The sequence below is a fragment of the Halichoeres trimaculatus genome, unplaced genomic scaffold (genome assembly GCF_033239565.1).
Source record: "Halichoeres trimaculatus isolate MK-OKI-2021-1 unplaced genomic scaffold, fHalTri1.1 fHalTri1_scaffold_15, whole genome shotgun sequence".
NCBI classification, from domain to species: Eukaryota; Metazoa; Chordata; class Actinopteri; order Labriformes; family Labridae; genus Halichoeres; species Halichoeres trimaculatus.
The window spans coordinates 20,669,175-20,951,510 of NW_027437193.1; the positions used below are offsets into that span (position 1 = coordinate 20,669,175).

The 282,336-nt window shown below is 39.4% G+C and overlaps 21 protein-coding genes across 32 annotated transcripts in view; 15 read left to right on the top strand and 6 right to left on the bottom strand.

Moving 5' to 3' along the window:
- Positions 1-16,523: 16,523 nt before the first annotated feature.
- rgs5b (regulator of G protein signaling 5b) lies at positions 16,524-17,991 on the top strand. Of its 2 annotated transcripts, none has more exons than XM_074688852.1 (5): positions 16,524-16,661; positions 16,780-16,869; positions 16,976-17,037; positions 17,149-17,312; positions 17,409-17,991. In XM_074688852.1, the coding sequence occupies exons 1-5, from the start codon at positions 16,618-16,620 to the stop codon at positions 17,583-17,585; spliced, it is 537 nt and encodes a 178-aa protein (XP_074544953.1). In that variant the 5' UTR covers positions 16,524-16,617; the 3' UTR covers positions 17,586-17,991. The 2 variants fall into 2 exon arrangements, with proteins under 2 accessions (XP_074544953.1, XP_074544952.1); XM_074688851.1 differs by having other exon boundaries at positions 16,973-17,037; positions 17,409-17,990.
- A 23,277-nt stretch (positions 17,992-41,268) lies between these two features.
- LOC141804374 (carboxyl-terminal PDZ ligand of neuronal nitric oxide synthase protein-like) lies at positions 41,269-71,293 on the top strand. The gene is made up of 10 exons (XM_074688761.1): positions 41,269-41,818; positions 42,529-42,600; positions 47,865-47,957; positions 48,053-48,111; positions 48,204-48,312; positions 56,453-56,579; positions 56,961-57,088; positions 63,598-63,759; positions 68,682-68,850; positions 69,488-71,293. Exons 1-10 carry the CDS (start codon positions 41,714-41,716, stop codon positions 70,015-70,017), a joined length of 1,554 nt encoding a protein of 517 aa, XP_074544862.1. The 5' UTR covers positions 41,269-41,713; the 3' UTR covers positions 70,018-71,293.
- Positions 71,294-74,645: 3,352 nt separating this feature from the next.
- LOC141804073 (discoidin domain-containing receptor 2-like) lies at positions 74,646-90,652 on the top strand. The gene is made up of 18 exons (XM_074688319.1): positions 74,646-74,782; positions 74,887-75,006; positions 75,873-75,973; positions 77,184-77,286; positions 78,607-78,844; positions 81,010-81,157; positions 82,650-82,752; positions 82,862-83,045; positions 83,492-83,732; positions 84,562-84,627; positions 85,743-85,879; positions 86,905-87,115; positions 87,196-87,419; positions 87,680-87,807; positions 87,940-88,158; positions 88,865-89,093; positions 89,561-89,710; positions 90,253-90,652. Exons 3-18 carry the CDS (start codon positions 75,889-75,891, stop codon positions 90,385-90,387), a joined length of 2,601 nt encoding a protein of 866 aa, XP_074544420.1. The 5' UTR covers positions 74,646-74,782; positions 74,887-75,006; positions 75,873-75,888; the 3' UTR covers positions 90,388-90,652.
- Positions 90,653-91,665: 1,013 nt separating this feature from the next.
- Positions 91,666-97,622, top strand: LOC141804072 (3-keto-steroid reductase/17-beta-hydroxysteroid dehydrogenase 7-like). 2 transcript variants are annotated; one of them, XM_074688317.1, is made up of 9 exons: positions 91,666-91,773; positions 92,285-92,488; positions 92,609-92,701; positions 92,812-92,926; positions 94,185-94,379; positions 94,518-94,622; positions 95,657-95,713; positions 95,819-95,917; positions 96,199-97,622. In XM_074688317.1, exons 1-9 carry the CDS (start codon positions 91,694-91,696, stop codon positions 96,310-96,312), a joined length of 1,062 nt encoding a protein of 353 aa, XP_074544418.1. In that variant the 5' UTR covers positions 91,666-91,693; the 3' UTR covers positions 96,313-97,622. The 2 variants fall into 2 exon arrangements, with proteins under 2 accessions (XP_074544418.1, XP_074544419.1); XM_074688318.1 differs by having other exon boundaries at positions 91,678-91,830.
- Positions 97,623-98,788: 1,166 nt separating this feature from the next.
- Positions 98,789-108,776, top strand: serbp1b (SERPINE1 mRNA binding protein 1b). 2 transcript variants are annotated; one of them, XM_074688316.1, is made up of 9 exons: positions 98,789-99,174; positions 99,918-100,098; positions 100,321-100,461; positions 103,074-103,145; positions 103,430-103,504; positions 103,789-103,966; positions 105,018-105,080; positions 105,210-105,398; positions 105,955-108,776. In XM_074688316.1, the coding sequence occupies exons 1-9, from the start codon at positions 98,919-98,921 to the stop codon at positions 106,012-106,014; spliced, it is 1,215 nt and encodes a 404-aa protein (XP_074544417.1). In that variant the 5' UTR covers positions 98,789-98,918; the 3' UTR covers positions 106,015-108,776. The 2 variants fall into 2 exon arrangements, with proteins under 2 accessions (XP_074544417.1, XP_074544416.1); XM_074688315.1 differs by having other exon boundaries at positions 98,790-99,174; positions 103,789-103,975; positions 105,955-108,232.
- A 175-nt stretch (positions 108,777-108,951) lies between these two features.
- LOC141804420 (nucleotide sugar transporter SLC35D2-like) lies at positions 108,952-113,298 on the top strand. Its single transcript, XM_074688834.1, has 13 exons — positions 108,952-109,154; positions 110,180-110,213; positions 110,308-110,394; positions 110,475-110,542; positions 110,635-110,706; positions 110,788-110,856; positions 110,941-111,043; positions 112,239-112,331; positions 112,419-112,486; positions 112,568-112,646; positions 112,731-112,813; positions 112,895-112,947; positions 113,070-113,298. The coding sequence occupies exons 1-13, from the start codon at positions 108,976-108,978 to the stop codon at positions 113,078-113,080; spliced, it is 999 nt and encodes a 332-aa protein (XP_074544935.1). The 5' UTR covers positions 108,952-108,975; the 3' UTR covers positions 113,081-113,298.
- A 761-nt stretch (positions 113,299-114,059) lies between these two features.
- mier1b (mesoderm induction early response 1b, transcriptional regulator) lies at positions 114,060-125,958 on the bottom strand. Of its 3 annotated transcripts, none has more exons than XM_074689245.1 (13): positions 125,887-125,958; positions 125,090-125,114; positions 122,941-123,089; positions 122,562-122,747; positions 122,324-122,453; positions 122,119-122,186; positions 121,370-121,442; positions 121,135-121,286; positions 119,728-119,809; positions 119,499-119,593; positions 119,070-119,116; positions 116,672-116,799; positions 114,060-115,879 (listed from the first exon to the last, which is right to left on the bottom strand). In XM_074689245.1, the coding sequence occupies exons 1-13, from the start codon at positions 125,893-125,895 to the stop codon at positions 115,566-115,568; spliced, it is 1,458 nt and encodes a 485-aa protein (XP_074545346.1). In that variant the 5' UTR covers positions 125,896-125,958; the 3' UTR covers positions 114,060-115,565. The 3 variants fall into 3 exon arrangements, with proteins under 3 accessions (XP_074545346.1, XP_074545345.1, XP_074545347.1); XM_074689244.1 differs by having other exon boundaries at positions 114,061-115,879; positions 119,070-119,197; XM_074689246.1 differs by lacking the exon at positions 125,887-125,958 and adding an exon at positions 125,467-125,501 and having other exon boundaries at positions 114,061-115,879; positions 119,070-119,197.
- A 948-nt stretch (positions 125,959-126,906) lies between these two features.
- On the bottom strand, positions 126,907-129,562 carry dynlt5 (dynein light chain Tctex-type family member 5). The gene is made up of 5 exons (XM_074689179.1): positions 129,503-129,562; positions 129,034-129,215; positions 128,785-128,876; positions 128,318-128,442; positions 126,907-128,232 (listed from the first exon to the last, which is right to left on the bottom strand). The coding sequence occupies exons 2-5, from the start codon at positions 129,138-129,140 to the stop codon at positions 128,029-128,031; spliced, it is 528 nt and encodes a 175-aa protein (XP_074545280.1). The 5' UTR covers positions 129,141-129,215; positions 129,503-129,562; the 3' UTR covers positions 126,907-128,028.
- Positions 127,353-127,770, top strand: LOC141804630 (relaxin-like). Its single transcript, XM_074689180.1, has 2 exons — positions 127,353-127,542; positions 127,637-127,770. Exons 1-2 carry the CDS (start codon positions 127,353-127,355, stop codon positions 127,768-127,770), a joined length of 324 nt encoding a protein of 107 aa, XP_074545281.1.
- A 3,437-nt stretch (positions 129,563-132,999) lies between the features above and the next one.
- LOC141804154 (SH3-containing GRB2-like protein 3-interacting protein 1) lies at positions 133,000-157,703 on the bottom strand. The gene is made up of 23 exons (XM_074688464.1): positions 157,282-157,703; positions 147,487-147,547; positions 146,942-146,987; positions 145,663-145,719; positions 145,269-145,326; positions 144,428-144,606; positions 142,686-142,697; positions 142,146-142,157; positions 141,849-141,873; positions 141,351-141,414; positions 140,539-140,609; positions 140,358-140,429; positions 140,199-140,267; positions 139,362-140,114; positions 137,040-137,161; positions 136,777-136,927; positions 136,167-136,278; positions 134,557-134,712; positions 134,288-134,417; positions 133,997-134,199; positions 133,779-133,843; positions 133,374-133,538; positions 133,000-133,250 (listed from the first exon to the last, which is right to left on the bottom strand). Exons 1-23 carry the CDS (start codon positions 157,289-157,291, stop codon positions 133,228-133,230), a joined length of 2,616 nt encoding a protein of 871 aa, XP_074544565.1. The 5' UTR covers positions 157,292-157,703; the 3' UTR covers positions 133,000-133,227.
- A 25,359-nt stretch (positions 157,704-183,062) lies between these two features.
- LOC141804376 (phosphatidylinositol 3-kinase regulatory subunit gamma-like) lies at positions 183,063-189,710 on the top strand. The gene is made up of 10 exons (XM_074688762.1): positions 183,063-183,393; positions 185,275-185,386; positions 185,485-185,583; positions 185,699-185,879; positions 185,985-186,101; positions 186,219-186,361; positions 186,447-186,623; positions 186,748-186,822; positions 186,933-187,103; positions 187,194-189,710. Exons 1-10 carry the CDS (start codon positions 183,339-183,341, stop codon positions 187,465-187,467), a joined length of 1,404 nt encoding a protein of 467 aa, XP_074544863.1. The 5' UTR covers positions 183,063-183,338; the 3' UTR covers positions 187,468-189,710.
- A 7,418-nt stretch (positions 189,711-197,128) lies between these two features.
- Positions 197,129-201,579, top strand: ipp (intracisternal A particle-promoted polypeptide). The gene is made up of 10 exons (XM_074687761.1): positions 197,129-197,206; positions 197,611-198,035; positions 198,124-198,335; positions 198,570-198,789; positions 198,878-199,033; positions 199,112-199,279; positions 199,378-199,515; positions 199,643-199,765; positions 199,853-200,073; positions 200,169-201,579. The coding sequence occupies exons 2-10, from the start codon at positions 197,693-197,695 to the stop codon at positions 200,391-200,393; spliced, it is 1,806 nt and encodes a 601-aa protein (XP_074543862.1). The 5' UTR covers positions 197,129-197,206; positions 197,611-197,692; the 3' UTR covers positions 200,394-201,579.
- A 2,629-nt stretch (positions 201,580-204,208) lies between these two features.
- Positions 204,209-205,715, bottom strand: LOC141804514 (transmembrane protein 69-like). Of its 2 annotated transcripts, none has more exons than XM_074688974.1 (3): positions 205,514-205,715; positions 205,310-205,355; positions 204,209-205,213 (listed from the first exon to the last, which is right to left on the bottom strand). In XM_074688974.1, exons 2-3 carry the CDS (start codon positions 205,346-205,348, stop codon positions 204,503-204,505), a joined length of 750 nt encoding a protein of 249 aa, XP_074545075.1. In that variant the 5' UTR covers positions 205,349-205,355; positions 205,514-205,715; the 3' UTR covers positions 204,209-204,502. The 2 variants fall into 2 exon arrangements, with proteins under 2 accessions (XP_074545075.1, XP_074545074.1); XM_074688973.1 differs by having other exon boundaries at positions 204,230-205,213; positions 205,549-205,715.
- A 1,260-nt stretch (positions 205,716-206,975) lies between these two features.
- gpbp1l1 (GC-rich promoter binding protein 1-like 1) lies at positions 206,976-224,956 on the top strand. Of its 3 annotated transcripts, none has more exons than XM_074689406.1 (12): positions 206,976-207,042; positions 208,724-210,042; positions 210,847-210,961; positions 215,727-215,856; positions 220,011-220,339; positions 220,640-220,715; positions 220,820-221,016; positions 221,111-221,254; positions 221,819-221,974; positions 222,288-222,412; positions 222,502-222,604; positions 224,718-224,956. In XM_074689406.1, the coding sequence occupies exons 3-12, from the start codon at positions 210,902-210,904 to the stop codon at positions 224,886-224,888; spliced, it is 1,491 nt and encodes a 496-aa protein (XP_074545507.1). In that variant the 5' UTR covers positions 206,976-207,042; positions 208,724-210,042; positions 210,847-210,901; the 3' UTR covers positions 224,889-224,956. The 3 variants fall into 3 exon arrangements, with proteins under 3 accessions (XP_074545507.1, XP_074545505.1, XP_074545506.1); XM_074689404.1 differs by having other exon boundaries at positions 207,001-207,186; XM_074689405.1 differs by lacking the exon at positions 206,976-207,042 and adding an exon at positions 207,240-207,370.
- Positions 224,957-227,379: 2,423 nt separating this feature from the next.
- LOC141803796 (histone-binding protein N1/N2-like) lies at positions 227,380-235,167 on the bottom strand. 2 transcript variants are annotated; one of them, XM_074687798.1, is made up of 14 exons: positions 235,050-235,167; positions 234,805-234,910; positions 233,224-233,304; positions 232,964-233,070; positions 232,555-232,860; positions 232,381-232,463; positions 232,216-232,295; positions 232,063-232,136; positions 231,756-231,944; positions 231,479-231,651; positions 229,857-229,925; positions 229,635-229,721; positions 227,627-227,757; positions 227,380-227,512 (listed from the first exon to the last, which is right to left on the bottom strand). In XM_074687798.1, the coding sequence occupies exons 2-14, from the start codon at positions 234,903-234,905 to the stop codon at positions 227,506-227,508; spliced, it is 1,488 nt and encodes a 495-aa protein (XP_074543899.1). In that variant the 5' UTR covers positions 234,906-234,910; positions 235,050-235,167; the 3' UTR covers positions 227,380-227,505. The 2 variants fall into 2 exon arrangements, with proteins under 2 accessions (XP_074543899.1, XP_074543898.1); XM_074687797.1 differs by having other exon boundaries at positions 234,805-234,915.
- Positions 235,168-239,746: 4,579 nt separating this feature from the next.
- prdx1 (peroxiredoxin 1) lies at positions 239,747-244,329 on the top strand. The gene is made up of 6 exons (XM_074689336.1): positions 239,747-239,830; positions 241,281-241,393; positions 241,588-241,741; positions 241,835-241,957; positions 243,215-243,345; positions 243,796-244,329. The coding sequence occupies exons 2-6, from the start codon at positions 241,288-241,290 to the stop codon at positions 243,876-243,878; spliced, it is 597 nt and encodes a 198-aa protein (XP_074545437.1). The 5' UTR covers positions 239,747-239,830; positions 241,281-241,287; the 3' UTR covers positions 243,879-244,329.
- A 1,972-nt stretch (positions 244,330-246,301) lies between these two features.
- zte38 (zebrafish testis-expressed 38) lies at positions 246,302-248,630 on the top strand. The gene is made up of 12 exons (XM_074688738.1): positions 246,302-246,504; positions 246,617-246,761; positions 246,934-246,997; positions 247,137-247,173; positions 247,281-247,301; positions 247,402-247,428; positions 247,515-247,582; positions 247,655-247,803; positions 247,882-248,114; positions 248,196-248,244; positions 248,318-248,358; positions 248,454-248,630. The coding sequence occupies exons 1-12, from the start codon at positions 246,454-246,456 to the stop codon at positions 248,499-248,501; spliced, it is 933 nt and encodes a 310-aa protein (XP_074544839.1). The 5' UTR covers positions 246,302-246,453; the 3' UTR covers positions 248,502-248,630.
- Positions 248,631-248,632: 2 nt separating this feature from the next.
- On the bottom strand, positions 248,633-255,008 carry aldh9a1b (aldehyde dehydrogenase 9 family, member A1b). Of its 3 annotated transcripts, none has more exons than XM_074688737.1 (12): positions 254,914-255,008; positions 254,218-254,435; positions 253,416-253,561; positions 253,097-253,226; positions 252,729-252,863; positions 250,781-250,977; positions 250,539-250,679; positions 250,274-250,462; positions 250,107-250,194; positions 249,814-249,955; positions 249,370-249,482; positions 248,633-249,209 (listed from the first exon to the last, which is right to left on the bottom strand). In XM_074688737.1, the coding sequence occupies exons 2-12, from the start codon at positions 254,396-254,398 to the stop codon at positions 249,115-249,117; spliced, it is 1,557 nt and encodes a 518-aa protein (XP_074544838.1). In that variant the 5' UTR covers positions 254,399-254,435; positions 254,914-255,008; the 3' UTR covers positions 248,633-249,114. The 3 variants fall into 3 exon arrangements, with proteins under 3 accessions (XP_074544838.1, XP_074544836.1, XP_074544837.1); XM_074688735.1 differs by lacking the exon at positions 254,914-255,008 and adding an exon at positions 254,666-254,741; XM_074688736.1 differs by lacking the exon at positions 254,914-255,008 and having other exon boundaries at positions 254,218-254,719.
- A 171-nt stretch (positions 255,009-255,179) lies between these two features.
- On the top strand, positions 255,180-260,905 carry uck2b (uridine-cytidine kinase 2b). Its single transcript, XM_074688739.1, has 7 exons — positions 255,180-255,415; positions 257,527-257,686; positions 258,394-258,490; positions 258,678-258,820; positions 258,999-259,096; positions 259,267-259,315; positions 259,597-260,905. The coding sequence occupies exons 1-7, from the start codon at positions 255,311-255,313 to the stop codon at positions 259,731-259,733; spliced, it is 789 nt and encodes a 262-aa protein (XP_074544840.1). The 5' UTR covers positions 255,180-255,310; the 3' UTR covers positions 259,734-260,905.
- Positions 260,906-261,459: 554 nt separating this feature from the next.
- Positions 261,460-264,254, top strand: czib (CXXC motif containing zinc binding protein). The gene is made up of 8 exons (XM_074689013.1): positions 261,460-261,511; positions 261,600-261,683; positions 262,155-262,211; positions 262,308-262,389; positions 262,479-262,510; positions 262,822-262,899; positions 263,391-263,456; positions 263,959-264,254. Exons 1-8 carry the CDS (start codon positions 261,506-261,508, stop codon positions 264,034-264,036), a joined length of 483 nt encoding a protein of 160 aa, XP_074545114.1. The 5' UTR covers positions 261,460-261,505; the 3' UTR covers positions 264,037-264,254.
- A 1,267-nt stretch (positions 264,255-265,521) lies between these two features.
- Positions 265,522-282,336, top strand: part of scp2a (sterol carrier protein 2a) — a 36,757-nt gene continuing 19,942 nt past the window's right edge. Inside the window, exons 1-12 of the mRNA XM_074688689.1 lie at positions 265,522-265,695; positions 267,624-267,681; positions 267,774-267,845; positions 268,071-268,202; positions 268,355-268,419; positions 270,532-270,658; positions 270,753-270,816; positions 270,919-271,005; positions 271,137-271,287; positions 271,838-271,985; positions 273,887-273,994; positions 280,011-280,164. Coding sequence (XP_074544790.1) covers positions 265,642-265,695; positions 267,624-267,681; positions 267,774-267,845; positions 268,071-268,202; positions 268,355-268,419; positions 270,532-270,658; positions 270,753-270,816; positions 270,919-271,005; positions 271,137-271,287; positions 271,838-271,985; positions 273,887-273,994; positions 280,011-280,164 — 1,220 coding nt within the window. The 5' untranslated portion in view covers positions 265,522-265,641. The remainder of the gene's footprint in view (positions 265,696-267,623; positions 267,682-267,773; positions 267,846-268,070; positions 268,203-268,354; positions 268,420-270,531; positions 270,659-270,752; positions 270,817-270,918; positions 271,006-271,136; positions 271,288-271,837; positions 271,986-273,886; positions 273,995-280,010; positions 280,165-282,336) is intronic.

Consider the following 282,336-nt stretch of genomic DNA (forward strand, 5'->3'; position numbering starts at 1 on the left):
TGTGGATTTTTCTGAAGCTCTGTACACCTCCATACCTTTCCTCACTTAATAATTATGCTCTCCACCTCCCCCTCCCCTCATGATGTAAAATGCTTTGTCTTCTTACTTAGGTTTGACGGTGAATGCTGCCATGACAGGAGCAAACCAGATTTGCCCGCCCCACTGTGAGTGGAGGGATTTTGGAGACAATCTAAAGGTGTATTTATCATTTTAATAGCATGCACAGACACATGTGCCTAAAGCATGTGAAATCATGAGCATGAACTTTTAAATCTTTGTGACTGTCATATCATACAACAGCTCCTGACACAGCCTCCTCTGCTCATTTGATCAATACTTTCTCTGTTTGGGTGTGACTCAAAGGTCAGGTGCAGAGCTGCAGTGTTAACACTAATCTCATACCTGACAGCTAGTCATTTAATTCAACGAGCAGGGGACCATGAAAGCTTCACCTTTAAGGCTACAAAGAGTTTCCACTCATGATATTCTCTTTGTATTAAACCCTAGTTCTGTTCTCTGTTTCAAGCCATTATTTGTGCTACAGTTGCATTGTGGCTCATAAATGTAAGATGATTTATGTCTTATAAATGTTAGATGTCAGGTAAAGTCTTCTCCGTATCTAAGTCATCAAACAAACATTTGTTTCTGAGCTGAGGTCTGTACTACGAAGCAGGGTTAACACACCCGGCATCTCTCCCTGTTACTTGGGTTGACTTAGCAAGACATTCGAAGTCCTGATAAGCGGTACTATGAAGCTGGATATCAACTTATTAATGGGCCGTTTATGTGATAATAGTTTTAGGGTGAAACCCAAAAGAATTGTTGCATTTTGCCCTCATGTTTACACTGAATAAGCCGACCTAAAACGCAAACTTTTAAGAAATGGCCTCTAGAGTGGAATTTTTCTGAGACACTGCCAACACCATTGCTATGTAAACAGTAACCCCAGGCTCACACTGAATCCTGTGCGGGTCCGGTGCGGCTTCCACATTTAATTCGTATCATTAAAATCACTGTTGTAGGCTCACATTAGCCCCGCACGGTGCGAGTTCGGTTGCAGGAGCCGTACAACACAACGGAAAGAATCTGCAAGAAGTCCGTTTTTCCTTGACGCAGGAGAGGGTCTGTGTCGAGCTGAATGAAATATGATGAGCTATACAGGAAGTGAATTGGCGGGTGGCATTAAGATCTATTTTTTTTCCAAATAAAATCAGTGTACAAACAAATGTAACTTGACTCTTTTTTGACAGCACAGTCACGCTAGTAGCAAATGTAAACATTACATCACACCCAGTGACACAAGGTCGCAAAAGTGAGCAGCACAGCATCTCCTCACTCATTTTCACAACAATGGACGATGAGAGACTCATCCTTGAAGAGGAAAGTCATTCCATTTTATATGACACATCCCATCCTTATATAATACAAGAAAAGAAAAAAGTAACGTTATTTAAAATAATTAACATTAGAGGAATAAAGGTTAGTGTAATTACTCATTGTAGAAGGAAATAACATTTCCAAAAGCACGAGACAACACGAGCGTGCAGTGTTACAGGCAAATACGTTTAGCTTGTTCTTGTGCCAAGTCCAGACAAGAACGTGAAACCACGTGAGCTTCTACTTTCGTGAGTATCCTTTCTGCACCCGGCACCGGAGCCAGCCGCAGCCTCTCTCTGGAGCTGATGTGAGTTGCAGCTTGCGGAAAATCTGCACAGAATCTCAGCTGGCGTTTTCAGTGGAAACGCTGACATCACACTCTGCTTCACGCAAGCCCATACAACAGGACAACAGTACTGTTGTTACGATCGTCACTACCGTGTTGTGCTTGTGCTGCTCAAGCTGCTGAATCTGCTGACTGTCTTTTAACAAAATGTGCATCTGTTATTCTACTTCTGCACTGAGTATTCACCAATACACCAGATGATGGGCACAACTCTACTTCAGTAGAAATCTACCAAAAGCAGCCTCTGGGCAAGACAGTTATAGCGCCGACTACAGGCCTGGCATGTTTACCACAGCGTTTTCAGTCCCTCAACGTTTCCATGTATAAACGCAGATTTTTTTCACTGCGTTTTTTCACTGTTTTTGTGTAAATGGGGCCCAAGTGAACACAGGGTTTTCCACTCTGGATCAGTGCGCGCTCACATAAAAGGGTTGGTGTTTGCGGCGTCTTTCCGATCACAGACATGGAAAAACAGGAGAAACCCTGCAGAGCAGCCTACTGTTCCCTGGAGGAGCAGGCAACTATTCTTTAAAACCATCCAAGAATGAATACTAGCAAAAAATTACAGGGTCTGTTTGTGCGTAAATTTGTGACATTATAAGATAATAATCTATCGAACAATATTAACAGCTGGTAAACGTAAAATCAATCAATATTGGATGAATCCACTGAGCTGCGGGTGTGTTTGTCATATTGTAGTTGTCCAGTTTATTTCTTTCTCTTAGAATGACCCAGATGGCTGTAGAGCAAGAAACAACAGATCTTATTTGAAGAGTTAATTTTTTAAGTTGAGGTTCATACAACTAATTAGACGACCTATCGCCTGTTTTGTGGCTGAGGTCATTCTCTGAGCCTTTGAACTCTGAATTTTAAGTTGGTCTTTTCTTCAGCATGTGTAGATGCTACAGGCCATGCCACAACTCCAAAAAAGGTCTCAATTCAAGACAAATTCAGGCCAAAAACAAAACATAAATAGCTTGTAATATTAAGAGGAGCATTTAAAGCATTCAAACATGGACTACAGGGGTGGGGGGGGTCTCTGAAATAGAATTCCCACTAAAATCGTGAGCAGTCAAATGGGAAGAGAAAAAATCAAAACAAAAAGGCCAAAAGTGGTTCCTTGATTTAACAAGGTTTTAAGGAAAAACAAACCCCCAATGCCACACTACTGACAGGAAACCAATGTACGTATCTGGAAGACGCAGGAGAATTCCTGAGCTCAAACTCAAAGCTAACCAAAGATTATTTTAATGAAAACGAAAAGTTGGAGTAAGGTCCCACATAACTTCCACAGAAAGGGAGCCAATGGCTGGGAGGGTTTTGAGGTACACAGGCCAAGAGCAGAACACAGAGAGAGCGCACAAGAGATCCTCTGGCTACCTCTGATGGTGAGATGATGAGTCAGTGCAGGAAACTAGAGCCAAAGAATATAAACTGTACAAGCTTTCTACCTGCTCCAAGTCAGAAAAAAACAATCACACAGCCGACCCACCACACAAAACTCAGAGCAGCCAAACTGAGCGCCCCTCACGGTCAGGTAAATAAAAAAATCCACCTGATTGAATAAAAATTGTACCTGTCAAGTTTCTTCCTGTCAAGAAAGTTAAGCAAATGTTTCTCATCCCTTTGGCAGGTTTTTGTATTCTAATATGACACTTTCATGTCTCACTTTTTTTTTTTTGAGTTTTTGTCAAAAATAAGTCAGGTCTCACTGTCCACTCACATTCAGACAGGCTCAGGGTTGACCCACTTTTAAGTCAAGTGCACAAAGGATCTCAGCAGACTTTTTTAGCCATTTGTGCACCCTTTCTGTAAGTGGGCATGTCTGCAGACTTACTGGAGGGGAGGAATTACACACAGTTTAAAGTCATTGTGAAACACAAGTTTCCCAGGAAAAGCCCTCAAGCATGGCAGCATTAACCAGAGAGAGAAAGAGAGAGTAAACATGAAGCACAAAAGGTAAAACTAATGTTTAAGTTTCAAAAATAAAAGTTTCATTGTGGTAAGTATATAAGTAGTCTGGATCAAATGTAAATCAGGCAGTTGGTCTCATTAGTGCCTTGGATTTAAAGATGCTATGAGGAGGATCTGTTTTAATTGCACTCCCTCGCCACCTTCTGGCCCGGAGTCTCCGCACATTGTCGTAAACTACTTTTAGTGAGGTGTGTGTTTGTTTTGGAATTAAATGGAGATCAAACTGAAACATATTTTCTTTGTTCAAATAACTTTTTACTGGATACAACGCACTGAGGTAATGGGCTTATCAGTACAGTTATGTAGCGCTGTAGTTTGAAACATGAAATCACGCAGACATTGTAGCAGCCGGCTACATGTTAGCAACATCAGCAGCCCAGTGCTCCGGTGTATCTGTAGGCTAACGTGACAACAAATAAACACTGTCAGTTTGTAAGTAGTTCGGTAGCCGTTATATTTAGTGCAGATGACGGTCCGGTGCTCTTAAACATGTCTGTAATGTGTAACGTTAGTTATCCTCATTAGCTACGTCTTGTCAGTCATCTACCAAGCAGAGTTAACGTAACCTCACTCTTCATTTTATTGATAGACTCTCAAGTTCAAACAGACCACTGCAGAATAACTGCTGACTGTGGGTTGGAATGAACATTATCACAAACAGTTTAACCCCTGTATCACTCTCCAGTTTATCTTTCTTCTACTCTACTGTCCTTTTTCTGTCTGACAGTTAGGCTCCAGTGTCCACCACCACAACAAAATTAGTCACAGAAATAATTTTCAGCAAAGAAAAACACGGATCTCTGTGTTTTATCTCTTCTCACTGCTGTACTTGGTTTGCAGGTGTGCCGTTGACATAGAGACCTAGACGTGCCGTAAATCAATCCGATCCTGCTCGACCCAACCTGGAAGCTAAGAAGTAGCAATTTAAAACCTGTAATCAGCAATATTGCTGCTGATAATCTAATTTTAAAGTGTGGATTACAATCAGGCACATATCTTGAAGGGAGGTTTTTTCAAGATCACTTTCAAACTCCTCACAGAGGGCATATTTATGACAGGTTTCACACAAAAAAAAAAAAAAAGTTGTTGGTCTGTAACTTTTTTAAAAAAATATTTTACTGAGACTCTCCTCTCTGTAATATTTAGCCAAATAAACAACCAAGAGCAGAATATTTTCCTGACAATGTGCACGGAGAAGTGGATTGAACAAACAAACAAGCTCACCTTGATGTGCACTCCTCCTTTATTGCTTTGTTTGTGTCTTTGGCACAACTGATTACTGTTAACAGATCCACCGCGCTGTCTTGGAAATCCAAATATCAGTCAGGCAGATGCTGAATTGTGGTGACTTCAACCTTAATCTTGCTTCAGTGGAGGGAAGAGCTTTTAAAGGTCAGACTTCATTACTTCTGCTGTCAGCTCTGCCTAACTTCCTTGGATATTCTGCAAGAAAAAAAAAGATGATTTCGGGTTTCCAGTTATTCACATTCATATTTTATTTAGTACTCTGGGTACAGAAAGCAACAAATGTAGGTATTTTTACACATAATCACTGACAGTCAATGCAAAAGAAGACCTTGAGGTTGATGCACTGAAGCCCCCTCCCTTGTTTTGGATGAACTATCTTCTCTTGTCCATTTTAATATCTCATAACATCTCCCTTCTCTTTGTTCCTTCAGGTTAGCTGTAATGCAAATTGGACTCTAGCTTGTTGTCCTCTAACTCTCCTCTGCATAGCAATGAAAGAGATCTAACACTCACTCTGCCCTCCGAGCTCTTGTCAAAGGGCTACCAGCAGCACTCAGGGCCGCTTTGTGAAGGAGCCAAAGAAACAATCATCCTGCAAATTAATTCTCTCTGAACTCCTCCTGGACTCCCTGCAGGCCAAATACAAGCTGCTGTGGATGCATTCTGACTGCGAAGCTTCATTATACACAATGTGTTGAACCAACCATCCCACATTTATTCATACTTCATAAGAAATTATTTCGAGGGCAGGGAGGCAAAATTATGAATCCATAAGGATTACAGCTATCAGTACTGTGATGACATAGAATAGAACAAAATAAACCACTGCAGATTAAAATTATGCAGCTGTTATCTATTGTGTTTAAATATATGAACATGCATCTGTTAGGAAAACTCTTAACACAGAGTATAGTGGGTGCAAAGTGAACATAAACTGAGACAACAGATAAAAGATGTGGCGCGGTGGCAGGGGGGTTATGTTTTATGGTTGTACATCAGGGCGTTCACTAAACCCACACAATGTGAGGAAAACATACAAGATTTGATTCATTTGTTCAACAGTAAAAACAAAAAAGGAGAAATATTGAAGAACATATATGATTCATATGTTATGATATGGACCTAGCCGCTGTGTTGCCACCTGTTTGTGAAGTTAAGGATATGCACAGTAAGTTGGTTATGCATAGTTGCATAGATATGGATAGAAATATTTCTAATCAATAAAAAATATTAATTTTTAATGAATGTAAGATTGAAATGTTATGTCTGCACAGCTGCCCACCACTAGTTGGGTCTAAAGTTATTGTTAATGTTTGTCTACCAAGCACAGATGAAGGATGTCATCTTATCATGCCGCACATTTTGGCAAAAAAAAAAAAAAAAATTCTGATCAAATCACATTTTTCTATTAAAGTACATCAAAATTAATATCTTACTTTTCAAAAATTTGTTTAACTATAAATTTAGATGAACATTGTATGAAAATCAAGTTTTGCAGGGCCTCTTTTGACTGGAAAATTGTTGCACTGTGCTGAGCTACAGCTACTTGTCATTCAGTCCAACAGACAACAGTGCTAGTTCCAGATGAGTGTCTCCACCGTCTTTCCACCGTCAAAGCACCAACTCCAGGTGCAAAAAACTGGTGTTCAGTGAGCAGCAACTCTCACCTGGGCCAGGGCGAAACACCACTGACTACGTCAGGTGGGGTGACCATGACCAATAGCAGGCAGTGGAAAACAGGCTTTATATCCTAAACTTACCCCAGCGTGGGAACAAACGTATAAGATCACGTATTGTAGCATCTGCACAAGAGAACCTGAGATCTAATCCAGGTTTGATGTTAATGGATTATTAGAACACTCAACACTGGCCACTGTTGTCTGTAAACATGCCAAAAGAACAACAACCCCACTCTGTGTAAATCTCGTAGTAACATGCCCCAACTTCAAGCAGAAACACACACACACACACACACACACACACACACACACACACACACACACACACACACACACACACAGAGATGTTGGCTGCTGAACCACAAATCTCTGATGATGCATTCACTTGAGACTTGTAATCCTCAACCACACAATAACTTCTCTTGACAGTCTCCATTTTCTAACACTAACAACCTACAAAGTCTGTTACAGTAAGCAGTGATGTTCTGACCTTTTGCAGTGACACAATGACATGGCTCCAATGGGGCTCCTTGCCAATGGAAAACCAAACCAGTTCTTCAGAAGAACGAGATTAGAACCAACTAAGCTCTAGTACTAGTACCAGCACCGTTTTGATGAAAAAGGGGGTATGTGTTACTTGGCACCAACATCAACTGTCCATACACATGGTTGGTGGTGCCACAACTTTTATTCTTTCATTAGATTAAACTGTTTAGCACACTCATTAGTAACCAGTTACCTGCGAATCACCCCTTAACTTGTCCCTACTAGCACTGTCCCTGTGAGCATGCTGATGTTAGCATTCAGCTTTGTGCCCCTCTACACTCTCACTGTGCTGTTAGTGAAACTCTGGGCTCTTAGCCGCGCTAATGATCCGCATTCACAGCTCATTTCAGAGAAAAGCTCAGCCAAGATTTCCGTACTCCAGTGTTTCCTAGCAGGAGGAGCTCTTAACAGGTGCTCTCACTTGGATACTTTCAACAGGTCGGTCCCAGAATGCATTTCACTGGAGGGCTAACAGCTATTTACATTGCTGTACTGGAAAAAGAGAAAAAAAAACTACACGCTGTTGACACATGGGTGTCATTGATGCTGTTACTGATGACTGTCTGCCCTCATTCTTAGGTAAACAGAAATGTTTCATAAACAAATGTAAGTTTTATTGATTTTTCTCACCCCTTCAGACAAAATCTGGAGTATCTTTTTGTAAAGACTGCATTTCCCATGAGCACCAGCGCTCAGTGCTGTAAAGATGTGGAGGATGTGTTGTGGACATGACTGTACACTGCTTCTGGTCTCACTGGTGTTTTAGTTGTTTGAAAGCAGCAGACTAAACAGTTTTGGGGAGCGTCTCTTCATCAGGCTTTGCAGTCAGTCAGTTTCTGGTTCAGACTTTTTTGCTGATGAACTAAAATCCAGCCTTTGATGGCTCGATGGATGGTGTGTTCCCCTCTGAGCTACACCTGGGTCATGTGTTGGTGCTTTGTGAATCAGATCAACTGGTCTTGGCTTCACAACAGTTTGAACACACACCACTGTGTTTGTATTTTTTACCTCGAGGTTGAACAGTGTGGGTATTTCCAAGACAGAGAGCTTACGCCTGATTGATTATTAGACATTGTGAGTGTTTTTGCATCACTATTTCTCTCTCCCAGGGTGCTATTGTGCTGACGTGTGCGTAACCTCACCCACTGAGGGGGTTGATGTCAGCTATTTGACGTGGAGTAATGATTAATGAGCCCTTTCTGTCATTTTGATGGCCTCACAGAAATTAATAAGTAACTTGATGTCACTGCGTCTAGTGGTGGAGTTAATCGAATGAGTTACTTTGCAATGTGTTACTCACCGCCCTAGTGTAATGATGTGTGTCCCAGCGTCCTAATGATTGTTTAAATGTTTTTTCCACAGATCCAAACACAGGCAAAACAGTCTAATAGAAAAATCTATCTGCTAATAATCCTGTTTTACTCTATAGGTCATAAAGAGACATCTGTAGTCAGCTGGTACGATGTCAAACTCAGTTAAAAACTCTTTAAAGTACCTTCAAACTATCTTCACTCTTATTGTCTTGAAAAATAAACTGGTGACCTTTTGAAAATTGTACAATAATGAGAGAGAAACCACCACCACATTTAAGTGATCTGCCATGTCTGCTCGCACCTCATGAACCCTCTGTTCCCACTCACCCGCTCGTCTCTCACAGCAGCCATGCTGCAGAATAAGCACAGACACATTAGCCTTGAATATTACCCCTGATTATTTCCTTTAAACCAGCTTTCCCCTCGCCTGCTGCTGGATTTCTGGCAATGTACCCAATTAACCGTGTGTCAAGCCATGTCTTGCTGTGCCTTTGCAAGCCTCGCTTTGGTGCCAGGGAGTGCAAATATATTAGCCTCCTGCAGAGATTTCTCTGGAAAAATGAAAACACTTTTTCAGTAATTATTCTAAGAAATAGAGAAAGCTCTTAATGTCCCACTAAACGTGCTTCATGTGATGAGAAGAACGCTGTGTGATTAAGCCAGCCGTTAAAACATGCAATGACTTTTTTTTTTCTACAGATTCTACAGATTACAGGAGCAGGCTCGTGCAGCTTGATACCAGATGGGTGAAAAACAACTAGTGCATGTATTTATTAAAGCCAGTGTGTCAGTATTAAAAATACACCCAGCTTAAGCAGCAGTGTAAACACAGAAAACCACAGAGACGGGTAGAAGAGCCCAGCAGCTCTGCAGATACAGGATATACTTTTTCATGCACAGTCATTGATATTCCTCAGTTTCAGAGGCTTGTTAACATTGATTTATCCTCCCTGCTCCAGATGTTCAGTGGCTGGATGACATTTGATCACACACAGATAGGATCATGTGCACCACTGGTGGCCATCAGCAGAGCTTCTCAGTCTGGATACATTAGGTAAGGATCCACCTGCTCTGCTGACAGATAGGACACTGACTGAATATGCTGATCATGGCTTCTCTGTACATTGACAGATGGTGCCACTCCAGCCGTATCCACAGCCTGAATACTGCACTACTTTATGAAAAAAAAAACTGTTACAAAGCAAGAAATGGCAGACCTACTGCTCTGTGTTTGTGTGGTCTTTGTTATGGTTAGAGGAGATAATGTCTGTGACAAAGTAAAACCCAAGCAGTGGAGGAGGGGAAGTGGAGTAAAGGAAAACACTGTTGTTTTTGGAGGTCATCCAGCTTGAAGGGTTATATCAGCTGGGAAATTGTCAGACTCTCTGGGAATTCCATGTGGCTGCACTTCCCGCTTTGGAGAGAGCCTTCCAGAAAGACAGCTCTGACTTAGGATTAAAATCACCCCGGCGAGAGAAAAGCAGGAAGTAGAGTCAGTCCAAAAGAAAACACAGGTTTAATATGGAAATAAGTGACACAAAGCAGTATTTACCAGAGAGGGAGTTTGGTCTGATCAGGACTTGAGTGCATAGATTTAAAAACGTCTGTCAGCTTTGAATGTCTTCAGACCTCTTTGGATTTTAGTTTCAAACTGCATCACAAAAGAAAACAGAGCTTTAAACTGAGTCAGTGTAGTGAATGTGAGCTAAAAGAGCACAAAGACACCTGATTAATTGCTATCAAGACTGCACCTTTAGATGCAAGAGTTCACTTTTACTTCTTCACGTGATTTCTCAGGTTATTTTGCATTTATCATATTTCCAAATTAAAAGATTTGATATTAAGTTTTAGTTTTTGCTTTGTGTTTGGAAAGTGCAAAAACACCAGAAAGATATAACTTCCCCCTTTCTCTTCTGAACAAACTTCAGAAATAACTACCACTTTAACTTCATTATTTAAATACAAGAAGATCAACCAACTTAGCCTGTTGCTAAATTACTGTTTGCCCATTTTATCATCTGTAGGAAGGGTAAGGATTAGGGCTGAACAATTCATCGATTTGAAACCGACATCACAATTTAATAGAATGCAAAGGTTACAATTCGGGGAAAAAAAGTTTCATGTACACAGACCTAGAAGGGAGTACGTTAACTTGTACTTGTTCTTCGTTAAAACCAGCAAAAGTCAAAATGCTGTTTTTTTCTGGCAAAAAAAAATCATGTGAGCAACAGAGATCCATACAGTACAATGATTGTGGCTGGCAGAGGCATACCCCTTTGAACTTCATTCTGGAGGTCAATAAAAGTTCAGAGTTCCTTTTTCTTTTTCGATTAAGAAGTGCAAAAAGGACTTGTTTAAATGTTAGCAGTATCCTTTGTCATGTTGGTCATACTATAGAATGACTTAAAACTTGCGTTTAGTGAACAATGCAGAAGATAAGCATCCCCCCCCCACAATCGTATGCTAAATCGCAATCGCATTATTGGTCCGAAAAAATCGCAATTAGATTGTTTTCCAAAATTGTTCATCCCTAGTAAGGATGAATTTTTTTAGTACTTATCCCAAAAATTTGCAGCATCAGTGACATAACCCTTTGTGAGCATATAAATCCAACAATTATTTGTATGTTCCCTTGCTTTAACAGCTGGTTCAGCATCTAACATTTGCCTGATGACTTCAAACTGTATCCAATTATGATGTCTGTTTATGATCTAACACAGCAAAAGGAAAGAAATAGACCCAGGGCTTTAATTGAAACTGAGAAAAATGTGACAAAGCTCCCTTTAGATAAACCAAAGTACAGGGCTTAACATCTGAAATGAAAACTTAAGTGAACATAACTTATAAAGAATTTATAGAGAATTGTCATTTGGCATCATACCAGAAGGGGAAAAGTTTCTGAGTTACAGGAAAGAGAGAGTGAAGCGTGGGGGAGGATGAGCAGTAAATCGCCCTGTCCACAGGTCAAACCAACAGCTGCTGCAACAAGGACTTTGGCCTCTGTACATGAAGGGTGTGCTTGGACCAACAGGCTGACAGTGTCTCATACACAGAGGCTTTTATTTTTTACGTCTTTGTCCTAACCTCACATACAGATCCTGCATTTCATATGTCAAACATATGCTTTTTATATACCCTTAAACTTTTACACAGCAGCAGCTGCCTAAAATATATTTTACCCCAAAGAGTAAACCCCAAACTGTTTTTTTTTTGTAACTGTAGTTACAACTTTTTAAAAAGCTCAATTTGTTTCGTGTTGTCCCATGTACAGCAGAACATACTGTACCTATCATCTTTTTTGGCCAGCTCCTAATACAGCCTCACCTCGCTTGACTGCAAGCAATAGTAACAATAACATTCATTCACCTTCACCTGAGGCCTGAGCTAGGTGCTATTGATAGACTCATGTTCTGTTTTTAATACTCTGAAGCCACTCATCCTACCCAGAAAACCTGTACTGATGTCTGTCAACCCATCTGTCATCAGGTGGTCACACTTGTTCTTGGCAAACAGGACCCAGCATGTCCAGCATGAGTGAACTTGAGGCTAGTCTAAATTTATCAACACAGGGGTATGACAGGCCTGTGTAGACAGCTCTAAAAGTTATTCAAGCACTCAAATCATCAAGTGTTCAATACCAATGCCATCTCGTGTGTTATGGACACGGTATGTTGTATTTGGCACTCATAATTTCATTGTCCCACTTATTACGTATTTTCATTTATGTGTTTTATGTACCGTATAATATGTTTATAGCATAACAAACAGTACACGTATGTTATTTTTATGTCCAAAGAAAATCTTCTTCAGGACAAATAAACAAATCCTAGCTCTTGATTTCGTAAACAAATCTATTTAAGCGATGTATGTTGAGTTGAAAAGCAACAAAAATCCAGACATGACAAAAATATCATCATTGTGAAGCCTAAAAAGTGATCCAAATTATGTTGTACTAGACCAAAACCCTTTCCCTCGTAACACTAGTGACTGATTTTTAAGCGCTGAATGGGGATGAGTAAGACTGGGGCTGAAAATAATCGTGTCAGCTTCATGTTGTTCAAGTGGCCTGGTTTTTGCCAACAGCCGTGACCTAATTGTTGATAAGCATTGAATCTATTATGACATTGTGTATGAGCGTGAGCATGTCTGTAATTGCTGTAGATTCACATCATTATCCCTCTCTCCTTTGTTAACTAACCCTGATTAAGAGTCTACACGGATGAAAACTCAAGGCACAGAAGTTATTGACCAGTGTGTGTATCTGTGTCAGTGGACACAAGGACTCACCTGGATCCTTTTCTTGTTAGATAACACAGATATCAGGTGATATAACATGTATTGTGTCATTACCTGTGTGACTGATGGAGAATCAGCCACAGTTGTGTCAGAGTATAAAAGCCACAGAAAAAAACCTGAGGCCGTGCGTGGCCACTGCTAATTAGATCAGGTTTCAAATCATGAATGAAAGAAAAATTAGGTCGAATTTATTTAGACATCTTGGAATAGAAAGAAGCTAACACAATCAAATGTGAACTCAAACAAAATAAAAGTAGTGGTAACTTGTGAAAAAAAAATGGTGCAGATGTCTCCCTAAGGTGTAAAGAAAAGGAAAATTCATTCTGAGTTATTTCCACAGGCTGAAACTTCAACTTTCCCTCTATAAAACTCGAACAGTACTGCAGTCTCTTCATTAAAATCTTCAATAAACAGGAAGCTTTAACATTACACAGAAGATACAAAAGCGAAAATATTCCAAAAGCTGAAAAAATTTACATCCTATAACCCTACAACAATTTGACTAAAACCAGGAGAAATGGAGAATACAGGGAAACTACCTCTGACCCCTTTAGAATAGAAACACATCGAGTACATATTTCACATGTCATGTTTACATCTCTGTTTCCTAAGAACTATAGCCGCAAGTTTAGTTCAGATCATTTCACCTACAAAGGGTTATACGTAAAAAGTTTTATTTAATGCATATTGGAAAAAAAAAATGCAGCCATTGTCATTAGATTGCCTCACAAAAAAAATGGTGTTAAAATAAACTGAAATCTAAATTTTTCTTAACTGTAGTTGAAAAAAAAAGATTATTTTAACATAAAACAAATGTTTGCTGAATTCTGGGTCATTCTAGGTTAGCTGGTTACAAAACACAGACTGAATCGTTAGACAAGTGCCAGACAAAGCTGACAAGCAAAAAAAATCTCATTTGACTTTATTTATTTATTTGTTTGTCTATTTATTGTGTGGGGGAGGGTTAAATGTTTGTTTGATTTTTATTTGTTGGGTCTTTTTATCTGATTTGATGGGGCAGCTTCAGAGAAAGAGGAAACATGAGAAGAGAAAGGGGAACGTGCATCAAACCATGTCAGGATCAGTGATTATTGTTTTAAATTTTGTCTAGAGGGGGCACCAAAACTCACTTTACTAAATGTGTCTTCAGTGTTGAGAACTTTAAAATTGTTTGCTCCTCTGAGCGAGTTACAATTTATTTTAATTAAGCCACACTGACAACATACAGCCTGCAGAACTCGCAGCATCTTTGTTGTGGTGTTCATGATGAGACATCATATTTAGCTTCTGAAAAGTGTTTTTTGTGTTTTTACCTTTTTTATTCAACCTTGAAGGGAAGAAATTTTAAACTTGGATTTCTTCTCAATCTTTGTGTTTGCTGGACAAAAAGGGGAACTGTCCTCTGATATCAGACTCGATGGACAACCGTCCTTCCCCCCTCTCAGAATCAACATAACAGCCGCTGCTGGAGGCCCCATCTCTCAGCTATTTCCTGGAAGTTCTTTTTCCTCCTGTCGGGCCTGTGAAGCAGAGAAAGCGGGGAGCGACTCATTATTTCAGCCTTTGTCGGTGTTGTACTGTTGACACAGAGCAGCCAGCTTGAGGTAGAGCTTTGTCTGTGGCTGTCTGCAGAGGAAGCTGGCTCAGACCCTTTCAGTGCCCTTTGCCTTTTTTATCGGCCTCCTGATTAGAAATTTCCGGAACATTTCCCCCAGAATAGCAGGAGAAATAAGTCATTGCAACAGTTTACAGTTTAGCTGTCTTTCTCTCCAGGCTAATAATAGATGTTTTAACACAATGAACAATAACCTCTTCCATGCTGAGGCTATAATTAGGCTGAATTATTTTTACCCAGAAGCGCCTGGACGGAAAGAGACGGATCAAAACGGCGAATCCAAAAAGGGTTTGAGTAACATGATATTAGTTTGACACCCTTGTGGACAGCAAACACACTAGTTTCTGCACTTGAAAGGACATTAAATCACCAACAAATGATCCCTCCCTCCTCATCACTGAGAAATAATGCGGTAGAGGAACAAGAGGCATGTTGGCAGGGTACACAAACTGACATATCTTTGTGTAAACTAAAGATAGACTTAGACGTGTAAGTAACAATAAAAGAAAAATCTCTATCCAGCCCTTGTCCAATGATATTTCTCAGACTGTTTATTCCCCATGGGATCTTTATCAGATATTGAGTTTAGCAAAGAAAATTCCCATCAAACCAAAAAAAAAGCAGCTTTAAAAAAATAGACACAATCAGAAAAGCAGAATTTCTTGTTTAAAGATTTGGCTAAAGTTTCCAACTTTTATGTGCGTATACAAGGGAAAATCAGCTTTATAATATAGTTGATGAACTACAAGGCCTCAGAGAGAGTGAGTAGAGAAAAACTCAAAAACACAAACATAAAATGTGAGTTGACCTCATTATCATAAAGCAAGACTTTTCTAAAATCATAAAGATTTTTACCCATTGGAGTCTCTCCTGAGGTGTTGATCAAAGTCTTTCAGATGTTCAGCTGACTTTATGAGTATCACCTGACAAATGAAATGCTTTTCTGGCATCCAGCAGTGGAACAGTGTTAATATTAGGTGTAACGATAAACAGTACATATTTTTTGCAGTTTTCAATTTTTTTAAATGTATTAGACTCAAGAGACTTTAAAAATGTCTGTTGAAAATTTTGATAGATGTAAGAATTGTTCCCCTTTTTCCAAACATTGTTGTAAGCTCAAAAATCTTTTGGAATCTATGAAAAAATTACAACCATTGACTGTATAATACATGGACGTAGTCTTGATGACATCACTCATTTGTCTCTGGTGCAGAGTTCTGAAGACTCTGGTCATCCGATGCCATGTTGAAATTATTGAATTCAACTTCCGCTTCAGTCAAGTTGGTGTGGGGTGAAGAGGCAGAGTTGAGTGAGCTCAATAAACTGTGGTCTTTAGCACTTCCACATTGGCTCCATATTTTTAGACACACGGTTGATGGTGTGAATGTGCTAGAGACTCGGTTTTAGATGAGAAAAACTAGATTCTATAAGCAGAAAAAACATTGTTGCTGTGTAATTATGACATTGTAAATAAAAATATTTTTCCTATTTTAAGAAACTTAGCAGATTTTTATTTCAGTAATTCAGATCTTTTATTCTGCTTGAAATATCTTAAAACAAAGTGTTTATCATTATTCTTCCTGTTATTGTGGCTCACATGAAGGCTAATGAGATACTTTTTACTAAAATAAAACTTGATTAGTTTTAAGTGTTGGCAGTCCAACTGATGACAACAGACAACAGGATTTTATACTCTGAATATGTTTTTGTAGCTTATTTTGAGGCCTTGATTTAGATTCATTTTTGGGGATAAAACCTGTTCAGTTGTTTATATTTAAGGTTGTGATGATCCAAACTTTGAGGTTTTGAAGACACATAGTAAAGTCCCTTCTTAAAGGGGATTTGTAGTCCTGAGTACATGTGGCTCTCCTTAGAAGGGCTGAAACATGACACACACTCACACACACTCACACACCCTGACTGGGCACTGAGACATTTAAGAGCTGTGAAGTAAGTCCGTTTTCATCACTCATGTTGTTCAACATTGAGGAAGTTCTCGGGAGGAAAATCAGTGTCAAGGAGTCTCCCCATCCTCCCACACGCCTCATATGATTGGCTGAGAGACGTGATGTCACAGAGTGGGCTGCCCTATAAAAAAGTCACTCTGCCACACAGACGGCAGACCAGCTGAGAGCTCACTCACTGCTAACAGGGAAGAAAACCTCTGAGAGGTATCCACTGAAAACAAACGGCTAAATCTCTGGAAATATCCAACATCTCATCATGTGCAGAGGACTGGACGCACTTCCTATCACCTGCCTGGAAAGGTGAGACATTTATGATGTTTTTATGATCACTTTTTCTCTTACTCTCATGATTTGATGTGTGGATCCAGTTGCCTTCAAATTCATTCACAGTTTTCATCTCTTGTTATTTTCTTTTTAGGGCAAAGGAGCTGAAAGCTTTGTTTGGAAGTTTACTCCATAAATCAGAACACAGTATCACCGGCCAGTCAAAGAAAAATGACAAACTGAGGTAAGACCAACACTCGGACTCTCCTTCAAAGCATGTCCACTAAATGAAAACACTCACAGTAAAGGTTCGAAGAACTCTTCCTAACTGTGTGTTTCTGATGCAGCAGGTTAAACGTGGACGAGCCTTTGAAATGGAAGGAGTCATTTGACAAGCTGCTGTCAAGTCAAAGTAAGTTCTTCACTGAGACTTGATACAAATTTCAGTTTTTTTTCAACATTTTCAGCTGTTTTAGGATTAAAAATCAGATGTTAATCTTCTGTGTTGGTCTCCCTCTTCCAGATGGACTGTGCCTCTTCAGAGCGTTCCTGGTGTCTGAGTTTAGTGAGGAAAACATTGCTTTCTACTTGGCTTGTGAGGACTACCAGGCAACAAAGCCCTCCAAACAGGCCGCCAAAGCAAAGAAAATTTACGACGAGTTCATCGGGGTTGACGCCCCACGAGAGGTAAATATTTATTAAAGCTTTCTAACTTTTCAACTATCTTTTCTCTTTATTTCAAGGGGCTGAAAATGACCTGTTTTCTTTTTTGTCCCCTCATAGGTGAACCTGGATCATGTGACCAAAGCTACCACAAAGCAGAACATGGAGCACCCAGGCCAGTCCTGTTTTGCCCTGGCCCAAGCCAAAATCTACACTCTGATGGAGAAAGACTGCTACCCTCGCTTCCTCAAGTCCTCAACATACCTAGAAGTCAGCAGAAAAGACAAAACCGGCTAAAACACATTCTATAACAGCTGTTCTACAATCAGCAGACGTCCTCTTCAAAGGGACAGGAGCTTTCTTGCACAAGGCAGAGACTGAAAAGGTTCATGGAACAAGAACTTCAGTCTGAGGACTTTGGTGCTGGGTTGACAAGGTGCTGTGGAGACCGAAGGTTATGACGACAGGAGTCCAAGCACAAGGAGAAACGAAACACGAAGCTGTGAGAAATGAGGTGACGTCTGCCTCTGAAAGAGACACCAGTACTGTACATACATGACTGCACGGAAAGCAGTCACAGTGGCAAATTAAATTATTTAATGAAGAGTGACTTTAAGAAGTTGGTCTCATTAAACAACTACTTGCACTATATTTTATTTATTTATTATTTATTCTAAGTTAATTTCTAATATGTAAATGTTGTGGAATATGTTTTTATATGAAGTACTGTATGTAAAAAAGAATGAGTGCATTAATAAAAGAAAACATATTTCCAGAGACTAACACTTTGTGTTTTGTTCTTTGAAGACTTCAGAGCTGGAGGATGTGGTTAGTGAGGTCAGAAAAAATGTGGCAGGAAGGAAAAAGAGGACTTGCTCATGGGTGCTGTCATAGTTACTTATTTTGGGCCTCGGTGGTTCAACTTCACAAGTATGTGAGCGGATGACTCCTTTTCCCTGCAGCCACAGTGAATGGAAGGTCTGAATCCAGGTCTTACGTGTATGTACGTGATGCTGTGTGCATTTTTGGCAGAGGCAAGGAAAAGCTGAGACCATTTTAACCACATGTTCCCCACTGAAGAACCACTGAGGCTCATAAAATGAGATAACTAGCAGTAAAATGTAAACTGATATTCATTAGTCGTGAGTACACAGGTTTGGTCACCAAGGCAAATTATCAAACTTGACACTCAAGTCACGCAGGTTACGATAAAAGACAAATAATTGTTAATGTAATGCTGACACGCATACAGAACCAATGCCCGTCATGGGAAGGCAGAGCTCTATACAGAGCTGAACTCAATTTAACGAACAAAGCACTAAATATTCAACTTGCAAATAAGATACAAATTAATTAATGTGCTGGTGTGACGCTTTTTCAACATTTGGGCAGAGGAGAGCCTTTAGATGTCCCTGTTTTCATCAGCTGAAGAAGTCTTGATGCGAGCTAATGTTACTAAGTTATTTGTAAATTTATGAACCACTTCATTAAAAAATAGCTCTCAATACAGAGTTAATTACATTTATAAAAGTTAATAGTTACTTGTTTAAGTAACTTAAATGTTAATAAGTCTTTGCTTTGTTAACACACCCTACTCCTCGTCTTAACATATTTTATTAATTAGTCCTCTGAAAGCGGCACGCTCAACAGTTCACACAGATAGCATCTCATCAGTAACCTCCTAACTACTCTGTTTTATCCTGCCTGTCTTACAAATTGTGGAGGTGTAGTGATTTTAAAATCAAACCATAGTTTTTTAGCCCCACTAGCTCCTCTTTTGTCTTTGCCTCTCTTGCGTACTGACTACAACTCACTACTTTATTCTCATCTTATACCCAAATGAGAGAAAACACTGTGGATATTTCCAAGGCAGAAGACAGATACTACTTCTGACAGAGACAGCCTCCCCTGCTAAGGTAAAAGATTCACTGATTCAAACGTTGTAGATGTTTGTTATTCAACTTAAAGTACTTTTTTTTCTGTGGTTTCAATGGGCCTCATCCACAAATAGTGTTTTCACAAATTTGTGTCTTAATTGTGTGTACAAACGTTTGACGCACATATCTGTGATTCATCAATATTTTCTTACTTGAGTTTGTTCTTGCTCTGCAAATGAATTAAGAGCCTCCCCAGACCATGTAAACACAAATAATGACCACCAACTCTTTTATGTAAAAGCAAAAATGAGGTCTGAATCGCTTGTAACAAGTAAAAACTGGTTTGCTTGAAACTGGAAAAATGTCTTAATACGAGTAACTTTTTTCTTGTTTTATTGTCATTTTTTGTTTTACTTGTTTTAAGTAATTCAGACCTCATTTTTACCTTTAAATAACTTGAAACAAAACTTTTCTTTGGAATAGTCAGGTGAATGAGGCTCAATTTAAATCTAAAAAGACATTTTCTACTGGAAATAAGAAGAAAACACTTGATGAGATTCCAGTTCATGTGTTCACACAGTGGTGAGAAGTAAGTTTGCTGGTGCTCATGTATCATGAATTCAACTGTGATTTTGCATAAGCAACTTGTGTGCAGAGTAAGAACATTTCGACACTGTAAATCCAGGTAAGTTCAGTTTACTTGAAAAATGCTCGTAAACTGGTTCCCCTAAAAAAAACAATTCATGAAATAAGTTGATTTAACTCAACATCTTAAGTAGCTGCTATTATTATGGAAAATCATTCTACTCAATAAAATATATATATATAAATAAAATAAACCTGGTGCTTTTTTGTTACAAATTAAGATATTAAGTAATGTTAAAAAATGTTGCATATCACTGTAAAACATAAGTTGACTTTACTAAAAACTGAAAGATGTGATATAAAATTGCCCTATGAATTCAGTAAATATACCCCCCCCCCCAAAAAAAAAACTAAAGCAGATATGAAAAACTAAATTAAATAAGATTTTAAAGAACAGCTGGGTCTCATAGCCACAGCGTTCTCTCCTCATTCATGGTTACAAACGCTGTCACATCAAAAATCAGCTCCAGGTTCATAACTTTGGTAACCGTGAGTGAGGAGTGAAGGCAGTAGATATGAGACCCTACTGTTCATTAAAACATTGTTCTTCAGGGGGCACAGGTTGTTGGAGCTCCACGGTACTGACTGGTGGTCTGTGCTCCATGGCACAGGGTCTTGTACTGACTTGTGCCTAATGGTTAATGTATTTAAAAGTAAATTTTTTGACTAGACTATCATGCTATTTTGGCATATTTGAAATTAATCTCATAAAAACCATAATGATTTTTGGTGAATCGATCATTAATAAAGCATGAACAAAGAATTACTCAACACATTGTGGAGGGTCATATTTATCCATGATGAAACATTTATAGCTGTTTGTGTACATAATATACAAATGAGCATTTATGGATGAACACTGCTTGACAGAGGATATGTTAAGTGTAAACTAATACTTAACTTATCCTTAATTAATACCAAAAAGTGTCTTTTTATCATTAAGTGTTACCCATTTTTCCCTATATCTGAACTGTGCTTACCCTGAGCTAAGCTGATATCTAAAAAAAAAAAAAAAAACTTTTGATGGATGCCAGATAATGTAACTTAAAAGCCCACAAAGCCGCCAGACTTTATAAAGATAAGTAACTGTGAACTATTATGGGACATACACCTCTTCACTTTCTTAGATCTGTTAAATGATTTTACTGCAATGTAAATGCAGTAAAAAGAAAAAGTTAGCTGGAAAAACATCAGGAAAAATCCTCATCTTGTAATGAAAAGACATTAAGTAGTTGAGGAAACATCAGAGATGGACAAAGCTGTTTTTCTGTTTCCAGTCTTTTCCCAGTCTCTGTACATTATCCGTGTGTTATGTTTAGATATAAGAAACAGAAAACTACTGCGGATTCTTTCCCTGTTTTTTCCCCTTTTTTATTTTTTTGTTACATTCTGTGTGCTTTAGGAAAAAGAAGGCAGGAGAAATTTTGCGGGGAAGCATTTGAGTGTGATGGATGGTCACCATGGAACCAGAGGTCGCCATTATCCTGAGCATCTCTGCCGACAGGTTTGTTTACCCCTTTAGTGGCAGCTGAAAGCCTGTGAGTCATTTCACCCTCCCCTCCTTCTTCTACATCAGCCCCTTCTCTCTTTTCTGCTTCTGCTGCTCATCATTGCCACCTCCTTGCTGCTCTCCTCCTCCCACTCTCTCCTCCTCCATCAGTCAAGTCCTGTTCAAACACTAAGACCTCAGAGAGGTGAGGGCAAAGTCATTAAAACCACTCTCACGGTTTTGGAAATAATGGAGGCCGCCCCTGCACTCCATCCATCTTCTCCTCTGTGTTATTGTCACACATAGTGATGTGTAATGGTCCCTTTTCTAAATGTGGATGTAGGCTTGAGAGATCAATTATAACTAAAACAATGATTGGAGCATTTTTTGTTTGTTTGTTTTGCTTTTTTTTTTTTCATTGACTCAGTAAACTTAAGTTTCAAAGCCTGAACATCAGGAAGCAGCTGACCCTGAGACTAACTGCTGGCTGGCTGACAGGTGTATGTTTACTTTCTGTTAGCTTGAACATAAGCTTTTGTTTTATGTCTGCTCTGTGTAATAAAATGTCTAAATATACTTCAAGAAGTGCGCACAGACCCACCAAGGTGCACTGTAAACTCCAAAGTTCAAATTACTCCATTGGATTGAGCTATGAAAAGTTCAAATTTGTTAGTAAGTTCAATTTACTCAAAATGTCTGAATTTTCAGTGTTGAAAATGATGATTTCTGAGTAGATTTTTGTTAGTATGCACACCTTAAGATTATTAGTTTGTGACTGTGTTTTGTAACAGAGAGTGAGGAGGGGGGCGCAGTCGATTTGAGACCCTGACGGACTGCTAGACGTGCAGCAGTGGCACAGGTTCTCTGTGCTCCAGTAGATACAAGACCCCATGCCATGGAGCACAGACCACTAGTCAGTGCTGTGGGCCTCAAACAACCTTTGCCCCCTGAAGAACAATATTTCAATGTACAGCAGGGTCTCATATCTACTGCCTTCGCTCCTCACTCATGGTTACCAAAGTTATGGAATTGGATCTGATTTTTGTTGTGACGGCGTTTGTAACCATGAGTGAGGAGGGATCTCTGTGGATATGAGACCCAGCTGTACTTTAAAATGTTATTTAATTTAGTTTTTCAGATCTGCTTCAATTTCTTATTATTACTTTCACTTAATTTATAAGGCAAATTTATTGATATCACATCTTTCAGTTTTGAGTAAGGTCAACTTATTATGTTTTACAGTGATATAAAACATTTTTTAACAATACTTAATATTTTAATTTGTAACAAATAAGCATCAGGTTAATTTGACTAAAGACATTCAGTGGGATGATTTCCCATAACAATCATAACTACTTAAAATGTTGGGTTAAATTAACTTGTTTCATTACTTAATTTTTTTTTAAGGTAACCGGTTTACAAGCATTTTTCAAGTAAACTCAACTTGTCTGGGTTTATAGTGTGTGGTTGTGTGTGGGTGGACAGAACATGTTCAGGCTTTTATGTGTTTTCATCAAAGTGAAGCTTTTTGAACTTTTAATACAAATGAAAATACAGGTTAAAACATGCAAGAAAAAAAAACAAGGAGAAGCTTTAAGGATAGAGACAAATGTTTCTTTAGTTGGTTTAACAAAGCGGAAGACCCTCTTATCAACCTAAAATGAAAGACTTTGAGCTAACAGGTCCCTGCGGTGATCAAACACAGGAAAGACTCTCATTAATCCAAGCTGTACATTTAAGTACCATGTGACTACAGACGGGTGGTCTGAGAACAATGAAATTAGCAAATTGGAGCTGAATCACATTCAATTTAAGACCAGTCAGAGCATGACTGGCCTTTATACTCATTTCCTGTGCTCTTGATGTGTGTTTTATTGTTCTCACTGCAACGCTGAAATCCCAGCAAGTGTTTTTGTCTACTTCTAGTAACGTGTCTAATAGACTAATAATAAGCCACATTCACCTTACAAGGCAAGCAAAATGTCTTATTTCTGTAAACTACAAGACAATATTTTGGCCTGGATTTCTTGCAAAGTGTAAAAAATTTGACAATAGGGTAAAAATAAACTACTTTTCAGTGTTTATTTGTTAGTTTTTTTGTTCTGGTATGAAAAAATGATTTACTGAAAAGAAAACAAATATTTTTCTTACCAAATTGGCATTGGGACAACACAATTTAAGATTTTTCTTTACATATCTTGAAATGAGACATTTTTTTCTGGACTTGTCAGTGGATGAAGCTTTTATTAAGTCTTGTACGACACTTTGTGCAATTTGTACAAACTTGCTTTGATTTCCGTTTTTGTAGTGCTCCAACTCAAACTGAATCAGAAGGCATCACACAGCAAATATTTGTTTCTTGTTAAAGAGGCTGTAAGTCCTGGTTATGTCCTGCCATTTCTTTCGCTCAGCTCCTTGAGTGTTTTAACGTCCCTCATTAGTTTCCTCAGTCTTCTCCAAAGTTTTGTGCTTTTAAAACATATTGATCATAAAAAATAAAGATGTCATCCGTGTTCTTTACTGATGCATCTAATGTTTCTACCACATCATCAACAGGAAGAAGTGAAAGTACTAGTGTGCTGCACTGCTTTGAGCAGATTGATTTGATAAGACGTATGTGAGCTGGTTGTTCCCAGCACTGCTCTTGGTATTCAGAATGAATCACAATTATGAATCAAGTATTTAGCACAGCCTGGTAATGAGCTAGAGAGCCAGCTAAAGATAGATTTTTAATGACTGCCCATGAGTTGCTATTAATGATTATTTCTTTTGTAGATCCAGCTGTCATTTTAATTGATAAATTATTCTGAATGAGTGTATTAAAGCAGACCAAAAGGAAAGAAAAAAAAACAGATCACTATTAGGACTCAACTTGGACTAAGGCCCCAGCTCACAACTATCAGTACCAGGAAACATAAGATCCCCTGTCAGCACTGTCAAAGCTGCCATGATATGATCCAGTGTATCACAGCATCAGTGATGTTGACTGAATGTCATGTTTGCAGCAGAGCGATCTAGATGAGGCCTGTAGAGGCTCGGATTTCCTCTCAAGTCTTCAGTCTCACACTAAACTGCTCACTTCACTGAACTACTGCACACATTTCACAACACATTAGTATGCATGTAATAACTGTAAAAAGTTTGTCATGATTTGCTTTTATTTTCCTTTCTCTCTTAAACACTCTTCTGTGTCCTCTTCTCTTTTTCCCTTCAGTCGTTTTAAATGTGATATCGTTTAACTGGCCTGAATACCCTGCTCACTCGTGAGGACATGCATTTCTGCCTCTCAGGCCCATGATACTTCTTTTTTTTAAACTTCGACCTACCAGCTACATTCAGGGACACTGTCCATGTCATCTTTTGTTGATATCAGAATATTACACCCACTTCAGTGAAAACAAGACAGGCTGGAATATCTGTAAAATAAATCTAAGCAGCTCACAAAGTAAAATTTTATTCTAATTTTCAGAATGAAACCTGTGTATTTACGTACAATAACACTAACAAGTAACTTCACGATAAAACTATTATGATAAAACTATGATGTCAATGTACAAAGACCAATGATGTCCTGTACAAAGACCAAGCTTAGTTAGAAAAAAATTAAAATGCACACCAGGGCCCATATGCATGACAAGCCATTAGCAGGGTAAACGGACCGTTTGTACTAACGGCGAAAAAAAATGGATCAGCATTATACATGAGCCAGGATAACAGGTAAAAAGAGTGTTAGATTTAATGGAGGTAGACCCCACCATTACAGGCGCTATCAGCTGGATTACAGCACCTGTTCGGCTGTTTAAAGATTATGCAATACGATACAGTTTAAGACAAAATAAGCAAAGACAGTGGACAATCCTTTGGAAAGGTGGCGATGTGTAGCCATTCAGCACATTTAGATTTAGGAGACACATGTTTTCAGTTAACAGATGAAACAAGGGAGACAAACAGGGGAAGCTCCGAATCTCGCCAGCGAGTCACTGCCATCAGTTTTACAAGTTTGATTCGCTCTTTGCGTTTATACGTCTGGGTCCTTCCAAGATGTGTGTGGTGAAATGTTGAACTGCTTTAAGAGTTATTCATCAAGGTACTTGGGCATCGATGCAGTGCTTGTTTTGCAAAGCAGCTTTCATATTGCTGATTTCATTATTGAGGTTATTTACTGTGCGATCTGTTCAAGATCACCAAACTTTCTCTTTCTCTTTGTTTATCTGATTGACTCACAGATAACGCTATTTGTGTATTCTTGTAATAAAATGTCCATTTGTCCGACTAAAAAACTTTTCTTTTGATCTCCTCTGAATCTCTGCAACATCCATTTGGCTGATCTCTCCGATTGAGTGGATGCTCTCAATTATTAAATGTTGTTTTATTATGTTTGTGTTTATGATGAAAAATCTGCTGTGTTTTGTTTATTGACTGATTGAAAGATGTGCACCTACAGCTGACACTAATTATTGTGTTTGTTGGATTGGCACGAGATGCAGAGCCTGAGTCTCGGTTGATTTCTTTTCTTTATTTTACAATTGCTTGGTTTTTTTTGTCTGAACCGCTGTAGCCTACTCTGTCAACAACCCCCAACATCCCATAACATAATGATCACAGTCGTACCAGCCTATTAAAAAAAAAAAAAAAAAACTGAACATAATAACACTTGGAGTCTTTAGTGTTGCTCTATCTCAACAACTGTTCATTCTAAAACTATTTTTAAAAGAGGGCTGAAAAAAGAAAGCATTTAAAGGGTTATTTAACATTTTGGAAATACACTCAGGCTCAATAAAATTTCATCAGGCTATTTTTAACAGCTGGAGTTTCCTGTACTTAGAGCCTGCCAGTCAAACTTAGAAACGTTCTGGAAAAACCTTTGGGGGGGTTGACCATTACTTTCAGGGAAGGCAGGGAAATAACTGGGACACACTTGACAACATCTTAGGAAGAAATCTAAAATCTCCACTAAAATGTACAGTAAACAATTAACCCGACTGCTCTAAACGTCTCCCATGGTGCTTTTGAGTCAGAGTCTATGGTTAAGTTTCCTTTTGGTTTTTCCAGGCGTGTGCTTTCTGCTATATAATGACATTTAATCTTGCCTCTTCCTTCTACTTTTCTTTTTGTCATGGTAAAGTAAAGTTGTCTTATGATAGTCTGTAAAGAAAATACTGATTTTTTTGCATTCAAAACCACCTGCTGCATCCATTGTCCAACAAATTTCATCTTCTTTCAGTGTTTGTTTTATGGACTCAGACAGGTATGATCTTATATTCAGAATCATTAAAGCAGGAAGCAGGCCAGGAATAACTGCAATGTTTATTTCAGAGTATCCTTCTCTAAATATTTTGGGAGATAAAACTGTGACTCTGTGCTGTTAACAGACTCGTCCCACACCTGTGAGAGAGGTGCACCTTTATGAGTGTTACCGAAGGGGTAGTTTAAGTGGACGGCTTTAAATGTCAGCAGAGTGGAAACATAATGTGGCAGCAGAGAGGTGGGGCTGTGTAAAACACTGGATCTGTCTCATCTGAGCACCCACTTCACCGGCAAAAATGAGTCATTTAAAAACATACTCTCTGAGAGAGCGGTGATTAATGGCGTCGCCAGAGGTGCTCAAACTTGATCGATCGGCAAAAACAAAGAGCTGTAGTCATGGAAACCAGGTTACCAAGGGAACAAATCCAGCACTGCTGAGTGCTCCATTTCCAACACTCACTTTAAAATGTTTAATATTATCCTGAGAGGTTCATTTTCATTTAATTTAGCGTGATCAAATGAGGGGACAAGAGGCTGCTGCCACGAATATACTCCTTATGGGCTCTCATTTCGAAGGGCCTCTTGTCAGATATTATAAACACTTAGCAGTCTTATTACATGATACATGTATGAAAATATATAACTTTTTTTTAAATGGTGTTATAAGTAAGAATGATAGAATGAACAGGCAGAAAAGGACACTGACAAAAAAAAGAGTTAGAGATAAAGGAGTGAGAAGATAGGGAAAGAAAGAAAGAAAGAAAGAAAGAAAGAAAGAAAGAAAGAAAGAAAGAAAGAAAGAAAGAAAGAAAGAAAGGAAAAAAGAAAGAAAGAAAGAAAGAAAGAAAGAAAGAAAGAAAGAAAGAAAGCCAAACCATGATCTAAACATAGCACCAGTCTGATTTTCCAACATCTGTTTTCTTTAATTTCCATTACATAAGGCCTTATAGGGCACCGTGTCTACCACAACATGTCGTTCACATCACTCAGGTGAAGCCACAAAGTGTATTTTTAATCCAATTTTCCAGTTTACCAGCTTCAGTTTGGTACAGTTCTACCTCAGACATCCTGATTTCCCCTTATGGAGTATAAGACATGCAAATAGGATGTTTGGGAGACGAGTGTGTAGGAGTGTGTGATGTGGTTTGTCTGTATGTTTAGGCCTGTCCAGGGTGTTACCCCTTTCTTCCACCCAGTGTGGGCGAGGACAGGTAAACAGGGAGAGTATGAAATGAAAGCAGTCCTGGGTTAGTTTGTGAAGAAGTGTCTGCTGCTACAGACCACCTGGACTCCCACCTCTCTTTTGTTAGTCACTCTAAATGTTGCCACAGTTGCCACCCTGTTTGTGGAAGAGGGTGTTGATTTCATAGGGAGGTTAGCGGTTCGATCCCCGGCTAATCCAGGCTGCAGATTAAAGTAACTCTGGTAGAAATGTTACAGTGTCTCCCTATCTGCCCTGAAAAGTATATTTTCTGATCATCATTTCTCTTTTTTGACCCATGTGAGGGTGCCATCTGTTAGTGATAACCCATAAAACACTCTTTCGTCACATCTGTGCAACCCAGTGACTCTATACCTGCTCTACATTTAACAATGAGAGGTGAGACCGTGTGGGGTTAAAGCCAAAAGAAGAGCTTTTGCCTCTTCAGAGGTACTAGTACATCAAATACATTTTAGAATTGATCATCCCATTAGCTGTTTTTTATTAGTTTCTCTGAGAGTACCATGCACTGTGAAAACATCATGTGCTTAAAAGATTATAAGCACTTTTTTTTTTTTTTTTTTTTTTTTTTTTTTTTGCAAGGGAAGGAAATAAAGAAACTTGTACCAAGTGGTCAACATTTCTAAATACTTTACAGTTTAAAAAAAAAAACAAAAACTTTTTTTGAGGCATAATTTATATTGTATCATTAGCCAAGCATCTTTAATCATATCATATCTTGATTTTTCTGTTTGTTTACAACTTTGTTCTATCGAGAGAAAATGACATCCAAATTGCTTTTTACAACACTGAGATGTGTTAGTGAATGAGCAAATTGGCAATAGATATTGGCATAGATAATAATAACAATAAACTTAATTTATAAAGCACTTTTCAAAACAGAGTTACAAAGGGCTTTATATCATAAAAACAACCAGTAAAAGGAAAGAGAGGAGAAGAAGAAGTAGAAAAAGGGAGGTAAAAGAGAAATGTGAGGAAAAATATAGAAATATATAAAAGGCTAAGAACCACCACCAAATAAAGGACACAGTAAAGGATTAAAACAATTAAAACAACAAAGGATAAAGGATTTAAAATACTGTCCATAGTAGAAATATAAAAACATAATTAAAATAAAATAGATACACCACTGCCATTAGTGTGTGGATGTTTTTGATAAATGGTAAATGTGACATGCAGTGAAAGGGGTTAAAAGCTTCATACAATAGAAAAATTAATTTCCTTTTACTCCTATTAAATCTGTTAAATAATTTTATTTCGCCATATAATTGACTAAATCATGATACTGCTTCTGTATGTCTTTATGTAGTATCTGTTACTTTTGCTGGAGTCTTTGTATTTTGTGTCTTTGCTCGTTTGACGTTTGTTGGTCTCTACCTCTCTGTCTGCTTAGAGTTGATCTATTTTTCTGCTCATCCAGTCAAAGCCCATCCATCCTGCTCTGCTTGACATCTCTGTCTGTTTTGAAGAAGTGTTAAGTGGTTACCCATGCTTAATTGATTTTACAAAGAGGGTCGTGTAGACCTGCTCAAATGTCAAGTTTGAGTGTAAAATTCCACAGTGATCGTTCTGTCCTTACAACACTGTATTTTTGGTGCAATCTGTCTGTGATTTCAGGAAACATCCTCATGATGACACCAAGATGCCCTGCCTTTCTGGGATAGTTGTCTGCAACTAGTTACACATGTCAAGACAGAGGACCACACATTTTGAGATCAAACCAATTCCCACATTACTCACACAGGAAATTTAACTCAGCATGCCCCCCGAGCAAAATTTAAGGTGAGTAAATCTTCACTACTGAAAATATAAAAAGCACTTCCCACCATGTTTGCATCTGTTGGTTGATTTACTCTACATTAGTCGGATACATTCCTCAAATGGGATTGCTTTTCAGACAGTATTGTGAAACTCATGAACCCATTAGAAATCTTCAGTGATATAATATGTTGGACAAACCCAGACATGAATCAGACACTAACTGTGCATTAATACAGCCGATTGTGTTGGAATCTTGTTCCACTCCCACACAAGTAATTTCAGTGGAAACATACTGTCCTTAAAAGTGGAGGGCAGAGTCAACATGTGCAGTCAAACTGAGGCCAGCATGCTCTGCAAGGGACAGTTTTAGATTTAAGGACATGTTTAATCTTGTTGTTTCTTTGAGTTAGAGGGGAGTTGGAAGAGCTCCTATGTAGCCTAAATAAAAGTATTCAGCCAGGAGTTGGCCTAAAACGGTGACAAGAATAGAACAGTTGTCTAAATTTTTTGTTTTGTTTTCTTTTTTTTTGTTCTTAGATGTGACAATAAAAATCAAAACCTTTGCCAACAACCATCTTAAGGCTCATCATCAAATGTTTTTGTCTTTTGTCACCAATGGACTCTAAGTAAGTTTACAGAACACTGTAAGCTATTGTCTGCTTGTGCAGCACTCCTGCTGACGAAATTCTGAGGAGGTAACTCATGGTCAAGGATTAAGTATAACATCAGGTTTTAATTATGTAACGCTGAGTCACAAAGCTATTACATTCCTTTGAAATAGCAGCAGGAATGCTAATCCAAGCTGGCACACTCACAGATAGTAAAAGATTTGGCTTCCTCCTTTCATATAAACTAATGTAAAGGTGGTATTAGGGTTAAATCTAAAGTTTCAGACAATACACTTTCCTAAATAAATGATGTAATGCAGGAGGGTTTTATTATTCTTATTAATATCATTACTTTATTATTAATAATATAATAATGTAATATATAATTAATCAATTAATTAACTAACTATTATTATTATTATTATTATTATTATTATTATTATTATTATTATTATTATTATTATTATTATTATAAATTATAAAATATGTTTTTTTTTTGTTATTTCTCTCTTTTTTTCCTTTGCAAAGTATCTTGTAACAGTCAACTGTGAGAAAATGTGTTATGGTTGTCTTTAAAAAGGATATGTTGTGCTTTTTTAGGCTGTATTCTGTCCCTCTGGTACCCTTTGTCTGAAACACCTCATTTTAGCTGCTGTCTCTTTAAGGCTTCTGCTCTACAAACCACTTCCCCACTGATTGGTCACTCCTCTAGAAGACTGTCAAGAACAGAACTATGTGCAGACCTTAGTGTTTGAGGCCCTTCCCCCCAATATGGAACTAGTTGCCTGATCCTTATGTGATGAACTCATCATCTCAGGAAGTCTCATGAAGATCTCGAAGTATTTTAAAAGCAGACTGTTTTGAGCAGTTAATGGGTTCAGCGATTTCTACAACATATGAATATAAATATGAAGTAATTTGAAAAATCTGCACAGGCTTAAACATCCAGCATTATCACTGAATATCTGTGTTCAAAGTACAGAAAAACAGAAGGTCCCCTCTTTGAGACGTCAAATTAAAATCTGACTCAGTGAAAAGGTTTGAGAAGTTAAACAGTGTTTGTAAATGTGAAGAGTAAGTCACTCCTCTCATCTCTATATTAAATATAGAGAAATTAACCATCTAGCTCAAATAACTTTATGATACCAAATTTTGTGAGCAAATGCCACCAAAAACATATATCAGTTAGTCATTTTGACACTTCCATTATTCAGACTGGGACATAAAATGTCACCAAGTGACATTTTGAGGTGCTGATATTGGATTTTGAACAGAGCAAATGTACCACTGTTTAACATAATCAGTTTAAGCTAAGCTAACAAACTCCTGGCAGCTTCATTCTTGGTTATCTAGGATGACAGAGGCTTCCAACTTGTCAGTTAAATTTCCCAAAATATCAACTGTTTCTTATGCTAAACCTCTGTGTTAAAATGAAACTGCATGTGTTGCTATCTCAATACTATTTATGTCAGATCTTGTGCTGTATTTGTCTCCTTCTAGTCTCCTGTAGGAAGAGGAAAGCCTTAGAAATGTCAGGACCAGAAAACGAGACTGACAGCTTCTTTACGATAAAAAAAATATCTCCCTTGACACCTTTCACCCACTCTCTGTCATCACACTCCCCAGATACTGATCTTTTTTTATTTTTTCTCAAGAGCAGATTTCTCCTTGAATCCAGTTTTAAAAAAGAAAGTGTTAAGGTGATCGAGATGTGATTTTTAGGTCATAACGACCACAGAGAATTATGAGAGGAGCACTGATAGGCCAAAGGAGATGTTCAGAGAGATGAATAAGCACTTTGTTCGAATCCTGACTCCACCAGCAGTTTGTCTGTTTACTTTTTACTAACTCATCTTAGATTTAAGGTTAAGTGATGCACATGATGTTTACTGTGTGGAGCAAAGAGCAGACACAGGAAGCAGTGTGACATGGGTCTTTCAGTATCCACATGACTAAGTGAGAAATAACCAGGAGTGTGTGTGGCCTCCATACTCACAAGGTAATTGTGTTTTGGGGAAGGTCAGCTTTATCCGTTGCTGCTTCTCTGCAAACACTGCGGGTTGTATGTTTATTGACCTACAATTGAAGCAGGAAAGCAGCTGATCTCGTGTCAGTCTGCCATCTGTCGCGTGCCAGTTTGTGGAAATAAACACCATGCCTGATTTTATGTGCCAGTTTATCAGATTACACAAACATGATGAATGTCAGGTTTTATGACAAAGTCCAAGCTAAACAAATTAAATCATGTGATGTATCAGCACAGGACTGAGTGAGGAGCCGGCCTCAGGCACATCCTCTTCTCCTCTGTTCAAGCCATACAAAAGTCGTAACTCTCCAACTATGACTTGAGTATTTTTTTTGAGTATTTGGTATCAAGGTTATACCAATCTGCAAACTTTCTCAAAACTTTTTTATGTATAACATCACTGGATAGTTTAGTCCAGACATTTTGTAGCAACTGTGGCTCTATCATTTTTCCTTTCTTTTATTCATGCGAGCACTGCACTTTGAGAGCGATCAATAACTGTTCCTGTTGTGGCAGTCAAACTGGACAGACATTCAGACACAGTGTTCTGATTTTGATTTGTGATGGTTAAAAGTTAATCAAAACTTTAAAATGTCTTGTGTGATGTCTGTTAGGAGTATCACTGAACTGGGAGATAGCAATGCTTTGTCAAAGAGGCTCTAATGATTTTAAACAACAGTGATAGTAAACTGTCACTCCTGTAGCTGGTTGTTGATTTTTTAGTGATATAAATCAGTAAATATGATCCATGAATATGAAAGAGATGCACAGGGGCAGGGAGGACCTGAGACACATTTGTTGCAGCAAAGTGACAAAATCAACACTGCACTGTAATGTGAATCAGCCTGCCACAGGAACATATTGATTGTGTTATGAGAGACAAGTTGAGGATACACTGGAGTAAGAGCTCATGTAATACAAAAGACTGACAGTCCATCACTGACAATTTTGTCTCCTCTTCTGTAGTTTCCCCATACTATCATTAACGGATCTGTGAGGAGTTTAAAAACGATCTTGAAAAAGTCTCTTCTAAAAATATGCCTGATCATAGTCCACAAATCAAAAAGAGATTATCAGCACCAATATTGCTGGTTACATGTTATTTTTAATATACTTCTTCGTTTCTAGGACGGGTCGTCCAGGACTGAATTGATTTACGGCACTTCTAGGTCTCTATGACAACACCATGCCGGCTGACGAAGTTTAGTAGTGAGAAGAGATAAAACACAGAAATCTGTGATTTTCTCTGCTAAAAAATGTTTCTTTGGCTAACTTTGTAGCGATGGTGGGCACAGGATCCTAACTTTAAGACAGAAAAGGGACAGAAGAGCAGAAGAAAGCTAAACAGGAGAGTGACACAGCCTGAGCTAAAGGCTAATTATCCTTTAGCTCAGGCTCTATCACTCTATAACACAGGGGCTAAGCTGTTTGTGATAATGTTAATTCCAACCCACAGTCAGCAGTTATTCTGCAGTGGTCTGTTCAAACTTGAGAGTCTATCAATAAAATGAAAAGTGAGGTTGCATTAGCTCTGCTTGGCAGATGACTGGCAGGACATAGCTAACTAGGATTTACTAACGTTACACATTACAGACATGTCTTGGAGTATCAGACTGCCAGCTGTGCTAAATATAAACGGCTACTAAACTACTTACAAACTGACAGTGTTTACTTGTTGTCACGTTAGCCAACAGATACGTCAGAGCACCTGGCTGCAAATGTCGCTAACTTATAAGCGGTTGGATGTCACATTTTAAACCGTAGCACTACGTACAGATATGTACTGATAAGTCTCTTACCTCAGCGCGTTGTATCCAGTAAAAAGTTGTCTTGAACAAAGAAAATTTGTTTAGATCCGATCTACATTTTATTCAAGAACAAACACACACCTCACTAAAAGTAATTTGGGACAGTTTGCAAAGACTCCGGGCCACAAGGTGGCGAGGGAGTTCCGTTAAACAGATCCTCCTCAAAGCATCTGATGAGAACACACATTACTCAGTTTCTGTTAGCAGTTATTTTTCTTTTAAGCTCAACGTATCGTCCTAATCCAAGAGAAAAATAGCGATCGACCAACATAAATTGTGGTGATGTGTGTCTTTTTTTTTTTTTTTTAAGAACTTTAAGATGAGACAAACACAACAACGGAGAACAGAACACAGACCTCTGAGGCAGCGATGAAGAGCTGAAAAACTTTGCTCAAGGTAAACATCTGCCCACTCTGTCACAGGAAATGTTCCTGTACCTCCTGCTTTTACACATCAGCTTGGTTACTTCGTGGGGACATTTTGATGGAGTGCTGGCAGGAGAAAGTCTGAACAGAAAGTCATGGAAATAAATTCTGAAATTTTATTCATACATGTCCCCTATCTGGAAAACAGCTCAAAACTTTTGGTGCTAGTGAGAAAGACCTTCACATTCTCCATAGTAATCAAATTGTAGTAAAAAAAAAAAAATTAATTGTTTACAACAACATTAGTGATCATGCAGCACCTTTTTTCAGGTTAATATGTTTGTTAGTCCTATACAGTTATTTGAAACCGAACGAAACTTGAATCATTAGCTGACTGAAAGTGAGTTTTGGCTTTATTTCAAGATTGAATTTCAATTTCTTTTAAATCAATGTCAACTTGCAGTTACGTTGACATTGATTTAGTCAAAGTGAACCATAAAAAATCATGTTCTTTCATTTTTTTTTCCATCCCTTGCCCCTGCATTTATTTTTTCTTGTAAAACTGCAATAATAGGTCAAGAGGAGTGCCCAAAACAACAAAAATCTGGTAGCCAGAAACTAGCTGGTTAGCTAACTGAGCAGACCCTCCCCCCCCCCCCCAAAAAAAAAAAAAATAGTCATGGAGAGTCACTACAATTTATAGCAAGAGGTATAGAAGCATTATGGGCTGGAATCACGCACAAGCCAAGCACAGTCAGTCAGATGCCAGCAAGTGCATCACAGATGCCTGCAGAGCACTGTTTTGGAGTGTGGAAATGCAGACCTGTTGCTAAAGGCAGGCACTCAGAGGACTAGTGTTCCTTTTTCAGTTATCTCTGAAAAAGGATTATTTCTTCACTTAAAATTGACTTGCTGATCCAGTTTTATGTCTCAAAGGTGCTTAATCCAAAAAGAAAGAAAAAACACTGAAGCATAAGCTGATGGAGAACAACAATATTAATCATTTAGAGGAGAAAAAACATGAAAGGTAAGTTGTTTGACATCAAATATGGAGGATGTTTCTTATTTTATGGAGTAATTACTAGCCATGATTCCTCCCACATTGTGTGTGTGTGTGTGTGTGTGTGTGTGTGTGTGTGTGTGTGTGTGTGTGTGTGTGTGTGTGTGTGTGTGTGTGTGTGTGTGTGTGTGTGTGTGTGTGTGTGTGTGTGTGTGTCCGTCCGTGAGACATTTGGGAATCAGAGAAACATACCTGAAAACTGTCCAACATGCTTGATCTGACTTGCCCACTCAACAAAACACTCACCTACGCTTACCTACAAGTGTGTGTGAGGTTTAAAATAACTTTCTCATGTGACGCACATGAATCTAAAAACTCACTTTCACAGTTTCCTTCAAAGAAGTGCATCACCGCACATCAACCTAACCAAGTGTAAACACGTGACTGCTGCGTCACCAGCCTCTGTAGCATTTTGCACAAGATGGCACGTGCGAGAACTGAATGCACCGACCCAGACATCATCTACTTGTACCTGGACTATTTTACAGAAGTTTTTCTTGAGCAGCTGATGCAATATGTTGTGATTCTGGAGGACATGTCGTCCCTGGAAAGTAGTCGTCTGTCTCTTGTACCCCTCTCCCCTCAAAAAAGGAGAAGAAGAAGTGAATGAGGTGATTTTGTGAAGTAACAGCACTCTGTTCATTTGGACTTGACTGGAGTGTCACACTGAGAAGTACAGAGAGCAACACTCACACTGAGTGCTTCCTGACACAGGTTAAAAAAGGACAAGCTGTACAAAGATGGAGAAAGACATGGAGAATAAAAACGAGCACATTAGATATACAAAATGTGTGGCAGAGTTTGATCCTTCCTGCTTGGTCTCTGTTGGGAATGCTCTGCCCTGTAGCAAAGAGCTCTGTTGCCACCTGCTGGAGAGATGAAGGAGTGATGTTTGATGAGAAAACAGTGGTGTTCATTTTATGATGGATCTGCATAAATAGGCTTACAGATGTTTTAGTGACTTGTTGTCCTGTTTATGAATTATATAAAAAAAAACAAGTTCAACAAGAAGAAAACAAAGACAAAATACCCAAAAGTGGAAAACTTTCAGATGAGTATATCAAAATTTTGTATCAAATACGTGTGAAAGGACAGGAAAGGCCCCTCAGGGATAAAACCACAGACAGGAAGTTAATCAGCTTGGTTCTTTATACAGTTCTCCTGGGTCCCAACTCAAGACTTTTACAGCTGTTGATCATTGCTTTGGTTTTAAATCAGAAATGGGCTGTACCACCCCTGAACTAGTATCTTCACTTTTATAAGTCAGGTCTGCATGAACAGTTTCTATTGATGATTGTTTTTGTTAATGAAGTTGAGCCTAAGATCAAACAGAGAAACTGTTTCATTTTCAGCAGTTAGTTTTTATGTCTTCTGTCATCCACATTAGTCAACCTATTTCTATCTATTCATTTTCCTTTGGTATCCATGGTCAGGTCACAGTGAAAGCAGCAGGTCAACATCAATTTTCCCTAGAAATGATGTAGTTCTTGCAGTTTAACCTGCCCAGGATATTATTTCCCCCATAATGGACTTACTGACTCAAGTTTTATGCCTCACAGAATAGAATAGAATAGAATAGAATAGAATAGAATAGAATAGAATAGAATAGAACTTGATTGTCACTGTAACAAGTACAATGATATTGAAGTCACAGCAGCAATCAAGAAAACAAAAGTAAGAAAGTGTATGGAAAGTGCAAAAAGGTCCATAAGAAAATAGATGATGACAGCTTGTCCATCATTCTCCAGTTCAGCCAGCCTCCACCTCCACAGGGTCCAGGACTGAGCTTCTTCAGTCATGCTCCATCTCTGTCTCCTGGATCCTGTCTGCTCACAGCAGGTGAAGCTCTTCCAATTTGGAGTTGGTGTCTGGTGTTAACTCCGTTAGCCATGTCTGTGAATAGCATGATGCTACTCTGCCCTCTGGTATTCCCTTTGTTGCTGGGTTAACACGGCTAGCTTGTCCATCTTATTGGAGATAGATCTTACGTTCCAATAACGATGGATGGAAGGACAGGTCCATGTCGTCACTTCTTAGCTCACACCTGAAAACCAGCACGTCGTCCTCACCTCCTTCTCCTCACCTTGTGGGAAGACATCAGGCCTTACACCAGTTAGCATTGACATGCTACAGGCTGCTAACAGCTGAGTTTACATGTATACAATGCAGCCATGGTTACATGTAGGATCTCCAGACAAACACAGGAGAAAAAGTAGTAAAAATATCACTGAAGCCACAAAAAGTTTGGTGTCAATAACCAACAAATGAGCCATACAAAGTATGGGATCACAGAATCACAGGAGCATGATCAAAAAAAAAAGAAAGAAAGAAAGAAAGAAAGATAGAAAGAAAGAAAGAAAGAAAGAAAGAAAGAAAGAAAGAAAGAAAGAAAGAAAGAAAGAAAGAAAGAAAGAAACATGCTGACGCAGAGGGTTCATATTTATCATTCAGAGAAGAAAAACACTGGAAGTTTGTCAGTAAACAAATATGGAGGATGTTTCCCCCACAATTATCAGCAGATTTATCTTCAAGCCTGTGTGAGGTTAAAAATAACTTAAACATCAGACACACACAAATCTATTCCTCTTTATGATCTATTATTCATTATCCAACACACTCCAGCTTCCTCCCGCAGCCCAAAAACATCAGGTTAACAGGTGTGAGTGTGTGCATGAAAGGTTGTCTGTTTGTGTCAGCCCTGTGACTGACTGGCCACCAGTCCAAAGTGTACCTCTCGCCCAATGAGCCAGCCACTTATGACCCTGAAGAGGATAACAGGTAGAAAATGGATGAATCAATCTAACACGTTTGTTTTCATTTAGAAAACCTTCAAAGGGAGGCATCCCAACTAGAAAACTAACCATTTCAACTGGATTCCCTCAATAAAAAGAAGAAACAGCTTATCTCTGGAAGTCTGAGCTCATGTTCCTGACTCTTTAGAGCTGAGTCCAGCTACATTTCTAGTGAAACTCCGGTCAGAAGTATTCTCAACCTCTTCTTTTGGCTACAAGTCAAAACTCTCTGAGGTACCAAACCAGCCAAGTTATCCTCAAACTCAAAGGGCCCATCATAAACTGAAAATGTGAATCTTTTCTCTTCTTTTCTTTTTTTCCTATATGTTCATCACATCACAGTTCATCTTTGGATCACTCCTCTCACCCAATCACCTCCACTGCGTCTCTTCAGCATCCAGCGTCAGCTCATCCTGCTTTAAACCTTCACTCCCATCTGTGTCCAGACTCCTTGGAAGGTATCCTACCCACCTGTCAGCTTCTCAACCCCTTTAAGTACACAAAGACATTATGATGGAGTCTAACCCCCAAAGACATTTCATGTGTCTAACATTTTCTAAAGAAATACACTTCATGCTAAATGGTAATTGTTTAGTTAGGACAGCAGAATCCCATCATTAAGTTTGTCTTTTTGGCCACTTGGGGTCAGGAAAAACAAGTTTTCACTACAAATTTTCCTTGAGTTCACATGTAAAACTCAGTGAAAGGTGCATCCCTAATATTGACAGTGAGGTATTTTACCACCTTGTGTCATGCTTGTGAACATTATTGATATAAATAAACCCTGTAAAAAAAAACAACAACAGGCACTGGTCACTAATTCCCCCAGTTATTATAGAGGAGAAGTTAAACATTTCAGAACTTTGAACATCTGTGTGGATTTCTAAACTGGTTATAAAACAAAGGGGTTTGTTGAGAGCAACAAATTACTTGGTGTGAAATAAGGTGTGGCTCAGATATTAACTGGACCTGGAAAGAGTGGCCAGAATATCCTTTGAAAAACCTTGCATGTCAGCAAGAAGACAAATCATCCCACCAAAATATGTCAGATCTGAAAGTTCCCCAGCTCAACAAAATTTTGTAGAAAAAGTATGACCACGCTCCAGCTGATCTGGGTGAAATGATGATGTGTACGAAATCATTGAATCACTCACCTTGTTCACCAGCTATCTCAGTCAGTAGAGCAGGCAGTGGGCTGCTGGTTTAAACAGCTGAAAGCAGTCTGCTGCAACTGAAATAAATGACAGCAGTGAGAGTAAATCTCAGAGCAGAAAAGTTTCAGCAACGGTAAAAAGTTAAACAAAGAGCTCAAGCTTAAAGTAAAGCTATGAAGCAGAGTAGAGTCACAGATTCAAGAAGCTGTTCACAGTCCTGATCATCTTTGGAAATATTTTAAGTATGGGCAAACTGAGAAATTGATGTTATAATTGGGCCTCACAGTGTTGCAGTGGTTAGCTCTGTTGTTTCACAGTAAGAAGTTTCCTGGTCCAAATCTCCAGCTGTTCAGATGCCTCTGTGTGTGGAGTTTGCATGTTCTCCCCTGTGCATGTATGGGTTCTTTGGCTGCTTGTGTACTCAGCTCACATTCAGAGCATCTTGTCTTGTCCACCTTTGTGCTTGGTTTGGTCACTTGAGCGGCAAATGTAGGGGCAAGCTAAACAAAATAGTAGAAATGGCTGGCAAAATTGTGGGACCACCCCAGAGGCCTCTGGTTGACACTCACACTGACAGGACGAGGGGGAAAGCCCAGAGAATCCTGGCAGACAGCTCCCGTCCCCTGTCCTGACAGTTTGAGCCTCTGAGGTCTGGGAGGCGCTATTGAGTTCCTCTGGCCAAAGGTCTTTAAAAAAATCTTTTATACCAAACACTACCACCATTTTAAATAAGACTCAGTGACTAATCCACAAAATGACCTGAACTGTTGTAATACTGTGCATTATCTATTTAACTAAATCTTGTTTTATTTCATCTTTTATATTGTGTCTTATATATTTTTATGTATGACATGTATGACATATAGAAATACAAAAAAAAAATAGTAATAACTTTCTACTATTCTATATTTCTCATATTTCTTTGTATGTTTTCAAATTTCTAATTTTATATTCCATTATCTTATTCTATTTTTATTGTTATTGCATTACTGCACTTTTTTGTGAGCTGCTGTGACAAAAAAAATTCCCCCAAGGGGGATCAATAAAGAATATTCTATTCTATTCTATTCTATTCTATTCTATTCTATTCTATTCTATTCTATTCTTTGTATTTTAGTGCTGTCTGTCTCTTGTACTGATGAGCCAAAGCCAATTTTCCACTTTGGTGGACAATAAAGACATATTCTATTCTATTCTATTCTATTCTATTCTATTCTATTCTATTCTATACTAAAGAACCATGTTTACTTCAAAATCTGATATGAGTATGTTTTACCAAATAAACTATGCAAGTTAAAGAAGTACACCTCCAATCTGATCAGGTTACAACTGTGCCCCATGTTTTGCAGAATGTTTATTATGTGAAAAGTGTAAAATGTCAAAGTGTGGTTTACAAACTTCACAGGTAATATTTCACTTGCTGATAAATAAGGCAGAGACAAAGAAACTGCACCTCTGAATCACAAAGAGGAGGCTGTTGGGTAAATTTTGTGTCTGGGCTGTGACTAACACCCAATTATAGCTAAGCTAATAGCATGAAAGAGATATGGGTCAATGAAACACTGAGGAAAAATAGAAATAGCATTTTTTTTCTCCATTCTCCAAATCCCTACACACTGCAGGATAGAAATTAAACCAATATCTCATTGTGTGTCAGGCTTTTATGTTGACTGCAGAACCATCCATGCTTGTTTATTTGTCATGAATACTTGTTTTCTCCCAGAAGAGTATTTGAACTTCTGTGAGATCAGAGGCCACATTATTCCCTCATTTCTGATGGGAATCAATGGCCCCTCAGGGATCCCTGGGAGTTACTGGAATCCACATGCAGACAGATTTGGGATTTGTCAGTTCCCTAAATCGCCACTAGATGTCGTTCAAACAAACAGCAACTGTACAGTAGCTGCTGATAGAGTCATTATAATCACAGTCTGTCGTCATTTTTCACGTTTAACACCCTGTTTGATATCTAAAGTGTGGTCCATGCTCGTTAATAATGATCACGTGATCTGATCAATTAGCGCCTAATCTGTTCCGCTGTGCTTCAAGTGAAAGAGAAAAAAAACACCATGCGTTGAGATCCGTGCGTCATCGGGACCCCGGCTGTGCGTGCTGCTTGTGTCCGTCGAGCATCAGACCGGAGCTGGAGGGTCAGCAGCAGACACACACCGATTACCGATCAGCGTGTTAACTAAATCCATAAACCGACCAATCCGTCGCCCCTGAACCCGGATGACCCGCGGAGTGACGCGTCTCTCCGGTGAGGGAGCAGCAGCGGTGAAGGAGGAGGAGGAGGAGGAGGAGGAGAGGGGCAGATCTGCTGGTGCTCTAGCGCTGTCGTAAAACAGGAGACTCCGCGAGCATTAGAGCGATGCCAGGGGTAACCAAGTACAATTTAGTGGATGACGCGCACGATTTGAGGATCCCCATGCACAACGACGAAGTGTTTAAGCATGGGGTCTGCTTCGAGGCGAAGGTAGGGACCCTCTGCAACACATACTTTATGAGTGACAGCGGTCGATTGATGCTTGATGGTCGCTGTCTGCCACCAATGAACTGTCACAGCTGCGCCCTCATTTAGAGTTTATGATACACTGATTGTGCTTTTTATCCTGGCATTATTTTGTATTTTTATCCATTTTGCATGACTTAAAATGATTGACCTTCCTGAAATGAAGAAGTGTTGTTTAAACCAATAACTTGATCACTCTGTTTATTATCTTAATCCCAGTTTTGGATAAGTTCATCATTAACGCAGGACAACCCAAGGATTAATTTTACATTTTTATTAAACTTTTGTTGCACAGCAAAGTACAACAACTGTTGAGGCTTTTACTATATTTGATCACCCAAAAAGATGTTTTCTAAATGCGACAAGAAGTGTTTATGTCAAAATTTGTTCTTATGGTGGTCCAAACTATGAAAGTATTCACATCATCACTCTCTGAGACAGGGAGACAATCTCTTGATCGAAGACTGCTTTATTTCATGATGAAAATTTGTCTATTTGATAGTCAGAGAGTATCTGTTGTAGTGTACCAGTTTCATCCATCCAATTTCTGAAATTTCACCGAAGTTTTAAAAATTAAGCTATCAAAACTGAAAAAATAAAAGAACCTACACTCAAGAAATCACAAGTTTGTATTCCCTGAAGTCACAAGTCCTACTATCTCTTTTGTTTCTCAGTACATCGGCAGTTTGGAGGTGGGTCGTCCCGGCAGCCGGATGGAGATAGTCGCTGCGATGAGGAGAATCAGAGTAAGTTACTTAACCCTCCACTGAACTTGACCCCTGAGTCGATAGCAGTCTGAACACATTAACAGAGACCTGCAGACTGATTGAGTGCCTTCACATCAAACCACTCATTCTCCTTCTCTTCCTCTCTCTTGATGTGTTATATTTCATGTCTCACCTTGTGCTCCCTACATCCTTACTCCCCTCAAAACCCCTCTCCACGTATTAATCAGCAGTCAACGTAAAACCACACAGTCTGCAGATTCAGTGGGCTGTCAGCAGCGCTTTAAATCAGGATGGGATTCATGGGACAGATTTTATGGCTGAGGAGAGATACAGCGTGCAGGTTTTATGTGTACTATTAGAAAAGCCAGCTCGCTGCACAGCCTCCCTGCAGACCTGACAAGGCCACAGGAAACACAGCGCTGCCTTGTCATTACACATGACTGCAGCGTTACACACTGAGACGCACAGGGAGGAGAGGATTTAGCTGCTTGTCAGCTGTTAGATCTAATCTAACAACCCGAGTTATTGTGTCACTCAGAGGTCAGACACATCCCAAACACACTAAGGAAAGACTTAATCCTCAACCCTCATGTTTGCTGCCGTGTTATGATCATTTGATTGTGCTTACACAGATTCAGAGACGCTGTAAGTTTGAATTTCCCGGCTTGACACACTTCTCAGGAAGCTCTGATTGATTTTCTGTGCCGATTTCTTTTTCAACTGGCCTCACTGAGGCTCCTTCATGCAGATTTAACAAAATGTCATTCAATGTGTTTGCTTAAAAAGTAGGAAAAAACATCACCAAATGTTAAACCACAGGCTTTTGAAGGCCTTGCAAGCTTTGTCCATGTAAATACCTTTTTCCATTCATCCTGAAACTAACACATTCAATTTGCTTCTTTGTTACGTGGCTCTTATCACAACGCAACAACCTGCTTTCCTGCAAAGCTTCACAGCCGAAATAATAAACTAAGAGAAGATAAGGAGAAGAAGAAAGAAGTGGAATACAATAAACAAAATTATGTCAAATGTGAGCGAGATTCAGCTGATAACATAAAAGCGAGTCGGCAGGAGAGTGAGGGCTGTTTGCGAGCTCTGTAATGGCTGAGTAATTAATCTCTGCTTCTTGGGAGAGTCACTCACTGAATATTCAAGAGCGTATGTGTCCTTAAGGGACTCACAGCTGCTTAGAGAGAAGAGTAAAGGTGAGCTGACGCAACCTGTAGAGCACTGTGCTGGAGAGCACAGTTAGTCAAACAGAGTTAGCATTAACACTTGCTGTGCGCCACTTAACGAATAAGAAACCAACTAAGTGTCTTGGTATCTAATCTGAGCCCACTGCGTAATCAGTTTGTAAAGATAAAGCATTTCTGTCTCTGATACTTCCTGGTGTATGTGCAAGTAAGACAATCACTACATTAATGGAGAGATATTGATTTCTGACATTTTGCTGATTTAATTCACATTTATGCACTTTTTTATTATTGCATGAGAACTGACCTGAAGCCAGTTGATGTCTATGAAATGCTAATTGGTCATATTGTGGCAATGACAGGCACTGAATTAAACAGGCAGTTTTAGAGGCCAGTACTAAAACTGATAATACTAATAATCTAAAAACTGGGGATAAAGTCATGTTTGTGTGTTTTTAATGGCTGGTATTGAGATAGACTCCACTGCTTTCAAAAATATGTCTAGAAAACACATAGGAAACTGATCCTTCTTTGGACAGCTTATTATCCTAGGATTTTTTAATACTTCTTGTTCAGTTGTTACATCAGATAGTAACTTATGGGTTGATCATTTTAACTGCCTTCCTCAGGTCTTGTTAACTCAACATGAGGTTCATTTGCTATGTTGTCATTATACTATAAAGTGTACCTAATCAAACCCTATTGTGTTTTTCTTGTAATGTACCACCTTTCTAATAGTATTGTATCTTATTTTAGCAAATTAAATTATTACAAAAAAGTATCTTTTCATATTGTTGTATTATGGCTCATTCTGTCCTTAAGTATCAGTTACAGTGAGGTTAGGAGTACTGTATATGTCAAAATGAGCCCTACCATGAATTATACTGTATCAAAATATTTCATATTTCCTTGAAATTAATCAGATCATTACATCATTACCTTCACCAAGGAGGTTGTGTTTTTGGGAGTTTGTTTGTCTGTGAACAACATAACCCCAAAAAGTAACGAACAGATCTTGCTGAAATTTTCAGAAAATGTTCAAAATGGGATAAGGAAGAACTGATTGAATTTTGGAAGTGATCCAGATCACCGTCTGGATCCAGGACTTTTTTAAAGAGTTTCTTTACCATTGTGAGATAGGGCCGTTTTGACCATATGTGTATATAACTCCACAATAAATGGTTGGATTGCTTTGCAAAACAATACAACTCAAGACAAGGTCACGATACTTTCTGACTTTTCTGAGTATGATCCAGATCCTTCATATTATAGTACAAACCTGTAACTAACGCCAAACTGTAGCAGACAGTCTGCTGAATAGGAGTATAACATTAAAGTAGGACTAAAGCGTTTTGTGACAATCACAATATGCTTGGAGCAGGTCTGCGCTCTCTGAGTGCTTTTCTAGTTTCAATTCATATTGTGTTGTACCAGCCTTGTAATATCTTGTCATGTCTTTTCATATGGTATTGTATTTTATCTTAAAGTACCATATGGGAATAGACAAAAAAGCTGCTTGTGTTTGTGGTAGACACGTTATATAAAGGCAGAGGTGTCAAACACACAGCCTGCAGAACAAAGCTTCTTGAATTGAAGAGAAGAGCAGCCTCAGTACAAAGAGTTTGATTTGATTGGAACTTATCGTTTATAGACTTCACATCCTTCATTTGTGTATTTGTTGTGAACACATTTTACACATTTACAAAGCAGGGGTGTAGATAATTTAACCTTCTTCCTTAATAGCTCCCACTTTAGTTTGTGTGGTGTGTCACTTCAGGATGGTCAGGATTAATTCACATATTTGGGAATGAATGTTAACTTAAATTATCTCTAGATCTTAACAAGTTGTTTGATCATCAAGTTATATACTGTATAGTTCAGTTACAGATACATGTGACTAAATGTTTTGTGCCTTTGTAGATACACTGTGATCAAAAATCAAGGAGCACTTGTGTAGATTATAATCTCAGGAACATCTAAGGAAGTTGTGTTTATTTTTATAATGAATTTCAGGTTATGTTATATTAGTTTTGTAAACAGATGGTTTATTAAATGTTAACATTTTCAGAATGTAGGCATTTTGCACAAAATCAAAGGTAAACTAGAAAAGCGCTCAGAGAGCATAGACCTCTGCCAAGCATATTGTGATTGTCACACAACGCTTTAGTCCTACTTTAATGTTATACTGCCTTTCAGCACACTGTCTGCTACAATTTGGTGTTAGTTGCAGGTTTGTACGATAATTTGTTTCCTGACAGTGTTGAAAATTATGATGACCCAGTACATATTTCATATTCATGATCTTAGTATCGAGAATATTGTCAGGATCTGGATCATACTTTTACATCTGTCAGAAATTATGGTGACTTTGTCTTGTATTGTTTTGAAAAGCAATCTGACCATTTATCTTGGAGTTACATACACATAAGGTGAAAACGGCCCTATCTCACAATGATAAAGAATCCTTTAAAACATCCAGGATACATCCAGATGGTGATCCAGATCACCTCCAAAACTTAATCAGTTCTTCCTTATCCAACTTTGAACATGTCCTAAAATTTTCATCAAGATCCATTTGTTAGTTTTTGAGTTAAGTTGTTCACAGACAAACAGAAAGACAAACTCTCCCAAAACACAACCTGCTTGGCAGAGGTAAAAATGGAGTTGTTATTATTGATAGCTTGTGCTCCGATGTAGGGATGGGTACCGAATTTGGTACTCTTATAGGAATTCTGTCCAAAGTACCAGGTACTGATTCACGAAAAATCGAAAGGTACCATTTTTAGGTACCTAAATGCATCCTTGTGACTGTGAGGGAGAGGAAGAGTGGGTGATTTTCCATGCTGAACAACAACACAGCATTGCAAGGTTATATACTGAAGAATAGATATGTTAAATTGAATTTTTTTCGTGTTCTATCATTGAGCATATCAATTTTTTTTCACCACAAAAACACAAAAAAGTACAGAAAATTGGTACCGTTGAGCACCAGTAGCGATTGCGGGCATTGGTACCATACCGTTTCAAACGTGAAAGGTACCCATCCCAACTCCGATGTGAGTGGTCCGGTACACTTGAAATAAACATTTATTTATTGACTTTTTTATCAAAGCTTTCAGAAGTTGATTATTAATCCGCAGTAGTTTGGGTGGCTTTGTTCACTTCTACTCAAAGTTCATTGATCCCCTCAACTTTCCAACTTTCTGAAAGTGGAGATGGATCTGCAGTCTACGTCTGAATCAGCCATGTTTATAAAATAGAAAAGAGCTGTGCTTTTAACGTGAGCTTCTACACACCTGAAGCCTGCACATGTACACATTCACATACTCCCACAGAAGTATTAGACTGATGAACCAAATAAGAGAAAGTTATAGTGAAAGAGCTGAGTGCTTCTCCCAGGTCACAGCTCCTAACTCATTAGTGCCACTATCACCAGGAAAGACTCACAGCAATAATCTCTTTTCTTCCTGTAGGTTTCTTTTTCTCTGGAATGTCAGTGTTGAAGTTAGAAGACAGCTCCAACCCTCCTTGGTTGTTTTTAAACAAAGTAAAGAAAAGATGACAGAGAATATCCCAGTCTGTCATTCAAGGAGAAGACGAGTGATTTCACAGAACTTCATCTGATCAATTAATCATCTGATGTTGGCCTGTGTGCTTTCAAAGCAGGGCGAGTTATTTCACATGGAGCCTGGTTTTTTAGATGTCTGAGCCCTGGTATTTAGAGTCTGATCCCACAGTGGCAGGAGAGCAGGGGTACAGGTTTTTAATCATGGAGAGGGATGAAAGTGTCCCGCACATGTCTGCCTCCCCGTGGGACGCCAGCCTTTGAACACTTAAACAGCTCCCAGAAACAGAAACCGGCAGCTTCTCGGTGTTTACTCAATCTCAGATTTCCCCTAAGGAGAAGAGAGTCAAAAATAAATATCCTCCTGTCTTCAGGAGTTTTTCCTTCCCTGAGCCCCTCTCAGTCAGCACATGTGATATGTGCCAGTCAAACTGTGCATTGTTAAAATGTGTTTGGTCTAAATTAACTTTTTGAGATTCTTTTTCTTTGCCAATCTTTCCAACTTGATTTTTTTCCCTCCACAGTATGAATTCAAGCTGAAGAATATAAAGAAGAAGAAGGTCAATATCGTCGTATCCACTGATTCTGTCAAAGTGATTATGCGTAAAAAGAGGAAGGTGAGTCTTGTAAATTGTGAGTTATTTTGTGCTCTCTGCTTTCTGTAGTACACCTTTGTCACTTTTAACATTCACAAATTTTTGTGTTGTCTCAGAGAAAAGGATGGTCCTGGGATGAAAATACGACCTTGGTGACTCAGGATCCCATCTACAGGTAAAGGTTCTTCCTGGTGTGAGGTCACAAAAATAAAAAAAAAGATTAATCCATAATAAGAGCTGCAATGGGTTTTTTCTTCATCTCAACAGGATCTTTTATGTCTCACATGATGCTCAAGACCTGAAGATCTTCAGTTACATAGCCAGAGAGGGACAGAGCAACGTTTTCCGCTGCAACGTTTTCAAGTCAAAGAGAAAAGTAAGTTTGATGAACTGAATTAGTCAGATTTATCACACACTCACGATGGAGAAGATGTAAATTGCACATTCATCCTGAGGGCTTTGGTTGGTATCATTTTATTTGAAGGGGATTGTATATGACTGACATGACACTGTCATTAAGATGAAGGATGCTTATGGATGTTGTCATTAAGTGTCATTTGGTCATTTGTGTCACCTTAAATGCAAAGTTGACATTGTGTGGGATGTCTTTTGCAGCGACTTCCAAGAAACCAAAAAATCACTGAGAGGCTGAGGTTGGGCCTGGTAAAACTTATTGGGGTAAAAAAAAAACACTCAAATCCTAAGATAAACAATTTATCTTTTATTTTTGAAGAGAATTAAATTATAACAAACTGATTATAATGTGAGAAAAAAGGATTTTTATGGTGACTTAACGGAAACAATGGTCAACAAAAATACGAGGACCTGGCTCATCCCTTCTCTGTCATCCGTGCCAGGCAAACCATGACAGGTGACCTCCAAAATAAAAGGAAATCACCTGATATCTTCGCCCCATCTCTAACAATAAACCACACACCCATTAATGTTCTCCCCCTCACAAACCAACAAATTACCATAAAACAACCTCACACCCCCAAAAAACCCAGAAATACAAAAACAAACTATAATTTTATCCATGGCTCCTACATCTTTATTAAGACAACTTGACATTAACCAAGACTAAAGAACCTGCCTATCCCTTCTTGGCTTTGTTGTTGCTTTTGTTAAGGTGCAAATTTACAATCATTTGACTGTGTAATAGCACTTCATGACATTTACTTGAGGTCAAAGAAAAGTTTCATGACACTGTTACAGCCGTGTAATGACAGCCAATGTCAACACCAACCACACATGACTGGTAACTGTATTGCTAACAGATAAAGATAAATAGCTTCTGTAAATTTGATGATCAGGCCTGTTAGGAAATGTTTATATCAAGTTGTCAGAATAGAATAGAAATAGAATAGAGAATACTTCATTTATCCCCTGGGGTAAATTCAGGAGTCACAGCAGCAGTCAAAAAAAACAAAAGTAAGGAAGTATAAAGAAAGTGTAAAAAGGTCCAGAAGAAAATAGATGATGACAGCTTGTCCATCATTCTCCAGTTCAGCCAGCCTCCACCTCCACAGGGTCCAGGACTGAGCTTCTTCAGTCATGCTCCATCTCTGTCTCCTGTATCCTGTCTGCTCACAGCAGGTGAAGTTTTTCCAATGTGGCGTTGGTGTCTGATGTTGGCTCTGTTAGCCATGTCTGTGAATAGCATGATGCTACCCTGCCTTCTGGTATTCCCTATGTTATTGAGCTGCGATTGCTGTGTTCACATACGCTTAAACGAACCGAGGTTTCGGGGGAGCTGCTCACTTTTTCGGAACAGCTGCCCTAAACGATGCAGATGTGAATACAGCCTCAATCACCAGTTAACCTGAACCTGGATTAGAACCGGTAACCTCCTTGCCAAGGAGCAACAGGGCTAACAACTGCACCAACTGTGAGATGCTAAAATGTCAACAATAAGGACCAAAATTTCTAGGACACATTCCCAGCACCTTGTTGAATCTATGCCATGACGAATAAAGGCCGTTCTGAAGGCAAAAGTGGGTCAAACCAGGTACCAGCAAAGTGCAACTTATCAAGTGGCCTCACAGCTGCAATTTCATGCATTTAAAATCTTAGTCTGAAAAATAAATCTCATTTGTGGTTGATGTTACTTTTTGGCTTACGCTACTTCATCAAGAGACAATGGTCATAATTTCACTCAGATTTTCAACTTAACAACCACCTGCTTACTCAACACTTAAAGTGACACTCCGGGATGTACGCACCAAACACCCCCTCCCTGCTCCTCTGCCGGTTTCCTCTGCACTCAGACGGGGCCATATTTTACTTGACCAAAAACACAAATAAATGGACTCCCACTGAAAAAATCTGATATCGGTCTGCATACACGCTTTATTTAGAGAATTTTCAGCGCGTTACTTTCACACAAAAACACGGCTAAACTAGGCTCTAGTTCTCATCGTGTCTCTTCGTCCTGGCAGACTTCCTGAGTTTGTTTATATCTAGCACGCCGCGCCCGCGGACTGATACACTAAGCGGCGAGCGCCTCGAAGCCAGCTGTGGCTCTGCAGCGGAGGTAGCGCCGTTTTACGACACGATGAGAACTAGAGCCTTATTTAGCGATGTTATCACTTTAATGGATTTTATATACTGCGAACAAGACTTGCCTGAGACTTGCCCAGCCAAGCTCCCTATCTCGGTGGCCTCTTTCTGCTTGTTTTGTCACGCATCCGAGCAGATTGCTGTGTTCACATATGCTGAAACGAACCAAGGTTTCGGGGTAGCTTCTTACTGTTACAGAACAACAGCCCTAAACGATCAAGGTGTGAATACACCCTTAATTACCAGTTAACCCAGAATCGAACCAGTTACCTCCTTGCTGTGGAGCAACAGGGCTAACCACTGCACCACCATGCAGGTCAAGTATTATATTAACCTTACAAATAAAAAAGAAAAGAGTTATGTTGGACTGAATGCTAGGCAACACTTTAACATTGATATAGAAACATTTATATAAAAGGTCTATAAATTGTGTACAAATATGTGTGCTGGGACAAGAAAAGATCAGGACCATCTGAGCAGGATGCAGCATTACATAGATAGATATACATCCTTGGCTTTGGTTTGATCATGAAATAACCAAAACTAATAGAAGCATGGAGTGTGAATGCAAACTAATAAATCAATGCTTTTGTTTACGCTTCAAACCTGGAATATTTAGCTGGCTTGTTCAGCACCAGAATCACAAGTTTAAGGAGTGATTGATATTTTAGTCTTGTAGGCCTGACGTGCAGACTTTGGCACAGCAATCTTCTGGTAGCAGGGCTGTGGTTCTGTAAGCAGGCACAGATGACAGAGGTCATCTTGTCACGCAGTGAGGCTGGACATCAACCTTTGTGGAGGGCTGAAGGCTGGAAGTGCTCTGGCTTTAGCACCCCACATGCTTCTGTGGTCCTCTGTGTAGCTCTGCTGTATAAATTGTGCTTGATTTTCACTACTTTTCTTATCATTGTAGTAGTCAGCCAGTCAGAATTTAAGTTTCCATTTAAACGACTGGAGACTTTCTGTTGTCTCTGTATAAAATCCCAGTCGAGCCTCACATATGGCTAATTAAAATGAGAGCCAGAGCTCTCTTGTGTGTTTTTGTTCAAATCCCTCAGTCTCCAAAAATCTGGGTATCATAACGGAGCATTTCTTCCCTCTGTGACAAAGACAGAGCATGAGTGAGGTTGTCTCCCGTCACTTCACCATGGAGACTGATGGTGACTTAGTGAGGCTGAATACTAATCATCATAGTGGGAAGAGAAAAAGAGGGGCTTTTTCACTTAGCACTTAAAGACATTTTCTCCACAGTAGAGTGAACACCCACCACATTGTCAGGGACGTGCGGCCACTGGTGCCTGACTGTCTCCCCGGGGCCGCGGAGCCTTATCGGCACAGTGCAGACGAGGCACGTGTGCTGAGTAGGAGGAGATGCAGCAAATGATAAGAGCAGATTTGATTTGTTTTCATCAGAGCATGAGGAAGCTCAGCAGGGCTTAGATGTCAGCTGAGAACCACAACAGAATTTTTTATGTTTGGCCTCTTAAGAAATACATCAAGTGTTGAATAACCTATTCCTTGAATCAATTCCTGTGTTAATTCCTGCTTTAGCACTTCACTGAGCTACCTTCAAGCTCGAGTACCACACATATTTCCTGGGTGCCTTTGGGCAGGATGATCCAGCAGATAAACAGTTTTTCCTGCTCTGCCTCTGGCATTTTTTAATAGTAAACATTTTTAAACTCTCACCTTCAGTGAGCCTGAGGAAGGACACGGTGGATAAAGTGTAATTCCTGGGGATAAAGATGTATCCACCTGACTGTGTATCAAGGCTTAAAGGAAAAAGAAACAAGTACGATCAATAATGGAAGTGTTGGTGTCTCAACATTGGATTTTTTCCTGAGTGTTCAACTAAAGAAACACAAAATCCACATGTAATTGGTTTCAGACCAATCGATTCTGCTTGGTGACACAATTGGCTCTAATTTCGCTGGTCACACCCTGCCCTGCACCGGCCTTCGCCACGTGGACAGGGTGTGACCAGCGCCTCAGTCACCCTCAGTGGTCTTTCTGAAGCCTGTCTCCTCTCCGATAATTGTTACACACAGGCCTTACCCCTGGTCTCATAGATAAATAATTAAATGTCAACATCATCTTCAGGTGAGCATAATATGGTGATTACTTTGTTTTTGTTTTTGGTTAAAATTCTGTGAATGATTTTAGATCAATTTACCACTTTATGAGATACACCTGTATATCTGCTCATTAACATAAATTTCTAATCAGCCAATCACGTGGCAGCAACTCAGTGTATTTATGCATGTAAACATGGTGATGGTGATGAACTGCTGAAGTTCAAACTAAGCATCAGAATGGAGAGGAAAGATGATTTAGGAAACTTTGAACTTGTTGGTCTGAGTCTTTCACAAGCTGTTGATCTACTGGGATTTTTACACACGTCAACTCTAGAGTTTTATGGTCCCAAACAGAGAAAATATCCAGTGAGCAGCAGTTCTCTTAGACAGAATGCTTTGTTGATGCTGTAGATGATAGAAAGGTTTTAATTTGTTAAAACCAAAGAATTCAGAAGACCATGTCAGAACACATGACGCCTAAAATCTTGAAGCAGCAGAAGACCACAGCGGATGACACTCCTGTCAGCTAAGAACAGGAAATTGAGGCTACGACTCACACAGGCTCACCAAAACTGGATCAAAAAAGATTTTAAAACTTTGCCTGGTCTGATGAGTGTGGATTTATGCTCCTCATTCGGATGGTTGGCTCAGAATTTGGAGTAAACAACACAAAAACAGGATCCATCCTGCCTTTCTTGGCACACTTTGGGCCCCTTAGTACAAACTGAGCATGGTTTAAAGTCCACAGCCTACCTGATTATTGTTGCTGACCATGTCCATCCCTTTATGACCACAGTGTACCCATCTTCTGATGAATACTTCTACAGGACGCTCGATGTCACAAAGCTCAAATCATCTCAAACTGCTTTCTTGACCATGATGAGTTCACGGTACCCAAAGGCCTCAACAAATCTGCACCAGCTGTGTGATGCCATCATGTTAACAAAAAGGACCAGAATCTCTAGGACATGTTTCCAGCACCTTGTTGAATCTATGCCACAAAGAATAAAGGCTGTTCTGAAGGCAAAAGTGGGTCCAACCAGGTACTAGCAAAGTGCAACTTATCGAGTGGCCCCACAGTAGCAATTTCATGCATTTAAAATCTCAAAGTAGAAAAAATAACTCTCCTTATTTGTGGTTGAAGTTGCTTTTTGGCTTACGTTACTTCATCAAGAGATAAAAGTCATAATTTCAATCAAATTTTTGAATTACCCACTAACTCAACACTTAATGGATTTCATATACTGCAAAGAAGACAAAGACATGCCTGAATGCCCAGCTGAGCTCTCAGCGCACACTAAATGCTCTGTGCAATTACCTCTTTCTGCTTGTGTCACACGGACCTTGTTCAGGAGCAGTGGTTGTACGGCAACTCAAAAGGTCAAACCTAGAAAAAAATAATTCAAATTTGATAAATATGTAAATGCTGTCTTAGTGTCTACAGCTAAAACTGTTTTGAAAAGTATCTTTACAGTGTCTTTTCTGAGTCAGCCTGATGTGTTTCTCACTGCTTCACCTCAGTAAAGTGTCCGTCAGATTGATATGACAGCTAGAGAAATGCTGTATTTAAGTATTGCTAAAAAGTGCAGTTATGTATATAAACAGTATCTGGATAGATATTTACAAATTAGGCAGTTCAGGTCAACACCTTTCTTAGAGGACACAAAGTTTGTTTGCTGAAGCAGGGGGCATTTCTTCCCCTGTTTACTGCATATCTAGTCAAATGTGTGTTGGGGAGTTTATTGCTGCAATTGGTATCAGTAAAGGAAATGTCAGACAGAGCACTTAAGACCAGTCAGCAGATCTCAATGAGGAGAAATAATTTAAGGTAATGGCCAAAACAAAAATAAAAGTGTCACACCTCTCTGTGCTGTTATTTCTCTCTTTTTTCTTCCTTCTCTCAGGAGAGAGCGCACACAGCCTAACCTGTCAGGGATGAGTTCTGGTCTAGCTCGGCTCCTTGTCTTCTTCTCTCACCACAGACTCTTTGAACTTGCATTCAAAATAGGATACTTTTTGACAGACGCATAGCCGGAGCGACCCAGTGCTGGTGTGCCAGAAATGTCTCTGACCTGCTGGAGGTGACATTTCTGAAAATTTGGGGGAAAAAAAAAACTTAATGATGCCAATTCTTCATAACTTATATACAATTACAATAGGAGGATATATCAAATGCTTTTTTATACAACAGAAGTGACTTGAATGTAGGGCCATTTTGACCTCAAACATTAAAAAACAATATTCAATAGTTACAATAAAACAATGAATTAATGCAAAAAAAGTGCTTTACAGCGTTCATAAAACACCTTTATCCTTTAATATGAAAAAAAAAATACAAAAGTGAAAATTTATGGTAAATTTTGATGTTTCCTGTAAGGTTAATTTACAAAACACACTGTAGTGCTTTATATATTCATTTTTTTTTTTTTTTGAAAGGTAAATCAGACATTATTACCTCTGCCATGGAGGTTGTGTTTTTGGGAGGGTTTGTTTGTTTGTCTGTGAAAAACATAACTCAAAAAGTAACAAACGGATCTTGATGAAATTTTCAGGAAATGTTCAAAATGGGATAAGGAATAAGTGATTAAATTTTGGAGGTGATCTTGATCACCGTCTGGATCCAGGATTTTTTATAGGATTCTTTATCATTGTGAGATAGGGCCGTTTTCACCATATGTGTATATAACGCCATGATAAATGGTTGGATTGCTTTGCAAAACAATACAAGACAAGGTCAACATAATTTCTGACAGATGGAAAAGTACGACCCAGATCCTGCTAATACTCTGGATACCAACATCATGAATATGAAATATGTACTGGGTCATCATAATTTTCAACACTGTCAGGAAACAAATTATCGTACAAACCTGCAGCTAACACCAAATTGTAGCAGACAGTCTACAGGTAAAAAACAGCACAGCAGCACAGCTTACCTGACTGACAGGTGGACAACATGTGGCTGTTGGCAAAAATGATCAAGGTCCGCCCATGAATACATGTGACGGAGCCTCAGTTACCGATCTCTTACTGAAGCCTACCTCCTCTCTGATATCTGTTACACACTAAGCTCACAGGAAATGAGACACGGGGCAATCAGATCTCAGTCTGTGTGTCTGACTCTGGATGAAACATTTTTCAACACTCTTCCTTTGATACACCGTTTGATTTTTCTGATTCGTTTGTTTTGTACATATTGTGTATGAGTCACTCTTACTGTTTTTTAACTGTGTTGTTATAATGTGTCAGGCTGTGTGTGTGACTCATCTTATGAAATTGAATCTTTTATCCTTGCATAAAACAGCAGTAAATTATTTTTGTTCAACGTAGTTTCTATGGAAACAATGTTTTGTATGCAGTGTTGAATATGGATGACATATCCTGTGACAAAATTAATTTAGGTCTCAGAAGCTCATTATCTTTTATTTAAGGTAATTAAAATGTTCCCGTCTGATGACCTGGTGATGCTGGCGTGCCTCTTGAGCTTCCTGCAGTAACAAAAAAACATCACACCTCTCCCTCTGCCATCAAAGTCACTCGCCTCTGAAATTGACCAATCCATCACTGCGACAGCAGAAAGTATGCAGAGCAGATATTCAAGGACGCCATCCTCTACACTCATAATGTCTGATTTTTATCGTTCCCGTCCCTTTCTACCTGCCACATGTACTCTGTTGTGTATATTTCATATAATCTCTCCATGAACCTGTGAACAAACACATGCATACACACTCTCCTTCATCCTTTCACTTCTCTTCCTTGGCATCTCATTTTCTCCCCTGCTGTGTCTTCTAATTTTTGCATCCTTCCTCACTGTGCTCCTGCTGCCCCTGCTCTCAAACACACACACACACTCAGTTTTTGTCTCTGCCCTGCTTACAGTCACAAGCCATGAGGATCGTGCGGACTGTGGGTCAGGCGTTTGATGTGTGTCACCAGATGACCCTGCAGCAGAAAAGCGACCAGGAGGATGAAGAGGGGAAGGCGGAGGAGTCTGAGGCTGTACCAGGTGACCCATACACACACATAGACAGCATTACACCCACAAAGCTAGACTATCCTCCCCCTGCCCCAGTCTGCGTCCTTCCTCCTCTCCTTCTGTCACTCACTAAATCTCCCTCCCTCCCCTCAAACACAGGAACAGAAATGCCTGCAGTGACCGGGCACACCTCACAGAGAAAATACATTTCTACCCACCGTCACTGTTTATTTCTTGCTGCATGCCAGGCTGAAGCTGCAGCTGTGTTTTAGTGTGAGCCATTGATCAAAGATGTTATGGGCTTCTGCCAGCTCTGCTGCTGCTGCTGTCACTGCCTCTAGATGTGCTGCAAACTACAAAAGTAATAGGGATAACTGCATGAAAAGTCCTAATTATCTCTTCTCTCTGCAGCAAAGAAAAGGTTTGCATTGTCAGAGGAGACCGACCTTGAAGGCACCACGGAGGAGAGCATTGAGTGCGTCTCTTCATCAGACCCTGAGAAGAGCAAAAAGGACGAGGCCCTCAGCAATGACGGGAAGGTAGAGTACTGAAGTTGTCCTTGAGCATTTCAGTGAGGCTTGTATGAAACCATCAGACATGCAGATGGTTTGTAAAGCCTGCAATAATGAAGCAAACACTACGAGGGGCTGTGCATGGATGCTTGTCGCTCCAGTCTGTTAGATATTTACCAGTATGGTTACGTAGAGCAACAGTTTGAAACGTGACGTCAAGCAAGCATTGTAGCAGTCGGCTATATGTTAGCAACATCGTCAACTTGTAGGCTAACGTGACAACAAGTAAACACTGACAGTTTGTAAGTAGTTTAGTAGCGCTTATATTTAGCACAGCTGGCAGCCTGGTGCTCTAAGACATATCCGTAATGTGTAACGTCAGTGAATCCTGGTTAGCTATGTCCTGCCAGTCATCTACCAATCAGAGCTAACGTAACCTCACTCTTCATTTTATTGATAGAGTCTCAAGTTTGAACAGACCACTGCAGAATAACTGCTGACTGTGGGTTGGTATAAACATTATCACAAACAGTCTAACCCCTGTGTTATAGAGTGATACAGCCCAAGCTAAAGGCTAATTAGCCTTTAGCTCAGGCTGTATCACTCTCCTGTTTATCTTTCTTCTGCTCTTCTGTCCTTTTTCTGTCTGACAGTTAGGCTCCAGTGTGCACCATCACTACAAAATTAATCCCAGAATCCCAGAAATCATTTCTAGCAGAGATAAAACACAGATCTCTGTGTTATATCTCTTCTCTCTACTAAACTTCGTCAGCTGGCGTGGTGTTGTCATAGAGACCTAGATGTGCCGTAAATTAATCCAGCTTCTTAGCCCTGGAAGCTAAGAAGCAGCTATTTAAAATAACCTGTAACCAGCAATATTAGTGCTGATAATATCATTTTAAAGTGTGGATTACGATCAGGCACAGAGACTTTTTCAAGATCACTCACAAACTCCTCACAGCCCCTTTAAATAGTCAAATGAAGTAACCACAAAAGCATGACATGTATTACATAAATTTTCTTCCAAAAAGTTACGCAGATCTTCTGATGAAATAAGTAATTTGTTGTGAAGTATCATCTTAAAGTATGCTTAAATTATTTCATTTTTAAACTTGATAATATGTTTTCTGTTGTACTGAAGAAGTCAGTTTGCTGTAGACTTCAATGTTTTCTGACTATTTTTGGGTCAGTTGGTCTGAAATAATTTTAGATTACATTTTTACAGTGTAGCAAACTACTAAAATCATATTCCTATGAACTTTTTGTGCATTTTTATAAGAAATATTGAGCACTAATTGGACTTTGTTGGTTAAAACTGACCTTTTCTTTTCACCCTGACAATGGACACAGATTAAGTGGAGAAAAAGCCAAATACAAATAAATGTATTGGTAAAAAAATAAGACATGTTCAGATTGTTTGCCAAAAGCCCACATTTATCCCAGGATTAACATAACACAAAGAAAGCAATGACGACATGAACCCGAGGCCTGAGTGATGTCAACCTGTTCAGATTGTGCAAACAATAGCAGAAGAAAAACTCTTATCTGTTGATTCAAGAAGAAAAAAAATAAATTAACTCCACTTTTAAAATCCTGAGACAGGCTGTAAAAGGTGATGTCTATACTGGTGGGTGGGGAGCTGTTCAGTTTACAGTTTTTCACTCTTTTATGCATTTTCATCACAGCCTCTGCATTCAGTTAAGCTTCATCCCACTGTCCCCAAAAGTCAGTTTAAGACCAGTTTTTCACTGAGAGAAAAAAAAAGAGTCTGTAGGCACCAATCACAAATTATTTTCAACCGATATAATAATAATAATAATACAGAGTCCTATCTAAAAACATAATTTATGTCAGGTTTTGTGTACTTCCTCTGCTCATATGCCAGGCTTTCAGATGATGTGAAAATTTCCAGCTTCATCTTGATCTCCACAGATCTCTGTGTCTCTGATAAATTGGAGCGATGTTAATTTAAGCAGAAGTTTGTCTGTTTTACTCCCCTTTTATCCATTTCTACCACCGCTTTTTCTCCAAGCCTTTGCTGAAAACTGATAGAACATGAACTGAAAAATAAATTCATTTAAAGAATATATAAAAATACTACAGAAAAGTCCTTTAACTAAACAAGCTCAAAGTTCCCCCAGCTCACTGTGGTTCAACATAAGCGTGTTGTCAAACTGAAAACACTTATTCCCTTCAAAAGAAACATCTAAAGATGCACAGGATGCTTCCACTAACTCGTGAAGTATGAGAGATAAAAACTCTCAATAAATAATTCTGTGATGTTTACAGCTCATGGGGTCATGATGAAAGTTTGGCATCATACGGAGCCGGATGAGGATCAGAAAAAGCAGCAAGTAGCTGTGTCTTCAAGGCTTGTTTGTGAAGAAAATGTTCCATGAAGCTGTTAAATATTGATGCCGTCATATGGTTTATTGATGAAAACATATCTAGGTTCTCGCTGCTCTGCTAATCCTGAGATGTCGAACAAGCAGCCCTCTCATATTTGTGGGCTTAGTCTCAGCAGCACCCTGTCAGATTTATTACTCAGCAGAGATAAACACTGCTGTGCTGGCATGTAGCTTGGTGGTTTGAAAGATATTTTTTCTAACTGCAGAGTCACTTTAGGAAAAAGATACACTTTATTTCATATTTGGTGCAGTTCTAGTTGCTTCAGAAACCACATACAGTCTTACCCCCTCACCATATGTTTTAAAGGTCAATTGTCCTTCACAGTCCTGTATTAATGACAAAAGAGTCTATCGTATTGATCCGTCATCTCAGATATGACAGATAAGTGGTGCCCTTCATGGCTGCTCTCCCCCCAGCAGCACTCTAACATGATTGTGTGATTCCTGCACGGTGAAACCGCCAAGCAGCAGCCCGTCTGGTCAGTCTGTAGATCTGTTTAAAGATACTATCGACTGAAGTCCCATTAAAGCAGCATTTTCACAATTAGATTAACTGACTTTTCTCTCTATTTGTTATTGGACCAGAGAGCTCCCTTTACATCACTAGAGTAAGATGAGGGTGAAGGATTTTTGAAGCATATAGAAAATCTGGTGGCATTAATACTAGAATAAAAGCTGTTTTCATCATGATATGCAAATACAAAGAGGATGAAGTGGCTGCTCGTCTGTAAAAGATAACACTTAGAATAGTAAAATCAGTGTAACACTTCCAGTGTTTCAGGTCTCCCTTACCTTTTATCATAAACAGAGTTTCAAGTCTTACACTGAGTCTCTACATAGGGTTTTGATGACTTTCAGAGTTTAAGTTTTCATGTTGGGTGGGAAATAACGGAGGGGGGACCAACATGCAGACAAATAAGATTCAATGACCAAGCATAAAAAAGCAAGAAGTCCAACGAAAACTTATCTTCAACTCAAGGCAAAACTAAAGCCAAAATGAACTCTTTGGGGCGTTTCTGTCTGACCCACAGAGGTTGATCAAAAATTAGAATGTAAACAAAAAAATGGGTTTGCTGCGCACATATTACAACTGTTTTGCTTTTATTTTGAAAAGTGTGATGTTAGCATTATTTTCGTATGTGCACATGAGCCCTGTGTGAGCCCTGCTTGTATAGTAACAAGTGATGAAGTTGAAGAGGTTTTATAAAGTGAAAAACATTCGAGTTATTGTATTTTGTATGAAGCTTTTATTGTTTTTTTTTTATTTGTGGAGACTAACAAGCTAAAACTAAAATTAAACACTAATGTGATTTTTTTTTTTTTTTTTTACTTTTGTTTGTTTTTACTTCTGTACAACAAATCGCAAGCACAACTTTACATATTTACAGAACATCCTTATTCTCCTGGTTAAAAGTAACAGCAAATCAAAATATATAAGTAACTGCAATTTACAATGGGAGAAAGTAAATATTGGGCAGAATTAAAGGTCCCATATTATGCTCCTTTTCTGCAGTTTAATATGGATCATTGATGTCTGTAAAAAGTAAAACAAGAAACACTAAAAGACCCATTAAATACGAGAGGGATCTATAAAACAGAACAGAGAATCAAAGCCAGATTACAACACAAAACAACCCTCAAACCTTAACCAGCCTGAAGGGCTTCATAGTTTTTCATCACCAAGACAGAAACAGAACTAAAGCTAAAATAAATATTGCTCCCAGGTCCATTTAAATATTAAAATAAGACTTCAAATACAACTCCTGAACGGGCCAGAAGGATTTGTTTTATCTCAAATAGACCATTAACAACAATTGTCTTGTGGGTATGTTTTTGAGTTTTATTGATGCTAACTTACCAAGAAAATATTTTCATCCCTTTTTTATAGTGCGTGAAGGGACGTTTTAAATAGCTGAAGATCATTGTGCCCACAAGTTTAAATCTTTCAAGTCAGAAGCTTAAATTCAAACCCAGAGCCTCCTCTTTCTTTCTTCATTCATCAAACAGTTCACCTGTGATTCAAGTGGAAATTTATCACAGAGCAGGCAGCAGCACAATCTCCTACATCAACAGCAGCCTCAGAAGAGCACCGCCAGCTCCTTCATCGATCTGCCTTTGGTGTGAAATAAAACATGCTCCATATTCTTTTTTACACTCCATATGGTGGAAATAGCAATGATCTTTCTTCTTCTGCCTGTCTCAAAGTTTGTTTTGTACCTGTACACAGCACAAACAAACCTAATGTCTGGTGTTGAATTTAGTTTAAGATGTGTTACAAATTTAATTATAAAAGACTAATGACACTGTGGAGGCAAGACAACACACTGTTTAAGGTTTTAGCTCAAAATATTTTGGGAAACTCTTGGAAAAAAAAGTAATTCATGATTATGATACATACCTGATCAAAATCTTAAGACCAGTTGAAAAAATGCTACACTATGCGTTTTGCACATTTGAACCTTAATGAGGTTTTAAGCATATCTACAATATGCAAAAGCAAGAAGTGTGACAAAAATCATTTAGAACTTGTAATTTTTTTTAAAAAAAGCAATTAAAGCCTAAATCTGCTCTAAATTTCTGTCAGGCATTCACACGGTCATGCCCTCCTGATGGCTAAAGCTAAGAAGCTGTCTCTTCTTGCACGTGGTCAGATTTTTGAGCTGTATAGACAAGGCCTCTCACAGCGTGCCATTGCTGCAGAGGTTGGACGCAGTAAGACAGTCATTCTAAATTGTTTGAAAGATCCTGAGCATTATGGAACAAAAAGTCAAGTGGTTGACACAAAAAATTACACCTGCGCTGAGCCGGAGGATCTGATTGGCTGTCCATCAAGACACAGGGCGGTTCTCAACCCAAACTAAGGCCCCTACTGGTGCCGATTGCAGCGCATTAACCATCAGACAGCATCTGCAGGAAAAGGGTTTTAAAAAACAAAAAAACGAATTCAAGGATTTCGTCTCCTTCAACGCCACAAAACTGCCCGTTTAGACTTTGCCAAGGATCACCAAAATGGGACATTGAAAGTTGGAAAAAAGTTTTATCCTCTGATGAGAAAAAAGGTAACCTTGATGGTCCAGATGGCTTCAACGTTACTGGCATGACCAGGAAATTCCACTTTAGATGTTTTCTTCCCGGCACAGTGGAGGGGTCCTTCATGATCTGGAGCTTTGTCATTCAGTGAACACTGGAGCTTCAGGTGGAGCAGGGTGGTCAAACGGCGGCTGGTTACGTTCAAATGTTGCAGCAGGCATCCCTCATGACTGAGGGCCCTGGTCTGTGAGGTAACAGCTGGTTTTTTAACAGGACAACGCTGCAGGTCACAATGCTGGCTTAATGAAGGACTTCTTCAGGGAGAATAACTTAGCTCCTTTGTGACCATCCCGCATGTTCCCCTGATTTAAATCCAATAGAGAATATTTGGGGATGGATGGCGAGGGGAAGTTTATAAAAATGGCCGTCAGTTCCAGACAGTTGATGCCCTTCGTGAAGACATCTTCACCACTTGGAGCAATGTTCCCAAAAGCTTCCTGGAAACACTCGCATCAAGCATGCCCAAACAAATGTTTGAAGTGATTAACAAGAACAGTGGAGCTACTCATGACTGAGTCCTACTGAGATAAACTATTTTGAGCAATGGTCTTAAACTTTTGATCAGCTAATGAACAGCCTATTTCAGTTTACTAGTTTTTTTCAATAAATTACTTTTCAAAGTGTTTTTTGTCACACTCCCCCTTCTTGCTTTTGCATATTGTAGCTCTACTTGAAACCTCATAAACATCCAAATGTGCAAAAGATAAACTCTAGCAATTTTTCAACTGGTCTTAAGATTTTGATCAGGTCTGTACAAGTTTAAAGTGTTTATCTTTATATTTTTCTAAAGATCAGGACTTCCACAGAAACAAAAAATGTTTAAGACCCACTGTAAAATCTTATTACCCCACACTTTACTTGATTTCTTTTCCAATCGTCTAAAGGCCATCCAAAGTCGTTAGTATGCATACAGCGGCATATTTTATCATCTTCACTCGATTATAGAATAAAGGAATTTGCAGTGTTCTTATTTGTATTTTGTATCTGACCCCGAAGCTCCCTATGTTTATATTAATATTTACTATCACAATTCCATAGGTCCCTGAAAAACCATCGCTCCTGCTGACCTCCCCCCTCCTTGGAGCCTCGTTGTTGGGTCAGTCGGCAGCAGACGCTCCGCTCTCTGAGGAGCATCAGGTCCAGCTCCTAAAGAAACAACTGCAGCAGCAGGAACAGCAGGCACTGGCAGCTTCAGCACAGGTACAGACCGCATCTTTTTTCCTCTCTGTCATATTTTCTGTTTTCTATTGGTCAGAGCTGTGAGATGGTTTTAACATCCCCAAAATAAAAGGGGTAAGCATGTAAAAGTAGTTTTGCATCTTACATTTGCCATTGCTACAACCACAACCTTTCTCAGTTTATTTTCACCTGTACTTGGCTCCATCTCCTCATGGTGATGATAACATTGATCAAATCTAAAGGGTAGTTGAGGAGTTGTAGTCTGATTTGTTGGACTATAACAGAATGTCATAAAACATAACACAACTCTAACTCTAACTTTTGTTACATGTTTTTCTTGGGAAATCTGGAACAAACGTTTGCCAGACAAACCCCAAAACACTGGGTATCAGTCAGCTGCAACATGCTGGCAGAAGCTTGTGCTTTTGTTAACAAGCAGCAACAAACACTGTCCACCACAGATGGTTCAGAGGTAGTTCAGAACAGCCGTGGAGCAAGATGGATAGTTAATGGGACCATTAACTTTATATCAAAGAGGGATTTGAATTCGGTTTTGTTTATTTTGTTTTGTTTATTAGTTGGCTCTTTATGACAGATTTAATTCCAGTGGGAAGACAAGGTGCTTCACACAATACAAAAAGAATCCCTACTGAGGTTTACAAAAACCTATTCAACAAAAGTATTTAAAAGTTAAAATTGAAACGGTTACATTTGAAGAGGGGTTGGTGGGATTTTTTGGGGATTTACCGTCCTTCTGGTAACCCTATCAGCTGCTGTCCCTTACACGACAATGGTTTTAGGGTGAAACGCAAAAGTTTTGTTGCATTTCAACCTTGCGTTTACACAGAAACAGCGTTTCGTTTCAGTTGACCTAAAACGCAAACTTTTGAAAATGGTCTCCAGAGTGGGATTTTTCTGAAACGCTCCCGAAACGCTCCCGACACCGTTGCCGTGTTAACAGTAAGCTGGCGTTTTCAGTGGGAACAATGACTTCACACTCCGCCTAGCACGCGCATACAACAGGACAACAGTACCGTTGTCACGATTGTCGCGAACTATGGTGTTTTGCTTGTGCTGCTCAATCTGCTGAATGTCTCTCAACAAAATGTGCATCTGTTGCTCCACTTTTGCACTTAATATTCCCCAATACACCAGATGATCGGCTCAACTCCACTTCGGTGGAGATCTCCCAAAAGCGACTACTGGACAAGACAGTTGTAGCACCACCTGCAGGCCTGGCATGCTTACTACTGCGTTTTCAGTCCCTCTGCATTTCTGTGTAAACGCAGATTTTTTTCACTGCGTTTTCACAGCGTTGTAGTGTTTTCAGATGAAAGGTTGTGTAAACAAGGCCTAGGACTCCCTGTTCAACAAACCCCTTTCCCTCTGATTGGACAGTCCTCTGGGGGCCTGTAGGGCGAGGCAGTGACATGGGCAGAGCTTGTTGTTTCAGACCCACCCCTCCAACATGAAATGGACCAGTTTGAGAGATCCTTATAAGATGACATCATCATTTAAGGAAGTCTTTTGAAGATCTTTTGCTCTTTTTAGACTGATTCAAGGATTTCTACAAGTTTTGACTCTTTAGCTTTTTGAAAATCTGTGCTGGTTTGTTATGATCATCCAACATTGATGCTTTATACCAATATTCAAAATATGGTTAAGTATAATACCCCTCTTTCAGGTCCAAGAGGAGGAAGTAAATATTCCAGACAGAAGGTTAAAATAGGATATAGCATATTTTAGAATACAAGCAGAAAAGTTGTGCAATAAAAACTGAATTCAAAAGGTTTTTTTTGTCTGCAACTCTACATGAAACAATTTGTCATCTTGTTCTGATGAGGAGATATGTTCCAGATAAGATAGGAGTGATTCACATAAATTTGACTCCTAGAAATAAAGTATTCACCATTGAGATGCTATGTAAAATCTGCACAGACATCTAATGCATTCAACTACCTCTCTTTTATCTTCTGGTGATGAGGATTTTGGTTGTTGGGCTCTTTAAATCTTGTCTCTGGCAGCTAGAAGTAACCCAGTTTTTCATTGTTTTCCAGTCCTGCTTCACTTAAAGTACATCCTCACATATCTAAAGGCTGCTCAGATGTGCTGTGTAGAAACGTCAGCAGGCTGAGAGTTGGCCAAACCTTTAGTACAAATATATGAAAAGAAAATCTGAAAATGCTTTCCGCTAAGGTGGAGATAAGTCAGGGAACAGCAGTAAGTCACTGGCCAATTACAGAGAGACTTGATTATTTGCCTTATTATATTTGAGCCTGCCAAATTCAGAGCCTCTCACTGAATGTGGTTTTACAAGAGAAGGGATTTATTCTTGAAAGCATGGACACAGTTCACATGACCCGTGAGATCTGTATAATCTTGTTATTCTTTTCCATTGTGAATCCAGAGTCTTCTTTAAAAGGATGATTTATTCAGTGCTTTGCTCCACTAAAGAGTTTTTCTCAATTGAACAGGTTCTTAAAAGTCTTATTTTGGAACAAAGTGTTTAGAAATGCTCCTGAGATCCTCATATTTTTATTCTTATATCTTTAAATGTCCTTTCTTCCATTCACAGGTGTACAGCCTAAGCACTCTATTAATGATGTCCCACCGAGGGAAAATAGGTGACATTTAGAAAAACAAAATATGACAAGGCTTCAGTCCTTAGAAGGGCATTGGGAAGGGGTTGAAAGGAAATAGAAAATCAGAATACTGCTGGTCGGGGAAGACAGAAAAGAAAGGCTGTTCTGTTTGAAAAGCAGGTAAAAAAGAAATAGGTTAGAAATCAGAATTGATTGTCCCAGAACAAACAGCTAAAGCTCACAGTCAGCCTTTCTTGATTGATCTGTCTGTGCTCTGCTATTAAAACGTCAACTTTTATTGGAAATGAAAATACAGCCTCTATTGTTCCCCGCGCTGTGGTTTATGTGGTTACCATGGTCACACAGGGGAAGATGAAGACATTAGAGCATTGTACACTTTCACAAGAGTGAGAGCAGCCACTGTGTTTACTCTGACAACAAAGGAGGCTGTCTGAAGTAAATTTAGGGCCGACAATGACGTTTCTGTATTTCTAACCTAGTTTAACTCTGACCGTGCCGCCAGTAACCAGTAAAAATATAAAACAGGTTTTATGAGTTACATGTTCAGCATCTTATTTTAGCAAACAAGCATAGTATCATCTCCCCTCTGATCAGTTATTACTCCATTAAAACCCTGTGTTATTCCCTGACCTTAAAGACTTGCCAGTAAGTCAAATCAAATCACCCAGTGTAAAGAAATCTAGCACATTTCACCTCTGCCTGTTGACTCTGTGGCAAAAAATGAGAATTTCTGTTCCCATTACAAGATGTTAATCAATAAGAATTGTATTTTATAAATGGAAGACACGACTGAAGAGAAGAGAGAAATTAGATATATGATATATGATTTATATCAGAGAAGTAAGATAATTAATGGATATGTCACACTGAATATTAATCAGGCTATCATTGCATTGCATTACATTACCTGCTGTGGAATTAAAGGGGTTATAAGTTTAAATGATTCACATTCATTTCATGTCTATAGATATAGGAAAATTAATGTAAAAAAAAATATTATTATACTACTTAATCAATACCCTACTCTAATTTTCCTCTTTTTTTTCTTTTGTTTGCTTTTCTTATTGCTTGGACAACTGTTCATTGTACATCACTTGAATGTAACTGTTTGTTAAGATGTATGAATACTATAGACCGATTATCAGCCTGGCCAATATTTGGCATTTTGACGCATATCGGCATCGGCCTTTTTTAAAATCTGACGGCCGATAAGAAACAACCTTACTGCGTTGTTGCGGCTCTGATGCAGCCACTCCGCTGTCTGTAGTCACTACTCAGCCCCCAGCACTGTCCCACTCACACTACCATCTGATTGGTTACAAGCAGAGCCATTACTTGGGAAACAGCCAACGAGGAAGTAGTTAACAGTAGATCCACCTACCATAGAGGGATGGATGGAAATGTGCATAAGATCTATATCATGGAAAAGATAACATTTTCCCTCAGAGTACAACAAGAAAAAAAATATAAAATGTGGTCTGAATGGACTGAGTTTGTAAAAAAATGCAAGAGACTTTAACTGACTTTAGTTTATGTTAAGACAAACCCCCTACACATTGTTTTTTGTATTGATTTTTATTTGGTCTAGAAGTGGTGAGCGCCCTGGTTCTGTAGTTTATGTTATAGTGTATACTGAAATGACTTATAAGGGAATTAATAATAATAATATTAATCTGGGAAAGCATTATGGAAAAAGTCAATCAGACTTTATGTACGATGGATACTGAAAGCTATGTGTTATGGAAAACAAACTGTGCTTTACCTAATAAAAAGAAAAAAAACATGAAGTCAGTGTTAAAAAATAGACATGAATGTAAACTTGGAATGTATGTAATATGAATGCTCAATAAAATGATACATAAAAAAATATCAGACAAATGAGTAAAAATCTAGAGGATCAGTTTTATCCAACGTGGAGGAAAACTATAACATGCTCTGCTAGATGTGGCCAGGTATTTCAGCTCAATAAATTCTCACCTTTTTCTTTCCTATAAACTTTTACTTCGACTTGTAAAAAGTTTTTCACCAGATGAAATGTGCCTGAGGCGAGACTTTACTTCACATCATACTTTGATGATTAGAGGTAGACTTCTTTTTCCTGCCCATCCTGGCTGATCTCACTGATAGAGGCTGCTTCATAACGCTGATGCGTCATAAAATCTGTACTTGAGATGCTCTGGAGTTTAATTAACAGTCTGCCTCCCTGAAGGTGATTTTATACATTTCAATGTCTAAAGTGGACATTAAAGATGAGCTATAAGGGATATTTGGTTTCGATTTGTCACACTGAAGCTGTGCATATATCGTACAATGTGTGTTTGTGTGTCTGGATCCATACAGGTCCATGTACTCCAGGAGCAGCTGTCAGTGGAGGTTTCTGCGAGGACTGAGGCCCAGGCCAGAGTTCAGAGGCTGCTGCAGCAGAACACAGACCTGCTGCAGCACATTTCCCTGCTGGTCAAACAGATCCAGGAGCTGGAGCTCAAAGCTGCTGGACATCCATCATCCAGTGAGTGTCAAACCTGTTCTCATCAGCTGTTTAAAAACTGCTTTAAAATCTTTAAAAGAGAGAAGAAATTTTCAAAACTTAAATCATAATCTTAAAGAAACATTTCATGGTCATTGTTTTTTTTCTGCTGCTGTGCACAAAACTTTTTGGACAAAGTTGGAGTCTTTTGTTACTCACTTTTCAGAGCTGTTCGACTGCACCATTAAGTTTTTTTTATGTGCTTCAAACTTGTATTTGGTTTGATGTCTCTCAGGGTTTTCTTATCTGCTGATTTCCTCAATTAAATCTTCTTTCATCTCATTCCCTCTTATCTCTTTCTTTCCTTGATTCCTCTCTGTGATTGTGGCTCCTTTTCACATTCATTTCTGGCATGCAATCAATTAGTCCATGGCAGCCCTCTCGGGGTTCAACACTGCACTCTGCTTCCCCTTCTCTACTTTTAGCCAGTGGCAATATGCTGCTATAAAAGTCATGAATTATCAAATCCTGCAAGTGCAGACCTCACCCAGCTCCATTTAATCTCCTTTGCTATGCCCAAACCCCTTCCCCTCAAGACTTTTTCTCTGTTTTTGTATAATATGTGATAGCTGGTTTAACCGTACACATCCTTCTTTCTTCATTTTGTCTCTGATGTTAGTGGGCTCACAGGACAGTCTTCTGGAGATCACTTTCCGTGCCAAACCTCCAAGTGTAGCCCACAACAGCCTCACCTCTTCTACATCTTCTGGTGCTTTAGCAGCTCAGTCCCTGCTTCAGATCAGTGACAGTGCCTGGGCCTCGAGCCTCCCTGGGCCCTGCTCTCCGGGCACAGTGGGCTCTGCCACCAGCCCCCTGGGATTAAGCAGCAGCGGGGTTCGGTTTGAGTGCTTCCGTTTCTCCTCTCGGGGGGCGGACGGCCAGGAGCAGGGCCAGGACACAGGAGAGACTCCCAGTGATGGAGCCCTGGATGAGAACTTGCTTGGGGAGCAAGTCCTAGGAGCTCTGGAGCTGCTGCGGTTCAGGGAGTCCGGGATTGGATCAGAGTACGAATCGAACACAGATGAGAGCGATGACCGGGACAGCTGGGGGCAGGGGGAGGGGGTAGGAGCTGACGGTGCAGCTCGACTCTTTAATGTGCTGAATGCAGAGAGTCTGCCGGACTGCTTGGGGGACGAGATGGCGGTGTAGTGGTGCAATTAAAGCAACACATGCGGGACTGAATTTATGCACCAAAAGGGAAATATGTACAGAACTTAATTACACGTATGACGTGAAAACTGCACTGCATCTTCTGAAGGTATCAATAATTAGTGTTTAATACTGAACTGAGTGCACTCTAATTCTGTTTGGTAGCCAGAAATTTTGAGTTTCCCTTTGAAGCTTTGATTTTTGACTTCCTAGACACAGAGAAAATGTATAATGTGTTAAACTCAGTAGCCAACAGTTGTATTTAGAAACAGAGAAACAGAATGTATAACTGAACTTATGCTGTTGTGTTTTAGATTATTTGATCCTCATGTTAAAGTAAAGTTGGGTACAGCCTTAATTATGACACTTAGTTTGAAGAAGTTTGCTCAAAAAAGGTCATCACATCTTGTGACTGACATGCTGGACAGCAAAATTGAAATTACAAATTATTTTATTCAGAGCAGCATTTTTAGCCCCTTATATAAACCACAATTCATTAAAATAACCAACTTTTACTTAATAAATTTAATCACGACTAAAAACACTTAAATAATTCTGCAGTTTTAATACTTTGTTGGTGCAGAGCTACATGCTAACGTCACCGTGTTAACAGCATGCTTGTATGTTTACCCTGTTCACTATCTCACTGTGTCGCACTGTGTTATGATGCAAAGTTTAGCTTATTAGCATTAACACAGAGTGGGGCCGATGTTGATGGAAATGTCTCAAGTTTGCACATATCCTGGTTCAACGGAAAGTTTGACACATATTTTTTTATTTGGAACAAGTCCTAAAACATCAAATTAGCCACTCTTTAAACCCTTTCTTTTAATATCACATTCAGCCTGACAGACAGTCACTGGATGTCACTATATCTCAAAGTCATGAAACATTTCTGTTCGTATGACTCAATTGCAATAACGCACCAAAAAAAGAAAAAAAAGTGTAGTTTTATGAACGAAACTCAGCACAGCTTTTTTCTGGTCTTGGATCGTCTGATGGTGTTTTAGGCTCTGTCTAATCCCTGCTGTCTGTTAGTATGTGTTTTGCATACTGTGTGTGTCAGTTTGATGATTGTTGTAGCCAACTTGGTGCCATCCCCTTTTCACTGGGCTTGTTACACTGTGGTAATGTCTTTGTTAATGGACTTGTGACACATTGGGCATGGACATTTTCATTATGCTGTTTTTTAACGGAGGTCTATAAAGTCTGGATATGCTAACACATATTTTGAAGTTTGAGAAATAAAGCTTGGATGTGCTTGGTACAATATGTGATCTGTAATCACACAAAGCACAAATCTCTGGTTTTTGATTTTGATGTCTTCAACACTTTTGTGATTTAAACTTTTAAACATCACACAAAATACAGACAGGACACTGTCATGCGAGACTTTATCATCTTTCTGGAGTAGTTTTTTCACTGTTTCTCACTTACTCCAACATATGCAGCACAAAAATGTCTGTGTTTAGAATTATCTGTTAATACTACACTCACAATGGTCACCTTTTCTTCACCCTTCAGATGAAAAGTCTAAAGCAGACAAAGATGGAGGCCTATAAAACTCAAAGACTCACTTCATATTCTCCCTGCCAGCTGTCGCCGCAGCTCCACCTTGCTGACAGCTGGCCAGCGCTTTGAATCACCGAATTGGGGACGTGTCTTTGAGCACTTTCCAAAATCGATAAATCTCTTCCTCACTCTTTCTCTCTGACTCACCTTCCTTTCCTCTTTTTCGGAGCCTGTTGTTAACCGCTTCTTACCCCTCATACTCTCTCAACCTTTCTGCTGTTTCTTCACACCCATATTTCTCTGTCAGTCTCAGCATTTTTCTCCAAGGTTATGTCTGCTAACAGAAGGTGCTGAAAATTAAAGTGCACTCTAAGAGATGTTTCTCTTTCATGCCCTTTCTCAAACACCCTCTGGTGTTTTGATGCTTTCAGTTAATTTGTTGGGTTACAAATTGCTGAAATAAATCTGGCAGTGTTTTGAAAAGAAACATGTCTCTAACAAAACAATAAGCAGTTCCAGCTCCTGGGCTGACCTTTTCAAAATGTTTTCCTCATTAGTCCCTGTATTCATAATGGGATGTGGACTTGCAAGCAGAAGGTCTTCAGTGATGGCAGCAGCTCTCAGAAATTCAGCAACTGTGGTCATTAAATGGGGTCATCTTCCATTAAGCTCAGTGTGTGTGCAGAGGGCAGCAGCAGCTTAGCGCAGTAACACTGCAGATAAGCTGGAAAATATGAAGAATATCAGCCATTATCCGCCTACAGCCGGCCATGACACCCTACGGCTCCGTGAGTGCAGCTGACACAGATAGTGGGCGGCCTTCAGGAGGTGGCCTCTGCTTTCATTCGTGTAATTGTTATGAAAAATGGTCTATAAGGTCATTCTTCTTACACACTCGACTACTGTGTGGGGGTAAGATTACTTCAGAAAAATTATGTCAGCGTAACCTTTTTCCCTTTGTTTGGTCTTTATAGTCAGACCTGGCACTCTGAATGGTAATTTAGTCAAACACGTCAGTCAACAATGAGAAAACTAAAGCAAAAGGATGGGGTGTTATTAAAATCTGTGGTCGCATTTCTAATTCTCAAAGTGAAAAGCCTGGTAGGTTTGTCATGATCCTTTTGCTATTCAAGCAATGTTGGTTGGTTAGTGCAACAACATTTATTTTATCAGTATTTGGATCACAGTCCAGGTGATATTCAGCATCCAACAGATGCAAGTCTGAAAACCCTTTTCTGAGCAAGCAACAGAATTTATAATGATAATATCTTTTATTTTGCCTCCCTCTTTCTAAATAAATACAATAATACATGATGACTGAGGGAGCTATGAAGGCAGAATAACTTGTCTGTCATCAACCTGTGAAGACATATGTACACATTTTTGGGAATGACCTTACATCCTTTTTGTAAGAGAGGTTAGAAGACAAACCCCCCTCCAATGTTTTTGGTGTTTAAGTAGTAGCAAAAAGAAGTTGGCTCAGCTTTCATGAAAACTGAAAACAGAGAAGGGTTTGGTGAGATGTCCAAATGTAATAAATCTACTGACATAAAGGTATGAAACAAGAAAAATCAACTAAATATTTCCAGATACAACTAAGTCTGCCCCCAGAGATCCCGGGTATGAGTTTAGTATATTAACCAGAAGTCAGAATAAGCGAAGGGAGGAAGAGAAAACAGCTGCATTGACTGTACTTTAACATAACAAAATCTCACCCAATGATATAACTAATTTATGCTAAATATGATGCTATAACTCTGAGTTTGCTTTAGCCTTTTGTAAACATTGGGAAAATACTTTAAATTCAAAGGTTGATACCACTGAGGTGAGCTGAAACTAACAAGTAAACAGTCACTTTAGCCTCAGTAAACACAAGAAATGCTTCAAGTGGATGTTCATATATTTCTCTTTTTTGTATTAAACACTGTTAAGATACAGTAAATGTACAGTCACCAGCTTTTCTGTCGGTTATGATGCAGTAAAACAAGTAAAGGCTGCCATTTTTGGTGAAATTCAACTGTTAATGCACAATTCACAAATACCAAGTATTTGTAAGATATTCAGTACACAGCTAGCTTAACCTAACATAAAAATACGACACAGCAGTAAACGTTTTATTTTGAAAATCTGAAGAAAAAATTTTTTTTTTTAAAAATTACAACTTCGAGTGAACAACCAGTTATCTCTACCTGACACAAAGATTTAATAAAGAAAACAATTAAATTAGCTGATTTGAACAAAACAGACGAACTCATGTAGGTTTAATAGTAAGTGTCTTCCAGCTTAAGCTAACTTAGCCTAGCTCAGCATAGGTCAGGCACACCACACCTGTTAGCGTTGCTAAGCTACTGTATGCTAACGGTTTTGTGCCAGGTAGGGCAGCATCCAGATAAAACGCTCTGCCGGCTTTCTGCAAACCCGCTGAATGGTCCAGCTTATCGACTCTCAGAAAGTAAGCTCACAACTCTGACTCAAATTTTAAGTGTTTCTCTAACTGCCAGTGATATAAAATGTGACATACTTTATTTATGTAAAGAAGAGATAATATCTTTTATGATAAGCAGCAGGCTGCAGAGCTCTGATAGAAACACAGTCATCAAAGTAAGTGTACAGTAGTCTTAAAGGTCTTCAGCCTTTCTTCTGTTTTTCTCTATTTGTCTTTTCTCATATCAGTCTTAGTCATCACACAGAACATCCTGGAGGAAGACTTTTATCTGCTACAGATGCTTTAGATGCTGCAGCAGCAAATCGAGAGGAAGAGGATTGTGTGGGGGAAAATTTGATGCTAAGTGGATTTCATCCATAAAGGTAACTGAGGGAGTAATACTGGTAATCATCACTTTCATTTCTGTGAACCACTTTAATATAAGATTTTGAATGCAGAAAGTAAAGAAAACATAACAAAATAAATGTTAATGACCTTTTTGATACGTCCAGGCTGATGTGGTTGACATATTTAAGTTAATAAACTTTAGTCTGCTGTCTGTTGCAGCTACTGATTGTTTTTCCTTTTGATCTCAGCTGTGACTCCTCTTGTTTTCATCCAGTTTTTTTTCTGAAACATCATGTCTCCCTCAGTAATTAGCAGGTTCTCCTCTGCTGGAAAAACGAGGTCCAGTCTGTGTTTTGCAGTAGCTCTTTGCGGAAGCTGCCAGACCCCGCCGCACTCAGCTGCCTCTGTGGGCCATAATTGAAACCATTTGTGGATCAGGTGGAATTCTGGGACTTCTGGGCCTCACCTCAAACTCCAGAAGTGTGTTATTTTCTCTGTTTCTTTCCTCCTGCAAGAAAGACTCTTACATCAGCCTTCATTTCCCCTCTCTTCCTCTCTCCCTCTCCCTCTCTTTCCACTCCCAGAAAGTCCTCACAAGGAAGAGGTCAGCGACTTCAGAGCTGAACGCATTAACTCACAGCAGTAGATGTGGAATATTTACTGAAACTGATGGTTTCATAATATCGGGCGAAGAACTTGCAAAAGTAAGTCAAATCCATGTTTTTTTTTTCCTCCCGTGGGACTATTGACCTCAGAGGGTAAACTGACTTTGAAGAAAGTCTGTTCCAGCACTGCTCAGCTCAATATAGACCGTGTATCATACTTAAAAATACATCCTGTTTGACTACAGCACAAGAGCTACATCTACATGATTACTTCAAAGTGAAGTGGGGCCAGCTATCTGCTCTTTATTTGCATTTGTTTTGGTTTATAAATGTACAGAAAAGTATCAGAACTCAAACAGTTAGTGAGTGATTGGTTGGTCATATAAAGGCTTGGGGACACTCAACTGAAAGATGTACAACCACTAATTTTTTGGTTAAATTCAGTGTGAAACAATCTTACTTTGCATATGAATAATAATGAGATCATTCCCCACAAGACTTATTGTCTATTCTAGCTCTGTAAGAGGATGTCACCATCCAGCATATCTTTGGTGAAAGGACCACGTGAAGGACTTGGCACAGATTGTTTTAGGTACTAGTTAAGTATGCAGAGTTTTTATAGTCACATTTAAACTTTTAGAGTTTCACAGATGACTTGTATAGGATGAGAAAAAATCAACGCCTGTGAAAGCAGGAATCTGGGTTACAGAAAGAACTTTGTGTGATTTTTACCAGGTTTTAATCATTGATCATGTTGATTGAACTTTTTTTAACACCTTGTTACAAACAATAATTTTGATATTTGTATTTTTTGTCACAATTCATCCTTTGTATACATGTTGTTTGTTTATATGGTGAAATATCAATCATAACCCTAAGGTATACAATTAAAAAAATAATAATAGATTTGTTGCTGTGACGAATATTTAGGGTTGTTGGGCTTATTGTCTTTCATAAACTTTCAGGTGTGCAGAGAAAGGGATGAATGTCTTGACGGTTCAACAGACTTTACATCATGTCTCCTTTTTGCTACTGATTGCTGCTGTTCGATCTCAAGTTAACCCAGGTATGTTGGTTATTTATGTTTTTAAATCTATGCCTTTGATTCTTAGAGCAGGTATTGGTTGAAATATGATTAAAGAAATTAAGGGACACTTGAGTTGTTAGAGGTATCCCACTAAAAGTTCACCCTGTTGCATATAGAGTTTAATTTTTGATCAAACATGATGTTGCATATATATATATATATATATATATATATATATATATATATATATATATATATATATATATATATATATATATATATATATATATGTTTTTTGAATATTTTTCCAGTGGATATATATGTTGGCAAGGTGTAGAAAGGAAACAATTTTAGGTGGGTGGGCTTTTAGTGCAAGAATTGTATGTGTGTGTGTGTGTGTGTGTGTGTGTGTGTGTGTGTGTGTGTGTGTGTGTGTGTGTGTGTGTGTGTTACAGGGAGTGTGTGTGTATATGGTTTACCTAATGGTCAGACAGCAAATATCTTCAGAACAGGCAGACCTTTCACAAGCAGGGGACATTCATGGAAGAAAAAAAAAACACAAAATTTGTAGGCGTAGCTGCAGGTAACACACACACACACACACACACACACACACACACACACACACACACACACACACACACACACACACACACACACACACACACACACACACATGCAGTCTTTTACTTTAGAATATACTCTCAGTAAAAGGATTATTTGTTCTGCTGTGCTCCTTAAGCTCATGTCAGGCGCTCAGTGTGGGCGGGTGAATAAATCACAGACATCCCATAATGACCAGGTAGAGATGGTTACACTACACAAAGGTAGAGCCATTGCGCACACACAGAACAGTTTCTTAATCTTAAAGCCTGTTGTTAGAGTCGTTCTTAATCAACGAGTTATGACCCCAGACGTAGCTTGGTGCTATGATACTGAAAAAACTCCCTCACGTGGCTCTGGGAGAAATTATGAAGGAGGAAGAGCAGGTATCCCTGAGGCCACTCCCGCCTCACTCTGCTTAGACTGGCACCCACACAGTGATGCCTCTGTTTGGCTCTGAGGCCTGGAGGGCTGCAGGAAAGGGGACAGAGGGGGGAGGGAGAGGGTACCTGACCACTTTACACTCCCTCACATCCTGCAAACACACTAAAAGGATAAAATGCTACACGTGAGAAAACACAAACGCTAAATCAGAAAAATGAACCCAGTAAAAGTGTGTATTAGTGATGCTCTGTGTGTTTTTCAGAAATGTGTCGGTATCCTCTGGGCATGACTGGTGGGCAGATTCAGGACGAAGACATCTCTGCATCCAGTCAGTGGTCTGAATCAACAGCTGCAAGATTCGGCAGGCAGGTTTAACTATTTCCCTACATATTAACCATTGAAACATAATAAAAACCTGCACTGATTCAGCGTAGGGATGCATTTAATCAACTTGAATTTTAAAAATATTACATAGTGATATTCTGTTAAGTTCCCCAACAAATTTTGTCTAAATCAGCTTTGGTTATAAAATAATAGACAAAACTTGAAACTGAGAGCGGTTTCTGTCAAATGCAGCACTTTAAATGATCATTTGCTGACTTTTCGGGATCTTTTAGTCAAACCACAAGATCTGTATCAGCCAGTGAGGTTTACTCAGTTGTGCTTAACAGCAATGTGAGGAGTTTTAAATGATTTGAAATGCATTACTCTACTTGTTCCTTTTTTTTAACCAACGCAGTACAATTACCAGAGGGTGGATTGGTCGTTTTTTGCACTGAATTCCTCTTCCTGTAGAAGATTTTCTGGGAAAAAACAATCAAATCAGTATTGGTCACTCAACCTTTAGTGACCATGTTGGGAGCTCTGCTGTTTAAATCTCCTTCTCAAATCAATTTTATACTAATTTGAGCAGGATTATCAAAAAGACATCCGCCAAAATTTTAGATAGAAAAATTCTTAAAATGTGTGCATTGTCTAACATTATCATACATTTATCAGGACACCAAAGCATGCATGACATTAAAGAGACAATAATCTAACCTTTGCTTCTAAATCAGAATTTGCAAAGTTTATTTTTTATTGTATAGCTGGTGCAGTCACTTTGCAACCTGCAAAAAGTTGTCTTGAATGAGAAAAGTGAGAAGCGTTTTAAAAGAAAAGATCTGTATCCTGTTTATTTGCTGCCTCATCAAATGAAGCTACATCTTTTCGACATTGGGTCCTGGTGCAGTCTTCATACACTAATGATTTTATCCAAAAGGGTCACCACAGCATGAAAGTTCCTCTCAGTGCAACCAAATCATTGATATTGAATTTTTATAAAAACTGAGCAAACATCAGGGGACTAATATCCCAGATTATGACAAAAGCTCCAAAACTGTGACTGAAAGGACTGGGCTATGAGATTGGTTGGTCATTTTTTGCGATGAAGTTTGGTGCTCAGTGTATTCAAAAGTTTTCTAAATACATGAGAGCTAATTGGTAGAAATTTAAGTAATTTAATCCTAAGTACTCCTGATCACTGAGTTCATCAGATATGCACAAAGTTAAGATGATGTGCAAATTTTAAATGTCCTTGTTTTGCTCATTATTCTTCCTCTTCCTCCTACTTTATATTCCTCCTGTCTGTCCTCCTCTCCTCTTCTTCTCTGCTGCCTCCTCTCATATTTCTTCCTCCTCTCCAGACTTGACCTGGATAACGGAGATGGTGATGGAGCCTGGTGTCCTGACATCATGTCAGAGCCAGACGGCCTCAAAGAGTACCTGCAGGTGGACCTGCGCTCGCTGCACTTTATCACACTTGTGGGCACCCAAGGTCGCCATGCTGATGGGATGGGTAATGAGTTTGCCCAGAGATACAGGATCAAGTTCAGCCGAGACGGCAGCAACTGGGTGGACTGGCATGATAGGAAGGGGAGGCAGGTGAGCATGTCCAGGTATCGCTGTATCCCATCATCCCAGACAACAGAGGTGTGATGCAGTTCAGGTGTGCACAGTGCAGTTTGAGCTGAAGTAACACTAGGTTAGCCTCAGTTAGACTTCTTTGAAGAAGCAGATGAAGCCACAGTGCCATCACTTATTGATTTGTAGACTACTAGTTGGAACTCTGCTCAAGACAGAAGTGACCATTTTTTAGCAAGAGGACAAAGCAGGAGTTGACCACATTGTCTCCCACAGAATGACTCTCCTTTTTAGATTAAGATAACTAGCATGCTAATGTTGGATTTGGTCTTTATACCTTATTTCTTTATTCCAGACACATTTTTGTCAAATTTATATTTTCACAATGAAGGCTCAGAGTTATGCATAATTTCCACCTCTGTTTGTTTCTTTTTTTTTAAGTTAATGATAATTTGGGTGAATTTTCACCTTTATTAGAGTGGAACAGCTGAAGGAAATGTAGGGACGAGCAACTGGGGAGCAAGTGCTCGAGGCCAGAGTTGAACCAATGACCACTGTGATAAAAACTGCAGTGTCTGTGTATTAACCACCAGGCCAACTGCGCACCCCGTCTGTGGGTTTCTTAATTACCTAAAACCATAAACTGTCCTATATGAGGGCTGAGAGTCTATGACGTCAGCTCTTTCAGATTAAGTAAACAAAAGGTCATTTAGCCTCTTTGCACACAGCTACAGAGTCCACCGGTCAATCAAGATAAAAATCTGTGAAAATTTTCCTCACCTGCATAGTTTGTGTCTGTAGGGAAATTAATTTAAAAAATCAGCTTTTTTGCTTGGCGTGTATATGTTTTAGCGTGTATTTTTGGCTTGCTCCTAGTGGACTCTTGGAGAACTGCAGTTTTTAGCACTTTCACAAAGGCTTCATATTTTTAGACCTGAAGTTTTTGCTTGACCAAAACCCTCTTGAAACTGAGGGGGGGTTAGTATTCCCAGTATTATGACCTTGTTTTTTGGTGTCATACCTGAGTAGCAAACTTATGCGTTGAAAATATATAAAGAATATGTATGCATATAAATGTTTAAAAGAGTATACTATTTACACAATGCCTCTCGTCTCTAAACTTTGGGTGCAAAAGCAGTAGAGTTTATAGGAAGCCTAATGCTGATAAGCTTATCTTTACATGGGGCTTACAATGAATGTGTTTACAGCCTGGTACAACCAACAATCTTAGTCTAACATGGCTTATTCTTCAATATACAAGCTCTGATTTTTAGATAACTCATTTGATGGCACTAAGGCTTTATGTAATGCAAGAAATTATGTATTTAGAACAGCTTTTAAGTACGTTAAAATTTAGGTTAAGTCAGCCTTTCCAACACAGTGCCTGCCATCACTGGAATTTTCAAGGACTTTACAGAAACCATTCAGTGACATCGCTGAGAGTACGTCTGTATTTTTTACAGTCTGTGACCACTGCAGTAAGACCGCCTAACTTCTGAGTGAGAAGAGGCAACAAAATTCCAACACAACATTAAACACACACCCACAACAACGCTGAACACAAACAAGCTTTGCACAGTTATAACAGACAAGGATCAATGCCATCGTATTAACACAATAAAACTAGGTTTTTCACTCACTGCAACAGCAAGAGCACATTTCTGTTTATTCTGAATATGAGAATAATGAACTGCACGGCAGGCTGTAGTTTTTCTCTGAAAGACACCAACAATAACACAAACACAGCTGAGATGTCAAGTTGAGTGGCACTGATGAGCCGACACCTGCAAGCAGAGGCTTTCACCTGTCACTCAGAAACAACTGTAAAGGATGAATGATGTATAACTTTCAGCCTGAATAGGATTAAAATGGATGAGTAGTATGAAAATGAAGCCTTAGCGTAGTTGTCATGAGTTGAAAAATAAGCTGCAAACACCAAGACAGTTAAATAAAATCAGTCTTTGTTTCTGTACATTAAGCACTTTGATATGAGATCCTGTGGGAGATGAGTCAGTTACATTATGTCAAAACTGAACCGTTTGTCATTTACAGTTATCTGTGGTTTAACCAATAAGGCAGGATTCATATCATATAGAAATACAGTAACCTAGTTTTACCACAGCAGAGTTTAATTCATCACTTTCTCACTCAGTCCTCTTTGTGGTTTCTGTATTTCTCTCTGCCAGGTGATTGAGGGGAACAGGAATGCGTACGACGTGGTGCTGAAGGATCTGGAGCCTCCTATCATAGCTCGCTTTGTGCGCTTCATGCCTCTGACGGATCACTCCTTGATCGTGTGCATGAGAGTGGAGCTCTACGGCTGCGAATGGCTCGGTTAGTTACTACTTTACATCACACAGAAATCGTTTTCTACATCCACATGTTTAAAACCAAGGGCTTTTTTATAGCTCTATTAACTGGACATTTCTAAACTATATTACAAGTAAATCGACTTCAATTATCTAATCTAAGGAAGCTATGAAAATATCACTAATGTGTCATAGTTGATAAAAAGTGAGTAAAGTTTTTGTGACTGCAGGAGCCGATGCATTATAAACTGTGTTAAAACCTGTGTATAAAGTAACATCTGGTTATCAGGTTTGGTTTTGGTTCATTTATCAAATGTCTCAAATATATTTCTCCGGCGTACACGTAGCCGGGGCTTTTCAAAACCCTCATCATTCAGACATTCAAGAACCAAAAACTCAGTGTCCAGGTGTATACACAAAATCATGAAACGAGAGTTTCCAAAATCTCAGGGAACATTGTTTGGAGTGACATAGAACTGGGGTTTCATGTGGAAAGAATGATAAAATGGTAAATGGTAAATGGAACTTGTATAGAGCTTGTACAGTGCTTTTCCGGTCTCTCAGACCACTCAAAGCGCTTTACACTGCTAGTCTTTCATTCACCCATACACACCACATTCACACACTGATGGCGGAACCCATCAGTTTTTATCTAACTCATTCACACCCATCCACACACCACTGACCATCAGTGGGAGCGATTCAGGGTTCAGTGTCTTGCTCAAGGACACGTCGGCATGTGACTGCAGGAGCCTGAATTGAACTCCCGATCTTCCAATTGAGAGACGACTACTCTACCACCGAGCCACAGCCACCCCATAGACAGGCCTAAACCTGTAAAAATATATGTGGTATATGCGAGATACCCGGCTATTTGTGGACATGGCCTTTGTTAGAAATTTTACTTGATTGTCATTACCATTCTGATTGGCTGGTTTTAAAACAATATGCCAGTCCGAGCAAAAACTGCAGGCTATGACAGAGAAATCTACAAAACTCAATAAGCCACATGAAGTCAGCACTTAACAGAAGAGCGTAAGAGATACAGCTGTGTTAAGGGACTGATAAATGGAAAAGAAAATGTCACAGACCTTGACAGAGGCATGGCCAAACAGTCCCACTCCTCTTATTTCCATCAGAAAAATTGTTCTCTTTTGTGGGGCTAATAGCAGCTAGGACAGTCTACTTTAAGAAGCCTGAATATTATTGCCTCATTCAAAGTCAAAACTGTGGGTGTATCAGATTATTTATTGATAGTGAAAGTTTCAAATCAACATTTGGGGTCAAATGATTGATCCACCTCGCTAATGAACTATGCAACAAGCAGGATAATGTGTAGCAAAGATGTTATTTTAGTGAAGAACTCATGACAGATGGGCTCCAATCTGTTACATACTGCTCACTGTACTTTGTACCTCATGTATTTTGCATTTCAAACCATGAGCTGTAAGAGCAGGTGTAATTTATTCCATATGTTCCCTATCTTGTATCTGGACTTTGATCTTTGCTCTCTGTAGATGGCCTGATGTCCTACAGTATTCCAAATGGGCAACAAATGATCTACAGAGGCCTGGATGTCTACTTGAATGACTCTGTGTATGACGGGGCCACCGCTGAAAGGTCCAGATTCAACCACTACTTGTTTGAAACTTAGAGAGGATCTTTAACAGGCAAGATTTAAAACTCTGACGCCATCTTCCTGTATTTCTTCAATCCATTCCTCATCTAGACCAACGAAAGGCCTGGGCCAGCTGACAGATGGCACCTGGGGTCTGGGTGATTTCCTCCACAGCCACATCTATGGCATGTGGCCCGGCTACGACTATGTGGGCTGGAACAACAAGAGCTTTCCCAAAGGTTACGTGGAGATGATTTTTGAGTTCGACCACGTCCGAAACTTCACCTCCATGAAGGTAAAAAGCTGAGCAGAGTTTAAGAGTAGTGCACCAGTCAACTCAGTTAACTCAACTCCTGCAAAGTGTAAAACATGGGGCATTCATCCCTCTCCTGTAGCTCCTGTGATTTTTATTGAGACATCAAATTTATGAAATGATCTAAATAGCGTCGTATAATGAGGCTATTCATCACAGGATGGGTGAGTGCTGTGACCAGACATGAAAGATTTTTCAGCTGCAGCAAAGCAAAACAGATTAGTCATCACTTCACCTGCTGCAGCATCCTTTCCTCTTTTCTCTGACTCTTCTGCATCACTCCTCTTATCATCATCCAAGAAAGAAGCGAGGAGAGAGCATGTTTTTTTTGCAGATTAAGCAGGATGATTTATTGTTTTATAAACCAGAGATTTTTGTCCTGTGACTCTTTGTGCTGTTGTGAACAAATCTAAACTCCACTTCCTCAGGTTCACTGTAACAACATGTTCAGCAGAGGGGTGAGGATGTTCAGACAGGCTGGCTGTTACTTTCGCTCAGGCTCCGACTGGGAGGTTGACCCCGTGACCTTCAGGCCTCCTCTAGACCATGTGAGCCAGAGTGCGCGCTTTGTCACTGTGCCTCTCGGAGATCGCACAGCCAGCGCCATCAAGTGTCGCTTCCACTTCAGTGATGAGTGGATGCTGTTCAGCGAGGTCGCCTTCCAGTCAGGTAGAGATGCAGTCAAACTTTGATTTTGTAAAATATGTTCAGACAGAAACTTTTTGAAGATTTTAACTAGGGCTGCACGATTATCGCAATCGCAATGTCAGCACATACAATTCAGATTTGTCTCCATGATAACCAAGCAAGTCTGTAGACTCATCACGACACAACTTTTTTTATTAAACCGCAAGCACAATCGCAAATCGCAATATTGTCCACCTAATCACAAGTTGCACCTTTTCCCCAAATTGTGCAGCACTAATTTTAACTCTTAAAGGTACTGTGTGAGGACATTATACGTGATAATCTATAATCCGCAGTTTAAAATGAGAACATCAGCATCAAACTTGGTTATTTCTAAATGCTATTTCTTAGTATTCATGGTTGGGTCAGATTTACCATTTATGGCACGAAGACAGAGAGTCCCTTTACTGACACTATGCTGGCTGTGAAAAGTGATAGTCTTGTCTTGTTGCCATTTTCTAAATGAAAGTGCAGCTTAACTATAAAAACTTAAATACCTTACCTAGGCACTTTGCATCCTGAAAAATATTTGTCTTGAACAAAGAAAAGTAGAGTTAAAAAATGCTCTCTGCTCATTTGTTCCCAAAACAAATGCAAGCTATTCCAAGTGTCACGTCCTCACGATAGTGGGTGATAGTGCTCATGGGAAATGGAGTCTTGGTCCCAAAAAAACACCATCAGTGATGGCCAAAAGTGTCACTGCAATCAATGCCAAACGGATTATCCTCACTGCACCTTTAAGTGTCGTCACGCTCTCGGGCTTGTTGCTGTCCCACTTTTCACGTTTTATTCTTGTCTTTCTCTTTTTCAGGCTCCGCAGTTTACAATAATTCTCTGACTCCTCGTAAACATGGACACCACACAAACACCCTGCCAGGTCAGCAGCTAAATACTTCATTATATTGTTTCTTCTCCTCTACAGAGTAAGAGGTGAAAAAAGAAGTGCAGGTTGCTTGGAAGTCATGTAGTTGTAAACAAAGTTATTTGATCAACTCTTATTGATATTGAATTTTTCAAAGATTATTCACAAATGGTTTCTAAAATTAAGCCATATTTTATGTCGTACAATTAGCGGAGCCACATTTGGTGGTTTATCTCTTTATGATCAGTCAAACCTGTTCAACTATCGGCCTTTTGACAAAGTTTTTAAACTTTAGTCATGTTTAAATCCAAAATTTCAAAGACTACAGTTAATAAATGTGAAAATAAGTCATTTTTCATGAAGAACACATGACCACTTGTGATGTTAGATGCGACAAAGTCAATGCCAATTCTTTCATTTAATTAATAATCTCATTTTATGCTTGTCTTTTGTGATGTCTGATATTGTTATATTGGGTTTATTTTACGGAAGCAAAGTTATATTTCCTCCATTATCTGACCCGGGCTGCTAAAGGAGGGTTTTGAGGAGATCGAACCACATTACATCCAACAGTGTTTATTAAAACAGCAACTTACACCCCTTCAAAAGATTAATATGCTTACTTTTTACACACCTAATTTATATTTTAAACTTAAGTACTTTCAAATTAGTCCCTTTCAGTAAAGTCAAGTAAAATTCCTTAAAAACTAATGAAGATCAGGGATCTCAAACTCGTGCCATGAAGGGGCCAAGAGGCTGCAGGTTTTCTTTCAAACCAAAAACTCCACCAGCTGATTTCACTGATTACCTCACCTTTAAGCAGGGAGAAGGGACTAATCAGTGAAATCAGCTGGTGGAGTTTTTGGTTGGAAAGAAAACCTGCAGCCTCTTGGCCCTCCATGGCACGAGCTTGACATCCCTATTCAAGATGTTTCCAGCAAACTGTTTCTTGGTTGAACACTGACCCCTGCTGTCAGCTTTAGGAACACAACAATAAAACACAGGTTTCTTCCATGTGTGATACTCTCATACATGGTTGAGGGGGATTATACAAGAAACACACTATTAAAAGGTCTGATGGATTAACTTTGATCCACTCAAACTCTCATCTGATCTGTCTGCTTGGTCAGGGGATGATCCAACTCATAAAGTGGACGACAGCAACACCAGGATCCTGATTGGCTGCCTGGTGGCCATCATCGCCATCCTATTAACCATCATAGTTATCATACTGTGGAGGCAGGTGTGGCAGAGGATGCTGGAGAAGGTGAGAGGAGAGTTTATCTGTCATGGTGTTGCCTGCATCATTAACAGTGGATGTTATTACAAAAGAAGACATTTCTTATCAAATGATCTGTTCAGTTTACACATATGGGTGACATGACTGTGGACAACTTTAGAATGAAATATAAAACACATAGAAACATAAGCCTTTTCAGAACATATGATTCGTGATTAGGGATGGGTACCTTTCACATTTGAAACAATACGGTACTAATGCTCAGTACTTGGCAATTGGTATCGGTACTCAGGGGTGCCAATTTTCAGTACTTTTTTGTGTTTATGTGGCAAAAAAATATCAATTTGTTTAAAAATGAAATGTAGTTTTTCCAATTAAACATATTTATTCCCAAATATATAACCTTGTTATGCTGTGTTCATATTCAGCATTGAAAATTGCCTACTCTTCCACTCCCTCACAGTCATAAGGATGCATTTAGGTACCTAAACATGGAACCTTTTGATTATGAATGAATCGATACCCGGTACGTTTGATGGAATTCAGTCAATACCTATAAAAGTACCTAATTTGGTACCCTTCCCTATTCATGATGTTTCTACTTTTACACATTTTGATAAATGAGAGTAAAAAAAAACTAATGAAAGTAGAGATTGTCTAAAGTCAGAAGTTTTCTTTTAGAGGAGACTTTTCATTAAAGAGAGAGAAGCTGAAAACGACTTTGTTGATGAGGTTGTTGTTATTATGAGGTGAGCTTTATGATCTGAAATGGATCGCTGCACAAAGTAATCAGCAGCTGCTGGAAGAATGGTATTACAAAGTCTCCAAAGGGGAATGGCGACTTTATGTGTTTGTATATGAAGTGTTAGCGGATAACTGGGGACATTATCCTTCTTTTATATTCAGCTTTTACGAATGTCTCATAGGTATAAGCGCTGTGTGATGTGTGGGCAAGGTCTCCTCGCAGTATAACAACCAATACTCACATCCACCAAATATCGAGGATTCAATTTGACTAAACCAGAACCTTTTACAAATTTTTATCATAATAGGCATCTCGTCGGATGCTGGATGATGAACTGACAGCTCGTCTTGCAGTCCAGACTCAGGCCTTCTCCTCCCAACACTCTTCTTTGACCAGTGACGGTGGCTCCACCTCCAACTCCACCTACGAGAGAATCTTTCCTCTTTGCGCTGACTACCAGGAGCCTTCACGTCTCATACGGAAACTACCAGAGTTTGCTCAGTCCACAGATCATCTCGGTAAGATGCTAAAACGCTAAACAAACAGTGTGGCCCTAGCTGCAGCTGCTTTGATTTATCTTTGTTTGTTTCCACATCAGGACCGAGCTCCCCCCGTAAAGCCCCAGCAGCTGGTGGTTCAGAGGGAGCTCCTCATTATGCAGAGGCAGACATCATCAGCCTGCAGGAGTCCTCAGACAGCAGCACCAACTCCATCACAGCCGTCAGCATGAATCTGTTTGCTGGCACCGATTCCTCCATGAGAGAGTTCCCCAGACACAAGCTCACCTTCAAGGAGAAGCTGGGAGAGGGCCAGTTTGGAGAAGTATGTGCACTTTGGTAGCTTTAATGTTTGCTGGCAAATGCACTCATTCACTGTTGTGCTCTTTCCAAAAGAGTGTTGTTGATGCAACTTTGGAGGTTTTGTTCTGAAAACCTCCTGATAGATCTGTGTTGATGCTTGTGGTTAAAGTATGAGTGCATGCTGACAAGTAGGCTTCACTCAGAGATATTAAACAGAGCTGAACAGATGGCTCCAAGCTTTGGCAAGTGCATGATGAACTGAAAAAGTACTTCCCCAAACAGGTACACTTGTGTGAGGCAGAGGGCATGCAGGACTTCCTGGATGAGGATTTGGCTCTAGAGGGAAACTCTGAGTCACCTCTGCTGGTGGCTGTGAAAACGCTACGGGAAGATGCAAACAAGAATGCAAGGTGAAAGAAAATGTTTGCATTGTTGTTTTTGTGCCATAAAAGGTGCACACCAGCTGGCTGTTATGACGTCACTTGTTTTTTTTATTCAGTTTTTGATTGGGCAGGAAATAAAAAGTGTCTATCCTCCTGCAGGAACGACTTCCTGAAAGAGATCCGCATCATGTCTCGCCTGAGGGACCCTAACATTGTGCGTCTGCTGGCGGTGTGTGTAGATACAGACCCTCTGTGTATGATCACTGAGTACATGGAGAACGGAGATCTGAACCAGTTCCTGTGCAGCCTGAGAAAGAAAGAGTCTGCAAATGAAAATAAAACAGAACAAAAAGAAACAGATGGTAAAAGTATGACCAGGTAGGCCCTTTCACTCACATCACATCCCAATCATAATTTAATATTAAGTTTGAAATCCATGCCTCTGTCTTCTATACAATTAATAATTCTGCAAGGATATTAGGATTAAGTCAAATCAAATTACATTTTCCATGCAGTTTACTTTTCTCTGGCTGCTTTGGGTGGTAGTGTTTGCACCCCAGGATGAAAAAGCTGCAAATGTTTGAAGATTTTATCTTTGAGTTAGGCACGCAACTTCCTGCAGAGCTTCATCCTGTTCTATAGCGAGATGAATTAATTACGACATCTCCAGAAATTAATCATTCCACTAACACAGTGACATAATTTGGAAAAAAGCTTTTTGCTTGATTTGTAAAGAATTATCTAAGAATATCTTTTTAAGAATAGGAACTGAACAATTTTGAAACTCTTAGGAAAAACATTTTTTTTCCTATGAGTTCAAATTCAGAAGGAAAATGTTATTTATTTATTTATTTATTTGGGGGGGGGCAGTTAAGCATGAATTACATTGTGTTCTTTCTTGATTAAGTGAACACCTTTGATGAATAAGATTTAGGATTAAAATCACATATGTTTCAGGAAGAAATGGGAGTTAGCTTGCTAACTTGTTATTTGTTTGTTAACTTTGGTCTATTTTGGGTAGCATATAAAGGGATTACATGAATCAATAGTCAACTAAAATCCTTATTTGTTCCTTCCCTTACAGTAAACTTATTGGCATGGCTGTGCAGATTGCATCTGGTATGAAGTATCTGTCATCTTTAAACTTTGTCCACCGTGATCTGGCGACACGAAACTGTCTGGTGGGAAAAAACTTAACAATAAAGATCGCTGACTTTGGGATGAGCAGAAACCTGTACAGAGGAGACTACTACAGGATCCAGGGCCGAGCTGTGCTGCCCATTCGCTGGATGTCGTGGGAGAGCATCCTACTGGTGAGTGTGTGGGGTTTAAGGCAAGCTCAAATACTCGTGTTCATTTTAAGAAACTCTGATATCTGCAATGATAGATCCAACAGAAGAGCTGGGTCTGCTTCTTATCCTCCCACTCAACTTTTCCCCCTTTGAGGGTTAGATTGTATGGTTAGGCTTTTAATATGATGAGAGAAAAGTTAACAAGAATCGACCAAAATTGACACAACTTTGTGCAATTTTGGCTTTCACAAGATAGGACAGCACAACAGAACCAAGCAGACAGTATCCTAAATAAGATTTATCCATTAATTTCGAACTGTTTTTTCCTCCCTATTTAAATAATTGTATTCTTTTTGAGTTTTAGTTTAGTTTTTATAACATGTAAAATTCTATTTGGTTTTAAAGTAGTTCCTTGATTCTTGAGGAGAACAAAATATCAAAGGAGAACAAAGGGTTTGGGTCAACATGAGTAACGTGTGTTTTCTCAGGGTAAGTTCACCATGGCCAGTGACGTATGGGCATTCGGTGTGACTCTGTGGGAGATCCTGACACTGTGTAAGGAGCAGCCATACTCACAGCTCTCTGATGAGCAGGTTATCGAAAATACAGGAGAGTTCTTCAGAGACCAGGGTAAACAGGTAAGAAGCATATAAACTTGAAGTGATCAGTGTAATCTCTTTTCAGTCTGAAATGTAGCCATGGATCATTTCTTTGTGGGAAACATTCAAACAATCCTGAATTTTCTGAAGAGAAAAATTCTGCAAAGTGATACAACAACCAAAATCCTTTTTATAGCATTAACAGTAAAGTGTGGTGGGAAATAACAAATCGAAAATATGATTGAAGTTTAGCAGGGTTTTCAGTGATCTGTTCTGTTCAGTTCAGACAAATTTGTCAATCTCTTATGGGGCAATTAGTGTGAAGCAGCTCGTACAGATAAGAAAGAAACACAAACAAAGACAAGTTGAGATACAAGCAACAAATGACCTACGCAAGTAGCTAATAACATGAATAAGACCTACAGGAGACAACGATACTGGATATATGTTTCTATTCTAAGTACAAAAGATGCGTTAAGCTGGGTCCAAACATGCCATTAGGTTCAAGAGGTCATCAAGTACCTTTCATGAATGTGTTGAGTCTTGCTGCCTCTGATTCTACATTGATATGTTCCTCTCAGGTGTACCTGCCCAAGCCTCCTTATTGCCCTGACTTGGTCTACAATGACCTAATGCTGAGCTGCTGGAGGAGGAATGCCAAGCAGAGGCCAAGCTTTCAGGATATCCATGCTCAGCTGATGGAGACCCTAGCCTAGCAGGCGGGACAGATTTCACTCTGCCCTGCACTGCCACATTTTCTTCCTTCAGGCTACAGTTTTTTTTTAAAAAAGAATTAAAATATTTTCTGTTAGAATTTTTTACTTGATGCTGTAAATGTCTAGGTATGAGGGGTGGTGTACACTTGAACAGAGTATTCTCTTTCACACCTACATATGTGTAATTCTTCTTATTGTCCTGTCCTGTATATAATAGAGTATTCAATGTTAGGCCCAGATTTTATGACACATTTTTGATTTTATTTTAAACTCTGTTTCTATACTTAAATTTATTTTAGTGCACATTGATCAGTGAATGTCAATTCAATTAAGTGATATACCATGAACTTTAATTTATATTTGCTATATCTTCTTTAAAACTTTAATATATAAAATTGACACATCATAGGTTTTAAGTTTTAAGTATTGCATTTCATTTGTAAATACCCTTTTGCAGATATAAAGAAGCTGTACAATGTTGAATAGTTACCTTCTAGCAACTTAATTCTCTGTACATTAAAAAATGTTAAAATCTATTTGGAGATGTTAATTAGCTCTTTATATTGCTCCACATACTGATTGTAAACATGTTATAAATGTTACCATGATCATAACCAGTTACTTAAATAGATTGACTGTATAACATTTGATAGTATTTTTTTAAATGAGCATCATAACAATTTATATTCACTTTTTAATTTAACAAGTTTACATGTTTATTTGATATCTGTATGCATTTTTATAAACATATTTATGTATTTTGTTGTAGAAGAGACATTTTACATTGATAAATATTTTGCAACAGCTGTCAAACTAAAACCCTGTAAATAGAGAATAATACAAACACTTGGTGCCTATTTAAAAACATTTTTTAATCTTGCTGCAGTTATAAATAAAAGTTATCTAGTAAAACTGCTGTTTATATTACTCGGGAACCAGCATTGTAAAATAAAACCAATTCATACCCACTCAACATCTTGTCTTTTTACAGTTATGGGACAGTTTGAGAATCATTTAAAAGCAAAAATGTCTTTTCACTTTAGGTATTTCAATAAGTTGTGTCTGTTTTAAAATATATGGCGTTCAAATGGACTTTACATCATGGAGACCCGTTTTTTACCAGCTGTCAAAGCACTGATAGACTATGTGAGACAGACAGCAGGGAAGTGAGGATCGATTTCTCTCGCGCTCCCTCAGCGTTTCCCCTTGTCGCTTTCCGTACTGGACTCTGATTGGCCAGCTGTTTGCTGACATCCAATCACACCACGTCTCAGCTTGAGCACATAGGCTGATGTTTCCCAGCTGAATGAGACGATGGGCTGCACGTTTCCACCGAGGGCTCTTAACTGGTCACGGGCAGCTAACTGGACCTTCTTTTACCTGCAGGTATTGCTCGTCCAGGTGAAACATGGAGAAAGTTGTCATAGTAACCGGTGCTAACAGGTAAGCGCGCGGGACATAGTCTTAACGGCTATAGTAAAGATTCGGTACTTCCCTCGAGGTGTAAATACAGAAAACTTTTTGACCGATGCCATGCGTAGTGTTGTATCTGCTGATTGATAAAGTGTCTTACGAGATAAACCCGAGTTTCGGTGACCAGAAGTGATTCAAAATGTCTTTAACTTATTGCACAAATTACATTTAAGGTACTTAACATAAAACAACAGAAAAGAAAACCAGATGATCCTACTGTTACTCTCATTTTGCCCACCCAACATGAATGCATTGGTTCAGGGCATTATTATCATGACTGATATGATCAAGAATTGAGTCGAAGACCAAAACCAAATTCTTTCCCTTGTTGATTGAAAACAGTCGATGAGAATGTCTTTGTGATAGCACAGCTTCTCAGATATGTGTTAACATGCCAGTGTTTGCCATCTGTAACTGTTCGCAGTGGTATAGGCCTGGCCCTGTGTGAGAGGCTGCTAAGTGAGGATGGCACACTTCGCCTGTGTCTGGCCTGCAGAAACATGCAGCGGGCTCAGGCTGCCCGCTCTGCTCTCCTGACCTCGCACCCTGATAGCCTGGTTGACCTGTTGCACCTGGATGTGGGCTCTGTGAAGTCAGTTCTGACGGCTGCTCAGGAGGTCAAGGCCAGGTAATTAATACATAGAATGATTGTATAACTCTGATAACAAACTGATATTTAACCCCTGATATCCGTGCCTGAATATAAAACAGGATAATTAAACTTTAATGCATGTTTGTGTTTCCACAGGTACAGCAGAATAGACTTTCTGTATCTAAATGCAGGAATAATGCCCAATCCACAGGTGGACATCAAAGCTTTTTTCAAGGGTCTGTTCTCCAGGTGAAACTCCAAACCTGATTCCTCGCTTGCTTTGCTTTCATGTCCTGTTTATCACATCCACTTAGCTGTCTTTGTATCGTTCTTTGATGTTACATCAATCCTCTCTGCAGGAATATGGTCAACATGTTTGCAACAGGAGAAGGGCTCTTAACTCAACAGGACCAAATCAACTCAGACGGTCTACAGGAGGTTTTTGCCACCAACTTGTTCGGCCACTTTCTCCTGGTACACCACAAACTGCACACACATACACTGCACATTAGATATTAAAGATGACAATACTTTCCTTTATTTGACAGACTGCATAAGTAGTCCTCAGTGTTACATGTTGCAACACAATGTATGCATGTGGTGTGGTTTCATGTATGCTTGTTTTCCATGAATACTGGCAAAAGTTGGAGATAGATTTCAAAGCTTTAGGGCTGCTAACTGCCTCAATTATACAGAACATCCTGTATTTATAAATTAACTGGTTTATAACACTGTACTGTTAATGTAAAATAAAAAAACTTCATAATAAGCAGATGGACAGAATGTAGTGAGTACTTGCTAAAGAAAAAACACCTTGTGGCATATATGTGCATTACTGCTCTTTAATCACCAGACTGCACTTCACTGATTCTTGATCTGATCTGACACAGACATTAGCACATCATGCACCACTCAAGTCCATTTAGTGACACCTGTCGATTCACAGCCCTCCCCCCTCCCGTGTCAAATATACTCACAGCATTTAAAGCACCCACATGAATGGTGATGTTCGTTTGGCTTATGGCCTACAAGTATGTTTTGAGTATATATATATATCAACCAGCAAAAGAAGAAAAGACTTTGTAGCTTTGAGCAATGGAAAGTAATGAGGACACTGGGTTGAGCTGATCAGTGGCAACAAATCTCAAGCACTTTATGCTTTCTTTTTGCAAGAATAAACTACAGCTTTTGTGACACACATTTATATAGTAATTCAGTTTCCATTAAACTATGGATAAAAGACACATTTCTTACTTATAGACACAAAATACACACTACTGTGGCACAGAGCTAAAAAAAAATATTAAGTTTTATATCTTGTGCAAAAAAAAGTTGGCAACCCAACATTTACCTTTTATCTTAACCTTCTATCTGTTTCTTATTTTCATAATAACATGCTTTTCTTTTTTGTGTATTTTAAGCAGCTAGATAAGTGCTGTTTGCAAAAACAAGAAAAAACATAATATGCAGTAACAATGAAAATTTGCTTTAACATTTTTTCATGTTTTTACAAACAGCAGATTTTGCAGCGATTTAAATCCAGAAGCATTCATAATAAAACTCTTATAAAAGTTAGTAGAAAATAATGAGATCTTTAAAGATGCTGTCTCACAAGGGTTAGTGAATGTTATTCTAATTTCTGTCATTATCTCCCTGGTCAGGCTGTTACCTCTGCACAGTTTGTCAGATAATAACCATCCTGCTGATGTCCTTGTCTCTGTCTGTGGTGTAGATTAGGGAGTTGGAGCCTCTGTTGTGCCTGGCAGGTCACTCGTCCAGGGTGGTGTGGACCTCTTCGAGCAATGCACGCCGCTCTGCCTTCAGCATAGAGGACATGCAGCACAGAAATGGGACAGAGCCCTACAGCTCCTCCAAGTATGCATCAGATATGCTTAGTGTGGCCCTCAACAGACACAAAAACAGCCAGGTGACTGTCCTAATTAATGCGATAGTTACTTTTCTTGTAGACTAGATATATTGTAATAATTCCACAAATGAACCAAGTGTGTTTTTCCTGTGTGTATTAAGAAGGATTAATTTGCTGTATTTTGCCTCCTCCTAACAGGGGCTGTTCTCCTCTGTAATCTGTCCAGGACTAGTGATGACTAACCTGACCTACGGCATTCTCCCGTCATTCTTCTGGACTCTCATCATGCCCATCATGTGGCTGGTAATGAATGATTTTCTGTTCTATTTACTTAAAGGGGTTGTGAGGAGTTTGAAAGTGATCTTGAAAAAGTATGTATGCCTGATCATAATCCACACTTTAAAATGAGATTATCAGCGCCAATATTGCTAGTTACAGGTTATTTTAAGTTGCTACTTCTAAGCGTACAGGTTGGGCCAACGAGGACCAGATTGATTAATGGCAAGTCTAGGTCTCTCTAACAACACCACGCCAGCTGACAAAGTTTAGTAGTGAGAAGAGATAAAACACACTTTTTTCTCTGCTGAAAATGAATTCTGTGATTAATTTTGTCGTGATGGTGGACACTGGAGCCTAACTGTCAGACAGGAAAAGGACAGAAGAGCAGAAGGAAGCTCAACGGGAGAGTGATACAGCCCGAGCTAAAGGCTATCACAGGGGCTAACCTGTTTGTGATAATGTTCACTCCAGCCCACAGTCAGCAGTTATTCTGCAGTGGTCTGTTCAAACTTGAGAGTCTGTCAATAAAATGAAGAGTGAGGTTATGTTAGCTCTGCTTGGTAGACGTCTGGCAGGACAAAGCTAACCAGGATTCACTAATGTTACACATTAGGGACTGTCAGTACCAGGTTGGCGCTGTCGCTACGTATAGCCGGCTAATGCAGTGTTTGCTTGATGTCACATTTCAAACCGTAGTGCCACATAACTGTACTGATAAATACCTTACCTCAGCCATTGAATCCAATAAAAACTTGTCTTGAACAATGAAAATTTGCTTTGATCCGAATCTCCATCTAATTCCAAAACAAACACACACCTCGCTAAAAGTAATTTACGACAGTGTACGGAGACTCTGGACCAGAAGGTGGCAAGGGACTGCAATTACAAAAGATCCTCCTCTTAACATCAAAGTGTGTTTTATTTTTCAAAAAACTTTGAAATATGACCCAGGCAATTATGCTATTGAGCAAATTATTTGTAAAATAAGATTGTAGCTGCTCACTTTTTTATAGGAACTGTTGGGTTTACGTGTCTGTTTTTCTTGTCCCTCTACACAGGTGAGGATATTCACCAATACATTCACTCTCACACCGTACAATGGAGCAGAGGCTTTGGTACGTTGTCAGTCCAGTCTGTCACTGAATGTTTGAGAATAATGTTGATAAATCCTCTTTATGATGATATAACTCCTAATATTACCTCCTGCTCTGCTGCTGCAGCACTGGTTGTTTCTCCAAAGTCCAGAGTCTCTGGATCCCAGAGCAAAGTATCACAGTTTAACTTCAGGACTCGGCACCAACTACACTCATCCTCGACAGGTGAGTAAACATGGATCACAGATATATTTGCTCTGTTTTATTTTCTATATATATTCTCAGCTTGATTAGTCCCATTCCCTGCTGATGTTAACATGAATATTGTGTTTCACTGTATGTTTGGAAACATGTTTGGTCAGAAATTACACTGCCCATAGCAGACACTGTAATCAAATGAGACTCATGCTATTTACCAAGTAGGAAACCTTAATCAAGACTATATGCTAGTTGTAGTCTGTGTTTGGACATGTTGAGTTGAAACTGTTCTGTTTCATGCGTTCCAGATGGACATAGATGAAGACATGTCTGAGGCCCTTTATTCAAAGTTGGTTGAACTTGAAACCGACATCAGAGGGAAACTTAGTGAAGGAAATGCTGATAAGGAAGCTTGTGGATAGTTCCCCCATGAGGAACAGAAGAATTGATGCTTTTTTATATAAAATATTAAAGGGACCAAATTCAATTTGTGTTGAAGAACAATGAAAGCTGTTTTTATATTCCAGTTCTTGTTGAACATACCATTAAATTATCCATACATGTCTCTGTTGCCTTTACTTATGACACTCTCATGACTCCACGTGCCTTTTTCATGTTCAGTGTTGCGATCAATAACCATTCAGTGTCCTCTGTTGCTCTCTTGTTACGTTGATACCTCTGTCTGCTGCCTTCACCTGATAGCGGGATTATCTTTCTTCTACAATACACTTCTTACATTACAAACCTCAATGAGCTGTTTGTTTATGGTCTGGCTTCCTGGGACTTCTGACCGACCACCATCAGATGTACCATCTGTACACAACAAACAATGTACGGTCACTCCCACACACCTTATTTCAAATAATGAAACACCTGCTGGTGTTTCTAATATGATATTTCTGGCTTGAGCTGTTTGTTGCAGACACACACAGCTGACTGGCTGATTAAAAAGCTGTTTGCCTCCACGGTATAAATATAAATCCCACAATCTGTAGTCTAGAAAATTATGAAACCTTGTTTGTTGTAATGTACACATTATTAAAGTGGGAAAGACGCTGGTTCAGTTTTGAGATAACTGTCAAAATCATAAAATTTCTGCATTATGCACAACATCAAAGAATGATCCTACAGATTTATTTATTGTCTTCGTTAGGCTTTGAGTTGAGTATTATTCATGAACCTCCTGTTATAAACACTCTGCTTTAAATGTAAACAAATGTTCAGTTTCCCTTTAAAAGAGGTTGTGCCTGAAATAGTTATGCCCTCCTCTATACTCCCAACAGAGATGTCACTAAACTTGGACTGGATGAGACAGAAGTCACATAAAACAAGTTTGTCTAACCGTGAGTTTCTCCAGCAAGAAATAGCAAGCTAGTACTAAGCCACTCCAGAAAGAGGTATATTCTCAAAGCTGAACCTTACTGAGGACCTGCACAGGCTTTTAACATATCCCTTAAGTTCAGGATGAACAGGCCTCAGGTTACATGAAGATGAGCCTGGGTTTATCTTCCAGTGTGACATCTTCTTCAGTGAGCTGCACAGCTGACTGTTTGAGGGCAGACTTGACAGATATGTTACCACCAGCTGTTACTCAGCATGACCCTGCTGGCCCTAAAGACACCATTTGCTGCTTTTTATAAACTGACAAATCCCTCCTAATCTCATGATAAGCGTGTCGGTAACAGCAGCATGGAGTCACAGCTGCACATTCAGAGTTTTTAATAGAAATGAATGTCTGCTCTCCGCACAGAGATCACCTATTCACAAAAGAGATACTGATGTTTAATCCAAGTAAATGCTCTCTTGGGGGGATCATTGAGCTCCCATTTTATTGTATGTGTTTACATTTGTTTGAGTGAATAATAAATTGAAGGTTTGGCTGTTGTTGATATTGTTATAAAACATACTGAGGCTCTACCTCTTAAGTTGGGCTTTAAATTGATTTTAAATTGTTTATTTGTTTCAAATTCAAATGCCGTTAGTTTGACCTTCAGCTGTTTTTTATATTCAAACATAATTTTGGATATTCAGTATCATATTAGTATGTCTTCCAACTGAGCTCAGATCAAATAGGTTTAACTTTTTTCAGGTTTAGTTTTACATTTATGTAGTTTTTCTCTCTTTTTTTATTAATTTGGGGAATGTTTTGCCTAAATTGGCAGGGCAACTGAAGAGAAAAGAAATGTAATGTAAATATGGGTAAAGAGATGGGGTCACATATAGCAAATGTTTGAGACTAGGAGTCAAGCCAAGACCTTTGCAAATAGCATATTTCCGGTGATCTTATAATACCATTTCAAGTGACTTTTAAGTTTTGTTGAGCACATATTTTCCTGAACTATTTAGTCAGACTTCACAGTGAGCTGTAATTACAATCTTCTTCTTTTTCTTAACCCATGTTTAGATAGCTGTGCTTTTGTATGAAGTTGTTATTTAATTATTTATGTGTCTATAGATTTATTTTAAAATGTATCTACTGTCAAATTTTAATCCATCCATGTGTTTCATTTCTACTCTACTCACAGCACAAAATTTGAAAACACTTTGTGATGTGTTTTGGTTTTAATATTATCCAATCAAAAATGGTTTTATGTTTGTTTTTCCCCCTCTTTTGGTCTGCGCTTTGATAAAACAGCATCCCTTTCTTGAGTATTAATTTGCGATTTATTGTGATAGATACTGTACACATGGTTTGTGTTCCTTGCAGGTTAATTTCCTCTTTTGAATCAGCACCAGTTTCCCTGAAGCCTGGAACAGGCGTATTGACATCTTTCTTTACATGAAACATCCCGTCAGAAAGTAAAACCCGGATTAGTGGTGAGGACATGACAGCACGTCGTTACATAATGTAAATAAAAACATCCCACTGTACTCACATTGGTGTGTGCCGCGCGGCTCAATGTCCCGGATGGAGCTCGCACCGGAAGAGAAGGGGCAGCTCTCCCAGCCATCTTGTGGCAGCATCCAGCGATTCGTTCGCATCAAGCCTCGTAGAATCGGAGGTGAATCCCGCTGAAGGGGCGCCATCATGCCCGGACACCTGCAAGAAGGCTTCGGCTGTGTCGTAACCAATCGGTTCGACCAGTTATTGGACGATGAGTCCGACCCGTTCGAGATCCTGAAAGCTGCTGAAAATAAGAAGAAGGAGGGGGCCGCCGCTGGGTCCACCAAGACCGCCGCTCAAGCCGCCAAGCAGCCGAAGAAGGAGTCACAGAAGGACAGAAAGAACCCGCTGCTGGACAAGAAGGAGGAGTCTCAGGCTCCAGTCCCCCTGAAGAAAGAAGGTAAAGGCTTTACCTCTTTTATGCAAAGTGAACTCAGTGTGTTTATTTTCGTGTTTTATCGACATCAGTTGTCATGTGCAGTGTCCATTAGCTCCGTTAGCTGCTGAGAGCACAACACAGCATGAGGTCAAGCTCACACTGAGGTTAGCTACACGACCAGAGGACTCTCCATCATGTAGAGAGCTCAGGTGAATGCACCTGTTCGTCCCGTGTCGCAAAGATGGTTTCCTCCAGCAGCAGCAGCAGCAGCATCCGACAGGAAGGTGTAGTGTCAGTGTTGGTGTTGTGTTACTGTGTGCTACTGCTGGAGGATGCAGCTTGGTGCTCTGTCTACGCAGCTCTGTTAGCAGACGAGCGCTTTGCAAAGCAAATGCGCACAATATTTACCCGGATACTTAGGAAAACTAGACAGGCGGCTCTTTGTTTGGTTTGATGATATCGACCCTGAGTCAATACATTTTCTCCTCGTCAGAAACAGCGTTCATAAACAACAGCAGCAAGTCAATGAAAGAGAGGCCCACCGTTCGCTGTAGTGATCACAGTTATAGGGACACTTTTAGATGACATGGCGACAGAAAGTAAATCAAACACTTAAATATTTACTTAGTATGACTGTTTGCACTTGCCTGCAAATATAATTAATCATTCAGCAAGTGTTCATCATCAGTCAGCTTCATTGAAAAAAGCAGAACAGTTATTTTATGGTTTCTGGAAGTTTTAACTTTCTGTGTTGGGGTGTAAAGGTATCAGGCGGGTTGGCCGGAGACCGGACCAGCAGGGTCAGCAAGGATCTCAGCACCAGGGTGGACAGGGTGAAGGGCGACCTGGAGACAAGAGGCCAGACCGGAGACCTCCACGTGAGCGCCGCTTTGAGAAGCCTGCTGAAGACAAGCCTGAGGGAGGAGGAGAGTTCTCTGCAGACAAGTAAGTGGATGCAATGAACGCATGGGTCATCCTAAGACTTTTTGTGTGATAATAGAGCCTACAAGATGGTCAAGTATTAACTATGATGTCATATTACAAGCCATTATTGCTTTTCTAGTTTTTGTTACACTGATACCAGGACCAAAGTGACTCATGTATAGAGATGGTCTAGTCTCTGCTCTGATGTTTACACACTTGTCTAAAATTGTCTGTGTGTTCCAGGCCCTCTGGAGACAGGCCCCCAAGAGGGCGTGGTGGCGGCAGGGGTGGGCGTGGTGGAAGAGGACGGGGCATGGGACGAGGAGATGGCTTCGACTCCCGTGGAAAGAGAGACTTCGACAGACACAGTGGCAGTGACAAATCGTAAGTCAGTCCTGAATATCAGTGTGTGAAAGGATGTATCATACGTAAAGTGAAGATGAGTCCAGATTCTGCTAATCCAGAGGTGTTATCACAGCAGCACATCCTATCAGTTACAGTTTTATGCTGATGCACAGATGTTTGTTGACATTATTACAATAAACAGAGATAGCACTCTGATGCCGATCATGGTCTGAGCAAACTGACGTTGTGTGTTGCAACACCATTCACGTTTTTCTCAGAGAGTTTTGAGACTAGATGTGTATCAGGTCATTAGACCAGCGAGACATCTCGTAGTGTCGAATTATACAGACACATAGATACAAAAGGCAGAGAAAAAGTTTTACTCTCCCAAAAAAAAGGTTATCACTTTGTTTTCCTCATAGGGTAATATTTTTATGTGGATGTCCTGAGTTTAGGTGAGATGAGTTGAGGATTTCTTTGTCCCCTCATAGTCAGAGTTAGATTACCCTTTGCTTCTTTTGTTTTTTCAAATATTTACTTCTGCATGAGTCCTTGGGTTTGTTTTTTATTTTATCTTAGGACAAATCCAAAATAACAACCCATTTTTCACTTTGTCAAAAAATCTTGATGAAACTCTTGTAGCTTGGTGAAATTAGTCTGATCAAAAATTACACTAATCACAGGTGAACCATCAATATGAAAGTTTGATCCACCAAAGTGTTTTTTTTTATGTTCAAGTTATTTTTTGGACTTTTTGTGGCTTTAATGAACTTGGAAAGGAGAGTGGATAGAGTAGGAAAGAGGGTGAGAGTGAGGAGTGATATGCGGGAAACAGGCCACAGGCTGGAGTCAAACCTGGACCACGCACTCAGGAGCAGACCTCATGGGATGCAATGCAAGTGTTATAGATGTTCACTTTACTTACTTTAAATCAACCATTGAGTCTGAGACTCTAAGAGTATATTTGTACTCTAACTCATGTCCACATTCCTCTGGGATGTTTATTGTCCTTGGCTCAAGCTGGCAAAGTTGAACAGAGTGTAGAAAGACCCCTCAAGCTACCTCTTGTGCAAAATAGCGACTAGCAACAAATCTAGCTTCTTTTCCACGAAACAGGTGCCATTTGGGTCCGCAACATTTGATGAGATGTACAAGGCACAAAAAAATGTGTCAAAGTGTGTTTACAAATTTTGGAGCTACCAAAGCAAGTGCTCTTATTGACATGCTGTATCAGAAAACTCTATTTCTTAAAGAGAAAAATTGTCATTTGAAAAATAACTGCTCTTTAACTAAACAAAAATGTATTTTATCCGATTACTCAATTAATCGATGGGATTTTCAGTAGAAAACTCAAATACTAAAATATTCGATAGCTGCAGCCCTAGAGAATAACATTAAAAAAGTCTTCAAATGGAATGGATGATAAAAGTGTGATTGTGATTCAGCCATATAAAAACATCTCCACCCTAAACCAGAACCTCCTGCTGACACTTCAGCCTACAAATAGAAATACTCCACCATCCTATTTTTTTTCTCATTAGTCCCCTTGTGTTAACTGTTATATCTCATATTTCTTACGTGTTTCTGTGTATCTGAAAGTACAGCAGGATCCTGAGAAGGTCTCAGATTAAGATCAGCGTTTCACTTTGTATTCTAAGAAATGTTCACTAAGCTTCTTCTGAACACAAGCTGGAGGTCAGGGGGTTGTTGTTCGTGCCGCATCAGGCTTCATTATGGGTTCTAAGCTGCTGCAAACAAAAATCTTATTAATCATCCAAAAGTGACTCAGAAAATTGTTTCAGTCCAGATTTCAAATCCTTTGTAAGCACTTCTCCACTTTTCTTGGATGCCTTGGAATTTGTTCAGGGCCCAATTGTTGTTTTTCCAAATGGGAGCTCAATCAATCAAAACAAACCACACTACCAGGAAATTGGCTTTTCCTGTTAACTTGTTTTTCTGCTGTCTGTCAAGACTGACACTAGGATGTGACAGCACACAGACTGAGAGGTGTACAGTCGTCCTTTGACAGTTGCTTCCCTTTTCACAGCACTGGTTCATGAAGCAGCAGAGAATGGGCTGATACCCAAGAATCCAGACCGCTGCAGTGTCTTCAGCCCCTCGGTTCTCTACACAACCATGCAAATGTCAAACTTGCAGAAATTCAATATTTGGTGTGGGATACCTGCAGTCTTGCTCTGAAATTCAGGCCCTGTTATTGATCCATCAGCCCTGAACTGCTCATAAGGACGGTCACATGCGGCTGTTTTGCTTTTCAGCAGCCAGCTGTTGTTTTGGCGTCAGGAGTTGATCACTGCCAGTTGAACTTGGCTTCATCATGATCTTGCAGAAGCATAACTTAGCTGTCATCCACAGCTTAAAGAACGGTTAGGATTGTCTCAGCTGTGGCGAGAGGCACTGGTATCTGCAGACCATGAGAAAGACTTTTTAATTCAGAGTCCAGTGACCCACTGACATGATCAAGTCTCAGGTTGTGCTTCCTTACTTGGGTTTATTTTTACTCAGATGGTGCAGATGCTAGAAAAGACTCTCAGCTTTGATACAATGCATTTTTAGCCATTTATTACAAATACCTAGAAGTTTGAAGAAGTTTGAGACCACAAACATAAGTGTGTTTTTCTTTCTGTTCTCAGCAACCAGAAAGGCGAGGAGAAGCGCAGTGGAGGCGGCTCAAACAACTGGGGCACTGTGAAGGAAGAAGTGAGGTGAGTTTAAATGGTGTCTGTCTCAATGAGCTTTACCATCTACAAACAATGATGAATAACTGATATTTGGTCCTGTGTGTAAATGTTCAGTCTTCTGAGAGGCGGCTTAGATACAGTAGTTTCTGATACATGTCGTACTGTCATCATGTTTTGCTGTTAAAGAGTTTTATTGCATGAGATGGAAATGAATGCATCACACTGCTGTGTGTATTGTTGCACTTGTGAGACAGTGATGAAGAGATGATGTTTGTGTGTTGGTGAGCTGACTGTGTCTTTGTTTTCAGTGAAGCCGAACAGACTGCTGCTCCTGAGACGACACCAGAGGGAGAGGAAAATGCCCCAGCCAGCTCTGAGAACAAGTGAGTGTCCATTTGCTTTCAGATATGTAGGCTTTAGCTCGTGTTAGGATGTTAAGTTTCTCATCCGTTTACAGCAGAAAATGTCACTGCAGAGTTTTACATCATCAAGTTGTCTGCATCGCAACAGTACCTCCTCATGTGCACTTTCGTCACAAAGCTTACGTGCAAATGGGATCAACATTGTTTCTGACCTGTTGGCCTGGGGATTACAGAGCATGTCTGGAGCTAAGAGGATTGGCACTCTGAGCTTTAAGGTCCAACATTGTTGTGTGTTGGCTTTCCAGAGAAAACGAGGTTCAAGAGGTGAAAAATGAAGGCCCCAAAGAGATGACCCTGGACGAGTGGAAAGCCATGCAGGACAAGGAGCGCACCAAGGTGGAGTTCAACATCCGCAAGCCCAACGAAGGAGCTGACAGCCAGTGGAAGAAAGGATACGTGCTCCACAAGTCCAAGAGCGAAGACGTGAGTGAGGTGCTGTACAATATTTAAATAAACTCCTTTTTTTTTTTTTTATTAACACCTTAAGCACAAGCATGCAGCCCAACGTGCTTCACAAAAGAACAGAACAGCCTCTCTGCAGCAGCTCAGCCATTTTGTCTCAGAAGAGAAACTCTACTCACTTTTTTCACTGAACACCAGCTTTGTTCTCAGTCCAGCACACAGTTAAGCATTTCTTTTGGTAAGTGTAAAAGCGCAGTTCACACAGTAAAAGAAAATGACTGACTGTGCCAGAAGATGTCACAAGAGCATGTTGATTCAATTCAATCACAACAACTAATCTTCACACAAAAAATCTAGTAAACTTAACATCAATTGAGGTTTGAACAAGGCAATTGCAAATACTTTTTTTTTTCATTATTTTTAGCACAAATACAGATCAATTAACACAACTGTTAACACCATTAGTGTGAACTAAGAACGTGCAAACTGCAGTTGTTTCACCAGGTAGTCATCCCTTTCATTATATGTTAGTTTGCTGATTATTCTTTCTATTAATCTTAACATCACGCTGAATTTAAAAAACTCACCGTACAGTTGGAGCATAGCTTATGTTTTTAATCGTCCAGTAAGAAAACCCAGGGGTGTTCTGTTTATTTTAGTGCACAGCAGAGAAAAGTAGCCAATCAGCAAATTCAAGAAGCTTTAAATGTTGGAACCGTTTCTCCAGCTGAGCCAGTTATCAGCATGTCTGTGAATCAATTTTGTCTGTTCAGCAATGGAGTTGTGGTTTCAGCTCTATTTTTAATCAGGAGGTTGCTTATGCAGGACCTTGTTCTCTGACACATGAGCGGTGCAGAAGCACTGCCAACACCTCAGACATCGTTTGAGAGCTGACTGCCTCAAGGCCTAATGCTGTTTGCTTTTTCTCTCTCTCTCGCTGTCTCCTCGTGATCAGCGTTGATGTATTAATCAAGAACATCAAAGTCCTCTGTAGCGTGTACAGACCATGTTTTGAACATCCTGTCATGTCTCATGGTGTATTAATGAAAAGCCTTTTTTGTTCATATTGCAGAGGCCTGTTGGAGCTTTGATTGACACCCCAGACACAGAAGCAGAACCACCAACTCTGTACAAGGTGCCTGCAGCTTTCACACACATTCCTCCATTATCCACACAGTCCATTAAAATATTCAGTGTGAACAAGCTGTATAAACCTGCCTGTGAGAAAACGGTACTGGTTTTGAAATGTTTCATTTCTTTTCAGCATGCCAACCCCGACGAGTCCAGTGACCACCACTTCCGTAAACCAGCCAACGACATCACATCTCAACTGGAGATCAACTTTGGAGACCTGGGCCGCCCAGGCCGCGGGCGCGGGGGAGCTCGTGGAGGCAGGGGAGGCCGCGGCGGGGGAGGCAGCAGGACGGCACGCGGGGGAGGACGCTCCGAAAAGGTAACAATAAAAGCTGTTGTCACTGCTGAACAATGACGGTTTAGTGTCCCTGACAAAAGCCTCAGCTAGCTGACTGAACGGGTGGTAAAAGCACTGAGCTGGAAAACCTGCAGTGAAACACACATCCCTGAAATAACAAAGCAGTGAGCACATGATGCCAAACACACACACTGACCTCACGTCAGCTGGGAGCTGAGTAAAGTGATTGTGCTACGTAATGTAAATGATTTACATTTTTGAGAGGGTGTACGGCCACTTGCATATGTTTCTTTTTGTTTGTTGTTTTTGCTAACTTGTATGTTTTTAGTTGTTTATAATTTTTTTCTTTGCTGAAAATTATAAAATGTCCATTATTTCTGTACTTCATGTGAAAAAGAGCTAGTGGGATTGTGTTTGAAAAAGTGAAGATAGACTTGAATAAAAACATCCAAGTTGTTATCTTGAGATGCTTAATAAGGAGCTGGATGACACTTAGATGCTCAGTAAAGCTTAAACCGCACAGATATGTTTTGCACTGTCTTTATATTTCTATTTATTATAATTTTTTTGTTCCTAGGCCAGTGGAGTGTCAGTCCCCAACGTGGATGATCCGGAAGCCTTCCCAGCTCTGGCCTAAGGGCTCCTTTTCCACCACCAGCCCACCCATCAGCCCTTCCGGGTCCCTCCTCTACGAGGCTTGCATGCTTACCACATCTCCAAATATATAAGAAAACAAAGAAGAAGAAAGATTTTAAATGACAAAAAAAAAGACTGTCATCCCATACCACTCACACCACCACCAGAGGACTAAAATTTTACCCGTTTTAAAGGAGAACAAAAGACAAAAAAAGGACTTCTTGTTACACTGAAGTTTTGTATTTAGGAACATGAAAGCAGGGATGTTTTCATACTTTTCCCCCTTTTTTTCAGAGATTATGCATACTTCATTGATCTTTTTTTCTTTTGTGCTGCTTGAATCAATGCATTTCTGCAATTAGTTTGAAGTGTGTGTAATAATTGCCCCGAAGCTTTTGTGCTATTCCTCCTCATGACTTCAGCTCAGTATTATGGGGTCATCTTAGAAAAGACTTTGTACTGGAGTTTTTCCTCCCAGTAATACACACTGATGTGGTAGCACTACACTACATAGGAAACTTGTATTAGTTATCTGAAGTATGGCTAAACATGCATTTAAAGTGTAATTACTCTGATCCTGAATACCCATCCTTCTGTGAGGCACAAATACAGGATGGGTAACCAGGCTAAGGGACTTCCTACTAAAGCTTGGTATTTTTCTGCTTGTTGTGCAGTGAAGTAAATGCCTCTCTTCCTCTGTTTTCTTTTTTTCTGTCGATAGCTTGCCTTTTATTTTCTTGTTTTTTATTTTGCTTTTTTTTCTTTGCTTTTTTTAGTGGACCAGTTGTTAGTGATGCTTTGTATCTCCTGATCCACATGTGCTACCTGTGTTTTCAGGCTGTCCCAGGGCCCAATGTATATCTTTAGGCTGGTCCTCATAGGTCACACAGACTGTACTACTTGTTATTCAGGACCACAAAGCAAGTCTTTTTTTTCTTTTGTTTTATTTTTTTTTTGAGGATGTGTGCGCTTGTGAGTGTGTGTGCGTGTGTGTGTGTGTGTGTCAAAGCGAGAAGTTGAATGTGTGAATTTGACAGCTAGTTACTTAGAACTTAAGTATTCCTCTGCGATGAACTTGCTGATCTCAAACAAAGCAGACTGCAAGTTCTGGAATCTTTGAAGATGTGATTGTTGAATTGTAGGTGAGAATGATAGATAGACCATGGACATATCTTACTCTTAGAGTATCTGTACCGTCTCTCAGATCTCAAAGCACTTGGTTTTATCTGCACCAGCCCTCTGAAGATTGTGTTCCCCCTCGCTGTAAAACCATATTTGCTGTTTTCTAATTTTTATTTTGTTTGTGCAGCAGCACCAAATGCATAATTTGTCTGAAAGAAATGTCAGCAGTCATTGTGGAACAATCATGAGCTACAGAATGTAAAGTAAGCTAATGGTGCTTCAAGCCACCTGTGTCAGCATTTCCAGTGAACTTAATATGAAGCGGGTATAGTTCACATTGGGGTTGGGGTGGGATTGGGGGGGTATGTGGTCATGATTGAGTTAATTTAAAGCTTTACAAGCTGTGCTCTGCAAAGACTAGCTGGTGATGCACTGATACAGACGGCTGGAGCGTTTTATTTTTTGTTTTTTTTTTCTTGTAGAACAGTTTGAGCCACATGACGGTGAAACTTTCTCTGCAAACATCCCTGTTCTAATAAATTGCTTTAGAGGTGTTACATGTACTCCATCAGTGGCTGTTGGGTGTTTCAAATCTAAACTGATTTTAAAAGTGTCAGTGAACATGCTGTGGACTCTTTAATATAAATATAATTAAGCTCTTGTTTACTTTGGTACGACTTCAGAGAAATGCAAATGGTTATATTTACATTTGGAAGCTGGTATTTCATGTTTCAGGATTGGATTTTTCATGCAACCATTATTTATAAGAACTGCTCTGAATAAGTTCTTGACAGCACAGCAACCTACTTCCATCAAAAATTATGAAAATAGGTGACACCTACTCTATGAAACAGTATTGCATTTACAAATTAGAAAATAAAGAGTTACCCTTCTGTTTTAACCTAAAAGGGCCTATTTTAGCTAGGCTTTAGCAAAATCACTGAAAGGAATAGTTTTTGATATTTTCAGTGTCATCTGCTTTTTACTTTGTCCCCAATATGTCAAACATAATTTTCCTAATCTTTGTTTTTGTTTGGACTTTTTAAGCCCAAATTTAGTGTTGTATCGCTGCAGGGATAGTTACTTTGTGTTAGTAATTTAATTTGCTGTAAAGAATAAGATAACTTTGAGTTTTCACTCAATGGATACAGCTGGACGAATGCATGCAGTCTTTACAGTATTATACACTTAAATGATGTTTTGTGAAATCTGGCTGTCAATGCATATTTCTATTTTTTTCGTTTGTTTGTTACATTTTAAAGTAAGAAAAATAACGAAATCGGCACCTAACTGAGAAAGCCACCGTTTTATAATAGTTATTAATTTATCAATTAAAAAAAATAAAGGTGCGTCAGAGGTAGTATTAAAACACTCAAAACAGCATAGAAAACATACTTTTTTCTTAATGCTTAAACGCTGAAGCTAACGAAAGATCGTTTGGAAACACAAAGCTTGTCAACAAATCACATTAACACGGATTTGTTTTTATTTGTTACTTGAATGTGTAGAAACGAGTGGCCTTATTACCAAAGCAGACTTCTGTGCTAAAATTGTGGACAAGCAATGATACAAAAGGCAAAACGGGCGTTTCAGTAAGTTTATACATAACATATTAAAATACATATGTTTTCATATAGACAGTTATAATAATTTGTTCAGAAATAATATTTTAGCACCCTGTAGAAGATGTGATAGATATCAGAAATAAAGTTTGAGCTCTGTTTACCTTTTCCACACTTCCGCCTTTTCTCATGGACTGTTGCCCATTGGATGGTTGTACGCCTGCGCATGAGCACTCTTGTTCTTCCGTTGGTCGGGGCTGGTGGTCCTTACGTCAACGATGGCACAGCTTCATAAACGTCGACACGGTGACAGAGACCTGACAGATGAGAGAGCATCCTCCCAAACCAAAACAACCGAGGACTACTCCGTGTTCGTGAAGTTGCTCGCTGCGGGATTTTACGGTGTCAGTTCATTTCTCATCGTTGTTGTGAACAAAAGCGTCCTCACGAGCTACAGGTAAAAGTTCAAAGTGCAAACAGTGAGTACACAGGAGGCTTTGCTAGGACTTCTGATCAACTCTGTGTCTGCAGGGAGAGCTGCAAGAGTAATAGAAAGGCATTTATGATGGAAATGTGTACTATGACGGAGAAAACCGAGTGTGCAAATATATATTCTTTTTATTCTGACTGGGATTTAAAGTTATCTCAATCCGATCCACAAAGAGTGGCTTTATATCCAGCAAGTCACTGCGGAAGCAGGACCATGGTCAGAGTTTACTTAAGTCATTACTCCCTCTCACACCCCTCTAATCTCATACCTAGTTTAGACTGTTAAACGATGCACAACTGTGTAACCGGTATTAATGTGCACCAAAATCTGTGAGTTCTGGTCTCAGGGTGTTGGCATTGGAAGAGTGGGGACTTTTGAATCTTGACATGGTGCTTTTCCATTGAAGGCTCGTGCTGTTATAACTCATTTAAGAACAGTACTTTACAAGTTTATTAAATCCAAACAGTCCCAGTTTGAGCTCATCCAAGTTTTTTAATTATACTGAAATATTAATAAATGTCTCTGCACCACCAAATACAAATCCCACTGACATTTATTGAGGCACATCCCACAGGACATACAGGAAATTGTTGTTGTTGTTGTTGTTGTTGTTGTTGTTGTTGTTGTTGTTGTTGTTGTTGTTGTTGTTTTTAAATGCTTAGATGTTTAAAATGCATAGATTTACTAGCCTTGATGAATTGAAGAGAATACAGTGGTTTTGTTGGTTGCACAGTGTAGTGGCTCAATGGTGGTCTCTGCTATTTATTTTCTGTTGTGTATGTTCTGTGAGGTCTGTATCTTGTTGAATCTGTGTACATTTGAAATCACCGATTCAGAATTTTTAGCCCATTTGGCAAATTAAAACTTATATTCAAGTACAGTATCAGTTATTTAGTAAACTTATTTGTCAGTGTGCAGCACTTTTTCCATTTGACTTGAATTCAGATAGCCAACCAAAAAGACAAGGTGAAGCTTTGTTGCCTGTTTTTCAGATTTCCATCCTCAACATGTGTGGGAATCGGCCAGGTAAGCTTATATTAATGTGAGTCACTGATAATGTTCAGCTATAAACAGATCCTGATGGACTCTGACTCTCCCTCTGCTCCTCCCTTGAATGTAGATGCTGGCTACAATTGTAGTCCTAAGAGTCGGAAAGATGTTGGGTGTGATCTCTTTTCCAGACATGGATATGAGCATACCTCGCAAGGTGAGACTAAAAAAATGTAATTTGTACCAAAATACATGAAGACAGTAGAGAACTTATGATGAAGAATTTTGTTTTTGCAGATGTTCCCTCTGCCTCTGCTGTATGTGGGGAATCAAATATCCGGCCTGTTTGGGACTCAACGGCTCAAGTAAGAACTTCTGATCTTAAAATTCCTTTGGTATGGCTCATTATGTTTTTACTACTGAAGCACTGTATGAACTGCATTTTCCTTTTCTCTAGCTTACCCATGTTTACAGTTCTGAGGAGGTTCAGTATTTTTCTAACAATGGTGTTTGAAGGAATCTTGCTAAAGTAAGTAAAGTTGTCTCAAAATGAGAAAGTCTTTGCTGTAATATATATTTTTTTGGTGACAGTATTTCTATTTTCTAACAGGAAATCATTTTCCACACCAATTAAGATGACGGTCTTTACTATGATCTTTGGTGCTTTCATCGCTGCCAGGTGGGATGTCCTATGCAGTGTTTGTTCCACAAACTGATATAAGCCAGTTACAAGATATTCAATTGATTCTTTCATGTTTTGTAGCGATGATTTGGCCTTTGACCTGGAAGGATATGTGTTTATAATGCTCAACAATGCTCTGACAGCAGCCAGCGGGGCATATGTGAAGAAGAAACTTGACTCTAAGGTGAGCTGAGATGTTGGTTCTGTTTTCTCACTGTTAGTGAAATGTATGATTTTTGTTTTTTTCAAAACCATTTTAAGGATTGTTTCTGGGTAGAAATATGGCCGTTGTCTCACAGGTGTACCGCAGGGCTGTGTTCTTGGTCCTCTTTTATGCATCATTACCTCCGGAAAGGAGGTTATGTTTTTGGGAGAGTTTGAATGTCTGTTTGTTTGTCTGTGAACAACATAACTCAAAAAGTAATTAACAGATCTTGATGAAATTTTCAGGAAATGTTGAAAATTGGATAAGGAAAGAAAGATTCAATTTTGGAGGTGATCTGGATCACAGTCTGGATCCAGGACTTTTTTAAAGGACTCTGTATCATTATGGGATAGGGGCATTTTCACCATATGTGTAAACTCCACAATAAATGGTTGGACTGCTTTGCAAAACAATACGAGACAAGGTCACCATAATTTCTGACAGATGTAAAAGTACGATCCAGATCCTGGCAATATTCTGGATGCTAAGATCCGGAATATTAAATATGTACTGGGTCATCATAATTTTCAACACTGTCAGGTAACAAATTATCGTACAAACCTGCAACTACAGTCTGCTGAAAGGAAGTATAACATTAAAGTAAGACTGAAGTGTTCCATGACAATTACAATATGCCTGGCGGAGGTATGCGCTCTTTGAGGGCTTTTCTAGTTAAAAAAATGTGATGTAAATATTGTGCTTGTAAACCTGCAGACTGGCATAGACTTAATGGCAGGCTTTATAATGATTAAATAAAGATTTGCTGATAGTCAAGCTTGCCTTTGTAGTTTTAGCAGCAGTACTTAAAACTTAAAATAAATAAATAAATAATAATAATAAAAAAGACACCACAGTTATAATTCCACTCTCTTCTTACATGTTAACAACATACTTTCAATGTCCAGTCAAGAGATTTTAGTTGAAGCTTGAAAGTGAGCTCAAAGCACTGCTGCATATAAAAGGAACAGAATTAACACTGTCATTTCCAAACGTGTTATTTACAGTCACTCTTGCACGTTTTCCTTACTTCAAGGATGTTAACTTTGACCTTAAACTCTTTGATGGAAATTTTGTTTTTATTTCCATGTACACAGGCCTTTCTACAAAAAGATACACATGAAAACACCTGTTTTTGATGAATAGCTCAAACAGTGTGGTGTATTTGTTCTTGCAGGAGCTGGGAAAATATGGCCTTCTCTACTACAATGCACTGATTATGATTTTCCCCACTGTGCTGTACGCTTTCTACTCAGGCGATTTGCAAGCAGTAAGTGTAACTTTTCAAAACCTGACTTATGTTTTAGTATATAAAAACACGGCGCTGATGCTCTTCTGTGTGTGTGTTTGAGTGCAGGCAGTGGAGTACAACGGATGGTCTGATCTGATGTTTATTGTGCAGTTTGTGCTCTCCTGTGTCATGGGGTAAAACCTACATCCAACATGAGTTTATTTTCAACTTGCATTTGTTTCTTATCGTCTAATTCTTTTTTCTTCACGGTTTAGCTTCATTTTAATGTACTCCATCATGTTAAGTACACAGTACAACTCAGCGCTCACCACCTCTATCATCGGCTGTATCAAAGTGAGTAACGTGCTGCTGGTCTTCCTCAGTGTGTGTAACATTAGAGAACATTCATGACTGTGTGTGTGTGTGTGATCCCTGCAGAACATCCTGGTGACCTACATTGGCATGGTGATTGGTGGAGACTACATTTTCACCTGGACTAACTTCGTGGGTCTAAACATCAGGTAAAGAACACACACAATTTATATTTGTGCTGTTGTGGAGCTTGTTGGATGTAATTACGTCTCCATCTTTGTTTCCTGCAGCATTGCTGGAAGTCTAGTGTACTCCTACATCACCTTCACACAGGAGCAAACAAGTATGAACAGTCCCAGTGACACGAGAACAAACTCTACCAGATTCTGTAATATCAAGTTTCACAATGTTTGAACTGCACAAACAGAACAAAACTCAGGTTTCTCTTTGCTTCATATTTTACAGAAAAGGCGTAAACCAGAGAGAAGACTACACACTGAAGTCTCCAGATCGCTTTTCACGTCGTGATCTCCATTGATCAGTTATTTTCTGTATCTTTCAGCACATAATGTTGCTACAATCCTGTAAAGTAATTTTATAAGATGCTGTGATCAACTTTTGTATTTCTGTTGAAGATAAAATGCCTTATTTTTCTAATAACATTTAACAGATTTTATACAAATCAATAAACATAAAGGGGTTATTTGGATTTTTTTTTCCACTTCAGTGTTTGAGTTATATTTTGATACAAAACTTAAAATGTCTTTCTCAACCTAATGATTGTTCCCGATGTGACTTCTTTGTTGGAAAAAGGAAATAGAATCCAGACTTCATTCAGAAAAAAAACACAAAATAACAAAAGTAGACATTGGTCAGCTGAAATCTGTTTGAAAGTGTCAGTAAAGAGGTCTCACTTAGGTCTCTTGAATTTAAATGCACAACTTCTCCATAATTTCCTCTACTTCTCCTTATGGATCCCATAAACAAACCATGTCAAATTAATCAAAAAGGACACCGTGTCATCGCTGTCGCCCTGCTGGTAAAAGAAACATTTTATCTGCACAGGGAGAGGTTTTGGTACAGTGGTCAGGTTGTGAGCCCATGAGGCTGAGTCTAGGAAGTTGGCCAGGGTTCAGATACTACACGCATCCTCTTCCCACGTCATTCCACTCCTACTGTGTGCAGTTCTCTCTGAATAAAGACATGAAAAGCCTCCAAAATAACTTTAAAAAATACATACACAATACACAAAATTAAATGAATTTATAGGAATAACTTTGATGTAAAATGTCACTTGGACATGAAGTGTCTGTGATGATGATCTATAATGAGGGAACTCACAGACTCAAAATCTATCTCCGTACGGATTCATTTAGTGACTGTTTAACTAATAAGACTTAAACATTTATTAAATATAATCAATGTCATTCCATTCATAACCAGTCTTGGAATACACTTTGCTTTTATTCATGTCATCATTTACAAAGAAAAATAAACAGGACATAGCTGTCAACAGAAAAGAAAGACAGGACTACATGGATCAACATTATCTGAGACAAACTTATCTTAATGTGTGACTGAAAGTAAAACACAGAGGCTTTAAGCTGAACAGCTTCTGTACCAAAAACAACTGAAGGTTTTGCACCCGTCAACCTGGACTGTTAAACTGCTCTGAAGCCACTGACCAAGGGAACAGACGGCAAATATTGGTGAGAACTACGCACTCAAAGAGGTTTTTCACCAGATGCAAGCTGCACACTCGACTGCAGACAAAAGAAGAGGCTCTCTGCAACAAACATTTCAGATCGAGCGAGGTCACACAGGAATGGGAAGTGCTGCCAGGCAGAAAGGGAAAAGAGGAATGGCTACTTCTTTTATTACATCCATCTCAGAGCAAAAGGTTTGTCAACAAAAAGCGCAGGCTACGAGGAAGACCTGAAAATACAGAGATGAACTGACAGTTAACAGTATTAAAAAAATGTACCAACTGCTCAAGGTAAGAAATCTATACAAACTTTACATTAAAAATCACGGGCATTCTGTCTAGTAAAAACAAAGCGTCGAGCAAAGCACTGACCATGGAAATCCAAAAATACAGCCATCTTCTAACATGATGAGTTATAATACAGGACATCACTGATGTCAGCTGCTTTACACAAACAAACCTGCAGGGGGAGCCACCCATTGGTTTATTTTATCAGAATCAAACAAACGGCCATGAAACACAGAGGCCGGAGCAGGTTCAGAAGTGAAGGAGTGAAACTGTATTTCTGCTGGGTTTCCACACCACTCCTTATTGATACCAAAGAGAAAATACAATCAAAGTGCAACTAAAGACGGCCAGCTACACAACAGCCGGACTCGTTTGCCTACTTTGCCTCTTTTTGACAAACTTAAACACATAATTCTCTCCAACATGTCGCCTGTTTCATCAATGTTCAAAGAGCTTGAACTGCAGCTACCCATCATAGTTTTCTTTTGCTAAAAAATATAAATATCTCTGGTGTAAAAAAATAACACGGCTGATTTTTTTCTTTGAGTACAAATAGAAAAAAAGGATATTCTTGGCAAAATTTAGTCAGTCAAGTCTCCAGAGAGGGAACAGAGACAATGATAAAGGAAATGTTTTTTGTCTTTTGGAGGATGTGACGGTGCTGTGGTGCTTTGGATGAGCTTAGCAGGCAGTCAGTACATGGAGGATGTGATGGAGGAACGAAGGAGGCTGCTGCCCCTCCCGGAGGACAAGCTGCAGTTTGGTTGGCTGTGTTCTTCAAGGTGTGACTCCCAGTGACCTTTGACCTTATGATGGAGTCTTTTCTCTCAGGAGAAAATGTGCTCACAAGCCAAGAGGGGCTCATCTTCATCATCCTTTTATCTCTGCTGTGACAAAGTTTGGACGATTCTTTCACCCCAGCTCAGTGTCTCATAGTCCACACGTCAAACTCTGGACCTCTGGGTCCTTCAGTTCTCCTGCGTTCTGGATGGTTCTACCTCACTCTGCCCCAGCTGCTCTGCCTCCGTCCTGCACCTCTTGGCTGGCCTTTCTTGTGTTGCTGGGTCTCTGTGGTCCAGTGGGGGCTCCAGAGATCCATTTCGGTTGTGTGTGGGTGCGCTTGGTTGACTGCAGCCGTTGGAGTTGTTGTCCGAAACGGGAGGTGGAGCTTCTGCTGAGAGGTGAGAGGGACCGTTGGACTGAGTGGGCTCAGCTTTGACTGGGTTTGCTGGGAGTAACTGAGGACCTTCAACTGGGTGGCTGGAGTTGTGGCTGGCAATACCTGTGACAAAAAAATAGATAAGAGTTTTAACAACACTTACGCTTTTCAACAAGTAAACAGGGTAAGTTAACTTGATCAGGTTGTTTGATCTCTTATACTGAGGTCCTGGCCCTGCACCCTACAGTATGAAGATACAGATTCAAACACTGGAATTTATCTTTACTGGACTAGTGGAACCAGAAACCGAAAAAAAGACGAATAAATCTTTCACCCTTTGGAAAGAAAAACTTGACTAAATCAAAAATCTAAACCTCATTTTAAAACAGCTTATTACAACAAGTATTTTTTTCATCAGCTTTCCTCATACTCAAGAGAAAAAAGGAAAGAAAGTCCAAAAATGATTGAAGATATGGCTAAAATGCAATGATTTAGCACTATAAAGGCAGGAAAAGTTAAACTGATTTAAACATTTAGGGCCTGTTTCCACTAATAGCATTTTTTTTGCAAAGTTGCAAAACTTTTATTGCTTTTGCCAACAAAAGTGGCAGAGAGTTGTACAGAGAATAAACTAGTAGGCACCACGAGGGTAAAAGTAGCAACAGAAAGTAAGGTGAACACTGCACTGAAATTATGGCGCTGCAACCACAAAAATGCTGTTAGTGGACACAGGCCCTAAAGCTGCATCTGGAACTTTTTGGCTGCCATTACCCTAATAAACTTTTATTGACTCAAAACAGTTTAAAAAAACTATTACGGATCATTTCTGCTTCACTCTGTTTCCTGTTTTTACTTGTTACCATAACACAACTTCTTCAAGATATTTCTGTTGATTTTCAGTGATGATGACCTCACCGTTCTGGCTGCTGCTGTCTTCCTTCTCTGAGTGGCTGGTGCTGCTGCTGGAGGTTGTGGGTGGAGGCGATGCTGCCCTGCTGGATGTAGCACTTTCTGTCTCATCTAGTAATCTGTCCATGTAATCCCTGAGGACACACCAGTAAACCAGTCATTGCACAAAACCTCGGCCACTGATTCAAAATAGACAAACCGTCAAGTGTATAACCACAGGTTTGTCCTGTTTCACAGTGTTATCACTTTACTCTTTACATTAAGTAACACACTGTTCTTACTCAATGCTGTCAAGTGCTTTGGCTGCACAAACACAAGGTTTTTACTTTAAAGTTTGGACAGCATGTTATTCAAATACTTCACTTCTAAAAATGATAAGAGACCTCAGGAATTTAATTTGTAAATACATTTCAGTAAAAACAATGCAAAGCCAAATTAAATGTGAAAACTGAAAGACATTACTGTTAATTGAAAAAATATTGTTGTTTAAAACCTGACCCCAGCAACACATTTGAAAAATGTTGGGACAAGGACAACAAAACACTGTCCAACTTATGATCTGATTTATTTTCAACAGGTTCCCAACAGGGCTGTGTGTAAAAAAAAAAAAAACACTGAAGCAGCTCTGAGCTTTTTGTCCCCTTGTTTTCCAGAAAAAGACACCAAGCAATTTTTTCACCAAGATATATGATACATTAGGGATGGAAGGGTTTACAAAATCCATGGTTAGGTTTTTTTTTATCCTGGTTTTGTGGTCACCGTTTTTGGCCCAGCTCAGTGTACATTGTTGTTGTTGTTTTTAACACCTTTATTTTTACCACAAACCCTAATAATCCACCATTAACAGATTATTTCTGATCAATTCTGTCATGTATAGTTATGAACCTGAAAGAATGAGGCTGTTTCCCATTTGAAACATTGTTAAAGCTGAATGAAACATTTCTAGTTTCAACATGCCAGCTTCTCAGTAAGGAAAGTCACTATTGGCTGTCCCAGAAATCAATAAATGACACTGCTGTCTAATTCGCATAATAACCTATTTGCAAGTAGTTGTCATTGACTCTGTAGGAGAGAGAAAAAACGTAAGAAACACAAAGCAGGTAAAGCACAACATCATAGATATGTTAAGAACTACAAATTCACTTTCTTCAGTCTATTCTTGTTTTTTTGTCATGTCTAAATGTCAACCCTCCTCCTTTATGTGGGCAGAAGTGACCATATTGAGACACACACTTGTGTGATTTTATCTGCTGTGAGTGAAGACTGTCTCTGTGTTTTGGATAAGGGAAGGGCTCACGTTAGCACACACTGCCAATTTAGGCGATCAAAGCACGCCTCAATGTCAGACTCCAAACACGAGAAAAGTTGCAAGAATTGTCGTCTTCAAAAAAATTGCCAGAGGGGGTTTAAAATATAACCTTAAAGGGATAGTTCAGTTTTTTTGAAGTGGGGTCTATGAGCTCTATGTGACCACTAAGGACATTAGATACAGTAGAAAGGTGTCTCCTCTCCCTCAGTAAGACACAGACTGTAATCGATGGTGACAAGGAAATAGGCGCTAACAGGGAGGGACCGTACCAAATTCAAAGACTATTTTCTCTGCCTACAAGAACTCAAATCAAAAAGTAATACCACAGTTTAAGAGTACCCTACATAAAATATTTTTTAAGTGCATTAAGTCTTCAGAAATATAAACATTTATCCGGACCTAACTAACTGGTCATGTATCCTTCCGCGCAGCGTTAGTGCGCTCCGTCCCCCCTCCTCCTTTCAGCTGGAGAGAATGTAAACAAGCTATGCTTCGGCGCCGGTTGTAGCCTCGTGTAAGTTTGATCAAGTATCGTAATTCTTTTGCTTGTACTCTAAGGATTGTGAGGCAGCGTAGGAAATTCAAAATGAGTGACTATGACAACGACGATGAAGTTCCATTCACTTTGGAACCAAAAGGATACCTGTATGAACCGGAGCACACAGAGCTGCTACAGATGGCGACTGAAAGGAATACAGAGGAAACATCCACAGATGTTTGGCGAATGCGTATGATTGGAGCTACATACTCGCTTCAAACTGAGCTGTAAAACAAAGAAAAAACGGAACCAAATGGAGCACAAGCACCCCGGACCGAGAGAGGGAAACTAAATGGTTCCTTTTTGTTTCATAAACCGTTCCATCCCTATTATACATATACATTCTGTGTCCGCAAAATTTTCAACATAAAAAATCATGGAAAAATCCCTTTACATAAGTTGGTTTAATGAATAGAAAAAAATAGTTTCTTTGACGTTTGAGTTGTGATTTCAAGAATAAAACCTGTACAATAAATTGGGGGAGAAGGCACATCCACAGATATGAACACGTTTGTGTCATTCATGTTTCACTGGTTATAAAATGATTTATAACTTACGTTACACCGGGGTGAAGGTTGTATTTCCTTTTCCCAAGTCGTGTTTGCTGTGCAAAGAAATCATAACGCTCAGACTTCTTCCACATGTAATAAAAGGCCACACATTCTCCTACAGACCTAGTTCTCACCTGAAAGATTTAATTCAGCAGACATGAAATAACCATTATTACCATCATCTGAAGAGATAGGTTCAGTTCATTTTGAAATGAGAGACAAATCAAATTATTATCTAACAGCTCTGATCAGCTCAGCATACTTTTTAATAGATTTAGAAACATTTAATTTGATTTGTCTCAAAATGCAACAAGGTTGAAATGAAGCTGATTTCAACCCTGAGCATTCAACAGCCATAACAGCAATCAAATCAACATAAATGTTCAATCAGTTTCATTATCATAAATACATGAATGTGGATTTTTAAAGACCTACCTTGTTGGCCTGTATTAAATGAAAGTCTTTCCCATAAGCTTTTAGTCCTTGTTCAAAATTTCTACATTCCTCTTCAGTCCAGACAGAGAGCTCCTCTGTTACAAAGAGAATCAGCTGTTATGTTACATTTTCAAGATCTCAAAACAAAAAAACACATATTAGCCATGCTGCACCAGACATTAGAGACAACACAATGAAGAGAAAACTGGTTGTGGATTTGTTTCCTCACCTCTGGCTGCTTTTACATTAAACCTCAGTCTTCTTAAAGCTTCCTCTGTGTCAAAGTCACATTTCACCAGTTCATACAAAGCCTGCACAGAAACAAAAAAATGAAACAAGTTTACACACGTGAACAGATATAAGCAGGGATTACAGCTGGAGAACATCTCATTTTATTCACAAACATTTTTCTTAATGTCAAAAACCCCCACACCACCCCCAACCACAAAGCTTCTCGACGCTTCCTGATCTACGTGTTATGGAAATGAAACTAAAATTACATACCCCTAATCCAAAATTATTCATACTGCTGTCAAGTCCAAGGAGTTTCTTATTTTTTCAGTCACACATAAGTATTTCCCCTCAGATTTGAGATAAATAGGACATGCAGGCAAGTCTGAAACCATGATCAATTATATTGTATGAAGTTACATCGTTAAAGGCCTTAAGTCAAACTTTGATAAAAATTCATCATATCTAAAATTCTTCATACCCTAGTGGTAACAAGACTTTTTAACACTGTTTTCATTATTTCTGAGTTTTTGTTCTTTTTTTTTTAACCAGTTTAATGACCATAACATTCAACTTGCTTGTGACTTTTCAGTTAATTTCAAGTCGGAGCAGGACTTGCCATGGCAAAGACCAACAAGCTCAGTGAGGACTTGAGAGCTCGTATTGTAAATGTCATAAAGGAAAGAAGATGGGGTCACAAGAAAATTATTGAAAATTACAGGTACCAGTTGCAGTAATGCATCAGTATCATCGAGAAGTAACAAAAAAAAAAGGATGTGAATGGACATCAGTAGTGCCACCTCCAGGGACTTCTACCCAGGCTGTACTGAAGGAACTGAGTGTGAGTGATGCGACTCTATCAAGGCAGACACTCCAGCAGATGCTGCACCAAAATAGTCTCTATGGACATCGACCAAGAAAGGCCGCCCTGCTTCAGCCAAAGCATGTAAAAGCTTGTCTGACCTTTGCAAACGACACAGCCCCTACTGTGAAATATGGAGGTAGAGGTATCATGCTGTGGAGCTGCTTTTCTGCAAACAGGCTTGGTAACTTGGTTAAAGTGGAAGGCACCATGAGGGAAAGGCCATTTATTAAGATTTTGGAAGAAAATCTCAAGCAGGCAGCAGAGAACCCCAACCTGGGGACACGTTCGACCTATCAGCAGAACTTTGATACAGCCAAGAAATGGTTCAATGGAATCAATGTTATGAAGTGGCCAATCAGCATACTGATTTAAACCTCACTGAGAACCTACAGATGGACCTTAAGAAACAGATGACAGCATGGAAACCATCCAACTTCAAGGATCTTGAAACGTTTGCAAAGGAGGACTGGTACAAAAAGAAAATCATTGACACTTGAAGGATTCATCCACCAGGAGAAACTTGATGCTTCATGCTGTCACCTGTTCGTTGTCTTTGATATGGGATCCTTCTGGGATTGCATCCACTCCCTTCTCCTCTCCTGTCCGCTTCGATGCCTCTGTCAGAAACTCCACCACTTTGTCCTCAGAGAGACACTCAGGGTTCCACAACAGCTGGTCATCATTTTCATAAACTTCGGGGTACAGACAAAGTGAAAGTCAAACTTAATGTCTTCTCTACAGTCATCACTTCTTTTGTGTTGACAGAGTAACTCACCTTTTTCATTGTCTTTGTATTTACACAGGCCGACAGGGGTTTCTGCCTGATACATGGAGCCCACCATGATCTCCTGTTGGTTAAAAAAAAACCACAGCATTTAGACTGAGAGTCGGCGGGATGATTGATGATTTACTTCAGGGTTTAAAACAAATAAGGATTTTTTGCTGTTTTTTTAAACAATTTTTTGCAACATTTGCTTTGACAAAAATGTTTCTGTTAGGAAAAGTTCAGTATTCAGCTTGAATACCTTGGACCTTTAAATCTAAACCAAAATTTACAAACTAGTTACATGACGGGACACACACTGTAATGTTGCCAAAATTCCTGATGAAGGGTGAAATTGGCAGCAGCTACAAGCAAAATCAAGAACCTTCCTCTAAAAATGTTCTTCTATTGTCCCAAATAGGGACAAACTACTAACTAGCAGTTGATTGTGAACTTTTAGATGCCTGGGATGCCAGCATAATCAAAAAAATGAGGGTGCGGAGAAAGAAAGATTGAATAGAAAGACTTAAAAACCTTAATTTGTAAATAAATAGTGTTTGACTGAATCAGATATGCTGGACTCGTCTGAAGGATCAATTAAATCTTTTTTAATCATCAGGATTTTTTGCATATTGCCATAAATCAGATCAAGATTAAAGAGGATCTATTGTACATTCTGTATCTATAGAAGTTAAGAGGTCAATATAATATGTTTCAAATTCATTTTTGTCATTTGTATGTCCCTCAAAAATGTTGCAAACCTTTTTCCAGTCTTCAGATGGAACATAATCTTCATCTTCATCTGACTCCTCCTCTGCATCGTTGTTACCTGACAAAGAATAAAACACCTGTTTATTCCATTAAATCTAACTGCAAAATCTGCTGCATTAGAAGCAGAGAAATCATGAAGCTGCAGCTTAAGAATCAAAAATAAGGGAGAAAAAAGAAATGGGGTTCGGTGCATACTTTCAAAGTATTTGAGTTTCTGAGGGCGAATAAGTTCTGCTGTGCCCAGGGACCTGACTGAGCGCGTGCGGCCCTCAGAGGATGAATGGGCTTCATCCCCCTGACCTGATGAGTCCTTCACACCCTCACCCTGAAAACACACACATTCACAAACACTAAACAACACTGAAGTGTGTCAGGACAGCTGAAAAGACAGGTTTGATGGAAACCACATCACTCTGAATTAAAATGAACAGACCTCGTTTCTTTTTAACTCGCTGGTACTTCTGCTGCTCTCATCATTGTCTAAATCCTCCTCTTCATCCTCTTCCTCATCCTCTTCTTCTTCCTCTGGTTCTTCATCCTCTTCTTCATCCTCATCTGCTGGTGAACCTCCCCCATACCCATAAAGATTCAACAGCTCATGGATAGGCATCTCTCCCTCCTGTGGAAAGAAAATCATCAGTATCAAAACTGGACATGGGGAATGTTCACTATCATTTAAACCTTATTTGGAGAGTTAATTTTGTGCCAATGCTTCACTAAACTCCAGAGAAATGTAACCTGCCATGATCTTCATAATACTGTCGTATGAATACTGCGCTAAAAACCAAAAGAAGCTCAAGTCTGAATCTCACCCGAGCAAGATCTTCAATCTCGTTGGCGTTGGTCTCATCTGCTGCCTCTAGCATTTCCTCTTCCTCCAGGGTGCGTTCATCATCAAAATCATGGACAAGCATATCTGCTGATGGGTCGAAATCATGGTCATCGGAACCTGCTGAACCTCCTGGAAAAGTGGTTTCAAATAGTGTTAACATTTATTAGGGTTATTATACACAAACAAAAAACAAATTAGTCCAGATATTTTTTTTTTCAGTAGACATAAATGAAAAGGATAAATTTCAGTATAGGTGGTAGGGATTAAATCTGTCAGAAATGTGTCTCTTTGTATCTTCAACATCAGTGTCACAGTAAGCCGATCATTTTTATCATTCTCTACTTATCAGTCTCATGTATGCCTTACAGGTAAAACTCCAACATTATTCATCTTTTGAGTCAGTAGCTATGTTTACATGCAGTCAATAATTAGGTTAAGGTCAATAATCCAGTTTTTGAAACATTCCGAATAACCCGTTTACATGGATGAGCAAACAGGGTTATTCCGATTTCCATCATATTCCAATCAAAACAGCGACACGCAGACAACATTCCGACACATGGAGAACATCATTACGCAAAGTAGGGTAGATACCGAGTTAGGTTTTTTTATAGGCACCAACCGAATTCTGTCAGATGTACCAGGTATCGATTCATGTAAAATCAAAAGGTACCATGTTTAGGTACCTAAATGCATCTTTGTGACTGTGAGGGAGTGGAAGAGTAGGTGATTTTTTTCATGCTGGACATGAACACAGCATTGCAAGGTTATATATTGAAGAAAAAAATTGTTAAATTGAATTTTTTTTATAATTCATTATTAACCAAATTGATATTTTTTACCACATAAAAACAAAATAAAATCGAAACTTGGTACCGTTGAGTACCGGTACCGATTGCCAGGTACCGGGCATTGGTACCATATCATTTTAAATGTGAAAGGTACCCATCCCTAACGCAAAGTGTGTCATTTCTGCTTCTTTTTACTGTATCCATTGAAACAGCAGCAGCAATTACAACCGCAGCAGTAAGTGGGGACTTCCTGTACTCAACGACCAAGATTCCTTGCGAACAAAACGTGCAGAATACAAATTTCTGTTCCTTTAAATGGGGATATCCTGATAGGCGTATGCACGACCAAATAGTAAGATTAGAAAAGGAGTAACCTTGGGGTAGTTTTCAGATTTTTAAAAACCGGAATATAAGCATATTTCAGTTTTTAAAAAAAGGTTCTTGGTGTTTACAGTGGCTGTGCGCAACAGGGTTATTGGTAATATACAGATTATGAAAGGGTTAACGAGCCACTGAGTTTAGTCCTTGCTGACTTTTAATTTATTATCTAAACCATAAAATGTCACAATCACATAGCTAATGATACTTTTATTTGCATTTGATTGATATTGACCTTTAACATACTTGGGAAAGAAAGCAGACTTTCAAATATTTTTGAAAACTAACAAATCTTTTAATTAGAAATTACATACAACTCAAGTAATAAGAAAAGTTGAACTACAGATCTACTACACATTTGGTATTTTTATGGTAAAGGCAAGGCAATTCAAAGTGCCTTACAGCTACAATAAAATCAGATCAAACGACAGCAAAATAAAATCATTCCATAAAACATAAAAAATAAACATTACAGAAATAACGAAGATTGCTGATAAAATACTTTCAGTTGTTTAGGCAAAGCTAAATAAAAAAAATTTCAGCCTGGATTTGAAAATTGTCAGATTTAAGGCCTGTCTCACAGTTTCTGAAATGACATTTATTGTATGACTGAGTTAGATGTAGACGACTACTTCGACCATAACCACTTAGCAATAAAAGAAAACAATCTAACGTTTACCAAAATCATGTCATAAATATCTGTATAACTGTTTAAGACTAGGTTCCGTTTGACAAGGGGCTCACAGAGCATTAGATGAAAGTTTGGCTTATCTTAAAACACATTCTCTGTTTTGTTCTTTCTCATAAATAAACGAATGAATCACCCTTTCTCCGGTGTAAATGCACTAGAAAGTATTCATCCCTCATAATGTATCCCCATATTTTGTACGTTATTAACTTTACTCCAACAAAGGGGGAAAAATAGTATTTAGTTGTAAAGAAGTAACAATGTTTCTTTACCTGGACTCGAGTTCCCGAGGGAGGGCTACAAATCGAAAAAAGATAAACATAAACAAAGTTATAGAATAGCTTCGTAAAGACATGTTTTATCAAGAGTACAATCAGAGACTGCTAGCAGCTGTAGAAAACGTGTTAAATAAAGTTTTAAACAGAGGCACATGAGCATGAAGGGTTTCATGTGAGTGAAGAAAAAAGCGCGGCGGACCCCGAGCCCTAAAAGCTGACTGCAGATCAGTAAGTAGGAAACAAAGACTGTCAGCACGTCCTGCACGAACACACGGGCAGCATTTTAACACTTTAAATTATATGTGCACATTGTGTGAATTCAAGCATAGCTGGCGGCGATAGGCGAGCGCTCACCAGGTTTATCTTCTTACCTGGCTAACTTCTATCACTAAGTGCGAGCTAATTCTGCTTTTTATTTGGCTAACGCGTCTAAGTTAAGCTCGGTATCAACAGCCGGCTAATAGTGGCCATAAAACAACACAGACGATATCTCCAACAAATAAAACACCACCACAAACAGAAGTAAGAGGGGTACTCTGGATAATTAAGAGCTCTTAAACATTAGCGCGAAGTAACGACGTTGATGCTGCAGCTAACATTAGCTAATGTTAGCTGAACCCGAAGTTTACTAAACAACCTCATTTAACAAATGCTTCACATCAAACAACGTCAACTACGGACCACTGACTCTGTGTTTTAGAGCTATGACATTCAAAATACGCTTAGCTCGATAAAAATAACCAGCTTGGAGCACAAATTAATATTTTCTTATATTTATTTCACTTTCTTACCTCCGCCATGTTTGCAATCCTGCAGGGTCACGTCAAGGGTCAGCAGGAGTACCCGGATGTATAGCCCCGCCCACCTGCAGTATTTTACAGTAGGAACAGAGCGCGCGGGTTATTGTGGCATTAACCCACTGTGAAATGTCAAAAAAGGTCAGCCGGCAGTTTTCGTGGACAAATACAAATTTAATAATAAAATCATTATATACTAAGCACGGTAAGCCATGTTCCCTAGTGAGTTTTACAAATGTGACATGCAACTGTAGCTGCTTTCTATTAATCTCTTTTTAATGTTAATAATAAAATTATTGAAATAATAATATATGTGTATATGTTTTTTTTGTATGCATTTTGTATGTATGTGGGTTTTGTATATATACTTTTACCAAAGTGTATGTAATACCAAGAAATGCTCACACTGCTAAAGCATTGAAGAGCTAGATACAGCAGGAGTAACACAGCTCTATTTCTTCAAGCTTTGATATTGAATATGAAGGTAGAGCTGAATACTGCTTTGAGTTAAGATTTTTCCATTATTGGACACATTTTGAAGATTCCCAGCTGGATCATCAAAGTATCAGAAAATGGGGGGAATGAGATATGCTATTTTAAAAACACAGCAAAGGTCTTTGACATCAAGTGAAGGTGAATTTAGGCCATTATTTATCTGTGTGAATACTCAGAAAGAAGGTTGCTTCCCCATATTTTAAATGTTCATACTGGATATTTATACTAAATGTGTTCAGATTTTCAAACCACTATGTATCCATATGTTTAACAAATCCCTTAATCTGGCTGTGAACTGCTCAAAATGGTCCTTTCAAGGAAAAATAAATAAATTAAACAAGATTTTGAGGTTATTGCATAAGGATCCCACTCATTACATAATGTCAAATTAGTAACAGACCACAACTTCAGCCTTAGTTCCTGTTTGCACTTTTATTTCGAGAAAGTTTTGATATTGTTCTCTGCTCTTTTAAGCTGAAATGATTTTTTTTTCCAGTACTGCTCAATCAGCTGCCATGGTTCAGTCTAAAAACAAGTGTACCGGTTAATGTGACTGTCTCTTCTGGGAATCATTGATTGATGTCCATGATAGCAGGCAGAGACACCACGCCATGTTGCTATGTAGAGACCCATCATCTGAGTTTGCTTCACAACAGATATCTCAAGAGATCCATTAAAAAACACTTTGCTTAATCCCTGTCAATAGAAAAGCAGCAGTTTGGACATAAAAGAGTAGTTCTTCTTCAGTGACATTAACCAAATGTAGTCAATCAGTGATCATCACAATAGACCAGATTCCCACACACATCCCAAATGGCCTGATTAACATCCGTTGTTAAAAGCACATTATGGTTACCAAAGATAATGCTCAATGTTTGCACACCTGGAGAAGACTTGGAAAGGTCTATGACATCACTGGAGACTTTCTATTAAAAGGAGAAGATCAGGACAGGTTTGACCTGAGAATGAACAACATGAAGTCCTTACTCCTACCTGCCCTGCTGCTGTGCACGCTGTATGTTGCAAAGGTTCAGACGCAAGATAACACAAACACACTCAAGCTGTGTGGACGCGCATTTGTACGGGCTGTGGTGTATACCTGTGGAGGATCCAGGTGGAGAAGACTGATGGGAGATGAGGACACTTTAGACAGCCGTGAGTATAGTCATATAGTTTAAGTAGCTTTGTTGTAAAAAAAAAAAAGAAGACTTGATTTGTGCTAAATCAAATTACTGGCATCCCTTGGCAGGAAGCAGAGAGCCCAAACTGGATACAAGGATTGGATCAGTGATGAATCGTTATCAGCGAGACCAAAACCAGGCACTAATATCAGTCTGCTGTAATTTAGGCTGTCGAAAGAGTGACCTCTCCAAGCTTTGCTAGAGGGGAACACCCCAGGAGGGCAATGGTCAATTGCCTATCATCAGTAAAAACCAATACAAGATGCTTGTGATAATCAAATTCAAACTTTTATGCTATCAAAAATAAAAAAAAAACCTTGAAATTTGTTTGATTCCTGTTTATCTTTTTTACATGTCAAAATACATTACAGATGCAAACAACCCTTGAACAGCAGCTGTTCATTTTAAACTAAAGTTAGTTTTGTGTCCTGAGAGGCTGCTCAGACCCCACTGGATTCTCTCATTCATAGTAAACAGCATAAACAGTTGCCACAGCAAACAGGGAGCTGTTCTTGAAGGAGTACGAGGCAAATGTGTCATTAGATGGATCCCATAGACAGCGGCTGCTGATCTGCATGCTCTGCCCGGTGAGCTGGCCAATGTGGACCAAAACCACGATCTTGTATCTGGGAATCATCAGGTCCTTGACCCGAGCTTTTATCACCTAGGAGAAGAGGGGAATCCCAAGAATGAAATGGCTGGATCAAAAACCTTAAAGTAGTTGCATAATTTTTATAGCAATTATTTACCTCACAAAGTGTTTTTGTCATTTTTCGAGACCACTCTACTTCGTATTTCTCCTCTTGGAGATAACTGGTGAGTACATCTTTCAGTATGTCTGTGACAGCAGCGACAGAGAAGCGTTTGTAGGGTCCTGTGAGGACAAAATAAAAATCAAAAACTGCGGAAAATGTACAGCAGATAAGTTTACTTCTCATGAAAGTACTATAGCTAAAAGTAATGTGATAAACGTTGACAAATAGAACACTATTATTTTAATTAGTGCATTTATGTGAGGCAATGATTTGTCAAATGCAAAAAATCTGAACAAATGGAAATGAGTTAAATTAAGAATTTACAAAACCCTGTAAATATGTTTTCAAATACTTTAATCTCTCAAATCAAATAACTTTGCATTACGCTTTTGCAGAGTGCCTGTTGTTGGCAACTCTGCTGTTGTGCAGCACGTTTGCTAAACAGGTGGCTGTTATCTCACCCATCTGGTAAGTGTTTTCCATAGTAACAGTCATCTCAGCATTGTCATCATGGTGTCCTAGTTCAGTTGTACATGACACTGTACTGAGAGAGCTGAAAGACATGACCACAGGAAATGAAGGGTCACTCGGTGTAGACAGTAAAATGGATTTAATTACATTTAAGTAACGAAATAAGAAGAGCAATCAAGTAAATTAATGAATGGTGAAAAAAAATAATAATAATAAACACTTATTGTCTGCATACTCACTCCTTGGTCCTTGTTTCCTTGCCTCTGACTCCATGGCTTCCCTCTGAGGACACCTTACCTGTCCTCTTCTCCTTTTTTGGGGTTTTGTCTTTAACCACATCAGACATGACACCTTTTCCAGTCTGTCTCTTCACCAAAGAAGTACAACTATGATGACAGCTCGGTTATAATATTGATGGGTACTGTAAAGACAAGAGAATTATACCGTTTCCAGTGCTTCAAATAGATCCCATCAAAGGCTTTAGTACAACATTTAAAGTATCTTATGTTTGCTAGCATCGACAAGTGAACTAGTTAGCCGTTAGCTGCTGTTATGAGCAGGCTCGTTTTTTTAATTAAGTTTTTTTCTTTGAACATTAGTTCTATTTATGTGGTGTGAACAAGTATACTAATGTTTTTTTTTCACTTCACTTGTCGTGTCACAAAAGTCACACAGAAGCTGTGCTGGGAGAAATAATAGACTATTTACCGCTTTGAGAACCTCTTTAAACGAGCAGAACAACGTCGTCAAAGCTGTGGAGCTTGGTGTTGTCATGGAAACCATCCGTTGACCTGCACGATCGCTTCCTGCTCACTTAAAAAAATACTTTATTTGAAAAAACAGTTATCAACTAGTTCCCTGTTGTTTGTTTATTATTTCTTTGTTTCAACAGTTTAAATTAAAATGTTAAGAATTAGTGCTAATCTTTACTCAAAGCTTACGTGATGACTTCCCATGGACTACTGAAATATTTCGTTTGTAGGGTTAACATCCACTGATAAAATCAGTGGGATGCAATTGAAAACTCATGAAGAACTCATTAATAGAACCCTCTATACAAATTATCTAAACGATATTTGATCAATTCTTTGAACAATACTGGCTTTGCTGATATAGTCTGTATCAAGGTAGAACTAATTTCAATTCAACTCAGAGGCCTAGGATGAATATAATACAGTATTTAGTTGAGCACAGTTCGGTAGTTTTAAGTCATCATTAACAGTACAGATTTAGCTGAGAAGTCATGGACACATAAGCTACGTGTTTCTAGTTTTACTGATCCTAGTGAAAGCACAGTAAAATGTTGGTCATACCGTTTCTATGGTATGACTACAATACCCTTCTGGATGATTGCCAATAAACTGTGTTGGAAAACTGTTATGTTTAATGAATTTTAAGAATAACTAACTGATGACATTTAGCTGCATAAAATAAAAAACGTTTATTTAATACTTTTTATTTCAACAATCTTGTATCCCAAGAAATGAATAAGATCACTGGACAAACGAGATGAAAAAAAGTCTTATATTTCCGCTTCTTTATTACCAAGTAAAACAGGTATTACATTATATTGATTTTTTTTCATATATTCACTTTCAAAATCTTTGGATGGGAAATTTACATGAAATGTTTGCATATTCTGTGTCTAACGCAGTGAAAGAAATACAGCCCAAATGTTGTAGAAAAAATAAACTTACAGAAAAATAAACTTACAGGACCGCTCCAGTATCAGAGGACTAAGTGTTTGCTCAAAAATAAGGCAAAGAAAAAGATAAGCATTATAAACAGAAACTTTGTTCTTTCTAAAAAAAATGTTTTCAATTACTTTTCCAAGAACTGAACAAGATGTTACATCTGTGAGTCAACACTTTAAAACATTTTATGAAATGTGATGTTCAACATGTGTGCAGCCATGAACTATTTTATTGATAAAATCGAAGGAGTGTTTTGAGTGTTAAGTCAAACACAGGAGGATGTAAAAACACCTACATCAGATGCATGGTATGGGAATATCAATGCATACATGCCAAATTTATTGACAATAAGTTCCCGAAGGTGCAACAACAGCAAAAACAGAGAGTGGAGGTTTAAGTGAAGGCAAAAAGGTCTCCTCTCATAGCACAACTATACGATAACACACAAATCATGACCGTATTGAAATGGATAAATTGATATTGCATTGATAAGACCTGTGATGGACAAATGCAGATTTCATGCGGCACTGTTTGGAGTTTTTCATCAACAGTAACATTTTTTTAAACAAGAAACCCACATGTTAAACCATAGATGAAAAGTGGTGATGTTATTACTAATGCATTATGAGTGCTGACATCAACAAACCAAGAGACTACCACAGACATCCAGATGCCCAGAGAAATATTTGAAACATAGCTTTGTTTATGTACACTTTTTACACTTAAGTCTTTATATATTGCTATTAGAAAATGATAAAACATTTATTCAACATGGTGGAAAAGGAAGAAAATGAAACAGCGACAGGGATAGTGCTGTTTTTTGTTTTTCTGTTGTTATTTTTTTTTTGATAGACTTTTCTCTCTATAACTCTGGGAGGTCCCTTTTAGTACCTAACAACACCTCTATTCAAGATCACAATCGAAGGAATCATCTGACTTTTAAGCAGCATCAAAGGCAACTCTGACAATCCTCCAACCCAGGTCCTGTCTCCATCTCTGCTGAAACGTAAAGCTCCTTTTCACCACCATATGGCACTCACATCTGGTTCTGTATACCTCTCACACCTTAAGGCCCTTTAAACTTAATATCTGTTATATTTACAGATTAAATTAATAGTTTCCACTTAAGTTAGCAGCTTCTGTTTGTCACATAAGTACCGCCACATTAATATTCAACCTTTCACACATCCTCACAAACATCACTGTAAAGCCAGGGAACAGATGTGTCCTAGCATTGCACGTGGCCGTAGTGATAGTGTTATACTTTTGCTCATCAACAGGTCCAACTCAGGTCTAACTCTCTGTTTACACCACCTGCTAACGGCTGAATGTGATTGGATTAGCAGTACATGCCCGAATAAAGGTTTGGCATTACATGGGCTTCAACCGTGATTGTATGATGAGACAACCAGAGCACCAAGGAGTACAAAGATTATATTTTGGTGATAAATTCATTAAATCATCATTGAATCTGAGCAGATAACATAAATTCACTGAATGTGTTAGCATGTCTGCTAGCTTCAATGTTTTCCATAACACACATATGACAAAAACCTGCTCAGTGCTGCTCCACTAAAGCTGTGGAAAACCTGTTTTTAAGGGTCCAAAAAAAGGATAGTGAACAAAAAAAACAAACAAACAAACAAAAACCTTTCATACCAAAAGGCAGATATAGCACAAACTCACCAATACTGGCAAACATTTGGAGTTTTATTTTACACATGATAGCCATTAATAGCCTCCAAAAAAAGTTTCTATCCATGTTAAGAAAAAAATTATAATAATTTCAAATTTAATTTTAATTTCTAATAGGCCAAGTAAAACTGGTCAAAGATGTTACTATGGAAAAAGCAAAGTATTCCTTATGTGACCATAATATTTCTCCAAAATATAATCATAGTACTTTGAAAAATCTTTCACCGTGCTCCGAATTCAATCAGGGTTGAGGTTAGATTAAAATTCCATATAAAAGCACCTTCAGATCAAGAGAGCTGATATAATCCTAGTGCTGCAAGTCTCTTAGAACAGAAAACAGACCAGTGAGCTTTAATCAGAAGACTAAAAGAAAAGGCTTTGACACTTCGAACGCTGTCCACACAATAACAACATTTCTACCAAGGAAGTTTTTAAGACTGGTTTCACATGGTGGATGTGGCAGTGTAAATCAGATATAACCATATAACCTAAATCTATCAGAATAAAGCTGCAACGTAACCCTACACTTTGTGTCTTGTATTTTCCATTCTTTTCCACCCTGTTTGAGATTGTTTTGTTTCTATAATAATCTATTCACATTTTCTTTTTTACAGTGCATTTGCAAAAACAGGTAAGACAAAAGAAATTGCAATGAATAAGGCTGGATCACTGAATGAATCCACAAATATGTCAACAAGAACAAATAATGAGAGTTTCCTTATATTTTACTCCATGTAAGCCCATTAAGTGTTCCAAGTGCACTAAGTAACGGTTTGTATTTACTTGCATAAACTCAGCAGCAATCGCTCTAAACTCTGTGTGTGTGTGTGTGTGTGTGTGTGTGTGTGTGTGTGTGTGTGTGTGTGTGTGTGTGTGTGTGTGTGTGTGTGTGTGTGTGTGTTTTTCTGTTCATCTGATAAATCTCAATAATTACCTCTAATAGCTGCTAAAGATTAAGTTTTCAAATGGGGAACATGGGATGGATCAGCAGTCTTCACAGTCACAAGCCATTGATTCTTTTGGTTCCGCTCACAAACACGTCCACTAATTATCTGCCAAATATTTCCCTGCAAAGCAAAACACAAAATTTAAGAGAAACATTTAAAGTTGGAGATGTGGGCTTTTGTTAATTTGCAAAACTAAACTATGGCATCACATCTAACATGTTTTCTTCTAAAGCTGAAACTCACCTGCAGCAAACCTTTTCTTGATCAGTGACAGCCGATAGCCCGTCCCAACAAGCTGGATGTCACACCCTGACAGGGTGCTGCCTTCACTGGTGAACTGGACTGAAAGTTGAGATGGTTTACACGAACCTTCGGTCATCTGAAACCGTCCAAGAAGAGCCCCCACTCCTAGAGGACATATATACAGTTTGGAAGTTTTCTTTTCACTGTTTCTTTTACTGTCTGAACTTAAAACACCACATCAGCTAAATCGTGACATTTACTGATACATTTACAATATTTACTACAAAGAGGTCACAGAGAAGGGGGATCTTAACTTAAGCTTAAAAATATCAAAGTTTTTGAGTTTAGGATTGATTCGAGAAAATCAAGGAACCTTTTTTGAGTTAGACATATTAGAAAACTCACCTCCATTTTCAGATCTGTGAGAGAGACTGGGGATTTTCCATTGTATTGTCTGCTGCTCAGGATTCCTGAATAAGAAGAGAATTTAAACTTAGAAGAAATTGTGCTGTTTGATTTGAAACCATCTGTTGTCTTAAATTAGACCATCAGGCCCACAGTCAATGTCGAGGACCCTTCAAACCAATTCTCCTGTCTGACCCTCTGAACATAGACATCCTCACCAGTTGGCAGGGGGTATCATAGTCTGGACCATGGCCATGCCTCCATCCACGGGAACCAGGAACTGGATGTCGTGCAGGGGCACAGGGGCGGCCATGGCTTCTGTGTTGTATTTGTAGTCTATCCTCAGGTCTGTGTTGTTGGCATCACCTCGCCAACTTAATGCCAGGTTCAGAGGAGTGGACTGGATCCCCTCCGCTGACACCTGAGACAAATAGAAACAGAAGACACTGAGATGTGCTGATGCTGTGGTGAGGCACAAACAGATTCACAGACAAACAGATGTTTGATACCTGATATTTGATCATGTCCACGTTGTAGTACGTTGCCTGAGGCTTCTGTTCAGCCACTTTTTTCAGATGGCTCATCAGGTTTGGCATATGGACCCAGAACTCCTTTGTCTCTGCACTGTCTGTGGAATCACTGAGGGGTGACAGGAAGTACAAATTTAATTCAATTATGCCACGTAAATACACCACCAAGACTTATAGTTACACCATGTATCTCTGATAAAATAAAGAGAAACTGTTACATGAGATCCTCCCTGTGGTGTTATTCTTACCAGCACAGCAGCTGTGGGTTGGGGAGGACCTGCTCCAGTCTGTTGTAGTTACTGATGCAGAAGGTGAGGACAGGTTGAGTGGGGTGGCTTGCAAAATGTCGGGTTATACCTGCGGGGAAAGACAGCACCATCTCCCCTGTGATCTTCACAACACATCTGGAATGGAAGCAGAGGAGAGACAAGACTCAGAGCTCACAAACATTCTTAGCAATTACAACACAGAAATCATCTGTTTGCAGACAGTTCTCTCCAAGAACAATAAGGATGTCCAAGTCAGGTTTTTTGCACTCAAATCTGAGTTTGAGTCATATGATTTTCAGTATCTGCAGATACCAAGTCCAAATCCGACACATCTTTTTTGATACATCGCACTCCCAGCTTTAAGCCCCTGCCATGTTCTGCTCCACTTTACGGCATTTAACCAAAAGTGTCACTGCAGCAAAATGATGTCATGCCCTGCGTTGTTTCTGTTGAGGCAGTCTGACTCTGTACCACCAGATAAGGGTAGTACTTACTAAGCTGTTCATTTTCCCATTTGTTTTGAAATATTATAGATCTGACAACAAATAATGAGAATGAATATATATATATATATATATATATATATATATATATATATATATATATATATATATATATATATATATATATACCCCACTGGCAGATTTTGTCTGCTTTTCCAGCAGTTGTCCAGCAATTCAGACCTATTTTTTTCTTTAAATAACTTGAAATAAGACACTTTTCTGGACTGCTCAAGTGAATGTGGCTCATATTTAGTCTAAAAAGACATTTTTACTGACAATAAGACAAAAACACTCTGTAAGGTCTCAATTTTTTGCAGTGCAATCCCAGTATACTAGCATCATTTAGCATCCTTGCTTTACATCAGTTGGGCCACATTACTGGTTCAAGAAAAGAAGATGATATAATTACCCCTCTTCAGTTTAAAAGCTACCTGTTTAGTTTTCTTTTTTTTTAAATTGAAATGTTGCATGTTTGAAATCTTAACCTGTGGGAGCTGTGGCTGTGACACCAGGGTTTATCAGATAACACACCTGGTCTACAGAAATGAGTCTATTACATCTGACCCCTACCTGTTCACAGTGTGGTAAAATCATTTGTGTCCATCTCAGGGTGGTGTTGAGAACCTTCATATAATGACAGTCACTGGACACAGATGTGAGAGCAGCGTGAAAAGCTGCTGGACTGATAGAGAGGGACGTCATGTATTCAGCGTGTTCCTGACAAAGCCCTGTTAAACTTGATTAATGTCAACTTCAATTAAATTTTCAGCCATGATAAAAACTGCATTTTTTTCTGTTAAAAAGGAGATGGTTTAGATCTTTTGGGATGAAAGTGCTACCAGTTGTGGAATTGGGACCATATCTTTATTGTATAATCAGTTGGTGTGTAATTAGCTCTGCAGCAGGGTCCTGCTCAGTCAGCTGGGATAGATCAGTTGGATTCTAATTAGCTGAACCACCTGTAGGTTATACATTATCCCTAACACATACAGACCGAGAATGTCCTAATGAATCCCCCACCATTGCATGAGCTGCATTATTCTCAAATCAGAGATTCAAAAACAAAAAAGACAGATGTGGCCTTACTTGCTGGGGTCTGCGCCTTTGAAGTAGGCGTTGATGGTTTCTGTGAAGGCTGCAGCCACAGGCAGGGTGTCCTGAGGTCCCATGGTGAGCGGACTAGGCCCTCTGGAGCATCCTGTGGGAAAGACACCGTGACAATTAAAATATCAACTTAGACGATATCTATTGTCCCAGGCTCTTCTTTATGTATTTACATGTTCAGCTATGGGTTTTTGAAGATGACAGGGAATGAGAACAACCAGAGCAATCACATAAAGAAAATAAACAAAAGAAAAACAGATACCAGGGGGAGGAGAAGGACAGGGAGGTTTATTTTGGTTCAGTGACTGTTTAGTGAGGGCAAGTGTAGTCAGGGCTGCAGAAGAAGAAGGGTTTAGTGCCTTAGGTCCATGCACTGATGGGTCTACAGGGGCAGTCTGGCTCTACTCACCTTCAAAAGCTAAATAAAACCTGCCATGGTCGAACCAAACCAGAGGCAGTGAGGCCTCTGGACAAGCAGAGACATGAGGAGGAGAGAATCATGGAGAGGTGCAAACGACAACGATGAGGAGCCACACACAACATGGACACACAAAGACAGAAAGGAAACCAAGGAGGGTGGATGGTGGCGTACCTGTGGTGGGCGTGTAAAGCTCCTTCCCTAAGGTCGGAGTGGATGCTGCACTCTGTATGGTGATGGAAGAAATGGAGGAGGAGCTTTCTGCTCGGGCCAGGGGGGCGAAAGGTGGAGGGCTGCCTGAAACCGGTGGACTGTAGGACCGGGACTAGAGACAGAACATAAGACACCGTTTAAAAAGATTAATCAGTCCAATCAAACATGCTGTTCACAACTGAATCAGGGAAAGTTTTCAATAATATTATTGACTTCACATGTACCAGGTCTGTGATTGGTTTCCCTGGCGGCAGCTTTGGTCGTGAAGACGGTCTTGGAGGAGGAGGTGGAGGTACTGGACTGCCTCGAGACTGAGGGGTGGTGGGACGAGCTGGAGATGAAGGGCCTGTGAAATATAATCAGTGCCTTATATTAGTAATGTATTCTGATGATGTGTGGAAGATTTAAACAGGTCAACTGTTCAAAGTGAGTCCTACTAAAACCTGCCAATTTAAGACACCTTTACACAAATAAATGAGAAATCTTACAGAATTCAGACCAGAACAATGTTTGTTCTACTGGTCTACAGTCACACCACTAGGTGGCAGTAAAGAACCAGTTAACCTAAAAGAAGAGGTATCATGCTACCCCTTATTTAATCCATATATATTGAAGGGGGTTCAGATTTTCAAACCACTGCATATTCTTATGTTGTAAAAATCCCTAAATGAGCCTGTAATCTGCTTATAACTATCTGTTCTAAAAAGTAGCACAAGTTCTTCAGGGACTTGCTGAAATTATGAGATCATCACAAGGATCTCCTAACTTGTTCATGACAGATTGGAGGCTGGATTTTCTAAAAAATTTGTAAATTAAATTGATTTAAATTGATCAAAAAAGGGCAATCCCCCTTCTTTAAAAGCCACTGATTTCTTACATCACTCTATAGGAAGATACATCCATTATCTGCTTATCCTTAACCAGAGAAAATTGTGAATTACACTGGTTTTTACTCTTAGTAGGGATGCACTGATCCAACTTTTCTGGTTCCGATACCGATACCCGGGCTTTGGGTATCGACCAATACCAATCTGATACCGATCCAAGACCAGTTTTTATGATAACCTGCATGCCCCACTGTGCCATAAGACTGGTAATGTTTCAGGTAAAAGGCAAAAAATGAGTATATGGAGTCACTGAAGTCAATATTTATTTTTACTATATAATATTTAAATGTTTACCAGCAGTTTGGTAAAAAATAATGTATTAGAATGTGCAAAAATTAATATTCAATTGTAATATTTTTTACCCTGTACACTGGTAACAAAAAATATAGATCAGAGGTCCAATTCCAAATCAAGTATCCAAGAGCAAAGAAAAGGAAAAGAGAGGAAGCTGGTTGACTAGATAAACAATATTGGTTATATTCTATTCAGCGTTTCTGTTGACATGACATTTCAAAATAAACATGTCAAATACTGCTTTGATCCATTTAAAAACAGGTCTGAAATTAGCTGACAGAAGGAAAGCTGTGACCAGGAAATGGCTGAAAATAGTACTCCAAAAAATCACTGATCATTTTTCAGGTATTAAATCAACAGATTATTCTGTGAAACAAACAAAAAAATGGGAGAAAATAAATAAATAACTGGAAATCCTTGAAAAGCGTGTAATGATGTCCTTAATGACGTGTTTTGCTGGGAATGGAGGGGACTCTCTGGAGAACATCAAATATTTTAGAAGAAGTTTTTAGACTCTGAAACCAGGGATTATTATTCAGCTGGGTTACCCAGCTTTTTATCCTTTGTCTTTTATTTCAATAGATTACATGATACCTTCCAGCCCATGTGGCTCTAAATCTCTAGCCAGACCCTCTCCTCTGTTGTGCCCAAATGAAGGAATGAATTACCAAACTCTATACAATCTGCAGAGTCCCTTTCTGCTTTTAAGAGATGTCTGAAAACTCATCTGTTCAGGGAACACTTAAAAAGCTGAGCCCTCTCCTCCTTGTACTCAGGGGTAGAATGAGTCAGAAGGTGTAAGACCAAGTTCTGAGTGTGGTTAGTTGGCTAGATTATTCTACATTACTAAAAAAAGATAGTAGCATTTGGTCACACTAATTAGGTTTTACCTTCTGTCTACTAAATTCTTGCTTGTGTTGTATGTGTTGTACGTCACTTTGGACAAAAATGTCTGCTAGATAAAACTGTAGACCTGTAAATAGAGTCAAGCATTTCACCTCACTGAAGTTTACTCTGACTTTTGTTGTCTAGATTTTTTATTGTGTATTCATTAAAAAACTACAAAAAGAACAAATCTTCTTGAATTACATTATTTTCAACCATGTTGTTTGCTACAATTGCACAATTTCAACAGTGCACTTCAATGAAAAGTCCAAAATCAAGACAACGACTGTATGAAAAAGACTGATAACATGACAGCTCCCGTCGTAAATCGGCATCATTGTATCTGTTTTGTTTTTTTTTTTGTTTTTTTACAAATCCAACTCTAGAGATCTCTTATCATCACACTTTTTTCTCACCAACCATATTTGTGTAAAGCTGGAGTGATTTTTATTGTGATAAATAACATCTCTGAGTACTCACTGCTGCCTGAGCCGGGCCCGGGGGAAGACATGATGGACCTGTAGGTGGTTGGAGGAAGAGGAGGTGGAGTGCCCCTGAAGCTTGGTGTCAGCTCTCTGGGCGAACCCACAAAGTCCGGGATATCGTCCCTCAGGTATGTTCCCTCAGGAGTCCTCTTTCCCCCAAGGACCAGAGGAGATGTCCCCCCTGTTCGCGGAGACCTCCGCTCAGCTGGCAGAGGGGGCACAGGGCTGATGGGGATAGGGGGTGATGAGTACACCGCAAACTGAAGCACCTCCTCGTCGATGGCGTCCTCATCCAGGCACAGTGGAGGAGAGATGGAGGGGGAGAAGTCTGGAGGCAGAGGAGGGGCTGGTTCATCAGGAGGAGGGGGCCCGAGCACAATGGAGGGGGGAGAGTCTGGTGGTGAGAAAGGAGGAGGAGACCCAGGAGAAAGCAGTGGAGGTGAGGGTGGAGGCTCGTTGGGAGGGGGTCCTGGAGAGAGGCATGGAGTGGAGGGGGTGGAAGAGGGTGTGTCTGGGGCAGGGGAGTCTGGGGGAGGAGGGGGAGGGAGTTCATCAGGTGGTGGTGGTCTGTCTTCACTGAAAGTGACCCATCGTGGAGAGACGTATTCCTCGCTGGTTCGAGGGCTGTCTGAGGGGCCGAAAACATCGTCCAGGTCAGGAGCCGGGGAGCCTCTGTAGGAGGCGGGGGACAGGACGTTCAGGTAGATGGGGGCGGAGCTACGAGCTGCTCTTCCATTAGGTAGATCAGCTGAAAAGAACATAGGAAGCTATTAATTTAAAGTTTTGGGACTCAGTACTAATGCACAACACTTGAATTGTAAACCAAACTTACCAACAAAGTCAGAGGGACAGCCGTAATGACTTCTTGATGGAATGTTTTTAGGAGGAAGAGGAGGAGGAGCTGCAACATGGACAACATTCAAGTCAGATTAGCACAAAGAAATCTGGAAACCTTTACCTCTTGAAACAAGGTTCATTCAGGATTTATCACCTCCTGTTGGGAAACTTCTGCTCAGTGAATCTGAATGATGTCTCGAGTCTCCCCAAACTTCTGTAGGGACCACTGAGATGAAACCACACAGACACGATTCATATTAACTATGTGACAAACATCAGCTTCATGATTTTATTTAGTTAGAGTTCATTAGAGATACCACTGAAAGAGGACAAACCATCATATCTGGCGTATTTGGTCCCTGAAGGCACCCCGAAGAAAGCAGGAGCAGTCTGTGATAGTCTGTCACTGAAAAAGAAGACACTCAACTATGGTCAGTGTTTTATTTCAAAACTTTGAGTCCAACATTTCAGCAGTACTAGTTTCAAATGCAATACAATGCTGTGCAACTAACACTTTTTTCGTTATTAGTTATTATTAGTTGATCCGATAATTAGTTGGTCGGGGAATTTATAATGAGTACTCAAACTGATTGTTTCATCACCAAAAGGGGGAAAAGTTTGGCAAATTGCTAACCATAGTTTCTGAGAGCCAAAAGTGACAAATTCTACTTATCATATGATGTTGATGTCTCTTTAACTCAGCTCCTTGATTGTTTAATCATCCCTTAGTGTTTTAGTCGTTGTTTTCTCATCTTTTGTATTCTCGCTGGGCAGCCATCAATCATCTCAAAATAAACTATGAGTAATAAATACATTTCCTCCATTTTTTTTATTGATGCTATGGGAAAACACTTTTTTTGTTTCACATTATCAGCAGACAAAAAATGATATTTTTTTTCATGGATTGATCAATATGAATATATGTGATCTGGTTGACCTGGTTTTAACCAATCAGAATTAAGTCTCTGACACAGCTTGGTGGTAAGTTAGACAGCCAGGTAGTACGTATAATAAAAATAAATGTATCTAAACAGTTTTAACAGTTTGGTTAGGGTTAGCCTTACAACTAATCAATTACCGTAATAGAGATTTAATGAGAGGAGTATAAGCTGAGTATGAGGTCAGTTTTGCTGAAAGAATAACAGACCTTGGTGTCTCAGGTGCTGGACTTGGTGTTGGTGTAGAGCGTCTGGGTCTGGCAATCTCTTCACCTGTGAGTAATTAAAAACAAAAAAGGACAAAACTGTGGCTCTGCTGCGCTTATACACAAACAGATTCAGTTCAAAAAAGGTTCATTTTGGCCTCTATAGCATAGTTGGTCTGTACATTGGTCTGGACTAGAATAGCTGAAAATCTCAGATCACCAAGAAAAACACAATAAAGACGTTTACATTAATCTAAGCATGGATTAATATAAAAAAAATCTTTTTAACTTTTTGTCTAAGCTGCAATAAGGTTGGTTTGGTGAAAGCAAATTAATGACACTTCCAATATTCCCAACACCTATAGCTTTACTTACTGCTAATTAGCATTTTAGCAGCATGTTATCATTTTTGGGTAACATTAGCATTTAGCTTAATACACTGCTGAAGTACAGGATTCCAAGGATAGAGGAGTAAAGCTATATCAGGGATGGTTTACTTACAGGACAAATTTCTTTTTATCTGCCCCTGCAAAAGAAAGAATCCAAAAAAAACACAAGGTCAGGAAACAGGCGATATGATGTGGCCTTTTAGCCATGTACGACTGTTCCTCTTGAATCAAGACTTTTTCAAGCTAATGATGTTTTTTTATTTCACAAAACACTAAGGTAAAATTTCTCAATCTTTAACTTCTTATATTATTTTCTCAGCACAAACAAAAGGTGAGGCAGCAGTGATCCCAAACATGTTTCCCAGGCTGTCAGCTGTCAAACAGCCAGCAGAGGGCGTGAGAGACTCACCGGGCTGCGTCTCTGAGACCAGCAAAAAGGAAGAGAGAACAGACCTGGGTCAGAGAGTGAGTGACAAATCAGTCAAATGGACACCAACTAAAAAAACTGCACACACCGCACTTCTTTACTTGCACCGCAAAGCCTTAATAATGCAACATGAGCCATAACACCTCTGAAATAAAGAAGACAAGGGCAGCAGCACCTACAATCAACACACGTGGAGCAGCAGCGCACTGAAGGCAGCAGGTTGCATAGCTCCCCAAACCAATTCAACACATTCAGAGCTGGTTGTGTGTTATGTTTACTGTGCATTATGTTTTACAGACACTTTGTCAGACAGGTACAAGTAAAGATAGCAGAAAAATCAACAAAGGAGGCCTTCTAAAAGGGACGAAACAATGAGGGTGAATCAAAATGTGCATGCAGGAAATAGGGTAAAGACAGACAAATTGTCAAAAAGATATATCTTTATTAACACTTCCAAGTGAATTCGTGCCATGCAGCCAGTGTTTGTGGTAATACAGAAGTAAAAACATGTGACAGGCTTACCGGACTTCTCCTCTGCAAGACCAGGGATGACAAGTGAAAAAAAGACAAACAGATTGTGAGTCAGACAAAGACAACTGATTGCAACAGTACAACGATAAATAAAGTCCTCTGGGCCTCGTTCTTACAAAAGAAACTCACAGTTCTCTGCTAATGTCAGATATTTCTAGTTAAGGTAAAGTCTTTGCATGTATGTGAGCACACTTTACTCAACAACGTTTCATCTGAAAACGCTAAAACGCAGTGAAAAAAAAACTGCGTTTACACGGAAACCCTGATGGACTGAAAAAGCTGTAGTAAGCATGCCAGGCCTGTAGGTGGTGCTATAACTGTCTTGTCCAAAAGCTGCTGTTGGGAGATCTCCACTGAAGTAGAGTTGAGCCGGTCGTTGAAAGACAGTCAGCAGATACAGTAGATTGAGCAGCACAAGCATGATCGTAACAACAGTATTGTTGTCCTGTTGTATGCGCAGGTGTGAGGCGGAGTGTGACGTCATCATTTCCACTGATAACACTGGCTTACTGTTTACCCCGCAACCATAGACTGTAAAAAAAATTGACATCCGCTTGTTCGGTTAGAATTGAGGTCTCCACAAAAACTGCTCCCCCTGGTGGCTGGCTGCAGTATAGGTTAAAAAATTAGGCTTTCCAGCCAACCCAGATGGGCTGTGGTCAAACTTAAAAGAATTATTACACCTCGTAGAAATGTTTCTCACGTCCGATTGTTGTGGTGATTTGAAGACATTATTTGGCTGTCTTGTATCCAAGTCCTCTTTTTTCTGAAAAGTTTCGTTTTCATTAGTTATACGAGGTTAAAAACGAAGCTTTATGTAACGTTTAACGATGATTGACAGCTGCCGTTCTCTTGTATTTTTGGGGGGGATCGTAAAATATGTTGGGAGGTAGAGACAGGAAGTAATTAGACTCTCAAAAGAAAAAAAAATATTATTATTTTTGTCACCCAGCTCCACTCAGATTCTCCCAGAATCCCTCATTGTCTCTACTGCGCAGCATCTGGCTCCAAACTGCTGCAATGGTGGCGCATGAAACTGCCGCATTTTGGCTTTAAAACTGTAGAATGATAAGTGGCGGAGCCACACTGTCCACTCTATATACAGTCTATGCCCGCAACGGTGTCGGCAGCATTTTAGAAAAATCCTACTCTGGAGGCCGCTTCCAAAAGTTTGCGTTTTAGGTCGGCTGAAACGCCGATTCCGTGTTAACACGAGGCTGAAATTGCGTTTGACCCTAAAACCATTGTCGTGTAAATGACCCCTTACACTTGTGCAACATCAGCAGGTTGCTGCATTTTTACACAGCTTTAGCGCAGCAAATTAAAAAAAACTTTACCTATCAGTTTGACTTCATAAGTGACTGTGATTGTCTGCAACTTGTTACCGACTTGAATAAAGAACACAGCAAAACCTTAATCTAAGCAAGTGTTTCTGTCTTATTTGACGCAAAAATTGTCATAATCGCACTAATATGAGCCACAATCATCTGACAAGTTTAGACCAAGTTCTTATTTCAAGATCTGAAATTAAAAAAGTGTCACCTGAATTGCGAAAAAAAATCTGCAAGAAATTTTGCTTGTCAAGTTCTGCCATTTGCGAACGTGTCTATATCTGACAAAAGCAGGTTTTCTAGTAAAGGAGATCTAATGTTTCTGTGCAGCTGTATTTGAGTGAAATCAGTGCCCCTAAGTCAGGTAATGGAAAAAAGAGAGAGCAGATTAGCAGAGCTCACCAGAGACGGAGACAGAGCCAGACCTCCCACGGAGGCTTTCAGCTCATCCATAGATGGAGGGACACACCTGGCGCTGTCCGAGACCAGCGGTTTGATCTTGATTTTGAACTTTTTCTTGCTGTCGTCCTCGTCGTCTTCTGAGTCACTGGAGGAGAAAAACTGCTTTCCCTTGGAGGCTGGTGGACTTGGGTCAAGGACAAAGTGCTTTTTAAAGCATCCAGTGATAACATGTCACTGAGAAAATAAACACATTTCATCTCAGTTACACACAGCAGAACAACTCTACAGCTCTACATTGCAAACCTCTTCATTTTAACTCCACTGGATTATATTGCCAACTTCAATCCATTAAGATTTGAATATATGATATGAAATTAAATAAATATATATTTGTATGAAGATTTAGTATTAAAGACTTAGATAAAAATGTATGGATTCCTAGGGGTACAACCACAAGCTGCCTCATTTGTGATGTTGGAGAGATTTGCAGATCTCTAAACTTCTACAAATCATTCCAACTCGAGGAAGTCCCCATCAAACCCACTCCTTGAATTCATCTCAAACACACAGCTGGTGACAGCTGGAAAGCACAAGTCTTATAGCTTAAAACATCATTGCCACAGAGACAGCTGTCCATGAGAACTGTAAAGACAGACACTGCTTCACAGATGCACACACATGAGGAAGGCAGAGGAAGGGATTATTGATTTGTCCCATTTAATGCTGAGAAACACTCGTCCAATAAGTCACTCAGCCAAACAGGTCAATAGTTCTTCTGTAGAAGAGTCCCATCGCTGATACCTCCACATCCACTGCTTCCTCTGCTCAAGTAAAAGGATATAATCCGCCTCCTCTCCAGGCCGGAGGCTGAATCCCTCTTCATCCACATCAGGAGACGCCTGCAGGGGAGAAGAGGAAGGTGGCAGTCATTTTCAGCCCATCACACACTCCTGTAACATCACTGAATTCTTCCCTCTGCATATAAATGTGGATCAGATTTCACAGATGGCTCATCTCACGGTCAGCCTCCTGGCTCAAGCTGCCTGCTGACTCACTGAACAAGCAGCTATCAGTCTCTTTGCTGTTTACTCGGTTGTTTTAAACCAAGTAATGTATATGTGACACTGATTACAACAGCTGTAGTATTCTAACAGCAATGCTACAGAGCTGCTGATCAAAATGTCAAAAAGAAAGAAGGAGCTCAACGAAAACAAGGGTTGGCAGTGTTAACTCACATATCTGTCCCAGTCGATCTCGCCATAAAACCCGTTTGGTGCTCCGTTCGCCTTTCTCTGCAATGGAGATGAGAGGAGAACATCATTACGTCCACCACTCAAACAGTGAAGGAGAATTTGGTATAAATGAATGACGACCAGTTCATGATCCTAAAACACATGAGAGGTCAAAGAAGGCCACAGGATTCTTCAAAGCTCAGCTCATTCACACAACACTGACTGAGAAAAATCAAAATTAATCAACATTGGATGGAAGCTCTACATGTTCTTTCACATGTGATAGATGTAAAATTGACATTATGTTCAAAGCTATTTATCTTTGGAATAATTCCTGAAAACTAAAAACGGAAAAAGACTGAAAAGAAAATGACAGTTTATTGCTTTCTGCAATCAAAATATTTCATAACAAATTCCTGGAGAGCTGTCACTAAAACAAGTTTGCAAATCTGGTTTTCTAGTTTGTCACATTCCCTTGCTCTTGAGAAACTCACTTATATGTCCAAAGGTAAATACAGCTTATTTAAGGAGATCTGGGGGAAAATTTTATCACTTCTGGAAGGGGAGAAAGCAATAGATACCTTCTTACGTTGAACAGAACATTACAAAACATGTCCTTGTATGTCTTTTGTTAACTTTCAAGTCCCTTATTGTCCACTTGTACTTTTTTATGTATCTAATTACATTAAAGATTTCAGAGCCCTGTCTTAAACACCTGTGGTACTACTTAAAAACTATGCTTTTTTTTTTTGCTGTAATCTTACTATCTTGCACTTTACCTGTGGATTGTATGTGTTTTTTTTGTTTTGTTTTTTTATTGCCATATTCAGTGTGAAAAATAATGAAAACATTTGTTTAAAATTAAATGACATAAATTTTCAGGCTAGTTTTAATACAAACATTCAAGTTTCACTCCAAGAGGTTACTTACTGTGTTGAGTGTGATAAACACAATAACAATGAGATTAAAAAAAATGAATACAGTTACAAGGACCCAAAGACATAAATGTAGATGTTCCTTCATGCGCTTGTCTCATCTTAAAGCTTTTTTTGACCTCACTCAGCCCATCTGTTAAAACTCTTAACCTTACTTTAAAAAGCTCTTCACGATCAGACCCCAGAGTGTACTCATCAGCTCTTCCCTCAGGTCCAACTCACCTCACCAACCCACTCACACAAGTGCAGGAGTATAAAACGAACTTAAAGGTGATTGCAACAAACCTTCTTTACATTCTGTATTTGAGAGTCCAGAAAATGAGCTAGTTCACGCTACGTGTACCTACATTTCCTTTCTTTCCGCTTCCACTTCCTTCTTTGTCGGGTGAACTCCTGTTTGAAGTGACAGGAAAAGATATTAGGACATGAGATGCAACACATATTTGATAACTTTATCACAAGTTTTTAGACAATGATTGTGTCCTACCTAAGATGATAAAATACTAGTGCAAGATGAGTTTTTAAGATAATCATTTTTACAATCTGACAATTTAACAAATGCGCACACATGATGACTTAATGAAAACTTTTTAATAATTTCATCATAAAAGTATATTTACTTAAACCATGTGGAAAAAAATACAGAGGTGTGTTAAAACTTTGCCTTCCTGCAATATAAATCAAAAATGTAAAAAAAAAATTAACTCATCCAACAACAGATTAAACCCCAACTTTAATACCTTGACTGTATTTGACTTTACTTGATCATCAATAGTCAACGATGATCAAATTTGGTCAGCAAAACAAACAATATTTAATTCTCAAAATCATGTGGCTGTTTTCAGAGTTACAAATCTTTGCATGCTAATTGTTTTATGAGTGTGGCACTCACGTGTCTGTATCCTTGTCTTTCTTTCGTAAGCCCAGGGCTTTCCTTGTTCGATTTTTCAGTCCTGGTGCAGAAAAAGTGGAAGAAGAAAGGAGGACAAGAGAGGGACAGAGAGAAGGAAAGAGAAAGAAATAATGAACACCTTGGTTTCAAGTTTTAGAGCCAAGTATAAAGTTAATTGCCTTGTCATTTAGATGCAAAGATTTATCTAGAACAACAACAAACTAATACACAGCTATGTGAGGATGAAGCCCAGGAGCAAAAACACTGTAACCCCAATTATTTGGTATGAATTGATAAATGTATTCAGGACACAGACATCCTGCCATCTGGAGAAAGCCTGAATGCAAAATGAAGCATCACAGATTCAATCCCCTAAGTGTCCCCACCCTGGCTGTGGATAAGCTGGAGAAAAAACACAAGCACAGGTTGATCAATGAGTCCACTTCATTAGAGAGATCTGAGGGAAAGAGAGGGGAGAGATCTACTACAGCTGACGGATGGCCAAACTGAGAGCCAAGACCCTGCAGCACCGACGTCTGGCACCGTGACCAAATTCGATCAGTCAGACACAGCGAAAGGTCAAGATTCAGAGCGTTGATATGAAGAGTGCAGTGTGGTATGAAGACAGCATGTTGAACTCCTGGAAAATAGATGGGATTATTTCTGTAGAGAAGTTTATTTTCAGTAAACAGAAGATTACTGCTAACACCTTATAATCCAAATGTCTTTAAATAAAAGGAAAACACAGAAGACCAAGCTAGTGCTGAGAATGTACATTTTAACCTAAGCTGTACGTTTTTTTTCTGCTCTCACACAATACAAGTCGCTTAACATTGTTTAAATAGTAGTCATTTTAATTTGTATTCCCACTGCTGACTTTTTCCATGTTCAATAAATTAGTCTGGAGGGTTAGCTCGCTAAAGCTAGCTGAATATTCATCATTTCTACCATTGTCGACACTAGTTTAAGAGTTGGCAAACCAACTTTATGAGAAGTAGCCATGTTAGCATATAAACAGACCAAATATTTACCACGTTTGTTAGCGCCTTTACTGTATTAGAAATGTGTATGTCTAGCTTATGAGTAAACATAAACACTGTTTTCCCCTCTGGGGGACACTAAATACTAGTTGGCTGAATAAATTAATATTTTTCTTACTGTAGGACTGAACTGCTAATCATATATTATGGCTATGCAGCAGTGCACTATCTGCCACTGTGTAGAGCTACAGCTTAATCTTTGGCTTCTATCACTTAGAGAAACACAACTACACATGACTGATAGCATCTTAAAGTGCAGCATAATTTGGAGGTTTATTAGTTGAGAAAATGGAGATAAAGTTGTATGAAAACCGTCAGATTAAGCTAGCATATAACTGACCAGAGCTCACGTTGTCGTTATCCTGCAAGGGGGGGTGAGGTGCTAGCTCTGCTAACGTTAGCAACACTCAGCAGTTTCCCATTAATTCCCCACAAACTCTGTGACCCTGAAGTCAATTTTGACTGTTTTGTTTTTGTTAAGTTGCAGTTAAAAGTTGGTTGATACCTCTACATTTATAAAACAAAGAAATTATTCATATTGGGACCTTCCCAGTTAGCATGCTTTCATAATAAATATTTATTATGTGAAGGTGATAACTTCAGTGTGAGTAAGCTTGATACTTACTATTGAGCATGTTCAGCAATATTTGGCTTCCTTTGCAAATTAGGTAGGAATTCAAGTCTAATGTTATAGTATCTGCTAAGTTAGGGATAATGGAAAGTTAGCGTGTGATTGTGCCACATGAAATACCTGATTGTAGGATAGCAGAATACAACTATATACTGTATAAATATACATTATTCCACTTATTACCAGGCTATCGAATATACAAACAAGGTGACACTGAGTATTTATCGAAAGGTTTTTTCATAATTTTTTGTAACCTTTGTATTTGGAGTGGATCATTACTTTGTATGGCTCATTTGTTGGTCATGGACACCAAACTTTTTGTGTCTTAAGTGATATTTTCACTACTTTTTCTCCTGTGTTTGTCTGGAGATCCTACATGTAACCATGGCTGCATTGTTTACATGTGAACTCAGTCGTTAGCAGCCTGTAGCATGTCAATGCTAACTGGTGTAAGGCCTGATGTCTTTCCACAAGGTGAGGAGAAGGAGGTGAGGACGACGTGCTGGTTCTCAAGTGTGAGCTATGAACTGACGACATGGACCTGTCCTTCCATCCATCGTTATTGGGAACCTAAGATCTATCTCCAATAAGATGGACAAGCTAGCCATGCTAACCCAGCAACAGAGGGGATACCAGCAGGCAGAGTAGCATCATGCTATTCACAGACATGGCTAACAGAGCTAACATCAGACACCAACGCCACATTGGAAGAGCTTCACCTGCTGTGAGCAGACAGGATCCAGGAGACAGAGATGGAGCATGACTGAAGAAGCTCAGTCCTGGACCCTGTGGAGGTGGAGGCTGGCTGAACTGGAGAATGCTGGACAAACTGACATCATCTATTTTCTTATGGACCTTTTTGTACTTTCTGTACACTTTCTTACTTTTGTTTTCTTGATTGCTGCTGTGACTTAAATTTCGTTGTACTTTTTACAATGACAATAAAGTTCTATGCTATGCTAAGATAATTTACTGATGCAAATATAATTTATCAGCATAGCAAATACAATTGTTCTTTAGTTTTGGCGGTTAGTGGCACAACTGTATTCTTATCCATTGTAAAGGTCAAAGTAAAATTTTTGTTCATGGTCAGGTCTTAACATTTTACTGCTTTACTGTGTACAATATACCACTTTTAAAGGAGCATTTTTATTTTTTAACATTAATGTTTTACATTAGCATTCTTAACAGAAGCAGAAAACAACAGCAGCAGCTAAATAAGGTCCTCTTTCTGGTACTGAACCAGTCATGCAAACCTACCAAACCCACACTGTGTTATGGTTTGTGGTTGCTTTGTGTCTGTTTTTGTTAATTTTGCCATCGTCTCTTCAGAAGCCAGCCCTTACTCCATTTCTTTGACTCAGCAGCTCCTTGTGTGTTTGAACGTCCCAATTTAATCTTTGCATGATTAAAAACCTTTCTCTGTTTGACAAAGAGCAAACTCTCCCTCTCAGTGAAATCACAATGCAATTCACTGGATCGGCATTGATACCATTCTCTCTTTTCCCCTATTTTTTGGAATTGGCTGTGCTATGTAACATGTTTTCCTCCCCAAAATAGACAGCTGACAGGTTTGCATAACTCTGTTTATGAAGACAAGAGAGAACAGTCAATGCTTGCATCCATGTGATGGACAGTTTGGTGGATGAACATTTTGTACTTTTTAGAGGAAGCCCAGTTTGTGTTCAACTCAGCGTCTCTTTTTGTCATATGAAGGCTGTTTTAAACGAGAATAGAATGATGTTGTTGAAAGCTTATTTTTGCACACTGGATAATGATGTTTTAAAGTTTGTTCAGAGGATGAGAAAATCAGCTGGGCTTTGAAGAAAATATACACACTGAATTACAGTCACACTGATCATCAGGCCACATTGAAATCTTAATAATGAGGCTGATGAGCACTCTAAATTTGAAGCCACTGCTCTGGCCTGGTGCTCAGTAGACTCACGTGGGGAGGAAGCTCTCAGGGTACTGAAGGACAAGTCAGGGCCTGTGATGTATGAGTAGCTAGCTGTGCAGCTCAATAGCACAGATTATTCCTGCATCATGGCTCTCCATCAGAGGAAGCAGCCTGAACACTGAGTGCTCAGATCAGTCCAAACCAGCGTGCAGCTTTTCTGTGATGAATTGTAAAAGGAGAAATCAATCCAGCTGTTTTTATGTAACAAACCTGCTGGATAATATGAAAAATAACAAAGCAGGACACACTGCTGGTCAAAGGAGGACTGTTTGCTTTTCAACCAGCTAAGTTTGTGTAAGGAGAGCAGAAAAAAGCACTCACTGAACAAGATCATTTTAATCAATGATATTAGGCGTACTAAAATTATATTAAGTGCTTTTATACTCAAAGTAATTCACAGAAAAAAAAAGATGTTTGAAAATATTACTGCTAAATCTTTTGCCAATTGACCAAACCCTTTGGGAGTATATGAAATCTTTCCAATTGGGACCAAATGAAATCTTTCCAGAGAAGAGTAAGGTTGATCATTTTTGCAGTGAATCTAATTTTTTTTTCCATAGTAAGAATTTTAAACCACTATTTGACTGGGAGCTCTGTGAAGGTGTTTACGGCTTTAACCTTGAATATATATGAATTTTTTTACACTTTTTGTTAACTCCAAAGTACCGCACACAAAAAACACTTGTTTCTTCTTTTTAAAAAGGGCAAACAGCAATAAACCATGTTTTGGAATCCATCAGTTTTAGTGTAGAAAAAAAAAAATTTGAGCAACATTATCTTGTGAAGATAACAAATGAAAGCAGTGTTGCCAGCAAAGAGAGTATTGTTAAGCTAGCATGATGTCAGCAATTGGTGTTTCTGGTGACAGATTTTATTATTAGTAGTAGACGGCCAATCGATCTGTGCAGATTTCCTTCATTTTGGGTGATCGTTGATCGGCCCATCCTTACACATGAAACTGATCTTGTACACCCTGGGAAGGTCTGACAGCCAGCCTTTGTTGCTTTTTGCTCTGAGACCTATAACTCATGACACTTTATCAGTTGTTTAAGTTAAAACATAAAGATTTTTTTATTTTACAGGTATTGTTCAATGATTTTCAAAAAAAATAAGAGTGGTAAATTGAAAGTATATGGTGTCAGTTATAAAAAATAAAAATCAGTATCCGCCCAAATCGGTATTGGCAGGTCAGGCTTTTTAAAGATCTGTGATCGGCCAGAAAATTGTGATCAGTGCACCCCTAATTATTATTATTAACTATTAGAAAAAAATTTTTTTTAAGATTTTAAAAAGCATACAACAAGCGAGTTTTATATTGAGGAATCGTGTTTACCCAGTTACAGAAAAGGCCTCTAGCTAATGTGATGCTAACATTGCTAGTGAGTGCAGTTTGTTTAGAATTAAGAAAGAGTGTGCTGAGCCTGGCCATAAACAATGTCTGCAATAATTTAACACCCATTGGGACCCAATGGGATACAGTTTTAAGATTATAAAACTACATATACTTTTAACTGACTTTAATGAAAAGGGTAGCTAGCAATTACCAGATTTCAGAACAGGTAGCAGGAATGACAAAATGATGACCATCTCTACCTCTTATTATTTGAACAATCACTAAATTGATCTCTGTACCTCAAATTTTTCAAAGTCTTTTCCTACAGAAATTTTTACTTTAACATTGCTCCAAGTTATGGTGAGTTGGCACCTTGTGCTATGCTTCTATAAGCTAACTTTGATGCTAGTGTTACACTGACAGAAACAATTTTATTATTTATATCTATAAAATTCCTTACCTCCATTTTTTTTATAATTATTGGTGCCATATTGCCAGTAATTGTGTTTAAATATATATGGACATCAGAAATGGTAAACAGTCCAACATTACAACCTGTGTTCCTGATTTACTGAGCTTTCATGATTCGTTAAAGAGGCGAAACCCCACAACTTGCACCAGCAACAAGGCTGTTATTGCAGCCATGTCCACCTCTAAATGACATGTACGGTATGTCACTGACTACACCTGACAGCCCATACAGAGTAATTAGCAATGCATGTGTGGCTAACAAAGGTTATGATAAGCGTGGGACATTTGTGCTGTTGTGTAGTTCATACACTGAACACAATACCATCAACAGTTGACTGCAGGCCTTTTGCTAATAATAGCCACCTTTCATTAGCATGTTGGCATCAATGAACGATAAAGGCCCCTCATCTGTCATACAGCGCTAGATGTATAATTCACTCCTAACCATTATAGTTAGTAATGAACTTCCTCTTACATTATACTTTAATACAGCATGCTGTGTTGAACTAAAAACAACACAGACACCAAATTATGTTTGATTTGACAAGAGGTCCTGGGTTTTATTGTCACTGATACATAGTCTGTATTTGAAAATTGCCCCCTACCTTCTAAATCTTAGATACTAGTAAACAAAAGTACTTTGTGATAGTGTGATATTTTCCTCACCTTGACTAGCATCTCACTATTTCCCATCACAACACTGTCATAATCAGTTTGCCTACTTTCAGAAAAAAGGGTTATCTTGGAGAGGGCTAAGTGGTTATGGTGTGCTAGAAACAGCTTGTAGAGATAAGTGTAGCTTCATGGTGGAGTACAATGAGTGCATTAATATGCAGTTTCATTCCTTTATCAAGACACTATTAGCTTTAATGACATCTAATAATGCCAACTGGTATTAAACATTGATACAACTCTGAATTAAGCATCACTTGACCAAAGCTACACACTGCTAGCAGCAACACAGAGGTGGGAATGAGTGGTGCAGCATCATGTGTCATTCATCTCTGCCAATGCTTACACATTAGAAAGGCTGGTACCAGCACAAGTGTGGTTAGCTAAGTTGGCATGGCTAACAAGAGCAGCATTCATGTTTCCTCTCAGATGTCTTGAGAAATGGCTCAATTCAAGCTCTAGCAACATAGGTACGAGTTACAGAAGCTTTCTGGTTCCTCGATTAGGTCTACAACTTAGTTTGACCATGACAATACACCATCACAGTGTTATTGGCCCCAAAACTGGTACTGAGACTTCTCTTTACTTGGCTATGCTACCTACAGCAACAGAGAAATGATAAGTACAGCTTTCTGACTAAGAGCTTTACTTAAAGCTCCAGTGAGAAACTTTTTTTTTGTACCAGTTTTGGGGCCCCCTCTAGGAAAAAGTGGTATTTCTCACATCCTGACCGATTTTGTCTTGTATGTGTGCCAGTGTTTTTTACAAAAAGTCTTATACTGCTGTCTTACTGGGGATGCTCAATACCATTTTTTCCCTAGACCAATACCAGTAGAGTGCCCCCTCTTGAATCCTCACCAATACCAGGTACCGAGACAACTAGTACTTTTGATAGATAAAATGTCTAAACACATTAACAGATTACTTTGAACAAAGACAGCACAGTCACTCTGCAACTAAGTCCAAATTGAAACACCAAATACTCTCTCTGAGTTTACGATTTTTTTACATAAATAAACAAAAGTACAAAATAAAACTAACAGCTGTAAGGGTGAAAGTATTTTTTAACGTAAACTAAGGTGCAAAATCAAACAGTTTAACTGTTAACTTTCACTGGTTCAGTCATATTGTCTGAATAAGACCTGACACATATTTGTCGTGGTGTTAAACCATAGCAAGTAGAGGCAGCCACTGGGGAGGAGGACTTATTCGATGTCAGATTTTTTTGCCTTGCCTCAGCTGCTGGTATCGGCAGCCTACGTGAGTACGGATACCTTGAAAAAAGGCTGGTATCATCTTGATACCCAGTACCAATATTGGTACTCACCTATCCTAAATAGTGAAATGTTACAGTCACCGGGAATATTTGCTGTAGAAAAAAAAGCCAGTTTTTTGAGTGAGACCAAAAAGGATCTCACCTGATACATTCCTCTAAAGGCCCATTTATATTCTCTTTATGTACATGAACGTATGTTAGCATCACTGCTCACATACTTCCATGCATCATTTACGTTGACTTTATGTTGACCACTTGATGGTTTTCGGTGGTACTGCTCTGTTTGGTCCATATTCATCAGCTTTGTGGAAACGTGCAGAAAAATGGACGAAAGAAAAGCAGAGCATGGACAGAAGCCTCCATCTGTATCCAGAGCCTTATTTAAAATTGGGCATAAACGGGTATTAAAAGTTATTTTTTGTGGATGGCCTTGTTAGCTTTTGTTTATCATGAAGAGTAGGGGTGAGAATCAAAAACCGGTTCCTGTTGAGAATCAATAATAAATGTTTCAATCCATCGATATCGTTAGCCTTTGTGCTTAACGATTCCCTTATCAATTCTTTACACTGGAGCCGGAGCCGCCGGGCCTGACGTCGACTAGTCTGCTGCAGCTATCTTAGCTTAGCAGTTAGATAATGTTTTCAAAGAAAACTCTGATTCTGGATTTTCAGCTTGAAGTTTTACTGAAGAACTGACTTTATAAAGAAATGTACATTACTCTCTCTCAGGAGATTCATATTCAATACATTCAAAATTGTATTAATCACCTTATTTACCAAAATAACAAAATAGCGCAAGCTTGAAGCCTGCATTGATATGCTAGCAGTTAGCATACATCAGTATAACTTCAGCTTCTGAATAGAATTTCAGATTTCATCACAAAAACATATCACATCAACTCTTTGTAAAAAATACTGAGAATTTCAAATGTCAAAAGCTGACAGGCAATTGAAAGGCTCGTGGCTGACTTCATAACTACAGAAGCTTCCAAACAACTTAAACTATTGCTACAACCATTTTGAGACACTAGATGGCCTACTTGAATTATTAATAAACTCAATTAAATGTTGTTGACACAGAAAACCTGTAAAGCTTTTTGTACCAATAAAGTTTTCAACAGGAATTGATAAGGGAATCGATAAAGAATCAGATCGATAAGCAGAATCGATAAGGGCATCAGTATAATGCCATAAAAATCTTATCAATTCCCATCCCTAATGAAGAGGTTAGTTTCAGCTACTTTCAGAGCTGGTCTGAAATTCAGGAGAGCTAAAAAAATAAGCTTTCAGAAGACACCAACTCTGTGTACCAAAATGATACTGATACCATTATTATTAATGGCGTGTTCAATACTTACACATTGGTAAGCAATGTGTAAGCATTGAGGAAAATCTAGTTTAGAAAAACTAGTCATTATATCACTAACAAATCACTAACAAATAGCAGAAATGATGAATGAATGGCTGCAAATTTTTGGTTCAAACCTCTGCATGCCTCTAACTGAGTATAGCAACCTGACAGTGGCAATGATCTCAGTCTTAAAACTGATACTGGCATCTAGAAAACTCTAGTTACCATAAACTTGTTCCATCCCTGCCAGTTGATGAATAATCAAAGCCTTTAAATTAATTTTCAATTTGCACAGAGCACAGCCATAACAATTCCTCCTGATACAAATGTAGCACCCTAATATTGATATCAGGTTTTGGTATTCATAAAAGTTAGAGTTGTTATCATTAGTCTGACAGCTTATGCACTGGTACCAGGGGTCTGAATGGAGACACCAGTTTTAAATGGTCTTTATACTGGCATTGGTACAAGTCAAGTTTTGGCATAGTTTTCCCTGGAAGTTACGCCAGTGAAGACATTATTTCTCTTCAGTGAGCCTTCACAAGGAACAGACTGAGGGAAGAGCAATCAATACCACTACCAGTGTCAATATCAGCTTTTCAAAACTAGTGTCATTATTAGGGCAACTCGGATTTGACATCCTTCACAGCAAACAGCAGTGGAGATATGAATGAGTGCAGCTTCCTAGTTCAGTTAAGTCCTCAAATAGACCTTCATAAAGACGGCTACACTGACAGAATGGAGACAGGACTGAGAGGTGGACTGACACACGTGTAACCACAGAAAACAGGAGATCAGCTGATCTGTGAGGACCTGCAAATTAGACCCCCCTCTTCAAATCTTTACACACCATCATGTATGACAAACATCGTCACACACACACACAAACATAAACACAGGCCACATCGTCACACTGGTCAAGCATGTAGCTGCTCAGTGCAGCTCAAAGGTCCTCACTGCACGACACATCACATTAGCTAGGACACAGGAGAGCAGGATGAGGACGCAGGATGAGAAAAACACGGGGAATAAATGGAGATAACGAGTGCAAATAGTGTTTACCTTGCATCATGATTGCAGATTTTCATCCTACGTTGCCCTTTCGGTAGGCAGGCGGACAGAGAAGGAGAAACCCAGCCGGTTAAAGGATGCCTGGGCAGGGCATAGCTAATTCCGCACAGCTCCCTCAGCGACGCACGATCCCTTCGACCCCCCCAAGGGCCCAGACACCCGCACAGGCAGGGAGGTGGGGTAAGGTAGAGGGAGAGCTGAGGCAAAAGGGGCAACGAGGGTGGAGGACAAGCAGAGGGGAGACACCCGAATAATATGCCGCAAATCCGGGGATGGGACGAGGGGGGGCTCTGTTAGGCCCCGGACGCACGGGCTGCACCGACACACGCCATCTCCGAGAGGGGGATGCTGGGGGAAGGCGAAGGAGAGGAAGAAAGCGGTGAGGAAGCGAGTGTGTAGAGAGAGGTAGAGGAAGACTGGGGGAGAGGAAGGGAGGGGAGGGGAGGGGGAGGGAGTGGGAGGCTTGCTGATGTCACATCTGCACTAAACCAATCCCTGCAAGCGCAGTCACATGGCTGCTGTCCCCTGATGCCTCAGTACCTCTCGGCTTGCCTTGAGCACACACTCTCCAGCCAAGTGCATGCATATTACACAAGGTGTCAGATTATGGAGAGCACAATTATGCAAAATATTTTATTAAATCAACAAAAAAATGTGTCCAAATGTTGTCAGTCTGCGGGAAATCATGCCAGATTAAGCTGAGAGAGGTGATTTTTCCTTCAGTTGAATTTATTTTTGTTCTTTTTCAAGCAAAGGTAAAACTGAGTCAGTCATACAGACAAAGATTAAAAAATAAAGAGGTCAGACACAGCTAAAAAAGCCTTTAAGTTAAGAGTCTTTTGAAGACTTTCTTTGAAATCCTGAATAGGCTGAAAAAAAATATTATCCAACAGAAAAGAAAAGAAAAGAAGATTCTGTCCTTGAGTGAGCGACGGATAAAAACTCAGATAAAAGAGCCTCAGGTTTCGTAAGAAAAGAGTTCACAACAAAATGTAGTGAATAGTTGAATGAGAACATGTGGTGCTTTTTATACAAATATTCAAGACCACAGGAGCTGCTGAAGTGACTCAAACAGTAGTAGTTTCTTCTTGTTTAATTTTGTTCCACATATTGCTGTGATCTTGAGGCTTAATGTGCATATTATTCAACAAATACTAATGCTTAATCAAATAACTTTTGCATATTTATGATTGTATAAAAGAAAAATAAGTTTCAAATTTCTAATAACCCCCTTTGCATCACTGCGATCAAACTGTTTCCTTTTATGACTAAGCCTTTTTTTTTCATGCAGACATGCAATGCTTTACAGATTCCTGCAGAAGCTTTCACACTCTCCCTCTGATCAACAGGTGGTTGTTACAGGCCAAGAATAGCAGCAATGTGCCAACGAAGGCAGGAAGGAGGAACACTGAAAGCTTTTACTCCCAAAACATTGCTGGATAAAAATGAATAAGATTAGTAACAACCTCTGCTGAGGTGCTGTAAGAAAAAAAAAATTCTGTGTATTTATTTAGCTGCAAAAAGTCTTCTTGAGGGGTTGGGTTAGGGTAAGGAAATCACCACAATCTGAGGCTCTGAAAGCTCAGAGAGTCTCAAAGAGCTTTTTATGGGAGATCATTTCTGACATCAACATTTCCTGCAGACTGTATTTTGTATCATGACTTATTTCTGTCTCTGGTTTGTGGTCTTAAGTGGACAATGTGATGTCATATACTTTCAGTAGCAAAACAGAATTAAAGCTCCTGTAAGGATCTTTCAGTTTGTGAGATTTTGTCAACCCCTGCGGACAAAGTGGTTCATCTTATTCTTTACGGATCTTGTCTATCTTGATGTTTAATTGACTATACCCCAGCCTATCGTTCAACCTTCACAGGAGCTTTATGTAGTAAATACAATGTGATGACAGGTCTGAAGTTAAGTTGCCAGAAGAAGAATAACCAAACAACTAAGAATAACCAAAACCAATCAATCAATGAACATCAGCATTGTCCTGTAATGACGGCCCACTGGAAGCACAATACGTGGAAGAGATTTGGGGATTTTATGGGATGTGTCAGTGCATACTTCTTCAGTAAACTTCACTACATTCAGAAGTTTTTGTCTTTCACACAGAAACTGCCATGAAGCTTAGGGCGAGGTCACATTGACCATCCGTACCGCAGCATACCGTACCGTACCGTACCGTACCGTACCGTACCGTACCGCACCGTACCGTACCGTACCGTACCGTACCCTACTGCCCATTACAGCCCATAGCAACACTACTCCAATATGAACCAGATGTAAGCACAATTGCTTCTAAAACATACGCCATCATGTCATAATACGTCACACACATGGCCTGCCTACGTCATCATGAAGTGTCTGTTTACAGATCTTCAAACCCCTATATGTTCATATGTTGTGGAGGTTCCTGCATCTTTTCATAAACTGCCCAAAACGGTCCGTTCTAAAATAAGCACCAGATCTTCATGAAACTTGCTGAAATTGTGATGTAACTACATGAGGATCTTATTTCCGAATTGGAGCAAAGAGCCTTAAAGAGACACCAAACAAAGTGTTTCAGACAGAGGCTGAAAAATGGGATTTCCATTTTCTTCACATGTGTGAAGAAAATGGGGAATTCTTTGAGCAGCTAACTTTGTAAAGCTACTACAGGGGGTACCAGAGGGACAGTATAAAGTTCTAAAAATAACAATAAACATTCTTTAAATGTAACATAGTCAAGATACCAACTTGATGGGAACTGACAAGCTGCACTCGTAGAGCCTTGGCATGTGCAGAACCGATCTGGCAGGTAGAGCAACAGCATTGATGTAGCACCACCACCCCTAACCAGAACACACGTTGAAATACAAAAAATGTTGATGGCTCCTCAGGAAAGTGCGACCCACAGTGGAAGAGTTGATGTTTGGTGTGAAACAGACAATCATGACAAGGAGAATTTAAAGGACTCATGTGCTAGTATTTGTCCAGTCTTGTCGCTTGGGCTGGGTACCTTTCACATTTGAAACAGTTTGGTACCAAATTCGTACCTAATCGATACCCATCCCTACTTGTGGCTACATTTTTCTTGCTATGATCAACAGAGCTGTTCATTACAATAAAATGTTCCTACTTTTTTATCATCAGACCACCAATTTATTCAATATTGGCACTTAACCAAGCTCTGAATGTTTTGGCTTCACTCAGGATACTTGTTATGACATCCATGGTTTTGTACAGTCTATGAATAAGTTTGATCAGGGTTTAAGCTCCCAAGCACCTTGGCTAGGATCCATAATGAATATTAGGTAAGGCTAAAATTGTCATTTTAAGGTTTGAGGTATCAAAATAAATGACCCCTTAAGAGTAATTACATAAATTGTTAACAATATAGAAGAAAGAGATGCCTGCTTAATGATTGTGAACAGGCAGGATAAAATGAGAAGAAGATCTGGACAGACACTTGAGCCTTAGGGCAGCCTGCAGGATATGGAAGATGGGGAAGATGAAGAATTCTCTGTGGAGCTGTGAGCTATTTGGATGAAACAACAAATCCAAAACAGATCAAGAGACAATTTGTGCTTCACACACTTGAATATAAAAATGTGATGTGGACTGTCTAAGGACACAGAACAAGAGGCAGCCAAAAGGAGATATATTTCATGTCTTACGAAAATGGATTTCATTTCATGGTTTAACAAAACGACAGAGTGGACTTTAGAATACAACGAGGAAAAAATGCTAAGAGCTGTGAGCCGCTGGATTGTTTCTATTGTAAGAAAATATGTCAGACCCGAGGACAACAGTGTGTCACTGCCGAGTACACACTGTCAGCTGTAATCATGGCAGACGCTCAGTGAGAGGAGGGGGTTTACTTTTCCTGAAGCCTGGAGGACAGAGACACTGGGGAAGGACAAACAGTTCTCCATAATATTATGGGGAGTGGGACAGTTTATTAAAAACAGTGAGGGGTTTGAATAAAAGCAGTGAGTTTGATTATTCAGCTGTCTCGATGGAGCACTGGAGCAGAGTGACTCAGCTTCAGTGATAGGCAAGGACAGATGGACGATAACACTACTGTTTGTGTGTGTGTGTGTGTGTGTGTGTGTGTGTGTGTGTGTGTGTGTGTGTGTGTGTGTGTGTGTGTGTGTGTGTGTGTGTGTGTGTGTGTGTGTGTGTGTGTGTGTGTGTGTGTGGTCCTTGTACACATGTAGCTAGTTTTTGAAAATACTTTTGTCCACACATAACTGAGCAAATCCATCAATGGCGTTTACGTGAAACCATAAAACTGGAGTTTTCCAAAATCTTCACTTTGGACAAAGTTTTCAGCAAACATTGATTTTAGTGACACAGAACTGCAGTTTCAAGTTGATGGCACGCCTAAACGTATAAAAATGTATATGGTTTTCCAGATACCCAGCTTAAATACATCTCATTTATTCAATTGTCTTGAGAAAACTAGCTAATATCAGTTGTTTTCTTGAGATCTCAACTTATTTTTCTCATCAAATTTCTTGTTACCACATCATTATTTTTCTGAAAAGCACAGGAAAGCACAGAGGAAGACCTTGCTTACCTCAATCATGTGAGCAGTGGCAGAGAGGCAGCTTGGCAGGTTGTCCTCTGGCTAATGATAGCATGCCAAAAAATCATCATGTTTTCTCAGGAAAACAAGCTTTGCTTTCAAGATACCGAGTTATCAACACAATTATCTCGAGAGAACAGGATTCAGTTTCTCAAGAAAACAAGTTGAGATTTGTTATCTCGAAAAAATGAGAAAATAAAAGGTTTTAATCCGGACCTTTTAGGGCTTCCGTAGAAGTCAGACACAAAGAGACTCCTTGAGGCAACTTTAGACCTTTATTCAACATTTATTTGTTAAATTTAACAATAAGCTACAGTATGATAGACAAAGCTGGATCGCTCTAATTTTCACTTTGTGTCTCTTAAAGTGTTGCACATGGCTGTGGTAGAACTGTACAACTGTAAAATAATGAAGGGTAACATATTCCTGTTTCACGTTTGATACAATATGATACAATATCAGAAAACATCCTTTAATCCTAACCATCCAAAACTGTGGTTGAATTAGACTCGTAACTGTTGTCTCTATTTTTAAAATAAAAAATTATATCTGAATAATATAATTGTTGAACATAGATATGTTGTGTTTGTATAACTGTATCTCAGGAGGAGCAGGTATCTCAGAAGTGAACCTATATGTGTCAATAAATTCATACATAAATGAATATTGAAAAAGCAAATAGTTACAGGGAAAAATACCTTACAGCGATTTGTAAACACCTTGGTCCTCCTTGGTTCACTACTCTCATACTGCCCAGGTTTATTTGTGGCTGTTGTTTGCTTGTGGATCCTCGAGTAACTGTTAATGAGCTTACCTTACCTGAAGCATCAACAGAGCACGAGCTGCTCCCGTGTGCTTTCTTAAACCAGCGCCTTACGTAAGATAACATCCAGGGGTCAAAGGTCACGGTAACTGGGATTAGCTGAGAGGAGTTGGGCAGAGGAAAACACATTGACCTGAGGGATACTGAGGAATTACTGTCGGTACTTAATACTGCACGTCAGACACACAGAGGTGAATTAAGTCTGTGAACACATCACAAATATTACTGAGGGAACTGCACAGTGAAAAAAGACTGAACACTAGAATCTGGTTAAATAATTAATTAATGTTTATGCGCTTTTCATGATCCCTCCTTTTTTATTATTTCAGTTCAAACAAATCTGTGTAAGATTCACTCTGACCATTAATATGAAGTGGACATGATGTGAAGGTCTTCAGTCGAAGGACAGAGGCAGGACAGACAGCATCGCTCTGTGAGGTTCAATGTCGCCACCTGCTGGCTGATATTACTGAACGCCTACAGTACTGGAGCAATGTTTAACTTTTAGTCTCTTTGAAATATTGACAACATCATTGTTTTCAGTTGTATGTTTGGTTGCCTGGGTCAAGTTACACTTTTTGTGCGCAGATTTTTTTTTTCTCTCCCTGACTGTTATTTATTGGTTTCACTGAAATCAGACTGATAAACGCAGACACATCTCTGGCTCATGAGTTCACCTGTTTCTCCATCTTAATATGAAGGTGGGTCTGCAAAAAACTAAGGAAAAAAATAATTCTTGAGTCTGTGGTTATGGTAGTTTTGAATAAGCTTTCCAACTGTCAATACAGAAGTTACGCCAAAGGATGGAAAATACCTACACATCATAGTGATAAAAATTAGGAACCTGTGCTGTTAGCACTTGCTACATCATCACAACATCAAACAAAACAGACTCTCAGCCCTGAATCTTAAATGTTTTACATTGCTTGAGGGGATAACTTGACAGTATTTGGGGCTCGAACAAGAAACAAGATATTTTCTCTTGAGCTGAGAGCCTGATTTAAACCACAGCAAAACTCTTCCTGCTTCTGCAACGACCACCAGAGCCACCCTGAACTCTGTGTGCAGCTCCCAGCAGGAGGAAGAATAATACGCTGTGGTGAGCCAAAATGCCTTTAAAACAGAGAGGGTTCAATGACTCCAGCAGCCACCTTTTAAAAACACTGTGAGGCAGCAAGGACAAGTTTAAAAGACAAGTGTGAGAAAGTCAGCTCCATAGAGAAATCCTGTCAGTAGAGACATGCGGGCTCTTTTTCGTGTTTCTCATACAGAGTGGGATGTAAGGTGTTTTTAAACTTCCTCTTAAAACATGCTTTTATCAGGAGGCCTGTACTCCTCTTCTGGATTAGGATTTATTTTGCATTAAAACTTTTGTAAACTTTTCCTGAGAGTTAAACCAAATAAAGAGACTGGAGGGAGATGAATCTTTTTCTCTATCCTTACCCTGAAATACATGGTGCAACTTACATTTTGGTACAAATCTGTTCTTTTTTATTTCTCCTCTTTTTTCATGTGTACTTTTATTGTCATTTATCTGATGGATTATTATGTTTTGAAGAATTGTAAGTAGTGAAAATAAATAATTTTCCTTTTTGGAAAACAAAATTTCAAGAAAAAAAACTTGTCTCATTTGAACTTTCAATTTATGTATTCTGTCTTCTTTATTTTTCTTTTTTTACAGTTTTAACATTACTTTTGACTGCATAGTATTAGTCTCTGTTTTATCTTCATGATCTTCTTCATTCATTCATTAATTCATTCAGGCATTTATTCATCTTTGTTAGCTACTTAAAAGGTTAGCATATTTTTTTAGTTAAAGTGATTTGTGTTAATACTTTGGTGTCTAAAATGAAAAAATCAGACTTCAAATGTAATTTATGGGTACTGTTTGATATATAGAAACATCTATCTATCTATCTATCTATCTATCTATCTATCTATCTATCTATCTGTCTATCTATCTATCTATCTATCTATCTATCTATCTATCTATCTATCTATCTATCTATCTATCTAATACAATATACTAAACTCAAAATCTTCATGAAATAGCAAGCAGAAGACTACAATTGGACTGGAAACAGCTGATCTGTTGGTCATACAAGCCACACCGCCCTCATGTGTTTTGGGGGAGTATTGCAGCACAACACTGTCAGACTGACGTCAACACAAAAGTTTAAAAAAAATATTTAAAGCTCCTGCTACAAATGTGCAGTTTATGATGATTTTGGCTTGTTTGATCATATAACTTTGGGCACTATCATGGCTTTGTTGATTTTGGTCTGTCCATGCATAAACAATGTTTTTTGTTGCTGTTGTTTTTATTTCAGAAGATCTCATTCAACTCCAGTTACACAGCCATATGCACAAATTTTTGAGCCCCTTTACAATAAGATTCAAAACTTAAAAAGAAAAGTAAGGTCTGGTTCTACAGTATGCTGCATTTTTGCCTTTGACACTGACCCTGTGCATTGGAAACTGTGACACAGAGAAGCTAATAATGTGTCTAGTTTGTCCCTACTTACAGAGGCATTAATGGTTGGCTGTAAAAACTCCACACAGAGGATTTAAGTGTGAAGCATTACTTTTCAAACAAGACAAGCACTTGTATTAATGATTAGTCTTGGTGATCACTGATGTTTTTTCCATTGATGTGGAAACTCTGAGACTCAGATCTTAATAAATGTATGCCTCCCTCACTCTTTTGAGTATTTCCGTGACATGAACTGAAGACTCACTTCACAGACACATGTTGGTAAGCCCGAAAGGGTCAACAAAGGTCCCCACACAGATAGAAAAACAGGTACTGTAAAAATGAAGGCTTTGTGAAGGCAGAACTAATTTATTTCTTTTTATTAAGCATAAAAGCAGATCATGTGGGCTAGTTTTTCCTGATCCTTGGATGGATAGGCTGAGGAATCATCTTTTCTGTTTAACAATCCCTTAAATTTAGGCTGAAATGCATCTGAATTGTGGGAAAGTAAGAAACACTGATCTCATATTAAATATCCAAGTCTGAAACCAGTTCTATTTGTCTCCAAGCAAGGGCAGAAAAGTAATCTGAAAACTAAAATCTTGCATTTTGTTTCCTCCAAACTACAAATTAGACATCACATAAAATAAATTTATGTTTACATGTTGTAATTTTACATGGTATGTCATTGGATTAACCTTTTTCAAAATAACCTATTCAAGAAAACCAAACATTTCACTCTGGGAGATTAATTCAAAACAACCACATCTATTTCTCTCAATGTGTCTGTTGCTTGTTCGTTCTCATATGAAAAGAGAAAGAAATCCTCCTCCTGTAAACCAAGCATGGAGAAATCCAATTTAACCCACTTATACCCTGTGGAACGCTTTTTGGGCCCAACAAACTCTCTCTGTTCTGAAAATTTCCCTCCGGCACCTGTGTTTTTTTTATGGCGCTGATAACAAAGAGACATTTAGTGTTGATGGAGGCTGTGCAGAGATGTTATGAGGGCCGTCTCTTAAAGTCACAGACCCGTGGATGTCAGCTGAGCTGCTCTGCAACACAAAGAACTACAGTAACATCACCTCAAAGTCCCTGTGGGTTTATAAAAATAATCTCAGAGATAGACGAGGAATTAAAAGGCAAAACAGGGAAAAATTCAAGCCTTATTTGAGCAAAGATGTGGACATTTTGATAAGAAACCTCCCAGTGATGGTGTCAAAAACCTGACAACAGTAAGGTGTTCCTGCCACTAGATGGCACAACAACCCAAACAACACAGAAATATGCAGCCAGTTCAGAGTGGATTCATGATGGAAGCCAAGCACCTTCAGCTCTGCTACGTTTTCTCACCACTGATGAAAATTTGGCTTAACATCATGAAATAATTAAACCAAAGTCAGAGCTGTACAGATGTCAGCTCCTGTTACCTAGTCATAAAGGTATGAAAATTATGATAAATGTGGTGACAGCATAATGTACAGTCCTATGTAAGGTGTATGTCTGTGTGTCAGTGTTTGTTTTGGAGTGAGACGGTAGGGTGTTGTGGATCAGGAGGTGGCGGTGTTATACACCCGAGAATTAACCAATTGTCTCTGGGCAGAAAAGGCTGAACACTGAGAAATGTGGTGAAGAAAAAAAGGAGCAAAGAGGATGATGTAATCCTTTAAAGGGACATTTACGAAAAATAAAATATGGTAACAATAGATACAGGGCTGGTTAGAGCTGAAATGCTGACGACTTTAGTAAATGTATACATAAGAGAATACTTTGTGGCAACATCAGACATGTTTTAAATTAAAAAAAAATAAATAAAAAAAAACATCCATATTAATTCACCAGAGACCAAAGTGATGTCTTTGTATTGACCTGCTGTTTAAAACACAGACACTCAACTCAGACATGGGGAAACAACTAAAGCATCACTAAGTTTTTGAGGCCAGTATCAGAGGCATGTTTTCCTCATAATGTGAGTTTAAATCACAAGATTTTATAACAATACAAACGTTCACATTAAAGGGGCAAATATACAATAGTTACAGATTTAAAGAAGTCTGTTGAATATGATCAATACACGATAGTAACAACAAATACTTATATAAACTCATAAAATACCATTGAAGCAACAATAACATAATGCCTATCACATGAGCAAAATACATGAATGGGTATTGCTCTTTTTTTTTTAATATAAATTGGATTACTGAAATCTGTGCATTTAATTTATAGTGATGATCCAACTTATTGATCTCTGTTGTAATAAATGCTTAAAGAGGGAAGGACAAAGCTGCAAGCTGGAATGTGATTGGTATGATTTCATTTCAGTACACTATCTATTATAAAATCTTGATTACCATAAAAGCCGACAGCTGGTGCTGAAGTGTGACTCACTGCATTTATAGCTGTTGTTAGATAAATATAGATTCACAATGTGCGCAGATTTGCGTGCTGTCGTGTAAAGTTTAGAAGTCAACAAATGATACATTTAATGCGACTTTTCTGATTCAATGATTTTTTTTGTCTTTGCGATCAAAATATGACTGTACAGAAATCTCTTCAGCGACCTTTGTTAAATTGCTTTGGGAGTTAGCTGAAATCAATTTGAATGCCACTTTTGTTGGGGATATTTTTAGTTTTGGCCTCCACAGACTTGTTATAAAACTCATGAGTCAGGCTCTGATTGTGCAATATAAAGTGATCAAACAGATCCAACAGATTTACAGGGGGTTGTGTGATAATTGTTGGATTTACCCCAGGTTCATTGTAATAAGAGATGAGATGAGTTGAGCTGTGGAGATGTTAAGTGAGATCCACTAATCTAACAGAAACACAAACTGTTGTGTGATAATTTAACCCTACTCAGCTCTTTTTTTTTTTTTTTTGTAAAAGTATTGTATTTTCTTAGTTTGCTGAGCATCAGTTGAAACAGTACTGAGTGTCAGAGCACCAGTGATTGTTACATTCTGGACATGTTCACACTCATGACATGTGTCACTAAACCAACATCTGAGTTCAGTTCAAACTGTCTTACAAAAACACAACCCTTCAGGAAAGACTGTTAGCATTAATTCTCTTAAAATAACCTGTTTAACATTCAGTAGCTGAAGAGTGTTGTGCAATGTTTCTGACTTTAAGAAGGTAAATATGTATATTTCTTGATAAACTTCAATTATACACTCATTGTGTATCCAGTCAAGAGCATATTTCACAAGATGCTTATTCAATGCCTAAAATAAATTTGCTTAATGTCAAGCCTTGATGATTTTATGAACCTGATCAAATACACAGAGCAAAACATTTTGCACGGTGTAAAAGCGGAGGCCGTGGATCTGTCTTGTTTGCATATGACCTCAGCTCCAACGCCTTAGGCTAAACAGAAACACCATCCATTATGAGGAGCGGTTAACCAGCTCTCTCCCAAATTACAGTGACTCTGGGCTCCCATTTTACTGATTTAGCGGTTGTGTGGTTCCCCATCTCATGTTACTGACTGTTATAGTGAGATGTACTCACGCAGGCTATATTCTTTTTAGAAAAGTCAGCCAGGCATTTGCTGACCATTTAATAAAGACTAAAAACTAAACATGAAAAAAGATCCATGACAAGCTACTGGTTGCTTGCTTAACAGGGGCACGTTTACCTTTTTAAAATCATACTTGGGCTTAATTATACAGATCTGAAATCACCGATGTTGCACTGTTGTTTTAAAAGTAGCCCCAGGCTTCTCTGAGATTTAACCACATCCTCGGACGAATGCTGGGGGAACATTTTACCACCCTGACCAAGAGGCCGTCGCTCAAGGTTTTCAAGAGAGCTGGAACATTTCCTGAGCATGTATGACTGCTGTGACTGAACCGCCACCATCATCAAATCCTGGCTTAAAACCCCTGTGTCAGGCAATACACCATATTCACAGCCACTTACCACTGTCAGCACTTTTAGGGTGGGAAGCTACAACACTCTGAGACTGCGGTGCCACTATATTCAGTGTTCGAAGTCATAAAATTTATGAGCAACAGCTAATGGTTGCGTAAAGCTACAATGTAGCCTATAGCTGGTATTTGTGCTGGCTACATATATGGATGCTAATCTTTCACTTTGTTCAATAACACTAAATAGATAAATAAACAAACTCAATTTCATATTATGAAAAACAACTGGAACACATTAGACAACCTGGCTAGCAAAAAAAAGCTAATGATAGCATTCAGCTCCTGCCTGGCTAACTCAATCTTAAGCTAGTGGGTGGCTGTACATTAATATTGAAAAAAATATTTTCAATGTGTTGTATGGTACAGTAGTTAAACACAAAAACATGTTTGATATCAATTACTATTACAACCCAGTTAGAGTTAGCATTAAAAAACTAGCCAAAAAAACTATTTTTCTTAGTATGATGCATTTCTATCAAACCTAAAAGATGATTTAAGATATGTTATCATTAAGTTCATCCTGAATGAAAAGTGACTGGATGTTAACAAACTGTAACCCCAAGTTGATGTTGGCAACTTGTAAAGCAAATGTAATTTAGCTTGAGGGTGACTTCATAATTTTATTTTATCTTATTATATTTATTTTTTGAATAATAAAATTATCACATTTATTTCAGACCTTTGTTTAGTTTTAAGGGTTATTAGCTAGGATGAGTTTGCATTACTAAAAGTAATGATCGGCATTCTGTAGCTTCCTGGTACTCAATAGTTCCCTACCATACTTTAGCATTAGCTTGGAATTGCCATTAGAGTTGAAAGTGTCAAAAAGAAATTCACACATTTGGGATTTGTCATAAGGAGATGGTACCGTTAGCTAGCTTTTGCTAATATAATTTCAAGTTTGATTGTGGCTGGATGCAACCATTACCTTTACTAAACATTATTGTTAAACAAAAGAAAATGTATCTGTGAAAGTAAATTTGAGCAAAAGAATTTTCCTGAATTACCTGCTAGCACATACACAGTTTGATGGCTTCCTTGCAAATATTTATAACGGCTGGTGGGTGGCTGAACACCAACATTTCCAGTTCAAAGTGCTATACAGTATAATAGTAACAGGAATTTTGAACAATGGTAAAATTAAAAAAGAAACATGTTTGATAACTTATGAGCTACCACTACACAACAGTGTATGTTAGCAATCACCGGCTCCATAGTTAAAATGACCATTAGTTCCAAATATGTTCTGTTTTCTGTTGAGTTTTTTCTTAACTATATTGTAATAAATTGTGAATGTGTCAGAGCTGGATAGCCAACAAGCAAATGTTGGTCTTTGTCAAACCCCTAGCATGTTATCACCCTTTCAAAGTGACGCAAAACACCATCCTTAAACACATAAACCAAGCTAATTCTTTTTAGCAGCACATTTGATGACCTGTTAGCTCACGTTATATGTTTTATAAAACATTCAACAACTGGCATTAACTCCTTTCTCATTGTGATTCAGGGTTCAGTTGGTGTTAGCACTCAAGCTAAGCTAGCTTGCATTTTTCTTCTGAGCACAGTGATTTTAGCTGACAGTGATGTTTGCTAGGAAGTAGTCAAATGCTAATGTCAGCGGCTCGTTAAAGGTCTCATAGTCACAAAATATGTTATTTGACCCCTGTAATTTTCTCCATAAATATTATCTACAGTTTCATTTAAACCTGGAAGCCAAGAAGCAACACAATTTGTCTTTTTGTTTTTGTTGGTGTGATACACAACCTTGAGCAGGGCAGTTTGACATTACAACAACATTGATGGTTTCCAACCTAAGCATGACGTCAGAGGAAAATTGCTGCTGTGTGAGTATGATTGTGATTGGCAGCTGTGAAGAGGCATCCAGATAACACCCTGGTTATAGAGTTGACCCTGCTTTTAACCTGCTGGCACACACCCCCTGTCTTCACTCCCTCCCCCCGCTGCCAAACTCCAGCCCAACCCAGAAAACATTTACCCAGAGCCTTGTGCTGCACTCCTCCACTCCAGCCTCCTCACAGACATCTGTCCTTTTTTAATACTGACCTTTGACCTGGGGCTAAAGATAAGTTAACCTCTCCTGCCACACCGTGAAGCTAGCGACATGGTCCCTCATAATGCTGTTAAGTTAGAGCACATGTGCACCATCTGCCCAACGAAAACCAAGGAGTAATGTGTGATTTTTTTCTCCTTTAAAACTTTAACAGTACAATTTGGAGTTTAAGAGAGAGTGTGAACGGCTGAAACACTGTTTCCCTCTCCCTCTCCCTCTCCTTCCAGCACCAGCCAAGGGATTTTCCTTCCCACCATCTCCGGCTGGAACACTATTTCCGGATTGTGTCGTTCATTTACTGAGTTTGCAGAGCACTCAGGAATGAGAGGCCATGGAAAACTGAGGGTGGCAGTGTGGTAAGAGTGGTAGGGAGGGAAAGACAGAGAAAGGCGAAGAGGTGTATGTGTGTGTGTGTGTTCAAGTGTGCAAGCTGGAGAGAGCTGCATCGTCAGAGACAAGCCCAAGCAATGGCCTCTACTGAAATAGCGCTAGCAAAGAATCCCTGTGGGTAACATAAATTTGAGCACAATGAGTGTAATCAAACTGAGACATGCAGCATAAACTATCTGCCATGTGATGTTGAGGATTCCTTTGTCACAACTTTGTGTGTTTGCTGCCTGCCTGTCAGTCTTTTTGTTTGTCTGGCTGTCTCTCTCAGCCCTTAAACATTGCCTTACACTACTACATCTCTGCAGTTAAGCCCATATGTTGTCCGTTGTGACCTGTTTACCTTCTGACATTTCCAATGCTGATAAAAGTAAACCCTCTGTGACAGGCGTATTTGTTAAGGTGGTCGCGCAAGCTGGAGTAGCCTTCGACCCACAGGTATCTTCTCTGTCCTTTTGAGAAGACCAAACAAGATTAAATTTATTCTCTAAGCTCATCTTAGACCTAGACCTGACTCCCGAGGGCTTTACAGCCAGAGGGGGCACCAAGAACAATGTGCTTTGGCACTATCCCATTAAATTTCATCTTTATACTTTAACCTCATTCAGTCATGTAAACAATTTGTTTAATTAAGCCAATAAAGGGAGATGCTTTTACAGCATCATGTTTTGAAACTGTAGCTATAAATGTTGAATCGTTAAATCTGCCCCATCTTCAAGGATAGAGACGCAGAACCCATGTCATCCAAGTGCAGCCACTTCTTCCTCCTATGAAGAGAGGATGATGGTCAAAATACTAAACTCCAGCCTCAACAAACAAAGCAACTTAAACTTATTTAATACAATCTTTAGTCTTTGACATGAGGCATGTCAGCATGCCAATGCAGATAACAGCCTAATGCTAAACAGTAAAGGTCCTTCCAGTCATTTAGTATGCTAGCATAAATTGATAAAAGCCCTTAACACAGCACAGTTATATCAGCTAACTAGAAAAGCAGTCAGAAAGCACAGACCTCTGCCAAGCATACTGTGATTGTCACCAACACTTAAGTCCTACTTTAATGTTATACTCCCTTTCAGCAGATTGTCTGCTACAATTTGGTGTTAGTTGCAGGTTTGTACGATAAGTTGTTACCTGACAGTGTTGAAAATTATGATGACCCAGTACATATTTCATATTCCAGATCTTAGTATCCAGAATATTGTCAGGATCTGGATCATACTTTTACATCTGTCGGAAATTATGGTGATCTTGTCTTGTATTGTTTTGCAAAGCAATCCGACCATTTACCGTGGAGTTATATACACATATGGTGAAAACGGCCCTATCTCACAGTGATAAAGTATCCTTTAAAAAAGTCCTGGATCCAGACAGTGATCCGGATCACCTCAAAAATGTGATCACTTCTTCCTTATCCCATTTTGAACATTCCCTGAAAATTTCCTCATGATCTGTTTCTTACTTTTTGAGTTATGTTGATCACACAAAAACAAACAAAAAAGACAGACAAAATCTCATAAAACATAACCTTCTTGGCAGAGGTAATTATGAAGGACACCATGTTTGTCAATTTCAGAACATTCAATTGTTTGTCAGAAATTTTGTGTTAACTGTAACAGTCATGGTTGGGGTCTGAGCACCTCATCAACACAGGGAGGTTAAATTTTTAATAACTTTCTTTTAATTACTCATTATGTTGGAAGTTATTAAACTCCTGACTTTTGTCCATATAAAGGTACAGCTGACCTTGGTGACAAGCAGACACCTAGTAGGTTTGAAAGGTCCGATGATGACTGGCTTACAGATAACGTATCAGAAATAGATGAGTGATGTCATAGAGATCATGTCTCTATATTATACAGTCTGTTTTTAATCTTTTAGGATGTTTGTTATGCTAACTAAATGATGGACAAGGTAAACATTGTTATTACTGTAAATCCCCCGGATGTGTTAACATTGATACTTAGTTGTCAAAAACATCATAATCGTTATTAATTGTGAATAAAACAAGGGATCCAAGATGGCATATGCTCCAGAGAAGAGTCTAGCGTATCTGTATAGTTGGTGAAACCATAATCTGAAAACCTAAAAAGAGGACTCCCTACCCGGCCTCTTGGAGATACTGCAAAAGTATCCAGATACTCAAAGACAACAAAGTAGCAAAGGCAGTGGGAGCGTGTTTTCTGTTCTGTTTAGTAAAGCTTATGATTTCAGCTTCAACTACAGGAAAAAAAACATTAGTGTGTTGGTAAACTGGCATATAACCACTTGTATCCACCAAAATACAGGTATGTGGATCTAGCCGGTGGTAGTAGCTGCTCTAATGTTAGCCACATTCAGAAAACGAATATGACATTGTCTACCTACGGACTCAGTAATCACGTGTGCAGCTGCATCAAATAAACTGTGCTCAGTATTGACTGCTTTCCACAAAACTAGCCCATTAGCAAGTGAAGGAAAAGTGAGAAACAAGATAATTTAGGTAAAAATTTCTTACATCATCATTAAATCCATACTTTATTCAATTTTTTTGCATCTTAATCAAATGGGTAACACGGTAGATAATGTATAATGAGCAGGTAGGTAGGCTAAATTAGACTTAAACAGGGCCCTGAGACATTATCCTTTGCTTCTGAATGTTAGCATTTTGCTAACATGGCTCTGTCTTACTGTTTTCCAACCAGATCCTGTGACTTCTCTGACCTAACTTCAGTATGATGTTAATCTAAATTATCCTCAGAACATCACCACAATGGAATAAAACTTTGTCTTCACATGGCAGAGTCCACATAATGTATACGAGCCCCTACAGATCTCACCACAGGACTCTGGTGTTCCACATATGTTGCACAGACCATTGTGGTGGGACACAAAAACACAAGTCAACTGAAAGAAAGGGTGAGAAAACCCTACATTTTCATCTGACTTCCTCTAATTACTTTCCTCATAAAATTTTACTAGACTGCTAAAACAAAGACATATGATATTTTTTTCTTCCATTGTTCCCTGCATAACAATTACAGCACACTCTTAAACTGTATCTTATCTTTTGATGTATACATAGTTTTGTCTTGAATGGTTGGTTGTTCTTTCATTATGCTGGCCTCTCTCCTGTTGTGATGTGGTTAAATATCTAAATCTGTCTTTTTTCTGAAACTGGGACTTCACTTATTGAACCGTAGAACTAATTTTGACCCACTTTGGTAAAATGTAATATAACTGTGTTCATGTTAATAAAGCTAATTCCAATTTGGCATTTTTCTAGTGGATATAAACAAAGCAGTCTCTGACACAATTTTCACGGGTCACCGTGACAAATTCAAGCCTGCAGTTTAACATTACAGTCAGGCCTCGCACTGACTCTTGGACTGGGATTGTCTCAGTGTGAAATGAGAAGATTACAGTAGTTTGTGGAGAGATGTTGTGGCAACAAATGTAATCGATGTTTTGGAACACAGAGCCTTGGTACAAGCTGTATTAATAATGTAAATTAATGGTCTCTGTGTTTGTGGGAGGGAGGCAGGTTGTGTTCTGTAAATGATGCAGAGTTGATTCAAATTGTTGCAGAGAGGATTTCAGAGCAGAGTGACTTTTGATAATTTTAATATTTTATGAAAGAGAACATTTCGTCCTAACACTCTTTCCTAAACCGAGAGGATTGTTTTGACTGGATGAAGCAGAAAAAAAGGGTCAAGTACTGGAATCTGATAAGATCCGACTCTTATTCCTCCTAAAGTAAATTCAACATAATGGACTTATTGAGAGTTTTAAAGCTGCTTGCTTGCTGATATATAACACTTGACCTTTTTCGAAGTAATCTGATTCTATTAGGACAGAAAAGCAGGACACAAAGTAAAGACAAACAGATGATGATGTTCTTAATGTCCTGAGACATACATCCCTGCATAAGGTCTTAAAGCATGGAGGTAAATCCCAATGCATGACGCAGAAAATGGGTTTACTTGCTTCCCCTGGTGGCTCAAGGTTGTGTCATTTAACTCAGGTCACTGATGCTGCCATTGTTTGTGCAGCAGTTGTGTAATCCTACATTCTTTTGTCCTATCCTCTTATTGTTATGGCTCCTTGCAGGGCGCTTAACACATGCTGAAATAACTTCCTTAAGACCTATGTAAGCAAATACCACTTAAGGTATTTGCATGGCCATACATGAGAGTGCACACGCAACGGGGGAAAGAAGTGCAGGGGGCTTCTCGCGTGCAGGACAGGGGTGGTTTGTTTTGTCAGCAAAATGTCAATCTGTCTTTGCAAGGTTATCCCATATGATCTCCCTAAATACACAAGGCTTGGTTGTCCATCTGGTTGGCAGTTGAGAGCTAACCCCCCTACCCCCTCCACCCATTAACACCCACCGCTGCAAGCCCAGGTCTGGAGGTCTTGCCTTTCTACCTCCCACTGAGAGGATATGAAAAGGCCGACAAAGCTTTCCATTCTCTTCTTTTACTGTCAGATTTTTGGATCAGTGTAATCCTCAAATGGCTGCAACACGTGTACAGCGGTTCGGTTGCTCCCTGACAACTAACTTGACGACTAAACAATGCAATGGGACACTCAGAGGAGTATTTTCCTTTTCTTTGCATGTCCAGAAAAGATCCGGACTCTCCTGTGTTGGCACAGTCACTCATACTACAGCCAGGCAACCACCCAAAAAGTCCAAAAAGACAGATCCAAAGTGCCTCAGGCTCCCTTAAGCCATTCAATGTGTGCAAATGAAAGATGTGTCTTGGAACAGTGTGAGCTGAAACTAGCATCGAGCACAGATACAGACTGCAGCAGCAGCCCTCTGGACAAGTTTGGCACCCACACCAGCGACTGTGGGCCAAAACTCATGTTGCGTGCTAACTCTCTCCCTCCCCCATCCCCTCATGCTATCCCGCTCTGCAATTATATGCTCTGCTCCCACCCAAACATGCAAGAATAGGCCTCCTCAGTCAACAGACAAACCGAGTCATTCTGTCCTCAAACCATGACATCATGACCATTTGACTTCAGCGTGAAATTCAAGCTTAATTTAACTTTGTCAGGGGAAAAGAAAAAAAAGTGGTGTGTGTTACACAGGCAGAGCTCTGCGCTGGTGTGAACGATAACTTTTTGGAGTTCTGGGAAGGCATGTTTCATTGTGTTTTACTGGATATCACATCCATAAAAGTATGGGATGATGCATCACACCAGTTTAAACCATGGAAATGAAAACAACATGTTTAGTTTCTGTTATTGTGTTATTTCTATGTTGACCCTTGGAAACCGGTTCAAGTCTTTCGGTAACGAATCAACACACTTACCTGCCAGTCTGTTTGAAGTAGCATCATGCAGACCACATACATCACTGTCACTGGCACCTTATTCCCTAGCTTCTGTCGTTGTTAAATGTCTGCTTTATTGACACCATTATCTTCAGTTTAGCACCACAGCTCTGTTTCAGTTAACTCAGCATGTTTTAGAGTCAACTTGTTCCCAATGATCACTGTGTCACTCCATCTTCCATCCCCTCGGTGCTTTAGAAGTGAATAACGTCTGGCCTCAAATACTAGCAGCGCCCTTGTTTTGTGTTGATGACATCCACTGTTGTGAAAGAGTATTGGCATTAAAAGCTCTTGACCTGGAACAGAAAAGATCTAATTTTTCAAGATGTACTCAAGGGTAAAAAAGCATCTTACATTCAGAGTTTTTAAGTTAATTGTTGACAGGGGCCATGTTAGAAATAGGGTGGGCTTTGTGCCTCAATACTAGCTGCTATGGGCTGCCTGCCTATCAATAAGCTGAGTGGTGCCACTGATTGGGCCAACACATGTTCTTAATATCGTCTAAACTGCCGAGTCAGGAAAAAATTTACCTGTATAGTGTGTGCAGTTAGAGAAATTAGCTATTCAGACGAGACATTTCTGTACCAGGCCGTAAACATGCTTCTTTCTGCTGTTTTTCTTGGCTTGGTGTGTGTGGAGTTTCCTGTACTTCCAGAGACAGCCTCAAGTGGACAGTCAGCAAACTGAAGATTATAGCACTTTAGCATTGCCTCATATTTTTAGCCCAGGGGTTGTCACTTGTATTCAACATTGCTTTTAACTAACACATTGTTCCTTTCACATTTGTTACACATTTGTAAGACACTGTATTGTTTTAATGCAACCTCAGCCTTTGTATCTTTCACATCTCACTGTTCTAGCCTTTGGGGGCTTGTTTTATTTTTCATTTTTTAATTTCTTTGATTGCCTTGTGTTACTCAGGATCTGCACTTGTACAAAGTAATTTGCCTTTATTGTTTTACTTCTTTCTTTCCTTTATTGTAAGGCACTAGAAAGAAAGTATGCTGTTTATGTCATCCATTGCTTCTTTTTTTACAACACTCTTATTCTTCACATGTTTTTTTTTCAGGTTGTTGTGGGGATTTTTTAAAAATAAAATATCAACCAATCTGAATTTTTCTACTACATCAACTCTTTTCTATTTTGGTTCTTTTTTGTACAATTTTTTGTAAAAACTGATGAACTCCACAAAACTATCTGCTTGCTCCACTACAGAATAATGTCAATGGTCCCCGCTTTCTGGAAGTTTCCTGGGGTTTGGATGCCTGAGAGGCATCTATCAAACTGCTGACAGCTATTGTGTGAAGCACACCTCATTTTCCAAATCTGCCTCGCAACAGAGTCCTCTCCTCTGTCCTTGCAGCTCCGGGAGGGGATCTTAATGGTGTGAGAGTGAGCGCGTGCATGTGCATGTATATATGACAGAACCGAACCAATGACAGGCACCTCAGCTCAGCCCATCCCTCGCAACAAAGAGTGCTGGTGGGTTTCTCCGCAGCCCCTCTTACTCTCCCACACGCTCATAAATAACCATACAGAGCCTCTGCCCTGGCCAGGGGGAGAAAAAGGAGAGAAAAGAGCCATTTAGGCAGCTCCTCTACTCTCATGCCTTCCAACTGACCTTTTGGAAGGGTCAATCAGTCCAACCACAACTGGGCACTCCTCCATCCTCCCCTCCTCTTTCCTTACTGACACTAACCTGAATCATCCCAACACTGCTGCTGTGCAGAGAAGCCACTTAGCAGACTGGGGTCATTGTAAAGCAGCGTTTAAGACGTAGAAGGCATAAAGCCTCACAAGCTCTCAGTCCCCGAGCATGTGAGATGGCAGCTGGGGTCAGGGGTGAAGGTCACAATACGGGAGGAGGGGAATAAATCCTGTAGCATGGACCACAATGGGCTGCAATCCCTGCTGACAATGATGCCATTGTGGGCGATGGGTTGCTTAGTGTGTCCTGGAGCTGTGCCTAATAGAGTTATAGTGCTGATGTGATGGCTGTGTAGCCCAGGAGAGTAGTGTCCTTTTATATAAAGGGGGGCAACTGCCGAGGAGCTTGAAAGAGGTCTTGGGCTTCTCAATTTTGCTTTGCATAAAAGCCAAGGATTGTGTGTGCGTGCATGTGTGAGTGTATATGAGAGAGACTGAGACTGAGGTTACTAGCTTAGCTTCTCTGGGCTTCCAGCCGTGTATCCTTTGCTTACTGGCACAACTCCCCCTATAAAGACTCAGAGTTGACTCATAGCTGAAAAGGCATCACAGAAGTTGTGCTGGATTCAAAGATGGGCTGTGGGTTGAAGATCTCAAATGAAAGAGTTTTTGTCTTAAACAAACAGAAATTCTATCATTATGTAAGACTGACCTAGAAATGATATTTTGATTTTAATAAACTGTTTCATTGTTTACGTCACTTATAGGAGCAGTTTTAGTTGTTGGTTTAAAAAACAAGTGACCCTAAGTTGCTATTTTAGAGTGTGGAAAACTGTTTTAGTGGCCTCTAAAACAAAATGTTGAACTGAAAAGTGACCCCTGCAAACCTACTACCAACTCCAATCCACGGATGTTAAAACAAGGCCTTCGACAGTATATCAGGGATATATTTTGCCTGCACTGCTCATGGTCAGGCTTTTATTTGGGGGCTCTACTTAAAGCAGAGAGGTGGGCAAACAGAGGCCGATGATACCGCAGGATCATCATCCTTGGCATAACTCGAGTACCATGAGTGCCACGAGTACCTCGGTTGTCACCTCTGTTAGTAAGATTAGGCCGCGGCAGGATGGAGTGACAGCTGATGAGTGGTGGGTATGACCACTGGGTGCTAATGCAGAGAAAGAGAAAGGGGAGAGAGTCTGAGAGCAGAGCATTTGGTCAAGCAGTATGTCAGTTTTTGCTGATGCCTATAGTAACAGTAGCCTCCAATTTGACATTCCCTCCACCAAACATCGGCACTCTGTTTTTTTTCTCTTTCTGGCTTCTCTGTGACCTTCTTAAAAGAACAAGCTATGTTTCCCAGGGCCCTGCTATTTGAAGCTCATAGTTTTGGTCATCCAAAGTTTTCTGTTCCAACTCAAGCCGTTCAGACACTGTCCCCACTTACATTTCCACAATGGCCGGGTCCTGGGGGCCAGACCATCGCCGCCCTACACTCTGCCCACAGTTGAGTTGCCTCTGGCAGAGCTACTGCATGCTTTGTGTGCTGGTTCTGGCGGCCGGTCAGGGAAACCCCACAGTTTCTCCATGGTGAATGTCGACCGCCCTGCCAAGGCCATTATGCATCCCTTCAATGGGCGTGAATAGCAGCACACTAGAGTACAGAAGATTTGAGAGATGTGCGATTCACCCAGGGTTTACAATGAGAGAGCGTGACACAGATACACACAGCGCTGAACTGAACTAATCCCTGACATGGTTCCCCGTGTTGTGTCTTTGAGCCTTTTTTTGATTGACTACAAACAAAACAAATCCTGATAATATGTGTCCTACATTAAGAAGAATATATGAAAACAGTATATGAACACAGTGAGCACCGTTAACGAGCTAAACAAACATCACTCTAAAGGGCTACGGGATTATTCTGCTGATTCTACAAATGCTGGGTGTTCTGACTTAGTGTGGCTAAGTGAAAAACAGCAGGGAGCCTATCGGGTGTACATTTAACACTCTCAAATATGGGGATTAAAGCTTTTTCCATAGAGGTCACATTCGACACACTTAACCACTGACCTAATAACCACAAAGGGACAATAAACAATCCTCACTGACATTTTTATAAGCTGTCATTTGAGTTCAAATCAATCAGTAGCTATTGTAGGACAATTTACATACAGAACAAGTCTAATGTAGTCTTTTTATTGTCGTTATTATGGGAGACCCAATATTAATTTACCACAAGGAAGAATCTGGCAACACAGGAGAGGAAATTTTTTTGTTTGAACTGGCAGAAACCTCGAGCAGAAACAGAGCCACTGGTGGAGAAAGCCATCTGCCTATTCATTTGGAAAGGTGAGACAGAGACAAATAGATATCCATCAGACAAGACGACAAAGAAAGCAGCATCATTAAGATCAGATAAAACAATGTTCCCTGACAATGCTTTCCTGTGCATGGAAAATCACCTCATGTTTCTGTAGACATCCATAGCCCACAGTGAACCCTTTGTATTCTCTTTAGGATTTAAGTCAGATAAGTGTAAAGAATATTACATCTACCACAACTATCGTAAAATTGTTATCCACATTAAGCACAGACAAACATCTGTCTATTAATTTAAAACTCCCTCAGCACTCCCGCAGTCCAGTGGCATATTGCGGTATCAAGATGAGTCACATCAGCTAGCAGGCAGCTGGCAGGCCTGTCGTATCAGCCTATCCAGTTAATCTTACGATTAGCCTTCACTGATCCCATCAGGACTGCCTGGATCTGGGGTGTAAAGCCTAAAGGTTTTATCCTGCGACTCAACCTCGGGCCACTGCATACACATAATGCAAGTGGGCGACACAGAAACATACAGCTCAACTCAAAAGTATTTCAGCTTTGTAGAATACTGATCATTAAGGCAACACATCCCAACCACATGGCTGAAGACAGCAACTCATAACGCACATGTAGCACTGTTCCCTGGTGACGTATGTGGACCCTAGCAGTGAAATGTGTCAGAGAGGTCAGACCCACAAGTTAAAGGGGCAAATTTTGTGGTTCTCTGACACCAGGGGGAAGGAGGGGAGAGAAGGCAATAAGGGCAAACTATAGGGGGTTGAGGGGGTTGGGCTGCAGCCAAATGACATGTCGTGACAGGCCTCAAGGCTTCTTAGAAAGGGAACGCATGGAAAGCACACCAGCACTCAAACATTACGACCGCAAATATACACAGACACACGTGAGCACATTTACTCAGAGTGTGCACACACCCTTACAATTACATACCTGTCAAGTAGATTTAACAGCCATCACGGGCTCAACACCAAAAATGATAACAAAATCTTCACGTGTGCCAGTGTGTTTTAAGCACCATTATCTGCAGTGTGCTGTATGCCGGCAGTATGCTCCAATTATTTGTTGGAAACTGGCTGGGCACAGGAAAGAAGCGTCTCTCTGATGGGAGAAAAGGAAAGCTGCAGGCATTTACCTCCCTTACCCTGTCTTTGGGTCAAAAGGGGACTGGCCATAAACGCCTGGATACCAACAGACACAGACCTCTGACCATGTAGGCCTTGTTTTACTCTCCTCTCGGCCAGTAACGTCAGCTGGTAGAAAAGGCCCTGGTTGTTGAAATTTATAGCACAATGTCATTCTGTGTCATGAATTTACGACAAAGCGTGTATTCATCCCACATGAACACATCAGGAGATAGTAATCTGTATGCTCATTGCTCATGCTCATTTTTAGCACAAGAATGAGGACAGCAGCGCTTTTATCATAAAATAATAAATTCTTTGTGTTAAGTTGTTAACACTTATGCCATGAGCTATCGTGTCTGCAACAGGATGATCTCAGAGCTGCAATTATTACAAGTGGCGGCAGTCGAGATGCCATTTTTTTTTTTTTTCTGTTGAACGTGTTTGACAAGCTCAACAAGAATATAATACACAGTTGCCAACAAGGGAGGCTGCTCTGTCAGACAAAAAGCGTTTAAGTCTGGTGCTCCCTGGATGCCAATCAGCCTGAGACACTTCAATTATCACAAAACCTATAGCATGACGTCATTCCACCAAATCACCAATAAAACACATGGGGCAAATCTTAAGAGATTAAAATGCATCTCTCCTGGTTATTCTAAGTATTGTAACTGTCATTATATAAGCTTTAACGCATAGGTCATGTTCTTATTAGATCATTGAAGCTTGAACACCAGGCTTTTTTTCCATTCATGCCCTGAAAGGAATTTTTCAGCTGTTACAGTGCAGCTTGAGGAGAAGTGAATGAAACGGTCTGGGTTGCGCCATTACTGTGTGGGGGGTGAACGATGTCGCACATATTTTTAATACGCGCCTTATACTAAAAATATAACGTGATTATTTCCTTTATGTTATTTAAGTGTTTTAAATTTATCCTGTTATGTGCTGTAAACTTAACATTGTGTTTGTTCAATTTCTTTGGCGCTTGCATTGCCGAGAACCCCCCCTCCTGTTTGACGTAAATGAACTGGCCCAAGATGATGTTACGAACAGCCCTTTAAAGTCGCCCCACTTCCGAGATGAAGTAAAGTACAGCTCCGACGCACAGCGAGGAAACACGAACTGACAATCTCCGTGAAACAAAAAAAGACTTTCAAGACTATGTTGAGAAAACACATTTGGACTTTGGGATGCTTCTGTCGAAACTAAGGGAGCTTTATACTCTTTTTTTCACATCAATGAAGGCAATCCACGTCGGTCTCGCAGCCTGAATTTGCGGCTGAAAGAAACGTGCATTTTTCTTTTTAATACGCGCATAGACAACAAAGACAGCAACCTGGACTACTCTTTTGAAATAGGAATGGTTTATCCTCCCGAAGGTTTATTCTACATCGAAATGGATCAAGCACCACCAGGTAAGTTTAGGGTTAAAGGCAGCCATTGTCTGATCTGTGGGGGGTCGAGAATCCTTCTATTCCCCCTCTCTTCTGTCTTCTTTTTTTGACTTGCATTGAGTCGTGTAATGTCTGTGATAAAGTTGACACCTGTCAAGTGCTGTGCAGGTGTCAGTAAAACGTTATAATAGCCGGGTCCTTAGTGCTGCGCTCCCCCTGTGGCTTTGCCCAGGCATGCATAGCGCAATTCACTTGCCAATTACGTAATACCTTTCTGTGGACCAGGCGCAGCGGCTTTGCCTTCTTTTCTATTGTCCCAGCAAATGTGACAAACTTGGAGTTAAATTCACTGCGCGTTTGCATGTTCTCTTGAACGAAATGATACACTTAGAATACATGACAGTGTAAGAAGTGCATTTTGAGAGGGGAATAGATTGGAGTGTGCGTTAATGAGCGCCGCATGAAACGACCGCTTTGTTCTCCTCTGCAGCCAGCCGTGCTTAATTTGTGTGCTAGCTCTCAAAGTAGGCTAGAGGCAAGCAAACCAGACAGCTCGTCTCATGACTCAACTCCGGCAGCTAATACAACACTTCATTTTTTATTTACATTTGTCATCTGACCTCGGCGGTAAAACTCTGTCCTAACAACGTCATAACACCTTGGGTCGTTTTTAAGCCTGTCCTGTCCTCGTCTCTGTAACCACCTAGCCCAATTACTGTGCCTTCAGCTTTTTCAAATTGCGTCATTATTTTTTTCAGATGTCCAGAGGACAAGACAGTTGACAATCCTGTAAGAATATAAAAAAAATGCATATTACTGAAACAACCTAGAACAATGGGGATGTTATTTCTTGCTGCCACAGTTTGAAGATTTTATCACTGGAGCGTTTAAGAAGCCATGCATGCTCATTTTTGTGCTTACTGTATTGAGAGTGCAAAGGCGGGCTATACCGTGACAGACCTGATATTTTATTATTATTCCACGCTTAAATTACGAGGCTCTTGTCTGCACTGGTATGTGGGTTTTGGAAGCCAGCAGAGTTTCTTGGCAGGAGACGGAAAGGAGGAGGGGGTTGGTGGTGGTGGTGCAGATTTAATTTTGCTGAGTTCAGGAGCCGCAGTTTTTCGTTGTGTGCCTGCCACACTGCTGCTGCTGCTGCACCTGCCTTTTGTTTATTTTAAGGTCAGAAAAAAGGGAGAGTGGATGGTGGGAGAAAACCACATTTTCTCCTCTGAGGGTGCTCTTGTATTCTACCTTACTGCCTCATGAAAGGCACTTTTGTCCTGCAGTGAAATATACTGCCCCTCACCTCCTCTTGATGCGGTTTGCCCTCCTTTTTTCATTTTTAGGAAAACGCTTAATCTTCCGGCCTGGCTCGCAGATTTTATTTCTTCTGGGTTGACGGAAAACTTAACAGGATCTGTAAGCGTGCGATGGTTATGAAGAGTGGGAGGGGTGATCCAAGAGGCTCGAAATATAACATCTGGTTTATGTAATGCCTTACAGAGCTGCTGCAAACTCCAGAAGCTCCACTTTGTAAGAGGTGCAGACGAGCTAACACCCAAATAGGAGAATTTGTTGTTAAACAAGGGTTAAAAAAAAGACGCCCCGCAGTTGTTGACTGGAGGTGTTCAGAAAATGAAGACCAACCGCCACATTTCCTTTTTCAGAGCCAATCACACTTGAGATCTTGGAAATGATTTGACAGTGATATCTCTTGGAAACATGCCTGGGCTTGTCCCCAGATCTTGACGGGCTCCATCAAGCAAGGGTGTGACAGTGTGTGTTGAGGGAGGGCAATAGTTCCTCAACTGACACAATCAATGTTTTATCTTAGATTTCTTTCTAAGAAAAGGTCCTAGAAACAATTTTCTTATCTCTCCTTGTCTCATTTGCCTCCAGCTCTTCCTCCCAGGTCAACAAAGCCAGTGTCCGCCACCATGAACAACAACTGCCTTTCGCCACCTGTGCATTCGCTTCAGGATGCTGAATGGTATTGGGGAGACATAACAAGGTAAAGATCAAGCACATTAGCATCCATACAAACACAGTTGTGTTGTTAGATGGTCTAATGTGACGGATCCAATAACACTTAAACTGATTTGCCCTTAGGGACGAGGTAAACGAGAAGCTCCGGGACACACCTGATGGCTCCTTTATGGTGCGTGATGCATCCACAAAGCTGCAAGGAGACTTTACATTAACCTTAAGGTACGTGAACCAAAATGTAGTAGAAAGAAATAGTTACACAAGACTATAACTTTCATAGACGGGTTCACATGTGATTAAAAAATAAAATTTGTGCTTTGCTGTTTTACTTCCTTAGGAAAGACGGACACAATAAGCTGATCAAGATTTACCACCGTGACGGGAAATACGGCTTCTCTGACCCCCTCACATTCACATCAGTGGTGGAGCTAATATGGTACTATCAGCACCATCCATTGGTCGAATACAACGCAACACTGGACCTGATGCTCACACATCCTGTGTCCCGCTTCCAGCAGGTTAGAGAGCATTAAAAGGAGTGTTAAAAGGAAAGAATAGTTTTTGTTGTGTTGAATACATGACCATGAGTGGTATATGTCTAAGCGCACTTTTTTGTCATCTAGGTGAAAGAGGACAGTGTTGATGTTGCGGGCAGAAAGCTCAAGGAGGTTCACTGTCAGTACCAAGAGAAGTCAAAGGAGTTTGATCGCCTCTATGAAGCATTCACGAAGACCTCACAGGTAAAAAAAACAACAACAAAAAACTCATGAATGGACTCTGAAGTAGTCCGTGTCTGTGCGAAGAAGAATAGTTTCAAAGTGACAGAATTACATTCCTGCTTTTGCTTTGTGATGCAGGAGATCCAGATGAAGCGGACAGCAATAGAGGCATTTAATGAGACAATGCTGATCTTTGAGGAGCAGTGTCGGGAACAGGAGCGCTACGGAGAGGAGTTTGAGAGGAACAATCAGTCAGAGGGAGCTGACAAAGACCTGGAAAGGTACTTTATCACAAAACATTTGAATCCATGTACTCTAGTTTTCTGAAATGCTGTTCTGACCCCTGACTTCTCCTTATGTTATTAGTTTTCTGATACACTACGAGAAGCTGAAGTGTCGTCTCGGGGAGATCTATGACAGCAAAATCCATCTGGAGGAAGACTTGAGAACACAGGTGGAGGACTACAGAGAGACAGACAGGAAGATGAACAGCTTGCGGCCTGACCTCATCCAGCTTCGCAACATCAGAGACCAGTATCTCAAGTGAGTGTTGAATGAATATCATTAGTCAAAATGTGCTGTAAACACTCATAGAAAAAAACATGTTTCTGCAGCTTCTGTAGTTGTGGCGTGACAATTAAACCGTGCTCTATATGTGTGCTTGCAGCTGGCTTAATCACAAAGGCGTACGACAGAAACGCATAAGTGACTGGCTGGGGACACAGAGCGACAGCCTGGATGAGTAAGTTTTCACAGATTCTTCAGAAAACAACAAAGAATGCTCAAAACTGACTAATTGAAAGGGGAACTGTAGCAGAGTTTTAACAGCACTTCTCCCTTTTTTTTCCTCAGCACGTATGTGTTGAAAGGAGATGAAAAGAATTTGCCACATCAGGAGGAGACGAGCTGGTTTGTGGGTGAGCTGAGTCGGACGCAGGCAGAGGAGATGCTTCAAGGAAAAGCTTCAGGAACGTTCCTGATCCGAGAAAGCAGCAAACAGGGATGCTACGCCTGCTCTGTTGTGTGAGTGGAATATCATGAAAAGCCAAATTTGAGGTGAATATTCTCACTGTCATAAAATGTCGCTGATTTTTTCTCCTTTATTTGTTTCAGTGTGAATGAGGAGGTGAAGCATTGTATGATCTACAGCACACCACACGGTTACGGCTTTGCTGAGCCCTACGACGTCCACTGCTCGCTTAAAGACCTCGTCCTGCACTATCGCCTGCACTCCTTAGCGCAACACAATGACGCCCTGGATGTTCGGCTGTCACATCCAGTACACGCCAAAGCTACAGCCATGCCTTCGCAACACGCAGAGGAACACAAACTCTTACAGACTCCTAAACACACAGCGGGGCTGCCGCCTGCCGCTCCAGAAATGTAAAACAACAGAAAGAGACACTAAGGACACGTTGTTTACTGTATCCTGCGAGAATGACTGCATCGAGGTGCATCGTGTAAAGTTTTGCACTACAGTGATTCCATCGGTTTTTGTGAATGGGATTTCACAGATTGAAGTGAGACCGGAACTTGAATGTCAGCTTGAACTTTTTTTTAGTTCTGAAAGAAGCTGTTTAAGCTTTTATTTTTTGGTAACAATACCATTCGTTAATTGGACATCTTTTTGGAAGGGATGTGACCAGCTTGTCACTCTCTGACATCAGGTGCTGCACCTTTATTTGGCTTTTACAGCCAGTTGATGTTGCTAGAGATGTCCATTTCCCCAGTCATGATCGATTTACTTCGGAAAATTTGATCGATGCGTGAGAAATATGTTTGGTGAAAATGAAGTTATATTTCTACCTCATTTCCTAACGGCTTGTTTTCATATTTTGAGCACAGAATCATTGGTTATAGACTAAAAGTGATCATGTTTGTGAAGCTTAAGTGTGAGGGGGTAACGATGAGAGCCAAATTCTAACCACCGCTTTTCTTTTATTGATCTTCTCAGTCCAACAGCGGACGAAGGGAAAAAGAAACTGACGTGATTTTGTCAGAGGTTTACAGCTCATTTTAAAAGAATACCATGGGGCGTTTTATAGGAGTCATTGAAGTTCGCTAGATATACTGATATAAGACTGACTTGTGGTTTATTTTAACTTTTATTCACAGTCAAAATCAAAAAGGAAACCTTTAGATTTCATTTGTCATAATAGTAATGCCTTGCCTTAGTAGCTGGATAATCACAAAAAGCTACTTAAGTAGCATAAATTTGCAACTTTTCAGGATAGACTGCACAACAACAATAGAGAACAATACCGTAATGGCTGGATATAATAAAAGTTCACATACCAAGGTTTGCAGCAAAATTTACTTTGACTTTAAAAGGCAGAGGACATGCTGTTTTTTCTTTGCTGCCCTGCTCAACTAGTAAAGGACAAAAAAGACAAGCACTCAGACCAGAGATACAGTCATGCAGAATTTACTGGCTCTAGTTTTTGTTGTAGCACAGTGCACAGGAATCGGGATGAGCAATGGGTTTAAAGAAAAGAGAAAGTAAAAGTGAGAAGAGAGGTAATAAACTTTATAAACAAAAAGTAAGAAAATGAATGTATACAGTGAAGCAAAGACTTTCATTCTTTCTATGATGACAAGCCTTTCAACAAAGAATGATTCAAATGCTTTAAAAAAAAATCATTGTGCTCAAAATGTTACGTTGCATGCTAAGGAAGAAGGTACAAATATAATTTCTCAGTTTACAATGACTTGGTGCATTTGTGAGGGAAAAATTGGTGCTGTAAACAAGCTGTTCCCTTCTTATCGGTTTGGTGGACCAAACCATTTCTGAGTAAATGCCACGTGTGAATATGTGAAAAAGTCGTGGTGCATCTTGACAATTGGCCCTCCCTTCAGCAGACATTCATACGCAGTGGATAATTATGTAGCATTAACATCCTGTAGAATACCATTGTATGAGCATACTCAATGTTAAACCCACTGACCAAAGCACTTAATAGTGAGCTAAAACTACATCCCTGTCAAGTCCGGTAAATGCATTTGGGCGAGGGGAGGGGAATTTATGTACACCTGCTGATGTGCTGATCGGAACATAATCTGAAGTACTGTATGTTATATTCTGTTACTCAAAGAAGTATAAGCTTTTTGTATTCTATATATATTTTTTCTATAAACATGCCACAAGATGAAAGCTTGAAGAAAGTGCAATCCAACAGTATTTCTATTGTTGCAATGAATGACGACGATGATGATGGTGGTGACGGTGATGCTGTTATGAGAGGTTGACATTTGCCACAAGAATGCACTCTCTTTGGTGGTGTTGGTATGATGTGGCCTCCGATGTTTGTGTGAACTGCCAGAGGTCCGGAAGTATCCTGCCTCCATTACTTGAACTGTGGCATTGCTTGAGCTATGAATGTTTTCATGACATGCCGCCTACATAGCTTAAGAGGAAAGGAATCCATGTTGAACTTGGCACATTTTTCAAGTTTGAGGACAATAGATACTCTGTACAGAGAACTGTAAAATGTATTTCTGAGGTTGGTTATGGAGGGAGGACGATAAAGCCTTCTATAAAACTAACTCCACCAGAGGATTGTGGAAACTCCTAGAGTGAAGCTAAGCAATGTGAGATCCTGACCTTTTTCTTGCTTAAAGACAATAAACTGATGAGGGTTTTGTCAACTTGTGTAATTTGTTCCTTATTTTCCACTAAGATTTGCTAAGGCTGTCACTGTTTATCATTTAAAGAAGCCCAGACAAAGATTTGAGGGGCTATTTTTTCATTTTTCAAGTAATGTTATTGCATGGGACCAAAACTGTGCAAATGCAAAACATAGAATAGCTTAAAGGGAGATAACTAGTTATTAAAACATACCATCTGTCTCGAGTGGAGCCATTGTCGTCTGATGAGCTTATCCTTGGGTCAGCAGAGATAGGAGGCAGGGAGAGCACTGGAGGACAGGCTGTGGACAGATGGAAGAGAAAGGAAGCGATAAAGACAATAGCAGGATATGTGCAGGCCCTTTCCCTTCTCTGTCTGGCCACAGTTGAGTCACTCTGAAACTATCCATCAAACCTACTTCAGTGGGACCACGGTGTATTTTGAAACAATTCTTTTAGAGTTTCTGTGAAAAGAATGCAGCTTAGCTGTAAACATTCAGCGTGGGCTAGCTTGAGTTTATTCCTCAGAAATGTATCCCACAGTGATATATTATCCCTGGTTACAAAAATGTTTTCAAAAATTTCCCAACCTGAATTTAGCAACAACTACAGAGACACACTTTTGTGAAGCTTTGACTTTTATGGCTACGACAGACAAGAGGGCCAACCCTGCACGACAACACACTACTACTGAGGCGTCAACCAGACAGTTTTTCCCTTCTTTTTTTGCCTCAGGCTCAGGATGAGGCTAAGATGTTGTTAAAATGTTGCTAACATGCATTTTTGTAAAAAAAAAAAAAAAAAAAACACTCACACATTAACTGTTTCCTGACTGCAATCAACCCGTCGATGATTACCTTCTTGGTACAAATTGAAGAGTCAATTTGATCCAATAGCCTCACCACAAGGTTGTTTTTCTTCATGGTTTAACACAATATGCTAGTTGCTGTGTTTCGAGCTACAGCAGCATGCTCTGAGTCAATGCAGTTATTCCTTTAAGTACACGGGGTAACCATATGTCCCAGTTTTTACAAGTTCAAGTCACATAAATTATCTATCAAATGCTGATATGCCCCAGTTTTGCACAATCCCTGATCTGATTTAAACCAATTTACATACCAAAACAATGCACGAAGCTTTCAACACTGATTCTTCTTATATAGATCAATGTGAAGGCTGTTGCCATTTAAACTAGTAAAAACCATCCTTAATACAATGTGAGTCAAAGTTCGGTTTTCAAGGGTACACAAGCCCCAACTCAGGGGCTAACTGGATCTGTCCCAACTGGATCTGCTGTGTGATTTCAAGTAGGCTCGCTATTGTGCCAACAAGGAAGTTATCTCCCTTTAAAGGGCAACAGACATAATTCACTTAGCTCACGCTAAAAGTTTACACCAATGCAATCTTTGGGTTTACTGGTGTTACAAAATTGTGTTTTTAGGTGATATAGTTTCACTTGATTGCCACAGATTTCAATAGGGATAGAGATTAGAGATTTTTCATCTGCCCTGGCTCATCCCATGATGGTAACAGGTGCACTGAGGAAAAATCATACTGCAACATTAACTCATACATGTGGTTTGGCAGTAAAATTATAGTGTCCTACTTTGGAGGTTTGAAAAAAATGCTCACCCTTTTGTTAGGTTACCACTGTTGTCTGACAACAGTGAAGAGGTAATTACTAAATAGTATTGAAAACGCTTTACATAACCTAATGTCAGTCTAACTTTGAAATATTGTCTTTTTAGGTGGTTAGAAGTAGAAAGAATCACACACCCCAAATTTAGTAGAGTAATGTAACTGCGATATAGCTTTCTATACTGAGGGTGGCATCAGAAGAAAAATTAAATTGTCCCTCTGTGACCAGAGCAACAGGTGGCCTCTTTCAACCATCACATAAGGTCTATGTTAGGTAGGGATTAATGAGGTGCACAGGGCAAGGATGTACCGGGGAAGAGCCTCAGTTCCAGGCCACGGATTACTCCCTCTTACCTGTGTCAGCATAGACAGCTGGCAGACTATGCGTGCTCCACTAGAATGGACCTTATACAGTGGAGAAACACGGACAAATAATAAGACACACTGTATCAGGGGTGAGTCACGCAGGATTCGTGAGTGTCCGAAATACCAGGAAAGAGTGAAGTGTGTGGGATAGACAGACAGGAAAAGAAGGGGAACAGGATAGGGCACTCAAAAGGTGCATTTTTCAAATCTCCTGTACAGGATGGTGTTAAAATGAAGGATGTAGAGGTCAAGTTAGGCCTGTGCTTCATTTCCCTTAACCTGAAACACTCCCACCTGGCTTAAGCTCAAAGCTATTTGCTTCGACAGCAGTTTAGTTTACACAACTCTGAGCTATTTTCCTTACCTCCCTGGACCTTTCTGGATCCGTGTTTAATCTATGTAAGAAAAAAAAAAGCACAACCCCCATTCCCATTTCCTTTCTCATTCATGGGCTGTCTGCCTCTACTTTCCCCTTTTCTCTTTCTTCTCCTTGTGCTCGTTAAAATTCACAGTCATTTTGCTTTATAGTTCTCGATTTAAATAAGCCCTTGCTGGGGAGTGGGGGTGTAGGCAGCAGGACAAATTACCTTTGGAGTCACGCCTAAAATACACACACACCATCAACTGTCTCGCAGGCTTTGAGAAAAGAGGTTTTCGCTTTCAGTTTAGCCGCAGCCAATCGGCTCTCTCCTCCCCTCTGTCTCCGTCCGATTCCAACGTTTTCACGCTCCTCCGTCAGCCAATGGAAGGCCGGGAACGTGCATCGCGTCAGCCAATCAGTGAGCAGTTGCTATGTTGGAGGCAGAATCGATAAGAGAGGGACTTTTTTTCCTCTCCTTTTTTACTAGCACACATTATAGCAGGCTTATAGGCTGAAGGCAAGAGGCACTGTTGCCTGCTGCCAAGCAGCATATAGGTTACTGACTGAACCTACACACCAGCTTCACATCTTCTTGGAAGCTTCTCATAAATAATGACAAATAAAGGACGAACAAAAAGTCTGTACTTTGTTTATGTACCTTATATGCGCCTAATATAAAAATGTGATGTTCTAGAAAGATGTAGAATAACTGACTGATTCCTTGCTTAGCTGTTAAGGTCATTGGGAAACTAGAAAATTATAAGGTTGTTGTTGGGAGTTGTGCCAAATAATGTATTTAGAAAAGTATGGTATAAAAATACTGCTTTTAAAAGAAATCTTTTACCCCTTTTGAGAAAACATCTTTCCAGTATTTTAAAAAGTCCCAAGTCATGCAAAATGGTGCTAAGTAAACTAACAGGTACAAAGGCTTATTAAGACTTGCATGTTCTACAAACCTGCCCTTATTAAATGCTGTAGTAATCTGTTTTCCGCAGATAGCATTAAGTCATTAGTTCTAAATCAAAGGAGCTGGGTGGTTAAAGGTGCAACTATCAATTGAATTCAGAGTATATTTAATTTTTATTAAATCTGAAGTGACATCAACAGAAACAGTTTTACCTCAGAAAAAAAGATGTGCAGTCAGGTCATATGGCACCACTTTACTTAGAAATTTGGATGCCCCCATTCTAAAAAGATCCTCTGTTTTCTCTGTGACCTCTGGTAAAAGTGATTCTAGTTTGGGACTCGGATACTGAGATGAGAGGTGACACTGAGCCATCACTCACAAGGGGATAACACACTACTTACTGACAAACAATTCAGGAGAAATACCAATCCCGCTCCACCACCAAATCAGATTTGGAGAGGCTGGCTTAAGCAGTGACAGGAGATCTGATTGCCTTGAACACTATTTTTTTTAATAAAGTTAGACACTGACTTAACTTTAAATAAAAAAATTATCTTTTGTGACATATGTGAAACTGTAGGGGGTTTCATTTGATGTTCTGTGTTTTACACATGACATTTTCTTTTTCTTTCTCGTGGAATAAAATCCTCTCTAATGATTTCAGCTCTCAGGGCAATCTCATTGTAGGACTTCAGCTCTCAAATAGATTTAAAAAAAAGCCAGCAGGCACATGGGCAGCAAACCAATGTGGCACAGGACACTGAAAGACGAATACCGGCTCTACTGCAGATGGCAGAGAAGCTTCAGAGTTTAAATCAGAATCCAGCTCAGTGTGAAAACATAATATGGTCTGTAGGCGGGTAACCTCGGTATAGAAAAGAAAGGGTTACGCAGTGCACAAGTCCTGTCAGGTAAGGACAGGCTCCTATTCTAATGTTATCAGAACAAAAACGTTGAACAGATAACATTTGCAACTGCTATGTGTTTTTGAGGAAAAAGAACTTATTAACAAAAAAATCCTTACTTTAAAAACAAGGATTTTGACAGTATAAACTGCAATCACCTTATGGAAATAATAGATCTGCAACCACAAAGTAGTGTAATTACTTATTTTGCATTATCTGGTTTGATATAAGGCCCAAATGAAAGTCTTAAAAAATCTCTGGACTCTAAATCCTCCCAAAGGAACTTTTAAGCTGTCAGTATCATCTCTTGATGTTTTTGTTTCCTGGTGAAAGTGACATCCAGCCAGAAAATGGAGCCCTGATGAAAAAGTCAGACATACATACCCTGCACTTAAAACAAAATGGCAATTATGGTGACCATTTTCCATAGGATGACCCTCACACTATTTTCTTTTTCTCCCACTACATGGGAGATTCTGGGAGCGAGGCAAACACCCTGCTGCTTCCCTCCACCGCAATGGAGGGTCATGATGATCTGTGAAATAATTATAATGATCAGGCCAAGGAAAACATTGCCCATAGGAGAAAAAATAGTGATAGTTAACAGCCATGCTCTGGAAAAAAAATTACACTCTTACAATACCTATTTTGCCTGAAGAGGTGTGTGTCACTACATTCAAATTCATCTTTAGCACCTCACCTAGTTATTAAAACCTGTTTTACAAGAGACACCTGCCCAGGCAGTAACATAAAGAACAAAAGGCTCAAAAGAAGAAACTCTTTCAAATTACTAATGAAAGACATAAAACCTAAATGATAGGGATAATCATTTCGTTACTTAAGGGACTTTCAAGGATTTAGTACAGGCCTGTTTTCTGCCGCTAGTAATGAAGTCAGCAGCTCTGAACAGCCAACTTAGTCTCGTAGGGAAGAGGTTTGTCACTCAGCACCATGTATTATCCACTGACTGAAAAAGGAGGCTGTTGTCACACTTCTCTGAAACAACAGTGAGGCTACAGAAAAGAAAAACAGCTCTGATCACCTGACGACTGCTAAAAATACAGCGTGTGATTAACATTTAACCACAAGCAGTGACGATATTGTAGCACTGGTGAGAATGAATAATCATCTTTTCATCATGAAGAAAATTTTGGGTTGTGCAATAAACATGTAAAGCAATTAACGCTGCAATTTAATGTAAGAGAAAGCTGTTCAATTTGAAAGCCTTGAATGTGGAAGAACTTTTATGTATTCAAAGGAAAATGTGTCCATCTATGACTAAAAGCAATTCCCTCCTCTGCTAAAGCTGAGACTGTCATCACTGATTCTTTAGCTAACCAGTGATGCTTTCCATGTTCAGACACTCATTGTTTGTCTATTTTGAAGTGGGCAAGTTACAATTTAGATCTATTTTTCACATCCCGAAAAAAATCAGCTTTAGAGAGAAAAAAAAATTCAAGAGACAGAGTTGTTTTTCCCCTAAGCTCTAAGTTCAAAAGGTGAGCTTTACCTTATGCTGGTTTACTAAGACTCATTTAAGCTGTCCCTAATAAGCTCATTGTTAGACTGACACAATGGCCTTGTGAGATTCCCTTCGTGGTAAGAGGACACTTGAAAACTTTACAATACATGGCAACCAGACTGGAAGTTAACCAATTGAGAAGTTGCTGTGTTGGCGCGTATCTACCTTTGCGATTTAATTGGCGAGCGTCACTGCCTCCACGTATCATCCAGCAAACTACTGGCTGTTTAATTTTGGGTGACACATTAAAATAGCAGGAAATACAAGTCGAGTGACAGTTAGAGGACTTTTTTTCCAGTAACTGTCACAGGCGTTGTCACCTCATTTGGTGTAATTGGCGAAAGCTTTGCTAGAGGTCTGTGTGTAATAACAGGTTTCCAACATAATGTTTAAAGTAATTTAATGTCAAGCTGCCGATTAAAACAAACTGGACTCCCATTTGCCACGGCCTAAGATTAGGTTAGATTGTAGGCTTGGTCAAGTCTGCAGTGAAAGAGGTTACAGCCAACACAGTGGAGGATAGCTGTATCTAAAATTACCATTCAACTGGGGGCTGACATGCTAAGAATACTATGATAATTCACATGGTAGGTTTGTGTGGCTTGATGTCAAGGACTTACATGTGTGTCGCTGCTTGGGTGAAGAAAGACACTGCCACCTGGCGTTTGACGTTGCAGCACTTTGATGTGAGCTATTTGGCAGGTCGAGGAAAACGCATTTTAAAGAAATTCTTCAATTACTGGATGAAGAAAAAAAAGTTTAACTTATTTAAAGTGCTGTTGTACACTCGAGACACCAACTCACAGTGACTGGTCATATCTCAGAGCACGCAGAACACTCGGGGCTCGACATGTCGGCACTGTGACCAGTAGCGATGTGTTAATCGCGAACGATACAGCTCATCGAGCCAGGTCTTTGTAGTGAACAGCGGGAGCCGGCTCCTGATTGGAAGGTCTTTGGAAGAGTTCAAATCACTCTTCTCTTTTTCTGTTAAAGCTCCATTAAAGCTGTCATATTGCAAAATTGTGTGGTGTTGTCTGTGTCCACAGCAGAAGGGGCAGGCAAGGGGCTATAGACCATGGACTGCATAATAAATGGAGGTCACCTGCTTGTTTTTGGCTTGGCATCTATGTGATTTCAAGTACTTTTAGTGACAGCTTTAAGTGGAAACTGGATAAACTTGAGATTTTAGTACTTCTGCTTTGGCTACAGACAAAGACAACTAAAGGTGATAAAATGATTGACAGCAGCTCTTACACACATGATGGTACTGGCTCAATGACAATCATTGCTTAAGACTAGCTAAAACAGTTTTCAGGATACTACTTTTTGTGGGATTTGCTTGGCTTGTCTGTGTAAGTTCAGTGTCAATAGTTATACAAATTTATAAATGATTAAAAGTCAGAGAATGGACCTTTTTTCCCCAATGTAGATAGGCCTTTGTTTTAGTACTACATCATATTTTAATTATTTACTCATTCATTTGTGGCTCTGCTCCATGTTGAGTATTTAAAGTATCTATAATTTATTCATGTATCCATTCATTTATTTCTTTACAGAATTATCTCTTTCCACAAATGGCTTTAAATTATTTTCGGTGATCATTCAACAAAAAAACCTGAGAAGCTACTTGGGAGCGGAAAGAGTCGGATCTTATCAAGGAGCCGAACCAAAAGAACCGACTCTCTTAAGAGAGCAGGAATACCCATTACCACAGACCAGTGCAATCGATTCAGAGTAGAGGGTTGACAGTCTGCAGGGTGACGGAAGTTGCAGCCTGCACTTCTATCAGCAAAGTTATGGGTATGTTGCGGCTCAAACAAACTGTATTGTGACTCTTACTCGACAAAAGTCTGTATTAATTGAGTTGAATATTGCTTTACTCAAGCATGGAAGTTTTCGGTTGATTATGAACGAAACTTCTTAAATGTGGAGTTGCCTTTTTCTTGTCTCTCGATTAGCATAGGGAGCTAACGTCAGCTTAGGTGTCTGTTTATACCTAATGTAGCTGCAGGATGACGGTCACTAACCTGTGTACGAATTCAGCAGTGTGTTGTGCGCTGAGACGGTCAGCAAGTTCCTTTTTTAATGGTTTATGGCGCACGGTATTGTCTGAATTGCTGTTGTTTTTGAGGTTACACAACACTCTGTTCAGTCAGTCTTGTTTATGTTTTCATGTTCATGCAATCAGCTGATGTGTTTTTCAGGACTATCTCATGGTAAGACTCATTGGTGAGAAGGGTTTGGAAGCACTGGCATCCATGTTAACGCAGACCTGCCCCCACTGCCATGTCCTCCATCTCTGTGTCAACATCAACTTGTTGTGGTGGTGATGCTGCTGCTGCTGCTATGGCAACCCAGGCTTTGGAGCAGGCTCTTCTGGCCTCAGACCGCTACGCCAGGATCATCCTGGCCCAGATGAACAAGATGAGGCAGCGTACAGACTTCTGTGATGTTGGGTTGAAGGTTGGCAACCGGGTCTTCAAAGTCCACCGTCTGGTACTGGCTGCTAGTAGCCCTTACTTCGCTGCCCTGTTTTCAGGGGGGATGAGAGAGGCAGACAAAGAGGAAGTGCAGATTCTTGGAGTTGAAACCGAAGTCTTTGAGGTTCTGTTGGATTTTATATACACAGGTCTGCATTTATCCTGATGATCTTACCCTAACACAAAATTTCCATTATTTGTATGATTATTTGAGGATCTGTGCACCTTTCCTCTCAGGTGTGATCAGTGTGACCGTGGAGAATGTCCAGGAGCTGATGGTGGCAGCAGACATGCTGCAGCTGAACGAGGTGGTGTCAATCTGTGGAGAGTTTCTAAAGGGACACATGGATCCATCAAATTGTGTGGGCATCTTTCAGTTCCTGGAACAGATTGCCTGTATGGAGATGCTGGAGTTTACTGAGAACTACATCCACGTTCACTTTCTGGAGGTACTACACTGTTAAAGAGGTGTCAAATTCAGGGGAGCTGTTGAAGTCTGTTCTCTGTTACCTGGTAGATTATTCTTCTCTTGTGTTGATATCATGTAAAATAATCACAGTTAAAAAATCATCAGAATTTTTGGGGTTTATTTGATCATTTCTGTGAGTCAAGAGGCCTCTTCCAACATCGTGGAGTTTACTATCAATGCTTACAGACTTTCTCTGTGGGCTGCCTCTCTCTAGGTGTGTGTCACAGAGGAGTTTAAAGGCCTGACAAAGGATCAGATAGTGAGGCTGCTGAGGAGTGAAGAGCTGCGAATTGAAGATGAGTACCAGGTTTTCACAGCAGTCATGGACTGGGTCCTCCAAGATGTGGCAAAAAGGAAAAAACATGTGGTGGAAGTGCTGGAGCCGGTCCGATTCCCTCTGCTCTCCCCACAGAGACTCTTCAAGTACATAGAGGGTAAAAAAAAAAAAATCCTCACCCTTCACATTTTTCTTATGTCAACGTATGTTGAGAATAGTTGTTTTGTTGTTGTCTTTTAATGTAGGAGTTACAGACTTCAGCCTGCGGGTGGCACTGCAGACTCTACTGAAGGAATACACTGAAGTTGCAAAGTCTCCTAAAGAAAACAAGATGTACAGCCAATTACAGCCATCCAAGATGAGACCCAGAAGAAAAGCCAGAAAATACCTCTACGCCATAGGTTCTGTTTCAAGTCATTTCCTCACTGCATCAATGAGAATGAAATAAACCTAATCCGTCCTTCTTCCCCCTGTGGCAGGAGGCTTCACTCGGCTGCAGGGCGGCCGCTGGAGTGACAGCCGGGAGTTGAGCTGTGTGGAGCGCTTTGACACTTTTAACCAGTACTGGACCACCGTGTCATCCCTGCACCAAGCCCGCAGTGGGCTGGGGGTGGCAGTGCTGGAGGGCATGATCTATGTGGTGGGAGGTGAGAGATCCTAAGTCGTCCATTTGTGCTTAAGCCATAAATTCAGAGACGCCCATTAAACTGCAGTTTGGTGAGAAATTCTTTCATTTCTCCTCCAGGGGAAAAAGACTCGATGATTTTTGACTGCACGGAAAGATACGACCCAGTGACCAAGCAGTGGGCTGCTGTAGCATCTCTGAACTTTCCCCGCTGTGGAGTCGGTGTCTGTCCCTGCTATGGAGCTCTGTATGCACTCGGTAAATAACACGTCCGTTTTGACTCAAGGAAATGTAATTTTACGACATAAACTTTGCATCACTCAGGGAAACAAGACCGGTGTGGTTGTCTTATTTTAAAATTTGACCCATGTACCTTCTGGTTCAGGCGGTTGGATTGGCTCTGAGATCGGAAAGACGATGGAGCGATACGATCCAGAGGAGAATAAGTGGGAGGTGATAGGCAGCATGGCAGTGCCTCGTTACTACTTTGGCTGCTGTGAACTTCAAGGTTTGTTTCTTTACTTGTATCTTTTTATTCCAGCGATGTACTTCATGATTGTCCAGCCGATAAATGATCACTCATGTCTCTTCCCAGGGTTTATTTATGTGATTGGGGGAATCAGCGATGAAGGAATGGAGCTGAGATCAGCTGAGGTGTATGACCCGGTCACCCGCCGATGGAGTGCCCTTCCAGTCATGGTCACTCGGAGAGCGTATGTTGGTGTTGCCTGCCTCAATAACTACATTTATGCAGTGGGTGGCTGGAATGAAGCGCTGGGTGCACTGGAGACGGTGGAGAAATACTGCCCAGATGAGGTGAAGACCGAGACAGAAGTTACCAAAGTCGCTGACGACCCTTCAGTCAGTCAGGCCTGTAACACTCTCCTCCCTCTCTTTGTTTGTTGTTTCAGGAGAAATGGGTGGAGGTGGCCTCCATGTCTACAGCTCGTGCAGGCGTGTCAGTGTCAGCAGTTAACGGGTTTCTGTACGCCGTTGGTGGGAGAGCAGCCAGCAGAGACTTCTCCGCTCCAGTGACGATGGACTCTGTGGAGATCTACGACCCCCACCTGGACACCTGGACTGAAGTCGGCAACATGATCACCAGTCGCTGTGATGGAGGGCTGGCTGTGCTCTAAAACCTTCACAATCACAGTCCATATCAGCCAATGAGAAGCAGCATACAGAGAAAACTGCACCTTAAGAAACACATGCATGTGTTTTTGTCTTAAGTTAGCTTTCACATTATCATAACTATTATTTATACTTGAAGACATGTTTTTCTTTTTATGTCAGCAGCACTTAGCATTTATTGAACATTAGGATACAACTGCTGAGCTAAACTGGAAAACCTGCAAACTGCTTCCTCTGACACTGCGTCAGGTCTTTATTTTGATTCCCACTTTGTTTCTACATAACTATCAGAGTGGGAACACACATACTTTTCCTTTTTATCTGTACATACAAAACAAAACAGTCCTTAGGATGAGGATATTTTTCCACTGCTGGACGTACCAGAGACTTTTCCTCAGAAGTCCTGTGGGGACTATGAACTCTGACGAGATGTGAAAACACTGATTTCTAGTTTTTTTGGGGGTTCTGTTTCCTCAAAGGAATGTTTCAGGCAGGAGCGTTGCTACTTGGAATATTTATCAAACCTCTTGAGCCTAATCAATAATGGAACTAATGTTCCGTTATATCTGTTTATAATGACCAACTTGAATAGCACACCACTGTTTTCACATCAGTGCAGTTACAGTCACACGTTGAATTTCACTGGATAATTTTTGTATATATGGTGGTGTAAAGATTATTTGGGCTCTTAGCCACAATTTACTTCCAAATCCATGCAAGTGGAGGCTGTTCTTTTATTTATTACTCATCAGTGGCTCCAGATATTACCGCAATTTGCATTCCACTTACATTTCAACTGCTTTAGATAACATGGTTGTTGTGCTACAGGGCTGTTAAGAAATGTGTTTGCCTTCTCCACGGTACAGAGTTTTCTCTGGGATGTTGATGGATAGTAGGGCAAATCTTATTTCCTCTCACAAACTGTTATGCATTTACAAAACATATTGATTATGTTACACATTAATGATAACGTTTACTGCTTGCTTTTATATTTACAAACCTCATTAGAGCTTTAATATGTGCATGTTAGGTCACATTCCCTCTTCTTTTCCCGCAAGAACTGCAATAAATAAGATGTGTAAGGTCTGTATTGACAGATCAGTCTGATAAGACTGTAGTCCTGTTTGAGTAAGAAAAGAGATCTTCACTGTAAGCATCACACTTACTTTGTACAAAATAAACTCGAAGCCCTGATCTAACTGTATCAAGACAGCAAGTGTGAGTTTTTCCACAAACAAGTAAATTACAACTTGTCACTGCTTAATAAAACCCTCGTGGGGAGTTTTGTGCAGGTTAAGGTGTCTTATTAGGGAAAACCCTCAAAAACCCTTTTCCTTAAAAAATTATGTTTCATACGCCTTGAAATTTTTTAGTTGAATTTCTTAAATTTCTTAAAATATTGACCACATCCATTTCAAGGTGATTTAAAACCAGGTTTACTCTAAAAAAGAAATCTCAAGGAAAAAAACGCTACAGCCTTTAAATTTTGCTTGAATAATAATAATATTAATAATAATAATAATAATAATAATAATAATACCCAGACTGTATAACCTGCCAGTCTGAGCTATTTTTTTTCTTTCTTTTTTTTTTTTCATTTTATTCAGTCATGTCAACACCAAATATTAAACACAATATTGACATTTCACACAAAATCAAAGAATCAAGAGTCAGGTGTTGAATAATGACTGAAAGGCATAAGCAGAAGCGAACTGCTTATAAAGGCCTATCCTGTGTCATCAACTTTGTAGGCTCCCAACCTCCAGAAATGCAAAGAAACGACAACACAAATAATTAATCACACTTATAAGCTTCAAAAAATAGCTTTACAAACCATTTTCTTAAAAAAAAAAATAGGCACATTTTTAAATCTACGCTGGCATCATTCCAGAATTTAACTCCAATAATTGAGTTACATTTTCTTTTCATACCTTTTTTAGCTTTTTTGTACAGTAAATTTAACACCTCTGAGATTATATGGACTGTCTTGAGTTGAAAAAAAAACGTTTTGATTTTGCTCTGAACATAATTTGCATTATCTTATAATAAAACAGATCAGAAAATTTCATAACATGAGAATTTAGAAACAATGGCTCCGTGTGAGCATAATAGTCAGCCTTATTGATAATACGTATAGCTTGTTTTTGCATTTTTATTATTGAATTTATGTGGTTTTAAAGGTGGATCCCCACTATTCAGCACAGTAAGACATATAGATATAAACAATCAATGAGTGGTAAATCAAATGAAAAGCCTTGGAATTCAATAAATTTCTCGATTTATACAGCACATACTTTTATTTTATCTTAGTACAAAACAATAACCCCAAAATGTGTGTAAATAGAGTCAAAGAAGCCCTTTTAACTCTTCAGTTACTGGTTTAAATCTCATTAAACTGGCAGGTTGCACAGCTTTTTCAGAAACACTCACAAAGTTTCAGCCTGTTCTCTTTAGACAAATCACGATTAAAAATCCCATCTCATTAAACTGTGGAAATAGAGACTTTGGGAAAAATGGACAGTAAAAGGTCAGTTTGTCATTGGTCACTTCAGAAGGCCCCTGGCTCATAGGAAAGACTTTAATTTTCTTCCATTTTTTTCCTACTACAAACTTTGATCGAGACTCACAGTGATGCCAAAACAAATTGGATTATCCACAACAAGACTGACAATTCTCACAAGTTGACTATGTCCTGTATCTGTTTTTTTTTTTTAAATAATGCTTATAACGTTATTTTTCAGACATTTATGCCTTTATTTAGAGAGGGCAGGGCAGTGGATCGAGCAGGAAACAGGGTGTGAGAAGGGAAAGACATGCAGGAAAAAGGCCAAACATTGGACGGAGCTGCTCGCTGGAGGGTTGGCATCATGAGGCACACAACCTAGACCTCTGGGTGATACCGACACCCCATTCTTTCCGTTTCTGCTTTGCTGGGTTTGCTGTCAGACCACAAACCTGGCAGCACACTGAAGAGACAACCTTGTGGAGGTGGAAGCTGACTGAAGTGTTATAGCCAAGCTGTCGTCTGATGAAGATTTTTTTTCTAGTTGGAACTTATTACATCATTCTATTTATAAATTCTCGAAGGATTTACACTTTATACTTTCTTGTATAGAATAGAATAGAATTGCTTTATTAATCCTAAACTGGGAAATTGTGGTGTTGCAGCAGCAATTATCAGGGACAGTAGAACAGTAAAATATACACATAAGCACTCAAAATAATAATAATAATAAAAAAAATAGAATCCTAAGAGATATATACACCAGGATTTCAATTAACATACCGCCTGGTTTTAAAATTAGAAATTCAATACAACATTACATTAAACACGTCAGCTGATTGTAAAATAATGTGCTGCTCAAGTCAAGAGGTGAGGTTTGTAAAATACAGTAGTGACAGAAGCAGAGCAGTCAGCCAATGTTTTAAACTTAAAAATAATGATATGTAGCATTTACAATGGCATGAGCACAGCAGAATATGAATAAAGAGACAAATATTAACCCTTTGATGAATGATGGTGCTCTACGCACAAGGTGAGCTGTTGTAAAGGGTTATGGCCTGTGGAGAGAAAGATCTCCTGTATCTGTCCTTGTTTTGCTGCTGTGACTCTAAATTTTCCTTTGTGGATTAAACAAGTACTTTCTATTCTATCCTTTTCTATTCTGTATGTCACTGACCTGCCCCCTGATCCTGTCCCCATCCCAATGTGTCACCTGAATGCTGAACCTGCTACTTTGCCAATTTGAAACTTGCAGGGATCATGGAGGATCAGGCTTTCAGTGCCCCCTCGTGTTTATAATGAGAACAGATGTTAAAAAAAAAAAAAAACAAGGTATTCAAACAGAGAAGTTTGATTTTCAGTGCGTTTTATTACAAATGTATACACTGTACCACTCTGTAATAAATTTATGATTTCCCTTTTTTTGCCACAAATAATATTATGTGTGTGTAGGTGTAAAACACCTGTCTAAAAACCTCTGGTAGCAATACGTTTGTTTTTTTTGTTTTTTTAATGTTTGAGTATGACATTGAGAAACCAGACCACATGCAGATCTGCTCTAAACTCAAAACGTTATCAGGTCTGCGTGATTCAGAGTATTAACTGTCTTCTTTAATCATTTTGATGCAGTTCAAACTTCTTTTCGGGGCAGTATTTTTTAATCATTAAAGTAGTTACTAATGAAAAGGTGGCTACCAGAGTGAGAACAGTTCTCATTGCTTTGAACCAGGCGGGGTAACCTGGCAGCAGTGTCAGGTCATAGTGCAGAGAGAGACCCAGGCCCATAATAACCACCAGGGCACCCTCCGTGATGTTGTCCCTGCAGAGCAGAGCCAGCCAGGCCACGAGTGAAGGCACCACACTGTTCCCCAAGTTCATCCAGTCAGGCTGAGCAGGACTACCAGCAGGGAGGGCAAAACCCCACCTGGCACCTCCAAGGAAAGAGACGATGGAAGCTCCGTAGACCACCTGAGCAAAAGCAAATTCAGGGTAGAAAGACTGTGTGGCTGCCATTAGAGCAGGGGCAGACAGGAAAGGGATGAGTCCAGAAAAACCGAGGTACAGAGCAGGTTTAGGAGCCTGAGTTAGGGCCTTCAGGCTGAACCCTTCTTTGCTTTGACTTCTCTCTCCAGTCCCATGTGAGTCACTGTGACAGAGGCGTGAGGCATGCCAGCTCACGGGTCTGATGCTTGACAACCTGCTGGTTGGAGAAAGTCTGGATGGCACCGGCACTGAGGAGGCTTGAGAGTGAAACAGCAGCTGAGCCTTTGTTGTGTAGCGCGGTGCTCTGGTTATCTTCTGAAGACACCTCCATACTGGGAGCTGCACGCACAACATACAAATAAGTACCTGGGTAAAGCTGTCTTTCAAGAACAGCGGCAGTTTAACTTCTGGCAAACAACATTGATAACATCTTACCTCTAAAACCAAGCGTCTTCCAGATGCAAAACTCATCATTTTTTATCTGAAAAGAAAAAAAACATTATTAGTGATAAAATGTACCCATTTCATATGAAGCTGTATCTATGATATAACCTACTCAGGCTAACAGGTGCTACTACAGCTAGCACACCACTACTTGCTAAACCTGACGCAATACAGAGCTATCCCTCTGTAACATGCCTTTAACAACACATGGTCAGTGACAGCAGTGTTACCCTTGAACTGCTTGATGGTCAGAGGATTGCAAACACCATAACAGACACGGTTACATGGAGTAAATACTTCAAAGTTGACGTTAAGTTGCTATTCTAGAGGTCGTTTGCTACCCATCTTCATCGGCGCTCGATTAAACGCCCTTTACCCCTCATCTTCTTATCTTCCTCTGAACCTGATCTGAACTGAATGGGACTTATTCTGAAATCGATTGGTTTGGCTGCCTGTGGCGGGGGAGGCATTAAGTTACATTCAAGAAGCAAAATTACCAATAGCTGGATAGATACATCAATACAAATATTTCAACAGAACATTTTACAGATAATAATAATAACAATAATAATAATAATAATAATAATAATAATAATAATAATAAAATAAATTATTTGAAAAAACTGAACTTCAGAAATATTTCCAGGTACGAAGAAAAATATACAAATATGATCAAAGAAAAAAACAAGCACAACACTGTACTACACTGTCGAATCTTTATATCTTACTTTTTAGTGATCTAGGTAGTTTTTTTTTTTTTTTTTTTTTGTTGTTGTTGATTACTGTTAGTAATCTCGATATGTTGGTGTGTCTGTATGTTCGTGTATGTTGTATAAATAAAAACCTCAAAACTAAAACGATATTAAAAAATCCACTAAAATCCACTAAAACACACACCATTAAACTCACAATGTATTTCGGTGATATATTCAGTCACCTCTTTTTCCATTTTTATGAATTTCTTTTTTACTCTTGTAACATTTTTTTTTCATTTTTTTTTTTTTTTTTTTTTGCTTGCACTAATCAAAGTTTTCTTTTTATGGTAATGTCGTTTTTCCCTCAAACTTTAATAGCTGGTGGCTCCTTTTATTGTTAAAATAAAGGCAAGGATTAAATTCGCATTTTGCTTCTGATGGTAAAGACACCATCAAGTGATAAAATGTTGACTTAAGTGTCCGTCCATATGATGAAATTTGTATGGTGACTGAATAAAACTTCTACTCCTTCATATAAGTACAGCTGTTATTCATTTATAAGAGTCACAGAAATATTTCAGGACACTTTATCAAAACGGATGTAATGTAGTAATTTATGATTTGATGTAATCATATGGGATATATATTGTAAAGGAAATTATATTTTTGAAAAGTACCACACATAATTACACAACCTGATATGTATCAAGATTTCACGGGAAACATAAAACAAGAAGATTTCTTTAAAAAATAGATGATTGCTCTCATTCCGTGGCAGAGATTTTTACAAATGTCATTGTGCTACCAACTTACGCAGTTTCCAGGAACATGCGCGTTGTATCCGTAGTTTGTTAATTATTGTATAAAATTGTTGTTTCCTAAAAGCAAGCAATTGTGTCCTAGAATCAAGCTATTTAGAGAGGCGAAACTTTTAAAACACCATTGAAACTCATTGTGTTGCATAATCACTGTCGCTCTTGAACACAACTTCATAAAGGCTGTTCGAATCCCTCAGTGGCAGCGCCAGTGGTAAGCGCTACGAAAACCCAAACAAACACAAATAGCGTAATATAAAAGAAGTGGATAGTGGCGAAAAAGTGGAATTTCGCACACGAGTGGAGATCAAACATAAATTTTGTTATCCTGTGAGGAGTCTGTGTGGCGCAGGAGAAGGTAACGGCTGCACTGTTTCGTCATGAAACACTCAGAGTTAGCTCGATAGCTGTTAGCAGGCTGATGAATGTGTGCTGCCGCTGCTAAGGTAGCCATTTTGAAACTGTGTGTTCCAACGAAGCCAGGTCTGTTTACCTTTACTGTATGTTCGTGACAGCTGCTCAAAAACATAGGTTGACACACCGTAAGTATATAGGCCACGATATTACTCTGCTAAACTCCTTAACTGCAGTAATTAGTAGGAACTACCTAACAGTTTTCATGGACTCGCTGAGAGCCTGGGCAACGATAGCTGCCAGCTAACAGTTGCTATGCTAATGTTAACCTTAGTGAACTAATCAGAGTTACATAGCTGTAGAGTTAGGTCAGATCTGATAACATTTTTACTTATCTATTAACACCGATAAGTTAGCCAGCACCACAGCTGCTGTATGTGATCAGTTATATCGTTGCAGCTAAAGTTAATCCATAACATGGCTCAGCTAGTTAGCATGGTGAAACGTGCATGTATCGTAACTGTGTTGTGTTGTTCTGCTGCAGAGCTTGATGATTCTCCACAGTACGTGATAGTGTAAAAGTGGATAATTTGCTTCATTTCAATTTTAGTGCGTTGTTTATATGTTTTTGTGGGACGTTCCGCCGTAGCGCAAATATCTGCACTTCCGATTGTGTCCCGTGTCCGTGGTAAACTCATTGATGTTGATGTGTTATGTAATAGTTCAGTGGGAATACGTTATCAAGACGATGTTGGCAGTGAGTTTGTGCATATACAGAATAGTTTCATTTAAGGGCCAGAGCAGTATGTTAAAGTCATGTGCAGACCCTCCAAATCCCTTGTGGTAATTTCAACCTGCATTTTTACTTACGGTAGCAGGCCTTTGTAGATGCAGGGTGCTGAGGAAGAAAGCGTCCAGGTTATTTTTATACTGTCATAAATATTTCACTTACCAAAGCCGACACAATTTTATCAAAGAAACTACTTTAGGCATGAAGTGACTCCTAGATCACTGAGTCATGGTTATTCACTGATACATCCTAAAATGTATTTGAAGTGACAGACAGACTCTTTCAAGACATTGGTTGTCTTCCTCTAGAAGCTTTTTGGGGTTTATTAAAGGTGCTGAGTCCAGAAGGAGTGCCTTTACTAAAATATATATATATAATGTACAGTTAAATATCTGTAGGCATCTTAAAATAGTTTTCCAGTATTACATCTTGGTGATAAAACTTTTAGACATGCATTAAATCAACTCAATCTGTGAGTTTGTGTTGCTGTTACATTTGAATATGCTAAACAGAGGTGTTCTTTTCTGATGTATTTTCAGTTCTTTGGTTTTACGTTTATCATAGAAGTACATTACAGTATTATTCAATATCATCTAAACCATGTAGCTATACCAACAGTTTGACTTCTTTTTGTAATATTGGATTCTTTGTAGTAGTATTGTAACAAAAAATCCATATCAGCTCAGGCATGTGTGTAGTTTTGAACCTGAAGCTTTGTAAGAAGCACTAATGCTGTGTCTGTTTACTGCAGGTCCAGTCTGTTCCTGTGTGGATCCTTGTGAACACTCAGAGAGAAAGCGAGCTGAACACAAAGTTCCTGTGTGAAGGAAGAAAAACTCGGTCAAGAACTCGAGGAAGGGACAGACCCATTACACTTTGTGGACTCGTGGTATTTTTCAGCGTGCTTTTTCTACAAGGGAAAATCGTGAGGACATCGTGAGGATATCTGATTAAAATTTTTGGATCACATGATGCGATGACCTTTTGACATATGGGAGATTTTTGTTTAGTGTTTGAGCTTGCATATCTATGAAACCAGAGCACTACAGTAAATCTGCCTCCAAATTGCAGATAATTAAATTGGCATCTTACAAATGTGATACCATCACTTATTCACATACAGACGGCTTTATAATGCATCCCACAGCAGCTTCCCTGTTTCACTAACCCAAACTGAAAATGATGGCAATGTAACCTAGAGTTTCACTTTCTTTATTGTCATGTGACTTTGAACCTTTGAGCATTATTTTTTTCCAGTCCCAGACAGTCTTCTTGGTCAGTTTAATGAGGTGAGCTGTGGTTTCCAGAGACCTCTATCGCCGTTAAAAGACTGTCTCTGAACTCATTTTTTTTCTGCATGCGCTACAGTTGATCTTAAAATGATTCGGTAAAAGGTTTGACGTAAAAGCAAACTGGCACGCTGTGTGGCAGGACAACACCTGTGTCTCTCCCCTTCCATCTGTTGTCAAAGTGGAACTGCTACACAAACTGCTGTTTGATCCCAGGAAACACAACTATTGCTCCAGACTGCTTCCTTGCGTTAAATAATAAGATCCATTCAATCCCACACAAGTTCATTTGCCAATCAGCATCAAGTCCAATCAGATTTTGAGTCTTGCTCTTGACAAAAGAGCAAATGGTCCAGATAAACTTGTGAAGGATTCAATCTACCCAGGCTGGAAACTGCAGCACTCGGAATTCATCAGAGACGTGACCGACACACAAGCTGCTTCAGAATCTGGTTCAAGGAGGATAATCGTCCCCCTCATAGACCTCTACACTTCTGCTGGCAAAAAATCTACTTCCTGCTCGGCCAGTTTTTCTGGATTGCCATTCCAGATCATTCCGGGAACCTTTTGACCCATCTCCCAGTGTTCCACCCTGGACGAAGGGATCTGCCTCTGTGGAAAAGGGCTGTGCTGTCCTGGCGGAGGTGAAGAGGGGGTTGTGGGTGTGCTGCTCCCCGTCTGTCCGTGCACACCGTCTCTGATCAGTGCCAACAGGCCTGAGGAAGCGAGCCGAGCCGGACTGAGAGAGGAGGCAGAGGACTTCAGAGCCACAGACTCTGGGGTAATGATGAAGTTGCACTAAACTCTCAGTCACAAACATGTACCTGTGCTCTCTGTGGGGGATCTCTAAAACAGTTATGCATGGAAAATTTCGATGAGCAGATTTTAACCATCAGTGTTTATCATGTGATTATTGTGAAAACTGAGGAGCAAATGAAACGTTTAAGCTGCTAGAAGGATTGAAAGCATCGACTCTTTGATGAGGTCTGAAGTTGGTACTCTTATTAGACAGCCACTTGCTGATGAGGCTGCATGATTTTCTTGAACAAGCTGCATCATTCAGAATATCTTTAATGGTACGGAGCCCACACACTGCACCTCATCCTCTGTAACACAAGTTCAGTTTGTAATTAATAGCCATTAACTTAATTGCTTTTGTCTGGTCCATTACTGTAAGTGATAGCAGCTTGTGTTCATTTACCACCTCGTCCATATAATAAGATAAATCAAGCTTTAGAAGAGTCGCGCACACACACACACACACACACACGCTCAATCACACACACGTCTTGAAAATAATGCTTGCAATATGTGCAAAAGATGTTTTGCATCCAGGCTGTCACCCAGTTATCAGCTGCAGTGAGCCAAGCTTTGTTGTTTTCTGCTAAGAATAGGAATCCTTTCTGGCTCCTTTCTGGGAATTTCAAAATGATTGCAGGAAGACAAAAGAGTTTGCAGAGACTGTATTGAGTTGAATATACATTTTCAAAAAAAGGAATCAGAAGAAATGTCAGGAGTGTATGATGTTAAATTGTAGTATCTGAGGTTTTAACAGCTCCCCTCTCGTGTCTGTGTCTCTTGCTAGATCCTGGCCATGAGGTTTGATGCCTCGATCCACTGACCGGAAACACTGGACCTAAATGGCGCAGCATGACTTTGTCCCTGCCTGGCTTAACTTCTCCACGCCCCAGCCTGCCAAGGTATGTGTGGGTGGGTGTGTGGGTATGCATCATAACTCTGAGTGTGGGTTGATGAGCGTGCTGGAAATTAGGATTAATAAGGGGAGAGCTTGAAATACGGTATGTATCAGGGCAGTTGCACTTTTGTCCGTGTGTGTGTGTGTGTTGCCTCAGGGACTGACGGTGCAGTCAGTACATGCTTTAGCAAAGACTCAAAGACAATATTTTAAGGATAAAACCCCAGTTGGGATCCATTATTGTGTTTTATAAGCTGTTCAGAGATGTATCATTATGTTTCTGAAGTTTGTCTATTTCAGACACATATTTTGTTTTCACAATACTTTCACTGTGGTTATATCCAAAAAATGGTTTGCGTATGCTTTCGATTCTATTAGGCGGTTAATGGAGATATCAAAATAAAATGAAGAGCAAGCCCCTGGATGAGAGGAAAGAGACAATTCAGAATCATTTATGCTGATCAGACAGATAAAATCTGAGCTCTTAGGTTTGATACTTAAGGTTATTTGCAAATCTGAACAAATCTCTTCTTTTGGGGAAATAACAGCTACAAAAGTGTCACCATCTTGAACGAAACTACAGATGAGACAAACTTCTCAGAGTCAATGCAGAAGTAGAAACGTGCGATTCTCTCATGTATGAACAGTGTCACAATCCCCCATCTTAAATCTTATAAACAAGGAATATTAACAGTTAATCGAGTCTCAGGTAACTGGTAGTTAAGAATTTGCTAGAGCATGTTCTTTAAAAGAAATCTGTGAGGTAACAGTAAACAATGTGAGATCTCATATTACATTCAGCCATCAAGCATTTGAAATCTGCTCCAATGCTAACAAGCCGACTCTTCGTTAGCTCTCGATACACAATGCCAACCAAAAACGACACAGAGGTGAAGAACTTCTTCCAGGACGTAACCCGTCTTTGAATCTAAAGCTGACTGAGTGGTGGAAACTTTGTACATAGAAATTTTTCAGACTGGCAAATGTGACAGGCCAGGATCTGTACATCAGCTACTTCTGAGTCTGTGTTTTTTACTTTAAGCTTCTCTCAAACTCAGAAAATGTGTCTGTGGAAACTGTTTTCATGAGCCAACTGTGCACTGTGTTTGTACACCTCTGGGTTTCCTGTGGATTTGCAGCACATGAATAATGTTGGACGGAGGAAAATATAATGTTAAAAGAAAAAGCAATAGAGAAAAAAATCTTAAATTAGGAGTTGATGAATAATGGTCTTTAGAAGCAATACCTACGCTAGACTGTTCAAATGTTATATACATGATGCTGGATGAAAATCTGTGTTGCCTCTTTTTAGGTCCATGTTTGAACCTGGTTACCTCCGCCGATGAGGTGCTTTTTTTGAAAGACTTGGTCTGTGAACAACATAACTCATAAAGTTACAAACGGATCTTGATGAAATTTAAGGAAATGATCAAAATGGGATAAGGAAGAAGTGATTAAATTTTGAAGGTGATCCTGATCACCGTCTGGATCCAGGATTTTCTTAAAGGATTCTTTATCATTGTGATATAGGGCTGGTTTCACCATATGTGTTTATAACTCAATGATAAATGGTTGGATTGCTTTGCAAAACAATACAAGTCAAGGTCACCATCATTTCTGACAGATGTAAAAGTACAATCCAGCTCCTGGCAATATTCTGGATCCTAAGATCCAGAATATGAAATATGTACTCGGTCATCATCATTTTCAACACTGTCAGGAAAAAAATTATCGTACAAACCTGCAGCTTACACCAAAATGTAGCAGACAGTCTGCTGAAAGGAAGTATAACATTAAAGTAGGACTAAAGTGTTGTGTGACAATCACAATATGCTTGGTGGAGGTCTGCGCTCTCTGAGTGCTTTTCTTGTTTTAAGATCTATTCTGTTTAGTACTGAAACAGGTCACAGTTGGACTGTGATCTGGTCCAACCATCCCCACGGCGGACCCTGTGTTTCTATGGATTGATGAAAACTAATCATCACCTTTACAATAATCATTACAATGACGTGTTGTGACTTGCCCTTCCTGCTTCCCTTGAATTACCTCCACCCCAGATCAATACAGGAAGGGGAAAGATAACCGTCCCTCTTTTATTTGTCCCTCTGAGTGTGTGACTGAGCGAGAGGAGGTGAAGTTCAGTACTTTTATTAGTGAAGTTAGAAGAGACGTGGTTGTCGCTGTGAGCTTCTTCAGAAAACTGGTGATGGCAACGCCTGCACATTGTGGTTTATGAAGACAATCACCAACATAGAATACACACCTGTGGTGATGGCTTATGATCCAATCATTCAGGGTGGCTGTTAATGCCAGGTGTAAACAAAACCTTTCCTGTTTTTTTCAGCTGTTAAGTGACTATGGATTAAATTTATGCATTGATGTTAAAGCTAGCCAGCTGGCCAACACTCCAGCACTCCACTAAAACAGCTAGTTTTAATGTCCGTCATTAAATCATGTTTATAAATGTTTAATCAAGATGAAAGCACGGAGGCAGTGCAGTTTTTTTGACAGTGACTTGATGACGTTTTAATGGACAAGAGATCTAAATCTGCTCTGCTCTTTTTTATCCATGTAGTGTCCGTCATTTGTAATGGAATAGTACAGTAAATCTTATTGAGTTTGGTTATCACTCAGTTGTTAAGTTTGAACATTTTTGTGGCAAGCCAGCAGAATCTGTCTTTACTAAACTTAAAAATATTTGAAATTTTAACTATTGCTCTGTTGTTACCTCCGCCAAGGAGGTTATGTTTTAGGGAAAGTTTGTCTGTTTGTTTGTCTGTGAACAACACAACTCAAAAAGTAACGAGTAGATCTTGATGAAATTTTCAGGAAATGTTAAAAATGAGATAAGAAAAAATTCATCAAATTTTGGTGGCCATCCAGATCACCGTCTGGATCCAGGACTTTTCTCAAAAGATTCTGTATCATTGTGAGATAAGGTGAGTTTTCACCATATGTGTCTATAACTCCACCATAAATGGATTGGTGTGCAAAACAATACAAGACAAGGTCACAATAATTTCTGACGGATGTTAAAGTATGATCCAGATCATCCAGCTGACAATGTCTAAACCTTGGTTTGTCTGGAAAATTGAACCTGTGACTCTAATATTACATAAAAATCTGATTTAACTTAGGTAGAATGTCTGATATGAGAGTTTTCTCCGTTGTTTTCATGAAGCATGAAGCAATATTACTGTTGTCACATGAAATGAATTTCTTACATCTCAAAATATTTCAGCCAAGTGAGGATTTATTAAAGGCTGCTCATCTTGTCTGTTGTGTTATCCCTGCTGCACATGCTTGTTTGGGAAGCAACGCTGAAAGGCTTTATTTTCTGACTAGCCGAGCTGGCTCTTGTATCGCTCTCTTGATTTCTAGAAGGATATTAACCAAGTATTGTTTGAAATACTAAAAGATATTTTTCCTTTTAACAGGAGTAAAATCTTTCTGTAGCTGCAAGCTGTGTAAATATCACGACCTGTTCTGAAGTCGTCTTAAGACTGACAAAGCGCAACTCACAGAGGCAACACCAGAGTTATTTTAATTACAGGGGATATTTTGGGATGTGGCTGCAATTTAGAGATCTGAAAACTCGTGGATCTGCCACATTAGGTTCAGATTAAACAATCTGTGAAAGCATAAATATAGAGATCCAAACCATTCAAAGACATCCATACCACTGCCTCCTGGAAGAATGAAGGGCTGTGAACAGAGAGGTGTAGACGTTAGGTGAGAATGGGATTGATTTTCCTCCCGTCTTTCAGACCGTGTAGGGCTGGGAATGTATCCACAGCTCAGTGTAATCTGTGAGTCAGGAAGTTAAGTGGTCTGTCTGTGAAATGTAGAGTCGAGATGGAGGAATACACGCACAGTCACCGTCCTGCTGCTGACACATGACTTCTACTTAAAGTCATCTGTCCTCAGGGAGCAGACAGCATATAGAGCCGTTATAGAGTTATACCTTTCTCATTTTTATGCTGCATTTTGTCTGGGAAGTCCTGAAAAGTATTGGATATTGCTTTTCAGAGGAAAATATATCCGTATCTATATCGGTACTGGCCAATTTTGGTCATTTTTTTAACATATCGGTATCGACCAATATGTTATCGGTATCAGCTGATATTTACTCATTAGCTGCTGGCATTTTCAGAGCATCTTGAACAATCTATCAAGACCTAAATTATATTGTTTTTTATGATCATGTAAACACCAAAAACTACCAAAGAGGACACGAATCTCTTCTTTTATGTTTTTTTTTTAACAATATCGGTATTGGCCAAAATTTTCATTACGGTGCATCCCTACTGAGAACAACATCAAGTCTGATCTTTGAATCTCAGCTGTTGACGAGGTAGCGAGGTCGTCACATTTCAGTCAGTGTGGTTAAATGTAAAGCTGTGTCTTAAACGCAGAGCTTCACAGTTTTCTATTTTTGTCTCATTAGCTTCTGTTTCCTCATGCTTCTATCCTACAGCTCATCACATTTTTATTCTTTCACCATCCCTTTGTACTTTTATTCCCCAAAAATAGCTTCCCTTTAAGACAGATTCACTAGGAGCTATTTTGGGTTTCCGATGAATCAAAGAACTCCAAATATAGAGAGGATTTCTCATGATAAGTGTTGACGTAGAAGAAATATTTCATCAAAGGTCTAAAGGTCATGTCTGTTTTTCTTGTAGTTGTCTTGTCTTTGGTGTTGGTGATATTGCAGTCAGTTGTACCTCCACCATCCTAAAGTCACAGTTCTCCTCTCTGTCCTCCTCCAGTCCCCTGCTGCCAACCTTGAGAAACAAGGTGAGCCCCACCTCCACAGAGACGGCAGAACCGCTGTGAGCCGCCGCCGCCACAACTCCTCCGATGGCTTCTTCAACAACGGCTCCCTGCGCGCTCCAGCAGGTAAACCCCCGCAACAACTCCCACCTCACTGCTAAACTTCTGGGGACTCAGAATGTAGAAAACTGTCAACAAACTTTATGTAAACAGCTGAAGTTGTCTCCACCTACATGCACGACTAAAACCAAGAGAAGTACGGGTTAGTTGTCAGTCAAGTGCAGTTTGTGCAAGCAAACACAGTCCAGAGAAGCAGTCTAATCAGGAGGAATCAGTGTGGGTGTGCAGAAGCTTTAAATTCATCTTTTTATAAACCCTGTGTTGGTTTATTGAAGCTGTGCTTGGCAGCTTGAGTGGGACCTGCAGGAGTAAGCCAGATTCTGACTTTTTCTCCAGCTCTTTGGCAATGAGCTTGCTATTTTTAGCTTGTTGCTAGTTTTGACTTGTTGCTCAAACTTGCTTGCTCATGTGTTATGAGAGTGAGTTCATGGGCACAGTGCAAGCAGGTAAACGCACAGGTAAGTCACCCGATCTCAGTCTCCAATGAAAGGATCAGACGGACCAGTGACTGACCTGTAAACACCACAGCTGCTGGATTTGTTGTTTGGTCATAGTGTTTCAATAAGTGACTGAATAGAAAGAGAATTTCAAAAGCTTCATCATGATTAACCTTGAGGTGAAATGTCTGACACAGACTTTTCTCCTTGTGTCAACTATTGGTTTAATGGTTTAGAGGAGATTTAGTACCCTTTATGTTTACATTTAATGTCATGCAGACCAGCGATAAGTTAGACACAGATTACTAAATTAAGGTTTACTTGTTTACCGAAGAAGTTTTTTGCTGACATGGTTTGGCTCAGTTCTTGTTGTTGGATAAAAAATGAAATGGAAGTTTCTCAGATCCTATTGACCAACACCTCCCAATTTATCTTTAATGAAAGTTTTCTATTTGATTGGGGAATTGATATCCTCCTCAGTGTTTCACCTAGGTTTACAGCAATGGGAGGTGGTGACGTTGTCGGGGGTGCGCAAGTGTTGCATCTCCACATAGAGAGCACTGGGAATTGTTTCTTGTGGTGGTTTTTCCATCTCTCTGTCCTCTATACAGAATGAGCTTGTCTGTGTGTGCATGTAAATGTGCACGTTTGTGTTTCTGTGAACTTGTTGAAGTGGAACTTTGCCATGTGCAGAGAAATGTGAACGTGGCAATGTACAAATGACATCCCGCCATGTACATTAGATAAATAACATAAGGCTATTTAATCTGTTAAATTAAAAAAGAGTATCTCTGAATCACTTCTACTGTGATCTGGCGCTACATTAACTCGACTTCCAGGGAAGGGGCAGGTGTCTCTGTTGGAGGGGTGGGCAGCCCCCCCTATACAGTAGTAGGGAAAATACTGCTCCTCTTTGAAGAATAGAGGAATTGGTTTAGTGAGCCTGAAAATGATGTGAATCAGTCAAGATGTGGTGTGTGGGGTCCAAAAAATACAACAAATCTCCAGTGTTTGCCTTATGTTATTCATCTAATTTACATGATGGGGTGTCATTTGTACATTGTCCCAATGTGTTGACAGACGCAAAAACACATGCACGTATTCACACACACACAGACCACTTTAATCTGTATAGGGGACAGAGAGCTGGGAAACCACCACAAGAAACAATTCCCATTTCCCAATTTTCTTCTCTGTAGATTGGTAATTTCCAAGCCCATCTTTACAATATTCTTCTAGATTCAGTTTTATTTTTGACCTGCATCTTTTGTAAACTTTTTTCACCCTCTGTTTCATATCCCTGCATCTCTTTCTAGATTTAGCATTATTTGCCTATCCCTGCATCTTTTTATGAATTGAGACTAATTGGCCTATTCATGCATTTTTTTCTTCTAGATTTATAATTTTCAGCCGGTCTCTGCACTCTTTCTAGATTTAGCAGTTTTAGCCCATCCTACATTTTTTTTAAACCTAGCATTTTTAAGCCTATCCCTGCATCTTTTTTTAGATTTACTTTCTGTCCCCACTAACCCTACGTTTTTGAGGTTTAGTATTCTAAGCCAATCCCAACATCTCTTCTGCAGACTGGTCAATCATACTCCTTCTGACAAAGGTGTGGACATGGACATTAACATCACTCTTTTATACTCACAGTGAACCACATCAATCCTTTGTGATCTGCAGTGTTGTATTAACACCTGAGGGTATGGTTGGTTATAAAACCTTTGATGCTGTACAAGCAAATTGTTTTGATAAACAATCCTTTAGCTTCTGGATGGAACAAAGGAACAAGGGTTGAATGATTAACTAATCAGTTAATTTGTTATCTGATAAGCTAACTACGCCTGCAGGAAACATGTAGGCAGACTATAGAAGTTTAGATAGTGTTACAAATGATGCATGTTGATTTATAATGTAGTCACTGAAGAGTTTGATTTGAAGATACCAAATAGATTCTCGTCAAGTATCTGGATTGGACCGGTCTCAATGAAATAACTCTTCAATCACTGTGAGGAGAGGATGAATGCAAGGCGTGAGTCACACAGCCAGTCCGGTCAAGTGATTGTAATGACTATTTGTTGTGTTCAGCAGAGCAAATCTCCAGTGGGACTGTTCAGGTTGTTGTAGCACACAAGGACATTAGTGAGGTCACCTGCAAATTTCATCAGTGAAGCCAAAGGTGTTGTTCTTAAGGCACGCTAAGAGTATGTTCTGCAAGTTTAACAGAGCTGATTCTTTTCTTCTTAGTCCTTCTTAAACTAAGAGGGATGCTTATTGTTTGTGTGTCTCTGGGTTTTGCTGCTCTTCTGTATGAGTGGTCTCATCCAAGTGATCAGCTGGAGTACATTCAGGTGCAGACAAAGAGATAATCTCAGGTTAGAGCACTTCGACAAGTCTTCTATCTGTTTAATTCTGCAGTCCGTGAGGTGTCTTGTCCTTTGACTTCATCTCTCTAACGGTGAATTTTAGAAAGCAGGGGCAGATTCACCTGTCTCCACATTCTGTTTTTCATGTTGAAAAACAGAACTAGAACAAACTTGTTTCTGTCGTCTGCTTTGTGATGGTTTAGACGCTGTTTTCATGTGTTATTTATTTTAGGAGCTTACAAAGTTTCAGGTTGAAGGTTGTGTTTCCCTGATGAGAATTCTTATTCAGGTTCCTGGTAGGGATGCACGATATTGGATTTTTGACGATATCCGATATGCCGATATATCGAAACCCCTTTTGGCCGATACTGATACCAATAATCACAAGTTTTTTTTTTTTTTTTCACTGTAAAGAAAGCGTAGTCTGTCCTGTACTGGAATTTATATGTTACTCTTATTGTGACGGTCTTATTTGTTTAAGAAACACACATAAAACAAGACAAAAAACATTTCATTTTACCATAAATAAGAAATGTATTATTTTTTCAAACTCAAGACATTCAGTATTGAAATATAGAAAAATAATTTCTTTAGATCATATGAAATTTAAATGTACAATGCATTTTTAAACAAAACCAAGTTGCATTTGATTATTTTAGAGCTACTGTAACAACCTGGTGACAGACACAGAGCTCTGCAGTGCAAATAAATGAAGTGCTACATTTTATTTAAGGAGCTTATTTTTCAGATGGAAAATAAAAATAATCCTAACTGAATAGCACCTTATCGGCTGTGTCTATCGGCAGAAATGATCATATCTGCCGATACCGATAAACGTGTTTTTAAGCTTTTATCAGTGGATACCGATATTGTGCCGATGATATCGTGCATCCCTAGTTCCTGGCTTATGTTCCTAAAGTGTTCAAGAAATATGAAAAGGCAGCAATTCTGGATTCCAAATGAAAAGTTTTCATGAAAAGTTTATTTAGCTCAAATCACAACAAAAAACATTTATGTGTCTAGAAAACATTGGCTTCAGTATGTGCCACTTCAAATTCAGTTCTGCTCTGACATAAAACAAGGCAGATTCACTCCCTTGAACAAACCAGACAGACTACGTCACAAAAGATAAGAGGAGCTTCACTCCTTGAAGAGGAGAGCAGTGTCTCTGAGGCCAAACAGAAACCCAGACTACAGTCAGTGAAAGATTCTTACACCTGGTATCTCTTCATTGATTGATAGCTGGGTAAATAGATTGATCTGAAACCCAGAGGACTTCAGATGAATTTGTCAAGTCTGTCTTCTTTATTCTAGATGACTCCTCTCTGATATAGTCTTCACCTTTGTTTTCCTCCAGGTGACGGCTGGCAGCAGCCCTCTCTGCTTCTGAGACATGACTCAGTGGACTCGGGGGTGGCCAAAGGAGGACACGGTGGGCTGGCGGGGGGCTCCTGTTGGAAGGAAACACCCAGTTGGCACGGAGCTCCACGGGGAGCCCAGGATGGCCACCACCACCAGGGACGCCACCCCAAACGGGTAGGTGGCGACAGGGACAGGCAGGTGGGGCACCGACAGCGCAACGGCAACTTTCATCCCCGCAAGGGCACCTCGTACCAGGACAAGTTCCCCAACGAGGAACGCAAGGACGGCAAGGACGACAAGCTCAAGTTTGTGGAGGAGGACTTTGTGAGTACAGTTCTCAGCTTAAACATAAGTGAGAGTTAGCAAGCAACTGTTGAGAAAGAGTAGATTCTTTATTTAAAAAAACTACACTGATTTGCATACATAGTGCCAGTTATTAGATATTTAAGCCTATTTTAGTGAGGTTTGCATCATTAATTTGTGTCAGAAATGTTCATCCTGCAACACAACAGTTTCCCACCAACTACCCATCAGCAGAACTCTAGACCCAGACTTTTGGATCTTTTAACTTGAAAAACAAGAATTTTGAAGGCTAAATGTTTTTATTTCTGTTTCTCTTCCAAGCCTTCCCTCAACCCTGAAACAACTGGAAAGCCGGGGACTCAGATGCGGGCAGTGGCTCCACATGCTGGAGTGTGGGGTGAGAGCTCATAGTGTAGACCGGACTAAAATCCTCAGGTAGAAATCTGGGCCTGGTGAAATGGTTTCTCATCCTCTGCTTTTTCTCGCTCATTATTTTTGCAGAAAACCCTCCGAGTGGCAAACAGATGGTGTCCAAAATGCTGGTGATCAAAAAGGTTTCCAAGGAGGACCCCAGCACAGCCTTCTCTGCGGGGTTCACTACTGCTGGCGCCTTGCCCACCAACGGCAGCAAAGCTCCTATCACAGGCTCCAGCGTCTACAAGAACCTGGTCCCAAAGCCTGCTGTGGCCCCCACCAAAGTACGACACACTCTGACACCTCAAACCATTTTATTATTATTATTATTATCAGACAGGAAACAAGCTTTTACACTCTGTGCGTCCTCTCCTGCAGAGCACCCAGTGGAAATCCGGTGGTAGAGAGATCACTAAGCCTGGTCTTCACATGCCGGGCCGAGATTCAGTCTTCACCAGCCCAGTCTCTGCAGCCAAACCCAGCACCCCCACCAGTGCACCACAGCACAACACCCCGAAAGAGGTGAGGATGGAGACAACGACATCACTTCGTGTTTAGGATCAAAACAGGCATTTAGGGATCTTCTTAACCAGACAGGAATATGTTTTCTCAAATATAGTTCACTCAGCTTTCGTCTGACGTGGAAAACTGCAGAGCAAGCGAACCGTTGAAGCAGTCTGAGCTAGACTCAGTTCTCATAGCCAAGTGTGTAGAGAGCCTCTCCCGGTGGAAGTAAATCACAGGTTTTATCTAAACATAGTAATTATGTGTCAGTGTGGTCGCAGAGTGAGAGACTTGCTCACATAAGCTCATGAAGTTTTCCTTTGCAGCAGAACGTGTGCTCTCTGCTCTCCCTGGTGTATTAAAATGCTGTAATCTAGGGTGGAAATACTGACATTTGATCCCAACAGTCTTCCTAAAACAGAGTTTTTTGCTTAGACTTTGTTCCACCTCCATGCCCAAGAAGTAACGACACCAGATCTGTTAACTTGTGTTGAAAAATTTGAGAGATATTAGATAGACGCGTTTAGAAAAAGACTTCTAGTAAGTCTCTTCTTCTCCTTCTCCTACCTGTCTCTCCTGCAGCACCCTTCTAGCACGACTCCTCCCATAGACATTGCCCCGTCGAGGCTGAAGCTGATGCGCCGTGGTCCAGATCGCAAGAGCGAGTTCCTGCGGGCTCTGAAGGACGAGGGGACCGGGGAGCTGACAACAAGCAGCAGCCCAGGAACATCAGGAGAGGTAGGCCGCTGCACGTCGACATCTAACACCTAAAGGCTAAGTTCAGTCAGATTTTTAAATAGCTTACAGCATCACTTCCAGGAAAATGCAAAAACAAAGAGAAGCTGTGTAATTCAGCTATTATAATGAACTAATAACAGAGATAGTTTAAAATAAACTGCTGGAAACAAGCATGTCAGTCCACACACCAGCAGAGACATGGCGTGAGGTGACCTAGAAATCTGAGTTGATTCATGTTGATTGTTTGACAGATTAACTGTTAGAGGAAAGCGATATATTTTAAAGCTGTTCTTCTTGCTGTGTGTTGTCTCAGGGTGAAAGCAGCACCCCAGAGCCCAAAGCTTACAGCGAGGAGGTCTGTCACGAGAACGGTCTGTCCTACTCCCTCAGTGACTCAGATACCGAACACCTGTCCAGCTCCCTGGAGGCAGAGCACCGGTACCAACACATCCTTATAGACAACACACACGTTTTCTTACTTACTCACACACACAGTGGGCTAAGCAGGAGTACTGTTGCTTTTCCAGGTTGCTGAAGGCCATGGGCTGGCAGGAGTACCCAGAAAATGATGACAACTTCCTGCCTCTGACAGAGGACGAGCTGAGGGAGTTCCAAACTAAAACTGAACAGGTGAGACAGGAATGTTATGAAAAAGACAGCCAGATTTTGAAGAAGTAGGGAAACAGTAATGTTATAAAAGTTACACTTTTTGCACTCTTAAATTCAGAATGTAAAATAATTAATGAGAATAATCACAAAGATCCTACAGACAAACAAAAAGTCAGCACATAGAAAACTTTGCAGTTCTGCAAACAATAAAATAAACAAAACTGTGAAAACACTTATGTAACTTCTTCATTTTCCAAAAGGATCAGAAAGATCTAAAACATATTGATTTAAAAAATATGACATACTGAAATTAATAAGTCCTATAACATGCAATGAACAATTAAATACCGTCATTATATAGTAATACTGGATTAAATAGATTAAATGTATTGACGGTAATAACCCCCTGAGATGAATAATTTCACTAACAAGGAGGTACTGCATAAATATGAGTAGCGGTTATAATTATTTAAATTAGTTTGTTATATCTCAAGTATATACACTTTTCTACACCTATGTATGCCTGCTAATATATACATATAGATATACAAAATATATATAGATATACACCCACATACACAAACTTACAAATATGTACAGTACACACACGCACACACACACACCTACCTTCATACATGTAAGTACATTTTTTGTATTCATACCACACACACATCACTGAAAGTAATAAAATGTGATGTTACACGTCTATATATTTCATGCTGATGATTTTTTTTTACATTGTATTGTTTTTAACTTTGTTTAACCAGGGTAGTCCTATTGAGGAAAAAAAATCTCATTTATAAGAGAGACCTGACCAAGACAGTCTGCAAAAAATTAAAATAGAATAAAATTTTCAAACCAGCAAAACAATAGCATTGTAAAAAACCTGCTTTAAGGTGTTTCACTTCAGATTTTAAAAATGTTCTGTGACACTAGCTCTTTAAATTTCCAATTTTCAATTCAATAAGTTCCAGGCCCAGGGTGCAGAAAACCAACAAGACCATTTCCTCATTTTGGAGCACACTAAAGCCCCGTTTCCAGCAAGCGGTTCAATTTGGTTCATCTCAGCATGGCACGCATTTTACGGCGTTTCCACTGACTTATCACGGGACAGATCCCCAGATAACTGAGACGAGCTGTCCCACTTTTTGGCACCCTTCCATAGGGGTGCCAGACTAAACCATTCCGATCACAAATGGTGGAGCAACACACTGCAGACCACTGATTGGTTGAAAGAATCGTCTTTTACTGTGCGACAGCGGCTGCATTTCTCCTGACAGCTCACAGACTTCCCTGAAACTAAGCTTGATTGCACTTTGTATCAAAGAGACACATTCCAATCACAGAGAGGACGAAATGCTGCATGTCTTCCATTGTTGCTCTTTGTTTACTATGTCACGTTTTTCTTCTTCATTGGATTTATTAGCAGGGTACACTGTGTCATGCTATTATTTAACAGATGCAGCTTTCGGCATCTGGCATAATCAGGCTTAACCGTACCAAATTGTGCCAAACCATACTGAATTGAACTGGACTGCTTGGTGGAAACGCGGCTTAACTATTGTCCTGCACTTTTCCATGTGTGTAATAAACAGACTGTGGCAGCAGACTAAGATTTGCCTTATTCATTGGCCTTATTAGCATGTAAAATTAATTTTATCAAAGGGTGCACTTTGAACATCTGATGCGCTCTGCAAGTTATTGACAACCTGTGCAAGGGTTGCTATCCAACCAGAAATCACTGCTGGATATATCCTGCCCTGTATTAGTTACATAAGTAGTAAATGAAAGTTGACCTAATACAAAGCCCTGAGGAACACCTTAATGGACTAAGATCATGTGAAAGCAAGAGACAACTTCTTCTGAGAGTCTTGTAATTCTCAAGTCTTTTTTAATACACCAGGGTCAACTGTGTCAAAATAGTTGAAAATCAAGAAACAGCTCAGAACAATGTTGCTTCTCATAATGTGCCCCACAGATTTTATTTTACCTGTGTGTTTGTATCTAGCTAGTAACTTGGTTAGAGATCAGTGAAGTGTATTAATAGGCCTATTGTTTTAAAGGCTATTCATTCCTTGACAGTACCGATTGGGATTTCTCGCTCATGTTCTTGTCATTTGTTTTCTTTGAGCAGCTGAAGAGGAACGGCATGCAGAGGAACGGGGTTCTTCCAAGGGCGCGGGGTGTCACCCTCCACTTCACCCCCTGGAGGAGTGTGGCGGAGGCAAACGTCGAGGAGGGCTCCGAGTCCGAAACCAGTAGCAGCAGCCAGACCTCTGACGATGACGACTGCATCAAATCCTAACGTGGCTTTACGGAACAAAAAAAATAAACAAACAACAACAACAGCCAACACAACATCACAGCAAGCAATCCCCTCTTCCTCTCTCATCTTTGTTTTTAGAGCACCATTTTGAATTTTCTTTTTATTTTGATTTTTTTGTTGTTGTCATTCTTGCACAAGGGAAAAACCAATCATATCCCAGTGAAGGGGGAGATTCCTGCTCCGCCAGACGTCGTTTTCCCTGCGTGTCCTCCTTCACTGCAGTCCCTGCCCTCTTTGACCTCCCTCTGACCCCTCACATCCCTCCTCCTCCTTTTTTTCTTCCTCGCTTTGTGGAACTGAAGTGTTCATCAAGAAAAGAAGGGCAATGAATGCACACTTGATTCTGCTTTAAACAGACTAACTCATTTCATTGATGATGCTGATGACACATTATTAATGATATTAATAAAATTGGTTCCTGACAAGCTGATATGTTTCAATATGAATCTGCCTACTGTGGTGTTTTTAGACTTTGTCTGTTGTCAGCACTTTATCATTTTCATTCAAATTAGATCATTTTCCGCTGAAAGGCTGAAATGTGTTTAGAAAGATCTTTTTATGTGTGATAAAAAAGTTTAGAAATGTCTGAAAAATATTTCTATCAAGATGAATCCACTCTTGCTAATATACCTACTGGGTGTTTTCTCTAAGTTGGAGCTGTAACAAAACATTAAGATCACCTGCCTCACCCAGTGCAGGTCCCCCTCTCATCCAATCAGAATCACTTCAGCCCTGATCTGAGGAGACTCCACTGGACCTCTGAAGGTGTGTTGTGGTTTGTGGCGCTGACACCCTGCAAGCAGATCATGTAAGTCCTGGAAGTTGTGTGGTGGGGTCTCTCTGGATCAGACTCAGCTGTCCAGCACATCATGCAGATGCTCAGTTTGGTTGAGATCTGGGATATTTGCAGATCATGTTCTTTTGTGGGTGTCAGGAGAACCCTGACGGGCCTGGAGTTACAAGACCCCACACACAGCTACAGTGATTCTCTATGAGCTCTGAGACCCCTTTACTTTTGAGCTACAGGTTCACAAGTTTCACACATCAGTCAACTCAAGCCACCCAGTTGACAGGTTTTCACTGGCAAGATCCCTTTCAGTGGGTACCGTCCATAGGCTGTCAAATGTACTGTACTGCCCCCTGCAGGCCACAAACAACCTCACATTTGCTGATGTGATCTGACTTAACAGTCTCATTTTGTTCTTCTAATTTCCCCCTTTTTACAAAAAAAAACCTTCAAACATAAATTTTTCTCTTGCTGCCTCTTGTTTTCCACTCACTAGTAGAAGCTGCTTTAGCTTAAGTAGTTCACACTTCACCTCTTCAGGTCATAACATTATGGCTGATAGATATGTAGGTAAACCCCCGACGAAGAACAAACCACATCTGCAAGGAGCTCTGCAAAGCTTTAATCCCACTGTTCTTCCGCTGTATTTCAGATTAAATGTTGATTTTCAAAAAAAAATCTGTCAACCACAGGGATCATGATAAACAAAGAGAGAAAAAAATCTACATCACATCTCAGCAGTTTGGTGTGATAACAGGAGCTCAGGTTTCGCTCCTGTGTCATCTTACATAAACTATAAAAGCAGATTTAACTACTCACTTGTGTCCTGCTCAGATTGCGATGAGACTTATAAGTTTAACAATTGTGAATTACTCCAGTCATGGTTTTTATTATTTTAATAGATTTGGAACCTTTTTATTCATCATGACAAGTAAGTCAAACAGCTCTGCTGTTTTTCTTTCAGTAACAGGTCAAAGCTTTCTGCTTCACATAACATGACCCTTTGACTCCAGCTATGTGAAGGTATGTTAAACCATGTGATGGTTATCACTGCAACCATGCATGAACCTTTGAAAACAGCATCAGTCCGCCGTGAATACATGCGAACAGGCTTCCAAGTTAGTCTGACTGATCGTTGCACTGAATAAAGTTTTGAACACAAACAGAGACTCCCTGCTTGGTACATAATGTTGCACCAGCTGTAGGAAGTTTTCTGGCATTTGCTTCATCCAATACAAGAGAAGATGTATCAAACAATTTTCAGTTAAAAATTTAACATTCTTTATTTCTTAATATAAGACTGAGAATTAGGTTTTGGTAATTTCAGACTTCTCTAACTTTGTAAACAAAAAATGATTAAGAATATATTTGAAATGACTGTATTATTGTTTTATGTTATTATAAATGTGTTTTAAATAAATCTACAAAACTAAGAGGAAATATGATCTAACTGTAAACCTCAGCAGCTGATGAGTAAAGACGCAAACTCAGGTTACAAGCTGCTTTTAGACACAGATCGGCCCTTTGTCACAGATCCAACATTTTAAGTCTGCATCAGACAGATTTCAGGATCAGACTAATTTTAATTAAATTAACACAGTTGTAATCTAGAGAGTGCAGAGGCAGTTTTTTTTATGAAACAGTACTCTTTATTGAACTTTATAGGTTAAACATGTTAACATACTAACTTATCAAAAAGCATAGAAAAACATTTACACATTTACAAACAGGTGTGGCAGTAATAAGAGCTTCATGTCATGGGGGGACGTCTCTTCCCAGGCGCAGACAAAAATGTGGATGCGTCCAGCTTCACTGACTGAAAGAAGAAGATTCAGCTTCACTCAATGGTAGAAAACAGAAACCAAATCTTTACGTAAAGCTGGATTAATCAGGCTGTGTGTATGTGTGTGTGTGTTTTGGCTTTTCTCACCTCTTAACTTCATCACTGTGTCCGTTAGCTTCTCCGTTGGTTTGAGCCTTCGATTCTCCGTTGGTCTGACCAGCGTCCTGCTTCACCTTCTTCACCTCGCCCTCCTTCACTGGACTCTCCTCAGGCTTCCTCTGGAACACGAGTTCATCGTAAATGAGACGGGCAAGAAAAACTGAGTTGAAAAGAAGCTAATGTATTTACATATGATGAGAAAAAGATGCTCACAAAGGGTTCAAAACAGGTAGAACACAGAGCACCGACGTTCACCAGCAAATCCTGATTGTTTTCCTCTTCTCCAGATTAAAGAGTTGGAGAATCTTCAGGTTGGTCAGTAACTGTGTGGTGATGTCTGCTGGTTATTTTCACTGATTCTCTGAATACCCTGGTTTCTCTTCTGAGTAGATGACGCTTTTAAAGACACATTTTTATAGATGTGCTTTTATTGGAGATTTCAGACGAGCCTGTTTTAATCGTCAAAATGATGCTTTTCTTTTATCTTTAACTTTTTTCTTTGACAGTATCATGAGCAGGATCTTAAATCCTTTATCCTTTAATTGTTTTAATCTTTTACTCTTTTTATTATTACAGATGTTTCCCTTTCCTTTACGTGGTGGTGGTTCTTAGCCTTTTATATATTCCTATATATTTTTACTCATATTTCTCTTTTACTTCATCTCTTTTATTTCTTTTAGTATATGTTTTTATGGTAGAAAGCACTTTGTAACAGTGTTTTGAAAAGTTCTATATAAATAATAATAATTATCATTATTGTTAGATGTGACTACTGGGACTGTACTAAGTTAGGATTGCCGAGCTCAACATATGGAGGTGTCAATGAAAAGAGGACACTTGATATGTTTACACACTGTTGGGGGATACTAGAAATTCAATGAGACAAAAGGCCTCTGACATTACAGACTTGGACATGTTACCAGAAAAGATGCAAAATAGTGGGAAAGAAATAGAAATCATTGTAACTTGAAGCAGTGTTTCTATAACTGTGCTTCGTTTTCTCTTCGTCATCGTGTTTGACTTCACCATCAGTGTTAGTTCGCTCAATTTCCACCAAGCAAACCGGTTTATTTCGTCACGGTACAGCACGCATTTTGTTGCATTTCCACTGACTTATCCCAGGACAGATCCCCGAATAACCGAGACTAACCGTCCACTTTTTGGGACCCTTTCGTATGGGTGCCAGACTGAACTGATCGGATCTCAAAAGGTGGAGCAACACACTGCAGACCATTGATTGGTCAAAAGAATCGTCACTTGCCGTGCGACAGCGGCTGCATTTCTCCTGTCGGCACACAGACTTCTCTGAAACAAAGCTTGATTGTTCTTGTATCAAAGAGCTACATGCCAATCACAGAGAGGACACAATGCTGCATGTCTTCCATCTGTGCTCTTTGTTTACTTTGTCGCATCTTTCTTCTTCATTGGATTTATTAGTGGGGTAAACTGTGTCGCGCTGCTATGGCGTCACACTATTGCTTGACAGCTGCAGCTTTTGGCATCCAGTTTACTTGCTGCCTACCACAAGAGGGCACAGTTTGCTGTGGAAATGCAAACGGGATCAGGCTCAACTGTACGAAACCATGCCAAACTGTACTAAACTGAACCGGACTGCCTGGTGGAAACGCGGCTTAAGAGGACAGAGCTCATTAGTACAGAAGACGCCGCTGTAGCTGCAAGTGTAAATGATCTTTTCGCAAAAGACATCAAACTGTGTTTGGGTAAGTAAAATAAATTAAAAATGGTTATTTGGTGGAAAAAAATCTTGATTTGTATCTTTTCACATCTGTGCCATAAGCAGGATAATGTGCAGTGAGAGGGTTTGGGGATCTAATCCATGAATTCTAACATGTAACCCAGCTGCTTCTTTTCTTTTAAATTTCTCTTAAAAATGTTAATGTCACGCGACTGTTGTTTCCCTTTCCTGGCGTTACTCTTTTTAATCTTTTGATTGTCTGTTATACGCCTCTACGGTAAACAAGCCCAGCTTCCTCACCTTCTTTCTGACCAGGTGAGAGATGTCAGAGACTGGGGCAGAGTGTCCGTTGGTGGAGCTGACTCCATTGGTTGATGTGCCGTTAATCTGAGTAGAGAACAAACCACAGCCTCCTTAAAGTGACAGTGTACAATGTTTTATGAGAGAGGGTCACAAGTTCAGTGTGTAGAGAATGAAAACATGACATTAGACTTTAGAAAGAGACTGTGTTTGAGTGGTTACCTTGGGAGTGGAGGAGTCTCCATTCTGCACAGTGGATCCAGGGAAAGCGGAGGAAGAGGAGTCGCCGTCCTGATGTGAATGTTAGAAAAATAAATCAAAAACATGAAGCAAGAAATTCAAAACCCTTAAAATTCAGATTCGGATGAAACCATAGCATGTTAAAATAGAAGCAAGTGTTTCTCAGTTAAATCTGTAAACTGCACTTTGGCGCCCCCCATGAAGGTTTTTATATCTTTAAACTGATCCTGTCCTGTACATGCAGTAGTTCTTCCTCACAAAGTCTTCTGGAGCTTTTCTGTTGGAGTCTAATGTTTCACTTTGCTAGCTTTCAAGTTGCAAACGTCAAATGAAAACAAAAATAACTTTGTCTTCTGTGTGCTGTTGATCCCCTCTGAGCTGGTCGTAAATATTGCAGCAAAGAAACTTCATCTGGTTGTTTTTGCAGCTCATGCAGATCTTCAACCCATTTTATAATCTGCTAAAAACTCTTGACGGGAGTGTAGACATTCACAAGCCCCTGTTGCAGTTTCCGGCTCTACCCTCCTGCTTTGACTAGGGCTGTCATTTTAACGCATTAATTAGATTAATTGATTACACCGCAAATTGACGCTTTATAAAAATTAAGGCAGATTAATCTGGATCCCAAACACGCAGGGCGCTCAAAGGCGCACTTATTTTCAAATGTCTGGCATTTACAAACCATTAGTCCTACTTGGAAAAAGTGGTGTTCTCGTCAGATTTTCAAATTTCCGACAGTCCTTGAATGTATCACACTTGAAGTCAACAACATGCTTTAAACCTGGGGGAAGCGAGAGTGATTTTGGGGGGACTGCCGTCCACATCTCGTTTATTCACACGTCCTTTTTGAAAATCTGCAGAAAATCAACTGTTTGCTCTGGCTCAATTCTGTAAAAAACAGATAATTCTACACTCTTTACTGCATAAAACAAGCCCTGCATGATCGATATTTGTCCTGTATTTAAATCTAAAGAATTCTTTGAAAATTTCCTTCCATCTTCCTGGTGTCATGTTTCAGCTTGGGGCTGCTCCGCACCAATGAGCAACAGTTTGTGTGTTCAGAGCATGGGAAACTGAAAATACTTCACTTATCTTTGAACCAAGACTTGAATTAAGTGTTTTGTACATAGTTCCTCACAGTTTTTAGCCTTTAGCCCTGGTTCTCCTGACCTCATAGAAGTATAGAAGTTCATATTGCAGTCAAAAATTGAGTCCACATCGAGTAAAAATGTGACAGAAGCAAAAACGGTTCTAAAAATCAAATCAGCTTATCTTAGGTGCAGGACTGTGTAGATTTTGTAAAGATAGAACCATAAAACTTTTCATGTGTTCCTCATGCATCAGGGTACCTAAAAATGTGTTGTGTATGTTCCCACCTTATTTTTAAATGTTTTTTAATGTCTTTTAACGTAATTTTAATGTCCTGGAATTCAAATTCTTTATTTTGGGACCTTAAGCAGATATGAGATTAAAATGCGATTAATTAATTACAAATCCTGTAATTAATTGGATTTTTTTTATCACCTGACAGCACTAGCTTTGACTCATCCAGTTAAGAAATAAAAAAAAACATCTCTATCACCATCATCCATCCTCAGACTCACCAGTACCCCCTTCACAGCCTGAGCAGCTGTTTTGGCCATTTTCTGAGCCTCTGTAGCATCTTCCACTTTCTCCTGGATCTCTGGTAGCAGAGCCTTCAGCTCCTCCATCTCTTTCCTCTCACCTGGCAGAGACTCTGGACCCTCTGCCTTTTCCAGCAGCTCCTCAAGTTTTCCTGTAACGCACGAAAAGCTCAGACTGATCTACTGCTGATCAAAACAGAGAGGAGTACGACATTTGCCTCCTCACGAGAACAAGTAGCGCTCAGACGCTGCTCACCTAGACGGCTCTTGATGACATTGATGGAGCTGTTGAGCGCCTCGATGGCCTGGCTGTACTGCCAGTTTAAGCTGTAGGTCACACCCAGCTGGTAGTGAGTCTCAGCGAGGAGCCGGCTGTTGGCATCCAGGTGTTTCACCTGCAGCTTCAGACACTCCTGGAAATCATCAATCGCCTGTGCGTAGTTTCCTGAAGGTAGAAGTGGAAATCATGACTAATTAAAAAGACATTTACAAAAATTCCCTCCTCCTTTTTCCTCCCCAGATATTTTGCAAAAAGCTTTAGTTGTTCCTCAAGTTGTTAATACCTGATTCAGCAGAAACTTCTCCCAACTTTAAGTGAGTCTGTGCGGCCATGAGCTGATCCTCCTTCGTCTCTTTTCTTATCAAAGAATCAGATTCATCAGTCAGATTTATAGTTACAGCCTCAGCTACAGCCCAGAGTAAACGTTTGTTTGTACCTCTTGTAGATGACTTTAGCCACTTCCAGCATCTCCCAGGCGAGCTGCAGGTTCCCCACCTCCTCCTCCTCTTCATCGCTCTGAAAAAAACAGTTCATCAAATACTTCAATCACATGTCAAGACACCTTTTTTTTTATTTGTACAGAACAGTATCAGTTAGATACCTTCTCAGCTGCACCGTCTCCTTCACCCTGCTCCTCTGTGTCACACTCCATCTCTGCGTCCTCCTCTTCCTCTCCATCTTCATCTGAAACATCAGCATGTGTTTATACTCTGTCGTTACATCTACCAGAAAGATACTGACACTCATCATGAGACAGAGGAAGAACATTTATCACCTTCTGCCTCCTCTTTTTTGTCTTCTTTTGATTCTTCATCCGTCTCCTTCTTTTCTGTCTTTTCTTCACTTTCAGCTGTTTTGTTTTCATTTGCCTCACTTGTCTTTCCCTCCTCTTCCTCTTTCTTTGTTTCCTTCTGTTGTTCATCACCAGCCTCTGCTTCAACGTCACCGTTCTTCTCTTTATCTTCACTCTGCTCTTCTTCCTCCTTCTCAACAGTTCCATTTTTCTTGTCCGCATCCTTCTCCTCTTTCTTCTCTGCCATGGCGTCATACACCTGAACCCTCAGCTCATCCCGGGTCTTCTCTGTTGAGATTACAGAGCACATTTAGAGTGAAAACTGCTCAAACTAAGCAGAAATACAGAAAACAGAGATGGAAATACTCAGACGACCACTTCCTTTCCTCACCATCAATTGTTTCAGTGCTGTCAACGTTTGAATCTTTGGGTTTTTCTTCATCCTCCTCTCCCTCTGGCACTCCTTCCAGAGCGTTACCCAGGACTGAGTTTTCCATCCTACAACAGCAAAACAGCTGCATTTCTTACCTCACAGTTTTTTAATGAAGCACTCTAAAGGCAACATGATCAGTGCATGACACAGGGTAGAAATTCAGATAACGTTGTTGTCAGAAGATGACTCCATGGACATGGAAACTAATCAAAGCGTACCGTGCCAGATCCAGGAGGGCTTTACCGCACCAGTAGAAAGCCTCACCACACTCGTCGGCTGTGTCACCATACTTTTTAGCCCTTCAAAAGAAAGAAAGAAAGAAAGAAAGAAAGAAAGAAAGAAAGAAAGAAAGAAAGGAGATTGTTTGAAATTCAGACCATCAGGATGGATGAATTATATCATCTTTATATAATTTCCTCCTGTTGCACAATAACACACAGTAAATGATTGATTCACACTGGCCTACTTTAAAGTCTACTCCTGCAGATTTTTGTTAGCGAATGGACTATCAAACAATGTAGGTAGCTAACTATGTCAGAATTTAAATATTTTATACCAAATTTGGGTGTTTTGTCAGAATTGTATTACCTCTTGAAAAAAAAATCCAGTGACTTTTTCTCCAAATCATTTGCAATCTTCCTTACTGACATACAACACACTCAAGGACACTGCCAAGCTTTTGGACATTTCTTTTTTTTTGTAATCCTAATCATTTACTAATATCAACAAATCCTGGGATTATATAAATATAAACATATTGATGGCAGACCATTTATTATCTTTTTTTAAAAACATGTTTTTTATTGATGCGCTTACGCAGGAGATGTCTACTGAGAGTGTTTTAATCCTTGAAATGCTGCTTTAACTTTTTTTCTGAGGCAGGATCTTTTATCTTTTGTTGATGGTGGTTTTTAGCCTTTTTATACTGTTTGAATCCCTTCTGCTATTTTGTAGTTTAAATCATGTCCTCAAACTTCTCTCTTATTCCTATTACATCTTTTATTTTTATTTTGTAAAGCACTCTAAAACTCTTATTTGAAAACTGCTATGTATAAATAAAGTTGATCATTACTCATTTCTTACAGATCATTTAACATGAAAAGAGAGTGCACAACAGGAGCTGCACACTGCAAAAAAGGAAAATCTTATGAAGTGCTTTATGTCGTATTTTAAGTAGAAAATGTCTTTTTTGACTTAATATCAGCCACATTTACCTGACCAATCTGGAAATATGTCTTATTTTAAGTTATTTGAAGACAAAAATGATATCAGAGTTGCTAGTAACAATTTTTTTAAAAAAATCTGCCAATGCAGCGAGAAAAAAGTTACTTGTATTAAAACATTATTCTGGTTCAAAGCAAATTTTTAAGCAAAATTTTCTCATTGGCGATTTTTTTTACTAGTTATAAGAAATTCAGACCTCATTTTTGTCTTTAAAAAATTTAAAACAAGACATTTTTCTGGACTGCTCAGTTGAATGTGGCTCATATCAAGTATAATTAGACAGTTTTAAATTAAAATGAGACAAATCACTTGATAAGATTTCAGTTTGTTTTTGCAGTGTGCAATCACAGTTATGACTGAAGATTCAAAACTGAAACCAAAGACACGAAGATAATAAAACTCACATTAAATGGTTTGCAAAAAAGTCTTAGCAAATGCATTAAAAACACATTTAAATCAGTAAAAGTAGAAATAAGTTGTACTTCTGAGTTTGTAAGTGGTTGTCTCTTCAGATCACTTTACTTTAAACTCTCTAATGAGAACATTTGACATCTTTTGTCTGCTGGTTAACTCACAGCATGCCGCAGGCCTCCTGCAGGCTGCTCACCGCCTCCACCACCTTTCCCATCACCAGGTGCTTCTTGCCGGCACCAATCAGCTTGTTTGCCTCCTCCATGTTAACTAAACTGGACGGGAATAAACATTTTTAATTCCAGTTAAAAACCCATTAATTCAAACTCCAGCAAGCGGTGTAAATTTTAACAACGTTGTAACTGTTTGTTCATTAAAAGCACAACTTTAATTTAAAATTCTTACCTACCTTGATTTTGTGTGAAAAACTGAGACTGAAACTTAAAAAGTGTGGCCTGGCGGCAAGTGTCACAGCTCCTCTACTCTCAGCTCAAACTGGACTGCTCCGTTGTTTCAATTTGGCGCGAAATATTCCTGCCTTTTCCGGTCGACTTCCGGGTGCGTAAATCCAGCGCGGGAGAATTCTTAAAGGGACAGAACCACAAGCGCTGCCTCTACAACCCAGTTATCAGAAAATTACAAATTCAAGCTGTAACATAACATACTAAAGGAAAAATCATACATCGATCAGAAAAAAATCAGGGTTGTAATTGGCAATTTTTCACCCTTGTTCTCACTTTCATTTGGATACGCATTCGTTCCCAGTGATTATCTCAGACTCTAAATTCAATTTTTTTTTTCTCACTTATGACAGAGTGATCACTGTGATGGGCTATATCACAGGCTTTAAATAGATAAAGTAAACAGTGAATGGAAAAACCTATAAACAGCCTATGGGCTATACCATGACATGCAATGATGCTATTAGCTTAAAGTTAGGATTTACCAGATGTAAAGACTGTTTCATGTTGCACTGTTCTCCTGCTGAAACTGAAATGTTTGCTGTGATCATTGAAAATGGAGGAGTATGTGGATGCCTGTCTAATTGGGACAGTCGTACAACTAACCTTTTCAAATTTATCCTTTTTTTTTTAAAGGAAAGTTTTAGGCCTTTTCATTCTTTGCTGTGAAAAAGTACACCATAATGTTCTTTTGTAATCTGTAATTAATTTCACATCTATATTTTATTTATTAACCACTTAAAATCGAGTAATGATAACCTCTACAACCAGGATTGTATGCTGTTTGTGATGTTTGTGTTATTGTGCAGGCGTATCTGTGTGTTTCTTCTGAACATGCACAGACTGAGCAGCTGTCATGTCCTGCTGTGAGGGACAGGAGGGGGGCACAGATGCCCTCTGAGCCTCTCCTGCTGATTTCTCCCTGTCCCTGCTTGGAGACTGACAAGTCTGAACCTGTTATCCAATCAGCCTCACACTGAGACAATCCCACTCAAACCCCATCCCACTGTCATCGTTAAAATCATGGCTCTTACAGCTGTAATTTCTGAACCAAACTACCTAAAGGCCTACTCCAGGTCTTCCCTATAATAACTGTCAAACAGCAACAGATGATGGAGCGCAGATTTAATTTTAGTGGGATTATTAGAGGTAGAAGCCTTTTTTTTTTTTAAAGGGAAATAACCAAAGGCCCCAAAAATGTTATGACTTTTCTTTGTATTCATCACATGCTGTTATGGTTCACTTACACAGTGGACAAAGGCTGTAGTTCCTAACAGTCATGTGTTTTTCTTGTTGGTGAAGCTACATGAATACATTAATACTGCTTTTAAAGTTTGTTGAATTTGACTGCCACTGGTGGTAGTTATTCAGTTATTAGTGCAGCACCCCAAACAGCCAGCTTCACACAGTTCTGTTGTAACACAACTTAAGAAAAGAAACATGTTATTCTATTATATCCACCATGCTTGACTCACCAACAGAAAAAATGTGTCAGTCTTGTCTTTTAATCCACAGCAAGTTAACAAAAAATATTTCCTTTAATATAAAGATGTAGATTTGATGGCAGTTTTTAATTTCCGTTCTATTTTATTCAAGTTTGACTGAAGTTAAGATTAAACTAACCTAAGTAGGACACTTACTGCACGATTAAGCTTTGACAAACAAAGCACATAGAGAACATCTGATTAAATTCAGGGGCTAATAATTAAAAGAAGTATATATAAGAAATTTATACAATAAAAATGTATCCTGGGGATTTTTTTGGTCGGTGTTGCTTTCGGTGCCCCCTGTGGACAAAGCTGTATCCTATATTTTGTGCTTATCTTGTAGTGTCTCTCTGTGCAACTAAAAGTGTTTGTCATGAATCTCAGCCCACTATGAGTCCCATTTTTACTTGTATTAAATTCATTTAAATTGTAAATAATATATGAATTTCCCTTTTTAGTGTAAGCACTTGTATTTCCTTAAGGCTATTTCATACATAGCTGGTATCCCTCTTGAGGAGTTTTGATTTAATGATTAGAAATCCTGCACAAAATTATGAAGCTAAATGTACAGAAATTCATTTTGTTGTACTCACTCATATGACCAAATAATATACTATTTCTGTAAAAAGCAAGCTAAAAGATATTTAAATTCTGGATACTTGTATGCACCCAAACTGTAGCCATCACAAAAGATAGAGGGTATGAGAACTGAACCTTAACCAGCATATAATTAAATATTCGGATACACAGTGTGATAATAAAATATTTTTTAATTGACTGAAGACGCTTTAAATATCCTCTATAACAATCTTTTGCTAGAATTTTCTCACATGTCTTCCACAGACACCATCAAAACAAAACTAAAAGCATAACGTGAACAGTGCATTGCATTTTGGGAAGAACACGAGAAGAACACTGTCGTGCACTCACTGTAGCTGAACGGCACCAGTATTTAGAAACGGTTACATCACATCAGTCTGAAAGAACAGTTTTTTGTGAGTATTGTTTTTCCACAGCTGAATGAGAGCAGGATGATGGACTGGGTACACAGGCCTTCAAACATCCATTTGTTTTGGAATAGGCAGAAACAGATGCACTAATTATGTGCATATTGTGAGGCAAGAGATGGACAGGGAGACATTTGATCAGAAACCCACCGCGGGGCTTCTAACGAGAGGTTATTGTGTGCTGCCCTCTTATCTGGCCCTTGATGAGGTCTCCATGGGGACAGCGATGCAGAGACGTCGCTCAGTGGCAGCAGAGGATGACGGCAGGGTGGGGGGCTGTTTGAGTCGATAACAGACTCTCTCTGAGCAGGTCAAAGACACTCAGGCAAAATAAGGGTCTCTACAAATAACACACCCAGGCACTATAATAATTTGAATAAAGGTTTATCAAAAAATATTTAATGATAATTCATCCTTGACTCATGACTTTTACATATGACTTGGTTGGATGAAAAGTAAGGATGTCTGTTGTCACCTATACACTGTGTGTCTGTTGTTTCATTACTTATACTCTCCTTTTTGTATTCTGAAACTTGTTGTCCTATGTATGTAATAAAAAACCTTTCATAGTGGCATGAATCATTGTGTGACCTAACAATGAATTACCAAAAGGAAGTGCAGACATATTTATACAATAGGGAGAAATTCACCTGAGCCATAAATGACGTTGTATCACCTCAGTGTTGCCACACAGCCTTTCAAGGTGACCACAGTTCATAATGTACTCTGTACTGCGAGACAAGAGAGCCTGACTGTTTCTTTAGACATATTTTTGGTTGACTGTGGTTGACATAACACTGGCAGTTCAACACTTAGAGAAAAATAAAAAAGTTTCTCACATTTCACAGATCAAGTTTTGAGAAAGTGTCTAGTTTTATCATAATGACTTGAAGAATTACTTCCTTTACAACAGAGAGAAAATAGTTTGCGGGCAAGGGAGCATGGTATCACTTCCCTTTGGAATTTAATAGTGAAAAAGATGTCAGAGTAAATCTAATCAAACATGCTCTGAAGCTTTCCTGATTCTCAACAAGGAAACAGCAAAGAAACAGCCAACAATACTTCAGAAAGGGCTTTTATGACAATCAATTCACAAAACCCCCCATCAATTTAAGTTTCCTGAAAAAACAAAATACTAACAAGATGTGAAAAAGAAATTTGTATTTTAGTCTGTATCAGACTCCTAAAATGTTATAATTTCTCTCCACTCTACTGCACTGTTAAGAGGAAAGACTATCATGCTGCTTTTCTGCCAAGTCGTAAAGTAAATATAGCAGTGGTGAGGAGCAGAGGAGGAAATGAGAGAGAAAAAATGCCTTCAGTCGCCAACAGAATAAATACAAGATGTCTCAACAATGCCCTAACACATGTAGTACATCTCAATGGGAATATAAATACTTAAAAGTTAAAAGAGGAAGTCTTCTATTTTCACAGTCTGAACACATCCAAGTCAAATTGTCTCAATTTGGTTTCATGAACACTGAGTTGTCAGAACTCATTCCAACATACCTATTTGAAACTGTACTTTTGTAAATCTTGGATTCATTTTTTTTTCATCATTTTGTGAAGCTGTTTTTGTTCTTAGTACGGTAAATTGTCAGTTTCATTCATAATGAAACATTTAACTACTTCCTTGCTTCCTGAGTGGGAAAGTTAATATATAAGCACTGGTAATACTGAAAGAGAGAAAGTTATAGTGATGTTTAAGTGTTGTTTTATGTCTGTTCATGATGACTGGATTTGTCTCTCTGGGTCATAGACCTCATGACTCTGTGAACCCAGCATGCCTATAGGCTCTGTCTGGATACCTGTGTCACATTGATAACCATATTCTTCCTGGTTCGTGTCAGTTTCATGACATGATGCATTAAAGTGGTAGTAAAGTAATCTAGACGCTAAATGTTGTTCAATGAATCCCAAAAGATTGAGGACACTAGCTACAAATGCCATATTAGAAATTGTGACACATGAGAACATCTCTTCTTTCCCTCCTCAGTTTTACATTTAGTTGCGGTTTCACAATAGCGAAAAACTTTCCAGGAAGATGAAGAAACTGCAAAGTCATGCTGTGTAGAGAGGATTGAGTTTGGAGGGCTGGAGTATGTTCCTGCTCCCACCTCGTTTGAATCTACGTTATCGCGAGATTTGAGTTGCTGTATATAAACTCTCTCATCGAGCCCCAGTCTGTGCACTCCTTTCCCTCCAGTGGCTCGGTGTGGTGTGACCAAAGATAAGGTATGTGTTTGAAAGCATTTTTTGTATATTTTCTTTTGTCTTTTTCTGTCATTGTGAACTTGAGTGTTGTTCAGTTTTGGAAAGCGCTTCAAATCAATTCCGAACTACGTAGCTGCAGCTGGAGAGATTCAACAAGTGATGTCCAAAATTAACATTTCTCCTTAAATTTCAGAAGTTACATTTTATTTTAGGTTAAAAAACTATTTCAGGAAATTTTGACATTTTCTCGACTGCATATTGGTTGAATAAATACAATTAAAAGAGTTGCCACTAACTTAAAGTGGCCGAAAACATGCTCTGAAATCTTGCAGGTTAAATTGATGAAAAAGAAGTGAAACACGATGCTTTAAATAGGCGGAAACACCTTTGATTTCTAAAAGAGAAGCAGAGCAGATTCACTGGTTTCGTTTTTGTTTCTTTTCCGAGTCTGTGTGAATAAGCAGAAGATGAAACCTGATTCAGAAATGAACATCAAACTACGGTAGTAGTTCCTATAACAAATGTTTTCTGTTAATTGATTTTGTAGGTTCAGAAATTACTCGACCCATCACAATGTGGTATTCACAGAATTACATTTGCACATTTCCATGTAACATTTATATGTATGAGTAGTTGTACTCATTAAGACTGAGCTATGTGTTTCATGCAGCTTTGCTGAAAAGGTGAAGTAGGGTATGCCATGAGAAAAAAAAGGACACATAACAAGATAACAACAAACAATAATAATAATAAAAAAATTAGCCATGATTTTTTTGGATGTGACAATACAATCAAAATATGTGATTCTTCCTCATGACTCAAATTTAGGAAGTTTAATCAAGAAATGGTGGTGCTGCTTGAAATTTTTTCCCCCAAAGATCAATCATTCCAAAAATAGTTGCCTGTTAAGTTAATTTAGTAGTAATGTTAAAGTTTTGATCATTTATTGTAAGAAATTTAAACCTGGACTTTAGTGAACAACAAATGTTACCCTTACGAAAGAAAAATATATGTACCAATATATTTTTTGAAATGTATTGTAATATATTATTGATATATCATGATATACATTGACTAATATATTGAGGGCACATATACAATATATTATATATTCATGAAATATATTGCAATATATTGCAAAATATACAAATGATTGCCGCTTTCCATATATTGCAATATACTAGTAAATATAAATACTAAATCTCATATATGGTAATATACCACCTAATATTTGACATGATATTTTCCAGTATGCTGCAATATATTTTTCTTTCATAAGGGTATGTTTTGATAATGCAATTGCAACGTTTTTTTTTCTTAGATCTAAAGATTGCCGAACAGAACCATCATCAAATTGGTTTATAAAAAACTGCAAAAACAGTAACAAAATTATGTATTTTACGTAGAAGATACATAATTTCCTGACAATAGGGAGCAAGCATGAACCGTTTCATTCTCATCATCTGTTTAGACTGAAGATGTCTGCTGGAAAAGCTCAGATTGGAAAGCCAGCCCCGGACTTCACGGCCAAAGCGGTAATGCCAGACGGACAGTTCAGTGACCTGAAGCTGTCGGACTACAGAGGTAAACCTCCACCTGTGTCTCATCCTCTGATGACCATAGGCTTTGATAATGTTGGACTGTGATTCACTGCTTTTGATGCAGCAGAATACTAAATGGGAACTAATTTACACCTCTTAAGAGTTGAATTAATTAGCCTGTAATTTCTGTGTGCCTGTTACATGATAGACTCACTGTTTTGTGTCTCTTTGCTGCAGGGAAATATGTCGTCTTTTTCTTCTATCCGCTGGACTTCACCTTTGTGTGTCCGACTGAGATCATTGCTTACAGCGATGCTGCAGATGATTTCAAGAAGATTGGCTGTGAGGTCATCGCTGCATCTGTTGACTCACACTTCTCACACTTTGCATGGTAGTTATGAAGCTTTATTCAAGCAGCCAGGGATAGAGTGTCTACATTCTTCAAAAGGCTTCACTTTTCTTTTTTTTTGTTACACTCTCAAAGGACCAACACACCACGTAAACAGGGTGGTCTGGGTGCCATGAAGATTCCCCTGGTGTCTGACACGAGACGCACTATCTCCACAGATTACGGTGTCCTGAAAGAAGATGAGGGCATTGCCTACAGGTGGGTGATCTGACACTATTGTTTTCTGCTAAGACTGATAGTACAATTTCTAATATCACCATATAGAGTGTGGCGAATGGGCAGTGCAGACCCCACAACAACAAAAGATATGAAAAACATTTTTGAATATACACAGTAACTGTTTAATCTTTTAAAAAGCTCTTCTGTGTGTGATATGAAAAGCATGGGAACACATCCGACCAAAACAGCTATCAAGATCAAATAAAACAAATCAGAAAGTCAATGGCGCATTGTGTTTGACTGAGGGATTGACTAACATTGGCCAGCAGATGGCAGCAGACAATATAAAAATGCAAACCAAATGTTTTTGAGAAATGACTTTCTCTTGCAACTTTGACTTATAAGCCAACACCATTTTTGACTAATAGACTAGACTTTTAGGTACTTTTGTGCACCCAAGCTTCCCTTACCAAATACAAACTTAGCACTGTTGCATCTCTGTAAACTGTAAACATCTCACCCTGAGGCAGCCCTATGATGCAGATAACAGTCCACAGAGTAACTCAAGTACAGAAAAAATCTCCCTCAACATTTAAACCTGTGAGATTAATTATTAACTGATTAAAAGAATGAAGGAAAACAACTCAAATTGCCCAAAGACTGAATTTAAAAAGGCATAAAAACATGTAAACTCCCAGTAAGAGGCTACAAGGGAGCTGTCTCCACTTAAAAAAAAAACTCACGCTGATGTAGGAGGCAGTGTACACCAAACCAGATACTAAAACACTTTATTTGGTCTTTATGCTCATATTAATCTAGCTTACACAGCTTAGAATAGTGTTACAGAAAAACATAGGTTGTTGACAACAAGAAAACCATGCTTGTGTCAGTTGTATTGGTCAGGCGATGATAGTTGTTTAAAGTGTTCTGTTTTGTATTTGGTATTAAGAAGTTGATGCTAAAAGCACAGACATTAACTGCTGTATAGCTCTGTGGTTGATATGTAGATCTTTTATAAAAGACGTGAACAGGTTCCAGTCAATTATCATGTAGCCTCTTGTGTTTTTTTGCTGTGTGGAGTTCCGCAGGATTCAGTCCTTGGACCCCTCCTGTTCTCCCTTCACATGTTTCCTCTGGTTAATCTGTTGGCCAGATAGAAGAAGATACTATCATGATCATAGTTTAAATAATACTAATTTATGTATAATCATGCATAAGTTTTTCCTAAAGGAAAGAACCTTTCCTTTATTTGTATGAATTTTCCAGACTCAGTTCATGCTTTGTTTCTGTTTAAAGGGGTCTATTCATCATTGATGATAAGGGCACACTGAGACAGATCACCATCAACGACCTTCCAGTCGGACGCTCTGTTGAGGAGACGATGCGTTTGGTTCAAGCCTTTCAATTCACAGACAAGCATGGAGAAGGTAATTTAAGCTTTAGATGCTTTAAGGTGTTTGGAACCTCATTGTACGTATTGTATTTAGTGTACAGCACAAAGTCATCATCATCACAATATGAGCATTTGCAATGAGAACATCAGTTCTATAGTTTGATGTAAACAGATCAAGACCAACCTAATGATCTGCTTCCCTTCAGTTATTTGATGTCCATTCAGTGGTCAAAAAGACCTGAATTGTTTTCGATATGATTTTAAATCAGACAGGGCAGACAGACAGGGATTCGTATAACTGCTGAGTAAGACATAATCTAGTACAAGACACAAAATTGTGGACATAAAGCACATTTAACCAGATATTCCATTTATTCCTCCCTTTCGAGGGAACAGACATTATGAATTTGTATGTGTCATATTGTCACAAGACTTCACTGTCTCATCTACTGGGCCAGGACTCATTACAGGCTTATCTTTTCAGTCTGCCCCGCCGGCTGGAAACCAGGAAGTGACACCATCAAACCGGATGTCCAGAAGAGCAAAGACTTCTTCTCCAAGCAGTAATAAATCCAGAGCCAGAGTCTGCAGCCTGCTGTAGGAGATTTCATTTAGCGATTACATTTCCACAGGATATTTAAGTCAGCTGCTGTGTCTGCAGAGTTTGGGTTAAGAGTTAGGTTTTTTTTTTATTAAACATGTTGTGTTTCTTGTTGTTTGTAGCATAACAGTGCACCAATGACCAAATTGTATAATTGTGTTATTTAGAAGTGATGATTTCTATGTAAACTGTATGACTGTGGTAAATGTCTTTCTACTCTTTTATATCATCCACACAATGGTCAAGTAAGGGGTCCACATGTGCTTTTTTTCAACTGAAGCGGTAAATAAGACAGTTTCTGTTATGCTTTCTATGTTTTTGTCTTTAATGTATAAAACCACCGTCTTTCATCATTTTTGTTTTACAGTGTGTAACACTCTTATACAGAATGTTTATTAAAAAAACACGGTAGAGTTTTGAAGGTGCTTTAATTTTTGAGTTTAAAAGTTAGATTTGTTTTTTGATTTTGTTTGAAAGTACAAGATCATTAATATGTTTAAAATGATAACATACCAAGGCACAATTACAGTTTTGGTTGATTGCACCAATCCAAATTAAGCTAAATAGATATGAATTAACATATGATTGATAATTCCGTGACTTATATGTTTAACACACCTATGGAGATGAATGGCTTAAGAAAATCTGTAGGGGAGAACAGGGAAAGTTGAGCCTGTGGATAAATTGACCAACCCCCTGTCTCTGGGAAACAGTGGTCGCATGACTCTGGATTTAGTTAGCCCGCTTCATTTCAAGCTCTCTGTGGTAAACAGAAACACAAGTTGAAGTGTTAAGTAACTTTTATTCTCCAAAAATCATTTTTTGCATGTCGAAGTAAATTTTCAACATATCACGAATAATGACTATAAACTCGAAATAATTTTAACTATATTTAAAATCATACATCAAATGTGTAGCTAAACTATCAATGTATAAAACCATGTGAATCGTGTAGCTAGGTATTAGCCTGAATTGCTAGGCTAGGTTGTTTTTAACAAAATGGTGGCTGTGGGGTAAAGTGAGCCAAACTGTTTGGGGTAAATTGACCCAGTGATTTAACTTACCCCACAATGAGGCACTAAAGTGTCAGAGGTAAAACATGTTTAAGTGTAGTTATACATAATAACTTCTTGTTGTTGTTGTTGTTTTAATATGTGTAACATTGTAGACAAGCTGGAATGCTGAGGAAATACAGCAGGAAGACAAACTGGGTTCAGCACCCCTTGAGGAGATGCAGAGAGCAGCAACCAAAGTCCAGGGGGGAAAATCCGTAAGAAAAGTGGCCACAGAGAGAAATATCGACAGGTCAACCTTACGAAGATTCAAAAAAAAAAAGAAAGAGGGAGGGGAAGTGACAGTGGCAGGCTACACAGGGACAGCAAACGCAAAGAGGGTCTTCACAGAGGAGATGGAGGAAGACCTGGAAAACCATGTAAAAAAAACTGGCTGACCAGTCCCATGGCCTCATGGCAAAGAAATCCTGTGATCTAGCCTACGCAATGGCAGAAAAAACAATATCCAGAGAGCTGGAAAGCTAACCGTTCAGCAGGTAGTGCAGAAGAGATCACAATTCAACTCAGGTAAACAGTTGGTCTTGTAGCTAAACAGATGCTTAATAGTGTCCCTATTCTTTTAGGTTGAAATTGGTTCATCAACTTCAAGGAACGCTACCAAAAAAGTCAAAAGGTCAACTTACCCCCATGTGGTTCAATTTACCCTTTAAGGTGGAGCAATTTACCCCTTAGCTGGGCCAAGTTGAGCCACAAAGACCATGTTTTGACAGGTTATATTTCCATGACCAATCATTATGGATGTGTTCTAATTATTTCCATTGATGTGAGACGTCATGAAATTGATGTACATGTGTTGATTTCACTTCAATTTCATTTCTACTTGCCTACAGGTCAAACAATGTAAAAAAGTGGCTCAGTTTACCCCGCTCTCCCCTATCCAGAAACTTACCATGGAAGAAATATATTGGAATATGAGGATAAGTTCACAGTTGCTGTACTAAATAAAGTCTACGACATCAGTGACTAAAATAATCAGATTTAATCCGTAGAAGAATTTAATAGAAGATGGAAGAAGTGAGGAAAATTCATCCCAAGTCACCTTGAGCCCTTTTACTAATGCTGAAGCTCCACAACATCCACTTTAGTTTTCACAAGAGTTATTTCAGGGCAGGATGTTGTTCTGTGGTTGTCTTCTATTTGAAGTTTAAAGAGTAACGAAATTTCCGACATATTACTCAAACATACGATGTTACTGTGCTTCACTGAGTTCGTACTTTTGGCGGGAAGGAAAAGTAACCCGATACTGTGAGAGTCTGAGTGCTTTTAGTGCTTCGTTAACTTCGAGCTCTCTTTTATGATTTAAAAAACAACTCAAACTGCTGAGATCTGAATATTTTAAGGCGAAGACAGGGACTATTCCGTTTTATTCGTTGGATCGGTGTTGGATGTTCATGTGAAAGCCTCTCACTGGTTTCAACTGTCCGTTAGCTTAAAACGTTGTTTGCTAACGATTAGCAGCGTCGGAGAAATGGCGTCTGGGAAGAAGTGCATCAGGAAGAGCAACGAGGAAACATCGGAGGTTTGATTATTTAACACACCAATTTACGGTTTAATGATTCTATCTAACATTAAATGAGCTTTTGAGTCAAGGATATGTTTGGTTTTTGAACATCCACCTTTTTTTTCAATAGTGGATGAGGTTGTTTATGAGTGATTTGAAAACCAAGCAAGAGTCCCTTGTGTTCGTGAAGAGGATGATGGTTGTGGCAGTTTCCTCCATTACCTACCTCAGAGGGATTTTCCCAGAGGATGCCTACAGATCCAGATACCTGGAAGGTGAACACAAGTAAAACAGCCTGGAAAGTCATACATGTAGCCTTTATAAGAAAAAGACATCACAGAATTTACCTCACATTACATCCTCTACAGGAGGCTATCTGTAACACGTTATTTGTATTTGTTTTTAGAATGTTAATTTTATAACTTTTTATTCTTACTATCTCATCAGACTTGTGCATCAAGATTCTGCATGAAGGCCACAACACCCCTAGAGCCAGTAAAGTCGTTAAATGGTAATAATAATATTTCAATAGCTTAGTGGTGGTATCCAGTTTTGTTTGAGATGCTTTCTAGCAAGGTTATTTCTCTTTTATATCCTCCACTAAAGGAGGATTTCACCCTCTCTTTGCATGTTTTTTTTTTTTTTTGCAGGATAATGGGTAGCTTTGATGCACTGGAGAGGCAGTATGTAAGTAAATGCATTCATGAACACTTGATCTTTACTGTTTCACCTTGTCCAATGTTTAGAAATAACTTACCTCATTTTGATATTTTTCTTTGTTTTCCTCCCAACAGCTCCGGCTTGTGTTCATTGGGGTAAGTGAATAAAACAGCAAAGCGATATTTAAAAGTACGCTTCATGCAAACAGTTAAAACAATAAAAACTAATCTTGTGCATAATTTCATTACTGTCTAGGTGTACACCAATGCCGATGACCCTAATGTGAGCTTTTTTCTCAAAATACTCCACGTGTAATGAACTTGGGGAAAAATAATGCTGGGAAATTATCGCTCTAATTTATTTTTCAGTGCTTCATCGAGTCATACCAATTCAAATTTAAATACACCAAAAGGGGACCAGAGATGGACATCCTCAGGTATGTATTACTTTGATCATGAGCTTGTGGTGAAATATAATTAGTCTTGACATAAACTCCATAAAACTGCAGGAACAATGATGTGAAGATGCAAGTCACACTCGAGGACACTAAGAGAGCCTCGATGCTGCTCATCAGGAAGCTTTTCCTGCTCATGCAGAACCTCGAGGCCCTGCCCGACAACGTCTATCTCACCATGAAGCTCTACTACTATGATGATGGTGAGGAAGTCAACCAATCCAGAGTCTAGAGGTATTTGATTGCATGATGAAAGCATTTTTCCTCCTCCTCCCCCTCAGTCACCCCAGCAGACTATGAGCCCCCTGGCTTTAAAGAAGGCGAGTGTGACAGCCTCTGGTTCGAAGGCGTGGCCATGCACTTCAAGGTGGGTGAAGTCCAAACACCCTACCATACCTTGGGGGTGCGAATCTCTGCGGAACAAGGTCGACTGGAGAAGCTCCAAGAGGGGAACCACCTGAGGGAAATCAAGCAGACTCCTGTGAGAAATCCTGAAGAAAAACAAACCACTGAGGTATGTGCAGAAGGAAGATTGTTCAGTGCCCTCAGATTTCCTGTGAGTTTGTTATAATTGTGTGTGAACACCTTATTTCAGGATCCTCACAAAAGAAAATACCAAGAAGAGGAGTTCCCTTCTGAAGACGGTGAGTTTGAGCTGCTCCTGTTACAAGATGCAACATTAGTCAAAGATAAAAACCTTTTTTTTTCTTTAAACAGAGTCTGCACAGTTCAAGAAACCCTCAAGACCTCTGGAAAAGGTACAGCAGTAAAACAAGCAGGAATATTATACAAGTCCACAAGTTAAGCATAGAAATAATGTTTAATCATGATTATTCTATTTCTTCCATGTCAGAAAAATACAGCAGCAAAAAAACTGTCAAAGAAGAAAAGAAGATATTAAACAGACCACCGAAAACACGCACTACCATTTCATTTGTTACTGTTGAACCCCTATTCGAGGTAACTTCACAAGAAAATATGTTCCTTAAAAAGTAACTTCTACCTACAAGGCAGGATCTTCACTTTGATATTCTTATTTAGAAAAACATTACAAAAAAGGATTCAATCTGGATGCACAAAATCATTTTAATGTTCAAAGTGTTTCATTTTTCACAGTTGTGTGTATAAAAATATATCAAGCTTGATTGTAAACATTGTCTTGTCTGTATGAAACTAAAAAAAGTGTTTTTCTGTTCTTGTATGAAATGTTAAGAAAGATGGTGCACAAACTTAAACTTATCAAGGTTCAGCAAGCACTAAGAGCAATCTTAAATTTGATTAATTAAAAAAAAATCAAATTTCTTCTATCTTATATCTGCAGTTATTTTGCTCTGATTTCCTCATTTTTATATTTCTCCCACATTAAAGAAAAACTTAAATCTCTCTGGCTCCTTCAATCAAAGGCTTGTATCTCATCACTTCAAGAATTACTTAAGTCCCTGAGTGCTGGATGTGTTGTTGTGATCCAGATCATCTTGTTGTGGTCTCTGAGTCAGGGTACCAGCTGTTTCATCTTAAAACAAGCTGTCCACATCTCCCATCTCTACAAACACAGTCTTCAGCTGGGAGTAGTGCTCGATTGTCACCTGGCCATTCTCTCGTCCTATGCCTGGTGAAAGAAAAGGTGAGAAGATAACCTGGAGTTGAGTAAGAGGAGAAAAACATTGCAAGAAGGCAAACTTACATATCGTGTTTTTTTGCATACTCATTACTGTGAATAAAAATATCAAGATTTCTGTATCCTGGGTATGTGAATCAACAGAAGGTACCTGACATTTTGAAGCCTCCAAAAGGGACCTCCACAGGGGTGATGTTATAGTTGTTGATAAAACATGAACCAGCTTTGAGGTGCTCAACCACACGATGGGCTCGCCTAACATCCCTAAAAACACACAGAGATAGTATACTCTTCATCTATAAAAACAGACTTTTCTTCCTCAACTGCACAGCGACAATTCGGAGGGATTGTTATCCTCAGCAGAAAAAGGTAGCTCAGATTTTCTTTAGTAAAAATATTAGTCACACATCCACTGGACAAAATCATCAAAGAAACCTGGTCTTACTTTGTCATAATGGATCACCAAAGTTAACACAAACAAGTTTTACCAGTTTCTCACAAAACTTTGAGTCCAGACTTTTCAGAAAATTTGTACCACAGTTACTGCTGAATAAATCACATCCTTTAGTTTGAGAGGCAGCTTTAAATGTCAAACCTGGTGAAAACTCCAGCTGCTAGACCCAATGTGGTGTCATTTGCTCTTCTCAGCACCTCCTCTTCTGTTTCAAAGGACAACACAGACATGACAGGGCCAAAGATCTCCTCCTTCACACAGGTCATGTCATCTCTACAGTCACCTGAAACAGAGGGTGGAAAGTTATTTAACTGCATCCATTTATAATGAACCTGCCGTGTTTCAGTAAAACCTTTTGCAAAAGATAAGCATAAAACACTGTTATATTTCCTCTGGATCTTAAAAATGTATGGTAAAGAAATTGTTAGTCTTACCCAACACACATGGAGTCATGTAGTACCCATCTTTGAGTTTGGGATCAGATGGGATAAAAGGTTCACCTCCACACAACACTGCAGCTCCCTGAAAAATAATAGATTCATATTTGGCCTGCTGCACAGACGCTTAATGAGAAACCATCTTCATTTGTTAGTTATCTTACTTCTTTCTTTGCCTGATCAACAAAGGACAGGACTTTCTCCAGGTGAGGCCGGCTCACCAGAGCTCCCATTCGTGTGCTCTCCAGTAGAGGGTCACCGATCTCTATGGCCTGGGTCCTCTTCACCACCTCCTCCACAAACTCAGGCAGAATATCCCTCTGTACAAAGACTCTGGTACCGTTGCTACAGACCTGTCAGCAGACATTGTTTTGGCACATGAAGAAGCTCAAATACATGAAAAAAAAAAGATGTAGGAAGTCAAGTCACCTGGCCTTGAGACAAAAAGTTAGCCATGAGCGCTCCCCTCACAGCGTTTTCCAAATCTCCGTCCTCAAAGATGAGAAGAGGAGATTTCCCCCCAAGCTCCAGCGTAACAGGCTTCACACCTTTTGATGCCATCTCCATAATCTGAGGGTCAAAATCACACAGAGGAGGAATGTTTGTTAATCATTTTTACATCACATATTATGACACAAAAAAACTCACAACTAAATATTTCTTAAATTAACCTTTTTCCCTGTTGGCACACTCCCAGTGAATGACACCTTGGCGACATCAGGGTGGTGGCAGAGTAAGCTCCCTGTCTCTTGCCCCCCCTGCACCACGTTGAACAGCCCCTCTGGAGCTCCAGCCGCAGCGTAGAGCTCTGCCAGCATGACCGCTGTTACAGGGGTCACTGGCGACGGCTTGAACACCATGGAGTTACCTGTTTTAGATGACAGATGTGAGAAACAGCACAAATTATCTGCACAGGACTCTGATTCTGAAACACTGCTCTGTCATATACACAGATAGACAAAGACAGAATAACTGGGATAAAACTAACACTTGAAATGTAATAATTTGTTGTATTACACTACTGTAGGGTTTTTACAGACAGGCAGCCTGATCATTTCAATCATTTAATGTTTAATTTTATGTTACAATTCTGCCATCTGCTGGTTGAAAAGGGAGTGAAAGCAATGAAAATATGAAGAAGTGAAATTTGTCTGCGACTGACAGCTAATAATATCAAATAGAAAGTGTTGTATATAGAAAAATAAATGTGTTGCAGATCAGGTGCACAAAAATACAGTTTTAAAACGTTACATCTCAAGAATCTCAAAATCTATAACCTCTAAGATCCTGTCTGGCCTATGGTCAACTTCTTTGTTATCTATTTCTGAATACTTTCATGCAGTATTCCAATTATTTTAACACATATTAAATAAGAAAACACAGATGAGAATAAATCCAACCTTGTGCAAAGACCTGAATAACTTAAAGGGGACATATCATGCTGATCCCTGATTTAATACTTACATATAATATAATAAATTTGAAAACAAGACCTTTCACCCTCTGAATTTTCAAAAAATGAGATATTGTATTTTTTCTAATATCCTAGAACGACATTTGATGCCTCTGAAAATAGGTCATTGCCAGTTGACCGTGAGATTTCGACCATCATGACGACACAAGGATCCTTTCTTTTTATTGGAGTAATCTGATAAAGCAGCTCCTCCTCTGTGATGTCAGTTAGTCACACAAACGCCACCGAGGGATACACCCACCAAGAGCCGAGTATCCCCCCTCAGATGCTGGATGCAGGGACTCTGCTCTGCTGAGCAGCTCGGCTTTACATGGTGAATTAGCAGTTAAAACACTGTAGTTTTAGCAGACGTCGTAATACTTGTGAGACTGTGATACTTTTATGCTTGTTCTGACATGCACTGTGAACCTGGACCACAATAATGCTGCGGTAATAACATAGTGACGAACTGACGGTAGATGCGATCTTTAGACTACACTGTCAGCATGATGGATAAAACAGACAGAGAAAAGTGAAGGAGCAGGATGGAGCCCTGTTATGGAAATAGTTTAATGGTGAAGTCTGCCTATATTTCCACATATAAACTACATGTTACAGTACCGGTTTGACTCACCACACTGAAGTGTCCTGAGATGATCTGTGTCAGGGTGGATTTTCTTCCTCCTGAGCTGCAGAACCGTCCAGGTCTGACTCGGGGTCCAATACAAAAGGACGTATCCTACACTCTGCCATTTTATTAGTGCTATCAATGCCTTACGATGAAGTTTTGGCAAACAGCAAACTTGCTTGGTCTGCCCCATTCAATAGGCGATTTTGTTAATACTGCCATGCTGCAAAAACCGCCCCCTGGCTCTACCCCCTCCGACCCTCTGATAGAACTGACCAATCAGAGCACAAAAGGCTGTGACGTTGTGAGGTTACTGGAGGTCATTCTCAAAATGGAGCGTTTCAACGAGATCTTCAGAATGGCCTAAAATGAGGATATTGAGAACGCTATTGTGGGGCAATGAAGGAACTAAATGACTTGTACTGAGGGCAGAAATGCTTTACAGGCATCCTAGTCTGGCATAGTGAAAAGGAGAAACAAGCATGATATGTCCCCTTTAAGATGTTATACAGAAGTGTCATCACAGAGTACTTTGTACCGCAGGCGAGGGCTGGAGCTGATTTCCAAGCAGCTATCTGAAAAGGATAATTCCAGGCACCGATACCAACGCAGACTCCCAGAGGCTCTCTGCGAGTGTAGGCAAAGGATCCACCTGGCAGTTGGATATGCTGGCCTTGAGAAAAGAAAGTCACAGTTACAAGTATAAACATGGCAACATACTATGGCAATATTTTGGTTGGTTTTTAACAACTTGATTTTGATGGGACTTATTTACTTCAACCTGAAAGAAAATTTGGGGAACACCAACTAAATCTGCTCACTGTCTCCCTGAATCGTTTATTTCATCTGCCTCCAGCCTCCAAAAAGCACACAAGTAAAGTGGAGTGACAGTTGTACTGTACCAACCTGCCAATGTGCTGGCCAGCCCCGCATAGTACTCTATGCACAGCCTAGCAGAGTCCACATCCAGACGAGCCTCTGTGATGGACTTCCCATTGTTCACCACTTCCATTTCAGCTATCTCCTCTCTCCTGCTCTGTGCACAGAAAACAAAGCATGTGTGGCACATTTTTTAAGTGTGTTACATAATATCACAGATACAGACTCCAAGTGAAATGTGTTGATTTTGTGAAACCAACTGAGGAATATCAAGTACTTTTGTCATAACATGTAATCAGTACATGTTGAGAACATCTTACACCAAGATACAATCAAATGAAATCACCTCAATCTTCAGAGCAGCTTCTATCATGATCCTTCCCCTCTCCATCCCAGACATTTTACTCCAGATGTCAAAGGCCGACTTTGCCGCCTTCACAGCCTGATCAACCTCCACAGCACCACAGGACTCCAAGTGACAGAGGACTCGCCCTGTACAATCAATCATATGCCAGTGATGAATGATGTTAAATACAGAACAGTGAATAGATGGTTTCAATTAAAAGGATCTCTAGATATTCCTAGAAATAGGCTGCTTGAGTTTAGAAATACCAGAGGAAAGTCATTATGTATTTCCAGAACTACTATTCAGCTGTTGCCTGTATTCCTGTCAAACAAGAACCTACTTCTTTTCACAGCTGCTGTCTGGGGGCAATTTCTCTCATTTCCAAGCCTGAGACCATTACAAGGCTGACATATTGCTTAAAGCAGTTACAGCTCATGAGCAAAATGGGTTTTAAGGCGAATCTTTTCATTTGACACAGCCACAGTAATAGAGGAAAGGAATGGGGGAAAAATCAAAGTTAAACATGTTGTTTGGTTAGGTGTGAGTAAGAAACATTAGAAAAGATGAATTCACTGTTGGTGTAATGTTAGTTCAAATACATTGTCACAGTCTGCCGTTTTCACACACAGTCACCCACAAATTAACTGATTTGATGTTTTCAATATAACTTTGAACAAATTATGTTAGGTTAGTCTACTTTTCTTTACCTGTTTACAGACAGTGACCAAAGTCCAGTGCGTGTCAATGAAGTCCAAAGATAGAAAAAAAGCTGCAAGCAATATCAAAAAGTTGTGTCTCTCACCTGTAGCAGGTTCATATACATTTTCCTTATTGCACTTCTCGTGGCTTCTCCTCCTCTTTCCTGCCCAAAAGTTTAGCGGGGCTGTGATGTCCACTGAGCCGGTGGACACGCATCGTATCGCCGCAGCAAGAGGCGCAGCTGCAGGCCCACGCGGAGACAGAGCACGGAGCCTCTGGAGCATATTTTAAGTTGCTGATTTCTTCAGCTGTGGCCGCTAGCTAAATAAAAGAAATACAATTTGTTGGTAAAAAGTCATGAAATCCTGACAGCTGACAGCAAAACCGAGATATGACAGGGTAAAACCAGCAATACGCTAGCTAAAAGTTAACGTAGCGTAAGTTAGCAGCTGGCACAAGCTAGCTGTTTTTTCCTTCCCCTGTTCAATGTTTATTTCTACACCTGTGTTTACACTTTTGAAAACTTACTCCACAGTTTTTATTAAACTCACTCTAATTTTAATGCCAATCTTTATGCTTCATTCGCATGACAGTCTACACTAACACATGCATTCAAGTGGTGTAGACAGAATCGGAAAATTATGTTTCCCACAGAGACAAGGACGTAAGTGGGCACTCAAACAGTAACATGGTTTTGTCGGGTCAGGCATCCATATTACGCGAATACACAGCTTGTATTTGTTTTGTAACCGAATGTCGGTGTTTGACTCCGTCGTGGTTTTACATCAATATGTCTTACCGATCGCTGTCCGCGTAAAATGAGCTAGACTAGCCTAAAGCTTTTTTTTTTGTAGTCGTAGTGCCCCTTTCAACTCTCGAAACCGGACCATCAGAGGAGCACCTGAATGTAGCACAAAACCTTTCAACCAGTAGGCGGGGCCAACATTGTTGAGGCTACAGCGAATGATCACACGATTGGACAGGTTGTGTGTCAATCTCAGACAAAGTAAAAACAAAACATCATTCTCAAATCAGAAATAAAATTAGGTATTACTAACGGATACTACATCAAAAATTGATTTAAATCAATTAATGTCGTGGGTAGTGTGAGTGTGTGGCATTAACTGTTTGCCGCGTGGGAGGAGCCTCGCTGCTATTATCTTCCAGCGCAGCATTTCTGACTCCACACTGCAAGTATGGCCGGGGACAGTGAGACACATCTAAAGGACCGCGGCGAGAACACCACCATTATTCGTCAACCTTTTCTCATCGGTGTCTCCGGGGGTACCGCCAGTGGCAAGGTCGGCACTACATCTAGATAACTGAATGGTTTTGTCGAGTTGTCATAGTTAGATTTGAGCTAGATGACGAAAGATGGGTCAGTTGGTAGCTGCTTGCTAGTTGACCGCGTGGCTTCAACGGTTCAACGCTGGAGTTTGATTGACAGCTCTATCATCTGGCTAACCATCCAGGTCCTTGCTGTCACCGGTTTAGTTCAGCATGGCTTTTGCACTGGATACTATGCTATTTTTTTCCCCCACGACCTGGCAGTCGTTAGCAGAAGCGACTAACTTTAAGACTACGTGGAGATCACAGATGCTAGCCCACTTAGCTGCCTAGCTAAATTCCATCACATGCTAACTGTGCCGGGTGCGCGAGACAATAGCTGGTGCTAGCCTGCTTCAAGCTGTTTGTAAACACTTAAAGCCACCCATATCCGTTAGTAATGCAGTCACTGAAATTAAACATTTAACTATCGACGGAATGAAATTTTGCTCGTATTATTTTTTATGGGGACATATTGTTCAGTGAAAGTGACCTGAGGTGACCGTTATACGTTGAATAACGTTAACCTAGATGTTTATGTGATGAAGGATAGCAGACAATGGCGCCAGCGGGAAAACTGCATCTCGAAACATGTGTCTCCCCGTCGCACCCGTGTCTGAATCACGACCAATTTAAACACAGTATCTTTTGTGGCCAAGTATAGGGGCAAACGCTGATATTTGTTCAGATATAAACTGACATCCAACATTTAGCCTCATCGCGTCACAGTTTCCCCTAAGTTGCGCGGCTGCGTGGGCTGTGCTGCTGAAACATTCGAGGTCACGCTGGGAGTAAATGACACAGAGGTGGTTCTTACTGAAGACGTCATTAAGTTGCTTTGTTATGAACTAATTGTGGGTTCTACTGGTCACCACACCTCTTAAAGCCGAGGCACTGGTTGAAGTGGTTGGCACAGGAGCTCACTCTGATGTGGGAGCCGCACAGTCAAACCCCGTTACTGACTCGGGGTTTTTGCTGGAGTGGTGCCAGCTCATTTCTGGGCACTACCGAGGTGCCCTTGAATGAAGCCTTAAACCCACAACCACCTTCACACTCCCTCTTTAAGATATCTTTATTAATGTGTGCACATTGAGCTCAAATAGTGCACGTGTATGGCTGCATGTGTTCATGTTTACTTTTTTATTGTGGGGAGATGGTGGAGTCAGAAAGGAGGTCTTATACCGGGTTTCATCCTTCTTTGCCCCACCTCCCAACTTTGTCCCAGTTATCAGCATACTGGCACAGAGCCTGTATTTTGCTTACTGAAAAGCCTCACATGGGACTGGACGGAGGGTTGCCTTTGGTTTGAAACTACGTCACTTTTAATTATGATTCTGGAGGCACGTGTTGTGGGTGATGCAATCTGATCTTTCTTATCTGTAAGTAGCCTAAGGCGCAGAGAAGCAGCAATGCGGATGTTTGGATTTTCAGAGGTTGTTTGACTAAAGAAATGATTGAGGTTTCTTTAAAACAAAATATGCTGCTCTCTGGTAATAACAAAGTTATTCTTTTAATTTATTAACTATTCAGTGATGGCACAATTTTAGTATGCCTGTGTGCAAAATTGACATACCTGCCATGCGCCAAGAATGAAACAAATAAGATAATTCATGGACTATCTAAAAGTGTTTTGTTTTTGAATAATGTAACAAGTCATCATGGAGAATACTGTAAATTGCAACATGAACTCGAAATATGGATTGGTTCTTGACTTCTGAAAATCGAGTCCTTTGTCTGAAATTGTTGCAATTTTTATGTGGTGCAACACCTGTCTCCTGAGAGGGGCTGATGAGTTCATTGTGGTTAGTTTCATGGACACAAAGACAATTGGGCTTCTGTCACTACAGAACGCACAGTCAGCACAGAGTATGAGACTCATTCAGTTCGGAGGGTCAGTGGGGTCAAATCTGGCAGGTTGGTGGGAGTTCACCCACACTTTTGTTAGCTCACTCTGAGGGTAGAGACCTCCCCTCCCACCCTTTCCATTTCCTGGTAGTTATGACTGGGGATACAACATGAAAATGTTACTTTCTCTCTTTGTGCTCTGTATTCCAACAATTACTGATCAGTGTTTCTATCACTGCAGTCGTCAGTATGTGAGAAGATCATGGAGCTTCTGGGCCAGAACAAGATTGACCATCACCAGCGTCAGGTGGCCATCCTCAGCCAGGACAGCTTCTACAAGGTGCTAACTCCAGAGCAGAAGGCAAAGGCCCTCAAAGGCCAGTTCAACTTTGATCATCCAGGTATGCAGATAATAATTAGTAACAGCTCGCGTTCTCCGAAGCATGCACTTGTGTGACACGTTTTGCAAATCTTTCTTTAGTGATTTGTATAGTACATTGTATTCTATGTGCAGGGTGTAATTTGCCTCAGGCACATCTATTTTGAACTGGTTTGAAACCAATCCCTGAATCTTTAAGTGCAAGTTTCCTGTGGGTATGGCTTTACAATAAAGACTGACAGGCTGTATTAACTAAAGAATGGTTCATGTTAAGAGATGTAAAATATTTGGTGATGGAAGTGTGGGAACCTTTAGCACTTTTAAATTGAGATGACTCATGTCATGCAGAAAGCCAGGCAGATATGACATCCAAAGTAGGCACTTGCTCAGGATGATCCACAGCAGCATTCATTTCTAGTGTGTCAAACTTTTCCTCAGTGTGTAGCTGGCAGAAGCATTGACCCCATATTTGGAGTGTGACTGTGCCCCTCTTGCTCCTGCTTCCTTTCTCAGTAGATTTAAAACCCCCTCAGTCAGCAGGTCTTTCCAAGAGGCAGCTGCTGCCAGACTCTGGTTGAAACCAACACCTGTTTCACTCTGAAGGGATTCCTGGGTTACCAAACGTGCAGTGAAGCTCCCACGTGTCCACACTGGGCTGGTGTAACTGCCATGCTTAAAATGACATCTCTTGGAGAACACTGTCAAATGTGTGCCTTTCTCTGTCCTCAGATGCCTTTGACAATGAACTGATCATGCAGACACTTCGACAGATCCTACAGGGGAAGACTGTCCAGATTCCTGTTTATGATTTTGTTACTCATTCCAGGTGAGCCAGCAAGTACATTAATCTACAGGACATGCAGTGTGTCCTAATTTATATTTATGAGTCACATTTATTAGGCATCTTGATCAGTGTTTGATTTAGTGCTTTATCAATGATCATAAATTTGCATTGATGCCTTATCTTGTTCTTTTAACTGATATATGGTGTTTGTGTGTGTGTGTTATTCCAGGAAGGATGAATTTGTGACAGTATATCCAGCTGACGTGGTCCTGTTTGAAGGCATCCTCATGTTCTATTCCCAAGAAATCAGGGACCTGTTTCAAATGAAACTTTTTGTCGACACAGATCCAGACACACGGCTGTCACGCAGAGGTATGTAGTCTAAGTTTGTCTGTCAAACACCTAGTTTGGAACTGATGAAGGGCTCCACCTTACTCAAGTATTCTAATTGAACTGTAATAGCTGAAAATACCAACAGGTTCTTGTTTATTACGTTGTTTTTTTATAAGGCTAACATTTGCATTTCATCTCTTTTGTTTCTCTGTTTCAGTTCTCAGAGATATCAGTGAGCGTGGCAGAGAGCTGGAGCAGGTGCTGGCTCAGTACATCACATTTGTGAAACCAGCCTTTGAGGAGTTTTGCTTACCAGTGAGTGATATTTGTAACTCTTAAGCAGCTGTAGTTTTACTTTGATATCAGTGTATGGTTAAACTGACTGATATAGATATTTTTTCTGAACTCACATGCATCAGTATTGGCCTGATCATGAGTAAAAAGCTGCAACTTTACTATTTTCTCTGTTTTTCTGTGTTAATTAGACAAAGAAGTATGCTGATGTTATAATTCCTCGAGGAGCAGATAACCTTGGTAAGCACACTATTATACTGTACATGTAAATATTTAGTCATGAATGTTCCGTAGATACTGATTTAATTGTAGGAATGGGTTTCTGGTGTTTTGCTGTCTCAGTCTTTTTACAGGTCTAACATTTTTGCAGAGAAGTTCTGGAAAAATCTAATCAGTTTCCTCCAATGATGTAACTTGTCAGTGTGGTATCGGACTCAAAATAGGCCATACAGTCTGAGCTGTGAAGTTAGAAAAAACGCAACCAATACTTTGATGCAAAATACTCTCCTTGTTTCTTGCAGTGGCCATCAACTTGATAGTTCAGCACATCCAAGACATTCTGAACGGCGGACTAAACAAACGTCACAACGGCTGTATGAATGGCCACAGTACCCCACGCCAGAGGAGGACCTCTGAGTCCAGCAGCCGGCCTCATTGACCCCATCACACCTCTCTTCTCAGGGCGGAGAGGGGTGTGTGGGTGGCGCTGTAAATAATGCCTGATGGCATCACTGTATTTAACAAAAAAGAAAAAAAAACATGCAAGATGAATTGAAATGCCTTTTATTATAAATATGACTACTCTTGTTATATTAGTTACTTTAATTGTAATTGTTGGGATTTAGATTTTGTCCAGAGGGTAAAAGTACATGCTCTTGTTGTTCTTGTGATGAGACCATGGGTTGAAGCAAACGCCATGCTTTTCCCTCCCAGATTGCATTTTGTTTTTCATGTATCCCCTGCTGCTTCATGGAATAATTCATGCCGCTAATGAATAAAAAAAGGGGAACCCTCTTTTGCTTTTTTTGTAATGTCTGAGAAAACTTGAACCCCTGAAGTCTGGGGAGTCTGAAAAATGTTTAGATGGTTTCCAAATAAGAAGGATGTTCATAAGAAGAAGAGCTGAAGAAACCAAGATTGCACCCTGTATTTGTACCGACAATCTTGGGGATGTTTTCTACACTTTGTTTTTCAGTGTTTATGTTCCTTCATTGTATTGTGATGTAAAGTGTTACACTTGGTCTGCTTACTACACAAAGTGTCCACTTCATTGATTATGTGTTTGCAGCAACAGGAAAAACACTACATGATTTCCAGTTCCAATTGTCACATGCAGAACATGTGACAAGACCAATGAAGCCAAAGGCTGAAAGTTCAAACACAAATTTATTAAACTTTAAATGTTTATTTTTGGGGGGATAAATTTACCCTCCAATTAATTGCTGAAAGAAAACATAAATTACTCCTTTATAAATAGTTAACAAATTTGTATAAATTATTCAAATGTAGCCAATTGACAGTTTTATACAGTAGTCATCTGTTTAATGGGCAAGAATACTATTTGATCTGAAATAAGAAAGGTATTCAATTCCAGCAATATCCTCTTTCCCAGGTTTATGGCTCAAAGCCACACAGACCCACCACAATGCCTCAGTGATGTTGCCTCAGGTTATCATGTACAGTAAGTATTCACAGTAGAAGCAGGTTTTCATTTTATCCTAAGATTAAAATAAAATGTAAAAAAAAAGCTGTTAAATCAATTTTTGTATTCTATGTGCTGTATTTGTATTGTATGGAACAAATGGACGATCGATTTGTACTGTATGGCTGTTGAAGTGCATTTGGTTGGATGATTTCTAAATGAATGACGTCATTTACCTACTGGTCAATAAACTGATTCAGTCCAGCCTGGTTGTCAAATGACTGTTTCGATAACGTCAAAGAAACTGCCTTGACTCAATAACTGGAAATATTTTGTGAATAAACGTATACGAGCAGACTGACGGTGCACTCCAGTAAAGGTTACGTTTGTCATTGGACTGATTGTGTACGGAAGGACCGTAGACTGGATAATATGGGACACACAAAGTAGGTCATTCGTGTCGTATATAGTATGTCCACCAGAGGGTGCGATGACTGAGCTGCCTTCACTTGCCATTGTTTTTTTCAGCGTTAAACCATAAGCATGAACCTATTGTACAGTCTATCATGTGCACAGTTCGATGTAATCATCAAATTACTGGGAAAACCGTGGTTAACAGTCTAAGCAGAAATAAATTCCCTAAAATATTATATAATTACTTTATACCACCCCATTTTAATGTGGGGAAAAATGAGGAACATGAAAAGTAGCCATAACTATTTAGAAGCCAATATTTACGAGAGGTAACTGAAGGCAGCACGATACGTTGACAGTCTGGAAGCGTCAAGATGGTGGTACGTGTCTGCTGCATGTTGCTGATGTCAACAGTGGACTGTATGAGCCACTTCTGAGTTAACTTTCTTTCTTTCTTTGTCTGGACAGAAATTTGGGCTCCAGTTCAAGGCCACCCTGGAAAATGTCACCAATGTAAGACCAGTAGGTGACGACTTCCGCTGGTTTCTGAAGGTAGGATGTCTGTAAAGCTAGCATGATAGCTAACTTCATTAGAATAGTGGAGGTATTATAATCATATTTATAGCATTTTGTCGAAACACACCAAAAAATACCAAGATTTGCCCTGCAGATATTATAAATTGTGATTGTACGAGTTTAAATCCCACCCATCTGACAGATTTTAATGCATCTTAATCAATAAGTGCAAATGCCATATCAACCCCATTACACATGGTGTGCCTCAAAATTCAGTGCTTGGTCCTCTCCTGGTAATCCTTAACATGCTCTCCTGCAGTCACTCTCCCCACTCTCACCTTCCAAACACATATTAAATTTCAGTAATACACCCTTCTTCTACCTTCACAACATCACTTAACTAAGACATGTTAACGGTATAGTAAGTTGTGGGGGTCAAACTATCCATAAATCTGAGGTGATGATGTCTTACTTTTTGTACATTCTTTTGCTGTTACTCATCTTTAGCTGAAGTGCGGAAACTGTGGAGAGGTCCCAGATAAATGGCAGTATGTTACTCTAGAGGTAAGACAAAAAACAATCTCTTGTGCACATACATTTTCCTACATTTTAAAAACATTATGACAGATCTTACCCATCTTCTTTCTCGTGCTTTCATAGGATAGTGTCCCACTCAAAGGAGGAAGAGGCAGCGCCAGCATGGTACTAAAGTGTAAACTTTGTGCCAGGGAAAATTCAATAGGTATGAGCTGGTGTCTCATTTCACTTACTTTGTCTTCATTTCCAAACGTGTGAACTCTGGTGGAATAATCTTTACCTGTCTTCTCACAGATATTCTTGGAGACACTATTCAACCGTACAATGTAAGTGTATTTCAAAAAAGCCAGAGTCCACACAGGAGTGTCATTAGTGTCCAGGTGTCTTTGTGTTTCACACAGTTGCTCTTCAACTTGCCCACACTTCCTCACTATGGAAGCCCTACTGACAGTGTGAGGATGGAAATTTGTGCATTTCTGTTCTGTTAACTGTGTTTGCTGAGCCATAACAAAAGGAAAACATTATTTATAAACATCACCACCTAACACAAGAGCAGCAGTCAAACAATGCATGCTTGATGTTGTTTTATTTTGAGGTCCCACTGTTTGAGCGCTACTTTGTTTTTGCTGTGTTGAAGGCTGAAGACAATGAACGCTTTAAGACCATGGTTCAGTTTGAGTGTCGAGGTCTGGAGCCGGTTGACTTCCAACCACAGGTGAGAACGTTTGATTAGATGTTCACATAGTGTACAGGAAGAACTTTTTACAGTGGACTTTTAAAGCAGAAGAAAGCACAACAAATAAACACTGCCTCTGTTTCATGAAAAAATACAATACTCATCACAAACTGAAGCAAAGAAATTCAGCTGTAGTGAATTCATATTTAAACCCGTGCGTATATTTGAAGTCTCCTGCAAACAGTCTTCAAAATTACAGTGCATACTTTCTAACAGGATATTATGATTCATGTATATCTTGTCTCACCTGCTGTATAATTAGACCAGTATTGTAATCATAATGACATCATTTCATGTAAGTGTACTGCTCCTTGGCCCTACTACGAATAATGATTATTTTTTACAGACTTCATTTGCTTCAAGCCAAAAGATACACCCACAGTTCTATTCCCACTAAATCAAAATTAAAAGAAAAGTGTGACTCAGGATTTAGTAATTTGACAAGTAAATGCTATAAAACCCTTTTCCAGGCTGGCTTTGCTGCACAAGGAGCAGAGTCTGGAACACAGTTTCCTGAAGTCAACCTACTAGAAAAAGTAAGTGCAAGGGAAAAACCTGACATTGTGTTTGTTGATTCTGTGGGTCGTTTCAGGCAATGCCAATCTTTGTTTTAGCGAAATGCAAACACCAGTGTCTTGCAGATAAGAGCAGAGAATCTTAATATCAGGGTTTAAAAAAACAAAACAAAAAACACCTGCAAACTTTGGGGCAGCATCTTGGTAACTTTAAAGTAAGCAGATCACTGCCAATTTGAAGGCCTACATGCACTACACCACACTGAAGTATTGTTGAATAAATGAGCAATGGAGTTATCTTTATTTTTGTGTTTTGGCTACCAGTTTAGCAGTCCTCCCACTTCAAGACTAAAAAATCACCTATTAGCACAAAAATGGCTTGTATCTAAATTTTAATCTTCAATACTGCATAACTTTGGTTATCAAATGAATTTCTATATGCTATTTGGTTTTCTGTGAATGCTAAATGCCCCTTTTTTCTCCCTAATGTACATCACCCTTCTTTTTTTCTTGTAAAAACCAGGACTGGACAGACTACGATGAGAAAGTGAAAGAGTCAGTGGGAATCTATGAAGTCACACACCAGTTCATCAAGTACTGATGTCATCAATCAGTGAGCCAGTGAGCTGTGCGGGTGAACATTAAAGCCAAACATCCTCAGGCCTTTCTCCTGTCATCAAGGATATTTTCCAGGCTGTGGTAGTGGTTTGGTTCATGAACTTTTATCAGGTTGGATGAACAACAACTGTGGTCCTGACACAACTTGGATTCATCAACATTCTCTTTTCTCTTTTTTTACCACCTCAATAAACTTGAAGGTGAATTATTCTTGTCAAGTGTTTTTCTTTCAAATTTGAGCGCTACTGTATATTTCAGCAGAAATGAGTAGTACAAAGTTATCTAAAACATGTTATAGGTAGGTAATGAGCTTAACAAAGATTTGAATTAAAAAAAAAAAAAGCTCTCACTCTTTGTGGATGTATCCTGCACTACTTAGTGCATATAACCAGCACACCATGACAAGTGTAGAGCTTTTTTTTAGGGATGCACAATATTATCCGCACAATATCGGTATCGGCTGATAAAAGCTGAAAAACACGTTTATCGGTATCGGCAGATATGAAAATTTCTGCCGATAGGCACAGATGATAAGGTGCTATTCAGTTAGGATTATTATTATTTTCCATCTGAAAAATACGCTCCTTAGATAAAATGTAGCACTTCATTTATTTGCACTGCAGAGCTCTGTGTCTGTCACCAGGTTGTTACAGTAGCTCTAAGATAATCAAATGCAACTTGGTTATGTTTAAAAATGCATTGTACATTTAAAGTTCATGTGATCTAAAGAAATTATTTTTCAGTATTTCAATACTGAATGTCTTGAGTTTGAATAAATGATACATTTTTTATTTATGGTAAAATCAAATGTTTTTGTCTTGTTTTATGTGCGTTTCTTAAACAAATAAGACCGTCACAATAAGAGTAAGCTTTCTTTACAGTGTAAAAAAACAAACAAACTTGTGATTATCAGTATCGGTATCAGCCAAAAGGGGTTTCGATATATCGGCACATTGGATATCGGCAAAAATCCAACATTGTGCATCCCTACTTTTTTTCTGTTAAACAGTAAAATTGCATTGAAATGCTTCAGGCTTTCTTAAGTCAGCCTCAGGTATGTACGACAAATATCAGATAACATCTTTACAGTCGTATGAATGCAGAGCTCTAAATAATAAAACAAGTTTAGATACCAACTGTTAAACACAATTAAATCAATAATTAATTAAACGTGAGCATCTCAAATATTTTTCAATGTCTTATCACATATGCAGTATATATTACTTTACAGTTTATAACAGTTTGAGAAATGTTTTGATTTGTTTCATTGAATTTATCTGGAAATGATAACAGTTAAAAGTTGGAAATTGTAGGCGAATTTCAAGTGACTTACATAACTGCAATGGGGAAGATTCTTTTCTTCCTGTATTTATTTTTTGTTTCAATGTTTTAATACGACAGCTCCTTGTGCTGTACCCATAACCACAAATTTTCCCACCGCGTGATCATCTTCTCAGTCACAAACGATCTTTGCTCTATAGTGAGTTTGCTGAACGGTGTCAGTGCTGTTGTTGCTGCTGCTGCTAGCTGCCCACAGACCTGCCTTCCTCTGTCTATTTGTCTGAACCAACTGCTAAGGAAAAACGACATGGCACCAGCAAAGAAGAACAAGGTGTTTGTCATAGGTGTGGGCATGACAAAGGTAAAATGATATTAGTTTATTCCTTGAAAGGCACGAACTACATTATGCAATTATGCAATACATTAGGCTAGCATAAATTGCTAACGCCACTTTGCAATGCATTTTATGTGCTGCTGATTCAAAACTTTAACTTTTTACGTGAATATCACAGTTTCTTAACCCAGAGTAGTGATGATACCCTTGCGCACTACTCGTTTGGTGTCTTAGCACTCCAAAACTTTCAGTAGCTGACACTGACATACCCAGCTAAGTCAGCCTGTACTATGAAATCTTGAAGGAGTTATTTAGCATTTTAACTCTTTAAGTTTGTCTCTCTGAGTGTTTTATGAGTTTTGTTTGATTTGATCGGTAAACGTACATAGGTCTTTATATCAGTTCTCCTGTTCGTACTTTTTGAGTCCATAGTTCATGGCCAGAGGTACAAACTGTGCTAAGGGTCATCACTCCAGCAGCCTGCTAACATGTAGTCTGTGCAGAGCTGTCAGAGCAAGTGTCAGTCTAATCTCATGATTCCAAAGGTGAATTATCAGTGAAAATGTAAATGTTCAAGGTTTCTGAGTGAGAAAAACACATCAAAATGACTCAACGCGTCTCATTTTGACCATGCAAACTAACAAAAAAATGGGGCCAAGTTATGAGTGTCTTTGATAATAAAACCAAAAGTCTTAAAATAAACACGATTCTTAATTGATATATATCTTTTAAAAATTAAGTTTACAAAGTGCTCTGAAATAGCCTATAACGAAAAAATACATGATAGCACAGCAAGAACCTTGAACTCAAAATAGCTAATAGAACAAAATAAGTAGCGATGAGTTGGGATTTTTCAAAGTTGGAATAATTGTATCATAATGAAAAAGTGAATACAGGAGAATATCAACTCATCCTAGAAACTTCTATTGTTGACCAGGTCCAGAATTGTGATATAACTGTCAGACTGTTGTTTTAGGGCTCAGAAAACTGTTCTATAATATGATAATAAGATATAAAACTCTTAATAAGATGAGAAAACGTAGGAAAACAGCAGAACAGGTGAGACACTGTGAGATTCAGAGAAAAACACAGAGAAATCTGCAGCATCAGAGAGTTCTGGGAGGAATTTGTACTAAAGAATCAACAAAAATGAGGTTTAGAGCAAACTTCAATATTATATCCATTTGTCTATTAAATCTAACTTGTTAAATATGTAGATCACCATCTCTTTATGTCTGCAGTGAGGGTGAGGGGGCTGTTTGAATAACTGTCGAATACCATAGCTGAATATCGTATATAATTTATTTTTAAATGCGCATCTGTAAACTTTGTGCAATGACAGAGCAACCTAACATCAAAATCTAAACCAAGAAAAATAGTATATCACTGGGACTTAACAGCAGGAGAAGCCAAACAAAAATAAAGATTCACATTATGAATCCAAGCAACACAAGAGCCAATCATGAACACAGACCAGGAGGACCAAAGATGTGTGATGATGTAAGAAGATAACAAGGTTAAAGCAATTTCATGAGCTAAAAGCAATAAAATGAGAGAAACAAGTTAGGCAGATAGAAGCTTGATAAAGAAAAGTCAGCAGTAAAAACAGATAAAGCAGCTAACAACTAAGAAAAGGAGATAAAATACACTGAGGCCATAGGGTCAAGAACAAGGTAAAGAAAAGCAATCTAAATAATAAATAAATAAATCTAAATCTAAATAAGTATTAAAAAAACAATGTACTTTATAAAGCGATACAAGCAATTAAATACATGAGTGCAAACCTCTGTGAGGGAAATGTCCTAGTCACCTTTAATTTTTGGCCCAATTTATCACTGAGGCTGAGGATCCAGGGTTGTGTTCTGATAGATGAACATATTCAGTTATGTCTGTACTAAATAACTGATGTAAACACTGACACCCAGAATCTCTCTGTGTCCCTGTATTCTCTGCAGTTTGACAAACCTGGAGCCAGAGGAGACTATGATTACCCTGATATGGCAAAGGAAGCAGGTGCTTATCTTATCTGTCATGTCCTATCATCTGTGAAATTGGATCTTGTTGTGTAATCTGTTGGATCCCATTAATTTTCCATCATGTTTCAGGTCAAAAAGCTCTTGCAGATGCAGGAGTCCCATATTCTGCCATCGAACAGGCCTGTGTGGGATACGTCTATGGTAAGACTTTGTGGTTTGGCTTGGGTAACATGTTACATGTAAGCTACTCTGCAGTAGTTAACAGAACAAGCTCTAACAATCTACAATTAGAAAATATAATCAGTGTTTGTCTGACCTGCTTTACACTTTTGACCCTGTTGCCTTAATTTATCTCACTTTGTTACGGACTGATCTCGTTCTATTCCCATACTATGTGAAGTCATGACATTGATCTCCTCTCTTCAGGGGACTCCACATGTGGGCAGAGGGCCATTTACCACAGCCTGGGTCTGACTGGAATTCCCATCATCAATGTCAACAATAACTGCTCCACGGGATCCACTGCTCTCTTCATGGCACGGCAGCTGGTGCTGGGAGGTGAGTTCATTAGGGGACTGGAAAAATGAAACCACCCACAAACCTCACACCTCAGATAATGTGAAGATGCTTTCCAAAAATTTGTACCTTAACCTCCTTTTCCAATATTTGATGTAGAATTGACTTTTATTGATGCTTCTCACCCTCTGCAGGCCTTGCTGACTGTGTGCTAGCTTTGGGGTTTGAACGGATGGAAAGAGGCTCTTTATCTGCAAAGGTATAAAACTGCATGAGGTTTGTGTTTGTTATAGAATGCCTTGTAGAAAAAAACACAAAGTGATTCACTAAAACAGTAAAACAGTGTATTCATAAAATCTAGGGAAGCAATCTAGGCTCAACAACACAAGTTAGAAAAGTTACCAAAACTTCATTTTGGGACCCCCAGTGGGTTTACCCTGCTTAACTAATGTAGAATATTTTGAATATTATTCTCTGTCTCATTCTCATGTTAAGAATGAGTGATGTTAAATTAACACTGGTTTGGATTGGACCACTAACAGGACCATATCTTATGATACCAGACCCAAGGTGTTCTTATCAAAGTGGTCTTTGTGAAATACACTACAAACTAGTGCTGTCAGGCGATTAAAAAAAAATCGAATTAATAACATGATTTGTAATTAATTAATTAGGGCTGGGCAACGATTAAAACTTTTAATTGTAATTAATTGCATGATTTCCCTGATTAATCATATTTAATCGCATTGTGAAAGTGCCATAACATCTGTCATGCAAACACTAAATCAGTACTTGTTATACAGTAATAGTTAAATCACATATATTTACAAAATGTAAATACAAAATTAAAGCTTATTGCCACTGTCAGGGCATTAAAGTGATTCTCTGGGATGAAACAAGTTGGGTCCTATCACAAGGTTTAGGGCAGAAATTACCCCTACAGCAGTGTTTTTGTGCAGCAGAAGCCCATAGCGCATGCACCAAACACCCCCTCCCTGCTCCTCTGCCGGTTTCCTCTGCACTCAGACGGCGCCAATTTTTACTTGACCAAAAACACAAATAAACGGACTCCCACTGAAAAACTCTGATATCGGTCTGCATTCACGCTTTATTTAGAGAATTTTCAGCGCGTTGCTTTCATACAAAAAGACCGCAAAATAAGGCTCTAGTTCTCATCGTGTCTCTTCGTCCTGGCAGACCACCTGCGTTTGTTTATATCTGGCACGCCGTGCGCGCGGACTGATACACTAAGCGGCGAGCGCCTTTAAGTTCCGTGGCGTTGCCCCTCTTCTCCATGCTTGTTTTGGTTACTCATCGTGTTTTCCCGCCAATTTCACTTCTGGTTCCACTGCGGTCAGCAACAGACATTTACAAAATAAAAGCATGTGAGCAACATGCACTAATGTGCGATAAAATATTCAACTGCGTTAATAGATTGACGGGTTAACGTGAAAATAATGCGTTAACTTGCCCAGCACTATAATTAATATAATTAATGGCATTTTAATGTCATATATGCTTAAGGTCCCCAAATAAGGAATTTGAGTCCTAGGACATTACAAAATTGTAGTGCATGACTAATCAAATGGATACATGAAGAAGAGAAGATTTCTAAATCCACATTATTATCTACTGGCCGATATTAAAATGTCCGTGTTTGCTGCTGTTAACGTTGTGTTATTGTTGACTGTGTTTATAGAAGTAAATTATGTTTTTCAGCAGGGGAGGCAGGATCTGGTGTAGCTTGTCAATCAAAATCATGCTCAGAAACTGTTGTGTCGATGAGAGATCAGCATGGATATGAGGAGAAGATGTGAGATGACAGAGACATAACAAGACGCTGCAAGTCAGAAAAGTTCAGGCAGCTCACGTTCGAGCTGAGGATGTGTCGCGGTAGTTCAGAGAGAAAGAGCGGTGTGATCGTGAGTAAAGACGACAAAGATCATGGAGAGGATCAAAGGATGGAGCGCCCGAGATGAACGTGATCGAGAAAAGTTCGTTTTGTCTGTTTTTTGGATCAAAAACAGAAAGAGAGACATAAAAGAAGAGAGTCCACTCTTCTTCGGTAGTTTTGGTGTTTACAGAGTCACAGAAAACATATATTTGGGTCTTAAAAGATCGTTAAAGATGCTCTGAAAATGGCTGGGAGCCAATGAGTTAATCTTCTGTTAGTTTTTTTAATGCATTAATTTGCGGTTTAATCAATTAACCTAATTAACACATCAAAGTGACAGCCATACTAAAAACCAAAACTGAATCGATATCCCCCAGCTTTTTGAAATTTTTGCTTACTGACAAACTTCAAACCTTTTCAAAGAACATTTTTAACACCATCACAAACACAGACCACTTTTATCTACAATGTTTCTAGTTCATGGACCGGACCAACCCAATGGACAAGCACATGGAGGTGATGATCAACACTTATGGTATGGCAGCAGCTCCAGCAGCACCACAGATGTTTGGCAACGCTGGCAGGGAGCACATGGAGAAATATGGTACATACTGCTCTTGTGATGGGGACAGGTTCATGACTAATATAGTTTTTGTATTTTCACTGTAAAAATTGTCTTGATGTTTGAATCTTTTCAGGCACAAAACCAGAACACTTTGCCAAGATTGCCTGGAAGAACCACAAGCATTCAACCAACAACCCGTAAGACAACTTTCATAGTAGACAGAGGTACCTGCACAGTGTATATGGAAATAAAAAGTCACAGTTGTCTGGGAATGTGTGTGTGTGTTTGTGCCCATGCAGGTATTCCCAGTTTCAGGATGAGTACAGTTTGGAGCAGGTGATGAACTCCAGGAAGGTGTTTGAATACCTGACTCTGCTGCAGTGTTGGTGAGAGACACATTGTTAAAACTTGTTGCTACCTTTGGGGATAAGTTTCACTTGAGTGTGTAGCAGATGCTAGCCTAGTGGTCTCTTACACGTGTTTCTCCTTCACGTCCTCTCTCCTCTCCTCTCCTCAGCCCGACATCAGACGGTGCTGGAGCTGCAGTCCTGGCCAGTGAGGACTTTGTGCGGAAACACCACCTGGAGAATCAGGCAGTGGAGATTTTGGCCCAAGAGATGGTGACTGACCTCGCCTCCACGTTTGAAGAAAACAGCTGCATTAAGATGGTGAGAAGTTTTCCTGAACACAATAAGGGAGAGTTCTGCTGTCATTCTCTCTGACAGACTGTTAACAGTCGAACACTTTTTATTCAGAAGCTCCATTTTTTGATTGAGCAGCGCCACAAGCTCCGAGTGCACAATGTTAAGAAAACAGCGAAGCTCGTTTACCGTAACATTACAGGCTAAAACAACGGGCTAACCGCAGCTAAAGTTAGCATCCTGAAGCTAACACAAAGACAGGGGGGACACTGAGGAAAAGCTCTTACATCTGCTCCACAGCACACAGCATTTAAAATACTCACATTTCCAGGGTCCGGGGTTTGTTGGTGGATGGTTGGTAATAATTTCACAGGTTCAGGGAAAAACACAGACACCCTGTCTTTATTTTTGTGTACCCTTTAAAAATGGAATAGCAAAAAAATCCCCTCCATCCTCTTTTTTTTAATGAAATCTAAATACTGACATTACTCAGTGACACTTTCCAGGGGATAAGTCTACAATGAGGAGTTAACTGTCCTTTAGAGCTGTTTCTTAAGGTGCCTCTTCTTCTCTTCAGGTGGGCTATGACATGTCACAGTTGGCTGCGAAAAAGTGTTTTGAAGCTGCGGGTCTGACGCCAAGTGATGTCCACGTGGTCGAGCTGCACGACTGTTTCTCAGCCAATGAGCTGATCACGTATGAGGCTCTCGGGCTGTGTCCAGAGGGTAAGACTGCTGGAAGTTAAATCATCCACATTGAAAAGTCACAATTACAATTACACATTTACAATCAAACATTTGTAGTTTTACGTCTCCAGAGACACGGTGAGCTGAAAGAATATAGAGTGTGATTACACAGTGTTTTTGTGTATCACTGCTAAACTAGAAACATCTCCAGAATAACACAGCATTTCATTGCCTTCTTAACGTCATCGCCAGAGTCATTTTCAGAAAACACAAAAGAAGAAAAACATTTTTGTCAAAAAATGAATCAGACAATTATTTTAAGAAGGTGACAAAATGAATGAGATTTATCATTCTCAGAAAATTGCTCATAGCTATCTGTCTCTATATGAGGAGTTGTGAGGACATGTGACATTGAGACCAGATACACGATGCATCTCTCCATAATAATCTATTCTTGTGGGAAACACAGTAAAAAAAGGGACAAAAAATCAAACAGAGTTAAATCCTTTTGCATTGGATTGAATGAGGAACGTTTCACGTACAGGAAGTATGAGCGAATTTCCAGAATGGAAATTATTTGAAAAATCTGTTTCTTTATTCAGCAGCTTTTTGACACACACACTATTAAATGTAACATGAGTTGAAGTCACCAGAAATCTTCGAGATGTTCCCTAACACACCTGAACGAATGACCTCCTCATCAGGGATTAATTTTTCTTGTAGTGACACTTCTAAGAAGACTTCAGCTTCAGCTGCCACAGCCACAGTTTACACAACATTGATTTTGGAGATAATTGAAAAAGACAACAATGAAATTTCTACCTCAAAGGGAGGAAAGGACTTTTTCTCAAATCTTGGGATGATTCAAATGTAGTTTTACTAAATTGAGCAGCTTGTTGAAGGATTTGCTGTCTGTGGTGCCCCCACAGACTGTGTTGCTTAATAAAAAAATAGCATATTTTATCCTACATACCATGTTTTTTTTGAGTTATTTTGTAAATGGCTTTGGGGTTTGTCTAGGCCTTTTCTCAGTGATAGGACAAAGGAAAGTTGTAAATTTAGAGAGAAAGAGTAGCAAATGACATGCCTTACGTTGGAATCAGACCCATGTACGTGAAAATTCTGGAAAAATGTCTCAATTCAAGATGTTTCATTATAAAAATGACACCTGTATTTCTTTGATGGAGTAAAAAAAAAACAAAAGCAAAAAGAAGTTGGAAATGAAAAGAATAATTTCCTCATTCATGAAACTAAAAAAGTAGATTTTTTCACCATTTTTTGGTTTCTACTTTTACTCTTAACAAGCATCTCAGATGTAATGTTTGTGTTCTTGCTAGAATCAAGACTTTTTTTTTTGACTTGTTAGATTAATGTGGCTCATATTAAAAGTGATCAAATGCTTTTTTCTTTTTTTTCTTTTTTCTGTCGTCTTTACTTATAATCCTGAAACTGTTTCAATTAAAGCTCCCGAGGGGTTTCTCAACAGACCTATGAAACAAACTGAAACCAATCCTGATGACTCTGTATGACATACAAAGCAAATGAGATCATCTGCATGAAGTCAGGTCTTCTCTTTATGGGTGGTATTCATCCCCAAAGCGACTTGGGGAGGTTTCACTCAAAGTGTTTGAGGCAATTTTTAAAATTTCTTTTAAAAAATTTGGCAGGTGATTGTTAAAGAAACAGGCTGAGTTTTGTTTTTTATAAACACTGTAAATTCATTCTAAGGATGAAATCAGATAAGACCCATTGAATTCAGCATTCTCCACAAGGGGGCGCCAAACAAAACAAACTGAAATGCACACAGATTTGCTTAAAAATGTTTTAATACTTCCATATGTCTCATGTGATTATCCAAAGGCATGTTGATATCATTTTGTTCTAAGATGTAGCTTTTTTTCTCGCTGTAAGTATCAGTCTGTGCTCTTTAACCTCTGCAGGTAAAGCAGGAGAGCTGATCGACAGAGGAGACAACACATATGGGGGAAAGTTTGTGGTGAACCCCAGCGGTGGTCTCATCTCTAAAGGACATCCTCTGGGTGCAACAGGTACACAAAGCCTCAAGGATGCCATTAGTTGTGTCCTTTTTTGACAACATACACTTACAAATGTCTAGACTGGTATGTGGGTTGAGGAAATGGCAAGGTCGAAAGCATTAGCAGCTAATGGCTTTTTTGTAACAGACAAGGCGGATGTAGAGCAATATTAAAAAAACACTATTGAGAAAATGTCAGAGACACAGACTAATCAACATTCCCAACCTCCCCCGTCCTGAATGAAAGGTTGCAAACACTGGACCTGGTTAATCTAATTTGGAGTGACATTCAGCTGGATGTTGGTTAGCCTTACTTAAAATGTCCATAAATGATTATCATTTTCATGTTAATCTACATTTTCATGAGTTTTAAAACACAATAGTCCTGCAAAAAAAATTCAATAAAACAAAGTAAGTAGAAAGACAAACTGACAGGTGGGAAAATCAATGCACTTCACTAATCAGAACGCAGTTCTGTGATGGGAGTTAATTAGACATCATCAGTGATGCATGACTGCAACGCTCAGACATAATATTTCTCAACAAGTCTGTCAGATTTTGACATGCCCTGGTCATGACCTCTTTTCTGAAAAGCTGTTCCTTTCTTTTAATCAATTCACGTCATTTTTTCTGTGTAATACTGAGGTTTTTAAGTGAGTAGTCAGTCATCCGTGTTCTTAATCAATCAATCAAATAATCAAACTTTATTTCCATAGCACTTTTCATGCACAACAGTGACAACACAAAGTGCTGGACAAAGAAAAGAAAAGAAAACAAACAAAAAATAATCATAGGTGACCTGATAAACCCACATAAACACACATATCAATGTACAGCCCTCCATCGCCAACCCACTAACCCACACCCCTAGTGCACAAGGTGAACACAGTTTAATTAAAGTCTGTGCAGATGACCTGAGGAACTGTGGAAATGCTATTTGGAAACCTTAATGAGGAAACACTGAAGGTAAAGTAAAATATTAAACTCACAATAAGAAAATAAAACAACCAAATTAAAAGAAACAGATGAGATAAAATATTCAAAGACTCAAGCAGTAAAAGAGAAGAAAAGTAATTATCTTAAGAATTATAATAAGAAGATGAATAATTAAGTTAAAACAGATACATATATAGATATATAATTAACTAAAGGTTAAGATTATAAACTAAAGGTTAAGATTATAAACCTTTAAGAAGAAGAAGATCCAAATGTATTTAGATAAAAAGACAAATAAAAGTTAAAAGGTAGACTTAACAGGTAAGTTTTAAGTTTGCTTTTCCTTTTAAATGTTGACACCACTTTGAAAAGTCGTGTTTGTTTTAGAAGTTGGTATAATGTGTAAAGATAAGAATCAATAAATACAGTAAAAATAGATGAATAAAATGGAAAACAATATTTTATCAAGTTTAGATAAGTACTGGTAAACACTGTAATCTAAGGCACAAACAGGCATTGAAACACAAACGAGGGGAGCAGTAACACATGAATCAAAGCGGCATCTGAAGGATCTTTCCAGGTGTTTGTTTCAGATGCAGCTTGTTCCAGAAATCAACATCAATGTTAATCAGGTGTAAGCTAACCTCCTGACAGTTTACCTTTATCTCCTCCAGCTAAATAAAATACAGCGTGTCTCTAAACCACTGTTTAAAATGTTGGAGGGTTACAGAGTTTCCATCTAATCAAAATTTGTCTTCTGGCTACAAGTTTGAAAAAACTTTGTGTGAAGTTTTTCAAATTTAGATTTTGAGTTTGAATAAAGTGGGGGAGGAGGATAGCTATGAAACTCCACCTGTAGTTATCAACTGATAACCCAGGAAATTTCCAAAACATATGGATTAAAGTGGCTTTGGATTGTTAGCAGTGACCATAATGGATTTATAATTGAGTTGAATTAAGACAGTTTGACATTGTTTGTCCCAGTTTGGTGGAAAACTTTAAACCTCATGATGGTATGTTTCATATATATACATTAAGTATGCTAGAAATGTTCAACATGTTGAGCTACAATGAACTGAAGAATTGTTTGTTTTACAGAAACAGAATCAGAATCACCTTTATTCTCCAAGTATCTCAAAACTTCAAGAAATTTGACTCCTTTCTGTACAATTGTTTTAAACACACACTAAATATTACAAGAATAGAAAGAAATAAAGCTTAAGTAGTAAAAAAAGATAATAATAATAATAAAAGAGAGCTATGAACAGAGAAGAATAAAAAGTACATACACATAAGTAAAAAAAAATCGAAATATTAGAACATTAAAGCAGTGCAATGAAAAGGATGTCAAGAACTGTGCAATTTGCAAAAGAAAAACAAATAAACAAATGAACCATTTGACCAGGATTAGTAGAATTAGGATCCATCCCATGGATTATGCTGCCTTATGTTTTGTAGCTTGTTTGAAGCAGGGGCTGACTAAGATCTGTCAATTTGCTCTTAACGTACAAACAGCAGTGTTACCAGTGTTAAATATGCAGGTGTAAGTCTTCAAATGTTCCTGTCAGTTTCCTCTGTGACCACCAGGTGGCGTGTGTCTCTTAGTAATAAGCTTACAGGGCCTGCCTGTGAGAGAGCAGCTGTTAGTGCTTCAGCAGCTTCCTCCTGTTATTTCAGCACATACAAAAACTGTTGAGGGACGACACGGAGCAAACTGACCTGCTGACTCACACAGCCTTGACCTTCTGATATGACAGATCTGATATTATTGGTTCACTCCCTGTTTTAGCGCTCATGACGGCCCCTGCCTGTGAGTCTGAGTGCTTTGAATCATGGACAAACTCTCTGAAGGTGAAACAGTGTGGTCCTTTTCTTTTTCCTCTTTTAAAATCGTCCTCCTGACCTCACGGTGTAGACCATCACCGCTGTATCACACACTGTCTTCCCCGCGTCATGTCATCAGTGCTGACTCTTATCTCCTGAGTCGCTCTTTCAGTGTGCTAGTGCCCCAGTCAGCTAAGCCCTGTCTGATCCGTGGTGTTGCTCCTAATCTTGGTTTTAAAACTCTGACCTCTTCACTCACGAACACAGTGAGCGGGAGGATTGACAGCTAATTGACCGACCTGTGCAGCATGATTCACCTCTAGAGGTTCTGGTTTCTCGTTGTTGTCATGACAAGAGAGTGCTTGAGGCCTTAATAAATGGCCTTACTTTTAGAAATGATGAAAAGGCTCGAAGGCTTTTGATCATTGTGGTCATTAAGGGGGCTTTTGTGATCTGCTCTTATGGAAGAGGAAAATGGAAGATAGTCATTGAAAAGATAGTGTCATTGAATATTTCTTTTATAACATAAAAAGCAGCTTTATATTTATAAGTACCCTGGTGGTTCAGATATTGAATTTTCAGTTATTGAATGGCTCAGATTTTCCCCTGTTGAGTCTGATTATACGAGAGCTGCAGAATATGAAAGATACACCACAAAGAGGTCTTAACCATTCAGTCCTTTAGCTTATGGGGATAATGGAGAAATGGCAAAGCTTGTTAAGCATATAGGATGAAATACTTAGCTATAACGTTAGAGCAGGAGCCGTTCGTGTCGAGATTAGGGAGTGAGTTCACAGATTAGAGGCCAGCGTGTCAGAGAAAAGATTGTGTTTAACACTTGCAGGATGTTTGAGTGTTATTGGCTGTTGACCAAACGTGATGGACCTCCTCCGATTGTCACAGAGATGAAGCCAATAGCAACAAAAATGTCTGCAAATCTAATTTGGGTTTGTTCTGCATCCTGCAAAATCCTCACCCTTGACACCAGATATCCCCTTCACTATCGGTGCCTGCTCTAGCAGACAAATCTCTCATTTTTGCTGGCACAGCATCACTCAAACCACAGACATGCAGAATAAGCTCATGGTTGTCTGAGTGTTTAGCAGCTTAACACACTTAAGTTTACTTTTGAGGGGCTTTTTATGCCTTTAAATGTCCCATATTATGCTCCTTTTTTGCAGTTTAATGTGGATCATTGATGTCCTCATAAAATGGTAGTAACATGTTTTGGTCCAAAAAGCCAATAAATCAAGCCCAGCAGCATTGTTTCCAGGCTCTCATAGCCCCTCTGTTCAGAACGCTCTGATTTAGTGGGCGTGGCCTTCATATGTAAATGAGCCACAGCTGATACTGCCCTGCTCTTCAGCGTCACTGAGAATGGTGCCATGAGCTTCGAGTGCAAAATGTTTAGAAAACAGCGAAGCTCGTTTACCATAACATTACAGGCTAAAACAACAGGCTAACTGCAGCTAAAGTTAGCATCCTGAAGCTAACACAGAGACAGGGGGGACACTGAGGAAAAGCTCTTACATCTGCTCCACAGCACACAGCATTTAAAATACTCACATTTCCAGGGTCTGAGGTTTGTTTGCGGATGGTTGGTAATGCACCTGGATTCCGGACCAGTCTATTTGCTAGCCCTCTGTTGTACTGTCCAAAGTTGGAAAAGCAGTCAGCCGTGAAGTGACTAGCACACATATGCACAGTTTTACTGAGTGTAGCTGGCACATTTCCTTGATAAATGAACTCTAGCCACTTAGTCTTGTCTTCCTCCGAGATGGGAAGCTTGTGCATGGAACTATGTGACTGTTTACAGCCAAAAACAGCCACACTCCTCTCTCCAGCAGCAGGGAAGGGGGTGGGGTGGGTTCGCTGACGTCGGCAAATCCCCAAAATAAAAATGGCTCGTTTTAGGTCAGTATTTTACATTCACAAGCACTACTAATACAGGTTTTGTCATTAATTATCACATTTTGTGAGCTTGGAGGAAAGCTAAAAACCCACAAATTTCACTTAAAGACTTCATAAAGTGAATTTTGCATAATATGAGACCTTCCTGAATTTCCCTTTGGGATAAATAAAGTATTTTTCATTTCATTTCATTTCATTAATTGGATAGGAGAGGACAGTGGATAGAGCAGGAAACTGTGGGAGTGGGGAGTGATGTGGGGAGGCCACAGGTTGGATTCGACCTGTGCAAGGGCCTACCTCATGGAGCGCAACCTAGACCACTAGGTTACCTGCGCTCCAGCTTGACACACTTTTTGTTCAGATATTGGAAGAACCCAAAAATAGGTGCAAGGGCATTAATTAGGAAAAACACTAAGTCAGGGGTGCCCAAATTCTTTTCAGTTAAGAGCCAAAAATGAATCAGGGTGGAGGGTCGTGGGCCAAAACTAAACATTTATGTTCCAGTGCATGATATCAAATATGCATATCCCATAATTGTGCATAATAAATGTATAAAACATGTTTCTTTACTATATTTCAAAGCAAGAAGTTGGTAAACAGCCATATGACACAAATACAAGGCCTGTGTCTTCAGAGACATTTAGCAAAATATAACCTTAACAACATGGGACACAACATGCTCATATGAAACAAAAATAGGGCATTTCCCATCATTTTATAATAAAGGAAAAGTAAGTAAACTGGAGAAAAAAAACAATAAACAAAAAAAAATAGAATAAAAAAAAAAATTGGACACCTGCTTTAGACTTTTTCCCCTATAGATGACTACTATATCTACATTAATTTAATATATATAGGTCACAAGAATTCAAACATGGGCAGCGGGCCGCGGCCCCAAATTGGACAGCCCTGCACTAAGTGAAGTTGTAAATATTTGCAAAATTTTTTGGGAAATGAAATGAAGAATTGTTAACAGATCTTTCTTAGCGTTTAGAAGTTTACAAAATGGCCAATTTTTCTCTCAGTGATCGTTGTTTGCTGCTCCCAGAGGACCAAAACAAGCAAAAACGGATAACACAGAAGAGCATCACCATTTTCCTGGATCTGGTTTTAGGGCGTTGATAACAGAAATCTTTCTGCAACAAGTGAAATTTATGGTGTGGAAAAAAAACAGGCTATCAGAAACCTCTGCACGTCTCACATTTGGAACCACAGACCGTGTCTTCTTCTGACATGTAGTCAATAATGACAATACATTTTCACCTTGAATTGATTTGTTGCCAGCATTTTAGAATTAATTTGAGAGGTCATGTGACCCTGATTCCTGTCTCCTGTTATCTCTCCCTGTACTCTCACAGGACTGGCTCAGTGTGCAGAGCTGTGCTGGCAGCTTCGCGGTCAGGCCGACAGGAGGCAGGTCCCTGGGGCCAAAGTGGGCCTGCAACACAACATCGGCTTAGGAGGAGCTGTAGTGGTCACCCTCTATAGGCTGGGGTTTCCTCAGGAAGGAAGGTGAGACCAAGCTAGAGTTTTCTTCATAAGATATTCACAAAATATTAAATAAGTAACCAAACGAAGGGAAATGGACAAATTCAAAGCCTAAATCAAACAAAACAGTTGCAAGGCAGAACAATCACGTTAACTACCAAACACATATTACACAAATACTACAAACGCAAAAGGATAAATGGAATAGAAGAAATCATAAAGATAAAAAGTTTAAAAAAAAACTCACTCTTTTAGTGTTAACTGTTAACCTGAAGAAGGAAAATTTAACCACATTTTTCTTCCACTTGTTTTTTGAAGCTTGTTTTCCAGCAATCCTGTCTATCCTCTGACTCTCAGTCACTCCATTTTAACAAAAGGTCCCAGAGGAGATGGAATAAAAAAAAAAATTTCCTAGAGGCTGAGAGGAAACTGGACAGGGAGTGAAGCTCATTGCAGTCTGCAGCAGCTGATTTAAGGACAGTTTTATCACTGATACACAGGATCTGGAGTCATCATGTCAGAGTGTTACAGAACTAGTTCAAGGTCTCTTTTCAAAGACCAACTGTTGATTCCATTTCAGTGAGTATTCTTGTACAGAGGCCTCAGAGGACACTTGAAGTATAATTTAGCTATTGAGCCTTTGTAGTTGCATGAAAAAATGATCCAGCAGCAGCTCGACTTTCTTATTGAGCTGCTTTCACTCTGAGTCTGACTTCAGGAGGAATGTAACACCTGCACAGGGACCTCACTAGTTGGATGAAACAATTTCCCTTTCATTTCAACTTATTTATTGATGCAGCAAGATTTTTTTCCAAAATGTAATAACAGATATTCTGCTAAATATTTTCTAATTTGTGGGTAATTTTTCTGAGGAGCCTGAGTGACACTAAATATAGCTACATTATGGTACAAACTGAGTTTGCAAAGTTTGCTTGTTGTTGTGCTTTAAACAGTAACACTACATAACTATCAGTAAATACATTACTCTGTTGCTTTGTTTCCTGTTTTAAGCTGTCTTGAACAGAGAAAAATATTGCTAAAAAGAAGATCTGCTCTCCATTAATTTGCTTAGTAAGAGTCACGTCCTTACGACAGTGGGTATTAGTGCTCATGGGAAACAGTTTTTTCCCACCTTTTAGTCAGACAATAAGTGAGGTAATGCTTCACATCAGGCTTTGATCTTATCTTGAAGACATTCTTTTTTGCATAACCACCTGCTCACTAAACTATTGTGAGTGTGTGCCCTAATGCAAAAGTAAAGCTCCCTACAATAACAGCAGGAGCTACGAAATCTTGATTAAAAATTGGGGTACTTTATTTCTTGGCCAACCCGTGAAAACTAAGCAGAGAAGAGAGAAATAGAATACAATAAAGCATGTAAAACGACATAGAATATTTATTTTAAACAGTATTAACACTCTCTTTGCAAAGTAATTTTGGCATGTACACTGTAAACCCAGATAATTTGAATTAACTTAAAAAATGCTTGTAAACCGGCTACCTTAAAAAAACTGAAATAATTTAATTTAAACATCCTAAGTACTTGATTAGTATGGAAAATCATTTTGCTGAATGTCTTTAATCAAATAAACCTGATGCTTTTTTGTTACAAATACAAATGAGTAATGCTAAAAAAATGTTGCATATCACTGTGAAACAAAATAAGCTATCCTTACTAAAAACTGAACAATGTGATATCAATTAATTTGCCTGATGACTTGAGTAAATGTAATAATAAAAAATTGAAGCAGATCGGAACATATGGGTCTCATATCCACAGCGTTCCATCTTCACTCATGGTTACAAACACCGTCACACCAAAAATCAGCTCTAATTTCATTTTTAGTAACTGGGTCTTGTACTTACTGACTTTTGAAGTGGTTAATATATTAGTAAATGAAATTTTGGCTGGACTATCATGCTATTTTGGCCAATTTTAAAATTAAGTGTAAAAAGATATATTTATTTTTGACACAATCAGTCCACACCACATAGAGCATGGACAGATGATAGATGCCACAAGGAGCACAGACAGCTTGTCTATGCTGTGACACACAGACAAACAGTCTGTATAATGTGGAGCACAGATAACCTGAGCCGCTGCTGCACATCTAGAAGTACAGCAGGGTCTCATATTGACTGTGTCCCCTCCTCACTAACGGTTACAAAACACAGTCACTAACTTATGATTTTAAG

Excerpts from the sequence above, each read along its gene's own strand:
- rgs5b (XM_074688851.1), top strand. The coding sequence starts at position 16,618 with ATGTGCAGAGGACTGGACGCACTTCCTATCACCTGCCTGGAAAG. Across the intron at positions 16,662-16,779 it reads CCTATCACCTGCCTGGAAAG|GGCAAAGGAGCTGAAAGCTT; the intron begins GTGAGACATTTA and ends TTTTCTTTTTAG. Across the intron at positions 17,313-17,408 it reads GGGTTGACGCCCCACGAGAG|GTGAACCTGGATCATGTGAC; the intron begins GTAAATATTTAT and ends GTCCCCTCATAG.
- LOC141804374 (XM_074688761.1), top strand. The coding sequence starts at position 41,714 with ATGCCAGGGGTAACCAAGTACAATTTAGTGGATGACGCGCACGATTTG. Across the intron at positions 42,601-47,864 it reads CTGCGATGAGGAGAATCAGA|TATGAATTCAAGCTGAAGAA; the intron begins GTAAGTTACTTA and ends TTCCCTCCACAG. Across the intron at positions 48,313-56,452 it reads TTTTCAAGTCAAAGAGAAAA|TCACAAGCCATGAGGATCGT; the intron begins GTAAGTTTGATG and ends CCCTGCTTACAG.
- LOC141804073 (XM_074688319.1), top strand. The coding sequence starts at position 75,889 with ATGAATGTCTTGACGGTTCAACAGACTTTACATCATGTCTCCTTTTTG. Across the intron at positions 77,287-78,606 it reads ACAGCTGCAAGATTCGGCAG|ACTTGACCTGGATAACGGAG; the intron begins GCAGGTTTAACT and ends CCTCCTCTCCAG. Across the intron at positions 83,733-84,561 it reads CGAGGTCGCCTTCCAGTCAG|GCTCCGCAGTTTACAATAAT; the intron begins GTAGAGATGCAG and ends TCTCTTTTTCAG.
- LOC141804072 (XM_074688317.1), top strand. The coding sequence starts at position 91,694 with ATGAGACGATGGGCTGCACGTTTCCACCGAGGGCTCTTAACTGGTCAC. Across the intron at positions 92,702-92,811 it reads TTCAAGGGTCTGTTCTCCAG|GAATATGGTCAACATGTTTG; the intron begins GTGAAACTCCAA and ends TCCTCTCTGCAG. Across the intron at positions 94,380-94,517 it reads ACAGACACAAAAACAGCCAG|GGGCTGTTCTCCTCTGTAAT; the intron begins GTGACTGTCCTA and ends TCCTCCTAACAG.
- serbp1b (XM_074688315.1), top strand. The coding sequence starts at position 98,919 with ATGCCCGGACACCTGCAAGAAGGCTTCGGCTGTGTCGTAACCAATCGG. Across the intron at positions 103,976-105,017 it reads AGAGCGAAGACGTGAGTGAG|AGGCCTGTTGGAGCTTTGAT; the intron begins GTGCTGTACAAT and ends TTCATATTGCAG. Across the intron at positions 105,399-105,954 it reads GGGGAGGACGCTCCGAAAAG|GCCAGTGGAGTGTCAGTCCC; the intron begins GTAACAATAAAA and ends TTTTGTTCCTAG.
- LOC141804420 (XM_074688834.1), top strand. The coding sequence starts at position 108,976 with ATGGCACAGCTTCATAAACGTCGACACGGTGACAGAGACCTGACAGAT. Across the intron at positions 110,395-110,474 it reads ATATGAGCATACCTCGCAAG|ATGTTCCCTCTGCCTCTGCT; the intron begins GTGAGACTAAAA and ends TTGTTTTTGCAG. Across the intron at positions 111,044-112,238 it reads AGAAGAAACTTGACTCTAAG|GAGCTGGGAAAATATGGCCT; the intron begins GTGAGCTGAGAT and ends TTGTTCTTGCAG.
- mier1b (XM_074689244.1), bottom strand. Across the intron at positions 121,287-121,369 it reads ATACAAAGACAATGAAAAAG|TTTATGAAAATGATGACCAG; the intron begins GTGAGTTACTCT and ends TGTACCCCGAAG. Across the intron at positions 119,810-121,134 it reads ATATCAAAGACAACGAACAG|GCTTTGTATGAACTGGTGAA; the intron begins GTGACAGCATGA and ends GTTTCTGTGCAG.
- LOC141804630 (XM_074689180.1), top strand. The coding sequence starts at position 127,353 with ATGAACAACATGAAGTCCTTACTCCTACCTGCCCTGCTGCTGTGCACG. Across the intron at positions 127,543-127,636 it reads TGAGGACACTTTAGACAGCC|GAAGCAGAGAGCCCAAACTG; the intron begins GTGAGTATAGTC and ends ATCCCTTGGCAG.
- dynlt5 (XM_074689179.1), bottom strand. The coding sequence starts at position 129,140 with ATGTCTGATGTGGTTAAAGACAAAACCCCAAAAAAGGAGAAGAGGACA. Across the intron at positions 128,877-129,033 it reads AAGGAAACAAGGACCAAGGA|CTCTCTCAGTACAGTGTCAT; the intron begins GTGAGTATGCAG and ends CATGTCTTTCAG. Across the intron at positions 128,443-128,784 it reads GGAAAACACTTACCAGATGG|GACCCTACAAACGCTTCTCT; the intron begins GTGAGATAACAG and ends TTGTCCTCACAG.
- LOC141804154 (XM_074688464.1), bottom strand. Across the intron at positions 145,720-146,941 it reads GAAGCGGAAAGAAAGGAAAT|AGAAAGGCGAACGGAGCACC; the intron begins GTAGGTACACGT and ends TCTCCATTGCAG. Across the intron at positions 141,415-141,848 it reads GATAAAAAGAAATTTGTCCT|GTGAAGAGATTGCCAGACCC; the intron begins GTAAGTAAACCA and ends AATTACTCACAG.
- LOC141804376 (XM_074688762.1), top strand. The coding sequence starts at position 183,339 with ATGGTTTATCCTCCCGAAGGTTTATTCTACATCGAAATGGATCAAGCA. Across the intron at positions 185,387-185,484 it reads TATTGGGGAGACATAACAAG|GGACGAGGTAAACGAGAAGC; the intron begins GTAAAGATCAAG and ends ATTTGCCCTTAG. Across the intron at positions 186,102-186,218 it reads CATTCACGAAGACCTCACAG|GAGATCCAGATGAAGCGGAC; the intron begins GTAAAAAAAACA and ends TTTGTGATGCAG.
- ipp (XM_074687761.1), top strand. The coding sequence starts at position 197,693 with ATGTCCTCCATCTCTGTGTCAACATCAACTTGTTGTGGTGGTGATGCT. Across the intron at positions 199,516-199,642 it reads TGGAGCTCTGTATGCACTCG|GCGGTTGGATTGGCTCTGAG; the intron begins GTAAATAACACG and ends CTTCTGGTTCAG. Across the intron at positions 200,074-200,168 it reads AGAAATACTGCCCAGATGAG|GAGAAATGGGTGGAGGTGGC; the intron begins GTGAAGACCGAG and ends TTGTTGTTTCAG.
- LOC141804514 (XM_074688974.1), bottom strand. The coding sequence starts at position 205,348 with ATGATGAGTTTTGCATCTGGAAGACGCTTGGTTTTAGAG. Across the intron at positions 205,214-205,309 it reads GAAGACGCTTGGTTTTAGAG|CTCCCAGTATGGAGGTGTCT; the intron begins GTAAGATGTTAT and ends TTGTGCGTGCAG.
- gpbp1l1 (XM_074689406.1), top strand. The coding sequence starts at position 210,902 with ATGGCGCAGCATGACTTTGTCCCTGCCTGGCTTAACTTCTCCACGCCC. Across the intron at positions 220,340-220,639 it reads AGTTTGTGGAGGAGGACTTT|CCTTCCCTCAACCCTGAAAC; the intron begins GTGAGTACAGTT and ends TTCTCTTCCAAG. Across the intron at positions 222,413-222,501 it reads TCCCTGGAGGCAGAGCACCG|GTTGCTGAAGGCCATGGGCT; the intron begins GTACCAACACAT and ends TTGCTTTTCCAG.
- LOC141803796 (XM_074687798.1), bottom strand. The coding sequence starts at position 234,905 with ATGGAGGAGGCAAACAAGCTGATTGGTGCCGGCAAGAAGCACCTGGTG. Across the intron at positions 232,861-232,963 it reads CAGCACTGAAACAATTGATG|AGAAGACCCGGGATGAGCTG; the intron begins GTGAGGAAAGGA and ends TAATCTCAACAG. Across the intron at positions 229,722-229,856 it reads GAGACTCCTCCACTCCCAAG|ATTAACGGCACATCAACCAA; the intron begins GTAACCACTCAA and ends TTCTCTACTCAG.
- prdx1 (XM_074689336.1), top strand. The coding sequence starts at position 241,288 with ATGTCTGCTGGAAAAGCTCAGATTGGAAAGCCAGCCCCGGACTTCACG. Across the intron at positions 241,394-241,587 it reads GAAGCTGTCGGACTACAGAG|GGAAATATGTCGTCTTTTTC; the intron begins GTAAACCTCCAC and ends TCTTTGCTGCAG. Across the intron at positions 241,958-243,214 it reads GATGAGGGCATTGCCTACAG|GGGTCTATTCATCATTGATG; the intron begins GTGGGTGATCTG and ends TTCTGTTTAAAG.
- zte38 (XM_074688738.1), top strand. The coding sequence starts at position 246,454 with ATGGCGTCTGGGAAGAAGTGCATCAGGAAGAGCAACGAGGAAACATCG. Across the intron at positions 247,804-247,881 it reads GCTCTACTACTATGATGATG|TCACCCCAGCAGACTATGAG; the intron begins GTGAGGAAGTCA and ends CCTCCCCCTCAG. Across the intron at positions 248,115-248,195 it reads AAGAAAAACAAACCACTGAG|GATCCTCACAAAAGAAAATA; the intron begins GTATGTGCAGAA and ends ACCTTATTTCAG.
- aldh9a1b (XM_074688737.1), bottom strand. The coding sequence starts at position 254,398 with ATGCTCCAGAGGCTCCGTGCTCTGTCTCCGCGTGGGCCTGCAGCTGCG. Across the intron at positions 253,227-253,415 it reads AAGCTGCTCTGAAGATTGAG|AGCAGGAGAGAGGAGATAGC; the intron begins GTGATTTCATTT and ends TTCTGTGCACAG. Across the intron at positions 252,864-253,096 it reads GCTGGCCAGCACATTGGCAG|GCCAGCATATCCAACTGCCA; the intron begins GTTGGTACAGTA and ends TCTTTTCTCAAG.
- uck2b (XM_074688739.1), top strand. The coding sequence starts at position 255,311 with ATGGCCGGGGACAGTGAGACACATCTAAAGGACCGCGGCGAGAACACC. Across the intron at positions 255,416-257,526 it reads GGGGTACCGCCAGTGGCAAG|TCGTCAGTATGTGAGAAGAT; the intron begins GTCGGCACTACA and ends CTATCACTGCAG. Across the intron at positions 257,687-258,393 it reads GTTCAACTTTGATCATCCAG|ATGCCTTTGACAATGAACTG; the intron begins GTATGCAGATAA and ends CTCTGTCCTCAG.
- czib (XM_074689013.1), top strand. Across the intron at positions 261,684-262,154 it reads ACTTCCGCTGGTTTCTGAAG|CTGAAGTGCGGAAACTGTGG; the intron begins GTAGGATGTCTG and ends ACTCATCTTTAG. Across the intron at positions 262,511-262,821 it reads ACACTATTCAACCGTACAAT|GCTGAAGACAATGAACGCTT; the intron begins GTAAGTGTATTT and ends GCTGTGTTGAAG.